Raw genomic sequence first — 238,056 nt, 5'->3', positions numbered from 1 at the left:
AGCTCATGAAAGACAGGGAAAGACTGAGGAACTGTCCTAGATTTGGGGAGGCTAAGGAATTATAACTACTAAATGCAATGTGAAATCCTGGATTGGATCCTGGGAACAGGACAGTAGTGGGAAAACTGGTGAAATTTGAAAAAAAAAAAAATTTGTAGTTTATAGTTTATCAGAAGTTAATTCCCTGATTTTGTAATTTACTATGGAAATATAAAATGTTAGCATTACAGGAAGCTGGGTGAAAGGTATGTGGGAGTTTTCCATACCATTCTTTGCAGCTTGTTGGTAAGTCTAAAATTATGTCAAAATAAGTTTAAAAAAACCCTTATCTTATAATCCCAATAGTTTCCTCTTGACTCTAGGTCACCTTTCCTGTATCTTTGCATAGTTGGTAAATTTGATTATATACTGGACATTGTGAATGGTTTGTTATAGAGACTCTGAGATTCTCTTCTGTTCCTGTTAAGACTGTTCATTTTTGTTCCAAAAAGCAGTTAACTTGGCTGGACTAAAAATACAAACTCTGTCTTCCCTGAAGTAGCTGAAATTTCTGCTTCTTTCTTGCAATTTTCTAGTTGTTGCTTTCCCTGGGCTGCTTGGAGTTTCCCTAAACATGTGCAGGCATCAATCAAAGATTTGGATGGAGTTTATATACAGATCTTGAGTCCCGTTTCTCTTGGGCTCCCTCGTTTCTGGAATTTTACCCCTCACTTTATGACGTTAGCAGCCCCAAACTCCATCCTCTAACTTCTCAAGTCAGTAAGATTGTGGCTTTCTGCCTGAATTCTAGCCACCCCATTCCACAGGGTCTGGTAACTGCCCTTCATTGAAAATCTGTACAAATGTCTTTCCCATTGCACTTTTTCCTTTTTTAAGGGTAAACTCTCCTCCAATTTTTGCAAGGTTTTAGTTGTTCCCCAGTGTCTTCAAATAGTTTTTTTTTTAATATATATTTTGTCCAGAGTTTATAATTATTATCTGTGGATGGGTTAGTGTGACATAAGTTTTCCATCACAGGAAGTGGAACTTGAAGGTGACATTTGAGCAGAGATCTGAAGGAGATGAGATAATGAGTCATGAAAAAATTTGAATAAATAATATCCAGCTATAGAAAACAAAGTGGGAAGACCCCATAGTGAGGGTCTGACTGACAGGTTCAAAGAATAGTAAGAAGTAGACTATATGGTCAGAGCAAAGTGAGGAAGGGAAGAGTAATAAGTGATAAAGTTCAAAAAGAGGGCAAGGCCAGATTATGTAGTGCCTCAAAGAGTTTAGGAATAAATTTGGCTCTTATTTTGTGGGTAATGGGAAACCATTGAAGAGCTTTGAGCAGAGCATTGACAAAATGTAACATGCTTTGAAGGGACTGTTCTAGTGGATTTATTACACAGGGTAGAGAAACAGTGTAGAAGTGAAACACAAACTGAGGCTGATGTAATGGTGGCTTGGACCTGGGTGATAGTGGTCAAGGTATTGAGAAGTAGTCAGGTCCTTGGGATAATTTCAGGGTAGAGCTGGAAAGATTTGGTTTGGTGCATATGAGTGAAGCATCAATGAGTTTGGCCTGATCAACATAAAATACATAATTTCATTTGTTGAGTTGGAAAAGTGATAGAAGAGTAGGTTTAGGAGTATGGGTAGACAGGTTACTAGAGAGATTCCTTTTAGATTTTCAAGCACAGAAGTCCAGTCGGCAATTGGATATGTGGGTTTGAAATCCAGAGGAGAGTTCTGACTAGAGATACACATTCATGAGTTGTTAGCATATTGATAGTATTTAAAGCCATGAGAATGGATAGGAAGAGATCCAAGGACCGATCTCAGTGTTTAGAGGTTAGAACAGCAACGGACACAAGAAATTGGGGCCAACAAAGTAGGAAAACCCCCAGAGCAGATGGTGTACTGGAAGCAAAGTGAAAAACCTGTTCTCAAAAGGAGGGTGATGAACTTTATCAAATTTTGCTAATAAGTAAAGGAAGAAGACTGAGAAACTGACCACTGGATTGTTGAGCAATGGTAAAGTTATTGGTGACCTTGACAAGAGTAGTTTTAGTAAAGTGTTGGGAAGTAAAAACTGGGGTAACTACAAAGAGGGAGGTAAAACCACTTTAATGATGGGAGATTTTACAATATCCCTCTCTTTCTCTCTATCTGTATAACCAATCAAGAAGACAAAAGGTTATTAAGTTTACAGATAATTTGAAACATCATTAACAAAATTGACCTATTGGATTTGTCTTGAACATACATGAAAAGGTTAACCAGTCCTCAGGACTACACTCGTTTCTCACACCAGCTGCAGGTTCAGGTATGATAATTCACTAGGACTTACAGAATTCATTGAAAGCAGTTATACTCACATTTACGGTTTATAACAGGGAAAGGATATAGATTAAAATTAGCCAAGGGTAGAAATGCATAGGGTAGAATACAGGAGGGTACCAAATGTAGAGCTTCTAGGTATCCTCTCCCCATGGAGTCAGGACAGTCTTACTCTTCTGTTATTTATGTGTGATAATGTGCATGGAGTATTGCTAACCAAGGAAACTCACCTGAGCCTTTTATGTTCAGAATTTCTATTAGGGATCTGTTATGTGGATGATTGATTGCCTCTATGCTGATCTCAATATCCATGCCATCTGGAGGTTCACTGATAATGCATGACCCAAAGCCCCCACCCTAAATCAAGTTACTCCCTGGTGTAGCCAGCCCAAACCCTAAATCCCATTGTCACACTATCCAATATGACCCAAGGCCCCCAGGCAAAGGCACACCCATCAGGCATAACATTCCAAGGGTTCAGAGATTACCTCCCAGAAGCTTAGGGCAAAGGTCGTGGTTAAATTCCTTATTACCTAACAATTTCAGAATATAGTCTTTCCAAGCAAACATGGAACATTACAGAAATTGATCATAAATATTGTATCAAGAAATATCAGTAGATTGAAAGCTTAAACTGTACCCTGATCACAGTGCAGTTGAACCAGACATCAGTTACAACAGTCTGGGACCTTGTAGTGTCTTAGAAAGGAAAAGTGTTATCAGATCATTCCAAAGGACACGAGTCAATCTGAAGAGACTGTCATTGGCCAAAGATAAGATGATTTTAACAAGAAAAGATTAATGATTACAGAACAGTAAAATATATAAAATTCCTCAAAATCCCTAAGATCAAATAATATTGAAAAAGGTAAAAAGCAAGAAATCAAAAACTCATTTTCACTGTTGGCAATAGTTAATGCACAACTCCTTATTCTGCAAAAATGATAAAGGGAAAGAAGAATTTATCTTGTCTTCTCTGTTTGAACTGTATTATTTCATAGTAACCAAATAGTCCTGTTGGGGGCTGTAAATAGCCAAATAGTTGATAAGGGAAAGTCCTATATAGAGTAATTCTGGGCATTAAATGTAAGAAGAATGTTAGAATTAGGAAAATCAACATTTTGCAACCTCTAATGAAATAACTGATTCAAACAGTGATCATTAATGTATACTAAAACCCTAGATGAAAGGTTGATTGGAAACTGGATGTTTTGGGGACTCCAAAGGGTCACTGTACATAAAAATGCAACTTTTAAAATGGAAAGATCGGTTTCACCACTGATCGATCTCACCCTCAATAAAAGTAGGACTTCAGTATTTATTATGTACCAATTGATGTGATAAAGGCAGCCAAAAAATTTAATGGTAATCTAATTGTGCATTTAAAATCTGATTTTAATAAAATATATATAAAAAAGTTGTGACACCATAAAAAAGCAATCAGATAAATCCTAACTGTTGTACATTTTACAGAACAACAAATCTCTTTTCAGTAAGTCCATGGCAAAACAAAAAAGATAGGAACATTCTAGACTGAAAGAAAACTTGAGATACATAACAATCCAGTACAATATGTGGACCCTATTTAGATCCATTGTCACAGAAACCAATGGTAAAAAGACAGTTGGGAATGTAGTGGTATATCATTTCATTTTTCTGATGACTAATGATGTGAAGTACCTTTTCATATGTTATTGGCCATTTAAATATCTTCAAGTGCCTGTTCTAGTCTATTGCCCGTATTTTTTTTAACAATCACCCCCTTAACCTCTATTCTACTTTCTATCTCTGCAAATTTGCTATTTCTAGTCATCTTTTATAAGTGATATAATTCAACTTATGTGCTTATTCCACTGCACATAATGTTTTCAAGGTTCTTTCATGTTGCAGCATGTCTCATAACTTCATTTTTTTCTTATGGCTGAATAATATTCCATTGTGTGCATGTTATACATTTTGTTTATCCATTCATTTGTTGATGCACACTTGGGTTGCTTCCAGCTTTTGGCTATTGTGAATAATCATTGTCCATATTTTTTATTGTATTGTGTTTCTTATGGGCTTGTGGATATGCATTCTGGATACCTACCCTTTGTCACATGTATGCATTATCATCTCCCACTAGTTTGAGTTTTGACAGAATTTCTCAAATCTTAGTAACATCTAATTTATCATTATTTTTCTTTTATGGTTACTGCATTTTATTTCCAGTTTTAAAAATCTTTGTCTACCCCAAGGTCATAAAGATATTTTCCTATGGTTCCTCCTAGAGGTTTCCTGTTTAACTTTCATATTTAGGTCTATGATCAGTTTTGCCTTAATTATTTTGTACAGTTTGAGGTAAGGATCAAGGTTTCATTTTTTTTTTCTCACATGGGTATCCACTTGACCCAATACCATTAGTTGAAAAGACCATTCTTCCCTACTGAATTTCAGTGGCATCTTTGTAATAAATCAGGTATCTAAAAGTGCTCAGTCTATTTCTGGACTTTTACTCTGTTCCACTGGTATAGTTATATATCCTTGCACCATAGATGTAACACTATCATCAGGCTTGCTCTCTAACAATGGAAGTCCTTCAGCTTCTTTGTATTTCCATGCACATTTTAGAACTAGCTTGTTGATTTCCACAAAAATTATGCTGGAATTCTGGTTGGGATTGCATTGAATATAGAGATCAATTTAAATGAAAATAGACATCTAACAGTCTTACAATCCCCTGAATAAAGTATATGCTTCCATTCATTTAGGTCTTCTATGTCTTCAAAATGATTTGTAGGCTGCAGCAAAACTTTAGTTCCCCAAATAAGATGGTGTAGTCTGCAACTTCACTTCAACTTGTCTTTAGACAAGTTTGGAGGCCCCAGTGAGATAGAAGGTGCCCTCCGGGGCTGCAGGCTCTGGTAACAGTCAAGGCAAGGCACCAATGGTGATACCTTTGTGTCTTCACTCTGATTGCTGAGACTCTGCAGTAAGATAAATTAGAGACTGAGACACCCCTAGCAGGGTAAATTAGAGGAGGCATTTGACCAGAGAAGACAGTGCTGGACAGTTCTTCCTTGGAGAAGAGTAAGTGCTGCTTGCCTGTGGAACCAATCTGAGTCTAGTTGGCCTCTCTGTCCTCTACAATTTCAGATCTGCATTGCCTGCTTGTGATTGTCCTGTATGAGAGTGAAAAACCACAGAAAGAAACTCAACAGCCAAACTATTGACAATGCATCCCCTGGAATCAGTGACCTTCAAAGACATAGCTATAGACTTCACCCAGGAAGAGTGGGCCCTGATGGACACATTCCAGAGAAAGCTTTTCATAGATGTGATGCTGGAGACTATGAATCATTTGGTGTCCATGGGCAGGGAATGTGACCTTAGAAAACAAATGATACCCATGCAGCATATCTGCAGGAATGACACATCCACCAACTTGTCAATGCAGAGATTTCACACTCAAGAGGATCACATTGAATGTAATAATTCAGAAGAATTCATTTACAACTCCACATTGATTCAATATGTGTCAACTCAAGTTGGAAAGAAATCCTGTAACAGCAAACAATTCCAAGAAGTCCTCAGTGACCAGCCATGCTTTAATCAAGGTGAACAAATTCATGCTAGAAGCAAATCACATGATTGTAATATATGTGGGGGAGCCTTCAGAAAAAGTTCTGATCTTGGACAACATGAGAAAACATACACTGTAGGGAAAAGGTATGGTTGCCAAATATGTGGAAAAGCCTTCAGTACATCTTCCAACCTCAGACAACATGAGAGAATTCACACTGGAGAGAAACCGTATGGATGTCTTGTATGTGGAAAAGCCTTCAATCAAAATTCTTCCCTTAGACAACATGAGAAAACTCACACTGGAGAGAAACCATATGAATGTCATCTATGTGGGAAAGCCTTCAGTCAACTGTCTACCCTTAGGCAACATGAGAAAATACACACTGGAGAGAAACCTTATCAATGTCATTTATGTGGGAAAGCATTCAGAAAAAGTTTTAACTTTAGAAGACATGAGATATGTCACATTAGAGGACAACAATGTGGGTGTCAAATATGTGGGAAAGCCTTCAATCAGTTTTCCAAATTAATACAACATGAGAGAATTCACAGAGGAGAGAAACCATATGAATGCCATTTATGTGGAAAAGCCTTCAGTCACAGTTCTACCCTTAGACACCATGAGAAAAATCACCGTGGAGAGAAACCATACAAATGTTATATATGTGGGAAAGCCTTCAATAAAAGTTTTAACTTTAGACAACATGAGAGAATTCACACTGGAGAGAAACCATATGTTTGCCATCTTTGTGGGAAAGCCTTCAGTGGATCTTCTACTCTTAAGAAACATGAGAAAATTCACACTGTTGAGAAACCATAAGAATGCTGTCAATGTGGGACAGGCTTCAGTTGATATGCTACCCTTTGAGGAAATGAGAGAAACCACACTATGAATGTAATGAATACAGAAGAGTCTTCAGCCACAGCTCTAATGTTCAAACAAATGAGAGAACACACACAGGAGTTTAATTCCTTATCAAAGTAATCAATAATATAATACCTTTTTTTGTAATTTATCCTTAAACAACATGAGGAACCCTATGTGTGTAGTTCATTCCAGCTGAACCTCAGCCTAGATGCAGACAAGAAAAATGTAGCACAGTAATAACTCCAAACTCTGGAAGTAAGACAGGAAAATCCTTATTAGGAGGAAGAGACTCTAAGGGACCAGCAAATAATACTGGAGAAGATATTTAGAGAAAGTATTTAATGAAATGAACATCAAAAATCCTTTATTAAATCTCAGTGTAATGAATGAAGAAAATCTTTAGTGGTTTCAAATTCCTTCAACAGTGTGCCAGTTTGTCAATATTATGTTTCCCAGAAAAAACCATATTCTTTAATGCAATCTTGTGAGGGCAGACATATTAGTGTTGATAAGGTTGGAACTTTGGATTAGGTTGTTTCCATGGAGATGTGACCAACCCAACTGTGGGTAATATCTTTAGATAATTTCCATAGAGGTGTGGCCCCACCCATTCAGCATGGATCTTGATTGGTTACTGGAGTACTTTAAAAAGAGCCACACAGGCCCAAATGTTAGCTACAGCTGAGAGACATTTTGAAGATGGCCGATGAAAGCTGATATTTTGGAGAATGCCATTTTGAAACGCAACCTGGGAGCAAGCAGACACCAGCCATGTGCCTTCCCAGCCAGTAGAGGTTTTCTGGATGCCATTGGCCATCCTTCAGTGAAGGTACCCTACTGATGCCTTACCTTGGACACTTTATGGCCTTAAGACTGTAACTTTGTAACCAAATAAACCCCCTTTATAAAAGCCAATCCATTTCTGGTATTTTGCATAGCAGCAGAATTAGCAAACTGGAACAAACAGCATGAAGTTTCTCATACTGAAAAAATGCCAATGCAAAAATCAAGTGAAAAAATATTCAGTTATTGTTCACATCAGAATTACCAGCCTGGAAATAAACCCCTAAGAAGAATTCTTTATTGCACAATTCAATCACAAATTCAGAATATGGCCTCATCATATATTACTGAAAAATAATTAAGATAAAAATTTTGGATTGTGAGATGATTTGGCAGTGTTGAATGCAGAATTTTGTAACAACTAATAGGAAAGAATATTGTACTTTTTCCCAAATAGATTAGTATATACAAATGCATGTGAAGTAAAAGCTGCTGCTAATATTTCTATTGTGTCTTCCAGATTCTGTATTTTATTCAACACTAAATGAAATTATAATTATTGGGTTGATTCAGAAAATCACATTGAATGTCAACTGAAAGGTGTACAATACAAGATGATGTGCTTAACTATTATATACTGTTAACATGTATGTGCATAGCAGTGATTAATGAAATATATATAAATAAATAGATAACTCATGAAAAAACAAAAAAATGATTTATAGATTTCAGTGTAAAGCTTTGCCATCTTTCATTAGGTATATTCCTATGTATTTGATTTTTTTGTGCTACTGTAAGTATTTTTTTAAATTTGTATTTTATACATTGCTAGTATACAGAAATACAATTTTTAAAATATTGATGTTGTGTCCACTAGCATAGTTAATTCATTTGTTCTTTCTAATAATGTGTAGGTTCTTTTAGATTTTCGAGTAGAAAATCATGTCATCTGTGAGTGAAGAAGCTTTACTTCTTCCCTTCTAATTTTTACATGTTTATCTATTTTTCTTGCCTTATTGCACTGGCTAGGATCTCCAGTACAATTTTAAATAAAAGCGATATCCTTGTCTTTTTCCTGAACACAGGAGAAAGGTGTCCAATATTTCACCATTTAAGTGTGATGTTAGCTATAGATTTTTGTAGATACCTTTTTTTTCTGATCAAGGAGATTTCCTTCTATATCTAGCTTGCCAAGAGTTTATATCATGAATAAGTACAGGCATACCTCAGAGATGTTGCAGGTTCAGTTTGCAATAAAGCAAATATCACAGCATAGCAAATCACACAAATTTTTTGGTTTCCCATTGCATATAAAAATTATGTTTACACCATACTCTATTAAGTATGAAATAGCATTATGTCTTAAAAAACAGTGTACATACCTTAATTAAAATGTGACAGGCACACAAAATGAGCATGTTGTTGGAAAATGTGGTGCTGATAGACTTTTTTGATGCAGGGTTGCCACAAAACTTCAATTTGTAAAAAGCGCAGTATCAGTAAAGTGCAATAAAGTGAGGTATGCCTGTATTGAATTTTATCAGTTTTTTGATCTATTGAGGTAAGCATGTGGTTTTGCTCCTTAATTTGTAAATGTGGTGAATTATATTGATTGATTTCTAAATCTTAAACTAATTTTGCATTCCTGGAATAAACCTTATTGGTTGTAATTTATTATCTTTATATATACTTTAGTGGATTGAATTTGCTGATATTTTGTTTAGGATTTTTTTTTTTTCATCTATATCCATGAGCGATATTTGCCAATAATTGTTTATTTCCTGTGTTGACCTTAATCAGGTTTAAATGTCAAGTTTATTCTAACCTCATAAATGAGTTTAAGAAATGTTCCTTTTTTCTGAATGAAGTTGTATGAAATTGGTGTTATTCATTCCTCACATGTTTGAATCAATTTACCAGAGACCCCACTTGGGCATGTTGAATTTTTGCATCCAAATCTCTTCCCGTTTTCACTCTTACTTTATTTACCTTTAGTCAGCCAGTGACCACAGGTTCCTCAAAAGGTTGAATAAAAATCCCTTGGATAACACCAAAAGCATCTGTTATTGAGACAAAGTAATATTGTTACAGGATAGGCAGGTTGGTCTGTGGAATGCAGTAGAAAACCCAGAAACTTTCTGTAAGTTGTATAGAATTTTGATATATGATAGTGTATTAGTTTCTTAGGGCTGCTGTTACAAATTACCACACACTTGTTGGCTTAAAACAACAGAAATTTAATCTCCCACAATTCTGGAGGCCAGAAGTCTGAAATAAAGCTTTTGACAGGACTATGCTCCCTTTCGAGGCTGTAGGGGAGATTCTCCTCGTCTCTTGCAACTTTTGGCAGCTCCCGAAGTTCCTTGGCATGTGACTACATCACTCCAGTCTCTGCCTCCATAGTCACATTGCCTTATCCTGTTCTTTCTGTGTCTTTCTTCTGTGTTTCTCTTACAAGGACACTTGTCATTGGTTTTAGGACCCACCCAGATAATCCTAGATGACCTCATCTTGAAATCCTTACTTTAATTACATTTGTTTCCAAATAAGGTCATATTCATAGGGACTAAGACATGGACATATCTTTTTGGGGAGCTACCATTGAACCCACTACAGATGGATAAAGTATATTAAGCCAGGGGGATGGAAGGACAGTTGAATCAGTGGAGCAGGAAAAATTAGTTTATTTGGCAAAAAAAAATGAAATTAGATTCCTACCTCCCATGACACCCAAAAATGAACTCCACATGGATGAAAGATTTTAATGTCAAAACTTTAAAATACTTGGTAAAACATATAGTCGAATATCTTTTAGACATTGGGGTGGTGAAATAGTTCTTAAACAAAATACAGAGTTGATTAGAAAAGACAGGATTGATACTTTTGGCATTTAAAAAATAAGAATATTAAATGACAGCTTAAGGAAAGCAAAAGAAAAAAGTTATTGTTAGGAAAAGAAATTTGCTATACATAACTGACAAATTCTTGCTATCAGTATATATATTTAAACTTCAAATCAATAAAAAAAGCAAATAAGTGCAATACAGGTATTGACAAAAAACATAAACAAGCATATCAAGAAAAAAAACCTATGAGATCAATAAATATATGATGAGATGTTCAATATCATTAGAGTAAGGGAAATGCAAGTTCAAAACCACACCAAGATGTCATGTTGCATCCACTCAATTGTCAAAAGTTAGAATCTGACTATAATGTTTCAACAGGACTTGGGAGAAAATAGATCATCACTCAAATTGGTAAGTTGAGTAGAGGTTATTAAAGGAACTATTTACAAAAGATGTGGGTGGCATCTAGAGAACCACAAGAGATGGAGATGTATCCTGGGGTAGAGGTCCACTATCACTACTAAACCTAACGGGGTGGAGAAGACAGTGATATCAGATCCCAGAGATACAGAGGGCTGTGTGGAGAGGATGCTTGTCAAGAATTATGCCCTTTGGTTGAGGGACATGGCCTGCCTATTGTAATTTCACAGTGACAAATTGGGGAGGGATCAATATATCATCCACACTTTTCTCTCTCCCTTGACCTCGTGGTAGATCTCATGGGATGAATCCAATCAGAAACCAGAATAAACAAGTTACAAATTAGGAACAGATATTTGCTATACATATAACTTACATTGATGCAGTCCATACAGGTCAGCCTCTGAGGCACAGAGTAGGGTGGGTAGAAGTGAAGAGTTGATCTGGAGGGGCAAATGGAAGCTATTCAGCACAAATACCAAGTGTTGTAGAGGATGTGTGTTCCCAAGTTCTGTAATTTATTGCTAGTAGGAACTAATTGATGGGCCACTTTGAAAAATAGTTTGGCAGTTAGTTTTTTGTTAATGGAATTTTATTGAGATATATTCCTGCACCATAGAATCCATCCAAATTATACTATCAGTGGCATCACATAGTTGTGTATTCATCACCACAATCAATTTCAAACATTTTCATTACTCCAGGAAGCAAAAAGAAAAAACCCAAAATATCCTGTACTGCTTATCCCCCTATCATTGATCCCTAGCATTCATACATTATGTTTGTTACTGTTGATGAAAGTATATTAAGAATATTAGGAATATTAAAGAGAGTTGACAAAACCATAGAACAGCTCTTAAAACTTCTGAACTGGCATGTCACTTTCACATTTCGCTTGCCAGAGCAAGTCACATTATCAAATCTGGTATAAATGCACAAGAAGTATAATCTTCCTGTAGGGAGGATTACCCCTCCAGAAGGGAGGGGTAAAAAAATATGCTATAGTATCACAATCTATCATACTAACCAACTAAATAACTAAATGTTAGTCCTACATGAACAGTGATGAGCGTATGTATACCCCAAGAGTTGTGATTAATATAAACATGTGCAACTAAGATAAAGGTATCAAACAAAATCTGGCAAAAGTAAAGACAAAGTTGGGAGACATGGATCTGGTGTCTGTGTTCCTTCTCAGTAGAATTGTTCTCCTTACAATTATCAAGTCCAAATAAGGTCTTAAAACTTGACTAAATGTCTTCAAAAAGAAGAAAAGAAATAACCACACACTTTCCAAGCCTATGATTAAGACACAGTGTCTCTCAAGTAAAAGTTTTCAGGTGAAATTCTGATGGAAGTTGTTCCAGTTTGCTAATGCTGCCATTTTGCAAAACACCAGAAAATGGATTGGCTTTTATAAAGGAGGTTTATTTGTTTACAAAGTTACAGTCTTAAGGTCATAAGGTGTCCAAAGTAAGGCATCAACAATAGGGTACCTTCACTGGAGAAAGACCATTGGCATCCAGAAATGGTCAGCTGGGAAGGCATGTGGCTGGTGTCTGCTTGCTCCCAGGTTGCGTTTCAAACTGGCGTTCTCAAAAATGTCATCAGCTTTCAAAGGCTGTCTTTAAAGTGTTTCTCTAAGCTGCAGCTCTGAGGTCCTTCTGTTTGTGAGCTCTTTTATAAGACTCCAGTGAACTAATCAAGGCCCATGCTGAATGGGCGGGGCCACACCTCCATGAAAACATTCAATCAGAGGTTGCATCCTATCCAAAAGTGTCACTCATAGTTGGGTGGGTCACATCTCCATGGAAACAATCCCAGTATCCCACGAGATTGGATTAAAAGATCATAGCTTTTTCTTGGGAGACATAATATATCCAAATTTGCACAGAAGTATAAAGTTGTGTGATTTCCAAGGGGTTAGTTGGAAGTCTCCATTCCTATAAGGACTCTGTCCCAAGGATTTCTAGGAAAGATGTGCAGGTTTGGCTATAGTAGTAAAGATGGGTCCACGCTTAACTTAATCATGTTGCATTGGCCTGTTAGGTTTCTGTGTAATGGGCCTAAAAGTTTGCCCAAAAGCAACCTGAATTTTGGGTTAGTTTCATGAGAAAATTTTATGGTTCTGAGGCCTGTAGGCCAAAGAGCCAGAGGAAGTAGGTTCAAAAGATCTCCAAGGAGAGGGAATCCCAAGTCCTATTGATCCTTTCTGGGTCTGGTGAAAAGTCCTTTCACCACGGGTTGAATGGGGACTGAATGTGCTGAACCAAGTTGAAATGTGGAAAGCAGAAGCCAGGATCCTTGGGATAGAAGGTTATGTCTGTCACAGAAATGTGGGAATGAGGGAGACAAAGGGGTGAGAGGTGAGAGAGTAAAGAAGGAAAGACAAGGGCTATTTTAAGATCTAAACTTTAGGGACTTACGAGGACTTCAGCACTCAGAAAATGAATAAATGCATTGAAACACATATCACCTACATTATATTTATTAAAAGTGTGTATATGTGTGTGTATATATATATACACACACATATATAATTGGGTTGCATAATATACCTGTCATGTTAAATTTTTGAAACATTAGACTATAAGTATTAATTTTCATCTTCTGATTTTCATATTTTAAAGACTATACATATTTTCTTAGGTCTGAAATATATTTGTAGGCCCTTGATTAGCCCACGGTATCAAGCTATTTGCCCAAGGTTACTCTTTCCTTTTTTTCTCTACTCTGTCCCTGACCCACGTATCCAAAGTTCCCCTACTCACTTCCTTAGCACTAGAGTTTAATTTCTTTTAGTTTTTCCCTTTCCATTAAAAAAAAAAAAAGTATGATTTAGTTGTAGTAAAATATAAAAATGCTAAGTATGCACCTTGATGGGTTTTTACATATTTATATGTATGTCTCTTTGTGTGTCTGTGTGTGTGTGTGTGTATAATCACTGAGATCAAGAAATAGAATATTTCCATCCCCTCAGAAAGTTTCCTTGACTTCTTTCCAGAATTCCATCCCTATTTTCAGATAACGACTGTTGTAACTTCCATCTTCACAGATTAGTTTTGCCTGTTCTAGAATTTCATATAAATGGAATCATACAATGTCTTTGGTATCTGGCTTCATTTGTTTAGATATTGTAAGATTCATCCCTGTTGTGTTTATAAGTAGTTTGTTTCTTTGTATTGCTGAGTAATGATATCACAATTTGTTCATCCCGTCACCTGTTGGTGAATATTTGGGTTGTATCCAGTTTTGGACTATTATGAATAAAGCTACCGGGAACATTCGTGTACAAGTCTTTGTATAAATACATATATTCATTTTTCTTGTATAAATATCTAGTTGTGGACTGGCTGGGTCATATTGAAGGTGTATATTTATGAAATATACATAATTTTTTTAGTGCTGTTAATTCAGTCTCAGTAGTTTCATTTTTCTCAGCCATGGAAATATTAGCTACAGTGGCAATTTCAACTGATAACTCTGTGTGCCAACAAATACAGAGGAATGTCAGCCTCACAAGCCTTTGTGCAGAAAGCCAGTGCAGAAGCCAAGGCCACTGTCTCAGCAGCTGCTTCTGGGGCATAGTTAATGACTGCCTCTGAAAGACATTTTAGTATGCCCTTGTAGCCAGCTGCTGTTTCTCCTCTATATTTAACGGAGAGAACATGAGCTGCCATTTCAGGAAATACTCCTGATATGTTCTGTTAATTGCACTTGGCAGAGAATATGCTAGGGCTGGTGCCATGTTGCAAAGTTGTTTCCTATCATTGACAGTACTCCTGCATGCATTAGGGAGGCCATACAAATTTGTTATATTAGCCTCTGAACCTTTGTAGAATTTGACTTCCTTTTTGCATATTGGACCGTAACTTTCTAAGATCTCCTGGTGACCAGAGTGCAGACTTGATTTCTCTTGTGGCTGGATGTTCCTTAAAGGGACAGATACTAAGGGCAGAAAATAAAACTTTAAATGTTTTCTGGAAGATAAGGCACCTGAACAGGTCAGATCACTAAATCAAAATGTTGAAGTGAAGGTGGATACAAGAGGTAGAGCCTGCAATAGAAGTCATCCAAGAGGGACTTGATGCCCCCAATGATAGAGGTGGAAGAGGGTGCACCTCTAAATAAAAGAACTTACCTCTGCCTTTTTCTAGTTAGGATGATCTTTAGTCATCTGGGGACATACAGTTGCTATAGAAGGAAGATTATGGCTGGGCTTGTTTTCATTAAGGATTCAATTTGATCTTATTTTCTTAAGAGTCTTTGGTCATATTAACTAATATGCAGATAACCACTTAGCTATTTCTTCAAAGTAGACCAATTAAATATCCCATCCTTTGTTTTTTTAGAATAGTTCTTTCCTTCTTTAAAATTTGCAATCCGTTATGGACCAAGACTTTTGGAAAATGTAATAAACATTAATTGCTAGAAGAAGAAAAAAAGACCATAAAAGCCCCAATTTTTTATTTCTTAGGGTCAACAATCATAAAATTTCATTTTCCTAAATAGAATTGTAACAAACATACCATAGGATGAAAGAAAGTAATTACAAAAATTCAAATTGTTCATTGAAATGTGGATAGGGGTGAATGATATAGAGAATTGCTATTACACTTAGAACCCTTCATAGTCCCATAATTATAAACAAAATATTATGAAGGAAATAGCAGTTCTCCACCTATGTGAAGTGTGAGCACACACTCACAAAGGTGTGTAAGCCAGCCCTTCTTGCCAATCTTCAATTTGTCCATTCCATTAGAAACAAGATTAGTTAAACCTTAGATGTACAGTTTAAAAGAATTTTGAAGTAGTTATGTGCAACTCTAAAATAGTAGAGAAAATTTTAGATTTTCTAAAATTTAAACTACTAATTCGTACTAAGAGGTAGAAAACAGGTACTAAACAATAACTATAATGTAAAAGTTTTTAAAAATATGTCCTATTAGAAAAGTAATACAGCCTCTTTAATGAGGTGGCCAAGAGGCAGGCAAAAAGATGTAGATCTTTGTAAAGACCCTAATGGGCAAAGCCATCACCCTCAAGGTTGAGCCTAGTGATACCATTAAGAGTGTCAAAACCAAAATCCAAGACAAGCAGGGCATCCCACCTGACCAGCAGTATCTAATTTTTTGTGGGTGTGGTGGCTTGGAGTTAGGTACCCCAGAAAAACATGTTCTTAATCTTAATTCATTCCTGAGTATGAACCTCTTGTAAATAGGACCTTTTGATGAGGTTACTTCACTTAAGGTGTGGCCCTATTGAATCAGGATGGGTGTTATCCTATTATTGGAGGCTTTATAGAGAAGGCCACAGAGAGAGAAGCCATGGGGCTTAGCCAGAAGCTGGTAATCAGTGGAACCCGGAAGAGAAAGAAGAAGACATCAACATGTGCACTGCGAGCCAAAAGATCTAACCCTCTGAGGAAAGAAGCCTTCTTGCCTCTGAAACCTTGAGCCAATAAAGTTCCGTTGTTAAGACAACCCTTTGCATGGTATTTGTTATGGCAGCTAGGAAACTGAAGCAGCAGGCAAACAGCCAGAGAATGGCTGCACTCTCTCAGACTGCAACATCCAGAAAGAGTCCACCCCACACTTGGTGATTTACCTCTGGGGAGGCATCACTGACCATTCCTTCTGCCAGCTTTTCCAGAAGTACAGCTGCAACAGATGATCTGTTGCAGGTGTTATGGTCGCCTCTTCTACGCTGTCAACTGCCACAGTAGGAAGTACAGCCGCACCAACAACCCACCAACAACCCATGCCCCAAGAAGAAAGTCAAACAAAGGCCCCCTCTTCACAGCTTCTTGGACTCACATGGGATGATCTTCTTCGACCCCATGGGCCTGAGACCTCAATAGTTTCCTTTTTGTTGACTGAAACAGTTGGGGAAGAAAAAAATGGTTTGTAGCTTCATATTAGCTAATTTTTCAACCAATAATGATTGTTATTCCATTTATAAATATCTCAGGAAGAAATAGACTGTTTTCTAATTTTGTCTAGCTAGCATAAAAGCTGATAAAGACAGGCCAAAAGAAAAGTATTAATCAATTTCATTTATGATTATAGATGCAAAATTCCAGGAAGAGGCTGATTTCAATAATGTAGTATAAAATTTATACAATGAATTGTCAAAAGATTTCTGATGTTGGAAGAACATTAAGAAATATAATGACAGAATGCATCAAATGAACAAATTAAAGGAGGAAAAAGAAATACATATATGAAATTATTTTGATGAAATAATGACAGAATAATGGCCCCTTAAAGATGTCCACATCCTAATCCCCAGAACCTGTGGATGTGATCTTACATGGCAAAAGGGATTTTGCAGGTATGATTAAATTAAGGAGTCTTGAGATGGGATGATTATCCTAGATTATCTGATGGTCCCAAGATAATCCTTACAAGAGGAAGGCAAGAGGATCAGGCAGAGAGGAAATGTGACAATAGAAGCAGTGATTGGAGTGTTGTGCTTCAAAGATAGAGAAAGGGGCTGAAAGCTGAGGAATGCAGGTGACATCTAGAAGCTGGAAAAGGCAAGGAGGTGGTCTCCCTTGGAGCTTTCAGAAGGGGTGCAGCTCTCCTGATTCCTTGATTTTAGCCCATGAGACCCATTATGGACTTCTGACACCCAGAATTGTAAAATAATAAATTTGTGTTATTTTAAGCCACTAAGTTTATGGTAATGTGTTTCAGCTGCAATAGGAAACTAATACATATGATTAAATTCAACACCCTTTCCTAATAAAATAAATATATTAAATGATTATTAAATGCATTAACATTAAAATTAGAAATAAAATATAGATACTCAAATCACTACTATGACTTAGGACTAAACATTGTTTTGAAAGTTGTAGCTAATCTAAGTCCATGCAACCTATAAGGTAGTAGAAATTTTGGAAAATATAGGACAGAAATGTATTTTATGTGAGCATAAAATGTATTTTATGTATGACCATAAACCAAGACATCACAAGAGATAAGGATAAACCTTAATAAAAACTTTTAAGAGAGTAAACAAGATATGCTGTGCATTAGCATTTGCTTAAGTCAGAAATAATCAGTTAGAAATATAGAAAAAACATACACAATCAAAACAAATAAAAAAAAGCATAGGAATATATTTTACAAGAAGTCATATTTGAAGAAAACCATAAATTTATATTGGAGGACTTCACTAAAAACCCAGGTAAATGAGAAGATACCAAGGCTACTCAAATAGAAGTTTAATAGCCTAAAAAATTTCATCCTTCCCAATTTAAAAAGAAAATTTAGTGTAATTTTAAATTTTTAATTGTAGTTATATATGTATATGTGCATGTGTATATATATATATTTTTTTTCATTTTAACCATTTTTAGTATACAATTCAGTGGTTTTAATTACAGTCACAATATTATGCTATCATCACCAACACAGTCCTCTCCTGGACAGTCCTCTCCCTGGCACTTAAACACAATTCTTAGAGGCCTCGGGCATCCCACTCCTTGGGGGTGAGAACTGCTTGTGGCCGGGTTGCCTTCCAGGACTAGAAATGTCCTGTTCCCAGACCACTACGAGCTGTCCCCAGTTCTGGACTACGTTTCCCAGAAGTTTCCACGGCCCACAACCTTTTCCTACCCCTTAGGTGGCTGCCTATTGATGTCTCCACCTGTCCTTTCACTCAGGTCCTGGGGGCACTGAGCGGTCTGAGCTGTGTCTCACTGAAGCCTTGGCAAGGCTGTGACTCCGGGTGGGAAGGTGGTTGTGCTGACTCAGCCTCTTCTGAACTACATTTCCCAGAGGCCTCCACGGCCACGCCACTTAAGGCCGCAGTTAGCCGGCTAGTGGTGAGTTGGCGGGAGTTTGGGCGCAAAGGTTCAAGGCGTCGGAGGCAGCCAGGCTCCCTGGTTTGGGGCGGACTCTGTTACACTGCACAGTGTCGGCCCCAGAGAAGTGGACGGTGAGGAGTCCCGGGCCGGGCTGGGATCTGTCTCTAGCTTCTAATCTGGACGGCTGTTGGAGATGTCGACTGCGTTCCTATGTTTGGGAAAAGAGGACATGAGGGCTGTACCCTCGCGGAGGCTGGGGCTGTCGAGGCCTTGCTTTGCTCTGTGGAGGGGTGCACGGGGTGGGAGTGGGCTGGAGGTGTTCGGAGATCAAGTGTATTGCAGGGTGTGCCTTCCTGCCTGCCGGGCAAACAGGTACTGCATTCCCCGGGCGAAAATTATAATGCCCACGGAGCGAGATGGATGCCCTTTCTGAGCAGGGCTCCATGTGGCCCTGTGTGTGATACCCCATGTGGCTACGTTGCCGACTCTGCTTTTGGGGCAATCTGGGAAGGGGTAGGGCCCCTTCTTCATTACACAGGGCAGTGTCCGACCATGGAAGGGTCCTGGGTGTTTACCTCAGATCCCAGCCGAGTCTCCTCTGACCTTCCGGGCCCAACCAGAAGGGCACAGCACCACTAGCTCTCAAGTTCAGTGAATACTGTGTCCGTGTCACATCCCCCACCCCTACCCTGTCTATCTCTGGTGTGTATGTGTGTATGGGTTGTTTCTGGAGCTTGGAGCTCGGGGCTAGGGAACATCTGCGGCTTCCACTTACCTTTGACCCTGTAGCAGCTAGGGATCCAGGCCCATAGGGTGCTTCCAGCCTGGAGAACAGGGATGTGCCATCCTGACTGGTGAGTCTATGTACATAGGCTGTCTTGGAACTTCAAGCCTGGATTTAGTGTAAGATGCTGAGCCTGGAAGACTAAAGTCAGGCTTTATGGAAGTAGGAGATCCTCAGTCTGGGAGGCCCATTCCTCCCACCTGCATTCCCATCTAGGGCTCTAAGGGTCACCTGTCCTTGTCTGTTAAACCTTGAGAGGTGGTAGTAGAGCAGGCTTCTCTGGTGGCTCCCTCATTGCCTGGAGTGGGGCAGGGGTCTTTTCTGACTTGTCCTCCTCTGGGCTCCAGGAAGGGACTGGTGTCTCATAGTTTCTTAACCCTCTCCCACCTTTCTCTTTCTCTAAGAACCCAGAGGAGGAGGAGGAGAAAAGAGACATTGTGTATCTAAAGTCGTGGCAGAGGTAAGTTACATTTGTCACTTTCTTCTGGGAGAGGGTTTCATGGTTTTCAGGACATGTAAGCAATTGTTAGCAGTGTTCAAGAGAAGGAAAACACTGAGCAACACTGATAATGAATTAATGTACCCAAGAAATTGTTAAATTGTGTTTAAATGCTAATAATGTATAGGGATTAGTGAGACATTTTGAATGATTTTATCCAAGAGATTTTTTATATTAGTAATTTGGGAACTTGGGAAGAGGGGAGGAAATATTTATGGAGCAGTTTTCCTAAATCATCTCCAGAGCTTTCTGTTTTACACATCTTGTCTCAAATGATCTAGATTTGCCACTTAACTGAATTTTGCTCATTGCCAGAACAGTCTTGATAGTGAAAGTGCCTCAGTGATTTGAGAGGGGAGGTGAAGAACAGCTTAAGGTTACTCACTTCATTCTCACATCCTAATTTCCTTATGTCCCCTCCTAGTAGCCCATTTGCTTACAGATTTCTAACAGCCTGGAATGCCTGTCTGCCCCCTTCAGCTGTAGATATTTTTTCCCCAAAATAGAAATAATCTCTTTCTAATGATTAAAGCAGTATAAGATTCTTGCAAAGATTTCAAAACTTGAGAAAGTTATTAAGAAAGTTTAAGTTACCCATGGTCCCACCATCCAGAAATAGATAGTATTTTCAGGTTATTTTTTCTGCACGTATGTGTGGGTATGAGATTTTGTTTTCAGAGTTGGGATCATGCTAATAAAAGAAGCAACTAACTTTTTTCCCACCACAGATCCTAACACCCTTTGATTGTCTCTACTTTTGTATTATTCCTCTGTGACTCTGAGCTTTTTAAGGGCAGGTGGTGGGTCAGAGTCATCCATGTCTCCAGTGCCCACACAAAGCTGGAGTTATGGAGGATTTTGATTGAAATTTTTTGGATAAAAGAACTTTGTTTGCAGAAGTGCTTCTCTCTTCCCTCTTCCTCCTACCTTTGATTTTCCCTCATAAAGTGCTTTTCTCTGAAGTGACTGTTCTAGTTTGCTAATGCTGCCGGAATGCAAAACACCAGAAATGGATTGGCTTTTATAAAAGGGGGTTTATTTAGTTACACAGTTACAGTCTTAAGGCCATAAAGTGTCCAAGGTAACATATCAGCAATTGGGTACCTTCACTGGAGGATGGCCAATGGTGTCCGGAAAACCTCTGTTAGCTGGGAAGGCACGTGGCTGGCATCTGCTCCAAAGTTCTGGTTTCAAAACAGCTTCTCCCAGGACATTCCTCTCTAGGATGCAGTTCCTCAAAAATGTCACTCTCAGTTGCTCTTGGGGCGTTTTTGCTCTCACAGCTTCTCTGGAGCAACAGTCTGCTTTCAACAGCTATCTTCAAACTGTCCCATCATCTACAGCTCCTCTCTCAGTTCCTGTGCATTCTTCAAAATGTTCCTCTTGGCTGTAGCTCCTCTTCAAAATGTCACTCACAGCTGCACTGAGTTCCTTCTGTTATGTCAGCTCATTTATATGGCTCCACTGATCAACTTAGACCCACCCTGAATATGCAGAGCAACACCTCCATGGAAATTATCCAATCAGAGTCATCACCCACAGATGAGTGGGGCGCATTCCAAAGAAACACTCAAAGGATTACAATCTAATCAAAACTGATAACATCTGCCCACACAAGATTACATCAAAGATAATGGCATTTGGGGGACACAATGCATTCGAACTGGCACAGTGACCAACAGAGGAGGCTGAGTTTTTTCTACTCTGCTAAGTGCAGAGCTCAGCTCAGGGTTCTTCGAAAGGATCAGGAAATCCTGAGCTGCATCTTTAAGAACCAGAGGTGGAATGCAACCAGCTGCAGAGTTAGAGATGCCTAGATTCGAAACTTAGCAAGGCCACCACTATAGGAGTTTGTGAGCAAATGACTTCACTTAACCAAGTTAAAGTTTCCTTTGAAGTGGGATTCATCGGCCTCTCTTGAGGATTAATACATGCAAGGCAAAGTGCTTAATGCACGCTAATTGTAGTCGAGATGCAGTGTCAAATACTTTCTTGGCCCTAAGGCTGGAGGCAGGAGTGGGAGGGAATAATGCAGGCAGGAAAGCCGTGAGTGAGCTCAACTGGGACTCAGGATGTGCTGGCCCAAAGGAGTCTGGGAACTGTGGTTTCTCTTAAGGCCACTGCAACACATATCCAGGCAGTTGAGCTCTGCTGAGTATGTTCAGGGTTGTCTAGCTCAGTATTGGTGATTCTGGACAGGGTCCTTGAAGAAAAGAGGCTTCAGTTTGGGTTCTGAAGTCCCTGGTTCTGACGTCCCTAGTTCTGACATGCGGGAACTAAGCCAGAGAGCTGCCTGATACACCAAGCCAGTTAGGCCTGAGAGAGGCTGAAGACTTCTGCTGTCACAGCCTTTGTCCGGGGCTGGGCCTGCCCGGTGTCCTGTGCTCCTGGACCTGAGGGCTCTGTTGTGTCCTGGAGATCCCTCATGGCTTCCAAGTTACAGAACAAAGGTATCTCTAGGACAGGTCAGAGGAGGCCCCTCGGGGCTCAGATCACCTCATGACAGAGGGAAAATTTCTTCTAAATCTGCTGTGCAACAGTTGAGTTCCCTGGGGTTCAAGGAAGGCTAAGGGTTATTCATTCTCCCTCTAATCTCTGAGAGAGGGGGTGCAGTGAGGAGTGTGTGTTTGTGTGTGTGGGGTTGCTGAAAGCAGAAAGATAGGAACAGTGGAGGAAAATTCTTTCTCAGTCGTTTGAGGACTCTGAGATCAGTCTGGTGACCCAGGGCTGCTTTTTCTTCTTCCTCCGTTGCCTTATGTGCTTCATTTCTTTAGGATGGACCCAGGATGTAAATGATCTGTTCTTAAAGCAATTATACATATGAGTTGATGTTACTCCTCTTCTTCATTGATTGCATTCTTTTTATTTTGGAAAATTTGTGCAGTGGATTTCTTTTTCCTGGTAATTCCTGCCTCCCTGACCCCCTCTAGAAACTTACTCCCCCCAGTTCTTCCCATTTTGGTGAGTGATAGCAGTAAAGACTTCTGTCTCTTCCTCAAGTGACCTTCTGTTCTTTAACGAGTGTTTAGGTGGTTGTGCAAGTTTGGATGTATTATGGTCCCCAAAACATCATTATCTTTGATGCAATCTTGTGGAGGCAGATTATTAGTGTTGATTAGATTGAAATTCTTTGAGTGTTTCCATGGAGATGTGACTCAATCAACTGTGGGTGAGACCTTTCATTGGATGATTGCCATGGAGGTGTTGCGTCTTGAAGACGGCTGTTGGAAGCTGACACTGACATTTTGGAGAATGCCATTTTGAAATGCAACCTGGGAGCAAGCAGATGCCAGCCATATGCCTTCCCAGCTAATAGGTTTTCAGATGCCATTGGCCATCCTTCAGTGAAGGTACCCTGTGTTGATTCCTTACTTTGGACACTTTATGTCCTTTAGATTGTAACTTTATAACCAAATAAACCTTCTTTATAAAAGCCAATCCATCTCTGGTATTTTGCATTCTGGCAGCATTAACAAACCAGAACAGTCATCATTTAGCAAACCACTTACATTGCCTAAAGTACATACCTTTCCACCAGGAGTTGATAGAGTGAAGGAAACAAACAAACAAACAAACAAAAACACTTTGCTGGAGATATTAGAACTTCTGTGTTAGAGCTGTGGTTTGACGAAGTGGAGATGAGTGGTTAAGTGGGACAACATGTTGCAAACTTGATTTGTTGTAGTCTCCGAATCTGCTGATATCTCTAGTTCTCTGAGGTTTTAGGACAGGAGATATGATAGGAGATATGATAGAGTGTAGGTAGTTATGGGATATTCCCAAGGAATTTTGCAAGGTGGACAACAGCCATTGTGTTAATTTTGTACTTGTGTAGTTTGTGCTCATCTTGGGTCACATTGATGTGAGTCTGAATCAACCTCTATAATTCTGGTAACTTAGGAACAAGGAGAGTATAATTGAAAATAATTTGGATCAAAGGTGCAATTTGACCATTGTTATTGTTAGGAAGTAATAAATTGTTGAGAAATAATGATCCTGATAACTGCAAAAGAATCTTAGACCACATGTCCAAACTCGGTGCCCCAAAATAAGAACTTGAGCTGATGTGTCATACAGCCAGTAAAACTAATCTTTATTAAGGAATTTATGTCATGGAAGAGTGATTAGGATTTAATATTGTAGCATATTTATAAGTCTGAATTTTTAAGACACTATTAAATTATGTAAATTATATTCAAATCACATTTTTAGAAACAGAGATTTAGACTTTTTTTGAAAGGTTATTAATGGGAGAATGGGAAGGAGGCACTTACAAGTGTTAAGAATTCTCTTGTGATAGGCATATGGTGTTCTGTGTAATTGCAAGTACAGATTCATTTACTTAGAAAACACCAATTATTGGACTTTTATTAACAAATACTATTTCCAGTTCTGGGTAGATAGTGGAATTATTTCACTGTGCCAGGAGGTTACATGTGCAGTATCAGGAATGTTCAAGAATCTTGGGGGCACTTGGCTCTGGTCACCCTTATTTCCATACCTGTGAACCGTCTGTGTTAAAGGGTCCAGCATAGTCTTATTTCTCAGGATGATGCTCCCCTTCTGTATTGCATTTTCCTTTTTTTTTTTTTTTCATTACATGTCAAAGATGGTTTTGTCCATCAATTTCACTAATAGTATATTTATTTTCTTTCAGGGCATAAAGTTCAAAGATGTGGCCATTTACTTCTCTCAAAAGGAGTGGGAATGCTTAGAAGCTGCTCAGAAGAACTTACACAGGGATGTAATGTTGGAGAATTACAACAACCTGGTTCATTGGGTAAGTTTATCTTCCTCTCAAAATTCAGCATTGGGCCTTCTGGAATTTCTGTGATCTTTTCTGTGACTATATCATGAGCACTTTTCAGGCCTGGAAGAACTAATGAATCCTGCTTTCCAAAGAATGTTTTGTCACATGTGGAGTTGGAATTTAGCATCTTTATCTTTCCCGTTCTTCTGACCCTGAGTCTAAATTGCTCTTCTTTCTTCATAATCATGGATTGTTTTTTGTTTTTTGTTTTTTTTTTAATCTTCATTTTATTGAGATATATTCGTATACCACGCAGTCATACAAAACAAATCGTACATTCGATTGTTCACAGTACCATTACATAGTTGTACATTCATCACCCAAATCAATCCCTGACACCTTCATTAGCACACACACAAGAATAACAAGAATAATAATTAGAGTGAAAAAGAGCAATTGAAGTAAAAAAGAACACTGGGTACCTTTGTCTGTTTCCTTCCCCTATTTTTCTACTCATCCATCCATAAACTAGACAAAGTGGAGTGTGGTCCTTATGGCTTTCCCAATCCCCTTGTCACCCCTCATAAGCTACATTTCTATACAACTGTCTTCGAGATTCATGGGTTCTGGGTTGTAGTTTGATAGTTTCAGGTATCCACCACCAGCTACCCCAATTCTTTAGAACCTAAAAAGGGTTGTCTAAAGTGTGCGTAAGAGTGCCCACCAGAGTGACCTCTCGGCTCCTTTTGCATTCTCTCTGCCACTGAAGCTTATTTCATTTCCTTTCACATCCCCCTTTTGGTCAAGAAGATGTTCTCCGTCCCACGATGCCGGGTCTACATTCCTCCCCGGGAGTCATAGTCCACGTTGCCAGGGAGATTCACTCCCCTGGGTGTCTGATCCCACGTAGGGGGGGAGGGCAGTGATTTCACCTTTCAAGTTGGCTTAGCTAGAGAGACAGGGCCACATCTGAGCAACAAAGAGGCATTCGGGAGGAGGCTCTTAGGCACAACCATAGGGAGGCCTAGCCTCTCCTTTGCAGCAACCGTCTTCCCAATGGTAAAACCTGTGGTAGAGGGCTGAACCCATCAAACCACCAGTCCCCTATGTCTGTGGTCATGTTAGCAACCATGGAGGTGGGGTAGGCGAATACCCCTGCATTCTCCACAGGCTCCTCAAGGGGGCACTACATCTTTTTTTTTTTTTCCTTGTTTTTGTTTTTGTTTTTTTTTTTTTAACTTTCCCTTCTTTTTTAAATCAACTGTATGAAAAAAAAGTTAAAAAGAAAACAAACATACAATAAAAGAACATTTCAAAGAGACCATAACAAGGGAGTAAGAAAAAGACAACTAACCTAAGATAACTGCTTAACTTCCAACATGTTCCTACTTTACCCCAAGAAAGTTACCTAATATAGCAACATTTCTGTGAACTTGCTCCTACTATATCCATCAGAAATTAACAGACCATAGTCATTCCTGGGCATCCCCAGAACGTTAAATAGCTTATCTGTTCTTCTTGGATTATTGTTCCCCCTTCCTTAATTGCTCTCTATTGCTAGTTCCCCTACATTCTACATTATAAACCATTTGTTTTACATTTTTCAAAGTTCACATTAGTGATAGCATATAATATTTCTCTTTTTGTGCCTGGCTTATTTCGCTTAGCATTATGTCTTCAAGGTTCATCCATGTTGTCATATGTTTCACGAGATCATTCCTTCTTACTGCTGCGTAGTATTCCATCGTGTGTATATACCACATTTTATTTATCCACTCATCTGTTGAAGGACATTTGGGTTGTTTCCATCTTTTGGCAATTGTGAATAATGCTGCTATGAACATTGGCGTGCAGATATCTGTTCGTGTCACTGCTTTCCGATCTTCCGGGTATATACCGAGAAGTGCAATCGCTGGATGAAATGGTAACTCTATATCTAATTTTCTAACGAACTGCCAGACTGACTTCCAGAGTGGCTGAACCATTATACAGTCCCACCAACAGTGAATAAGAGTCCCAATTTCTCCACATCCCCTCCAGCATTTGTAGTTTCCTGTTTGTTTAATGGCAGCCATTCTAACCGGTGTTAGATGGTATCTCATTGTGGTCTTAATTTGCATCTCTCTAATAGCTAGTGAAGCTGAACATTTTTTCATGTGTTTCTTGGCCATTTGTATTTCCTCTTCAGAGAACTGTCTTTTCATATCTTTTGCCCATTTTATAATTGGGCCAACTGTACTATTGTCATTGAGTTGTAGGATTTCTTTATATATGCAAGATAATCAGTCTTTTGTCAGATACATGGTTTCCAAAAATTTTTTCCCATTGAGTTGGCTGCCTCTTTACCTTTTTGAGAAATTCCTTTGAGGTGCAGAAACTTCTAAGCTTGAGGAGTTCCCATTTATCTATTTTCTCTTTTGTTGCTTGTGCTTTGGGTGTAAAGTCTAGGAAGTGGCCGCCTAATACAAGGTCTTGAAGATGTTTTCCTACATTATCTTCTAGGAGTTTTATGGTACTTTCTTTTATATTGAGATCTTTGGTCCATTTTGAGTTAATTTTTGTGTAGGGGGTGAGGTAGGGGTCCTCTTTCATTCTTTTGGATATGGATATCCAACTCTCCCAGCCCCATTTGTTGAAAAGACCATTATGACTCAGTTCAGTGACTTTGGGGGCCTTATCAAAGATCAGTCGGCCATAGATCTGAGGGTCTATCTCCGAATTCTCAATTCGATTCCATTGATCTATATGTCTATCTTTAGTGCCAGTACCATGCTGCTTTGGCAACTGTGGCTTTATAATAAGCTTCAAAGTCAGGGAGTGTAAGTCCTCCCACTTCGTTTTTCTTTTTTAGAGTGTCTTTAGCAATTCGAGGCATCTTCCCTTTCCAAATAAATTTAATAACTAGCTTTTCCAAGTCTGCAAAGTAGGTTGTTGGAATTTTGATTGGGATTGCATTGAATCTGTAGATGAGTTTGGGTAGAATTGACATCTTAATGACATTTAGTCTTCCTATCCATGAACATGGAATATTTTTCCATCTTTTAAGGTCCCCTTCTATTTCTTTTAGTAGAGTTATGTAGTTTTCTTTGTATAGGTCTTTTACATCTTTGGTTAAGTTGATTCCTAGGTACTTGATTTTTTTAGTTGCTATTGAAAATGGTATCTTTTTCCTGAGTGTCTCTTCAGTTTGTTCATTTCTAGCATATAGAAACATTACAGACTTATGTGCATTAACCTTGTATCCCGCTACTTTGCTAAATTTGTTTACTAGCTCTAGTAGCTGTATCGTCGATTTCTCAGGGTTTTCTAGATATAAGATCATATCATCTGCAAACAATGACAGTTTTACTTCTTCTTTTCCAATTTGGATGCCTTTTATTTCTTTGTCTTGCCGGATTGCCCTGGCTAGCACTTCCAGCACAATGTTGAATAACAGTGGTGACAGCGGGCATCCTTGTCTTGTTCCTGATCTTAGAGGGAAGGCTTTCAGTCTCTCACCATTGAGTACTATGCTGGCTGTGGGTTTTTCATATATGCTCTTTATCATGTTGAGGAAGTTTCCCTCAATTCCTACCTTTTGAAGTGTTTTTATCAAAAACGGATGTTGGATTTTGTCAAATGCTTTTTCAGCATCTATTGAGATGATCAATTGATTTTTCCCTTTTGACTTGTTAATGTGTTGTAATACATTGATTGATTTTCTTATGTTGAACCATCCTTGCATGCCTGGAATAAACCCCACTTGGTCATGGTGTATGATTTTTTTAATGTGTCTTTGGATTCGATTTGCAAGTATTTTGTTGAGGATTTTTGCATCTATATTCATTAGGGAGATTGGCCGGTAGTTTTCCTTTTTTGTAGCATCTTTGCCTGGTTTTGGTATTAGATTGATGTTAGCTTCATAAAATGAGTTAGGTAGTGTTCCCTTTTCTTCAATGTTTTGAAAGAGTTTGAGTAAGATTGGTGTCAGTTCTTTCTGGAAAGTTTGGTAGAATTCCCCTGTGAAGCCATCTGGCCCTGGGCATTTATTTGTGGGAAGATTATTGATGACTGATTGGATCTCTTTGCTTGTGATGGGTTGGTTGAGGTCTTCTATTTCTTCTCTGGTCAGTCTAGGTTGTTCATATGTTTCCAGGAAATTGTCCATTTCCTCTACATTCTCCAGTTTGTTGCCATACAGTTGTTCATAGTATCCTCTTATAATTTTTTTAATTTCTTCAGGATCTGCAGTTATGTCACCTTTTTCATTCATTATTTTGTTTATATGGGTCTTCTCTCTTTTTGATTTTGTCAGTCTAGCTAGGGGCTTGTCAATCTTGTTGATCTTCTCAAAGAACCAACTTTTGGTGATATTTATCCTCTCTATTGTTTTTTTGTTCTCTATGTCATTTATTTCTGCTTTAATCCTTGTGATTTCTTTTCTTGTACTTGGTTTAGGATTGGTTTGCTGTTCATTTTCTAGCTTCTTCAGTTGATCCATTAGTTCTTTGATTTTGGCTCTTTCTTCCTTTTTAATATATGCGTTTAGTGCTATAAATTTCCCCCTTAGCACTGCTTTTGCTGCATCCCATAGGTTTTGGTATGTTGTGTTCTCATTTTCATTCGTCTCTATATATTTAGCAATTTCTCTTGCTATTTCTTCTTTAACCCACTGATTGTTTAGGAGTGTGTTGTTGAACCTCCAGGTATTTGTGAATTTTCTAAGTCTCTGATGGTTATTGACTTCTAATTGTATTCCATTGTGGTCAGAGAATGTGCTTTGAATAATTTCAATCTTTTTAAATTTATTGAGGCTTGTTTTATGTCCCAGCTTATGATCTATTCTGGAGAAAGTTCCATGAGCACTAGAAAAGTATGTGTATCCTGGTGATTTGGGATGTAATGTCCTGTATATGTCTGTTAAATCTAATTCATTTATCAGATTGTTTAGGTTTTCAATTTCCTTATTGGTCTTCTGTCTGGTTGATCTATCTATAGGAGAGAGTGATGTGTTGAAGTCTCCCACAATTATTGTGGAAACATCAATTGCTTCCTTTAGTTTTGCCAGTGTTTCTCTCATGTATTTTGTGGCACCTTGGTTGGGTGCATAGACATTTACGATTGTTATTTCTTCTTGCTGAATTGCCCCTTTTATTAGTACGTAGTGGCCTTCTTTGTCTCTCAAAACATCCCTGCATTTGAAGTCTATTTTATCTGAGATTAATATTGCTACACCTGCTTTCTTTTGGCTGTAGCTTGCATGAAATATTTTTTTCCATCCTTTCACTTTCAGTTTCTTTGTGTCCCTGTGTCTAAGATGAGTCTCTTGTATGCAACATATTGATGGTTCATTTTTTTTGATCCATTCTGCGAATCTATATCTTTTAATTGGGGAGTTTAATCCATTTACATTCAACATTATAACCGTGAAGGCATTTCTTGAATCAGCCATCTTATCCTTTGGTTTATGTTTGTCATAATTTTTCCCCTCTGTCTATTAATATCCTTTATTGTACCCATACCGAATCTCTTTAGTACTGAACCTTTCTCCAAGTCTCTCTGTCCTTTCTTTGTTTCTCTGTCTGTAGGGCTCCCTTTAGTATCTCCAGTAGGGCAGGTCTCTTGTTAGCAAATTCTCTCAGCATTTCTTTGTCTGTGAAAAATTTAAGCTCTCCCTCAAATTTGAAGGAGAGCTTTGCTGGATAAAGTATTCTTGGCTGGAAATTTTTCTCACTCAGAATTTTAAATATATCGTGCCACTGCCTTCTTGCCTCCATGGTGGCTGCTGAGTAGTCACTACTTAGTCTTATGCTGTTTCCTTTGTATGTGGTGAATTGCTTTTCTCTTGCTGCTTTCAGAACTTGCTCCTTCTCTTCTGTGTTTGAGAGTGTGATCAGTATATGTCTCAGAGTGGGTTTATTTGGATTTATTCTATTTGGAGTTCGCTGAGCATTTATGATTTGTGTATTTATGTTGTTTAGAAGATTTGGGAAGTTTTCCCCAACAATTTCTTTGAATACTCTTCCTAGACCTTTACCCTTTTCTTCCCCTTCTGGGACACCAATGAGTCTTATATTTGGACGTTTCATATTATCTATCATATCCCTGAGGTCCATTTCGATTTTTTCAATTTTTTTCCCCATTCTTTCTTTTATGCTTTCATTTTCCATTCTGTCATCTTCCAGGTCACTGATTCGTTGTTCAACTTCCTCTAGTCTTGTACTATGAGTGTCCAGAATCTTTTTAATTTGGTCAACAGTTTCTTTAATTTCCATAAGATCATCCATTTTTTTATTTAGTCTTGCAATGTCTTCTTTATGCTCTTCTAGGGTCTTCTTGATTTCCTTTATCTCCCGTACTATGGTCTCATTGTTCATCTTTAGTTCTTTGAGTAGCTGCTCTAGGTGCTGTGTCTCTTCTGGTCTTTTGGTTTGGGTGCTTGGGCTTGGGTTATCCATATCGTCTGGTTTTTTCATATGCTTTATAATTTTCTGTTGTTTTTGGCCTCGTGGCATTTGCTGAACTTGATAGGGTTCTTTTAGGATTTGTAGACCAATTGAAGTCCTTATCTCTAATTTATCAGATCTACAGCTTCGTGGAGTACACTTTCTCTAACTAACCAGCAGGTGGCGTCCACGAGCCACCTGTTCTCCACAAGCCAGTTCTCCCCTGCTTAGCCTTTTTGGTGAGTGGGGGAGTGAGTCTTGTGGGGTCCAATTGGTGTACCAAGCTTGCGTGTGTAGTTGGTGTTGCCTGCCCTGTATATGGGGCGTGTTTCTGGGCAGTCAGGGAGGGGGGGGTGGCTCTAACAATCAAATCTCCCTGGTGATCCTAGAGTTTTAAAGCTGCTGCAATAGTCTAATCCTTCAGTTCAGTCCTGCCACAGTTTGTCTCTGCCACTGACCCACAAGTCCTTGGTATTGGCGTATGGCTCCTGAGACTTGCAAGTGGGCCCCTCTTCCAGGCCGTGCACCCCGGGTCCTCTGTTGAGGGATGACTGTGCTATGTCACAGGTGAGTGCCGTCCCCCCAGGGCAGTTCTGGGCTGGTGGGCTGTGTAGGGAGGCTCCCAGTCTGCTGAAATGATGGCTGAATGGGGCTTTGTTAATTCACACTGCTCTACCTTCCCAACTCTGGGACTATCAGCTGAGGTTGCAGGGAAGGCTAATGTCCACACCCAGTTTTGTGGTGTGTGCCTGTTATTTGAAGCACTTCCGTCACACTGGGTTGTCTGGGGCAGTTCTGGGCTATGGGGCTGGCGATGGGCAGGAGTGTTTCCTGTCCACCAGGATGATGGCTGTGGGCGGACACCCCCCTTTTCTTGGGAAGTTGTGGTGTTCAGTGAATTTTCTCAGCCACTGGATTATTGCGTTTTGTCTCAGAGCTCTCCTAGTTCTGCTCTTGACTTGACCTGCCCAAATAGTAAGTCTTTGAAGCTTTCTGTATTGGGCTTCTTAGAGTAATTGTTTTAGAAAAAGAAAAAAGGATTAAAAAAAAACAAACAAAAAAAAACAAACAAAAAAAAAACGGGCCCTCCTCGGAGATCTAATGGGTTATTGAAATGCTAAGAGACAAAGCAACCAGGGCCATTAAGGAAAGGTCCACAGGGCAGAGAGATCAGCTTTTCTTCGGGATTTGCATATGCGCCTCAGGGCCCTTCCCCTTTCTATGTTCACCAGAACTCCAAAAATCCTCCGCTTTTATTTTGGAGTTTTTCGTGTTGTTTTTTTTCTATGCCTGTCTCCTTTCTGCTGGGCTGGCTGCTCTCAGATTCTCTGGTGTCTGGTCTCAGTCTATCTATGGTTGGAGTCTGTATCAGTAGAATGAGTTTCTGATAAGAGCAGCCACTGCAGTTCTCCCTTCTCCTTCCCGGAGCTGACAGCGCCTCCTCCCCCGGGACTGAGCCTGGCAGGGAGGGGCGCGGGTCCCCTGGCCGCAAAAACTTACAGATTTCGCTGATCTCAGCAGTTCCACGTTTTCATGAGTGTTGTATGAAGTATGCCCAAAGTCATATTGCTCTGTGGTGTCCAGTCCACGCAGTTCCTGGCTTTCTACCTACTTTCCTGGAGGAGTAACTAAAACATACAGCTCGCCAGTCTGCCATCTTGCCCCGCCTCCCCATGGATTGGTTTTAATTATGGAACACTCAGCGTATCTTCTCCTTTTTTCTTGAGCAGGACTTTCTGACTCCAAGCCAGGTGTGATCTCATTATTGGAACAGAGGAAAGGGTCCCAGGTGTTTAGGAGGAATGAGACAAATGGATGGTACCCAGGTGAGTGATGGTGAATCATACGGGGGAGGCCATTGCAGGTGGTAACTGAACTGGTCTGTAAGAACTCGGCACATCTGAGATGTTCATAGAAAAATTTTCTGAAAAGTCATGAGAACTGAGCAGAAAATAAGAATGTTTATCCCCCAAATGCATCTCAATTTTTATTCCTCTTACCACCCTCCTGCTTCCCTTCTCTCATACTTCCCTCTCATTTCAGAGAGGAAGTGCTCTTCTCCTCCTGTGACAACTATTTTACCTGTACTTTTGGGTTCAGTTTTGTCCTGTCTTTTCTTTTCTTTTGACAGCTTTATCAATATGTGATTAATGTATCATAAAATTCACCCATTTGAAGTATACAGTCCATTTCTTTTTAATGTTTTCACAGAGTTCTGCAATCATTACCACAATCTAATTTTAGCACATTTCATTATCCCGGTATGAAACCCCATACCCACTACCAGTCACTCAGCATCTCCCTACCACCACCAAGCCCAGCCGAGGCCACCACTAATCTACTGCTTCTATAGATTTTCCTGTTCTCTTTTATATTAATGAAATCACACAATACGTAGTCTTTTGTGACTGGCTTCTCCCATTTAGCCTAATGTTTTCAAGGTTCATCATCCATATTGTAGCATGTACCAGTAATTGATTCCTTGTTTTATATAATTTTTTTATTTTGAGATACTTTCAAGTTTACAGGACAGTTACAAAAATAATACAAACTCCATACAGAAAACTCCATCATACCCCTATGCTCAATATACCCAGATGTGCCAATTTTAACATTTTACCACATTTGCCACATCATTCTATCTATTCATCTACCTGTCCTTCTGTCTATCTCTCTGTCATTTGTCTGTCATTCCATTTTCTGAACACTTGAGTGTAGGTTGTTTACATCATGCTCCTTGAACACTTAATAATGCCATGTACATTTCTTAAGACCAGGACATTCACTTATGTAACCATATTAAGTGCAGTTGTCCAGTTCAAGAAATTCAACATTCATATAAAACTTACAGTCTATATTTAAATTTTTTTCATATGACCCAATATTGTCCTTTTGAGCCTTTTCTATTCCCATGTTAGATCCTTTCCAGGATCATGTATTGCATTTAATTGTCATTGCCTCTTTAGTTACTCTTTCTTTTCACTTTCAAATTGTGGGAACATATATACAGAATAAACTTTCCCATTTCAACCACTCCAAAGCATACCATTCAGTGGGATTAATCATATTCAAATGTTGCAGTACCCTTACTTTACCACCTTCCATTAGTAAAGCTTTCCCATCTTCCCAACTAGAAACCCTACACCCATTTTGCATTAACTCCCTATTCAACCTGCCTTCTTCCCTGGTAGCTTGTACTTTACTTTCTGCCTCTATGAGTTTGCATATTCTCCAATACTTTCATTGTAATTACCATGGGGCTTAAATTTAACATCCTAAATATATGGCAATCTCATTTGCTTTGATACCAACTTAACTTCTGTAGTATAGCAAATCATGATCTTATACCCCTCCATCCCTCCACCTTTTCTGTGGTTCTTGCTACAGTTTACCTGTTTATACATTATGAGTCCAAAACCACTGATTCATCATTATATTTTACGCATTTGCCTTTTCCTTTTAGATCCTGTAGGAAATAAAAAGTGGAGTTACAAACCAAATATAAAATAGTATTGGCATTTATATTTTCCCATTTTGTTATCTTTACCGGAGATCTTTTATTTCTTTGTGCAGCTGCATCTATTGTCTGTTGTACTTTCCTTTCAACCTACAGAATTCTCTTTAGCATCCATCTCTTGCAGGGCCAGTCTAATGGTGATGCACTCTCTCAACTTTTGTTTATCTGGGAATGTTTTAATCTCTCTCTAATTTTTGAGACAGTTTTGCTGGACATAGAATTCTTTATTGGCAATTTTTGGTTTTCAGCGCTTTAAATATGTCATCCAACTGCCTTCTTGTCTCCATGGTTTCTGATGAGAAATCAGCACTTCATCTTATTGAGGCTCCATTCATATGTGACATGTTGCTTCTCTCTTGCAGCTTTCAGAATCCTCTCTTTATCTTTGGCATTTATTTGACAGTTGGATTATAATATGCCATGGCATAGATCTCTTTGGGTTTATCCTGTTTGGAGCTCATTGGATGTCTTGGATGTATAGTTCATTTCTTCTATTAAATTTGGGATGTTTTCAGCCATTATTTCCTTGAATACTCTTTTTGCGCCTTTCTCTCTTTCTTCTCCTTCCGGGATGCCCACAGTGCATATATTTGCACGTTTGTTGTTCCACAGGTTCCTAAGGCTCTTCTCACTTTTCTTCATTCTTTCTGCTTCTCAGACTGGACGATTTCAATTATCTTAAATTCAGGTTCACTGATCCTTCTGCCAGCTCTAATCTGCTACTGAACCCTTCTAGGGGTTCTTTGAAAATATTTATAATTACTGATTTAAAGTCTGTCTGCTAAGTCCACATCTGGGCCCCTCACAGATATTTTCTCTTGGCTATTTTTTTCCCCTGTGTACATAGCATACTTTCCTCTTTCTTTCCATGTCTCATCAAGTTTTGCTGAAAAATGGGACATTTTAGATATTGTAACAATGTTAACTATTATCATATTGTTAGGTTTTTCAATTGAGAAGAGACAAAAACTCAATTAAAAGGAATCTTATTGTCCAGCCATGCACAGGCAGACTGAAGCCTAAGAAAATGGTGACAGCTGTGAGCCAAGGGGAGAGTAGGGCTTATAAAGGATGGTTGGCAGGAAGTTGTTTGTCCAGGGAAGGGGAGGCTGGCAGGTCCAGGTGTAGTTTCTCAGTGGCTACTTTGGGGAAAGGGGGTAGCTGGAAAGTATCCATTGGCCAGTTTGAAAGCAGGGCGCTTAGGAGTGAGAGAGTTTAAAATCTTAACGTTCAGGATTCCTAAGGGTGGGGGTGGTAGCTTATTGTAGACCTGCAGGGTCCCTAGGGCAGGGTGGGGGGCAGTGGCTCTATTGCAAAATTCCTAAGGGCAGGGGTGGGGTGAGGGCCCAGGGCCTGAACCTAACACATATCACTGTCTCCCCCAGGCTTGTTGTTTTTGCTGGATTTGTTGTTGTTGTTGTTTTTCTTGCTGCTCCTCTTTAATTTACTTGTTTTCTTGGACTAATTCTGTAGATTCTGTGTTCCCTGCAGTGTGCAGCAATTGATTCCTCTACTATCTTTTTTTCTAAGTTCTTGTCTTTACTTTTATGTCTGGCTATCTAGGGATCATCTCTGTGTTTGTATAATTTATTGGTAAGCCATTAATGATCAGATTTCTTTAAATGCTCTCCTATATTCCTTCCACCCTTTGCCAAGGAGATCTGTGAAAAGGCAGGCCTTAAAACTTCAGGCAGTTTATGAAACAGCCTTAGTTTGCACTTCCTGCTTGCATAAGGCCTCAAGGTTAGGCAGATGTGAATAGCTGGGCCTTCTCCTTTCCTAGGTCTTTCCTGGCTATGGAGACAGACCTGTTCTTGTACAGCCTTTTACATTCCCATGAATGTGTCAGAGTTTTTCAAAGTTTCCTATGTGTCCTAGTTTGCTAATGCTGGAGAATGCAAAACACCAGAGATGGACAGGCTTTTATAAAACGGGGGTTTATTTCACTACACAGTTACAGTCTTAAGGCCACAAAGCATCCAAGGTAACACCTCAGCAATCGGGTACCTTCACCGGAGGATGGCCAATGGTGTCCAGAAAACCTCTGTTAGCTAGGAAGGCAGCTGGCATCTGCTCCAAAGCTCCGGCCTCAAAACGGCTTTCTCCCAGGACGTTCCTTTCTAGCAAGCTTGCTTCTCTTCAAAACATCACTCCCAGCTGCGCTCTCTTTCTTCCACCCTCCCCGAGTCAACTCATTTATATAGCTCCACCGATAAGGGCCCACCCTGAATGGGCGGGGCCACGCCTCCATGAGAACATCTCATCAGAATCATAGCCCACAGCTGGGTGGGGCACACTCCAAGCAAATCCAACCATCACCAAAACGCCTGCCCCACACAAGACCACAAAGATAATGGCATTTGGGGGACACAATACACTCAAACCGGCACACTATGGTTGTCTGGTTCTCATATTTCCTTTCAAATTCTGCCGAGGGCTGGCCTAACCCTCAGCAACGGGCAGGGTCCTGACAGGGGGGCTGGAGTCGGCAAAAAAACGAGACAGACACCTTGTTGTGTCTGGGTACGAAGATGGAATCTCCGACCAAGCAGAGCATCAGAGCTTTATGTTTATAATTTTCTGTAACATACGCACTAGCATTCAGGCATACAATACTAGAATAGTTTGGCTAAATTTCAGACACTATTTATTCTTACACAGTGATCAATGGGCTAGCAGGGACAGACTCCCTGAAGCGTAGCAGGACACAGTGTTCGGCACAGGCATAGCAGTTCCTATTATTTAGTACCAAGCAACCTATAACTATTTTTTGTGTTCATGTTTTAGAGTCTGTTAATCATTACCTTTTTATTTCTTCTAGCTAACTCTTTCAAAGCTTGGGAAGGGGGATTTTGAGCAGAAAGGGTGACCCATTGTTTTCTAAGAAAGGAGCAGGCATTTTCACTTACGCTGACGCTAATGCAGGGTAAGCTGCTGGCTCATTAATGTAGCTAGGTGTGGGAGCATTCCACCCCCACAGAGCCCAAAAGACACCAAATGAGAAAAAGAGACAGTATGAATATAAGAAACATATAAGAGACAGCATAAGAAACAAATTCCTTTTAGGCAGGAGTCATAGGCGCCACTCTATGCTCCGCCTTGTAGAACGGTCACCACATGTACTGAAGGCCCAGGGACCGTGCCACTAGGCCGACTGCCGGGTGCTGAGTTGGCTGCCCACAAAATTCCTGGCCAGCTCTTGTTTGCACCACTCAAAATCACAGCCTTAAGCAGCTTTGGTGTTTCCAGAAGTTCACTATTTTCCATGATGTTCTGGGGTAGGACTTTATTTTCCCTGCTGAACTGAACCTGAGACAAATGAAAATAGTCACAACACCCTAAAATAGATTTTCCAGAGACCTGCAAGTTCCTACAGAAGATTGGCTGAGGATGGTATGTCTAACAGTGCCCCTAAAGAGGTCAGACCTCTCCACTAACTGCCAAGTCTGCCAGCTTTTGACTACTGTGGGGGAAGGAGAAGCAAAACTATTTATTGTAGAATCTAGATATGGACACGTGGGCGTTCAGTGTCCTGTTCTTCTCATTTTTCTGTATGTTTGGACATTTTCAAAGTAATGCTGGGAAAACAGATAAGATGCAGGCGTAAGTGCCCTGCAGAAAAAGAGAGTTAAGTATGTAGAGTGATGGGGGTGCTCTTCTGTAAAGAGTAGTCTTACAAGTTGGCACTTGAATACAGGTCAGAACGAAGTCAACCAGCCATGCTTAAATTTTAGGAAAGATCTTTGAAGGCTGCGATTTTGGGGAACAGTATGCTTGACAGGTTTGAAGAACATCCGGTTGGTCAGGGAGGTAGGGCAAAGTCAACTAAGAGGAGAAGGTAAGTGATGAGGTCAAAAAGAGGTAGTTCCAGACAAGTTCATGAAAGGTCTTGGTAGAACACACAAGGACTTTGACTTTGACTCTAAATGAGAGGGAAATCCAGTGGAGGATTTTAAGCAGAATGGCACAATCTGACTTACTTTAACAGGATTGCTGTAGATGCTGTATTGGGTATGGAATATTAGGGCAATAGTAGAAAAAGGAGACCAGTTAGGATAGAGTGTTGTGTTAATCCAGATGAGAGATGACAGTGGCTTGGACAGGGCAGTAGATATACAGGTAGAGAGAATAAGTAAAAATCTGGGTGTATTTTGAGGCTAGAGATGAGAGGATTTGCTTTTAGCCGTAATGTCCTCATCCTTTCAATTATTGTTTAGTTGGTCTTGGGTAGTTTCTGGATATCTGTATTTTTTTATAAGTTCCCTGGCTGATTCTGATTCACCTCTGGTGCTTTCACCTTCCTTTATAAGCTCTCCTTATTTTCTCTTGTCTAATTCCTTTTATTTTATCAAATTGTAGTGCAGTGTTAAGAGCTGATTAAATTATTCACTATTTTTAGTTTGTCACTTCTACCTGAGAACTTTCCTTTCTCCTGCATCATAAAATAACCCCTGTTCTCTTTCTTGTTATCTTGTAGAGTGGCAGTCCAGAAAAGAAACCAAAAATTTATCTCCAAAGGAGAATAGTTATGAAATTAAGTCATTGCTACAGGAGATATAAAAAGACTTACAAGCTGTAACCTTGAGTGCACTGGGTTCAAATATAATAGAGAAATCAAATGCCAGAAGGAGAGACAACAGGAGATTCAGGAGGGACACTTCAGACAAGCATTAAAAACCTCTGAAGAAAGGTCTGCTTCCATTCATCACATGCTGCCTACAGCACATCAGAGAGTTCATACTGGAGAAAAATCCTGTTGAATGCAAGGAATGTAAGAAAGCTTTCAGGTACCAGTCATACCTTGTTCAACATAAAAGAATTCACAATATAGAAAAAGACTCTGAATGTGGGAAAACCTTTAATAGTAGATCGGATTCAGCATCAGAGAATTCTTGACAGCAAAAAATGGTAATGAAAATAAGAAATGTGCCTTTATTAGTGAAATTACTGAACCTCAGAAAATTAATACTAGTGAGAAACCCCATAAATGTAAGGAATGTGGGAAAACCTTAAACTCGAATTCACAACTTAGTCAACATCCAAGGATTCATATGGGTGAAAAACCCTATAAATGTAAGGAGTGTGGGAAGGTCTTTCCATCTACCTCACAACTTAATCTGCATCAGAGAATTCATACTGATGAGAAATACTATGAACGTAAGCAATGTGGGAAAGCCTTTATTCATCCCTCACACCTCTCTTGACACCAGTGAATACATACTGGTGAGACACCCCATAAATGTAACAAGTATGGGGAAGATTTTTGTTCTGACACACAGCTTAGTCTTCGTCAGATAATTCATAATGATAAGAGATGCCATGAATGTAAGGAATGTGGGAAGGCATATAGTTGTGCCTCACAACTGATTCTACATCAAAGAATTCATATTGGTGAGAAACCCCATAAAAGTAAGGAGTGTAGGAAACCTTTTCTCTCTGATTCACATCTTATTCAACATCAGAGTATTCATACCAGTGAGAAACCCTGTAAATGTAAGGAATATGGGAAGTCCTTTCATCGTGGCTCAGAACTCACTCGGAATCAGAGAGCTCACAGAGGTGAAAAACCCTATGAATGTGGGGCATGTGGAAAGGGTTTTAATTGGAGCACAGAACTTACTCAACATCAAAAAGTTCATACTGGTGAGAGACCCCATAATGTAAGGAATGTGGGAAGGCTTTCATTAGAAGACAGAACTTACTCACCAGGAGAGAAGTCATAGTGGTGAAAAACCTATGAATGTAAGAATGTGGTAAGGCTTTTGGTCGTGGCTCAGATCTTAGTCAACACCAGAAAATTCATACTGGGGAGAAGCCCTATGAATGTAAGGAATGTGGGAAGGCCCTTTATTTGTGGCTCACACCTTAGTCAACATCAAAGAATTCATACAGGACAGAGGAGTGAATGAAGAAATGTAGGAAAACTCAAAACTTAGTTGACATCAGAAAATTCATACTGGTAAAAAACAAAGCAAACCAAAAACACTATGATTATAAAGAATGTGGGAAAGCATTTGAGGCTATCTTATTGAATATCAGAGCTCATACATTTGGAAACTCTGAATATCAAAGTTCATATTGTGGATGTAAGGCCTAAAAGGCCTTTATTTAAGAGGAAGAATCTATGTGACACTTGTTTCTCATGAGAAACTTTGTAAATGTTAGGAATAGGGAGGGATTTATTTGTGTCTTAGAATTTATGAAACAGCAGCGATCAGTAAAAAAAAAATTTAAAACTCCATTAATATGAGGAAAGTGGGGAGACTGTTTCTATGGCTCAGAACTAACTCAACATTAGGGAATTCATAGCAGGGAGAAACTTAGGAAGGCAGTGTATATGTTAAGAGATATTAACCATTCAAACCTTCCTCAATATTAAGGACTTCACAACAAAGACCCAATAAATAGTATTCTAGGAAACCTTCACTTGTCATTAGCCCTTTGGGAAATCAGAGGTTCATAATGTAAATTTCTTGTATATGGGACACCAGTTTTCTTTAGTAACAAGTTGTAACAAGTTATCTGATATTTCATATGTGAGCAAGGCTACATTAATGTTAAAAATGCAGCAGATCCTTCCAGCCCACTTAAATCCTGTTAAATATTAGCAAGCTCATTCTCTAGAATTCACCAGAACTGAAACAAAGTGGGAAAGAATTTAACCAGTGTTTAATCTTTACTCACCCTCACCATTTTGACTTGTTTCATATAGGGCAAATTGCATAACTATGCCTAAATTTTCTCATTTATAAATTAGTGATACTATCACTCTATTTCTTAGTAGCATTGTGAGGATTAATGAAATTAACACATTTGTATCCTTTAGAACAGTGTCTGGCTTATACTAATAGTGTGCTAATTAAGAATTGCTTTTATTATTACTTTTTGTTATTATTTCATAATTTTGTACTATTAGAGATCATATGAGAAGAACGCTTTATGTGTGCAGTGAATATAGGGACATCTTCCATCACCTTTTTTCTTTATTGAATATTAGATAATTCCTTTTGGAGAAAAATCAAAAGCTGTGAAGCTTTCATTTATAGCTAATCCTTCTGCTTCATTAGGAAATTCATAATGTAAAGAAACCCAGTAAAATAACTAAGAGTCAGTTGTTCTAAGATCAGCCATTAGAAACTTAAGGGGAAGATTTAGATGATTTATTAAAACCTTCCGAACAATGAAAGACATGCACCACAATCTCTGATCTCTGTTCTAGACAATTGGAGAATAACAAAGTCCTGGTCAAAATCCATTTCTCTACTAGGAAATTTTGAATATATCATATAAAAATTCTTATGTTGAAAAGGAAGTAAAGGCAAATTACCATTAAGAATAAGTGACACAAACATTAGGACTGGTAGTTTGATGTGCTGAGCCCTCCATCATGGGACTTGCCCTTATGAAGCTCATTACTGCAAAGGAGAGGCTAAACTTGCATATAGTTGTGCCTATGCCTAAGAGTCTCCCTCTTAGTACCTCTTTGTTGCTCAGATGTGGCCCTCTCTCTCTCTAACTGAGCCACCTCGGCAGGTGACCTCACTGCCCTCCCCCCTACATGGGACCTGACTCCCAGGGGTGTAAATCTCCCTGGTAACGCAGGATATGACTCCCGGGGATGAATCTGGACCTGGCTTCATGGGATTGAGAATATCTTCTTGACCAAAAGGGAGATGCAAAATGAAACGAAATAAAGTTTCAGTGGCTGAGGGATTTCAAATGTAGTCAAGAGGTCACTCTGGTGGCCATTCTTATGCACTATATAGATAACACCTCTTGGTTTTAATGTATTAGAATAGCTAGAAGTAAATACCTGAAACTACCAAATTCCAACCCAGTAGTCTGGACTCCTGAAGATGATTGTATAACAATGTAGATTACAAGGGGTGACAGTGTGATTGTGAAAACCTTGTGGATCACACTCCCTTTATCTAGTATATGGACGGATGAGTAGAAAATTGGGGACAAAAACTAAATGAAAAATATGGTGGGATGGGTAGGTTGGTTTGGGTGTTCTTTTTTACTTTTATTTTTATTCTTGTTCTGGTTCTTTCTGATGTAAGGAAAATGTTCAGAAATAGATTGTGGTGATGAATGTGTAGCTATATGATGGTACTGTGAATAGTTGCTTGTACACCATGGATGATTGTATGGTATGTGAATACATTTCTATAAAACTGAATTTAATTAAAAAAAAAGGATAAGTGACAAAAAACATAGGAATTTGTGGGATATGAGCAAAACTTTACTCAGAGGAAAATTAACTATTTTTAATATGTGTAGAAAACTGGGACAGTTAAGGGCCAGGATTCCCTCTGACTTTGCTGCTCTTAGTAGGTTCTCAGTAAATATTTGTTGATCAAAAGAATGAGAGACTGAAAAAGCAATCAACTCAAGTATTAGAAAAGCTCACATTGTAAATGCAAAACCAAAAAAAAGCGGGGGGGGGGGACTAGATACTTGAAATGGAAAAAAAAAAAAACACCACCACTATTTGCAAACTTTTCTTGAAATAGAAAGAGTGCATCCTGAGCTTTGGTATGGTTGCAAAAAACCCTCAAGCATCATGAATGAGAAAGGATATATAACTGCAAAACTGGAGGAGATTAAAGAAATCAGGCGGCCAGTGTTATGGCAGACCCTGTTGTTCTATACGTTGGTCGTTACCATTCTCCCTTTACCAGGAACTTGCCATCCGCCTGGGCTGTGAAGGCCAGGTGCTTGCTCTCCCTTGCTTGCTTTGCAGCTGGGCAGATGTATGATACTCCTGGCCACAGAAGATCTGAGCAGGAGTCTGCAAGTGGGGTCCAGGTAAATTTTCTTTCCTAACAAAATGGGAGGAAATGTGCCTCTTATATATAGGATGTATGTATATGTGATACCCGGAATTGTGGCAAATTTACAATCAGTGGGACAATAGGCTGAGATTGGCACAGATTGGAATTACCTCTGTCCTTGACATTGTTGGGGCCATTGAAACAACTCAGAACTGCCTTGTCCCTGGAATTATGTGAAATAAGAAACCTCATGCATGTCTGTTAAGATATGAAAGCATCCCAAATGTTTATATATTTTTGCAATATATCTGAATAATGGAAAATTGCATTTAAAATTTTTTCATCTGTAAACACATACACATATTTATTCAACTTTCAGCAAGATGAGAAAATGTTTATATTAAGCTTTTAATGATATATCTGAAATCCTGGAAAAGCATTATTTTCTTAAATATTTTCTTATATATATTCAACTCTGATTCAATAAGGTACAAGAAATGTTTATATTTACATTCAGTGTTTTATTGTCTGTTTATATTCAGATTTTTATAGTATGTTTGAAATTCTGAAAAAAGTATTATTTTCTTGAAAAAAGTAAGAATCAAGAAGAAACTCATTAGTCAATGTGCTACACTATAAAATTCTTCTAGTACCAGATTTTATTACAGATAAAATCTTCTGAATCGTCAAAATTCGAAGAACACTTCAATGAGGCTAGCATAATCCTTTTGTCAAGTTTGGAAAAGGACAGCATCCAAAATCAAATCAGGTTTAAAAGAAATAACCTGTTGTACTTAGAATACATGAGTATTCCAATTAAAATAGTGTTCTAGTTTGCTAATGCTGTGGAATGCAAAACACCAGAGGTGGATTGGCTTTTATAAAAAGGGGGTTTATTTGGCTACACAGTTACAGTCTTAAGGCCATAAAGTGTCCAAGGTAACATCAGTAATCAGGTACCTTCACTGGAGGACGGCCAATGGCATCCGGAAAACCTCTGTTAGCTGGGAAGGCACATGGCTGGCATCTGCTCCAAAGTTCTGGTTTCAAAATGGCTTTCTCCCAGGACGTTCCTCTCTAGCAAGCTTGCTCCTCTTCAGAACATCACTCACAGCTGCACTGAGTTCCTTCTCTTTGAGTCAGCTCATTTATATGGCTCCACTGATCATATAAATGATCATATAAATAAATCAGAGTCATCACCCACAGCTGGGTGGGGCTCATTCCAAGCAAATCTAATCAGCACCAAAACGTCTGCCCCACGACTGCATCAAAGATAATGGTGTTTGGGGGACACAGTACATTCAAACTGGCACAAATAGCAAGTGAAATCTAGCAGCGTATTAAAAGAAGAAACTGATAGGTTATTTATCCAGAATATTCGTGAGTTGACCTAATTGTCAAAGAATGTAGTGTATAAATATAGTATTTACATATTGGAAGCTAGACACAAAAATAACTATTAATCACTGACAGTAACTGCAAACCAGTGCAGATTATGCTTTTTCGGCAGCTGCTGTGGTGTCACTGCAGTCATCCACTTGATCTGACCCCCTGGTCTGTAGACATTCACAACATTTGGAAAAATCACCAGTGGATTCTTCTGCCCCATGCTCTAAGAAAAATGCATATTTTAAATAAGTAAATGTAAACATTCGTTATGTGGTAAATTAAATCAGTCATAGCTAAATAACAGTTACCCAATTAGAACATGACTTGTTGGAAACACTTCCCATCACAATGGGTTGTTTGGGGCAGCTCTGGGTTGTGGTGCTGGTGCTGAGCAGGAGTATTCCCAGCCTGCTGGGAAGGTGGCTGCAAGGAGACACCCCCCCCTTTTCTTGGTCGGTTATGGTTTTAGCGAATTTTCTCCGTCACTAGACTTATTGCTTTATCCCTCAGAGCTATCTTAGTTCTGCTCTTGCCTGGGCCCAAATTGCAAGCTTTGAGGCTTTCTGTAATGGGTTTCTTAGAGTAATTGTTTTAGAAAAAGAGAAAAAGATTTAAAAAAACAAGAAAAGGAAAAGAAGGGCCCTCTTTGCAGATCTAATGGGCTATTGAAATGCTAAGAGACAAGGAGTTTAGGGCCATTAAGGAACAATCAAGAAAGCAGAGATACCAGCTCTTCAGACAAGGTTACTCACCCTCTGGCTTTGCATATGTGCCTGATTCTGTTTGATCCCTGCCCTTCTCCGTTTTATGTTCACCAGAACACCAAAAGTCTCTGTTTTTATTTTTGGGTTTTTCTTTTTCTTTTTTTTTCTTTTTTTTCTTTTTTTTCATTTTTATTGAGATTGTTCAGATACCATACAATTATCCAAAGATCCAAAGTGTACATACCCTCATACAGCTGTGCATCCATCACACTTAATTTTTGTTCAATTTTTAGAAACTTTTCATTACTCCAGACAAGAAATAAAGTGAAAGATGAGAAAAGAAAAAAAAGGAAACTCTAATCCTCCCCTATCCCTAACCAACCCCCCTCAATTGTTGACTCCTAGTATTGATATAGTACATTTGTTACTGTTTATGAAAAAATGTTGAAATACTACTAACTGTAGTATATAGTTTGTAATAGGTATATAGTTCTTCCCTATATGCCCCTCTATTATTAACTTCTAATTGTATTGTCATACATTTGTTCTGGTTCATGAAGTGATTTCTAGTATTTGTACAGTTGTTCATGGACATTGCCCACCATAGGATTCAGTTTTATACATTCCCATCTTTTGACCTCCAACTTTCCTTCTGGTGACATATATGACTCTGAGCTTCCCCTTTCCATCTCATTCACACACCATTCGGCGCTGTTAGTTATTCTCACATCTTGCTACCAACACCCCTGTTCATTTCCAAACATTTAAGTTCATCCTAATTGAACATTCTGCTCATACTAAGCAACCACTCCCCATTCTTAAACCTCGTCCTATATCTTGGTACCTTATATTTCATGTCTATGAGTTTACATATTATAATTAGTTCCTATCAGTGAGACCCTGCCATAATTGTCCTAATGTGTCTGGCTTATTTCACTCAGTATATTGCCCTTGAGGTTTTGTCATCAACCCATTTTTTTTAATATGGTTTTGTTCACTCACCATACATTCCATCCCAAGTAAATAATCAATGGTTTTCTGCATGGTCATACATTTATGTGTTCACCACCTTCACCACTATCTATATAAGAGCATCTACATTTCTTCCACAAGGCAGGAGGGAGAGTCAAAGAAGGTAGAGAGGCAAAAGAAAGAGGAAAAAAAAAATGACAGCTAGGAAGCAGCAAAAGGAAAAATAACCTTAAATCAAAGTAGAATAAAGAATCAGACAATACCACCAATGTCAAGTGTCTAACATGCCTCCCCTATCCCCCCTCTTATCTGCATTTACCTTGGTATATCACTTTGTTACATTAAAGGAAGCATAATACAATGATTCTATTAGTTACAGTCTCTAGTTTATGCTGATTGCATCCCTCCCCCAATGCCTCCCCATTTTTAACACCTTGCAAGGTTGACATTTGCTTGTTCTCCCTCGTAAAAGAACATATTTGTACATTTTATCACAATTGTTGAATACTCTAGATTTCACCAAGTTACACAGCCCAGTTGTTATCTTTCCTCCTTTCTTGTGGTGTCTCACATGCTCCCCACCTTCCTCTCTCAACCGTATTCATAGTTACCTTTGTTCAGTGTACTTACATTGTTGTGCTACCATCTCCCAAAATTGTGTTCCAAACCACACACTGCTGTCTTCTATCACCCTGTAGTGCTCCCTTTAGTATTTCCTGTAGGGCAGGTGTCTTGTTCACAAAGTCTCTCATTGTCTTGTTTGTCAGAAAATATTTTGAGCTCTCCCTCATATTTGAAGGACAGCTTTGCTGGATACAGGATTCTTGGTTGGTGGTTTTTCTCTTTCAGTATCTTAAATATATCACACCACTTCCTTCTTGCCTCCATGGTTTCTGCTGAGAGATCTGCACATAGTCTTATTAAGCCTCCTTTGTATGTAATGGATTGCTTTTCTCTTGCTGCTTTCAGGATACTCTCTTTGTCTTTGACATTTGATAATCTGATTATTAAGTGTCTTGGCGTAGGCCTATTCATATCTCTTCCGTTTGGAGTACGCTGCGCTTCTTGGATCTGTAATTTTATGTCTTTCATAAGAGATGGGAAATTTTCATTAATTATTTCCTCTATTATTGCTTCTGCCCCCTTTCCCTTCTCTTCTCCTTCTGAGACACCAATGATACGTACATTATTGTACTTTGTTTCATCCTTGAGTTCCCGGAGACGTTGCCCATATTTTTTCATTCTTTTCTCCATCTGCTCCTTTGCGTGTAGGCTTTCAGGTGTTTTGTTCTCCAGTTCCTGAGTGTTTTCTTCTGCCTCTTGAGATCTGCTGTTGTATGTTTCCATTGTGTCTTTCATCTCTTGTGTTGTGCCTTTCATTTCCATAGATTCTACTAGTTGTTTTTTTGAACTTTTGATTTCTGCCGTATACATGTCCAGTGCTTCCTTTACAGCCTCTATCTCTTTTGCAATATCTTCTCTAAACTTTTTGAATTGATTTAGCATTAGTTGTTTAAATTCCTGTATCTCAGTTGAAGTGTACGTTTGTTCCTTTGACTGGGCCATAACTTTGTTTTTCTTAGTGTAGGTTGTAATTTTCTGTTGTCTAGGCATGGTTTCCTTGGCTATCCAAATCAGGTTTTTCCAGACCAGAACAGGCTCAGGTCCCAGAGGGAAGAAATATTCAGTATTTTGTTTCCCTGCAGGTGTGTCTTAGAAAATTGCTCCACCCTTTGATGCCTCGGGTCACTGTGCTTTTCTGCCCAGCAGGTGACGCCTATTAGCCTATAATTCTTGACTGGTGTGAGGAGGTATGGCCGTGTTCCCCCAGGCTCTGGGGTCTGGTTCTGAATGGAAAGGGCCCCACCCCTTTCCTCCTAGAGAAGACAGACCCCTCAGGTGGAGGTCATCAGCATTTCAGTGGTCTCACTCTCTGCTTGTGCTGTCTCCACCCTTCCCAGAGTCACAGCCTGGAAACTGAAAATGACTGGGGCTTTCTCCACTGAGCCGAAAAAGAAACAGATAGTCCGCTTCAGACCCAGTCCAAGGCGACCCTCCGGCTCTCCCAGGTCAGTCGTCACCCAAAGCCTCTGTCTGTTTTTTGGGGATGCGTACCTGTAGTGAGCAGTTCACACTCGCTACTTAAAACCCCAGTTGGAGCTCAGCTGAGCTATATTCGCTTGCTGGGAGAGAGCTTCTCTCTGGCACCACGAGGCTTTGCAGCTCGGGCTATGGGGGAGGGGGTCTCACGACTTGGTTCCGCAGGTTTTACTTACAGATTTTATGCTGTGTTCTCGGGCATTCCTCCCAATTCAGGTTGGTGTATGATGAGTGGATGGTCTCGTTTGTCCCCCCGCAGTTATTCTGGATTATTTACTAGTTGTTTCTGTTTTTTTGTAGTTGTTCCAGGGGGACTACTTAGCTTCCACTCCTCTCTATGCCGCCATCTTGCCCAAGTCTCTGTACCTGGTTCTTTTGATGAATGAATCTATTTAGATAGTATAGGGGTTCCCTGGGGAGTTCCAGATGAGTTTAGAGCTAGAAATCCACTGGCTGCCCTCCTCACTATGTGGGATCTGACACCCAGGGATGTAAATCCCCCTGGCAATGGGGAATATGACTCCCGGGGAGGAATCTGGACCCAGCATCATGGGATGGAGAACATCTTCTTGACCAAAAGGGGGATGTGAAATGAAATGAAATAAGTTTCAGTGGCTGAGAGATTCCAAAAGGACCTGAGACGTCACTCTGGTGGGCACTGTTATGCACAATATAGATAACCCTTTTTAGGTTTTAATGACTTGGAATAGCTAGCAGCGAATACCTGAAACTATCAAATTATAACCCAGAACCCTTGAATCTTGAAGACGATTGTATAACAATGTAGCTTATGAGGGGTGACAATCTGATTGGGAAAGCCGTGTGGATCACACTCCCCTTTGTGCAGTGTATGGATGGATGAGTAGAAAAATGGGAGGAAAAAAGGCACGCAGTGTTCTTTTTTACTTTAATAGTTCTTTTTCACTTTAATTTTTATTCTTATTATTTTGTGTGTGTGGTAACAAAAATGTTCAAAAATTAATTTTGATCATGGGCACACAACAATATGGTGGTACTGTGAACAATTGATTGTACACTTTGTATGACTGCATGGTATGTGAATATATCAATAAAATTGAATTATTAAAATAAAGAAAAAGAAATCAAGTGGCTGCAGGATTTGAATTGTTCTTATTCTGGTTGGTCACCATCAGTAAAAACGTGGATTGGCTCAATTATATCTATTATAATCAGCAAAGATTTATCAGTGATACCAGGGATGCCATTAAGGGAATAGCAGGATAGTTATATGCCACTAGCCGAATGGCATGGAAAAATAGGATAGCCCTAGACTTGATGCTAGCTAAAAAGGGAGGTGTCTGTGTTATAATTGGGGGAAGTTCTTGCACGTTCATCCCCCAAAATACAGCACCTGGTGGAACTATCACCAAGGCTTTACAAGGCTTAAGAGCCTTAAAATTGTTTTGGGAAATGAAAAGGAGTTGCAATGTCTGTTTTAACTTCCCTTATTATTTCAGCCAGAGTACTCACAGTGGTTGGGTGTTGCATTATCAGCAGAGCAATCTATACCCCCCTCAAAGAGAAAGATCCCTATAATGAGGAATGTAAAAAAAAAAAAAAAGCTTTTAGCAAATTTGAGAAACTAGAATGTGAAAACTAAAAAGAGTTTAAAAAGTAAGAGGAGGGAATCTGTAAGAAAGGGTTAAGTTTAGCTTTCACAGAAAGGCACCATGGAGAAGGGAAAATAGAAACTAGACAAGACAGGCTCAAATGGGCTCCAGGGTTAAAGGGAAGGAGTGAGCCCCCTGACATGAGCCCAGAGTTGGTGCTAGCTATAATCAAAGGCGGGAACTCTCGGGAATGAAACTGGATGTGCTCTCTCAGATAGGCTGAAAAATTTAAAATCCCAAAGGCAGACTAGTTAGCTCTCTCGGATAGGCTGTACCGTCTGGAGTATCCAGCCAATGGAGAAACAGGAGGGACATGCGTGTTAGACTTATAGAAAATGTTGCTGTATTCTATTGTTCGGTGCACCTGCCACATTTCTTTGGTGGTGCACCTGCTCTTGCAAGATCATGAATAAATTCTTTTCTCCTCCACAATTGGGTGAGCATTTCTAGGTATAGTGCTTGTTTCTCAGCATCTCAGAATCTAGAAATAACAGAACTCACGAATAGATGTAATTGCTGTATGAGCTTACAATCTAGGAACCATTACAATAAGCCTTACTCTGATAATCTGTGCTCTTAGATTCCAGTCTCAGAGTTTGCACATTTAGTTAGTTCATATTAGTGACAGGTTATAATGTCTGTCTTTTCATTTCTGGTTTATTTCACTCAACATACTGTCCTCAAGTTCCATTTACCTAATTGTATACATCAACTTCATTTCTTACAGCCACTCAATATTCCATTGTACGTATACCACCGCAGCTCACCATTCCATTCATCAGTCGATGTAAGCTTAGGCCACCTCCATCCACTGTGAACGGTGCATACTGCTGCCATAAACACCACTGTGCACTCATTTGTGTCCCTGCTCTCAGTTATTACAAATATATACCCAATAGCAGGGTTGCAGGACCATATGGCAACCCCATACTTAGCTTCCTGTGGAACCACCACACTGCCCTCCAGATGGGCTGCACCATTCTACTTCCTCACCAGCGGTGATTAGGTACATTCCTCTCTCCGCATTTTCTCCAGCACTTGTATCCCTTTGTTTATTTATTTTTACAAAAAAAGAAGACATTTTTATTAGAATGCTTGTTTTTAAGGTTAACTGAATTTATAAATGTCTTGTTTTCCAATGAAGTTAATATCCAAAATCATTAAATTCAATGTCAAGTTTATAACAAAAATGGGCTTATATATAGTTGTATCTGATATTTGAATAGTAATATGTACACTATACAATGACATCTATTCTTTTCATCAGAATATAGTCTCCCAAACAGGTACATAACTGCAAGAGCAACTCCATTATTTTAATTCTTTCTTGTGTTCTAGTACAAGATTTTAGTTTCTAGAATTCACAAACACAGAGTATTTTTTCCTTGCTCATATCTAAGAGTTTCTTTCTCTAACAAATTTTATATTTAAAATTTTTTCCTTTTAAAATATGAAAGATATGGAATATCCTGAGTTACATATGCAACTGGCTTCCTTTTTATGTGATGGATCACTTTTTCTCTTGCTGCTTTCAGGATTTTCTTTGTCTTTGACATTTGATAATCTGTTTATTAAGTGTCTTGGTGTAAGTCTATCCAGATCTATTCTGTTTGGGGTATGCTGTGCTTCTTGGATCTGTAATTTTATGTCTTTCATAAGAGATGGGGAATTTTCATTGATTATTTCCTCTATTATTGCTTCTGCCCCTTTTCCCTTCTCTTCTCTTTCTGGGACACCCATGACACGTACATTCATGCACTACAACTCTATGACAATACTACAAACAGCCCAGTTATAAAATGGGCAAAAGATATGAAAAGATATTTCTCCAAAGAGGAAATACAAATGGATAAAAAACACATGAAAAAATGTTCATCTTCCCTAGCTATTAGGGAGATGCAAATCAAGACCACAATGAGATATCATGTCACATCAATTAGAATGGCTGCCATTAAACAAATAGAAAACTACAAATGCTAGAGAAGATGTGGAGAAATTGGAACTCTTATTCGTTGCTCATGGGACTGTGTAATGGTACAGCCACTCTGGAGGCTAGTTTGGCAATTCCTCAGAAAACTAGGAATCAAATTACCCTATGATCCAGCAATTTCAGTTCTTGGTATATACCCAGATCTGAAAGCAGTGACAAGAACCGATATTTGCACACTGATGTTCGTAGCAGCATTGTTCACAATTGCCAAGAGATGGAAACAATCCAAATGTCCTTCAACAGATGAGTAAATAAACAAAATGTGGTGTATATACATGATGGAATCCTATGAGGCAGTATGAAGGAACAAAATCATGAAACATATAACAACATGGATGAAACTTGACAACATAATGCTGAGTGAAATAAGCCAGACACAAAGGAGAGATATATTGTATGTTAACACTAATGAGAACTCTTTGAAAAATGTAAAATAGTGTCTTATAATGTAGAATATAGGGGACCTAGAGATAGTCAGAACCTAGTGAAGAGGGAACAATAATCTAATATGTACAGATGTAATAATGATATGGGAATGGTATTAATGGTATGGGAATGGTCAGGGATGACTATGGTTCATTAATGAGATTATAAGTGTCAGTGACACACTGAAGGTGAGCTTGTTGGTAAATGGTTGTGTAAAGGCAAGTAATCCACAGAGTAGCACCACAAACCTAAATAAGTGTTAGTAGGACATACTTACAAAGTATGACACTGCCTCAGAGAGTTAACAACAGTGTTATGGAAAAACTACCCATTACGTAAAAATTAATGACTATATCCAATAGGGATATCTTACCAACTCTACACTAATACTAGAGATGAATAATTAGCAGCTGATAAGAGCCCTGGGGTGTATTATGTTATGATAATTATTTAAAGGTAAGAGTGATGATGATTGTACAACTAAGTGAAGGTAAACTGACTGTTTATCTTGGGATCAAATATATATTAAATCAAGTTAGGAACCCACTACTTAATAAATCAAGCCCTTGACTTGAGACTTGCTCTCGTGAAATTGAGGGTTGTAAATAGGAGGCCAAGCCCGCCTATAATTATGTTTAAGAAGCACCCCCAGGCAACCTCTTTGTTGCTCAGATGTGGCCTTTCTCTAAGCCCAACTTAGAAAATAAATTCATTAACCTCCCCTGCTACATGGAACATGACTCCCAGGGGAATGAATCTCCCTGGTGACAAGGAACATGATTCCCTGGAATGAGCCTGGCCCTGGCAGTGAGGGATTGAAAATGCCTACCTGACCACAAGGGGGAAAAAAAACAAGCTGAGGTCACACTGGCTGAGAGACCTCAAATAGAATCAAGAGGCTATCCTGGAGGTCTCTTACTCAAGCTCCAGCTAGAAATCCCAATTGGCCACTGCTTGCCATGCCCTCACCAAAAGTAGTCCCCAAATACCTGGGTCCCTACCTGATATTCTATTAAAGATGCACTTATTAAGTATTTTTTAATTCAATTTTATTGAGAAATATTCACATATCATACAATCATCCAAAGTGTACAATCAATTGTTCATAGTACGATCATATAGTTGTGCATTCATCATGCCAATCTATTTTTTTAATTTTCCTTGTACCAGAAAAAGTGAAAATAAGAGTAAAAAATAAAAGTAAAAAAGAACACCCAAATCATTCCCCCCACCCTGTTTTTCATTTAGTTTTTTGTCCCCATTTTTCTAATCATCCATCCATACACTTGATAAAGGGAGTGCGATCCACAAGGTTTTCACAATCACACTGTCACCCCTTGTAAGCTACCTTGCTATACAATTGTCTTCAAGAGTCAAGGCTACTGGGTTGCAGTTTGATAGTTTCAGGTATTTACTTCTAGCTATTCCAATACATTAAAACTTAAAAAGGGTTATCTATATAGTGCATAAAAATGTCCACCAGAGTGACCTCTCAACTCCATTTGGAATCTCTCAGCCACTGAAACTTTATTTCATTTCATTTCACATCCCCATTTTGGTCAAGAAGATGTTCTCAATCCCATGATTTTGGGTCCAGATTCATCTCCAGGAGTCATATCCTGCATTGCCAGGGAGATTTAAACCACTGGGAGTCAGATCCCACATGGGGGGAGGGCAGTGAGTTTATCCACTGAGTTGGCTTAGCTAGACAGAGACAGCCACATCTGAGCAACAAAGAGGTACTCAGGGGGAGACTCTTAGGCACAAGTATAAGCAGGTTTATCCTCTCCTTTGCAGTAAAGAACTTCATAAGGTCAAGCCCCTTGATAAAGGGCTCGGCACATCAAACTGCCAGTCCTCAATGTTTGTGAGAACATCAGCAAAAATCCAGGTGAAGAAGCCCAACACCTCTGCATTTTCCCCCAGCTCCTCGGGGTGGGGGTGGGGGGCTGCATATATATTTTTATTCTCTGTCCAAACTACTTTGGTTTTACTTTTCAGAAACTTAAATCCACAAAGTGTTCCTATACCAGATAAGTCTTAAAACCCAGAGGCAATAGCCTCTTTAAGATCAGCTATCAGATGCGGCCCCTTTCCCCATTCTGTTGACACCCCCTTTTAATATAAACAAGTTAGGGTGCTCACTGCCTAGACACCCCTGAAGATGGGGAAAGAGATTAAGTGAGAGGAAGAGGTAGCAACAAACAAGATAAGATTGAACAAAGGTCTGTGAATACTAAAACTTTATACAATTATATATATGTTTTTGAATACTGGAGTGTGGGAATGGCTGGAAGGAGGTAAATGACATGTGGAACTGTAGCCTATAGCAACCCTTGTGATTTGCTCTATAGTTGCTCATTGAATTGTGCCTTGAAGGTCTTCATCTTTCTGTATCTACCTTGTATTGCATAACAGGGAAGGGACTGAAATTGTGGAACTGTAAACCACAACAATTTTTGAAATTACCTGTATGATTGCTTGCGGACTTGTACATCGAGTGATGACACCTTTCTGTATATATGTACTATTTTACAGTAATGGAAATGGCTGAAGTTGTGGAACTGTGACCCATGACATTCTTTGAGATTTGCTAACTACTTATGAAATTGTACAGTGAAATTTATCACTGTAATATATATATGTTAAAGTTCCCAATTAAAAAAAAATGGGGGAAGAAACCACAACTGTATCTCATTGGACCAGCGAGAAGCCCTTTAGGCTGGCTCCTGTGTTCTTTTGACATGTCCCTATCATTCTTGGAGCATTTCCTTATTTTCTGGTACAAGAGAGTCTAAACTCATCTCATAACTTCCTTGAGGCAGTCCTGGAACCAGCCATTTTCCAGAGGAACCCTGGTTTCTTTGAGTGGGGAATGGCGTTAGAGACAAAGAGTTGGGTGCAGAACTGCTCCTTGGTTCTCCGGTGTCTTTGTTTCTAGGATCTCTTGGTGAACAACCCTAGAGAAATTTTTTTTTTAAGTCATAAATCACAATATCCGTAAGTGTAATCTAACACCATAGGGTGTTTCCTCTCTTCCCCCTATTCATATTTGATTTTCTCTTCTCTAGCAGTGTGAAGCTGGTTGCTGACTGCATTCGTGTATCTATTCATTTGTTCAATCATGCAATATGCGCAAAATAGTTTCAATTGCTACACTCGTGCCACTATCGACAACAAACCATTAAGTGAAGTTCAATTTTTCTTTACATTTCTTTTTTGACCCCAGGATGTGTTGTTCTTAGGGTGAGCAGTCAGGATACTGTGTTAAGTCATCGAATCACCAACCCCTTGGTTCCCACATCACAGCCTTTTCAAACTCCCCATTACAATACCCTGGGCTCCCACCCCATCTCCCAGAGACCCCACATGCCCGACCGCAGTCATTGATTCCCCTGGGATCACCATAACCAAACACAGGCTATCCTCGGTCCTCGGAATCATTGAAAACCAAGTAACTGCGTCTCGTCACAACTTGGTCCCCTTTATCGCTACGTTCCAGAGACAGGCCCCGACCTGCGCGATCCCTAAACTTCCACCCAGTCCTCTGCCTCGTTCCTCCGCCAGCCCAGGCGTTGCCTTGGTTTCCGTAAAGGTTATGCGGCCGTCGGTGGGGCAAGCCTGAGGCTCCCGCCTCCGAGGAAGCCGCGCAGGCTGGGCTGCAGTTCATGGGTGTGAGACGCTGCCCGCCGCGGCAGGTCAGGGAGCTGCAACCACTGAGCTCTCTCCCCGGGGGCGGCCGTTTTCAACTGTTTCCAGAAAGCCCCAAGCTGCCTTTCCTGGCGCAGAATTTTTGACTGTTCTCGGTGGGGATAGAAGACTGTCTCCGACCTGCGCCCCCAGTTGCGCAGTGATGCAGCTGCTCACGTATCTTCTTGATCAACACGACCCCAGTCGCAAGAACGATGACTGCGCCCTGCACCAGCGGACAGGAGCGCGCACAGAGGGCGCCACCACTTTGGAGGAGGCGCCGTGCGCTTCAGATTCCGCCTCTTGGTGAGGGAGTCCGGGAAAGTCGTGGAGGGGGCGTGTGTCTTCGGATGAGTGCGGGAGGCCCTGGGGCACCGGCGGGCTGGGGTCTGGAAAGACGCCCTCCGTGGACGAAGAGTGAGGGGAAAGGAGCCGGAGGTAGGAGCCGGAGGTAGGGAGAGTGTGGCTGCAGCGCACTTCCTCAATTCCTGACCCATAGACACTATGTGATAATCTGTTGTTTGGGGGAAATTTATAACTCACCGATAGATAATATATATTCCTTGCTGATCGCTAATATCCCAGGCACACTCCCTAAGTTAGGTCTTTGCATTTGGTGTTCTCTTTGCCTGCAATGCTTTTTTTCTGAGTAGCTGAAATAATTAGCCATCTCATTTCCTTAAGGTCTTCATGCAGAGTTCTCTTTCCAGGTCTCCCGTGGTTACTATTTAACTCCTCCTCCCATTTCATATCTCCATTCCCTGGTTATTTGTGCACCATGGTAGCTATCACTGCCTCCCTTTTTGCTACTGTATCCCCAGTGCCTGGTTCATAGTAGGCACTGAGTACGTATTTGTGGATAAATGAATATATTACTTCTGTAGAGGGTGAATTCCCAGCAGACATATCCAGGATCTGTGCACTAATAGTGCCCAGCATCAGATGTGTGGCTCACTTAGATCTCAATTCCAACACATTCACTTTCCTCATATCTCCTTGTATGCAAAGGAATGTTTCCTTGGTGTGACAGGTATATTCTAAGATGGCCCCCAGTGATTTCCTCCTCCTGGTAATCATGTTCTTGTGTAACTACCTCCTTGAATGTGACTTATAACCACTAGAATACCGCAAAGGTGACCAGGCGTCACTTTCCTGATAACATTACATAAGACTGTGACTTCTGTACTGGTAGCAGACTCTTCTTGCTTGTAGCAAGCTATGTTGTGAGCTGCACTTTGGAGAGATCCACATGGCAAGAAAGTGAGGGCAGCCTCTGGCCTATAGCCAACAAGAAACAAGCCCTCAGTCCAACAGCTCACAAGGAACTTAATTCTACCAATGATCACAGTGAGCTCGGAAATGGATCTTCTCCCAGTTGAGTCTGATGAAGCCACTGCCCTAGCCAACATCTTGATGGCAGCCTTGTGAGCCATCCTGAGCCAAAGGATGCAGTTAAGTCATGCCTGGACACCTGACCCACAGGAACTGTGAGATAATGTGTGTTGTTTTAAGCTACTAAGTTTACAGTAATTTGTTAGGTCACTAAAGCTAAAGATCAGTGTCCACAATGGTAAAGATTCTATTTCTTCTTATTAGTTTCTGTTCTTCCATGAAGAGGATGCTTTGTTTCAGGGCTAATGAGTTGGGATGTGATCCAGATCAAGGGCCCACCCTTGGCTGTCCATGGGCCCACCCCTGGGTGCCCATCAGAATTACTGTGGATGCCTAAACCCTCTGCCAGGCAAATCACAGAATCTCTGGGGCTGCGGTGTACTAATATGTATTTTAAAGCATACAAACAAAACTCTCTGCAAAGTATCTTGTCCAAGATATTTATTAACTACAAAGGAAAAATTAGTAGCTTTACAGTGAATAAATCCAGCTGTCATCACCTTAACCAAGTGATCAAGATTAACGCCAATAATAATACATTATAACATCAAGAGCTCTCTGCTATGGTGCACTGAAAAGGATGCGGCATCACTTCAGTGGTCTTGCTGCCAAGAATGCATCACCTCAATGTAATCACGAGAAAACATTGGATGAAACCCAAAACTGAGAGAGATCCTACAAAATAACTGGCCAGTAGTCTTCAAAAGGGTTTAAGTCATGAAAGACAGGAAGAGACGGAAGAAGCATTACAGACTGGAGGGGACTAAAAGAGAAATAACAAATACATGCAATGTGGGACTCAGGACTGCAACTTGGAATAGACAAAGGAGAATGGTGAGAAAACTGGTAAAATTCGAGTAAGGTCTGAAGTTTACTAGCTTTATATCAATGTTAATTTCCTGGTTTTGATCATTATACTATGATTCTACGAGATGTTATCATTAGGGGAAGCTGGATGAAGGTTTTATGGGAACTCTGGCAACTTCTTTGTAAGTCTAAAATTAGGGGGAAAAATCTTTTTACTTGGTGATTTCTCTAAGTTTTCCTTTTTGCTTTTTATAGCTAAATATTTTCCTCTTACTCTGGTAATATCCAGGATTGGGCTGGGGAGAGGCAGTTAGAACCAGGCCAGAGTGCCATCTTGTCATAAAATAGAAACATTTACAAGCCCCAGGCATTTTGAAACATTTTCCACCTTCATCTTATGTTTTTCAAATTTAAAAAGTAACATGTTTTAACAAGTACAATGATACAAAGATGTATAAATAAAACTATTTATATTCCTCTTTCCCTTCTACTCCAAGGTAGCCAACGTAACTATCTTGGTGTGCATCCTTCCACACTTCTTTGTTCATATAGAGATACAAATGCATAGATACACATATAGGGGTTTTAAAAATGTGTTTTAATAGAAATAGAACCATATACATTATCTACAATTTGCTCTTTTCACTTAATATATCACAAACATCTCCACAAATTAGTAAGCGTCCTGGATTTTGCACCTCAAATTTCTTTACTCACACACTTGCGATATCATACTTTTTTTTCTCTCTTTTGGTTCAGTCATTTATATATATTTTTCTTTTTGGCTTTCTTTGCTCCCTCTGACTCCCTCATGCCCCATTTGCATCACCCACCTCCTACCCCAACCCAATGTACATTCTACTATGCTTTTCACCATGCACATAAAATTATACACAAATAGATATGGATATACCCTTATCACTTGGAGACACCTAGAAGCATTTTGTCACTGATTTACAAACATGGGGTCATAGCATACACACTCATCTCTCTCTTGCTTTTTTCACTGAAGAAAATGGTGGAATACCATTCAAGTCCACTAGCATAGCTTTAATTTGTCCACTTAGAATGTATAAACATTCTAAGGAATGAATATACCATAGTTCCCCCCATTCCCAAACTCTCCTATTGATTGGCATTTGATTTCAATGTTCTTGCCATTAGGAACAATTTTACAATAAATATTTATGTTCATCAGTCCTTTATGTGTTGGGGCTTTTACATCTAAGGGGAAGAGTCCCCCAAGTGGAAAGGCTGGGTCAAAGTATTTGGTATTTTAAGTTATAATAGGTATTGCTGGATTGCTTTGCAAAACAGCTATACCAGTTTGTTTCCACATGTAGTGTGCAAGAACACCCTTCGTCCTGCCAGCAAAAAGCATTCCTGCTTTTTAGATTTCCTGCCATCCTGAAGGCCTACACTTTTCTCTTTATAACTGCAACATGCATTCCCTGAACATTGCTGAGTGAGGTTCAACATCTTATCTTTTGAACTGTTCATCAGCCACTTGGATTTTCTCTCCTCACAACTGTCTATTCATATTGTTTACCAATATTTTCTTATTGGGTTATCTTTTCCCTGTCAATTTGCAGGGTACTTTTTCTCTGATAGTCTGTGCAAATATTTATCTGCAATTTATTGTTTAATCTATTGATTTTGTTTATGGCATCTTTTGCCATTCAAAAGATCACACTTTTTATGTGTTTTTTTTTTGTTGTTGTTGTTGTTTTTTCTAATATAAATACTTTATTTCAACTAGAAAGGACATTCTCTCAGGGATTTCATAATTGCTTTGACCATATACATTTCTGACAATCTTTATGGACTATGGAATCTGAACAAAGAAACATCTTCTCCATTTACTCCAATTAATTGTTCTTGCATGTAAATTGCTTTCTATTCCCGTATATCCAGAGTGGTGAAATATAAAAGCCAGCCATAAAGCCAAAGGGTGCTCCTGCTGTACAGGAGATGGGCTATACCTGCCATGATCTTGCCTACCTAGTGAAATAGGAAGTGCTCCAAGCCATACTCCTACAAAACTAGAAATTGTAGTGATCTGATGATTATTCTCCCAAATGGATGTAATTCCATTTCTACTGAAAACTCTCAGCCATGCTTTGATGTTTGGTCCTAATAAACATAAACAAGGTACAACAGTAAAAGTAGACAAAACAACTGCAAATAAAGAAGTTTCCCACACCAACTCTATTAGTAGTGCTCCATATAGGATAAAAATTTCATGAAAGGAGAAGCAAGACATAAGAGAGTAGAGACAGTATTTCAAAAAACCTGGTTACCTTGTGTGATAATGAACTTCTTTTAGAGGATGCATTTAGTTTCACTACTAAATATAATATGAGATAGCAGTTACAAAAACAGGACAGACGCACAACCATGTTAAGTTTATTTCCTACATTGAGAAGTTTTCCAAGAACAACGATGGAATGAAGATGCTTAAGATAACTGAAAATATGCACAAAAGATGGGCATACAATAGTCTTTGATATCAGTATCTTTTATGGTGTTTTCTTGGGTTGCTATCTAACTCTCCCATTCATGGAAGTAAGAGAGGCTATTGCCTCCCACCATGAGGTATAACTTGCTGCCTGGACCCTTGATGTAGGCAGAGTTCTATTTATTATTTTTTAAATACCTTTTGTATGTCCTGCGTTGGTAAAGGTAATCTATCCCAAACTCTAGATTGTGCACGCATCTTCCTCAATTTTCTTACAAGAATTTTGTTGTATTTTAAATTTAAGTCTTAAGTCCACCTGGAATTTATTGAGGATAGTTTGTGATGGTCCAATTAATTTTCTTCCACACTGAAAGCCTTTTTAAATAAACTTCTCCTTTGATTTGAGAGTCTACCTTTTCCGTATGCAAAAAAGCTCATATATACTGGGGTCTGTTTTTGGATTTTCCATTCTGTTTCATTGACACATTTATCTATTCCTTTGCCAATACAATATTAATTTGATTAGAAAGGCTGAATAGTATATTTTGTATCTGGTATGGCATTATTTTTATTTTTCATACTTTTCTATTCTCAGGCATTTATTTTTCCATGAACTTTAAGGTCATTTCCATAAGTTAAAAAAAAAAGTCATTGAGACTTAATGTAATTCCATAGGAATTGCATTTAAATTATGAGGTGCTTACTGCAAGTGCAGAGAAAAGCGCTTGATTTCTGGACCTTGTGTCCTTAGAAAATTATTGTTAATTCCACCCAAATTATAAATCTGCTTATTTATTGGTATTCAACCATATCACAAACAAAAAGTGCCAGTTTTACATTCTTTTCCATTGTTTATACCAATTATTTAATTTTCTTTTATTGCCTTCAGTGGAACCTCCAAGACAGTATTTAATAATAACAGAGATAGTGGGCATCCTTATCTCCAATACTATTAAATTCCTGGTTTTTAAAAATGACTTTAGCATAATATTTACTATTGGGGTTTTTGATAAAGAGACTCATCTCTTTACCAAAGAAACACAGTGGTTACCATCTATCACAATTTATATTTTATTATATTAGCAATTGCTGCAAATTCTATTAAATGTCTTGTCAGCATCTGTTGATAGTTCACATGATTATTCTCCTTCAAGCTGATAATTTTATTTATAGATTTCCTATTATTTACCTATCTAGGGAGTTTTGGTATAACTCCTACTTGGTCATCACGGTGCATCATTCTGTATGCAGGTATATTGCTCAATTCTATGTGCTATTATTTTAATTGCAATTTTTGTTTCTAGTCCAAAGAGACATTGACCTGGAGTTTTGTTTTTTCAGATTATATTAAGTTTTGCTGTTAAACTTATTCTAACTTCATAAAAAAAATTGGAGAGCTTAATCTGTGGAGTGAAATAATTTAAATAACACTGGAATTAGCACTTCTTTAATGTTAGATAGAACTAACAATGAAATCACCTGGGCCTGAAGCATTTTTCAATTGTACATCTTTAATCACATCTGAGCTTCTTCAATGATTAATCGTTATATCAAGTTTTCTACTTCTTTTTGCAATTTTCTTTATATTTTGCTAGAAAGACATCTACTTCCTCTGTTTTAAAATATGTGGATCTACAGTTATAAGAGATCTCTTTCATCATTCTTTTAATCATTTCTATATCTGTGACTATGGCTCCTTTCCCATTCTGGATTAGGTATTTTTAAAGGGACGCAAATCTTGAACATGGCAGTTCAAGGAAGGAGGAGGACTTTTTCCAAACAATGGAATGATGAAAAACTTGGGATTTCATGTCTAGGACATTCACAAGGAAATTTACAGGGAAGTAAAATTGATGTCACTGAATTAATTAAAAAAGAAAAAAACAAAAAACAAAGAGAAGAAATTCTCCTTCCTTGGTCTCTGCCTGAAACAGACCCATGGGTCTGATTTATAAGACCCATATAAAGAGCATCCCTTCTATTACTTTTTGTAAGATATTTTAAGCAAGAGTAAGAAAGTAGGAATTAATGCACAATATACAAGGGCCACATTGCTTTTTGTCAAATAGTGAGTGTGTGTGATGAGTAATCAAGTTTGCAATGATTTGCTTTGTTCACCCAATAAGAGCTTGTTAATCTATTCCTTAGCTTTCGGTTTTCAACACAAATAATCATGCTTTAATAATGTGTTTGGCTGACTTAACAAGGCTCAACAACAACTGCTATGACCATTTACATCAGTTACAAAAAGGTGGGGAAAATGTAGCTGGCATAATATGTTAAAGTTACTTTGAAATAGCTGGCCATGTTATTTCCTTTCTTATTGGTTTTTTGTCTTGTTAAGATACCAAAAGACAATGGTATAATTCAGTGTGGAAAACTTTGGTGGATGGCATTCTACATACTATGTGGCATATGTCTGATCCATTTATGTTAAATTCACACAATGCCAAAATACAATTATGCAGCTCATTATGGAATGTACCATGATATATCTCTAAGTCTCTTTACCTATATCTTATATTGTCGTCATTCCATTTAAAATATTTTTAAACTTTCATATGCCAGAATGACCATCTATACACGTCATAAAGTATTTTCTTTAATTTTTTTCTATAAAAATCCGTATCACAATTGGAGCGTGAATTTCCTTATGGTAAAACATTTTGTCCAAATGATGTTGATAAGATTTCTTTTCAGGCTGATTTCCTTGACACACAATGGAACTGGATGTCTTTCTCAAGGCTTTCCCACAATCATTAGGTTTTCATTTCTGTAGGCATTCTTCCTTGCATGAATTTTCTGATGTCTACTGAGATTTGGCTTTTGATAGAAGGCTTTGCCACATTCATCGCATCCATAGGGTTTTTCTCCTGTATGAGTTCTCCAGTGTTTATTGAGGCATGACTTCTGGCTGAAAGATTTCCCACATTCTCTGCAACGATACGGTTTTTCTCCTGTGTGCATTTTTCTATGTACATTGAGGTATGACTTCTCTCCAAATGACTTCCCGCATTCGCTGCACACAAAGGGTCTCTCTCCTGTATGTGTTCTCTGATGTTCTGTGCGGTGTGACTTCTGGGTGAAAGCTTTCCCACAAAAAAAGCATTCAAAGGGCCTTACACCAGTGTGAATTCTCTGGTGTTTAATGAGGGTTGATTTATGTGAAAAGGCTTTCCCACAGTCACTGCATCCATATGGCTTCTCCCCAGTGTGACTTCTCTGATGCCTAATAAATTCAGACTTGTAGCAGAAGGCTTTTCCACACTCACTACAGATGTGGGGTTTCTCTGTAGGTGGAACCCGCTTCCGTTTGTACACAACAGAATTGGTTACTGCTGCTTTACACATGAGTGCTGGGTTATGGCTGAAAGCTCTCTCACACTGATTGCATTCCCAGAGTCTTTCTCCAATAAGTCTTCTATCATGATTCATATGTTGTAACAATTTCCCATAGCCATAAAACTCATCTTGCTTTTTTGAAGAGTTTCTCCTAAAACCAGCCAAGTCTAAATTATATTTCAAACTCTTTCCACATGGGTCCCAATTATTGGGGCTTTGAATTGAAGGAAAAAGATCAGTGCTCAGAATTGATATTTTCCCAACGTTGTCACATTTGTGACTTCTTTCCTTGGGCAATGTGTTCTTGCTGATGAATGTACCTTGCCTCAAAAGCACGCCTTGCTGTCTTCCCCTTGGGACATTAACTTGCCAGATGTCTTCTGGAGAAAGTACAGTGAACCACTCCTTATGAATCTTTCTATTATGATGATTTGGAATAAAACTACTTAAAGAAATGCCCTCAAATTGAAAGAGTACACAGTATATAAAAAGAAAGCCTGAACCATAACCTAAGGCACCAATGCAGGGAAGAGGACTGTATAGGTAGAGAATAGCACAAACAGAATGGAACATGAGTCACAGAGTAGAGAGAAATGATTTTAGAGAAGATAGAATGATATAATAGAAGAGAGGTTGGCAAGCTTTTTCTTAAAAGGGCCAGATAGCCAATATTTTCGGGTTTACGGCTGTAACGTCTCCGTCACAACTACTCAACTCTGTCATCGTAGTAGACAAACAGTCACAGACAATACTTAAACATATGGATGTGGCTGTGTTCCAATTAAATTTTATTTACAAAAACATCCTGTAGGCCATAGTTTACCAATGCCTGTTAGAGATGAAAGGGGTTTAAATGTCATACAGAACCTTGCTACTCAATAAGTAGTTTTGCAAGGAGCAAAATTAGCCTCACCTGGGAACTTGTTAAGCCATGCAGAATCTCAAGCCCCTCTCCAGACCTACTGAATTAGAATCTGCGTTTTAACAAGAAGCCCAGATGATTCTCAACACATTAGAGTTTCACAAGCACTGATACAGCAGTCATCAGGAAGTTTATCAAGATGGGCCAGTTAGTTACAAGACAAATGGCAGAGAGCTCAAAAGGAAACCAGATAAAAAAGTGGGATCAGCAAAGTTAACAAGGACTTAAAGCAGGGGTTCTTGATGAATAGAATTCAGGGGGTTGGTGAACTTGAATAGAAAAAACTTACATCTTTATTTTCACTAAACTCTAATTGCAATTCAGTATTTCCTTTGAGTATATAAATGTAAGCAACAAAATACAGTGCATTAGCAGTTCCTGTAACTTTGTACTAGTTTGTGAATATGGTATTTTTGTGTCAAAAAAGTCACAATATAGCTATTGAAGATTTTTCAAAATTTGGTTACAATTATCTCTACTTTGAGATCATAACAGTTATTAGACTACTAAATCTCATTATTTAATGTCTAAAGATGCACATCTACTACCCTTTCATACATTTTGAAAGTATTTTATGACTGTATTTTCTAACTTATACTATTTTGATCATTACTGTATTTTAATAATTTATTTCCTTGAAATATTATGGATTTTATTTTTTTATATGTTAAAAAAAAGGGAGGTCTAAAGGCTTCACTAGACCTCCTAAGGATCCAAAACAATTGAGAACCCCTGAAATAATTTGGGTCTGATTTTAGATGTTAGTGGAAAGTCAAATGTGGAGAGGAAGATCAACGCCATGTCCCACAGAAAAAAAAAATCAACAAAACCAGGACATAAAGATAGAACAATTAGAAGACTATTAGAATGATAGAAGCAGAAGATTCAAAATAAGCACATGGTAGCAAAGCTCTGGAATGAGAAGCAAGATGGGTGGGGAAGGCATGCCTGTGTGGGAGGGTAGAGGTAACAAAAAGGTGTTGGGATTTAGGGGGATCCAGGCTGACCAGTGTTTGACATACAAAGAGCAGGGTAAGTGAGACATACTTGTGGAGATGATCCACAGGCTGGTAAAATGGGGGGCATGGTGGTGTATGGGGGGCAAAGAGGCCAGTTGTAAGCATCATGTGGTCTCAGAAATAGGTGAGCTGTTTGAGAGAGTTACATCAATTGGAACAACTAAGAGTGGAAAACAGAAATTGCAGCAGCCCTTTGAAAGGAAAAAGCTGAGTTGAATCCAGAAAAACAGAAGATAGAGAACACTTAGAAATGAGGGTAGACTGGATACATTTTTGTGGGATTTGCAGTTACTAAAAAAATTCTTGAAAGGGAGAAAAGAAAAGCAGCTAAGAGTTGCTTTTAGTTACCACAGTTGGGATAGGTTTCTGATCAGCAATGTCAAATGAAGGAGAAACACATCCCAGAGGGCTAGAGGGTAAGGGTACTGGTACTGGATGGAGCCTGAAGATATTCCTTACTTGCTTTATGTCCTTAAACATGTTTCTTAACCTCTCTGTAATGGTTAAATTCATGTGTCATCTTGGCTAGTTCAGGTGTCCAGTTATTTGATCAAACACTGGCCTACTTGTCACTGTGAATGTTCTGTATATGAGATCTACATTACAATCAGTTTGCATCTACACTCAACAAGGGAGATTGTCCTCAGGAATGTGGGTAATTACATCATCTAATTAGTTGGTGCTTTTGAAAGCCAGAACTGAGGGTTTCAGAGGATGCAAGAATTTCTGCCTTAATTTCAACACTGACCCCTGCCAGAATTTCCAGGCAGACAGCTTTTCCTTGGGGAATTTGGACTAAGGACTCAACATCACCTTTATCAGAGTTTCTAGCCTGTGGCTAACCCTATAGAGTTCAGGCTCATCAGCCCTCAAGGTTGCATGAACCAATTCCTTACAATAAATCTCTTATATATGTGTGTGTGTATATATATATGTATGTAAGCATGTATAATCTCTTATAGCTTATTACTAAGATATCTCATATCTTAATATATAATCTCTTACCATAATAGATTAATATATAATCTCTCAAACATATATGCTGTTGGTTCTGTTTCTCTGAAGAACCCTGACTAATATACTGTCTGTGATTGTTTTTTTCCTTTGTAAATGGGATGGTACAGGATAGCTACCGCACAGATGTTGTAAGGGTTAAATGAGATGATATATGTAAAGTGCTCAGAACAGATCCTGGCATTAAGTGTGGGCCAATACTCCTAGTGGTGCTGCCGCTACTACAACTAGTGAAAGGTGATGGTGATAACGTCAAAGATGTCATTTTAGGGAGAAGCATCAAAATGACTTTAATTTTGGGGGGTTTGTATAATACTTAATTCAATTGTGGATTACAACTCAAAGTATAAGTGGCATCAAGAGTTCTGGGAACAGATGGCCCCGACTCTTGTTAATAAGCCCCCTGACTTGCAAAGAGAGCGGAATTTCAGAGGCATCCCTAAGAGGGGGCCTTCGACACTCAGGGTGCCATGGGCATTTTCAGGATATTGTACAAAACTGATGGAGTGGGGCAGTTCAGATGATGAGTATGACGTGGAAGTGGTTAAGACAGGCTCAATTCAGCCATCTCCTCCAGCACTCAGCTGTCCCTGATCACCTTCCGGCCCCAAATGGAGTTCACTGCTTCCTCCTCTGTGATCTGTGACTTAAATCTGAGTGAAATTTGAATTTGAAGAGAGGATGGAAAGTGAGTCTGTGGGTATGGCAAGTCAGGTGGAAAGGAAGAACAGAAAACAGAAAGGAACTAGCAGTGACAGGAGAATCACAATATCCACAAAGAATGCAGATCTCTTAACGCCTGGATGCGAAAGAAAAGGTGTACTGATAACATCAGGAGGAGAAAGACCAAGGATTCTAGAGAAAGGGAGGCGGACCAACCACATGAGGGAGAGGCGAGACTTGAAGTAGAGGAAGGAGGATATGGAGAATGGGATGTATGAGATTGAAGGGTCATCAAGAAAGCTAAGGCTCTCAGAGAAATGTCTCCAGGTGCTTGCAAAGCTCTAAGGCTTTTAAGAACAAGACTCTGAACAAAATTTCAAAGGTGCCAGTCTCCCACAATCCCACTTTTGCTGGATTTCTCACACTCACCCCGACAGTGGCACCCTGGGCACGCCGCCTCACAAATCCATGGGGCCTCTTCCTGCTCCAGTTTGAGGATCACATCTGGTTTGGTGCCTTTATAACCTGTCCCAGGGAAACCATCCAGGCCTTGGGCTGAGCTCCTTGGTCTTCAGGGCCTCTCAAGGGTAAGGACAGGCAGCTTTAGAGGCCGCACAAAAGACATTGTACTTGGGAGGAGACTGTACACACACCTCATTTAGAGCCCAAAAGGAATTAGAAAGCCAGAACCAATGAAATTCAAGTCAAACTTACTGAGGCAGCACAGTTTAAGGGCTAGGAATCAGTCTGTGTAGCCAGACTGCTGAGGTTCAAATCCTGGCTCTGCTGTGAACTAGTTGGGTGGCCCTGGGCAAATTACTTCATCTCTCTATGCCTCAATTTCCAAATCTGTAAAACAGGGTTATTAATAGCACCTACCTCATAAGAGTCTTATGAGGATTAAATGATTTAATATTTTTAAAGTGGCTGAAACAGTGTTTGACACGTAGAAAGTGCTATACAAGTTTTAAATAAATAAATAGGGCACTTCAGAGGCTCTGTAGCTTTTAGCCACTGAGAAAGGAAAGCATAATCTGAATTACATGGCAGAGCTATCCTTACCCACTGAAACAAGGTTGCTGTAGGTTTCCAGCATCACATCCCGGTACAGGGCTCTCTCGGCAGGATTCAGCCGATGCCACTCCTCTTTAGTGAAGCCCACAACCACATCCTTGAATGACACAGATTTTTGCTGAAGCTGAAATGATTAACACTGAGTTATGTGGAAGAATGTTGGCATGTTTTAAACAATGTTCATAGGTCAGAGCTTACCATGGGGATTTAGCTCTCCAGAATGTCTTTTATAATTCTGGCTTTCTGCTATATACAGTAGGTTGAACAAAAATCACATTGGAAATAGCCCACCAATGACTTATACTATGAGCCAAAGACACTGACTTAAGACCTGCTGGTGACTGGCCCAGTGCTGGTTGCTGGGGACAGTTACAGACAACTCCTGACCTCAAGGAGCTCAAGGCCTGCACAGGAAGAGCAATGTATAAAGCCGTCAGGGTTACAGTTGTCACAAGAACTGTGATGACTGGACATCCGGGCTATGGCACATGCACAGAGAAGAGAATGGCTCATTAACTTTTTCAAGGTCTGGTTAGGCTTCAGAGCTCAGGGATACATGGAGCTGAGCCATCTCTGCAGGAAGATGAGGAAACAGCATTCCTCACAGAAGGAGCAGCACAAACAAAGACATGGGGGAATAACCCAGGGTAGTATTTTGCTAATATAATTCATTTCTTCGGTAATCCGATAGCTTTTTAAAAATGCATTTTAAAACTTTTTGTGAGAAGTGATCCAGAAAGGTCCAGGGTACAGAGATGGCTCAGACTTCCTAGTCTAGATGACATAGATTTTCCCTTGTGTCAGTCCCATCCCTCAGAACTGGGGAGGTAGGACCTGCTGGTTTGTGCCACCTTTAGAACTGGGAGATCGGTATTGGGGCTAACACACTACTCCAAGGGAAGCGGTGAGAAACCACTGTAGAAAACCTGTTTCTGCATTTATTACTTATTGCTTCTCATACACCTTTGTATGTCTAAGGATCACCCAGAGCTTGCTAAAACAGTTTCCCAGGTTCCACTCACTGTTTGAGCAGACCTGGAGGGTGGAGCCTGCTATTATGAATTTCTGTATTTCTAACAATCTTCCAGGAGATACCAATGTCTTGAGATGTCCAGGGACCACGCTGTGAGCAGCAGTGCGGCTTAACATCAGTCACAGGAAGGCATCACGGGGAAAAATCTTCAGAAAGAAGTACCTCAACAAGCAAGTCTTCCACTGAAGATACCAATATGCTCCTTCTTCATGGACAATGCAAATCATGGGCTATGTCTGCCTTTTGGCTGGGCTGCCGGGAAGATCAGTTAATGTCTCTGTTGGACTCTCTACTTTATACATCTGTATTCCAACAAAGAATGTCCCTTGAATCACTGCTTATAATATCAAGTTTGGAAATAACCTGAGTGTCCATGAATGGGGGACTAGGTAATTCAATCATATTCTCTGCCTGTGATGGAGTATTATGTCACTGGTAAGAAGAATGGTGTGTCTGTATGTGTATGAGGCTGGGGGGAGGGGGGGCGTATTTGGAAGCTCTGTATTTTCTGCATGGTTTTTCTGTAAACCAATAACTTCTCTAGTTTAAAAAAGAGAGAGAGAGAATGATGTGGCTCCAAATACTAACATGGAAAATCTCTAGGACAATTGGAGAGAAAAAAAAGGTAGCGCAGCATAAGATAAGAATCCCACCAGAGCATCTATGTGTAGAGAGGAGGCTGTAGTGTTTCACCAAGATGTTCCTGGGGGACCAAGGCACTCATTCTCCCAGCTGCTGCAGCTAGAGACCCCCTCTGAGAACTCCCCATCCCAAAGTTACTTCTCCTCCCTGAGGCATCAGCCTACAACCACTGACTGGTTGATTTCAGAATTCAAAGGTCTCCTTGCCTCCATTCAGGACATCACTGAAGGCCACCCCATCTCCAGAGGATCTTCTAATTCCAACTGAGGTCCCTTTTCAACAATTTCCTACGCCTAATCCTGCTTTCCTTTACTTCCTTGCAGGTGTTATTCTCATAGCCCCACTAGTAAATCTGTTGTATGCCAGTCTCCATCTCAGAGTCAATTTTCCTGAGAACCCAGCCTATGAAACAATTTTTTTAAGGACAGTTTTTCCAAATTGGGTGGCTAAGATACTTATTTTCACTATGTATTTTTTTTTTGTTTTTGTACTTCTTGATTTTTAAAATCTCTTTCCCCTTCAATAAAACAAGAACTCCAATAAATGTCACACACTCACCTGGTGCTCAATCATTTTCTGATGTTCTTGGAAAAAGAGCTGAGACCTGTGAAAATAGAGATCAGGAGGAAGATGATGGAGAAAGAACAGAGAACAGAGCTGTGAGGCCTGTCTTACAACTCACAAATTCCAATGCACATATTGACCACAAACCCAGGCTATAAATCACTGCAGGTAGAAGAGAAACGGTACCTTTAGAGCATAGCTTCAGAGGGCACACTGAATTTTCCACTCAATTCAGAATGTGGACACACAAAACAGACTTTCCAGGATGTAAAAGCTGCTACCAAGGAAGACCTGAAAATTATTAAAAAGTCAAAAATCCTTAACCACATGCAAAAAAACAAAACAAAACAAAAAACAAAACAAAACAAAAGGACCCTATCTCACACCACTTACAAAAATTAACTCAAAATTGGATCAGTTCAATGGAATTGAGAGTTCAGAAATAGACCCTCAGATCTATGGTTAACTGATTTTTGACAAGGTCCCCAAATCCACTAAACAGGGACAGAATAATCTTTTCAATAAATGGTATTGGGAGAACTGGATACCCATATTAAAAGGAATGAAAGAGGACCCCCACCTCACACCCTATACCAAAATTAACTCAAAGAAGATCAAAGATCTAAATGCTAGTGCAATAGAACTCCTAGAATAAAATATAGGTAAACATCTTCAAGACTAGTGATAGGAGAGAGCTTCTTAGACCTTACACCAAAACCACAAGGAACAAAGGAAAAATAGATAAATGTGACCTCAAGATTGAATACTTCTAAGCTTCAAAAGACTTTGTCAAAAGGGCGAGAAGGCAGCCAACTCAATGGAAGAAAATATTTGGTAACCACATATCTGACACAGGTTTGATATCCAGAATATTATAAAGAAATTCTACAACTCAACAATAAAAAGACGAACAACCCAATAATAAAATAAACAGAAGGCATGAATAGACATTTCTCCAAAGAGGAAATACAAGTGGTTAAAAAGCACAAGAAAAGATGCTCATCTTCACTAGCTATTAGAGAAATTCAAATCAAAACCACAATGAGATATCTCACACCTATTAGAATGGCCGCTATTAAACAAACAGGAAACTACAAGTTTTGGGAAGGATATGGAGAAATAGGGTCACTTATTCACTGCTGGTAGGAATATAAAATGGTACAGCCGCTATGGAAGACAGTTTGGCAGTTCTTCAGAAAACTAAATATTGAGTTTCCCTAAGAGCTGGCAATCCCATACTCAGTATATACCCAGAAGATCTGAAAGCAGGGACACGATTAGACATTTACACACCAATGTTCACAGCAACATTATTCACAATTGCCAAAAAGATGGAAACAATCCAAGTGTCTATCAACCAATGAATGGATAAAAAATTATGGTATATACATATGATGGAATATTACTCAGCAGTAAGAAGGAATGAATCCTGAAGCACATGACAACCTGGATGAACCCTGAGGACATAATGCTGAGTGAAATAAGTCAGACCCAAAAAGGACAAATACTGTATGATTTCACTAATATTAATTAATTAGAACATGTAAACTCATAAAACTTAGAATAAAAAATAGTTAAGAAATAGACTGAGGCTAGAGAATGGGGAGTGATTACCAATGTGTACAGAATTGTTATCAGGATTGAACTTAAACATATGGAAATGGATAGAGGTGATGGTAGCTTGCTATTGGGATTATAAGTAATAGTGCTGAATTGCAGGTGAATATGGTTAAAAGGGGTTGTTTAGAGTCATGTATGTCATCAGAAGGAAAGCTAGAGGTTAAAATATGGGATTGTAAACATGGTGAACATGTGGTGGATGATTATGATTAATAGTACAAATATATATAAGTTCTTTCATGAACTAGTACAAATGTATGGCACTTGTACAAAGATTTAATAATAGAGTGGTATATGGGGCTAAAAGTACCTATTGCAAACTACTGACTATAGTTATCACTAATATCTTAATATTCTTTCATCAACAGTAACAAATATACCACACCAATTCTAGATGCCAATAATAGGGGGGATAAGAGGTTTGGGGTGTTTGGGATTTTCTTTTTTTATGTCTATTTGTTATTTTTCTTTTTGGAGTAATGAAAATGTTCTAAAATTGTGATGATGACTGCACAACTAGGTAATGATACTGTGAGACTCTGACTGTATAATTTGGATGGATTATATGGTATGTGAATATATCTCAATAAAATTTGAAGTTTAAAAAAATGTATCAGTGACCAAAATATAAGAACTAAAACTATAAAACTCTTAGAAGAAAACATATACTTTTAGTGGTTAAAATGGGAAATTTCATGCTCTATATGTTAGAACAATAAAAAATTTTTAAAAAGCCCCACAGGAAATAAAATATCAAGAGCTTTAAAACTTAAATAATTTGACCCAAGTACATAATGGACAACGGCTTCTGTAACTGTTCTGTAAAGATTACACAGAACTCAAAGCAAGGTCAAATGACTCTATAACATTAGTAAAATATACTCAAACTATGGTCACAAATAACTACTATGAGGCTAAACCTTGTTATTCATTCAGTGGTTTATTAAGTGTTGCCATTAAATAATAATTTTCAACAGATGAAAACAACTTGTTATTTTAAATCAAGATATTTAATTAATGCAGTCACAGTATGATTTAAATTGTAAATCACAGAGTGTAAGATAAATAAGATATTTAAGAGTATAAATAAATACTTTATGAGGTACGTGAATGTTTACTGTTAGAATTGTATTAAAATTATCCATGGGACAACTCATGCTTTTTAAAATTGTCTTTTGTTGCTGTTCTCACTGAAGTGCCACAGAGAGAGAGAGAGAGAGAGGGAGGAGACATACTTAGCAAATGTGTCTTCAGTTAGGTGAAGGGTACACAGGAGCCCACGGTAATATTCTTGCAAATTTCCATATAAAATGATCAATTAAAAAAAAGCTACAGCAGGTCTATAGATCTTGCTGGCACCACCATTCTGAGAATCTTGGGACTTTTCTGCCTCTTGCTCAGAATGAAGGTGGCAGAAATGACAGGGCCAGCAGTGTCGAGAACGGGCTGGCAAGAATGAGGGGACGGAAGGGAGTGCCCTGCCCACCCGGCACGCAGCGGGGAGTCCACCGTCTCTCCACACAGGCCTCTCTCAGAAAAGGACTGACTGTCCTCCAAGGACAGATGAGGGGGAAGGCAGGGGAAGAGACAGACGTCTCCAAGTCCATCAAGACCTGTTTATAAAGCACTTCTAATGCAGGAGTGTGTGCAGGAAGCCCCCGAACGACTCCGCCACCTCAGCCTTGGATTCCTCCACTGAGTCACCGGCCCTCTTTCGGCCTCGGGGTCCTTTCTGGTAAAACGGTAATGATGGTGCTGCCTTTCTGGGGCTCCCTGCAGATTCAGTGAGATAATGCACGTGAAGCACCTAGCACAGTGCCTGGCCAGGATATCGAGCTGTGATCACGTCGTGGTTCTCAGTGTCAGATAAGGACGGAACTGAACCCCCTGGGCAGGCCTAAGGATCAGCCCCCAGCCTTGAAGGAGGCACCACAACCTTTTTTCGACTTTAAAATCTGATGATCAACTGAGAGGAGCTAAGATGGTGGCATAGAGAGAAGTGGAAGCCAGTTACTCCCCCCTGGAATAATTCATAAATGACAGAAAAATTAGTAAATAACCTGGAATAACTGCGGGGAGACAAATGTGACTGTCCACTCATCATACACCAACCCGAATTGGGAGGAATGCCCGATATCGCAGCATAAAATCCGTAACTAAAAACTGTGGACTAAAAGCCAAGAGCCCCCGCCCCCCCTCATGGAAGTCTCCCGTGCTACAGCACAGAACTCTCTGAGCAAGCAAGTGTATCTCAGCCCAGCTCCAAGTGGAGTTTTAATATTAACCGCTCAATACAGACTGCAAATCCCCAACAAGCAGACAGAGGCTTTTGGTGACGACTGACCTTTGGAGAATCAGGGGACATATCTGTCTCAGGATGGGGAGCCCAGATGATCGGGTGCTATCTCTGGCTGACAGGTGTATCTGGGAGCTTTCTGTCCCTTTCTCTCTCTGTCAACCTGGGTGGCTCAGTGGAGAAAGCCTCAGCCGTTTTCAGCTTGCAGTGCTTTGCAGTGCCATTTTAAAATCGCAGCACTCTGACCAGCAGAGTCAGAGAAACAAAGAATCTATTTATATGCAAATGACCTCTCTCTAGGGGGCATAGCTTCCCAAGAGGACAGAGGAGGGGCCCAGCTCTACTACCTGCCTTCCATACAGAACCAGACCCCAGAGCCTGGGGAAAGAGAGCCGCGGGCCACACCCCCCTACACCAGCCCGTGACAGGCTGACAGGCACCACCTGCTGGGCAGAAAAGCACAGGGTGTGTCAATCCTCTAAGACACACCATCAGGGAAACCAGATACTGAATATTTCCTCCTTCTGTGACCTGAGCTTGCTTTCGTCTGGGAAAACCTGATTGGGGTGGCCTAGGAGATCAGATGCCTAGACAACAGAAAACTACAACCTACCCTAAGAAAAACAAAGTTATGGCCCAGTCAAAGGAACAAACTTACACTTCAATTGAGATACAGGAATTTAAACAACTAATGCTAAATCAATTCAAAAGTTTAGAGAAGAGATGGCAAAAGATAACACTGGGCACATGTAAGACAGAAATCGAAAGGTCAAAAAACAACTGGCAGAATCTACGGAAATGAAAGGCACAACACAAGAGATGAAAGACACAATGGAAACGTACCATAGTAGATCTCAGGAGGCAGAAGAAAACACTCAGGAACTGGAGAACAAAATACCTGAAAGCCTACATGCAAAGGAGCAGATGGAGAAAAGCATGGAAAAATATGAGCAACGTCTCCAGGAACTTAAGGATGATATGAAATACAAGAATGTACATATCATTGGTGTCCCAGAAGGAGAAGAGACGGGAAAAGGGGCAGAAGCAATAATAGAGGAAATAATCAATGAAAATTTCCCATCTCTTATGAAAGATACAAAATTACAGATCCAAGAAGCACAGCGTACTCCAAACAGAATAGATCTGAATAGGCCTACACCAAGACAGTTAATAATCAGATTATCAAATGTCAAAGACAAAGAGAGAATCCTGAAAGCAGCAAGAAAAAAGCGATCCATCACATACAAAGGAAACTTAATAAGACTATGTATGTGCAGATTTCTCAGCAGAAACCATGGAGGCAAGAAGGAAATGGTTTATGTTCAAAAATTAATTTTGGTGATGAATGCACAACTATATAATGGTACTGTGAACAAGTGAATGTACGCTTTGTATGACTGCATGGTATGTGAATATATCTCAAATAAAATGAATTTAAAAAAAACCAAAAAAAAAAAAAAAAAACCTTGGTGGGTCTCTTGGGCTCCTTGGAGTGGCCCCAAGGCCCTGCAGGTGCTGGTGGTGGCAGCCATCTTCCTCTCCTCCTACTAAATCCATTTTTCTTATTAAAATCTTAAAAAAAAAAAATAGTTCCACTCTCCACTCCCCAGAGTATTTAGTACACATTTGTCGGTTTTCTCTTAAAAAAAAAAAAATAGCAAGAAGGAAGTGTTGTGATATATTTAAGATACTGACAGAGAAAAACCACCAACCAAAAATCCTATATCCAGCAAAACTGTCCTTCAAATATGAGGGAGAGCTTAAAATATTTTCCAACAAACAGACAATGAGAGACTTTGTGAACAAGACACCCGCCCTACTGGAAATACTAAAGGGAGCACTACAGGGTGATAGAAGACAGGAGTGTGAGGTTTGGAACATAATTTGGGGAGATGGTAGCACAGCAATGTATGTTCTTCCATAAACAGTAACAAATGTACTATACCAATACTACGAGTCAACAATAGAGGGGGGGTGATTAGGGATATGGGAGGATTTGAGTTTCCTTTTCTTTTCTTTTTTTGGCTTCTTTGTCTTTATTTCTTGTCTGGAGTAATGAAAAGATTCTAAAAATTGAACAAAAATTAATTGTGGTGATGGATGCACAGATATATGAGGGTTTCGGGGGCAACTGATTTTACACTTTGGATCTTTGGATAATTGTATGGTACGTGAACAATCTCAATAAAAATTAAAATTAAAAAGAAAAAAAAAAGAATGAGGGGATGATTTGGCCACACCCCATATTATAAGATAGCAGAATGCACTGGGCTGGGACCAATGTCTCCTCCCCTGAGCAAACGTGCCCATCACACCTGCAGTGAGGCCCTGGCCCCTTTCTTGCCTGCTCCTCACTCCTATTTCTCTAGATTTTGGGGCCAACCCCGTTTCCACCACACAACCACGGAGGGCCCCTGGAAGGAGTGATACCCCCAAGATGGGTCTTACTCAACTTCTGGCCAAGGGATGACACTATTTCCTGTTACCTGGGAGTCTTTGGGTTCACCTGCAGCTCTGGCAAAAGGATCTTTTACCTGACCTGACAGGTCCTCAGAGCTCCATCTCTCACCCATAACTCACCTTCAGCTGCAGCCCCTGGCAGAGTCTTCGGTAGATGTAACCAAGGTCCCGTGACCCTGAAGGCTAGCAGAAGCTGAAGGGTGTTGCCGTCCAGCAAGGTGGCAGGATCCAAGGGTCTGCAGGACACCCAGGGAACCTGAAAAAAGCAGACTCCATGGTGAGAGTCATCCAACCATCTCTCTCCAAACACTTCCTGGGGCCTCTGGTGAAGGAGCCTGCAGAGGACTATGCAGGAGACAGACAAGTGAGGCTCTGCTCTGGGTTTGCAGCGGGGGAAACTTCTGGAAAGATCCTGAGCCTAGGAGTGACACAGACACAAGTTTGAAGCCAATCTCTTCCTCTACTTGACTGAGGCAATCTAGGCCTGACATTTTATCTCTCTAGACCTCAGTTTCCTCATGTGAAAATAGGGAGAGGCCACTGAACACAGCCTCAGGAGCAAGATAGCATGGGTTCAAAAACCCAGGTTCTGCCACTTACTGGCGTGTGATCTTCAATGAGTTACCAAGTTGCTATGTGCCTCAGTTTCTCCATCAGTAAAATGGGGATAACAGTATCTCCTCACAAGACTGTTATGTGGATTAAATTCATTAATACATGTAAAGTTCTATGTGCCAAACATGTAGAAAGCACAGTATAAAAGTCTACCATTATTACTCTTTTCCTAGCTGGAATTTAATGGGTGCTCACCAAGTAACATGCTAAGTAAATCCATGGATGGCATCATTGGGTCCTCACTGCAATGCAGAGGTTGGTGGTTTTAATTCTGCCTTTTAACCAATGAGAAACAGAAGCAGAGGTAGATTGGGGGACACGTCTGATTTCTCAGCTGAGGAGCTGGAACATGAGTGGAGATTACCTGGCTGCAGGTCCTGCCTTTAATTTCAACAGTTCATCCAGAACTGCAGCCAGAATTAAGAGACTCCGATTGAAAATGCCCTGCTGCAATCAGGGGGAACAATTGTGAGCATTTACCATGTGCCTGGTACGGTGCTGGGCACTCTGCATGCAAGAGCTCACTTCACCCTCCCAGCAGCTTTGCAGGGGCTGGGGCAGGGGGCTTCTTATCCCCATTCTGCGGAGGAATTAACTGAGGCTCGGAGAAGTCGTATAATGTCAGACCAGGACACCAGGTTTGCCAGACCTACAAGTGCAGTTTTTTTAAAGCTCAATGACTCCTTTCCCTGGCAGCTCATGTGAAATATTAACTGTTCTCCCTGCCACCATGGGCACATGCAGGATCCCAGAGATGGGCATCTGGACATTTCTAGGTCTGGACACCACCACGTACACAGCCAGGGATGAAGGCGCACACACTGACTCCTGGCTAGACCGCCCCTCCCCAGTGGAAATAGGGACCCCCAAGGCTGAGTCACCTAGAGTCATAAAGCCTCCAGAGGCACTGGGTCACCACTTCCTCCCCCAAAAAGAACATCCAGGTTTCCAGCCCTCCCTCAGCTGTTACTACTGCCTGCCCCTTGGCACCTCTCCAGGCCATACCCTTTCTTCTCCACATAGGTCTCTGACCCCTGAACCTTGGTCTCCAGCCTCCTGTGGGTTCACACATGACATCACCTCTCATTGTGAGGGAAAAGGCCACTGTGAAGACAGCCCTGCAGGGAGCTGGGCCTGGAGCTAAGCATTCACCTGCTCCAGGAAGGCCCTGGCAGACCAGGATTGCAGGGTGTAAACAGTAGAGAAAATGCCCAGCTGCAGTGATCTCCTGGGGAAGTATCAAAGGGACTGCTTTGGTCCCCAGAAGGGACTCTTAGGACACTCTCTGGCTGCTTCCAGGGGACTGGGCCTTCCATCTCCTCAGTGGGGATGGACCAGAGCCCGGTTTACTTGCCCACAATAGGAGTGCACATGTGCATGTAGACATCTAAAGCTACAAAAAAATCGCTTCAAGATGATCAATTTATCTTTTGAATACAAATATGAGGACCTTAAATAAAATAGTTCTTTTATATGTATTCCAGGAATCACACATAATAATTCTGGAAAAAGAGGAAAACAAAAATAAGTTCAAAATTAATAACAAACATCAAGTAATCTAACAGCCAGACATAACCACTGTAACACAGTGTGCGTGTATATATTTTTGAAGTAAAATGGGATCATGCTGGATATATTTTGTAATTGCTATTTTTTTCATTCAATAAGCTATAGTACATACCTTTCTGTGAGTGTAAATACCCATCTAAAAGCACATTCTGTATATATCACAAGAAAAAGAAAATAAATTCCCATTATAATAGCAATAAGACACATCTATAAAATATCTAGGAATCTGGTTACCCAAAATTTTGCAGATGCCATGTGAAGAAAACCTGACACCACTGACAAGTGATCAAAGAGAACATCAACAACACTGGGGCACATCAAAATCACACTAAGGGTGCACTAAGAAGAACATAACATCACGTCTGTGACATCCCTGTCAAAAATGCAGAACCCAAATCAATCAGGAGTATCAGACACACCCAAATTGAGAAAGAGATTTACAAAATATTCTTCAACATGTCAAGGTCATGAAGTCAAGGAAAGGCTGAAGAACTGTTCCAGCTTGAACAGTTCTAATGAACAGATTAACGAGTCTGAACAGACTAAAGAAACATAACAGCTCAATGTAGTGAGGGATCCTGGACTGGACTGTTTTGCTATAAACACCATCTGGGACAACCATGTCCAGCTCATTCCATTCTCCTCCTGGTTGAATAGCAAAGGGTGCAAACACCTTGGTTTCTCTGTTCCCATCTCGAGGCTCCACTTAGCACATATTTGCAGACTCATATTTGCAAGATCTAAATTTAAGGCACTATGTTAAAAAATAATAATGAAGCTTGCTTTTTTTTTTTAAACATGAAATGACAGGCTGCTTGAGATTTGCTTTAAGATTATCTTGGTTGGAGGAGCATGTGAATTCATACTGCTCAGAGTTGAAGCTGGGTAATGGGTATATAGACCTTCATTTTATTACTATTTTCTTAGCTTTTGTGTGTGGCTGAAATTATCCTAAAAATTCCTGGCCTCCTGGGTCCTTAGACCACTGGACTCCATTCAGAGGTTAGTAAAGGTGGAGAGCAGGTGCTCTTACCCCCTCAGAATAAAGCTGCTCCTGTGGAGGGTGATTTCCCATCCCCTCTGACTAATGGGACGGGGCAGTGTCATTAACAGGACACTGAGGCTGAGTCTACCCCAAACCCTCAGGGTCCAGTTCACTGTGCACATTTTTGGCCTCCTGAGGGAATTACAGAAAACAGGCAATCTCAGACGGTCAAGGCAGGACTTATGTCCTGGTATTTGTCTGTTTTCAGAATTTCAGAGAAAACTTCCCCATGGTATAAATGCTTTAGTTGCAGATTATTTATACAATTCCATTTAATTCAAGTTCAAAAATAGGCAAAACGAATCCATTGTATCAGACCCAGATTACCTCTGAGGTGGTGACAGGTACTGGGAAAGATTTGAGGACACCTTCTGGGTGCTAGAAATTATCTACATCTTGACCTAGGTAGTGGTTACATGGTTTTCTGTAGGTAAAAATTCATTGAGCTATACCCTTAAGATGAGCACACTTGACTATATGTGCGTTATACCTCAGTTTGGGGGAGGGGGTATTTAATGATCTGGAATAATCTTTGTTGTATGAATGAAATGAAATAATCTAGATTCAAATTACGAAGTTTTTTCAGTCAGAGTCACATCCTGCCCCCTTTCTCCCCCCACATAGGGATGTTCCATTTAATTAAGAGTTTGAAAACAGGCAAAGCTATGTAGTTATTTTAGATTATTTGTTTTTCTTATTCCTTTGTTTGGATATGGTTTATTAATTTTCTTGGGGTATGGTAGGAACATGTTGGAAGCAAAGTAGTTATTTTAGGTTATTTGTTTTCCTTAATCCTTTGCTTCGTTTTGTTTGAAATGTGGTGGGCGGTTTTTTTTGATGTTGTTTGTTTGTTTTAATTTTTTGATAAATAAAGGTTAAAAAAAAAACAGGCAAAACTAACCTGTGATACTAGAAGTTGGGAGAATGGTAACCCTTGGGAGAGTGGTGACTGGGAGGGAGCATTACTGGGGCTTCAAGGTGCTACAATGTTCTGATATGAGTGTGTTACCCAGGGGCATTCCCTTTGTGACATTTTATTGGGCTCTCTATATATGTACAAGCCCAAGCTCTTTACCCAGGCACAAGGCTTCTGGATGCAAAGCAACTATCTGTCTTTAATTCTGGGGAACTGAAAAATAGGAACTGTCTGCACTGAAACCTGAACTTGACCTGAAAGATGTTACCTGCCTTAGCTCTTCAAAAACCATGGGCATTATGCGTTGTCTGAAACACAATTAACAGTTAAAATATTCTTTCTGCATTATACCCTCGATTTTGGCTAATGGTCAAAATCTTATTTGTAATTTTGTCTCAGCCCATCTTAATGACTGTAATTTCAGTGAAGGGCAATTTCCAAAAGTAACTTTAAGTTTTATTTTTGTGTTGTTGTAGTTTTGTCTTTACTGATTCATTCGACCAGGACAACAGAAGGAACCAATTCATGGAAGGCAAATGTGCCATGCCTAAAAAATACAGGACAAGGCTAAAAGACTTTTAGAGCACTTTCACATCTAAGTCTATTTTCTTTTCTTTACAAAATTTATTTTTAAGTTGAGCCTAGATAAAAATATTTTCCAAAAGCGCTCTGATTTAGCTTTTTCAGCCAAATCTTTTTAGATACTTACTCAGTAAGAAGATACTTACTCAGTAAACTCTTCGTTTTCTAACCACAGGCAAGATCCTACTCATCCCAGCTGCCATGGAGTTGGAACGGATTTCCAGAAACCAGGATCACTCCTGGAATGCTGTCACAGATGGAAATGTCATTATCTCTGTCAGAAAGAACTGTGAAGGAAAAACAGGAAAAACAGGCATTAGCCCCTGACAAGAGCAAACAAGTCCACATCCTTACTTGTTACTTTAGATAAGTTTAACACTCACTTCTTTCAAAGCACTTTTATTACTGTGGGGAACAATAAAAGGGTAGGGGGGTGAGAGTTACACCAATAGTTCCAAAGAGTGTTTTGAGGTGGGCCTTGGTTGTGAGGAACTGGAACATATTGGCTGCATGTCAGGTGCAGAGTTTTAATCTGGGTGAATGTGTTCCGTTATGCAGTCAAATCCTTGACTCTCCCATCCCCAACCTAAGATTTTCACAAGCTTCCTGAATACCAACTCCCATAAGCCTCCGAATCGTAGACTTACACAGTGTCTCCAATGACAGGCCCCCAATCTCCAACTCCCATAGGTCCTTGCAGTCAATGATACAGAAATATGTTCAGACCTTGCCATCAAAGACCACTGGTCCATGACTACAAAAGTGCATTAATCCAATCTGACTGCCAAGCATAACTCCACAGATCTCCAATCATGAAACCACAGTGATCTTCAATATCCTGATGACCCGTGATCAGCTGCCGACTCCCACAGTCCCACTACTCCCCCACAATTCCCATCCCTGACTCCCACTGATTCCTCCATTCCCCAGTCCCTGACCTACAAAAGTCCTCCCAACACCTCTGATCTTCCCATCGATGATCTACAGGAAGTTTGGATCACTGATGGCCCAGAGCATCTCTCCAAACATTGATCCCCACCATCCCTCATCAATGAACCCCAAAGTTTCCACAATCACCAATTCCAGTATCCAAACTATGACGACTCACAGATCTTAGCCCCCGTACCAATCACTGGCCTCTAACGCTGTTCAAATCTCTAGCGTATAAAGACCCCCACCTGGCCTGAGACCACAGAAGATCAGCAATAATCGACCCCTCGCATCCTGACAATCAAGAAATTTCAAAGAACCCTCATTTAATGATTCCCACTTAATCCCAATCCATCTTCTCCAGAAAGCCCCTGCCACTGGCTCCCTCAGACCTCCTCCCGCCACCACATATCACCCAGAAGGCTCAGACGTCCGACCACTTAACCCCTCAGTCCCCTCGTCACTGACCCTTACGGGCACCCATGAATGAAACATTCGGGCCACCGTAGTCGCCGGCCACCATCCGGCTTCCCAGTGTTTGACCATACAGGCCCTTCCCATTTACCCTGGATCCGCGGGCCCACAACCCGAAATTGATTGCCCTACCAAGCTGTCTTACCGCAGCATCAGCTCTTCCCATCCCGAATGGCCCGTGCGCAGAATCAGTTGCGAATTTGAGGTTGTCAGCCCACCCGGCAGCCATCCAAAGAACAGGATTGTGGGTTCTCTGAGCGTTAACGGGAAGTATGATGGCCGCGCCCACCTGATCACTTTCTTGAGGGCGGCCATGTTCACAACACATCCGTACAGCGGATTTCTCGGCCCATTAGAGACCAGGAGATTACACTATTTTAGGGCGGGAAGAAGCATGTGCCTCTGGACCCCTAAACCCTGCACGCCTCCGCTGCACTTTCCCAAAATTTCAGAAGCCTGACCCCGAAGCCGGGCTTCTTTGGTCTTCAGCAGCCAAGACAGTGAAATAAGATGGCCGCGCACATTTATACTGCTTTTTTACGTATAATGGGCGCCGCCATCTCCTAGGAGGAGCCACCCTACAGGCAGAGAGTAACTTTTTGTGGATAGGGTATAGGAGATGGAAAGCAGAGAAAGCACTCGCTCTATTCTTAGGGGACCAGAGGCAGCCTGAGGAAGGGGCATGGCCCACGGAAAGGTCGGGACCTCGAGGAAGGGGTGGGGCCGCCACAGCGGCAGGGTACGAAGTTATCAAAAGCAACTGTAGCAAGTAAGCCCCTTGAGTGTAACATCCACGAAAACAGAGGCTGTCTTGGGTGGCTTGCCCCACACACAGACCCCGAGACAAAAATGTCAGTGCAAGCAATTTATTTGGCAGATACGTGAGGGGGAAATGATCGTCCCAGTATAAGGATGGAAACCTAGGATGCGTCAATGAGCTGATTACCTCTGTCTGCAAAGGGAGTTCAAGCATCTGGTGATTGTGTCGAAACCACCTGACACTTGTCCCACCCAAGGGCTGCGGGAGTTTACGTATTTATACACCAGCTCCCATTCCTCATTAGTTGAAGGCTACTTCAGGGGCGTTAAAGCTTTTACCATTTCCAGCCTGACGCATGGGCAGGTCTCAGAGAATAGTTGGTGCCTGCAGTAAGAAACCAGCCATCTGCACAAGGGAATGGTGAGTGCCAAGGGGAATTGTAAGGGTACGGATGAACACCATTCCTTAGAGTCCTGCCTTGAATACAACGGAGAGAAGTGCTCTGCACATCACAGCTATTGGAACAACTAAAGAAATGGTTGCCTTTCCTGTGAAAATAACTTCTAATAAAGCCCTAATTCCAATTGGTTGTCATACCAATTGGTATGATAGCCAACCCACACTTTTGCTACCAATGGTCCCTACGTCTGGGTATAAACACCCTTTGCATTGAAATCACTCCTCCCACACCAGAGTTGGTCTTTGAGACCAAAAAAATACAGAAGAATTGATGGCAAGTTGCTGCAGAGATTAGGTTTTAAAAGAAACCTTGGCTTCCATCTTGGAGTGCTCTCGCTCTCTTTCATCACTTGCTGTAGGTGAAATTAGTTCCCATCTCATGATGACACTGAGGCAGCCCATATAGCAAGGACTTGAGGTCTTCCTATAACCAAGTGGGTCATCTTGGAAGTAGAACCTCCAGCCTCAGTCAAGCCTTCAGATGAAAACAATCCTGGCCGATAATTTGGTTGAGGCCACATGAGAGACTTAATCAGAAACACCCAACTAGCCACTCCCAGATTCTTGAAATTCTCAGGACATTTCAAGAACATTTATCTCATAATTCTCAGAAATTGGGTGAGTAGCTTGTTGTTTTAAGCTGCTGAATTTGGAGTAATTTGTTACGTAGTAATAAATAACTATGATGATGTAGTAAAAAATAGGGTATCAAAATTCAATCAATTTCCAGACACAGCTTCCAGCACCAACTGCAAACACTTCAGTAACTCAACTCAATTCAATTCTGACTCTCACTACCCTGAGCTAGGCCAGACTCCACAGGTTAAGGGCAACCATCTACAAAACTGCCTTTCAGGGACCTCACAAGTTCAGGTTTCAGGCCACCTGCACTCTGACCAACTGGATACAAATTTGGGGGTTTCCACCACCCCCTCAGGTTCGATAATTCTCTGGAATGACCCATAGAAGTCTCTGAAAGTGCTATATTTACAATCATAGTTTTATTATAATAAAAGGTATACAAATAAAAAGCCAGAAGAAGATATGCACAGGGTGAGGTCTGGGGGGAACCTCAAAGGAAAGCTTCCGTGTTCTCTCCAAGTGGAGTCAGAACATGTTGCCCTCCTGGCACAGAGAAGTATTTTCTCAATCAAGGAAGCTTTGAATATCTCAAGTTTATAAGGGGTTCCAGTACATAGGTATGATTGATAGAATCAATGCCCAGGTGGTTGAACTCAATCTGCACCCTCCTCCCTTCCCATAAGTCAGGGAGGTGGGGTGATAATGAGGAAGCTCAAATTCCCCTGTTCTCTTGGTTGGGCTTTCTATTGCAGCCAGCCCCCACCCTAAGTCTGCAGGTGTGGCTGGCCATGCCCTGCAACAATCAAATGTGGTCCTGAGCCCAGCATGAATAAGAAAAGATGTTTCTATCACAGGAAATTACAAAGATTCAGAAGTTGCTTCCCCAGGAATTGGGGACAAAAGTCCAGCCAAGATTTTCATTACACCACAGGTAAAAATGCTGTAATTGACACCTCTGGATGCCTTAAACAAATTCCTAAACTTGTGATATTGCTCTATCAGATCAGAAGGGTATCATTAGCAGTTTCTTCTTTTCCTGCATGATGGAAAAATTGAAGGCTTATGGCTCTGCTAGATGTTTTATTTTAACAAGAGCTTAAGAGTCTTGCCACATTTGAATTAATACAAGTGGTTTATGTGACAAAGTTTTGAAGTGATTTTGAAGTAATTAATAAAAATGACCATTTATGGAGTGCTTGTTACATCATTCTAGGACCAGACTGATGGAGCACTAACAACCAGCAAATTTCAGTCATAAAGGCAGAAGGAAAGAGAGCCTTGGTGGGTATCACAATGGGAATTAAAGGTCAGGCTCAGAAATGATACTTGTCATTTCCTTTACTACTTATTGGATGGTCACATGGGCACCCAATCACATGATGAGCAGAAATGCAATCTTACATGAGCCCAGAATGGGGAGAGCTAGAAATATTTAGGAAACAACATTAAAGACTACCACAAACACTGTGAGGAGAGTGGTACTGTTATGGATTGAATTGTGTCCTGCTCAGAAGATGTGGTCCCCACCCCAACACCAAAAAAAATATGTTCAAGACCTAACCCCAGATTCTGTGAATGTGATCCTATTTAGAAATGGGATTTTTGAAGATTTCAGTTAAGATGAAGCTATTCCAGTTTGCTAATGCTGCCCATTATGCAAAATACCAGAAATGGATTGGCTTTTATAAAGGGGTTTATTTGGTTACACAGTTACAGTCTTAAGGCCATAAAGTGTCCAAGGTAACACATCAACAATCAGGTACCTTCACTGTAGGATGGCCAATGGCCTCCAAAAACTTCTGTTAGCTGGGAAGACACTTGGCTGGCATCTGCTTGCTCCCAGGTTGCATTTCAAAATGGCATTCTCCAAAATGTCTGCATCAGCTTCCAACGGCCATCTTCAAAATGTCTGTCTCAGCTACAGCTCCTCTCTCAGCTCCTGTGTGTTCTTCAAAGTATCCATCTTGTCTGTAGCAAGCTCGCTCCTTCTGTCTGAGCTTATATAGTGCTCTAGTAAACTAATCACAGCCCACACTGAATGGCCACTCCTCCACGGAAATTATCTAATCAGAGTTATCACCTACAGTTGGGTGGGGCGCATCTCCATGGAAGCAACCTAACCCAAACGTTCCAACTTAATCAACACTAATACACCTGCCCCCACAAGACTGTATCAAAGAACACAGATTTTTCTGGGGGACATAATATATACAAACTGGTACAGAGGCCAAACTGGATTAGCACAGACTCTAAACCAATATGACTGGTGTCCTTATGAAGAGAAGAAATTGGGACAACAGAGGGAGATAGAGGATCAGGTGATAGAGGTAGGATTGAGTTGTGCTGCTACAAGCCAAGGAACACCACAGATTGCTGGCTACTCACTTGAAGCCAGAAAAGTGTCATGGAATGGATTCTTCCTTTTCAAAGGAAGCATGGCCTTGACAACACCTTGATTTTGGATTTCTATCCTCAAGAACTGTGAGGCAATAAAGTTCTGTTGTTGTAAGCCACACTGTCAGTGATAATTTGTTATGGCAGCCCTCCAAACTAAGACAGTTATCATCACCATGTTACAGAAACTAAGGCATAGAGATGAGGTGATCACCCAACTAGTTAAGTATGGCAACAAGGAATTAGAGCCAAGTATGTCTATATTATATAAATTTAAACTCATTAGCATTATTATTAAATTTTACTAAAAATTCATTAGAACATCAATATATTTAAGACATTGAATGGATAGGGAGTGCTGGGGATTGAATAGTGTCCCCCAAAAAAGGCATGCTCAGGTCCCAACCCCTGCTCCTGCAGGTGGAACCAATTTGTAAATAGGACCTTTGAAGTTGTGCCCAAACTGAATGAGGGTGAACCTTAATCCAATACGGCTGGAGTCCTTCTAAGCAAAGGAAACTGGACATGGGAGGAGAAGTCACAGGAAGAGCAAGAAGCCAGAAGTTAACAGAACTCAGAGGAGAAAGGAAAAGACACTGCCGTGAGCATTGCCTTATGACAGAAAAGCAGAGGACCAAGGACTGCGAGGAGCCAGCCCCAGAATGCTTCAGTCTTCAGGGAGAAAGCATTGCCTTGCTGACATCTTGATTTTGGATTTCTCCTAGCCCCAAAACCATGAGCCAATAAATTTTTGTTGTTTAAGCCAACCAATTGTACGGTATTTGTTTTAACAGCTGTTTCAGTTTGCTAATGCTGCCAGAATGTAATATGCTAGAAATGGGTTGGCTTTTACAATGGGTATTTATTCACTTACAATTAACAGTTTTTAGGCCATGAAAATGTCTAACTCAGGGTATCAGCAGGAGGATATCTGGACTGCTGGCATTGGGACACCTCTGTCACATGGAAAGGCACATGGCCAGCATCTGCTGGTCCTTTGCTCCCCTGTTTTGTTGCTTTTAGCTTCTGGCTTCACTGGCTTCCTCTCTGAGCTTTTGGAGGTCCTCTTCTAGCTTCTCCAGGGCTTTTCTCTGAGCTTCTCTCAATTTCATCTCTTCGCCTCTGTATGTTTTTTGTTTGTTTGTTTGTTTTTTTACAAACCAATCTCTTTAATGAACATAGATGCATAGATGCAAAATCTTCAACAAAATATTTGCAAATCAAAGTTGTTCTAGTTTGCTAATGCTGCTGGAATGCAAAATACCAGAGATGGATTGGCTTTTATAAAGGGGGTTTATTTGTTTACACAGTTACAATTTTAAGACCATAAAGTGTCCAAGGTAATGCATCAACAATCGGGTACCTTCACTGGAGGATGGCCAGTGGCATCCAGAAAACCTCTGTTAGCTGGGAAGGCATGTGACTGGCATCTGCTCCAAGTTCTGGTTTCAAAATGGCTTTCTCCCAGGACGTTCCTCTCTAGGATGCAGCTCCTCTTCAAATTGTCACTCTTAGTTGCTCTTGGGGTGTTTGTCCTCTCTTAGCTTCTCCGGAGCAAGAGTCTCCTTTCAATGGCCGTCTTCAAACTGTCTCTCATGTGCAGCTACTCTCTCAGCTTCTGTGCGTTCTTCAAAGTGTCCCTCTTGGCTGTAGCTCTTCTTCAAAATATCACTCTCAGCTGCACTGCATTCCTTCTGTTTATCAGCTTATTTATATGGCTCCAGTGATTTAATTTAGACCCACCCTGAATGGGTGGGTAACATCTCCATGGAAATTATCCATCAGAGTCATCACCCACAGTTGGGTGGGGCGCATCTCCACAGAAACACTCAAAGAATTACAATCTAATCAACACTGATATGTCTGCCCACACAAGATTACATCAAAGATAATGGCATTTTGGGGGACATAATACATTCAAACCAGCACAAAAGTCAATAGCTGCGCTGGTTTGAATGTATTATATCCCCCACAAAAGCCATGTTCTTTAATACAATCTTGTGGGGGCGGACTTATTAATCTTTTGATTAGGGTGGGAAGTTTCATTGGGTTGTTTCCATAGAGATATGACCTACCCAACTATAGGTGAGACCTTTTTTTAGAAATTCAGTTTTACTCAGATATATTCACATATCATACAGTCATCCATGGTGTACTATCAGCTGTTCACAGTAACATCATATAGTTGTGCATTCATTACCCTAATCTATTTTTTTAGCATTTTCCTTATAACAGAAAAAGTGAAAATAAGAATAAAAAATAAAAGTAAAAAAGAACACCCAAATCATCTCACCCTATTTTTAATTTAGTTTTTGTCCCCATTTTTCTACTCATCCATCCATACACTGGATAAAGTGAGTGTGATCCACAAGGCTTTCACAATTACACTGTCACCCCTTGTAAGCGACGTTGTTATACAATCGTCTTCAAGAGTCAAGCCTACTGGGTTGCAGTTTGATAGTTTCATGTATTAATTTCTAGCTATTCCAGTACATTAAAACCTAAATTGGATTGTCTATATAGTGTGTAAGAATGCCCACCAGAATGACCTCTAGACTTCATTTGGAATCTCTCAGCCACTGAAACTTTATTTTGTTTCATTTTGCATCCCCCTTTTGGTCAAGAAGATGTTCTCAATCCCACAATGTCAGGTCCAGATTGATCCTCGGGAGTCATATTCTGCATTGCCAGGGAGATTTACACCCCTGGGAGTCAGGTCCCACATAGTGGGGAGGACAGTGAGTTCACCTGCCTAGTTGGCTTAGCTAGAGAGACAGGGCCACATCTGAGCAACAAAGATGTACTCAGGGGGAGACTCTTAGGCACAATTATAAGCAGGTTTAGCCTCTCCTTTGCAATAATGAGCTCCGTAAGGGCAAGCTTTTATGGAGCTCGGTATACCAAAACTTCAGTCCTCAATGTCTGTGAGAACATCAGCAACAATCCAGGTGAGGAAGTCCAACACTTCTGCATTTTCCCCCAACTCCTCGGGGGGGGGGGGGCTACATGTATATTTTTATTCTTTGCCTAAATTACCTTGGGATGTGTAGCTATTTCACACTAACCTGTACAGACCTACCAGGTCTCACTTCCTATTCAAGGTTCCAAGTAATTATGGTATTTGAAAAAACTGTATGAGTTAAATTGTTTAGTGTTTCATCCTCTTATAAAGGACTCCAGGAAGAAGATCAAGACCCACCCTGAATGAGGTGGTCACATCTCAATTGAAATGACCTAATCAAAAGGTCCCACCCACAATATGTCTACACCCACAGGAATGGATTAAAAGAACATGGCCTTTCCTGGGATACATAACAGCTTCAAATCACCACAGCAGCTGAGAAACTAAAACAGGGAGCAAAGAGGGAACACTACAATAAAAACACTCCTCAAGGAACTGAGGTAGAGTTGGGGAAGGAGTATGCGTGGAAAGAGGAAAAAAGGTAAAAGAACAGTGTGTGCAAAAGAGTATATACTGTAGGATTCTATTTATATGATGACCAAGAAAAGGCAAAATAAATCTAATGAACCATAAATCAGAAAGCTGTAACTCTAGGGGCTATTGGCTCTGAAGAGAAATTTTTGGAATGATGAATATGTTCTAATCTTGGGTGGTGGCTCCTTCTGTCTACATAACTGTTAAGACTCAATAAACTCAATACCTATGATATTTGCATTTATTACATGTAAATTGTACACTAACTTTTAAAAGAAAAAGCAGAGTATTGAATGATTGTGTGGGCCAGGGAATAGAAAGGGCACATGAGAGAAGTGACAAGACCAAAGTCTTAATACAGATGGGTTCCTGCCAAGGCCATCTTCAGCACTTATAATTTAGGACAGTGCCCCATCAGGGGAGTGGGGGAAGGAGAAAGAGAAAGGAACCTCTGGACAGTCTAGGCTCCAAGGATTCATGGCTTGGCAGGTAAAAGACCATGGGCTGCAGCAGCCAGCACTGACCATCAGCTCTCACTTGCTTCCTTGGCCTGGTGCCCTGGTGCAGTCCCAGTCTAGAGAACTAGATGTGGCAGCCCTAGACCCTGTTTTCTTCTGAAGGGAGACAGGAACCCCAGCCTTGGCCTTAAAGGAGGCATAGCTATTCCCTGCTCTGGAGCAGAAAGGATCCTGCCTTGAGCTAAGAGGAAATAAGGCCTTGCCCTTGTGTATGAGTAGAGACTGCTCTGGATCTGGGTGGCACATGACTGTTCCCTGGATCAAGGGAGGTCTAGGGAGTAGATTAACCTGAGGGGCAGGCTGAATCCTGCATACCCTTTGAGGAGTTGGTGATTAACTGGATCAGAGATGAGGCATGTTGCTCTTGGGGATGAGGACAGACAGAGCTCTGGCTAAGTCTGAGCCTGGCCATCACTTACAACTTGTTCTTCAAGTAGAAAGAGCAGAATTAATAATTGTCATTATCATTCCTATGGTACTGAAAAGCTCCCTGACTGTTATAACCCAGAAATAACTTAAAGGGAAGAAAACAGAAGTAAGCGTATACTACTTTAGAAAATTCTTATATCTTTCTCTCATCATTCACTCACCCAGAAATATGTCTCAAGCTGTGTTGTGTTTCTGTATGAGTTAGGATACCCTGTCAGGATAACAGGTATTGTCCAGATTTTGGTAGCTTACAATAGCATTCTTACTCAACTAAATTATTTCTCACACCCGTTAAGGGTTAGCTGTGGGCTGCTCCACATGATCGTCTCCACTGGGAGACAGGTAGACAGATCAGATATGATCTCAAATATTTCCTCTGCTGAGGCAGTGGGGAAAGAATGTGATGATCATCTACTGGCATATAAAAGTTTGCCCACTAATATTTCATTGGACAAAGCAAATCATGTGACCAGCTCTGAATTCAAAGGGGCGAGGATGTACAGTTCTCCTACAGGTACGAACTCTAGATCGTGGTGAACATTAAACAGTCTACCACAGTTTCCCTCATAGAATGAAAAGAATTTGCTTCATAATATTAACTACCCTTGGCAAAGAGAGAGACAGAGAGACATAGAGAGAGAGAGGACGAGAATAGGAAATTTCCAAATGGATAACATAACTTCAATGATCTAGGTTGTTATAAATGCAAGCTAATGTTTCCTCAGCCCAAACAATGCAATAAACAGGCCATAGCTATAATATGTGACTCTGTTTTCTTTGATTCATTTCCTCTAAGATGAGTTAATGAGAAACCAGCTTTGATGATTCCTATAGTTATTAAATATGTAAACACAATAAAATAAGAGTTTCTTCAAGGCTATTCCAGCTCTCACAGTTTCCTCCAAATCTCTCCTGTCTACCCACTCCCACATTTGAATATTTTGTAATGGCAGCATTCCACTTCCAGGTAGTTTTGTCATACTCACGAACATTCATACATGAATGTGGTGCCTTTTTTCATTTTTGGTTTTTATGCAGACCATACTACAATAAAGATGATTTAAAAGATTGCCATTGTGTTTCTCTTGCTCAGAATTTTGTGATTTCTTTCCTCACATTTGGCTCATTGGTGTGCTGGGTTTTTCTTTTCCTTTTTCTTTTTTAGTTCTAGGGGGTTTTGCCATGTTTACTTGAATGACCAAGTCATCAAGAAAATGAATAGGAAATCCAGGTTCTCAAAAAAGAAAAGAAACAGCCACTTGGAATTAAGACACACACTCTAAAATAGAGTATAAGACAAAAATGGTACAGTAAAGAGCAAGTACTATCACAAGGTATATTTTAATGAAGTCAAATATATGCAGAATTGGGTTTCTACAAGGAAATGAGAGAGAAGAAGGTTTCAGAGGCAATATTCAGAGATTCCCAAACTGACAGATGATATTGAGCCACATTGTGTAGAAGCACCTAGAACCCCAAGAAAGTTAAGGAAAACAAAAACCAAAAGCAAGACCATAAGAGGAAATCTGTGGAATGCCATAGACAAAATCTTTGGACATTGAGAAAAAGTAACTTTCAAAGGATAACAGTTGCACTGAGGCCTGTCTTCTCATCCAAAAGGTGGAAGCTAGAAGAGCCGTGACAGGGAAACAACAACAACAGAAAGAAAAACAACAAACAGCTCACCTACAATTTGATATTGTTCAAGAATGAAAAATATATTGATGTTTTGCAGAAGACAACACTAGACAACAGGAATTAAGAGGCCAAGAATAGCCAAGAATGGACGCATCTCATTTTGTATATGGCAGAACAGTAATATCTGGCATAGCAACAAAAAGTTATTTTGTACACAGAAAGCATGGACATAGAGAAGTCCATGACAGCAGTAGTATTTGTCCCATAAGAAACAAATAAACTGATGCGTGAAAAATAATTTGAGTGATAAAAAAGAAGTCTGTGACAGTTTAGTCGAAGAAGTTTCTCTTTTCTAAAGTTACAAAATATACATATGTATCAAGGTCGTGAGAGAAAAGACTGAGCAAACGTTAAGGCTGGAGAGGACTGAGGAGATAACTCCACGCAAAGTGGATCCTGTATGAGAAAACACATTTGCGGAAAAATTACCCAATTTCCAAAAAGGCAATAGTTATTAATTTAACCTAATGTTAATTTCTGCATCTTGATAATTCTACTGTGCTTAGGCAACCTGTTCACATTGGGGAAAGGGGTGGGTAGGTGTGAGGAGTGCTGAGAAACACACTTTTTGACCTATTTTTATGCCTTACCTGTAGATATGAAATGAGTATACCACAAGGTTTATGGGGTTTTGTGAGTGTATGTGGGGTGTGCATGTGTATTTTGAAACTTGCTTCTAAGGGTGGAGTCTGCTTGGACCTGATGGTGCCAGCTGTTGCCTCAGAGAACTCACAGCCCCTCTCAGAATCCCCCTCTGGTGAGTCCGTCTTGTGCAAGCTGGGTCAAGCAACAACTAAACACCCAGCACACTTAAAAGACACCACAAAAATAAGGAGAAACAAGCATAACAGACACACAAAGAGGCACAGAATCAGAAGCGACAGGGCTTTTCTTGCAAGAAGGTCATGTATGGCTATTGCCCTGTGTGGTAGCAGAGAGGTATGGGGCAAGGGACAAGACTTTTTCTGGGGAAAGGACGAGTCAGATATGAGAGCTTTAAGTTTGCTTGGAGATTTGGCCACAGGAATGGGTTTTGGTGAAATGCCTAAGTGGCTTAAGGCAGACAGTCCAGCTTGCTGTGTAAAAGCCTGAAACAGTTCAGGCTACCTGGGCCTGCATCCTAGCACAGGTTTTAGCCACCTAGGGGTGCTCAGGCCATGGAATTAAATTCTCTGTGCCACACTTTTGTCAGCTTTCCTAGAGTAACAACGATGGTATCATATCATTAGAGTTATTACATAATTTCACAGGAAGAATAAGAAACAGTTTATTATTCTTGTTTCACTCACAGTTTCCTCCAAGCTGTCCAGTATCTGCCAGCTTCCTTGTGTGAGGTTATGTTATGGCAGCAGCCAGCTTCTGGGTACCTCTGTCAGTATCTGAAAGCCCATCCTTTCAACTGAAGCATTTCATTTTATGTAAGTCATGCCTCAAAGTAAATCTGACTGGAAAGGTACTTCAGGGATCCAAAAGTAACTATCACAATGATCATGTGAAGAAGATTTCCATCTTGGCAGAGAATGGGACCTCCTGTGGAAGGAAAACAATCCTAAAGGGGTCTTTCATTAGTTTCAAATCAGAGAGACAGAACTCAAAAGATGAGTTGAAGAACAGAAAGATTAAACTCAGCTGGGGGAAGAATTGCCCAAGTCGGAATTTAGGACAGAAATCCCAGAACTCACTACAAGGGGAGAAGATAGAAAAGATGAAGAGCAACATACGGATGTTCCAGACTGACAGATGTCATGAAGCCATGCTGGGAAGTAGCACTCCAAGGATGCTATCAGCAAAAGAAACCATGACTTGGAATAGGAGAGGAAATCTTTAGAAGACCCAAGACAAAACCACAGACCCTTTCAGGGGAAGAGAGGTGACTTTCACAAAAGCAACAGTGACACTGAGGATTGTATTCTCTAGGATGAACAGGGAAAGCTGGAGGAGAAAGGACTGACGGGGAAGAGCAAACAACAAAACTGCAATCGGATGAAAAGGAAAACTGTCACTTTGACATTGAAATCACCAGACAAGGTGAATGCATCTGCTGATGGTAGCTTATACTAGATACATCTTATTGTCAGGACATCCTACAGCAATTCAATATAACACAATGTTATATTGTATATAAAAAAGTGTATGATAATAGCATTGTTCAGTCAGAAACAAATAGTGTATATCAATAAGCAAGAAATAACTTGAACGGTCATGGAGAATTGTGTCATAGTAAATTTAAATTGGTGAAAATATTTTCTTTTTATGACTTCCAAAAAGTAAGTGTGCATGTAGGACATGAAAGATGGAGGAAAGATCAACGTCTGGAGGGGACTCAGAAGTCCCAAGTAAATGCCAAGTAGTTCTGAGGCAGGATAGAATAGGGCATCAAGGCTGTGGTCTCTGGCCTTCTATTCACTTCGAAAGAGTTAATGAAGATCTGCAAGCTTCAACTGCAGACTTCGTGGAGCCAAAATTTCACCTAAAGCTCTGAAGTCTCCCCAAACCATAAAAGCTTGTAAAATCATGGGTCCAAAGCAAACGTTTAATGACAAAAAGCATGGGGTCATAAAGATTGTTAAACGTCTGCCATAGAGAAATTTGGGGTACATGAAAGCAAGCCAGAGGTCCTGACATCTATCTCCTTCTAGAACAAAGAATATACCTAGTTAATGCAAACCATGGTTAATACAAACCTTGTAAGTCCCTAGTGTTCAAAGATTACTATGGAAACCTGACATCGGCAAAACGTTCCTATAAAACAAGCCAACCCACTCCCACTCAGTGCATTATCTCTTTAACATGTGTATGTCTCTTTTTCTTTAATAAACTTTACTCCTTATTTCTACTGGCCCCTCTCCTCTCAAAATTCTTTCTGTGGTGACAATCCCGAACCTGGAATGGGGTTCTGCCTGGCACTGTTGCCAGCAAAGCGCGCACTTACGGTTCCTGGATCAGGACGAGGCTATTTCTGGGGAAAAAGCCAATCTTCCAAGGTCTGCGGTGGAATTCATAATAGAGGACAAATGTTAGCTTCCCATTCCTGATCATGACTATCGTTAAGTAAGATGTTCCCTTTGGGCAACTTTCCGCACCTTTTCTGTAAATCTAAAAGGAGTTTTCAGTAGGGCTTTTGCTTTGTGTTTTATGTTTTGTTTTGTTTCAAGTGCATCTAAGGATGGCTGTCTTCTTGGATCTGATGGCGTGAGGGGCTGCCTCAGACACAAAATCCCATTCCCAAACTCCTTACTGGCCTCAAGCAACAACCCCATTCACAAACACACTTTCACCAAACCAAACCAAACCGAAAAGGCAGCAACCCGGCAAACATGCGCGCGCACACACGCGCACACACACAAGGTCAAAAAGGAGAAATGCAGTTTTAAAGCCCTGGCCTGGTGCACTGAGTCCCTCCCTAAACTCACAGGTGGGCACCCGCCCACCCACTCACTCGGGTTCACACACGCAACCACCTTCCCTCTGCCACACAGAGGCAGCACCTCGGGCTGAGGGCTCTGCTCCAGTCCCTGAACCCCCTCAGAGAGCAGCAACCCACACCACGCCCGCAGCCCCTCTGCAGGAGTAACCACGCACTTTCCCAAGGACAGTCACACGCAGACCCGTCCGCAGGCCTGACTGGGACGCCTCCACCCGTCCTGCCTCCAGCCCCTTCTGGGCGCGCATGCGCCGCCGCAGTAGCCGCCTCTCGGCCTCAGCCGCCCGCACACCCCCCGGAGTCCAGGGCGGGAGCAACGGCCGAGGTTCCAGAGCCCTCCAGGAGGGGGCGCTTAGCGACCGCGGGGGTCTGTGTGACGCCGAGCGCTAGACGTGGTCTGCGCATGCCCAGTCCAGGGACGGGTCGGAACAGCCGGGCTCCAGGAAGGCTTCTAGCAGGTTTCTAGGAAGCTGCAACTTCCTACAAACCTGGGCAAGCCGGGGCTCTTCCCCAACTTGGTGACACCTGAGGGAGTCTAACCCCAGCTGGCAGCGACCCTGACATTGACTGTGGAAAGCAGGAAAGGTAGATGGTGCTAGTCGCCGTCTGCAGCACGCCTGTCTTCAGGGTCAGGGCCACAGGATGACCTGGCGTGAACTGGTTGTGAGCGAGGCCTCTGAGTACTCCGAGCTGTGTATTTCTCAGAGAAAAGGGGCCTTTGAGCAGCGAAGCCTGGCTTCTGCTTACCTGAAAGCCACGCCCAGAGGAGGTGGAATTTCCTCGAGAAAGAAAAGACATTCCTGTCGCTCTCTTGTTTTCCAAAGGCTTTCCTTCGTTTCTGTTTGGCAGAGTCCTTCAGCTCTTCTTTCCCAGTGAGTGTTGGGCTGGATTGGGTGGGGTGGAGGACGGAGAAGGAAGACCCTGCCCGGTGCCTCCCTCCCTCCTGCCTAGTGCTTCCATATTCTTTTGGCAAATGTTTGAACTTTCTGTGCTTACAATTCTTTTCTTCCTCCAGCTGAGATGTGCTAAATACTTTGTCTTGGACTCTACTCAGTTGAGGATCAATGATTCCCAAGTGATATCCACTATAATAGAGTGGACTGTGCAGTACATGAATAACTAGTAACATGTCTAAGGTCATATGTAGTAATGAAGACTTGATGTCCAGGCCCAGTTTCCACAAGCCCCTTTGCTATCTACCTAAACACACACACACACACAAAAGTACACACACATTTCCTTTTGGTAAAGGGTGTGCTCCAGGAGCCAAAGCCCTGAGGACTCATCCAAGTACTGTCAAGTGCATATCTTCATGCAGGCTTGAGGCTGGTACATCCTTGGCCAAGCCAGTCTCCTAATCCTGCTTCCCCACCTGGTCCCACCCAGTGTCCCTCTTGGAGGCCCAGTCTCCCTCTCCATATACCAAAGGTCCTGGTAGCAATGTCCACAGCTTGGGTTTGTGCAATTGCAGGCAGTTCCCAAGGTCCTCAGTGTCTCAAGGACCTGGTGCTTAGCAGCCACTTCAGTCATTGTGACATCATGGCCCAGTCTCATTTTTTTCTTGTCTTTCATGAAATAGACATTTTTGAAGAGAATAATGTTTTTTTTTGGGGGGGGGTTAAAATTATTTTTTATTGTGGAATATAACATTTACATAGAAGTGATTAATTTCCAAGTGCAATTTAACAAGTAGTTGGAGAGCAAATCTCAAAGAATGTTATGGGTTACAGTTCCACAGTTTCAGTTATTTCCTTATTGTGAAATTTAACATGTGTAAAAAGGTAATAGCTTTCAAAATATGATTTAACAAGTAGTTATATAGGAAATTTCCAAAAAATGTTATGTCACAGTACCATAGTTTCAGTTATTTCCTTATTGTGAAATACAACATATATACAAAAAAGGTGATAATTTTCAAATTACAATTTAGCAAGTAGCTATAGAACAAATTTCAAAGAATGTTATGGGTTATAGTTCCACCATTTCAGTTCTTTCCTTCTAACTATTCCAATACCATAGCAACTAAGAAAAAGAAAATTATATAGAGATTCAGTAGTCATCATCCTTTGTTAATACTGTCTTGTCTGTTGCTACCTCTTCCTCTAGTTTAATCACTTCCTGATCTTCAGGAATGTCTATGCAGTGACCATCCTAACTTTTTCATGTTGAAAAGGGGTGTCAACCTTATGGGAAAAGGGGATTCAATTGGTTGATGTTCTTGAGAAGGCTGCTGCCTCTGTGTTTTGGGGACTTAGCTGGCATAGGCTCTCTGGAGGATTTAAGTTTCTGAAGAATAAACATAGTGGGTGAAACTTTTATAGAGTCTCAGATAGGGATCTGGGTATTGTTTAAGATTTTTGGGACTACTGTTGACTTGGGCTTATTATATTGTGGCTGTTTGGGATATCAGCTGAAACTTGCATAGGAGTAACCTCCAGGACAGCCTCTTGACTCTTTGAAATCTTCTAGCCACTGAAACCTTATTTTGTTATCCCCCCCTTTTGGTCAAAAAGGCATTTGCAACACTCAATGTCAGGGTCAGGCTCATTTCCAGAATCCATGTCCCATGTTGCCAGGGAGACTCACTCACTTGGGGAGCCCTGTCCCACTTCAGGGAGAGAGTGATGAATTTATTTGCAGAGTTGGGCTTAGAGAGAGAAAGTCCACATTTGAGCAACAAAAGAGGTTCTCTGGAGGTGACTCCTAGGAATAATTATAGGTGGGCTTATACTCCTCTTTATAACCGTAAGATTCAAAAGAGCAAGCCTCAAGATCTCATGATTCTCATGACCAAAAACACCCCATAGCTCTTTTCAGCCCTTAATTATTTTCCCTAGTATTTGTGTGGTACTAGTAAGGCATTCCTATTAATTATAGTCCCTAGTATACGATGGGCAGATTTTTCCCATATCCCACTCTGTTGTCAACTCTCTGTACCAGTGTCATAACTTAGAAGTATATCATGCAATCACCTGTCTATATTTGTAGTGCTATTCTGTGGGACACATGCCTTTAAACAACCCCTTTCAATCCTGTTCATCTTCAATGCAGCTCTGATACTTCTAATTCCATTTAGAAATAATCATCACCCCTATTCATTTACATACCTTTAAATTCACCCTCATTAACATATCTGAACATATTAGGTTATCGTTCCCCCTTCACTAGCTTCTGTCTAGTTCTACATTCCCAATAGTCTTCATTATAAGACATTGATTTTACACTGTATACCAATATTCATAATGGCATTGTTCAGGGAGTTCATATTAGTGGTAACATACAATATCTCTCCTCTGTGTCTGACTTATTACACTCAGAATTATATCTTCAGTGTTCATCTGTGTGGCCAAATGATTCAGGACCTGTTCCTTCTTACTGCTGCATAATATTCCATTGTGTATATATATACCACATTTTGTTTATCCACTTGTCTGTTGAACACTTGGATTTTTTCTGTCTCTTGGCAATCGTGAACAATGCCATTATGAATAATGGTGTACAAATGTCTGTTCATGTCAATGCTTTCATATCTTTTGAGTATATACTGAGAAGTGGAATTGCGGGATCTTAGGGTAATTCGATATCTAGTTTTCTGAGAAACCACCAAACTGTCTTCCACGGTGGCTGTACCATTATACATTACCACCAGCAATGAATAAGAGTCCCAATTTCTCCACATCCTCTCCAGCATTTGTAGTTGCCTATTGGTTTCATGGCAGCCATTCTTATTGGTGTGAGATGGTATCTCATTGTGATTTTGATTTGCATTTCCCTAATAGCTAGTAAAGATGAACATTTTTTCTTGTGTTTTTTAGCCATTCATATTTCTTCTTTGGAAAAATGTCTTTTCATATCTTTTGCCCATTTTATAATTGGGCTGTGTGTACAATTGTTGTTGAGTTGTAGGATTTCTTTATATATGCAGGTTATCAGTTTCTTATCAGATATATGATTTCCAAATATTTTCTCCCATTGAGTTCATTGCCTCTTCACATTTTTGACAAAGTCTTCTGAGGCACAGAAACTTTCAATTTTGAGAAATTCCCATTTATCTGTTTTTTGTTTTGTTACTTGTGCTTTGGGTGTAAGGTCTAAGAAGCTACCTCCTATTACTAGTTCTTGAAGATGTTTCCCTATATTATCTTCTAAGAGTTTTATTGTTTCTGTCTCTTATATTGAGGTATCTGACCCACATTGAGTTAATTTTTATACAGAGTGTGAGGTTGGGGTCCTCTTTCATTCTTTTGGATATGGATATCCAGTTCTCCCAGCCCCATTTGTTGAAGAGATGGTTCTGTCCAGTGTATTTGGGGGCCTTATCAAAAATCAGTTGACCATAGACCTGGAGGTCTATTTCTGAACTCTCAATCTGACTGCATTGATCAATATATTTATTTTTCTACCAGTACCTTGCTGTTTTGACCACTGTGGCTTTATAGTAGGCTTCAAAGTCTGGAAGTGTAAATTCTCCCACTTTGTTCTTCTTTTTTTAGAATGTTTTGGGCAATTCAAGTCCCCTTTCCCTTCCAAATAAATTTGACTACTAGCTTTTCCAAGTCTGCAAAGTAGGTTGTTGGAATTTTGATCAGAATTGCATTTAATCTGTAGATGAGTTTGGGTAGAATTGACATTTTAATGACGTTTGGCCTTCCTATACATGAATGCATAATACCTACCTCTTTAGGTCCCTGTTAATTTCTTTTAGAAAAGTTATGTAATTTTCTGTGTAGAGGTCTTTTACATCCTTGGTTAAATTTATTCCTAGGTACTTGATTTTTTAAATTGCTATTGTGAATGTAATTTTTTTTTTGATTGCCTTTTTGGTTTGGTCATTACTAGTGTATAGGAACATTAATGACTTATGTGCATTAATTTTGTATCCTGCCACTCTGCTGAATATATTAGCTCAAGTAGCTTTGTCATTGATTTCTCAGGATTTTCCAAAAATAAGATCTTATCACCCGCAAATAATAACAGTTTTACTTCTTCCTTTCCAATTTAGATACCATTTATTTCTTTGCTTTGGCAAACTGTTCTGGCTATAACTTTTAGCACAATGTTGAAAAACAGTGGTGGCAGTGGGCATCCTTGTCTCATTCATGATCTTAGGGGGAAGGTTTTCAGTCTCTCACCATTGAGTACTATGCTGGCTATGGGTTTTTCATGTATGCCTTTTATCATATTGAGGATGTTTCCTTCAATTCCTACCTTTTGAAGTGTTTATCAGAAAGGGATGCAGAATTTTGTAGAATACTTTTCAGCGTCTATTTAAATGATCATTTGATTTTTAATGTAATCTTATGAAAAATATTCACATACCATACAATCATCCAAAGTGTACAACAGTTGCTCACAGCTTCATCATATAGTTGTGCATTCAACACCACAATTTTTGAACATTTGCATCACTCCAAAAAAAAAAACTAAAATAAGAATAAAAACAAAAGTAAAAGAGAACACTCAAAGTATCCCATACCCCCCTCCCCTCATTTACTTATTAAAATTTTTTTTTAATTTTAATATATTCACGTCATACAATCATCCAAAGTAACACAGTTGTTCATAGTATCATCAATAGTTGTCATTCATCACCACAATTTTTAAACATTTTCATTACTCCAAAAAATAAAAATAAGAATAGAAATAAAAGTAAAAAGAACACCCAAAACTTCCCATATACCCCTCCTCCATATTATTCATTTAATTTTTGTCCCCATTTTTCTACTCATTTGTCCATACACTGAGTAAAGGGAGTGTGAGCCATAAGGTTTTCAGAATCACACAGTCACACCATATAAACTATATAGTTATATGATGCCTTCAAGAATCAAGGATACTGGATTGCAGATCAACTATTTCAGATATTTCCTTCTAACTATTCCAATAAACTAAAAACTAAAAGGGGATATGTTTATAATGCGTAAGAGTTGCCTCCAGAATGACCTCTTGACTTCAGTTGAAATCTCTCAGCCACTGAAACTTTATTTTGTTTCAATTCTCTTCCCTCTTTTGGTCCAGGTTTTCTCAATCACATAATGTAGGGTCCAGGCTCATCATCCCTGGGAGTCATGTTCCACATTGCCAGGGAGATTTATACCCCTGGGAGTCATGTCCCACATAGGAGGGAGGGCAGCAAGTTTACCTGCCAAGTTGGCTTAAAGAGAGAGGCCACATCTGAGCAAAAGAGGCCCTCTGGGGGTGACTCTTAAGCACATTATGCTAATACTGGTGTTATGCAAAATACCAGAAATGGATTGGCTTTTTTAAAGGGGGTTTATTAAGTTTTAAATTTACAATTCTACAGCCATAAAAGTGTCCAAACCAAGGCATAAACATGAGTATACCTTCACTGGAGAAAGGCCATTGACGTCCAGAAAACCTCTGTTAGCTCGGAAGGCGCCTGGCTGGCATCTCCGTGCTCCCAGGTTGCATTTAAAAATGGTGTTCCCCAAAATGTCAGCATTAGCTTTCAATGACTATCTTCAAAATGTCTCTCTAATCTGCAGCACTGAGCTTCTTCTGTCGAGCTCTTATAGGGCTCAGGTAAACTGATCAAGGCACATGCTTAATGGGCAGGGCCACACCTCCGTGGAAATAATCTAATCAAGGTATTACCCACAGTTGGGTGGGTCACATTTCCATGGAAACAACCTAATCAAAAGATTCCAACCTAACCAACATTAATATGTCTGCTCCCCACAAGACTGCATGAAAAAACATAGTGTTTGGAGGGACATAATACATCCAGACCAGCACATTCCACCCCCTAGACCCCAAAATGACAAGAACTTTCCAAATACAAATTACATTCATCCCTTCACAATATCACAAAAACGTAAATCATTTCAGTAACGATAGGTAAGTACAAGTTCTTATCAAAATTGGTTATAGGTGTGGTCTGTTCTAAGGCAAAATTCCCCTCTAGCTGTGGACCTGTGAAACTCAGAACAAGTTATCTGCTGCCAATATACAATGGAGGGACAGTCATCGGATAAACATACCCAATGCCATAAGGAAAAACTGAAAGGAAAACAGGGTTCACAGGACTGAAACAGTTCCTAAAACCCACAGGGCAAACTCCATTAGATTTCAAAGTCTAAGAGTTATTTATACAATGATTTTTTTTTATCATTGGGGCTTGAGAGACCAGGAGTCCAACCCTTTCTAAGGGCCTTTGTGGCAGCCCTTTTCTCTCCAAACATATTCACACATTGAGGAGACCACCTTCTTGGCCCCACCCTAGTCAAACATTGGGGCAGCACCTGAACTCTCTTCCATCTCTGGGACACATGCTCAACCCCTTCAGAACAGTGGGGTGGTGGCCAGGCTCTCCCCAATCCCAGGGGAATGTGCTCCACCCTCTCTGAGGTCAGGAGTGGCAGCACTCTTCCTGAGCAGTGAGGCAGAAGGCCCACCCTCTGCCTCTGGGGCAAACTTACCCTGTCCACATGTATGGGTTGTTCCACTCTCCCTGCCCAAGACCTCTTGATTCCAGACCTCAAATTCCATGATTCTGTCCTTGAAGAAATTTTTCCTTCAATTTTTTCCTTCTCTGTCCCCTCCAGTCCAAACTGGCAATCGTTCTATCTATATAAATCTTGCAAAAAGTCTGTAGGCTTGGCATGCAGTTTACAGGGGTCAAAACCATCAGACAATAGGACTTTCCAAAAATCCTTTCCAGGTAATTCCATCTCCAATCCTGGCTTGTACTGAAATGGCAGTTGGGTTCCATGTTTGGTTAAATCCTCATGTGGGGCTGTAGCTTCTGGGGTCTCCTTTTTTGGAAGACCAGAATTTTCCAAACTATCAGTTTCTGGTTTCTTTTTACCAAAGAGTTCATTACTCAGTTTATCTCTACCTGTGGCGTTTTACTATAAGCTGCAAGGAGAAGCCAGACTACATCCTGGCTAGGCACTGGGCACCCTAGCAAGTTCACTGTGTGTGGTAATACAAATCTGCTGGCTTTCAGTGGTGCTCTATTTTCCACCAGCTTGCAAGTCCTAGGTTTGTTTTGGGGCCCTGCATTAACAGTTGGGTCTTTCCTATTTCTCTGCCAAAACAGGGCTGGGTTTCCATACAGGTTGTGTAGATCAGCTCCTGTGTTCCTAAGAAAGGGTCCTTGCACTTTCTGGACTGTCCAGAAGATGGCGCTATTTGGTAACTTAATCGTCCTCTGAGGCTGCTCTGCCTCGGAGCACAGCCAGGCCAAAACTGCGGGATTCCTATGCCCTCACTCTGGCGGACAAAATCCAGCTCAACGTGGGGTTCTACCCATGGCAATGTGCTCCCCCAGCCAACCCAGCACTCCAGCTGTCCCCAAGGCAAGGAAACGGCTGCCAGCTGCTGCTTCCCTTAAGGGTGAGGGAAGGGCTTTCAGATCTAGGGCTGGAAACACATCTCTGTCCACGATTTCTCAGTCTCTTTCTCCCTCCCTGATCTGGGCTTTGAAATATCCTCCCCTGTCCACCGGGTCTTCAAACACTGAGGGTATTTTTCACTGCTATGAGATTTTAAAATCTATGACTCTGGTGTGAAGGGTTTTGTCTGCTCTGTGCCTTTCCTGCATGGAGACTGAGTGAGGGGGAGGGGAGATGGCCGGCTGGTCTGGTACAGAAAGTTCCTGATATTTCTTCTTTCTTCAATTCAGCATTTGCATGGCCTTTCTCCAATCTATAGCCTCCTCCAGAGTTTCAAACAGTTCAGAATTGTCCCTTTTTTCATTGAATCTCTGGAGAGAAGTTTTCAGTAGCTGTTTATATCACCATGTTGATGATGTCACCTATGATAATTTGATTTTTCCCTTTTAATTTGTTAATGTGTTGTATTACATTGATTGATTTTCTTATGTTGAACCACTCTTGCATGCCAGGAATGAACCCCACTTGGTCGTGGTGTGTAATTCTTTTAATGTGCCTTTGGATTCAATTTGCAAGTATTTTGGGGGGGAATTTTTGCATCTGTATTCATTAGGGAATTTGGCCTGTAGTTTTCAGTTTTGTAGTATCTTTATCTGGTTTTGGTATTGGAGTGAAATTAGCTTCATAAAATGAGTTAAGTAGTGTTCCTTTTTCAATTTTTTGAAAGAGTTTGAGCAGGAATGGTGTCAATTTTTTGGAAAGTTTGGTAACATTCCTTTTGAAGCTATCTAGCCCTGGGCTTTTTTTTTTTTTTTTTTTTTTTGTAGGTAGATTTTTTTATGACTGATTGGATCTCTTTGCTTGTGATTGGTTTGTTGAGGTTTTCTATTTTGCATCACTCTTATTAATAGGCATAGATATAATATTATAAGAATGATGTTATGAATGCACTATTTCTATGGGGTTGGGGGGAAATGTAGGAATAACCAGCCTTCTCAGAGAGTAGTATTATAACTACACTGTAATTATATTCAACATTCTAAGACTATAGTGATCATATTAATGATGTCATTTGTGGGGCAGCATTGCATGGGGTTAATATCATGGACTCTGCAGCCAGCCAGACTGGGTTTGTATCTTCCTGTGCCATTTACTATCTTTGTGATGTTGAGCAATTTTCTGTACTCCTTGTGGCTCAGATTCTTCATCTGTCCATTGGGGATAATGTTTGTGTCCATCTCAAACATTTTTGTATGGATTAAATGAAATTATAGATTTAAAGAGTTTAGAACAGTCACTGATGCACATTAAAAACAAATTTGCTATCATCATCAGCAGCAGACCTGTATACTTGGTTCTACATCATTTTAGTCTCACAGAGTCCTTGTAAAGCATGCAATATTTCCCTCTGGTTTACGGTATCATCATTCCTAATAGTGGCATCAATTATAATGATAATATTAAGAAATGCAAATAATCACAATGTGAGTGTGGTAGCCAGCCTTGAAGATGGCCCTCAATGATTCTCTCCTCCTGGTATTTAAATTTCTGTATAGTCCATCCCATGATGAATAGGGTTGACCAGTGTATACAAAAGAATATTGCATAAATCACATGTGACTTCTTAAGGCTAGGTCAAAAAGGACAGTGAAGCTTCCACATTGCATGCTGTTAGAACAATGGCTCCGAGGGAAGCCAGTGGCCATGCTGTGAGTACCCTTAGGCTGCCACATGGTGGGGTCTACGTGGTGAGGAATCATGGCCTTCTGCCAACAGTCTTGTAAGCTTCAGGTGAACACAACCGTGGCTAACACCTTGACTGCAACCTTATGAGAGTTCCTGAGCCAAACCTTCCAGCTAAGCTGTTGGCAGCTCCTTACTCACAGAAACTGAGATAATAAACATTTGTTGTCATTTTAAGTCATTACATTTTGGAGTAACCTGTTATGTAGCAATAAATAACGAGTGTAGTCAGAAATGTATTATAAATGTGCCTATTTCCCAGAGGATGATGGCGCACATTGGGGGTTCTTAAGAGTGACATAAATTATAGTCATATCTTGGATATAATTCAAATGATTGTGTTAATGTTGTGCTTACATCACCCTGTTTTATGGATGGAAACAGAACATCAGATTTTGTTTTCATAGCAGTGTCCATTATTATAAATATTTAAATAACACAATAATGATACCACTAAAGAAATGATATAATTGTGGGGATGTTGTGGTAATACAATGAAAACAACAACCTGAAGGTGGCAGGAACCAGAAGGGACATTGGGATTTCTTAGCATCCAAGTTGATATCCTAGGATATCATTATATCTTAATGAATTAGAGATATTATAATAAATAACCATAAGGATTCTGATATTATAAATTATGATTGTAGTAATTATAACTAAATTAATGGAAGTCAGTACTTGAATATAATTGTGGAATTAAGCATAATAGTTGATAAAATATTTAACATAATAAATAGAAATGATAGTTACACTAGCACTGGTAGACCCAATCAAAGCTGAGAGTGGAGGGACCAATTAGGGCAAGTGTCCATAACAACCACCTGCTGCCACAGCTTTAACCTGACCTTAACCACAGGGTCGATGCCAGCCATACTGTCACATTCACTATCTGGTTGGGTACATGAGGCTGGAAATGTCAGCCCTTAGTGCAGAGCCTACCACCTAAATATCCTGGTCCTCTCATTGCCTGCCTCATGTGGTGGTGCCTCAGTGGAGCGGGTGGTGCAGATAACCCAGGAGGATGGGGTACATGATTGAAAAGTGAGGAGGCAGATGCAACTGGGAATGGCCTCCTGCCTGCAGGTCCCCCAGTATTGGTCCTCCTACTCCCATTAATTCCCCACATAATGCCTGCCTGCCCAGGCAGGGAGGAGGCTGAGTCAGGAGATAATGTTGACCTTGTGGACCCTTGGAGGGAGGGTGAGATATGCTGGGGAGGGGTGGGGTGAGATGGGGGAGGTAGAGTTAGGGCTGTGGAATCCTGGAGCATGGGAAGGGGCATTAAATTTTGAATCAGGGAACCTGTAATAATCCCACCCCATCCACCCATCCCATGCATTTAGCTCATTCTGTGCAGGGCACTTGGTCAAACTGGATGTTATTGCTATTATTCATCCATTTAACAAGCTCATACTGATTGCCTACTTTGTGCAAGTGCCATCCTCCATGCTGTGAACACAGCAGGAACAAGACAAAGTCCAGGCATCATTGGGGACTGTTAGTGGGAAGTGGATGGTGGTACTTGCAACACAAAGAGAGAGCAAGGGGCTTGTTACTTCAGACACAATGGGAGTGGGGATGGGGTTCTCCAAAGTGGCAAGGAGGACTGCAGAGCCAAATGGGCAATGGGGAAGCAGAGTCCTCTCAGAGGCTCAGCCCCTGTAAAAGCACTAAGGCTGAGCAAGCTTTCTTGATTTTAAGAACAGCCAGAATGGGTTTGGTTAACACACAATAAAAATTGTTTTTTAAAAAAAATGTTAAAATATTACAAACTTCTGAGATTTTTCTATGTCATAGCCTATATCAATAAATTATTCTTTTTTGATAGCTGAGAGTATTCCCTCATATGGATGTACTACAATTTGTCTGTTCACCCATTGATGGGCATTTGGTTTGTTTCCAGTTCTTGGCAATTAGGAATACAGTTGCTGTGAACATTGGAGTACAGGTTTTTGTGTGAATATGTTTTCATTTCTCTAGGGTAATACTTAGGAGTGGGATTGCTGGGTTATACAGTAAGTGTATGGTTAACTTGTTTTCCAGAGTGGACTTACCATTTTACATTCCTTACCAGTTTTTGATATGTTTTTTTCTTTAAATTTTTATTGTGGTAACAAATATGCATTTCCCATTTTAACCACTTTCAAGTATACAATTCAGTGGAGTTAATTACGTTCACAATGTTGTGCTACAATAACTACCATTATCAAAATGTGCTACCATCACTACCATTATTAAAACTTATCTATCACCCCAAACAAAAACTCTGTACCCATTAAGTCCCCATTCTCCATCCCCACCCCATCCTTAGTGCCCCGTAATTTTCTGTCTTTATGAATTTGCATATTCTCATTATTTCATTTAAGTGAAATATAATATCATAGAATATTTGTCCTTTTTTGTCTGGTTTATTTCACTCAACATGATGCCTTCAAGATTCAACCATGTTGAGGCACGTATTGGAACTTCATTATTTTTTAGGGCTGAAAAATATTTCATTCTATGTATATACCACATATTTTTTATTCATTCATCTGTTGGACACTAGGATTCCTTCTTCCTTTTGGATATTGTGAATAATGCTCCTATAAATATTGGTGTGCAGAGATCTATTTGAGTCCTTGCTTTCAATTCTTTTGGGTATATACCTAGAAGTGGGATTGCCAGGTCACACGGTAATTCTATACTTAACTTTTTGAGGAACCACCAAACCAATTTCCACAGTGGCTGCACCATTATACAAGTCTTGCCAACAATTCATGACGGTTCTGATTTCTCTGCATCCTCAGGACACTTAATTTATTTTTAAAATAATAGCCATCTTTGTGGGTTTGAAGTGGTATCTTGTGGTTTTATTAAACAATTTTTAAAATTAGAGTTGAAGGTTTACAGAAAAATAATGCCAAAAATACAGATGTCCCCATATATCCCTCCAAACACAGTTTTCCCTACTATTCACACTTCACATTAATGTGGAGGTGAAAAGAGGTGAAAGAATATTATTATAATTGTACTATTAAGTATAATACAATATTTACATTAAGGGTCACTTTTTCAGTTGTATCATCCAAAATTGTTTTTTTTGAAAAATTTATATTACAGTAACATATATATATATATTTTATAAATATATATATATATTCAAAAATTTCCCCTTTTAAACTACATTCAAACATATAATTCATTGAACCATTAACTTCCCATCTCCTCTCCCTCCCCCTGGTACCCTGTATTCTTGTTTCTGTGAATTTGCTTATTCTAATTATTTCAAATCAGTGAGATTATACAATGTCTGCCTTTTGTGTCTGGCTTCTTTCACCCAGCATGATGTCTTCCAAGTTCATCCATGTGGTCGTATTTATCAGAGCTTCATTCCTTTTAACAACTGAACAGTATTCCATTGTTTGTATATGCCACATTTTGTTTATCCATTTATCTATTGATGGGAACTTGGGTTGATTCCACCTTTGGCAATTGTGAATTAGGCTGCTGTGAACATTGGTGTGCAAATATCTGTCCCTGCTTTCAACTTTTTTGGGTTTATACCTAGAAGTGGGATTGTCAGATCATATGGTAATACTATACTTAATTTTCTGAGGAACTGCTAAACTTTTGCACAGCGACTGCACCAACAATGAACAAGTGATCCTATTTCTCTGCATCCTCTCCTACACTTGTTATTTACCATTTTTTTTTTTAAGAATAGTAGCCATTTAGTGGTTTGGAATGGTATCCCACTGTGGTTTTTTTAAATACATTTTTTATTGTGAAATTTAACCTATATACATAACAGTGATAACTTTCAAAGTACAATTTAACAAGTAGTTAGAGAGCAAACTTCAAAGAATATTATGGGTTACAGTTCCACCATTCCTGTTATTTCCTTTTAGCTATTCTATACCCTAACATCTAAAAAAAATTTATATAGTTTCAGTAATCTTAATCCTTTGTTAAATCCTATCTTGTCTGTTGCTACTACCCCTTCCTCTCATTTAATCATTTTCTCAATCTTCAGGGGTATCCAGGCAGTAACCACCCTTACCTGTTCATATTGAAAATGGGTATCGGTATTATGGGGAAGGGGGCTGCATCTGGTTGTTGTTCTTAAAGAGACTGTTGTCTCTGGATTTTAGGATTTGACTGGCATAGAAACATTCTTGTGGATTTAAGTTTCTGAGAGACAAACATAGTAAGTGAAACTTTTATAGAATCTCAGATAGGGACTACTGTTGGTATAGTGTTTGGCATACTGTAGCCATTTGGGATATCCAACTGGAGCTTGCAGAAGAGTAACCTTCAGGATAGCCTCTCAACGCTATTTAAAATCTCAGCCACTGTAACCTTATTTTGTTGGCTTTCTTTTCCCCCATTTAGTCAAGAAGGGATTTTCAATCCCTTGATGCCAGGGCCAGGCTCATTCTTGGGAGTCAGGTCCCACAACATCAGGGAGATTCACTCCACTGGGAGTCATATCCCACAAGGGGGACATTAATGAATTTATTTGCTGAGTTAGGCTTAAGAGAGAAACACCACATCTGAGCAACAAAAAAGTTCTCTGGAGGTGCCTCTTAGGCAAAATTATAGGAAGGCTTAGCCTCTCATTTACACCCCTAAATTTCACAAGAGCAAGCCTCAGGTCGAGGGCCTGATTTATTAAGTAGTGGGTTCCTAATTTCACATAACATATATTCTGTCCCAAGATAAACAGTCACTTGGTAGTGGTGTATGATTCTTTTAATGTTTTTGGATTTGATTTGCAACTATTTTTTTGAGTAGTTTTGCATCTATATTCATTAGAGAGACTGTCCTGTAGTTTTCCTTTCTTGTAGCATCTTTATCTGGTTTTGCTATTAACCATGTTAGCTTCATCAAATGAGTTAGGCAGTGTTACTTTTTGAAATTTTTTTGAAAGAATTTGAGCAGGAATGGTGTCAGTTCTTTTTGGAAAGTTTGGTAGAATTTCCCAGTGAAGGCATCTGGCCTTGGGCTTTTATTTGTAGGAAGCTTTTTTTTTTTTTTTTTTTTAAGTTTTAATTGTATTTAATTTTAAGAAATTTACATTGTAAATTAAATTTATAAATAGCTACTGTATTGGTCAGCATAGACAAACCATACCTCAAATGATGAACACTGAGGTTGATTTCAGTTCTTCAGTATGACAAACATGGCTTCAGTAAGCATTATTATATCCACATCCTTGTCTTTGATGCCACCATTTTTGTAGGCTTGATTCTTTTTTTTTTATTATTAAATTCAGTTTTATTGAAATACATTCACACACCATACAATCATCCATGATATACAATCCACTGTCCATGTAGGATGCTTTTTGATGCCTGATTAGCTCTCTTCCCTTGTGATTGGTTTGTTGAGGTCTTCTATTTACTGTTGGGTCAGTCTAGGCTGTTCATGTGTTTCCAGGAAATTATCCATTTTCTCTAAATTGTCTAGTTTGTTGGTGTACAGCGCTATTCATAGTATTCTCTTATGATTTTTTTTGTAATTATAATATCCTTGAATTTATATTTATCTTTATTAAATATGTAGTTTTTTGGTATTTATTTTAATTCCCATAAATGTATTGACCCCCAGCTTTCATTCTATTTCTTGCATTTTTCACTCAGCATTATGTTTTTTTGTTAAATTCAGTTTTATTGAGATATATTCACATACTATACAAGCATCCATGGTGTACAATCAGCTGTTCACAGTACCATCATATACTTGTGCCTTCATCACCCCAATCCATTTTTGAACATTTTCCTTACACCGTAAAGAATAAAAATAAGAAAAATAAAAGTAAAAAAAACACCCAAATACCCTCCCCCCACCACTCCAATCTTCATTTAGTCCCTGTCCCCATTTTTCTACTCATCTATCTATACACTGGGTAGAGGGAGTGTGTGCCACAAGGTTTTCACCATCACAGTCATCCCTTGTAAGCTACATTTATATAATTGTCTTCAAGAGTCAAGGCCACTGGGTTGGAGTTTGATACTTTCAGGTTATTTACTTCTAGCTATTCTAATTCACTAAAACATAGAAAGGGATATCTCTATAGTGCATAAGTTGCCCACCAGAGTGACCTCTCGACTCCATTTGACATCTCTCAGCCATTGAATATTTTATTTCATTCCACTTCCCCCTTTTGGTCAAGAAGCAGCAGCCAGGGGTGACTGAGGGGCTTCTTGAAGTGAACTGAATCTGGAATGGGGTTGTAGGAGAAGACATAATGAGAGCTCTAGGAACCATTCCTCAGAATATATGAGGGATGGCACACATATTACCAAAGGTAAAAGTGGGATAAATGGAGTGTGTCCAGATTGTGCTGGCATGGTTAAGAAGGGGTATGGGGGAGCTCTAGACATTTGCCTGGGGAGGCAGCATTGTTTTAAGTTGGGGCATAATGTTGGTCACATTTTCCTAAACTGGGTGACTCGTAGTGAAGCCCCAGATACAGTGCTGGGGTGAGATAAAAAGGGGTAACACAGGGTTACCAGACATTGTTTTAAGTGGGGGTAGGGTGTGCAGTTAATCATTAGATACTGTGAAGGGGTGAGAAGGGTACCTAATGATAGATCACATTGATCTAAGGTGGCCTAATGGTAGTATTGCTGAGCATTGTCAGAGATGTTACTGAGGCAGAAACCACAACTGGGGATATGTGTGGCAACCCCTCCTCTGCCAAATTGTCCCTTGGTGGTGCCCCTGCCCTGCCCATGTTTCTGCCCAGGCATGCTGCCATTCATAAAAGTGAGACCATCCTACTCCAGGCATCACCAATGTATTTGTCTGGGGATGGTCACTCTGTTGGTTCCAGTGGGGTTGCCCAACAGCTAGCATTCTGGTAGAAATCCTGCCTGCATTTGAGGCCACTACTTCCCCCTCCCCCTTGAGGCTTGGCCCCTCCCTATTGCCTCTGCAGGACTGAGCACTCCACAAGCACCACCAGTCAGGGCCTGACGTGCACATCTGTAGGGTGGGTTCTGGGGTGAACAGGGCTCTTTCTAACAAATGCAAGTACAAGGGCAGAGTGAGTAGGCCTTTTTCCAATCACTTTTGAGCTGACAGTGGGATTTCAGCATGCTGGCAGGGTATCTTGCTATATCAAGCATCCACAAGGTTTCCTGTATCTCAATTTTCCCTTCTTTAAATGAGCTGGCATCAGGTCCAACAGTTTACAACTTTTCAGCTCTAGGGAAGGGGGCACAGCCAGATAAAAACAGGAGGTAAAAGAGCCTGATGTATTTTAGGCAAGTTGGTTCTCCTCACTGGAGCCTCTTAGGCTACAAAATAGAAAGGAGCAGAGGGAAGTCATGGGATGAGTAGTGGTCAAAATCCACAATATGCCAGCTGTAACGGCAGGTGTGGATTTAGGCTCACAGCAGTGAACAAAATAGGCAGAAAACATTCTAGTGGGGGAGATAGACAAATAAGCTAAATAAATGGTGCATCATGGCTGTAAGCACTATGGTGAAGGATAAAGGAGGGAGGGTGGGGTGTGAAATTTTAAACCAGGCAGGGAAGGCCTCTGTGAGGATGGCAACATTGGAGGAAGGAGTCAGGGAGTGAACCATAGACATAAGGAGAAGTGGTGCTCCTTTTCAGAGAGTATGGAAGAGATGTGTTTGAGGTATATGGAGAAGGTCATTGTGGAGTGTATGACATGAAGATGGACACAGAGCAGGCAGTGAATGTATGTTTGGGTTTGTTATGAGTTATTAATTTGCTATTTTTATTATAAAGATTATTAAGAAAGAAATGGGTCATGACTTACAGCAGAAGGGATACTGAACAGTTGACCCAGGTGACCTGAAAATTCTTGTTGCCTCAGAAGCTCTCCTGAGAGTTGTGGGAGTTCACAAGACACTATGCTGGGGGCTACGTGGGGGTCAGGAGACACTATGTGGGAGATAAAGATAGCAGACGTTGTGTTTAGCACTAATGGGCAGGCATGGATAAGATGGCAGAGTGTGAAGTTTCACTCTCCTGCAGAAACTGAACAACCGGCAAGAATTAGCACAAACATCTTTCTCAAAGTTCTAGTAAACAGTTCAAGGCTTGCAGCAATAGGGCAAGTGCCAAATCCAGAAAAAGGTCACTTAAAATCACTAAGATCTAGTGCCACCCTCGTTGGCCCCTCTCCCATCTCCTTGCAGCTCAGTATGGAGCCTGTTCCCAGTGTGGGTCCCTGGTCTCAGTTCTGGAGGAAACAGAGTAACCCCCATACACAGTATATATGTCTGGCCTGGCAACTCTCTTGGCGGCCTGAGGGATGGATCAGGACACTTGTTATGGGCTGCCGTCTCAGAACTTGCACTGCATTTAGAAGGCAGCTCACAGTGCTCTACTATAGAACACGTGGGAACTCAGTCATGTCATGGTTGTCTGCGGCAAGGGATTACTGGCTGTAAGACGTACAGTGTAAGGTCCAGGACTGTGAGGAAACTGTTTCCTAGGGAAGAGGATATATATATATAAATGGGGGGATTCCTAGGGCAACATACAGGGCCTAAGACAAGACACATGCCTAGAAGGGAACAGGGAGGCCCCTGTGTTTGGCCTTGTATCATTATGGATAAGCCCTGAAGGAGAATGCCCACATAGGTCTGTATGCAAAGACGAGGAAAGGTATTTTTGTTTTTTCCTTTTCTGTTAGTTCCTGAAATTCAAGGAACGCTCTGCCATAACACTAGCTGGATACAAGCTTAAGGAACAGATATCTCTGAGTCCAAATCCCAGTGATAACACATTACACTATAAAAATGTCCGGGTTTCAACAGAAGATTACTTCTGGGCAGTCATCAGGTATTGTGCCCAAATTGGGGATCAGAAGACAATGTGCTAGGGGTTCATGAGGATTGAAGAGACTCTATTGGTGGCTAATGCTGAGGGTCTCAAGTCATGGTGCTAGGGGTTAATGTGGGGGTCTCAACAGACTGTGAGGTTTATATCAGTATACTAAAATTTTTTTTTATTGTGGTATCTCTTACTTTATGGAAATTTCAGTAGGGAATTGGATACACACAACTGTGTTCAACAGAATGAAAACACATCCACAACCCCATTAGACAATGTGTTCTGCAATAAATACCCCAAAGAACTTAGGGTTAGTCCCTATCATACACATTATGTTGTTCTACCATTCAATTTATGGTACTATACCTATTCCACAGTAAGCAGGACTATCAACATGATTTAATATAATATTTCCCAGGAACAATCTGGTATCAATGGCCCATCATATTTTTCATGGAAAAGCTTTTTCTAATGCATCAAGTTAACTCAGTTCCTTCCCTGTATGAATGCCCAAGGTTTAATGAGATTAGTGACAATGTGGGAAGGCTCCCCTCATTCACTGCTGTCTTGTAGATCACCTCCTGAACATGTGACATCTTGACAAAGGCATTTCTACCTTCAGTAATATACCTAATTTCCTGTTGCATGAATTCAATAATGTATAATGAGCCCTGACCTCATTCTCATACTGTTTTTTTCAAGAGTGAATACTCTGATGCACACTGAGCACTGATTTCTGAATGAAACCTTTCCCACAGACAACACACTTGAAGGGTTTGTCTCCAGTGTGCGTTTTCTGGTGTTTATTCAAATTTGACCTGTCAGTGAAGGCCTTCCCACAATCAGCACACACATAAGGCTTCTCTCCTGTGTGAATACGCCAATGCACCTGGAGCTGTGATTTCTTCGTGAAAGATTTCCCACAGTCACTGCATTTGTAAGGTTTCTCTCCAGTATGAATTCTCTGGTGGGTAATTAACTCTGACTTTTGTCTGAAGGACTTCCCACATTCAGGGCAGATAAAGGGCTTTTCTCCAGAATGAGTTTTTTGGTGTTTATTAAGATTTGACCTGCCACTAAAGGCTTTCCCACATTCAGCACACACATAAGGTTTCTCTCCTGTGTGAATTTGTTGATGCACCTGGCGCTGTGACTTGGAAGTGAAGGATTTCCCACAGTCGCTACATTCATAGGGTTTCTCTCCAGTATGAATTCTCTGATGGGTAATGAAGTTTGACTTCCGGATGAAGGCTTTTCCACACACAGTGCATACATACGGTTTCTCTCCTGTATGAATTTTCTGATGCACAATGAGTATTGATTTCTGGTTGAAGGTTTTCCCACATTCATGGCATTCATACTGTCTCTCTCCAGTATGGATTTTTTGGTGTATACTGAGGTGTGACTTCTGGGTGAACACTTTTCCACAGTCACTGCATTCATAAGGTTTCTCACCAGTGTGAATTCTCTGATGTGTAATCAAGTCTGATCTTTGAGTGAAGGCCTTTCCACATTTAGGACATATATAGGATTTCTCTCCTGTGTGAGTTTTCTGATGCGTCATGAGATTTGACCTGTTGGTGAAGGCCTTTCCACATTTACTGCACATGTAGGGTTTCTCTCCTGTGTGAACTCGTTTATGCACATGGAGTTGTGACTTGGAAGTAAAGGATTTCCCGCAGTGACCACATTTATAAGGTTTCTCTCCAGTATGAATTATGTGATGTGCAATCAAATGTGCCTTCTGGATGAAGGCCAACCCACATTTCATGCATATATATGACTTTTCTCCTGTATGAATTCTCTGATGTACAGTGAGAGCTGACTTCTGAGTGAAGGCTTTTCCACAGTCACTGCATTCATAAGGTTTTTCTCCAGTATGAACTCTCTGATGTGTAATCAACTCTGACCTGTAGGCAAAGGCCTTCCCACATTCAGTACATATGGAAGATTTCTCTCTAATTTGAGCTTTCTTAAGTGTAATGAGATTAGAAGTGTTGTTAAAGACCTTCCCAAATTCAGTACACATATAAGGATTTATTCCTGTGTGAATTCGTTGATGTACCTGGAGCTGTGATTTGTAAGTGAAGGATTTCCCACAGTCACAACATTCATATGGTTTTTCTCCAGTGTGAATTCTTCTATGTGCAATCAAGTGTGTCTTCTGGATGAAGGCCTGTCCACATTCAATACATATATAGGATCTCTCTCCTGTGTGAATTTTCTGATGCATCTTGAGTGTGGACTTTTGTGTGAATGCTTTGCCACAAACACTGCATTCATGGTGTCTCTCTCCAGTATGAATTTTCTGATGTATACTGAGATCAGAGTTATAAGAGAAGCCTTTACCACATTCACTGCATTCATAAAGTTTTTCTCCAGTATGAATTCTTTGATGTCTGAAGAGAGAAGATACTTGGAAAAAGGCTTTTCCACATTCACTGCACTTGTAGGGCTTCTCTCTAGAATGGATTTTCTGGTGCGTAATGAATTCTGGCTTCTGTACAAAAGCTTTCCCACATTCAATACATACATATAGTTTTTCTCCTGTAGGAATGTTTAGATGTACCTTGAATTGTATCTTCTGAGTGAAAACCTTTCCTAATTTGGCACAGTCATAGAGTTTCTTGTCACTATGAACTTCCTCATGTTGAGAAGGTGCTTGTTTAAACCTGAAAACTTTTCCATAAATTGAAGTATTGTCATGATCAGTATAGAAAGAAATGTTACCATATTCAGCAATTGTATTTAAGTTTTTTGATGAGTTGTTTCTCTTATGACTGTGTAAATATAAATTATGCTTCAAGTCATTTCCAAGTGAGTTGAATCGTTGAGGTCTTTTTTGGGAGGGAATAAGGTTTGAGTTAATATGAATTACTTTTTCAATGTCTGTATATTCATATGCCCTCTCTGTATTCAGTGTTTTCTTGATGCAAGTAATATGACTTAAAGATTTGTTTTCTTTTTTCTGATAGCTCTCTGTCTGGTCCCCAATCTTCTGCATTTCTTCTAGAATGAAATACAATGAAACATGACTTGAAATGCAATGAAACATCATATTCCCTCTCAATGTGGGAAAAAGCTTTTCAGAAATTCCCTGCTGTGGGGTTTCAAACCCAAACTTCCCTTTCTCAAAGTAGAAAGAGAGGGTAATTTGAACTCAACAGCTAACAGAGGCTAAAGAAGAAGGTACATATCACTTTGAATTTTACAACAAAATGCATGAAATAAAAAAAATTGAATCCATCACATAAACTGTAGCCTACAGTGGGGAAGGATATGGGTGTGTGGTACAGAGAGAAAAGGGAATAAATCATGAAATTAAAAAAAAAAAAAAAAAAGAGATTGCCCTGAGATTGATGGTAACACCATACACTGAACTGGGAACTGTGATTAAACTCAAGCTTTATCATGTGAAGTACAGAAATAATGCAGTAACCGAAGTCAATCAATCAACAAGGCAGAGAGACCCCAGTCAGCAGTGTGGAGTAACTCAAGACACATTGGAAGGTGTCAGGAAAAATCACTGATAATGTCAAGCAGAGCAGAAAGGAACACCCAAAAGTTAAGTGACAGTGACCTCCAAGCCATTTCTTAGAGGAAAGGAAAAGGGGAAAGGGAAGAAATGAGAATCCTTACTGTAGTACCTGTAGAGAAAAGAGGAAGAAAATCTGCCTGGAGATGTGGTTCTGAGGCATTTTACAGTGAGAAGGAAACAAATGAAAGGTGACTAGCAAGAGTGATGTGTAACACATAGTGATTTTGAAAATAGTAGATCCATGAACACCAGAATGTATAAGGAAAGAATCTAGGACTGTGGGGAGGGTAGAAAGAGAATGTTAGAGAAAGGGAACTGTGCAGGTATGAAACTGTTACAGACTCCAGAAGAGCCATGATCTTTTTTTTTTTTTTTATTTTAAATTCATTTTTATTGAGATATATTCACATACCATGCAGTCATACAAAACAAAGCATACATTCAATTGTTTACAGTACCATTATATAGTTGTGCATTTACTGTGTTTTTTTTTTTTTTTTTTGAAAGGGAAAAGAGGGTTTATTTACACCAGCAGGAGGACGGGGGGGGGCGCTTTACCAAATCTGCCTCCTCAAAGTGTTTCTTCAATTGGTTTTTTGTTATGTTTGTTTTGTTTTGTTTTGTTTTTCAGTTTAAACAATGGGAATTTAATGGCTCATGGTCTTGAGGTTAGGAAGAATTCCAAATCAAGGCATTATCAGTTTGATGCTTTTTCTCTGAAGACTGTGGTGTTCAGGGGCTGGCTGCTGCAAGCCTTGTCCTTAGCTTGTCACGTGGCAAGGCACATGGCCACGTCTCCTGGTCTCTCCCTTCTCTTCTGGGTTCCATTGCTATTCAGCTTCTGGCTGCTCCCTCAGTGGATTTCTCTTCTTCAATTTTTTTTTTTTAATCTTCATTTTATTGAGATATATTCACATACCATGCAGTCATACAAAACAAATCGTACTTTCGATTGTTCACAGTACCATTACATAGTTGTACATTCATCACCTCAATCAATCCCTGACACCTTCATTAGCACACACACAAAAATAACAAGAATAATAATTAGAGTGACAAAGAGCAATTGAAGTAAAAAAGAACACTGGGTACCTTTGTCTGTTTGTTTCCTTCCCCTATTTTTCTACTCATCCATCCATAAACTAGACAAAGTGGAGTGTGGTCCTTATGGCTTTCCCAATCCCATTGTCACCCCTCATAAGCTACATTTTTATACAATTGTCTTCGAGATTCATGGGTTCTGGGTTGTAGTTTGATAGTTTCAGGTATCCACCACCAGCTACCCCAATTCTTTAGAACCTAAAAAAGGGTTGTCTAAAGTGTGCGTAAGAGTGCCCACCAGAGTGACCTCTCGGCTCCTTTTGGAATCTCTCTGCTACTGAAGCTTACTTCATTTCCTTTCACATCCCCCTTTTGGTCAAGAAGATGTTCTCCGTCCCACGATGCCAGGTCTACATTCCTCCCCGGGAGTCATATTCCACGTTACCAGGGAGATTCACTCCCCTGGGTGTCTGATCCCACGTAGGGGGGAGGGCAGTGATTTCACCTTTCAAGTTGGCTTAGCCAGAGAGAGAGGGCCACATCTGAGCAACAAAGAGGCATTCGGGAGGAGGCTCTTAGGCACAATTATAGGGAGGCCTAGCCTCTCCTTTGCAGCAACCGTCTTCCCAAGGGTAAAACCTATGGTAGAGGGCTCAACCCATCAAACCACCAGTCCCCTATGTCTGTGGTCATGTTAGCAACCATTGAGGTGGGGTAGGCCAATACCCCTGCATTCTCCACAGGCTCCTCAAGGGGGCACTACATCTTTTTTTCCTTGTTTTTGTTTTTTTTTTTTTAACTTTCCCTTCTTTTTTAAATCAACTGTATGAAAAAAAGTTAAAAAGAAAACAAACATACAATAAAAGAACATTTCAAAGAGACCATAACAAGGGAGTAAGAAAAAGACAACTAACCTAAGATAACTGCTTAACTTCCAACATGTTCCTACTTTACCCCAAGAAAGTTACCTAATATAGCAACATTTCTGTGAACTTGTTCCTACTATATCCATCAGAAATTAACAGACCATAGTCATTCCTGGGCATCCCCAGAACGTTAAATAGCTTATCTGTTCTTCTTGGATTATTGTTCCCCCTTCCTTAATTGCTCTCTATTGCTAGTTCCCCTACATTCTACATTATAAACCATTTGTTTTACATTTTTCAAAGCTCACATTAGTGGTAGCATATAATATTTCTCTTTTTGTGCCTGGCTTATTTCGCTCAGCATTATGTCTTCAAGGTTCATCCATGTTGTCATATATTTCACGAGATCGTTCCTTCTCACTGCCACGTAGTATTCCATTGTGTGTATATACCACATTTTGTTTATCCACTCATCTGTTGAAGGACATTTGGGTTGTTTCCATCTCTCGGCAATTGTGAATAATGCTGCTATGAACATTGGCGTGCAGATATCTGTTCGTGTCACTGCTTTCCGATCTTCCGGGTATATACCGAGAAGTGCAACCGCTGGATTGAACGGTAACTCTATATCTAGTTTTCTAAGGAACTGCCAGACTGACTTCCAGAGTGGCTGAACCATTATACAGTCCCACCAACAATGAATAAAAGTTCCAATTTCTCCACATCCCCTCCAGCATTTGTAGTTTCCTGTTTGTTTAATGGCAGCCATTCTAATCGGTGTTAGGTGGTATCTCATTGTGGTCTTAATTTGCATCTCTCTAATAGCTAGTGAAGCTGAACATTTTTTCATGTGTTTCTTGGCCATTTGTATTTCCTCTTCAGAGAACTGTCTTTTCATATCTTTTGCCCATTTTATAATTGGGCTGTCTGTATTACTGTCATTGAGTTGTAGGATTTCTTTATATATGCAAGATATCAGTCTTTGTCAGATACATGGTTTCCAAAAATTTTTTCCCGTTGAGTTGGCTGCCTCTTTACCTTTTTGAGAAATTCCTTTGAGGTGCAGAAACTTCTAAGCTTGAGGAGTTCCCATTTATCTATTTTTTCTTTTGTTGCTTGTGCTTTGGGTGTAAAGTCTAGGAAGTGGCCGCCTAATACAAGGTTTTGAAGATGTTTTCCTACATTATCTTCTAGGAGTTTTATGGTACTTTCTTTTATATTGAGATCTTTGGTCCATTTTGAGTTAATTTTTGTGTAGGGGGTGAGGTAGGGGTCCTCTTTCATTCTTTTGGATATGGATATCCAACTCTCCCAGCCCCATTTGTTGAAAAGACCGTTATGACTCAGTTCAGTGACCTTGGGGGCCTTATCAAGGCGGCCATAGATCTGAGGGTCTATCTCTGAATTCTCAATTCGATTCCATTGATCTATATGTCTATCTTTGTGCCAGTACCATGCTGTTTTGGCAACTGTGGCTTTATAATAAGCTTCAAAGTCAGGGAGTGTAAATTCTCCCACTTCGTTTTTCTTTTTTAGAGTGTCTTTAGCAATTCAAGGCATCTTCCCTTTCCAAATAAATTTGATAACTAGCTTTTCTAAGTCTGCAAAGTAGGTTGTTGGAATTTTGATTGGGATTGCATTGAATCTGTAGATGAGTTTGGGTAGAATTGACATCTTAATGACAGTTAGCCTTCCTATCCATGAACATGGAATATTTTTCCATCTTTTAAGGTCCCCTTCTATTTCTTTTAGTAGAGTTATGTAGTTTTCTTTGTATAGGTCTTTTACATCTTTGGTTAAGTTTATTCCTAGGTACTTGATTTTTTTAGTTGCTATTGAAAATGGTATCTTTTTCTTGAGTGTCTCTTCAGTTTGTTCATTTCTAGCATATAGAAACATTACTGACTTATGTGCATTAATCTTGTATCCCGCTACTTTGCTAAATTTGTTTATTAGCTCTAGTACCTGTATCGTCGATTTCTCAGGGTTTTCTAGATATAAGATCATATCATCTGCAAACAATGACAGTTTAACTTCTTCTTTTCCAATTTGGATGCCTTTTATTTCTTTGTCTTGCCGGATTGCCCTGGCTAGCACTTCCAGCACGATGTTGAATAACAGTAGTGACAGCGGGCATCCTTGTCTTGTTCCTGATCTTAGAGGGAAGGCTTTCAGTCTCTCACCATTGAGTACTATGCTGGCTGTGGGTTTTTCATACATGCTCTTTATCATGTTGAGGAAGTTTCCTTCAATTCCTACCTTTTGAAGTGTTTTTATCAAAAAGGGATGTTGGATTTTGTCAAATGCTTTTTCAGCATCTATTGAGATGATCAATTGATTTTTCCCTTTTGACTTGTTAATGTGTTGTAATACATTGATTGATTTTCTTATGTTGAACCATCCTTGCATGCCTGGAATGAACCCCACTTGGTCATGGTGTATGATTTTTTTAATGTGTCTTTGGATTCGATTTGCAAGTATTCTGTTGAGGATTTTTGCATCTATATTCATTAGGGAGATTGGCCGGTAGTTTTCCTTTTTTGTAGCATCTTTGCCTGGTTTTGGTATTAGATTGATGTTAGCTTCATAAAATGAGTTAGGTAGTGTTCCATTTTCTTCAATGTTTTGAAAGAGTTTGAGTAAGATTGGTGTCAGTTCTTTCTGGAAAGTTTGGTAGAATTCCCCTGTGAAGCCATCTGGCCCTGGGCATTTATTTGTGGGAAGATTTTTGATGACTGATTGGATCTCTTTGCTTGTGATGGGTTGGTTGAGGTCTTCTATTTCTTCTCTGGTCAGTCTAGGTTGTACATATGTTTCCAGGAAATTGTCCATTTCTTCTACATTATCCAGTTTGTTGCCATACAGTTGTTCATAATATCCTCTTATAATTTTTTTAATTTCTTCAGGATCTGCAGTTATGTCACCTTTTTCATTCATTATTTTGTTTATATGGGTCTTCTCTCTTTTTGATTTTGTCAGTCTAGCTAGGGGCTTGTCAATCTTGTTGATCTTCTCAAAGAACCAACTTTTGGTGATATTTATCCTCTCTATTGTTTTTTTGTTCTCTATGTCATTTATTTCTGCTTTAATCCTTGTTATTTCTTTTCTTCTACTTGGTTTAGGATTTGTTTGCTGTTCATTTTCTAGCTTCTTCAGTTGATCCATTAGTTCTTTGATTTTGGCTCTTTCTTCCTTTTTAATATATGCGTTTAGTGCTGTAAATTTCCCCCTTAGCACTGCTTTTGCTGCCTCCCATAGGTTTTGGTATGTTGTGTTCTCATTTTCATTCATCTCTATATATTTAGCAATTTCTCTTGCTATTTCTTCTTTAACCCACTGATTGTTTAGGAGTGTGTTGTTTAACCTCCAGGTATTTGTGAATTTTCTAAGTCTCTGATGGTTATTGACTTCTAATTGTATTCCATTGTGGTCAGAGAATGTGCTTTGAATAATTTCAATCTTTTTAAATTTATTGAGGCTTGTTTTATGTCCCAGCATATGATCTATTCTGGAGAAAGTTCCATGAGCACTAGATAAGTATGTGTATCCTGGTGATTTGGGATGTAATGTCCTGTATATGTCTGTTAAATCTAATTCATTTATCAGATTGTTTAGGTTTTCAATTTCCTTATTGGTCTTCTGTCTGGTTGATCTATCTATAGGAGAGAGTGATGTGTTGAAGTCTCCCACAATTATTGTGGAAACATCAATTGCTTCCTTTAGTTTTGCCAGTGTTTCTCTCATGTATTTTGTGGCACCTTGATTGGGTGCATAGACATTTACGATTGTTATTTCTTCTTGCTGAATTGCCCCTTTTATTAGTATGTAGTGGCCTTCTTTGTCTCTCAAAACATCCCTGCATTTGAAGTCTATTTTATCTGAGATTAATATTGCTACACCTGCTTTCTTTTGGCTGTAGCTTGCATGAAATATTTTTTTCCATCCTTTCACTTTCAGTTTCTTTGTGTCCCTGTGTCTAAGATGAGTCTCTTGTATGCAACATATTGATGGTTCATTTTTTTTGATCCATTCTGCGAATCTATATCTTTTAATTGGGGAGTTTAATCCATTTACATTCAACGTTATAACCGTGAAGGCATTTCTTGAATCAGCCATCTTATCCTTTGGTTTATGTTTGTCATATTTTTCCCCTCTGTCTATTAATATCCTTTATTGTACCCATACTGAATCTCTTTAGTACTGAACCTTTCTCCAAGTCTCTCTGTCCTTTCTTTGTTTCTCTGTCTGTAGGGCTCCCTTTAGTATCTCCAGTATGGCAGGTCTCTTTTTAGCAAATTCTCTCAGCATTTGTTTGTCTGTGAAAATTTTAAGCTCTCCCTCAAATTTGAAGGAGAGCTTTGCTGGATAAAGTATTCTTGGCTGGAAATTTTTCTCACTCAGAATTTTAAATATATCGTGCCAGTGCCTTCTCGCCTCCATGATGGCTGCTGAGTAGTCACTACTTAGTCTTATGCTATTTCCTTTGTATGTGGTGAATTGCTTTTCTCTTGCTGCTTTCAGAACTTGCTCCTTCTCTTCTGTGTTTGACAGTGTGATCAGAATATGTCTCGGAGTGGGTTTATTTGGATTTATTCTATTTGGGGTTCGCTGAGCATTTATGATTTGTGTATTTATGCTGTTTAGAAGATTTGGGAAGTTTTCCCCAACAATTTCTTTGAATACTCTTCCTAGACCTTTACCCTTTTCTTCCCCTTCTGGAACACCAATGAGTCTTATATTTGGACGTTTCATATTATCTATCACATCCCTGAGGTCCGTTACGATTTTTTCAATTTTTTTCCCCATTCTTTCTTTTATGCTTTCATTTTCCATTCTGTCATCTTTGAGGTCACTGATTCGTTGTTCAACTTCCTCTAGTCTTGTACTATGAGTGTCCAGAATCTTTTTAATTTGGTCAACAGTTTCTTTAATTTCCATAAGATCATACATTTTTTTATTTAGTCTTGCAATGTCTTCTTTATGCTCTTCTAGGGTCTTCTTGATTTCCTTTGTATCCCGTACTATGGTCTCATTGCCATGATCTTTTAATCCAATCTTGTTGGGTGGAAACTTCTGACTGATTCCATGGAGATGTGACTCACCCAACTATGAGAGAGACCTTTGATTAAATTATTTCCATGGAGATGTCACCCCACCCATTCTGGATGGGTCTTAATTAGATCACTGGAGTCATTTAAGAGAGCTCACAGAAACAAGGAGCTCAGAGAAGCTGAGAGAGAAATTTTCAAGAGAAGCTAAGTGTTTGCCCCCAGGAGAAACTAAGGGCCGATACAGACCCAGATGCTTGGAAATACTGGGAGATGTAGGAAGAGGGACGTTTGGAGATGTTAAGCTAAGAGATGAAGCCTAGAGTTTGCCCCAGAGAAGCTAGGAGAGGATCCCAAGATGCTTAGAAAGAAACACCCTGGAAGAACAAGCACAGATGCACAGGAGCCGAGAGAGAGAAGAGAGACAAGCCCAGAGACATTTTGGAGAAAGCCATTTTGAAATGCAACCCAGGAGCAAAGGGCCAGAAGACACCAGCCACGTGTATTCCTAGCTGACAGAGGTGTTCTGGACTCCACTGACCTTTCTTCAGTGAAGGCATACTCTTGTTGATGCCTTAGTTTGAACACTTCTATGGCCTTACAACTGTAAATTTGTAACCTAATAAATCCCCTTTATAAAAACCAATCCATTTCTGAGATTTTGCATAATGGCAGCTTTAGCAAACTGGAACAGATTTTGGTACCAGAGAAGTGGTGTGCTGCTGAGTTTGCAAATATCAAAGATGTTGGAGTGGCTTTTTAAATGGATAAGGGGAAGATTCTGGAAGAATTGTGAGATGCTTGATAGAAAAGGCCTAGATTGCTTTGAAGAGATTGTTGGTGGAAATACAGACACTAAAGATACTTCTGATGAGGCCTTAAACAGAAACAATGAATGCTTAATTGCCAACTGGAAGAAAGGCGATCCTTCTTTTAAAGTCGCAGAGAATTTGGCAAAATTGAGTCTTGGTGTTGGATGCAAGGGAGAATTTGAAAGTGGCAAGCTCGAATACTTAGCTAAAGAGATCTACAAACTAAATATGGTAAATGCAGCCTGGCTTCTCCTTGCAGCTTATAGTAAAATGCAAGAGGAAAGAGATAAGCTGAGAACTGAACTCTTGGGTACAAGGAAACCAGAAATTGATGGCTGGAATATTCTGGGCTTCCAGATTTGAGATCCCAGAGAATAGTGTGCCGTGTAGGGATTTAACAAAACCTGGAACCAGTCAGCCATTTCAGTACAAGCCAGGATTGGAGATGGAGTTATCCAGAAAAGACTTGTGGAAAGTCATACTGTCTGATGGTTTTGACCCCTGTATGCTGCATGCCAAGTGAACAAATTTTTTGTGAGATCTGTATAAATGGAACCACTGCCATTCTGGACTAGAGAGGACAGAGAAGGGACAAATTGAGAGAAGGATGACTTCAAAGGCAGAACCATGGAAGCTGAGGTCTGGAATCAAGAAATCCCAGGCCATGCACATGGAAAGGGCGAATTTGCCCTGGAGGTAGAGGGTGGGCATTTGGCCTCGATGCTCAGGAAAAGTACTGCAACCCGAGGCCTCAGACAGGGTAGAGATTCACTGGAGATCGGGGAAAGCCTGGCCACCACCCCACTGTTTGGAGGGAGTGCATTTGTCCCAGAGTGCAGAGGCCATGTGGCACCCCAATGCTTGAGGAGGGTGGGGCTGAGAAGAAGATGGTCTCCCAATGCATGGATATGTTGGAGCAATCACCCCAGGGTTTAGAGAGAAAAAGGTCACTGCATAAGCTTTTGGAAAGTGTGGGATTGCCACTCTTTCAAGCCCGGAGGATATAACATCATTTGATAAATGACTCTCAGACTTTGAAATCCAAGGAAGTATGCCCTGCAGGTTTTAGGAATTGTTTTGGTCCCATGAACCCTGTTTTCCTTTCAGTTTCTCCCTATGGCAATAGGAATATTTATCCTGACTGTCCCTCCTTTGTATATTGGCAGAAGATAGCTTGTTCTGAGTTTCACAGGTCCACAGCCAGAAAAGAATGTTGCCTTAGGACAAACTACAGCTGTAACTGATTTTGATAAGACTTTGTACTTAACCTATATTGTGATAGAACGGGTATATTTTCGATTTGGAAAGAATGTGTCTTTTGGGATCCAAGGGGTGGAATGTGCTGTTTGAAACTGTTACGGACCCCAGAAGAGCCATGATCTTTTAATCCAGTCTTTTTGGGTGGAACCTTTTGAGTGATTCCATGGGGATGTGATTCACCCAACTGTGGGTAAGCCCTTTGATTAGATTATTTCCATGGAGAAGTGGCCCTGCCCATTCCAGGTGAATCTTAATTAGATCACTGGAGTCCTTTAAGAGAGCTCACAGAAACAGTGAGCTCAGAGAAGCTGAGAGAGACACTTTCAAGAGAAGCTAAGTGTTTGCCCCCAGGAGAAACTAAGCACTGACACAGACCAAGACCCTTGGAGATGCTGGGAGATGTAGAGAGAAGAACATTTGGAGATGCTATGCTAAGAGATGAAGCCTGCAGTTTGCCCCAAAGAAGCTAACAGAGGACCCCCAGACACTTAGAAACGCCCTGGAAGAACAAACATGGATGCACAGGAGCTGAGAGAGAGAAGCTAAGAGACAGAAGCCCACAGACATTTTGGAGAAAGCTATTTTGAAACGCAACCCAGGAGCAAAGGACCAGCAGATGAGAACCATATGCCTTCCTAGCTGACAGAGGTGTTCCAGATGCCATTGGCCTTTCTTCAGTGAAGGTATACTTGACGATGCCTTAGTTTGTACACTTCTATGGCCCTAGAACTGTAAATTTGTAACCTAATAAATCCTCTTTATAAAAGCCAATCCATTTCTGGTATTTTGCTTAATGGCAGCTTTAGCAAACTGGAACAGGAGTGTAGCCAAGAAAGTAAGATCTTCAGTGAGGCAGAATGATTGGCTCAAGATCCAGAATCCAAAAAGCCAAGGCAAGAAGGCAGCTGGAAATGGCAAAATTCATCCACATAGAACACATTTAGATATCTGATAGGCCAGTGTCAAGGGTCCTTAAACAGTACTAAAAATCTAGAACCATCCAAAAGAGTCATCTTTCTCCTCTCTCAGGACATCTGAGATTTATTCCCCCATCTCCCATGAACTTGGGTCACAATCACTCACCTGGAGAGCTATGACATGGGCTCTCACCCTGCAATTCCCATGTCTCCTTTCTTTGCTCCAATATGAAGACCTCTGATTTGGGAACTTGATATCCTGTTCATAAGAAATGATAAAGGATTGGGTCCAGCTAATTATGTTTCAGAGCCCAATGAATAGTCTTGTTCTTCAATAAAGCTTTGTTCTTCTGAAAAGTAGCCATATATCCCTGGGAACAGAGTAATACTCAGAGTGCCCCAAAGGGATGAAGAATCCTGGGCAAATTAAGGATGAAACTATCACATATTTCAGATGTCCCCCAGCATCCGACAACCAAGAATAGTAACACCTTCAGTGAGGCCTCCTCTCAGATACCCAGGTGACTGTGCTTACCTACTGAGAGCAGGTTGCTGTAGGTCTCCAGCATCACATCCCGGTAAAGGTTTCTCTGAGCAAGGTCCAGGTGCTGCCACTCTTCTCTGCTGAAATCTACAGCCACATCCCTGAAGGACACTGATCCCTGTAATGGCATTATTATTGTTCAATGTGAATAATCAGCTTTGAGGGGGTGGAAAAACAATCCTGAGGAACAAGGAATGCGTGTTTGTTCTTGTTATTAATTAATCTCCTCTTTTTAAAAAATCCATCCCCTTCATTCCCCATCATTTTATTATGAAAATTTTCAAGCATATAGAAAATTTGAAGAATTATACCCACTACCTAGGATCTATGATTAACATTTTATTTTATTCTTTCTTTATCACTCATATCCCCATCCCTTTATCCATCCACCAATCCATTGCTTTTTTGATGCATTTCAAAGTAAATTTCAGGTGCCAGTACACTTCTCCCTAAATAGTTCAGAATGTAAATCATTATAACTGGAGTTTAGTATTTGTACTTGTCTTATTCTGTTTTATCTGTTTTTTTTTAAGGTAATTTATATACAATGACATGCATAGATCTTTAGTGTACCATTTGAAGTTTTGACAAATACATACACTTATGTAATCCAGGAAGTGTTTTAATGGTATTTCATATAGGGTACATATTAAATATCCCATTTTACATAATATTTTGTGGAAGAATGGAATTCAATGAAAATTTCTGCTATTTGTTGTGAGCTACAGTCAATTATTCTTTTTGCAAAATTGAAAATTAAAATAGGTTCTCTTTAAGTCTTCTAGGACCTGAGTGAATGACCTACAATACAGTTTATGAGAAATTTAGGACCAACATATGCCATTTCTGGGAAAAAAGAAACAAATTATTTTATGTTTCTAGACTTCTGGCAATTTAAAGACTTGGAAAATAAACAAGACCCTGCCTCCCCAAAAAAGGACAAAAATTCACTAAAGTGTTAAAAAGGGGCATAGTAGAGCTCTAAGGTGGGATACTGAGGGCCCTAAAGAAAGAAGGGTGCATTTTCTACATCAGGAAGTTTATAATCCATAGAGGTGAGGAACTTAAAAGTTGAAAGATGAAAAGTATGATGCAGAATGGAGGGAGGTGGGCAGTTATTTCCCAGAAAAGACAAGGGCAACAGCAAAAAGATGGAAAAATACATGATGAGTTTGGAGAATAGCAAACAGCACTATAAAAATGGAGAGAAGATTGTGTGATGTCAGGAAGATGGTCATGGGGAAAACCATACATAGAACAAGTATGGATTTTTACTTTAAGTAAAACTTCAGGTAATTCAGATAATCACATTTGAATCTAAAAAAATTTTTTTTTCCAAACGAACTGTATTGTAGGGTAACCAAATAATGGATTAAAAAAAAAGTTCATTAAATTCTTCTGGTTAATAAATGAAGAAGTGAGAATAGAATTGGAATACCATCATTTTACAACTTGAAATGAACTAACTGATTGACAAAAATACTTAATGGTTATCCAAATGTTTATATGAAAGACTGAAGGAATATTACAGTGGATTGATCAGCTGATAATGCTGCATCCACCAATCTTAACATTACAAAAAGAATAACCAGATAATGTGCCTCTGACATAATAGTTAATTTCATTACACCACCTTTGCCAAAAAAAAAAAAAAAAAAAATCAAACCTGAATCTCATCAAGCCTCTAGGTTAACCATTCAAAAGTACTATGGAGAATAGAGGAACATACTGAACAATGTCAAGACCAACTGTAACATTAGCCAAATCCAGAAGGCAGCAAATGACCTATTTCTTCAAAAAGTAAATTACAAGAAAAATAATATGGATGAGAATCTTTTCTTTTTTAAAAGTGACTTAAGAGTCATACTAATGAAATGCAACTTGTGGACCTTGTTTGGCTCTTAATTAAAATGAACCAATATTAAGTGACATTTATAGGCTCAAGATAGCGGAGCAAGATGCTTCAGGGCTCTGTCCCCACAGAAGCCTTGAACAACTAGCAGCTGAAGGACTGCAGTAACAAGGTGAGCAATGAATCAAGAAAAAAGCTACTTAAAAGAAGTAGGTTCTCAAGGCTTAGCATGGAGCTGGCCAGTGCTCTCTCATAACACTAGCTGGATACAAACTTAAGGAACAGAAGCCTCAGTCTAAATTCCAGCAACAACACTTCCTTAAAATATCAGAATGTCCATGTTTCAACAAAAAATTGCAAAACATAAAAGAAACAGGAAGTGGTGGCCCATGAAAGGAGAAGATTAAAGCATTAGAAAACATCAATGAAGGGGACCAGACCTGGGACATACTAGATAAAGACTTTTTTTTAAATGGTCCTAAATATGCTTAAGAGCTAAAGTAAAACATGGACAAAGAACTAAAGGAAATCAAAATAACAAAACAAAGGGAATATCTAATATAGAGTTGGAAATTACAGAAAGGAAATAAACAGATGTGCAGATCTCTGTAATGGAAATCAAAATTCCTAGATGAGTTCAACAGCAGAATGGAACTGGTAGAAGAAAGAATCAGTGAGCCTGAGATAAGACAATTGAAATCATTCAGTCTGAGAAACAAAAAGAAGAATAAATGAAAAAAAGTAAACAGAGGCTGGGAACCTGTGGGACATTGTCAAGCATACCAACTATAGGAATCCCAGAAGAAGAGAGAAAGAGGCAAAGAAAATACTGAAAGAAATAATGACTGAAACTTCCCACATTTAAAGAAAGACATGAATATACACATCCAAGATGCTCAATGAACTCCAAACAGGATAAACCCAAATAGATCCATGCTGCAGCATATTATAATCAAATGGTCAAATGCCAAAGATAGAGAATTCTGAAAGCTACAAGAGAGACGCAACATGTCATGTACAAGGCAGTCTCAATAAAATTAAGAGCCGATTTCTCATCAGACACTATGGAGGCAAGAAGGCAGCAGGATGACATATTTCAAGTGCTCAAAGCAAAAATCTGCCAACCTGGGGAAGCAGAATGTGCAGCCCATCTGGAGGGCAGTGTGGTGGTTCCAAGGAACCTAACTATGGGATTGCCATATGGTCCTGAAACCCCATTATTGGGTATATATATACTTGGAAGAACTGAGAGCAGGAACACGAATGGACACTTCAACACTGGTGTTTATGGCAGCAGTAGTCATGATTCACAATGGATGGAGGTGGCCTAAGGGTACATCAACTGATGAACAGAATGGCGAACTGTGGTGTAAACATATAATGGAATATGACGTGGCTACAAGAAGGAATGAAGTTGTGAGGTGTGCAACTAGGTGAATGGACCTTGAGGACAGTATGTTGAGTAAAATAAGCCAGAAATAAAAAGGCAAACATTATAATGCCTCAGTAATATGGACTAACTATAATGTGCAAACTCTGAGAATTAAATCTGAGGGCACATGTTATCAGGGGAAGGCTTAAGGTAAAGGTTTCTGGATTGTCAGCTCTTACAGCAGTCACTTCTATTCCTGAGTTGTAATGGCTATTTCTGAATTCTGAGATGCTGAGCTCTTTGTGTATAACCTGGTCAGTCCCTGGAACTTGGGGTATCTGTGTGGCACCTGAGACTCAGAGCCAGAGTTCAGCAGTTATGAATGTCAGCATTACCCCATACAGCAAATGGTAGAGAAGCTAAAAGAGATCAGACTTCAATTAGAGATATGAATGAAATGGACTTGGTTAGGACTAAGGTAAATCAGACTAAAGGGTAAAGGATGACATTGACTGTGTTTTAAAACTTCAACTTCTGTGTGAGACCAAAGGAAGAGATGTTTACTTGGTGGAAAATCTATATTTTTCTGTAGCATGCTATAAAATTTAACTTACATGGTCAGCTTGTTCAAACACCATAACTTCATGGAACCTTGAACAGGGAGTGAGATCTGGTTGGTCATACAGGTTAGTGTGAAGCCCTGATACATCCCAGAGAAATTTGGGCAGAGAATAAAAAATTATTTGCTAAGTCCCCTTGAGGGTCTGGGGAAAAACTGTGGAAATATTAAACTTACCCAACTGAGGAATTCCTTATATTCCTTATTTTCTCACAAGGGACTATCAATTTAGTAGGCCAAGCCCTCGATCTTGGGGCTTGCCCTTATGAAACTTGTTGCCACAAAGGAAAGGCTAAGCCTACTTATAATTGCGCCTAAGAGTCACCCCCAGAGAACCTTAGATGTGTCCTCTCTCTCTAAGCCACCTCGGCAGGAGGACTCGCTGCCCTCCCGATGTGGGACATGACTCTCGGGGATGAGCCTGGACACAGTATCATGGGATTGAGAAAGCCTTCTTGAGGAAAAGGGGGAAGAGAAATGAAACAAAATTAAGTTTCAGTGGTTGTGAGATTTCAAATGGAGTCAAGAGGTCATTAAGGAGGGTATTCGTATGCATTATATAGATATCTCTTTTTAGTCTTTAGTGTATTAGAAAAGGTAGAAGGAAATAACTGAAACTGTTGAATTCCAATTCAGTAGCCTTGACTCTTGAAGATGATTATTATAACTATATAGTTACACGGTGTGAACGGGTGATTGTGAAAACCTTGTGGCTCACACTCCCTTTAGCCAGTGTATGGACAGATGAGAAGAAAAATGGGGACAAACAGTAAATGAATAATGGGAGGGGTATGAGGGTATGGGATGTTTTAGGTGTTCTTTTTTTTTTTTACCTTTATTTTTATTCTTCTTATTTTTTTTGAGTAATGAATGTGTTGAAGGGCTGATTGTGGTGATGAGTGCACAACTATATGATGATACTGTGAAGAAGTGATTGTATGCTGTGGATGACTGTATGGTATGTGAATATATCTCAATACAATTGCAAGGGGAAAAAAGTTTATTAAAATAATTAAACAACAACAAAACAAACAAACAAACAAAACCCTGTCAACCAAGAATTCTATGTCTGGCAAAACTATCTTTCAAAAAAGAGGGCAAGATTAAGACATTTCCAGATAAATAAAAGCTGAAGGAGTTTGTCACCACTACAGCAACCCTACAAGTAAAGCTGAATGGAGTTATGTAGGTTGAAAGGAAGGGACAATAGACAAAAGATCAAAGCCTCATACAGAAATAAAGATCTCTAGTAAGGCTAACAACAGGGGTAAATATAAATGCCAGTAGTATTGCATTTTTGGTTGTAATTCCACTTTTTTACTTCCTACAGGATCTAAAAGGCTAAAATACATAAAATGTAATGACAGATCAATTATCTGGGATTAATAATGTAAAAATATGTAATTTGTGAATAGAACTACATAAAGATGGGGGTCCAGGGGATGTAGGAGTATAGTTTGTATGTATTGTTGAGGTTGAACTGGTGTCAAGCAGGTGAGGTATTTATGGATTTGGATCTTGAATTCAGGCCCCATGGTAACTACAGAAAGGGTGTTAGAGAGTGTGTGGGTTCATGGGGATGGAGATTGGGGTGCATGTTACCAATGGCAACAGCCAAGGGGAATGGGACTTGATGTGAGATGGGTGTAGGGTTTCTGTTTGAGGAGATGGGAGAGTTTTGGTGGTGGAAGTTGATGAGTATGCCACAACACGTTGAATGTGGTTGATAATACTGGATGGGGTGCTTGGGAGTGGTTGTGATGGGAAAATTTGTGTTGTGAATGTTTCCCCACAAGGAAAGGAAGAGGAGGGGTTAAGCAATTGGGGAGACAATGGCAGTTGAAGGCAGTATGTAGTCTTTAATGGGATCTAGAGGGGGAGGAGGGAAGGCTCAGGAGGACACTGCTGGGCTGTATAGAATGATTGGAATGTAGACTGTGAGCTTTATATTGGGGTTGGTTTTCTTGAACTTGATGCTTGTTCTTGGGAAATGCGCATGGAAGTGTTGGGTGTTTAAGGAGCTGATGTGTAGGGCCTGCACTCCGGTGTTCAGAGGACGGACTGATGTATGGATAGAGAGATGTACAGACAGATGGATGTATAGATAGATGGAATGGTGAACTGATGGATGGATGGACGGATGGAATGATGTGACCAATGTGGCAGGGTGCCACATTTTGTGAATCTGGGTATCTAGGAGGTTGGGGATGTGTTGGAGTTATCTTTGAGAGGTGTGTATTACTTTTGTGGCTGTCCTGTGGGTTTGAGAGTGTTTTAAAATTAAAAAAAAGTAAAAAAATTTAAAAAAAGTAAAAATTAAAAAAAGTTTGAAGTTAAAAAAAACATTTACGGCACCTTTAGAGAAATTCAAACAGTGACTGGTTATTAGATGATATCAATGAGTTATAGTTTTAGTTTTTGGAGTGTGTGTGTGAGAAACGGGGTGGGGGAGAGAATAGCTTACTGATTATATTAACCACAAAGAGAAAGAGAAAAAAAAGAAAAAAAAAAAAAAAAGAATTCTCTCTTAGAGAAACAGACCAAATTATTTAAGGATAAAATGTGGTATCTGGGATTTGCTTTAAAATAATCCAGCAGCTAGGAGAGGATAGTAGTTACAGATGAAATAAGATTGGCAGAATGTTGATAACTACTTTCTCTATTTTTGTATATATTAAAACTTTTCCATTATAAAATGTTTAAAAAAACATGACTCTCCATATAAGATATAAATCGAACCTAGAAATGCACAGTTGAAGAAATGGCTATTTCTGCATTAAGTTTTTTTTTTTTTTTTAATGCCATTTTTATTGTGCAATATGACATACATACATAGAAATTTATAAAATATAAATGTGTAATTTAATGAATAATTTTAAAGCAAACACCTACGTAACTAACCCCAGGTCAAGAATCAGAACATTGCCAGTATCCCCCAAACCCCTTGATCCTAGAAGCAACTGCTATCCTAACACTTGGGATAATCATTTCCTTGCTTTTCTTTCTGGTTTTACTAATGCTCTTTCTTTTTTTTTTTTATCTTCATTTTACTGAGATATATTCATATACCACGCAGTCACACAAAACAAATCATACATTCGATTGTTCACAGTACCATTACATAGTTGTACATTCATCACCTAAATCAATCCCTGACACCTTCATTAGCACACACACACAAAAATAACAAGAATAATAAAGTGAAAAAGAGCAATTGAAGTAAAAAAGAACACTGGGTACCTTTGTCTGTTTGTTTCCTTCCCCTATTTTTCTACTCATCCATCCATAAACTAGACAAAGGGGAGTGTGGTCCTTATGGCTTTCCCAATCCCTTTGTCACCCCTCATAAGCTACATTTTTATACAATTGTCTTCGAGATTCATGGGTTCTGGGTTGTAGTTTGATAGTTTCAGGTATCCACCACCAGCTACCCCAATTCTTTAGAACCTAAAAAGGGTTGTCTAAAGTGTGCGTAAGAGTGCCCACCAGAGTGACCTCTCGGCTCCTTTTGGAATCTCTCTGCCACTGAAGCTTATTTCATTTCCTTTCACATCCCTCTTTTGGTCAAGAAGATGTTCTCCGTCCCACGATGCCAGGTCTACATTCCTCCCTGGGAGTCATATTCCACGTTGCCAGGGAGATTCACTCCCCTGGGTGTCTGATCCCACGTAGGGGTGAGGGCAGTGATTTCACCTTTCAAGTTGGCTTAGCTAGAGAGAGAGGGCCACATCTGAGCAACAAAGAGGCATTCGGGAGGGGGCTCTTAGGCACAATTATAGGGAAGCCTAGCCTCTCCTTTGCAGCAACCGTCTTCCCAAGGGTAAAACCTATGGTAGAGGGCTCAACCCATCAAACCACCAGTCCCCTATGTCTGTGGTCATGTTAGCAACCATCGAGGTGGGGTAGGCGAATACCCCTGCATTCTCCACAGGCTCCTCAAGGGGGCACTACATATTTTTTTCCTTGTTTTTCTTTTTTTTTTTTTTAACTTTCCTTTCTTTTTTAAATCAACTGTATGAAAAAAAAATTAAAAAAAAAAAACATACAATAAAAGAACATTTCAAAGAGACCATAACAAGGGAGTAAGAAAAAGACAACTAACCTAAGATAACTGCTTAACTTCCAACCTGTTCCTACTTTACCCCAAGAAAGTTACCTAATATAGCAGTAACAGTATTATAGGGACTTGAACAACCCATGCTCAGCAATTTATAGAATACTAGTGTTCTAGTTTGCTAATGCTGCAGAATGCAAAACACCAGAGATGGATAGGCTTTTATAAAACGGGGGTTTATTTCACTACACAATTACAGTCTTCAATCGGGTACCTTCACCGGAGGATGGCCAATGGCGTCTGGAAAACCTCTGCTAGCTAGGAAGGCAGGTGGCGTCTGCTCCAAAGCTCCGGCCTCAAAACGGCTTTCTCCCAGGACGTTCCTTTCTAGCAAGCTTGCTTCTCTTCAAAACATCACTCCCAGCTGCACTCTCTTTCTTCCCCCCAAGTCAGCACATTTATATAGCTCCACCGATAAGGGCCCACCCTGAATGGGCGGGGCCACGCCTCCATGAGAACATCTCATCAGAATCATTGCCCACAGCTGGGTGGGGCACATTCCAAGCAAATCCAACCATCACCAAAACGCCTGCCCCACACAAGACCACAAAGATAATGGCATTTGGGGGACACAATACACTCAAACTGGCACAACTAGACAAGAAATCATCAAGAATACAGAACAAACAACGGGATCTAATTGACATTTGTCGAATGCTCCAACTAATAACAAAACACATTCTTTTCAAGAACCCATGAAAATGGACCACATCCTGGACTATGAGACAAACCTCAACAAGTTTAAAATAATTGAAATAATACAAAGTATGTTCTCTGACTACAATGGAATCAAATTAAAAATCATTAACAGAAAGACAACAGAAAAATCCCCAAAGGAATTAAATTAGAAAATAATAACAAAAGTAGTTGGAAATCACCAAATATTTCGAAAGCAAACAGTACATTTCTAAATAACCTATGGGTCAAAGAGGAATTCTCAAAATCTGTGGAATGTAGATAAATATTGAGAAGGAAATTTACAGCACTAAATGCTTACATTAGAAAAGGGGAAAGATCTCAAACCAAGTTTTAAGTTTCTACATTAAGAAATTAGAAAAAGTAACATAAACCCAAAGCAAGCAGAAAGACAAAAATAATAGAGTAGAAATCTTTGAAAATGAAGACAGAGAAAATAGAGAACCAATAAAACACAATTGAGTTCTTTGAAAAACATAAAATTGATAAATCTCTAGCAAGACTCTCAACAATATTAAAAAATACAAAAATCACAAGTAGCAAGAATGAAACAGGGGATATCATAACATATCCAGCAGCCATTAAAAGGACAAAGGAGTAAAATAACTCTATGTAAATTAAATTAAACAACTTAAAAGAAATTAACCACTTCTTCAAACACCACAAACTACCAAAATTCAACCAATATGAAGTAGTTAAGCTGCATAATCCTATAACCATTAAATTAAATTAAATTAAATTTAAAAGCTGCTGAAAAAGAAATCTCTAGTCCCAGATAGCTGTCACTGGAGAATTCCACCAAACATTTAAAAAAGAACTAATCTTATTTTTACATAATCTCTTTCAGAAAATAAAAGAGGAGGGAACACGTCAGTATTACCCTGATATGAAAAGCAGACAGTACAAAAAAAGAAAATTACAGACCAACATCTCTTATGAACTTAAATGCAAACATTCTCAACAAAATATTGGCAAACTGAATCTAGCAATGAATAAAAAGTATCACATCACCATAAACTGGGATTTATTCCAGGAATACAAAGTTGGTTTAATATTTTATGGAATCCATATGAACAGGTTAGAGGAAAAAATTACATAATCTTATCACTTGATATGGAAAAAATGTTTGACAAAACCCAAGACCTACTCATAATTTAAAAAGAAAAACCTCTCAGCAAACTAGAAATAGAGGAAACTTCCTTAAACTGATAAAGAACATCTACAAAAAACCCTACAGCTAAAATCATTCTTAACATTGAAAGAATGAAGATCTTCCCCTTAAGATCAGGAAAAGGGCAAGAATGTCTGCTCTCAACACTCCTATTCAAGATAGGATTGGAAGTTGTATAACACCTCACTAATCAAAAAAAAAAAAAATAGTATTGGATGTTATAGCCAATGCAATAAGGTAAAAAAGAAAATAAAAGCTACATAGATCAGAGAGTCCCTATTTGAAGAAAATCCCAAAGAATCTACAAAAAGTTTTCTAGAATAAGTGAATTCAACAAGAATATAAGATTAACACACAAAAATTAATCACATTTTCATATATTAACAATGAAAATGTGAAAATGACAATTAAAAACACAGTACTTTAACTGAGAAACTAGGATTTAGGGGATGATTATGATTACTGAATCATATATAGGTATTCCTTTTTATTTTCTGGTATAGTAGACACAGGGAAATACATGAAATCTCTGAACTGTAACCCAGCTGCCTTGATCTCCGATAATGATTGTATGGCCTTTATCTTGTGCCCTTGTTATTGTGAAAACCTTGTTACTGACCTTTACTTATTCCCCTTTTATCCAGTTTTTCAACTTTAGAATCTTACATCACTAAAAACAGCTCCTAATATTTATTAATGAAGGGCCTTGAGTCAGCCCAGAATTAACCAAACCCAATTCCAAGCTATCTTGATAAATGAAGCTGGATCTAACCAAAATGGGCCCACCTGACACGCGCAGTAGCTTAAATTTTAACCTATGTGACCTATATCTCAATACTAAAAATCACACCATCCCCATATTAATGCCACCATTTTCTTACATACGTTCTGTGATTAAGCATGTAATCAATCTGCACATGCTAAATAATTAGATGACCTCTAATTACATCATCTAGAGCCGTTGTGCTCATTATCCTAAAACCTGCTCATCTTTTGATACCATAAAACCATCAGAGTTACTGCAGTTCTGGGAGATAGATTTTTAGGCTGATAAGCTATCTGATCTGCTTCACGCCTAGCAATAAAGTCTTTGAAACCTTGGTGTCATGGATTGGATGTTACGCACATTGGGCAGGGAACCCACTGCTTTCATCTGGTAATATTACCATTTATAGTTGCTCCAAAGAATACGAAATACTTAGGTGTATACCTTATAAAACATGTAGTAAATCTGTATGCTAATCAAAGAAATCAAAGAGGATCTAAATAAATGGAGAGACATACTCCATTCATAGCCTGGAAGACTCAATATGGTAAGGATGTCACTTGAAAATCACTGCATGGTTTTTTTGTAGATATAACCAAGCATATTCTAAAATGTATATGAAAAGGCAAAAGACTTATAATAGCAAAAACAATTTTGAAAAAGAATAAAGTGGGAGGAATTACTCTGCCCAAATTTCAGGTTTTACTATCTAGTCACAATAATGAAAACAATGTGGTATTCACAGACGGACAGACACACAGATCAATGGAACAGAAATAAAACCACACAAATATTCACAACTGATTTTTGACAAAAGTTGCAAAAACAATTAAAGAGAGGCAGGACAGTCTTTTTAACAAATGGTGCTAGAGCAACTGGGCATCCGTAAGCAAAAAAAAAGACATAAACCTCACATCTTTTGTAAAAACTCAAAATGGTTCACAGACTTAAATGTAAATGTAAAACTATTCAACTTTTAGAAGGAAAAAACATAGGGACCTAGGGCTAGGCGAATAGTTCTTAGACTTGGTATCAAAAAATGAAAGAAAAAATTAAAAATTTTTGTGTTAAGAGGATGAGACAAGCTATTGAGTCTGAAAAAATTTCTGAAAGCTACATATCTAACAAAATGCTTGTATCTAGAATACATAAAGTACTTGCAAAATTTATCAGTAAATAAAAATCCAATTTAAAAATCCATAAAAAAACAGGAACAGAGAATAGGATGTAGAAACGGCAAATAAGCACATGAAAAAATGTAAAACAGCATGAGCCATTAGGGAATTGCAAATTAAAACCACTATTAGAACAGCTGGAATAAAAAGGGCAAAAGTAAATGCTGATGAGTATGCAGAAAACTGGATCCCTTATACTTCGCTAGTGGGAATGTAAAATGGGAACAGTCATTCTGGGAAATAGTTTGGATGTTTCTTATAAAACCAAATATGCACTTACCATTGACCCAGCAATTATACTTTGGGGATTTATCTCAGAGAAATGAAAACTTACATTCATACACAAACGTGTACATGAATGTTCACAGCAGGTTTGTTCCTAATAGCCCAAAACTGGAAACAACCCAAATATTATTTAATAAGTGAATGGTTAAACAAATTGTAGTATATCCATATCATGGAATACTACCCAGCAATAAAAAGGAACAAACTATACAAGCAACCTCTTAGATGTATCTATGGTGAACTATGTTCAGTGAAAAAAATTCAATCTTAAAAGGTTACATATTGTATGATTTCATTCATATAACATTTTTAAAATGACAAAATTTTAGAGAGGGAGAACAGATTAGTGGTTGGCAGGGGTTAGGGAGTAAGGATTGATGGGGAGGGGAGTGAGCTGAGTATAGTTATAAAAGGGTAGTAGGAGAAATCTCTATAGTGATAACACAGTTCTGTATTTTGACTGTGGTAGTTATATGAGCCTACACATGTGATAAAATTGCATAGAATACACACACACACACACACACACGAATGAATGTAATATTGGTGAAATCTGAATCAAATCTGTGGATTGTAACAATACCAATTTCCTGGTTTTGATAATTAGTTATACAATATGTTGCCACTAGGAGAAACTGGGTGAAAGGTTAGGAGGACAAGTGGGGATCTTTCTGTACCATTTTTTTCCAGCTCCCTGTGAACTTATAGATATTTCAAAACGAAAAGTCAAAAATTTAAATATTATGTTTTAAAAAGATAATTCTTAAAACATAGAGAATATTTTGGAATGGACAAGAATGAAGACCTTCAGGAGACCCATCGCACAATTCACGTAAGAGAACATGAATTCTAAACTAAGGCTGCAGCAAGAACAGGGATGTAGTAGGGAATGTTACTGTATATCAAGGAGGCAGAATGGATATTGATCGTGAAGTTATGAAAGAGACTTGGAAGTAAGTCTCAGTTATCGGTTTTGTACAATTGTATAGGTTCTGGTGCCACAGATGGATTTAAGGACTAGAGGAAGAGGTTGGTGCAACGAGACAATAAATAATGTTTTAAATTTTGTACATCCTGAAATTTAGGTGACAGAACATAAGGATCTCCACTAGGCAGGTGGATAAAGAGCTTGGGTAGTGTGCCAGTTTGGATGTGTTGTGTCCCCCAAATGCCATTATCTTTGTGGTCTTGTGTGGGGCAGACGTTTTGGTGCTGGTTGGATTTGCTTGGAGTGTGCCCCACCCAGCTGTGGGAGATAATTCTGATGAGATGTTCCCATGGCGGCATGGCCCCGCCCATTCGGGGTGGGCCTTGATCAGTGGAGCTATATAAATGAGCTGACTTGGGGGGAAGAGAGAGAGTGCAGCTGGGAGTGATGTTTTGAAGAGGAGCAAGCTTGCTAGAGAGGAACGTCCTGGGAGAAAGCCGTTTTGAGGCCGGAGCTTTGGAGCAGATGCCAGCTGCCTTCCTAGCTAACAGAGGTTTTCCGGAGGCCATTGGCCATCCTCCGGTGAGGGTACCCGATTGCTGATGTGTTGCCTTGGACGCTTTGTGGCCTTAAGACTGTAACTGTGTAGCGAAATAAATCCCCGTTTTATAAAAGCCAATCCATCTCTGGTGTTTTGCATTCTGCAGCATTAGCAAACTAAGACAGATTTTGGTACCAGAGAAGTGGGGTGCTTTTGCTGCTGTGTTTGCAAATACCAAACATGTTGGAACGGCTTTTCAAATGGATAAGGGGGAATTTCTGGAAGAGTTGTGAGGAGCTTGACAGAAAAGGCCAAAACTGCTTTAAAGAGACTGTTTGTGGAAATATGGACTCTAAAGATACTTCTGATGAGGACTTGAACAGAAATGATGAATGTGTTGTAAACTGGAAGAAAGGCGATCCTTGTTTTAAAGTGGCAGAGAATTTGGCAAAATTGAGTCCTGGTGTCAGATGGAAGGAAGAATCTGGAAGCAACAACCTGGAATACTTAGCTGAGGAGATCTCCAGACTACGTGTGGAGGACATATCCTGGCTTCTCCTTGCAGCTTATAGTAAAATGCGAGCAGAGAGAGATAAACTTAGAACTGAACTCTTGGGTTCAAAGAAACCAGAAACTGATGGCTTGGAAAATTACAGGCTTCCAGGGGGTGGAATCCTAGAAGCTACAGCCCAACGTGAGGATGGAACCAAACATGGAACCCACCCGCCATTTCAGTACAAGCCAAGATTGGAAAAGGAGTTAAGCAGAAAGGATTTGTGGAAAATCCTATTGTCTGATGGCTTTGACCCCTGTGTGCTTCATGCAAAGCCAACAGAATTTTTGAGAGAGCTTTATAGACAGAGCCATTGCCGGTCTGGACTGGAGGAGACAGACAAGGAAAAAATTAAAGGAAAAATCTCTTCAAAGACAGAGCCATGGAGGTTGAGGTCTGGCGTCAGGAGGTCTCGGGCTGGGAGAGCAGAGCAGCCCACATGCATGGAAAGGGTGAGTTTGCCCTGGAGGTCGAGGGCGGGCTTTCCGCCTCGATGCTCTGGAAGAGTTTTGCCACCTCAGGTCCCAAAGAGGGTGGAGCACATTTCCAGGGAATTGGGGAGAGCCTGGCTGCCACCACGCTGTTCTGAAGGGGTTGAGCATGTGCCCCGGAGATGGAAGGGAATCCGGGAGCTGCCCCGAGGTTTGAGGAGGGTGGAGCCGAGAAGGTGGTCTCCCCAATGTGTGGAAATGTTGGAGCACTCACCCAAGCATTTGGAGAGGAAACAGCTGCCAAAAAGGCCCTTGGGAAGGGTTAGGCTCCCGCTCTCTCAAGCCCCAAGGATGCAACGTCGTTCTGTAAATGACTCTCGGACTTTGAAATCTAATGGACTTTGTCCTGTGGGTTTTAGGAACTGTTTTGCTCCTGTTAACCCTGTTTTCCTTACTGTTTCTCCTTATGGCAATGGAAATGTTTATCCTATGAATGTCTCTCCTTTGTATATTGGAAGCACATAACTTGTTCTAGGTTCACAGATCCACAGCTAGAGGGGAATTATGCCTTAGAACTGACCAAGCCTAAACTGATTTTGATGGGATTTTGTACTTAACTTTTGTTACTGAAATGATTTAAGTTTTTGTGATATTGTGATGAAATGAATGTGTTTTGTATTTGGAAAGATAATGTCATTTTGGGTTCCAGGGGGTGGAATGTGCCAGTTTGGATGTGTTGTGTCCCCCAAATGCCATTATCTTTGTGGTCTTGTGTGGGGCAGACGTTTTGGTGCTGGTTGGATTTGCTTGGAGTGTGCCCCACCCAGCTGTGGGAGATAATTCTGATGAGATGTTCCCATGGAGGCATGGCCCCGCCCATTCGGGGTGGGCCTTGATCAGTGGAGCTATATAAATGAGCTGACTTGGGGGGAAGAGAGAGAGTGCAGCTGGGAGTGATGTTTTGAAGAGGAGCAAGCTTGCTAGAGAGGAACGTCCTGGGAGAAAGCCGTTTTGAGGCCGGAGCTTTGGAGCAGATGCCAGCTGCCTTCCTAGCTAACAGAGGTTTTCCGGAGGCCATTGGCCATCCTCCGGTGAGGGTACCCGATTGCTGATGTGTTGCCTTGGACGCTTTGTGGCCTTAAGACTGTAACTGTGTAGCGAAATAAATCCCCGTTTTATAAAAGCCAATCCATCTCTGGTGTTTTGCATTCTGCAGCATTAGCAAACTAAGACAGGTAGCGATGAAGATTCAGGAGTCTTAGGTACAGAGCAGGTCACTGAATTCAGGTGAGACAATCAGGGTGCAGGAAAGACAAATGTGGCCCTGTCTCTCTAGCTAAGCCAACTTGAAAGGTGAAATCACTGCCCTCCCCCCTACGTGGGATCAGACACCCAGGGGAGTGAATCTCCCTGGCAACGTGGAATATGACTCCCGGGGAGGAATGTAGACCTGGCATCGTGGGACGGAGAACATCTTCTTGACCAAAAGGGGGATGTGAAAGGAAATGAAATAAGCCTCAGTGGCAGAGAGAATCCAAAAGGAGCCGAGAGGTCACTCTGGTGGGCACTCTTATGCACACTTTAGACAACCCTTTTTAGGTTCTAAAGAATTGGGGTAGCTGGTGGTGGATACCTGAAACTATCAAACTACAACCCAGAACCCATGAATCTCGAAGACAGTTGTATAAAAATGTAGCTTATGAGGGGTGACAATGGAATTGGGAAAGCCATAAGGACCACACTCCACTTTGTCTAGTTTATGGATGGATGAGTAGAAAAATAGGGGAAGGAAACAAACAGACAAAGGTACCCAGTGTTCTTTTTTACTTCAATTGCTCTTTTTCACTCTAATTATTATTCTTGTTATTTTTGTGTGTGTGCTAATGAAGGTGTCAGGGATTGATTTGGGTGATGAATGTACCACTATGTAATGGTACTGTAAACAATCGAAAGTACGATTTGTTTTGTATGACTGCGTGGTATGTGAATATATCTCAATAAAATGAAGATTAAAAAAAAAATAAAAAATAAAAAAAAAATAAAAAAAAACAGTAGCTGAAAAAAAAAAGATACTTGTGTTTTTTAATTTCTGAAATGATGATGACTGAAAGCTAGCTTTTAGGTTTCTCCATTTATTTGTGTTCAGAGATTGTAGTCTGCTTCTTTGTGATGTATTGATTCTGTTTTGGAGGCTTGCAACATTGTCATTTAAAAAAATGTTCCCTAAATACTTGAAAAGAACACAAGTGCTCTAATTTTTCTCTTTCAGATACTTGTATGTTCACACCCTCCACATTCTGACACCTCTTCCCCCAACCAAAACTCCACGTCATCAAATTTAATGGGGAATCAGGAAGATGTCACATTAGCCTGGAACACAGCTTTGACTCCTCACCAAATGAGCTTCCACAGTTTATCCAGGGAGAAATCTCCCACTCAAAGATAATAATATGATGTATAAAGACACAATAAGCAAAAAGTATGAAAGAATAAAAGGAGATTAAGAAAACACACACAAGAAATATATTGCTACACAATGGAAGAAAACAAATCTACCAGGAAATGAAGGAACTCATTAAAGCAATCAACTCCTTAAAATAAAAAGGGATATAAGTGGTCAAAGAAGAAATAATGGACAAACAGATGGGGTAAGGAAATAGTTATTTTGATTTGTGAACAATAATTGACAGACCTCAGTAAAGAAGTGGGGAAAAATTAAAAAAAAAAGGCAACTCAGAAGTGGTTTCCTGAAAAGCAATGAAAAGACCGTGCCAAAACAAAAAAGAAGGCAAAGAGTAGATTAAGACAAGTAAGCAACATGAAATGAAAATAAGGACATTTAAAGGATAATAGAAAAAAAGAAAAATCAAGTTCAGTAAAAAGATCCAACAAATAAAAGAATCCTTGAGATGGCAGTTTAGGACTTTCACCATTATTCACAGTGCAAATGTAATAGATATTAAAGGATTAGAAGATTCAGTTCATAAAGTTAATATTATAAAATGATACTAAAAGAACCAAACAAAATAGAGCACAAACCTTCCAAATGTTTACCAGAAGGAACAAAGGAAAAAAAAAAAAAAAAGCATCCAAAGAAGCAGCATAACATAAAATGCATCTTTCCACTGCCATACAGAAGAAATACACAATTACTCCAAAGGATGTCAGTAAAAGGATGAGCAGAGGCATATGTGGAAATGCCAACAGAAAGGAAGCAAGGGTCTCCATCTTAATACCAGACAGAGCTGAATTCTGGGGGAAAAAAATATCAAACAAGACAAGGTCTCAATCCAAAATGAATTTCAGATGTTATGACTATCACTGTACCAAACCATAGCACTGACATTTATAAACAGAAATTACAGGAAAATAGGTAGGAATGTATTCGTGAAAGAAGACTTTAAATAATCTCTCAGGTTACATGAGACAAAGTGGAAAAAATGAGCAACACTTTAGAAATCTCATAACTATATAAGATATATCTTATTTTTATCTATCAAATTCTGTATCTGGAAACATTTCAAGTACCTATGGAACACTCAGAAATAGTAAATGTAAAATTTGTCCAAATATTAATCATATTCCAAAAAACAGGATCAATGCAGACAAATACCCTTAACTCTGCTATCCCAGTTTTATTATGAATAGAATTTTTAAAATGAAAATCTTAACAACTAGAAATGAAAATGTGGTAAATGGCAATTAAAAATTTTGGGGGAAATTTAGTATGTTCCTAGAAATTCATCCATTTATCTGGATTTTAAAATTTATTTGCATGGAGTTAAGTTAAACCTCAGAATTATTTTTGAGCACTGTTTTTCTATATATCATAGCTTCTGATATACAATATTTTAATTATGTTTTTCTAGATATTTTGCTATTAGTTTTGACTTCTTTGACTCTGGAGGAGGCTGCTGAATAAGAATCATGTACATCATGTTTTCCTAGAATAAACTATTTGACAACTGTTTTCATCTACTCTTGGATGCATTTAGCTAATATATTAATTAGATTTCAGAATCTATGTTCATAATTTCCAGTTCTTTTACTGTCCTTGATGGGTCTGGGCATCAAGGTAAACACTGTAAACCAAATAAAAGAAGCACCCAAAACCAAGGTTGGGAATAATTTTAGATATTATTTATTACCTGAAACTATATGGCTTTTTCCACCATTTGTGACTGTGCAGAAGTGTCTCATTAACATTTTAATTTCCTCAAGGACTTTTGGACCATTTGCTTTTGCCAATTTTGGCATTTATTTATTTTTTCTTCTTAAAGGAAAATGTACCTTAACTTTTTTACTGAAACATACACTCTTAAAATGTTATTCTTCTCTGTTTATACATAAATGGAAATTACATTTTTTTCCATATTATCATTCCTTATAATTTGTTGTACATGTATATTATTTGTTCTCAATAGACTTTACTTTTGGAAATACCAATTTGTTGAAATCAGTCTGGTTTTGTTGTTTGTTTGCCTGTTTGACTTTGTAGTTTATTTTAGTATTGTAGAACACTGTCAAAGTTTAGTATGGCTATTTTTTTAAAGCAATTTTATTGAGATATTCACACACCATATAATCCATCCAAAGTATACACTCAATATTTTGTATACTTTGGATGATCATATCAGTTTTTCTAACTTCTCAGTATCATCACATAGTTGTGTATTCCTGGCACTTATTTTTTATAAAATTTTATCTTTTGTTTAGGTTTTCAAATTTTTTGTGTATGATTTACATAATATTCATGATTGTTTTAATCTTAGCTATAGCTGTAGCTGTTTCTCCTGTTTATAACATACTTTGATTATGTGTATCATTACTCCTTTTTCTTGATTATCACCACATAGAGGAAATTTGCAGTTCTGTCAAAGATCTCCCTCAATTATTTTTGTTCTCTATATGATTGATTTCTTCCCTAATCTTTTTTAGTCCTTATTGTTATTTTATATTTATTGAGTTGTTCTTTTTCTAACATCTTCAGTTGAAATCATAACTCATATCATAGATGCTTTTTATTCAAGCATCCATGATTCCCTAAAAGGGCATTTAGAACCTTTTTTTCCCTGCTACCTACAGTTTGGATTTACCATACAAACTTTAAAATGTAGTACTTTATTTATTGAAATTTGATTCTAAGGATTTTTGTAAGAAGATCCTTTATTATTTTCTCTTTAATGCATACTTATATAGGGGAAAAATTTAAGATTTCCAGATATGGGGATTTCTTTTTGCTAGTCTTTTACCTTTTTAGATTTTATGTAATGCTTTTGGTCAGAGAATAGAATCCACATTATAGCAAAGGTGTATTTTTTGTCTGCTTTGATTAGATTAGTAAGTTTTTGAGTAGTGTCATAAAATGCCTAATGATGTGTTTCATGACTTTTGCTCATTCAAAGATATTTAATTAGTTAAATTTTGACAATTTTTATAATTCTTACTATATTATTCTCCTTATACATACAAGTTTGAACCATCCCTCTGCATTCCTTTAGATGTTTTTCATGTTAAGTTGCTTTTGATCATTCCCTAAAACTGCAGACCTAGCTTTCGTTTGGTTTTTGTCTCTATGTCAAACTTTTTTCCATTCCTTTATTTTCACATGATGAAAGGAGCAGCCCCTGACAGCTGAGAGTTGGCCTGGCACCATAAGTTAGGCCTCAGTGTTACTAAGAGCTGGCCTGGCAGGATAAGCTAGACCACGTTGTTGTCCTATTAAACAGAAACAATCTCATAGAACACCAACATCAGGTAACAACTGTCTATCATGGTACAAGACAAAACCAACATCACTCCATAATCATGTCTGAGCAGACAAAAATAAGTACATTGTTCAAACCACAAAAAGTGACCAAATATCCCTTTATTCTGGCTAATACGTGGCTTCTGTCATTAAGCCAACTTGGCAGGTAGACTTGCTGCCTTCCTCCCTACATGGGACATGACTCCCAGGGGTATAAATCTCCCAGGCAACATGGGACATGACTCCCGGGGATGAGCCTGGACCCAGCATTGTAGGAATGAGTAAGCCTTCTGGACCAAAAGGGGGAAGGGAAATGAAACAAAATAAAGTTTCAGTGGCTGAGAGATTTCAAATGGTGTTGAGAAGTCATTCTGGAGGTTACTCTTATTTATTACATAAAAATCCCTTTTAATTTTTAGCATATTAGAATAGGTAGAAGAAAATATCTGAAACTGCTGCACTACAATCCAGTAGCTTTGATTCTTGAAGACGATCGTATAACTATATAGCTTATATGGTGTGGCTGTGTGATTGTGAAAACCTTGTGGCTCACACTCCCTTTATCCAGTGTATAGACAGACGAGTAGAAAAATGGGGACAAAAAGTAAATGAATAATGTGGGGGAGAGAGGAAGAGTATGGGATATTCTGGGTATTCGTTTTTACTTTTATTTTTATTATTATTTTTTTTTTGGAGTAATGAAAATTTTCAAAAATTGACTGTGGTGATAAATACACACTATATGATGATATTGTGAACAACTGATTGTACACTTTGGATGATTGTATGGTATGTGAATATATCTCAATAAAATATTATTAAAAAAATTTTTTAAGGGCATCCGGTATGCCACTTCTTGTGAAATGGAAAAAAAAATGTCTTAGTTGTTTTTACATGCATAAAGAGACTAAGAAATCAAAGAAAACTAAGAAAACTGGTCATCTGTATTGGAAAGATAAGGGCAAATCAAATGGGGGACAGAAGTGAGCACACCACAGTATGTTCCCTGCCCTGCATTTCTTTCACTATAATACTTCTCACTGTATTGTTATTTGTATTTAAAAATTTTTTCAACCAAATGTATGTACTACATATTCAAAAAATTAAGGAAAATGATTATAATATTTTCAGAGAGATAAGAAGTCACATTAGATTTATGAAGTAAGTATGGGGTGCTAATAAAAAAGGAATATTTAGAAAACAAACCAGAGGTTTTGAAAATTAAAACTTTGAATTAAAATGTTGATAGCAATAATGAGAGACTGAATAGAAGGACTGGAATATAAAGTTGACAAAATTTCCCAGAACAGAGAGCAGCAAAGAAATAGAAAATAGTAGGGGTTGGGGGGTGATTCTGAAAAACAAATTTCAGGAAGAAGCAGAAGAGAAAATGTTTGTTGGTAGGAAAGCATACAGGAAGAAATACTTTTAAAATCCTTCACAAAAGTAATTTCTAACTAATAATTCTATTCTTAGCCGAAAGATTAATATAATGTGAGAATTAAAAAAAAAATCACATTTTCCTTGACACCCCTCCTCTCCACTGCTAACAGCTGGATTTTAGATGTGGAGACATTGGTCACATATTTCTCACTCTTGGTAGGGCGATCAAGATTTATTTCAGGGGGAGCAGGTCTGGAGTCTGGTTGCTTCCTGTGGCTCATCTGCTTCTGCCCTCAAGTTCTGGTGACAGTTCAGAGGTATCTCTTTCCAGGATGAATTCTCACCTCTGGGGATGCCTCCTCCTCACCTCACATAAGCTGCGAATTTTCTCTGGAGTCAGTGCCAGGGATTTCTGGGGTGTGGTCCAATTATCTGACATGTCCATGCTGGGCCTCAAACCTTGTTTCTCTCAGGAGCCTGAAACTTGGTGGATATCTGTGAACTCCACCGGGGTTGCTGGGGAGAGGTGGGCTGGAAATGGGAGGAAGATCTGGTCCATAGGCTCCCCAGAGACACCAAGAAAACTGGAAAGACAATGTCCACATGGTCAGTCATTCAACATTCACCACACAGACATCTACTGGGGACACCAAGGTGTGTGTCCCTGAGTTAGAAACCACAGACTTGTGGTGCAAACTTGAGTGTGCATTCAAATCACCTGGTGGGCTTGTTAAAACACAGTTACAAATTCTCAGGCCTCACCCCCACAGTATCTGATTCGGTAGGTCTGAGGTAGGGCCCAAGAATTTGCATTTTTAACTAGTCCTCAGGTGATCTTGATGCTGCTGGTCCAGAGACCACACTTGAGAACCAGTGCTGTAGAGAATATGAAGTTTAAAAAAAGTTGCCCTTGGTATTAGTCATGATAAAAATATGGGAAAAACCATGAGATGCGGAATAACATTACTGAACATTTAAATTGTGGCTCTGCCAATTTTCAGCTATTTTAGTTTTTAAAATGAGGATGAAAATGCCTATACCTCACAGAGTAATGCAAATTAAATGAGATGATGTTTGTAAAGTACTTACCACCTTCCTGGCACAGGAGAAGCACACAATACATAGCAATTACCATGCAAGGTGCAAGGATGCTTTTCAAGTACTTCATTTAATTTTCACAAAAATCCTGTCAGCTAAGTGTTATTATAATTATTTCACTCATTTTATAGAAAGAGGAAACCGAGGCTTAAAGGTGTAAATAATTGGTCCAAGGGCACATCAACTAAGTAGAAGTCAGTGATTCCAACTCCATCTGTGAGGCCTTAAGCTACAGACTCTCAGCAGCTCTGCCACTCCTGAGCTCTCTTCATTGGAGTTCCAAAATGTTTCTGCTGTTTCCTACTGTCTTAAAAGAGCCCAGGCTGTGGGTTACCAACACTGAACTCCTCACCACTCAATCTACATTAAGGATAACCTACACAGCCCACCCTCTTCTGACAAGAACTCGAAGTTAAAACTCAAACTCCCCAGTTCTACCTTGGCCCTGAAAACCAGTACATCTATCAGAGCCTCTGATCACAGATCAGTTCTGATCTGTCAACATCTTTTCACACCAGGGCTATTGCCTGCCAATGCTTAACCATCTATCTTAAATATTTACTATATTACACTATTGCAATTCCTATCAGAATCCCAAATTTTCCCCACTTGGTAAAATGATTTTATGGTTCACATCAAAGCATAATTTTGCAAGAATAGCCAAGAAAATGATACAAATGAATACTGAAGAGGTTTTTGTACTATCGATATTAAAATTTATTATAAAAACAATGTTTTAAAAACTCAGAAACTATAATAAAAAGATTTCTGGTTAGATGGTATTTCCTAATTGCATGTTAAAATACATCTCAAAAACTGAAGTGACAATACAAACACTTACAATATGTGACAATAGGCTATTAATGTTAAAACAAATCTACCAATCAATAAGGAAAAAAAAAATAGAATAAAAACTGGACAAAGGATATGAAAATTCACAGAAAAGGAGATTTAAATGTCAATTAAATGAAAAGATGTTAACTTTGTTAACAGGAAAATGCATTAAAGCAATTAGATTCAATTTTCCCTCAGAATGGTAAAAACAGAAAAAGAATAATATCCAGTGCCGGAAAACAGTTGGGAAAATGAGCTCTTTTATACACTGTTGGTGGGAGCTTGAATTGCTCTTCTGAATTATTTGGTTATATTATTAAAAAAGATACATAACTGTTCCTGATAATATAGCTTCAAATATATAAAGAAGAAATTACAGAAGGCAAGAACAAGTGGGCACATCATCTTTCCAGTGTGTTTTACCTTTTTCTATAATTAGTCAAGCAGAAAAAAATCAGTGAGAATATATTTATGTACGTATGTAAATACAGAGAACAATACAATTAGAGAACACACCTTTTCATGTAACAGATGTGACATTTATTAAAACTGACCATGAACTAGGCCATAAAGCAATTTTTCAACTCATCAAAAAATGAGCATTACACAGAGGCATTATTTGAAACAGAGAATGCGCTTCTAAATAACTCATGGGTCAAAGAAAAAAATAGTTGAAATAAAAACAAAAAAGAACACTTAGATTTGAACATGCTCGAAAATGTTACATACCAAGGGTTGCAGATATTTGTATAAAAGAAAGGTTGTAAAAATTAATGACCTAAACTTTCAACTCAAGTTACAAAACAACCTCGCCACAGACCCCGCCGACCTTCCCTCATCACTGATCTGCACAGACCCACTCACTCACAGATCCCATCACTGACGCACAGACGCACCGACCGCAGACTGCATCCCTGACGGCAGAGACCCTTATCACTGACCTCACAAACACTCATCGGTGACGCCACAGGCCCCCTTCTCCCATCACGGAACCCAGAGACCACCAAGTCCACGGACAACCCCCAACACTGATCTCACAGAATACCTAATTACGACAAACCCAAATCACCTTAGACCTCTAAGCCTTAAATCGCGGAGAAGGAGTAGCCTTCGAGGCCCACTTCCGCTTCCGGTCCGTCCTCTAATACCTCCCCTTACGGGTTGTTGGAATGTCGCATTCTCAGAATCTCCTAGTTAGCCGCGTTTGCCAACAGTCAACGTGGCACAGGTTTTGTCAGGGGATTTGATTGATTTCTGTAAGAGACGCTGTTGGGCAGGGAACATGGCCGCGTACATGGGTTGCTTATCCGCGAGGGAAGTCATTTTTGAAGCGTGTCCATTCCGTATAGCGGAGGAATCGGCCTCCCGCTGGATTTCAGAGAGTGGGGCAGTAGGACTGTCACACGTGTGGCTTTTAGAAAAATGTACTATTTAGAAAAAACTAAATCGCCCCTCGGCAGGGGGTGGAGAGCTCTAATTTCCTGGGAGAAAGCACCGATGAAACCGGGAACCCGAGGAGCCAGAGAGGAAAAATCACCGAGGGAGAGGAGGGGAAAGAACAAGAGGTTACAGTCCGCTTTTGGGAGAAACTTCTTCGAGGGTGGAGAGAGTCGGATGGTATAGTCTGCTCCAAACCAGCATACGGGCGGATTTCAGAATAGACAGTCCCCTATGGAAGGATGGTACAACCGTTCATGGGAGAAACCACTCGGGAAAAAAGGGAGACATCTGTGTAGTACAGTCCTCTCCTGGAAGATGCTATTGGGGTGGGCAGGAGTCAAAGTGTCCCCTTATGGGAGGCTGGTGGTGGGGAAATGGAGGCTTGAATCCCCATTAATCTTTAGCGTCCACCCTAACCACCTCACTTAAAATTCGTCGGCAGCGAGAACAACAAGAACAACAACAACAATAGTGGTCTTTTATATGGCCAATTGATTTTTTATCAACGTGTGAATAAAAGTACCTAAAGAAAACTCTGTTACTGTTATTTACTTGTAAATTAAAATCTCAGTAACGACTGTCTTCTTACTACTTAAACGAAGCCTTAAAATCCATTCTCTGCCCTAGAAGGAAATTCTGGAGCAGCTAAATTTTCTCTCTTCCTCCCCTTTCTTTGGATGTGACAGGAGTAGTGAAGGCACAATTCCTATGTCCTTCAAAACCCAGCTTAAATATTCCTTCAGCCAGAAAGTCCTATCTGACAGTGGTGGGACATTCTGTGCCATACTGAAAACTGTCACTTCAGTTTCAGCAGGTGGGGAAGGTGTTTTGAGGCAACTGAACCCAGGCTCAGGGGTGGGCATTGTGGGTATCCTCATACCAGTCAAGTCACATTTTGAGGGCCAGCTAAAAAATAGGGTCAGAAAAAGTGTTAATCTCGGCTTATCCCAGCTTCTCCTTCTTCTCTCAAAGCCTGGTCTAAGGAAAAATCTGTGAAAGTTCATTAGTGCCCACACATTTCTACCAGATGACCAAGAATTACTATCAGTTCTGTTGGTAAGGTGGTTATGATAAAAAAGAAGACTTTATTGTTTAGAGGGTCACATGAAAATATTTATAGGCAAAATATTAACTTTAAAAACTTTTCTGAGGGGTGAATGGATAAAGCAATAGCAGAATGTTGATAAATATTGAAGCAGGGTTATAGGTATATAGAGTTCAGTACAATGTTCTTTCTTCTTTACTATTTGTGTGAAATTTTCATAGTAAAATTTTTAAAAGAAATGAATTAAAAATAATTTACAAGGAAATTACCAATAAGAAGAAGATGTCATGACATTAGTATTAGACACATACAGATTTCAAAGCAAAGAATAATTAACAGGGATATTTCCAAATTTAAAGGATGCAGCAATTTCTGGTTTCTGGTTTGGCATTTAGGGACCTTGGAATTTGTCTCTTCATTGCTAACAAAACAGAAATTGAGATCTCAAAGAATTGAGATTACAAGGCAAACCACTGCCATGAAAACAGGAGAGAAGTGGATAAAGAGACCCATAGTTTGCGTGCAGACTCAACCTAGGAACTGAAACTCTTCACTGGAGTCCATACTGGTAGAAGTGCTTGAACTGTAACTGACAAATTGCTGGGGGCTCAGGGTGAAATAGCTTGAGCAAAGACCTGGGGGTGGGGGTGGGGGCAATTTTAGGGGAGTCCCATGCTTTTCTGAATTTTACATCCAAGAGCTCTGACAGGTTCTCACTCTGAAGACTGGAGAAAATTCTGCTCATGCTTCCAGAAATATGGCCAGGGAAGTCTGTTATCCTCAACAAAAGACTGCCCTCAAAGAAACTATTTTACCAGAGCCTAACCAGCATGGGTTTTACCAGAGCCTAAATGGCATGTGGGAAGAAAGTACCAAAGGCATCACTACCTTGGATATATGCCAATAAAAACTTATAAAACTGAAATGCAAAAAGAAAAAAGAGTGAAAACATTGGAACAGAATATCCAAAAATTGACAATTACAAAAATGTAACGTTGTGTATAATGGGAATACCAGAAGGAGAGGAGAGAGAGAAGGAACAGAAGAAATATTTGAAGTTATAATGGCTGAAAATATCCCCAAAATCAATTACAGACACCAAACCACAGATCCAGGAAACACAGAACACCAAGCTGGATAAATAATATCATAAAATTACTGCCTAAGCATATCATATTCAAACTGCAGAAAATCAAAGACAAAGAGAAATTCTTGAAAGAAGCCAGGGGTGGGGGCGAGGGGCAGGGACAGGAGACATGACGCCTTACCTACTGAAGAACAGGGATTAGAGTCACTAGAACTTCTCTTCAGAAACCATGCAAGCGAGAAGACAGTGGAGTGAAATATTTAAAGTATTGAAAGGAAAAAAACCACCAACCTAGAATTCGGTACCCAGTGAAATTACCCTATAAAAGTAAAGAAGAAATAAAGACTCTCAGATAAAAATTTGGGAATCTGTTGCCAGTAGATCTGCCTCGCATGGTCTGCTTCTTTCGCTCTTCAGAAAGAAGTTAAATTATATAGGTCAGAAACCAGGATTTACTTAAAGAAAGAAACAGCATTTCAGAAGGAATAAATGAAGGTAAAATAAAATCTTTTATTTTTCTCACCCTTAACTGATCTCACAAAAATAACAGTTTGTACAAAATAATAATAGCAACAGTATATTGGATTATAGCTTATGGGTATGTGAAATGAATGCTATATGGGGATCGGAGAGAAATTGGAAATACTCTGTTGTAAGGCTCCGGTACTATCTGTGAAGTGGTTTAGTGTTATTTGAAAGTCGATAGATTAGCTGTAAATTTATATTGCCGACTCTAGGGAAATCACTAAAAGAATTTTTTGAAAAAATTAAGTATAATTGATATGCTGAGAGGAGAGAAAATGGAATCAAATTAAATGCTTAATTGAAACCAGAGAAGGCAGAAAAGGAGTGCAAGATACAAACAAAGAACAAAGGCAAGGAATAGAAAACAGTTACAAATATGGTAGATATTAATCCAACTATAACTATAATCACTTTAAATGTAAATGGTGGAAATATACCACTTACAAGACAGCCCATCTTTGGATAAAAAAAACCAATACCCAACTATATGTTGCCTACAAGAAACCCACTTTAAATATGAAGACACAGGTAAGATTAAAAGCAAAGTGGTAGCAAAAAATATACCATGCTACCACTACTCACAAGAAAGTTGGAATATCTATATTAATTTCAGACAAAGCATATTTCTGTGCAAGAAAAATTATCAGGGATGAAGTGGGGTATTATATAGTGATAAAGGGGTCAATTCTCCAAGAAGACATGACAATCCTTAATGTATATGCACCTAATAATAGTATCAAAATATGTGAGGCAAAAACTGATACAACTGAAAGGAGAAATAGAAAAATCCACTATTATAGCTGGAGACTTGAGCACACCTCTGTCTGTAATTGACAGATCCAATAGGCAGAAAATCAGTAAGGATACAGTTGAACTAAGCAACACCACCATTCCTGAGCACCCCCCCTCTCAAAATGAAATATTTAGGTATAATTCTAAGGAAATACATACATCCATATGAGGAAAACTACAAAATTCTGGTGAAAGAAGTAAAAGAATATCTAAATAAATCGAGAAATATCCCATGCTCATGGATAGGAAGACAATACTGTTAAGTTGTCAATTCTTCCTAACTTGATCTGTAGATTTAAGTTATTTTGTGGATATTGAGAAACTGATTCTAAAGTTTATATGGAAAGGCAAAAGATTCAGAATAGCCAACACAATATTGAAGAAAATGAACAAATTTGGACAACTGACAGTACTCAGCTTCAAGACTTACTATAAAGCTACAGTGATCAAGACAGTGTGATATCAGTGAAGGAAGAGACAAAAAGACGAATGGAACAGAAATAAACCCACACAAATATAATCAACTGATTTTAGAGACAGGAGCAACAGCAATTCAATGGAGAAAGGATATTCTTTTCAGCAAATGGTGCTGGAACAACTGGACAGGACATCCATAAGCAAAAAACAAACCAAACAATCCAGATGAAAATCTTTCACCTTTTGAAAACATTAACTCAGAATGGATCATAGATCTAAATGGAAAATGCAGAAATATAGATTTCTAGATGATAACATAAGAGAAAATTTGAATTATCCTGGGTTTGTCAATGACTTTTTAGTACAACACCAAAAGCACGATCATTAAGAAAAGTTGATATGTTGGACTGTATTAAAATTAAAAACTTCTGTCTAGAAAGATAGATAGATGTATAGATAGAATGATACAGCAGATATGGCAAAATGTTTAAATTAGTGCATCTGGCTATGGGTGGATGCGGGGGACTTTTCTGTATGGGTTTTGTATCATTTTTACAACTGACCTGTAAGGTTGAAATTATTGAAATATAAGGGAATAAAAACTTATGCTCTGTGAAAGACACTGTTAAAAGAATGAAAAGACAAGTCACAAACTGGGAGAAAATATTTGTAAAACACTTATCTGATAATGAACTTTTATCCAAAATATAGAAAAAATTTTAAAACTCAACAATAGGAAACAACCCAATTACAAAATGGGCGAAAGCTCAGAGAAGATATCTCACCAAAGATGATAAACAGATGGTAAATAAACATATGAGAAAAAGAAGATTGACATTGTTTTGGTTTTCTAAAGCTGATGAAATGCAATATAGCAGAAATAGGCTGGCTTTTACAGTGGGGATTTATTAACTTACAATTTACAGTTCTTAAGCCATGAATATGTTAACTCAAGGCTTCAACAGAATGATATCTGGACTCTGAAGTCAGACTGCTGGCATCTGGGACATTTTTGTCACATGGGAAGGCACATGGCTGGCATCTGCTCGTCCATCTTCTCCTGGGTTGCTTTCAGCTTCTGGTTTCAATGGCTTCCTTTCTCTTTTCTGTGAGTCCTCTTTTAGCTTCCCTGGGGCTTTTCGCTAAACATCTCTAGGCTTCTTCTGTGTTAACTTCTGTATCTCTTTTATCCTCTTATAAAGGACTCCAGTAAGAGGATTTAGACTCACATTGAATGAGGTGGGTCACATCTCAATTGAAATAACCTAATCAGAAGTTCCCACCTACAATAGGTCTACACCCACAGAAATGGATTAAAAGAACATGATCTTTTCTGGGGTACACAACAGCTCTAAACCAATACAAACATCATATGTCATTAAGAAATTGTAAATTAAAACAATGATGTACTACTGCTTAGCTATTAGAATGGCTAAAATCCACAACATTGACAACACCAAATGCTAGTGAGCATGTGGAGCAACAGGAAGCATGTGTTCTTCCTGGTTTCTTCCACTTACTTTACTTCCACTTGTGGTTTCTTGTTCATTCACACTTGCCTCTTTGACCTGGTACACTCCCCATCCACAATATCTTCATAATTCAATCCCTCACATAAGTAAGATCGCTGTTCTCTTACCTCATCAGAATTGTTTTCCTTTGGTTAATCATCAGTTAAGAATACTTTTATCTGCTAGAAACTACAAAGCAGTGTAAATTTTCTCAAATATCAAAAAATCTGGAGATGGACACTCCAAACTGACACATGACCACAATGTCATCTGCATCCCAGGTTCTGCTCTTTCTGTTCTGCCATCCTTAGCAGATAAAACGTGTTAAATAAAGTATTGTTAAAATTAATTTCACCTGTTTATCTTTTTAAAATGTGAGTTCTAAATAATTTTAAATTACTATGTGGCTCACATTGTATTTCTATTGTACAGCACTGTTCCACGACTGACAACTTGGAGAATATGTTTCAGAAGGTAATTAAACATGACCAAGTATTTGACTTCTTTCTTTTGGAGGAGGTATAGTGGTTTGCAGATGTATGTACCTTAGAAAAACATGTTCTTAAATTGAATCCATTCTTGTAGGTGTGGACCCATTGTAATTAGAACCTTTTGATGAGGTTACTTCAGTTAAGGTGTGGCCCACCTCAATCAGAATGGGTCTTAATCCTATTACTGGAGTCCTTTATAAGTGGAGTGAAATTCAGACAGCCAGAGAAAAAACCACAAGGATCAGCAAAAAGTTGAAATTAAACAGAACTGGAAGAGAACCAAGAGGCTGGGAGAGATTGCTGTGTGCATTGCCATGTGATGGAGGAGCTAAGGATCAAGGATCACTGGCAGCCAGCCTAAGAATGCCACAGTCTTTGGGGAGAAAGCATCACCTTGATGATGCTTTGATTTGAACATTTTCCTGGCCTGAAAGCCATGAGCTAAAAATTCCCATTGTTTAACCTAACCCATTTCATGGTACTTGCTTTGAGCAGCCAAGGAAACTAAAACAGGAGGATAGAGATACTAAATATTTTTAGGAGTTGTTAGAAAGTTTTATGGATAAATACGCAGATCAGAAACATACAGGCATTCATTAAAACTCAATGGGAGAAAATTTATGTCCTTAGAGGGTATTTTGGAAATTTGTAGGATGTCTGTGGTTGTAACAGAAAAAATTGGGAATGCAACTGGCATTTAATGGGTAGGCACTAGTCATACTAGATGTCTGCTAAACATGGAAGGATTATCCCATGTTCTGCATATCTTTTGAACGTCTCTCTGAATATCCATGAAGATCAGGAATTCTCAGTGGGGGGGGGAGTGAAACCATTCTATGGGGTTAGGAGGTGGACATCTGTGGGCCAACTGCCAGAATTAAGTGGTAGGGGTCAGGGATGTCAATATCCTGCAATGCAAAGAATGGTCTTGTACAACAAAGATTTGCCTCATACCACCATGACTTTTGAATAATCTGCTGGATATTCATATAGGTGAAAACATGCTAATAACCACTTATGCCTATAGCCTATTTTACATATAAACACAAAATACTTTTTCCATAGTTTTAATACACACCAAATTTTCCAGGTATGCAACTACCTTGGAAATTGAGGAACAATTACACTTTATGTTCAGAACTTTATCATGGGTTTTGTCATTTGGGAAACTCACATCACCAGTGGCAACACTGGTCACAATATTTGCATCATCAACACAATGTTTTCAGTGGCTGCATATACAGGTATAAGTTAGTTGTTACAAGGATTTTCATACTGAGATACTTTTTGTATTGTAAATTTCTTTTCTTTAATGCTATTAATATTGTTAGAACATTATACTTTTTAAAATTATGCATATCAAGGTATTATATTATCTATGAATTTAATTTTAGCAAAGCACAAGTGTAATAAAATATTTGTTGTAAAAAGGAGTCTTTGTGTTTGATATGTTCGAGAATATGTGCAAATAAAGATATACAACCCATAACTTGCAAATGAGTAGATTTTTATAAGATACAAAATAATGTATCATCAAATCACAGAAAGCAGGAAGAGAAATAAAAGAAATGAGAAACATTAAAGGGAAGATACAAAGCAAGATGACAGAAATAAATGTAAATATCAGTATTTATAATAAATATAAAAAATTAATCTCATTTACTAAATGACAGATTAAAGAATGGATAACTAAACAAAATCTAGGTCTATGGTACTTACAAGACAAAACTTGTAAGTAATGTTAATATCACTCAAAATAGTATTTTAGACCAAAAATATTTATAGGGATGAAGAATTGAAGGTAAATAATGAAAATAAATAATCTATCATGAAGATGTAACAATTTGTATGGCCCTGATAATACAGTCTCAAAACATGTAAGGTAAAAAACTTGAGGGAATTACAAGGACAAATTGACAAATCTACAATCATAAGAGATTTTTAACATAATACTACCGAAAATTGATAGTTATTAAAAAATATTGGTAGGATTATACCAAATTTTAACAACACAATAATCTTTGTTTACAAGTTGAATTTTGAAAATTTTGAATATTTACAAGAAATTGACCATATTTAAGAGATTCGGTATTCTACAGCCCACCTGCATGACTCCAAGGTAATTACATTAGAAGCCAGTAAATATAAAAATATAAATATAAATATAATTGTATAATATAAAATGAAAGCCCATATATTTGGTACCCAAAACACAGTCTTAAATTATTCATGGGTTAAAATCAAATCATAATGGAAATCAGAAAATATTTTAAATTAAAAGAGAAATAATCATATCAAAATGAGGATCTGAAATTATAGCTTTAAATGTATCCACTGCATTTAACAAGAAAAGTAGAAAGTGAAGGAGTTAAGTTTCTCCACTGAGTCAGCTAAAAAAAAGAGTAAAGGTAAACTCAAAGATAATAGAAGAAATGAAATAAATAGCAGATTGTAATAAGCAAAAATGTCAGACATCATTTATAACAATTAAAACTGGTCTTGAAAAAATTAAGACAAAGCTTTCATATAATTCATCAAGAAAAAGGGAAGATATAAAATATAGGAATATGAGATTCAATTATAGATAGAGTAGGAATTAAAAATTCATAAGTAAATGGATTTATTACTAATATTTTTAAATACTTAAATGATCAACTTTTAAAAATTACTATATTATCTCAAGGAACAGAAAACCTCAATAGACCACAAGTCATTAAAAAGGAAATTAATAGCAGTCAAAGAGGCCCCTAGTCACAAGACACCTTTGCCCAAATGGTTATAAGTTTTAGCAAACCTTCCAGGAAAAGATAATCCATACCTTATAGAAGCTGTTTTAGTGATTAGACAAAGAAAGAAAGATAACTACTCAGTGTGCACTGAGATTAATTGTAACCTTAATAGAAAAACAAAGACAATTTAAGGGACAAAATAAATTACTGACTGATCTCTCATTTATTATTATATATGCAAAAATCCTAAAGAAAATATTAGCAAATGAATTCTAGCTGTGAGTTAAAAGCATATTGTGAATAAGTGTTGTTTATCCCAGGAATGCAAACATGGTTTAATATTAGGAAGTACATCAGTTGAATAATATACCACATTACCAGACTGATGAAGACAAACCATATATCTCCTGAGCAAAAGGGAGAAAAAACAGTTGATAAAATTCAAAAGTATCTCATGATTACAGAGGAAAAGCTCTTTTGGATAACTAGGAATATGGGAGAAACTTCACACTCTGATAAAAGCTACTTAATAAAACCCATAAGAAATATCATTCTTAATAAGGAAACACCAGAAAGCACATCAGTAAACACAGAAAAATTATTAGATGAAATTAAACACAACCTCCTGATTTTTAAAACAAAACAATAACAAGATTTAACCAGCATGGAATAGGAGATCACATTTTTAACCTGATAAAAGTTTTCTAACAGAACACTACAATTTGCTGTATACATTAGGATGAAACTCTGGAAGTATTTCCATTGAGTCTGGAACAAGATAAGGACAGCCCAGATCACAGCCCACATTCAAATGGAGGTCCTATCTGTGTGCCAGGCTAGGATAACCTTTAAGGACACCAAACTATTTCAGACTAGACAGAAACACAAAACACTCCCCAATTCATTTCATGAAGGTAAGCTTAATTTTAGTCCTAAAATGTGATAAAAATGCATTTTAAAAAGAGAAAACCCTTAATGTATAGACCAATCTAACTTATGTATAAAGATGCAAAAATTTTAAATGATGCATTATCAAATGATGTATAGGAGGTATTAAAATAGTCATGTATTGTGGAGGCGGAAAGTCATAATTTCACATTTTCTTAATGTTGAACTTTAATCATTTGTATTCTTTCTTAGCTCTTTGTTCAACTACATATATATTTTTTATATATACTTACATGCAATTACATATGTTATATACACATATATCATTATTATTATTGTTATTATTATTATTACTTTCAGTCTTGGCTGAAGCTGGAGCTTTAAACCGAACTTCTGACTAACAATATTAATGCTGTCAACAAAATTCTGAGCAGGGTGGCAGTTTATAAACATTTTTGCTAAAGCTGGAGGCTAAGAATATTAAGACATGGTATTAGAGAGAGAAGAAATCTCTATCAAGAAAAACAAAAAAGAACCCAATTATCACATTATACATGTGATTATATTCTATAAACCTCCTAGCCTATTTCTGTAATTATAATGCCTTGTAATATCATTGGTAAACATTTCTTGTAGACATCTGTTCTCCAAAAGTACAATGTTATCTCCTGAGCAAGACAGCCATCAGTCTCCAAGGCTGGCTAATTAACTGTCTTCTGAAATGGAACTGACTATAGCCTAAGCCATGTAATCACTGAATTTTCTTAGATATGCAGATAGGTTTCAGATTCATTATATCTTCCACTTTGCTCTTTGGCCAAAGTACTAACAATTACTAACTCTGTTAGATTTTTGGTCTTAAAACTTCACATATGGGATATTTTGTTTTCATAAAATGGCAAAATAGAATTTCTGTTTTAATAAAATATGCTTTAATATCAATAAGTACATCAAAATAATTTATTATATGAACAAATTAAAGGATTAAAAGTATATGAGTATCCTAACATACAGCAAAAAGGCATTTTATCAAACTCGGTAGCCATTTTAAATAAAACTAATATGAGGATAGAAAGGCCAGTTTCTACATGACAAAAGCTATTTACTAACCCCCATGAGCACTGTTACTCAGTGAAATGCTGAAGCCATTTCTTTATATCAGGAAAGAGACAGGCTATGTGCTCTTACCACAGTCATTCAACATGGTTTTAGAAATGTAAACCAACACAAAAAGGCAAGAAAATAAAATAACTGTTATAAACATTGGCAAGGAAGCATCAAAATTATCTCTATTTCTATCATATCTACACATCTGGATAAACCAAGACAGTGTAGCAAAGAATTATTTGGTATGATGGCTTAATATAAGATACAAATAGAAAAATCTATATCATTTTCTATACTAGCTATGATCAGCTAGAAATGAATAAAAGAAAATCTATCTCAGTCTCAAAGTCATTAAAGACAAGAATAATTCTGAAAAAGAAAGCAAAAGTATTGACGTGAAAAAACCACATCATTTTATCAAAGAGACTGCAATAAGTTCTGAAAAATCAGATTGAAAGACCTTATTTCTGGAGGGGAAGATTGATAGAATAAAAATGTCAATTAATATAAACAATTTAATTCATTAGTTAATTAATATGAGCAATAAAGATAAACATTTCAAGCAGAAAATTCACATGGAAAAATAAATACCTGAGCTTAGGCACAGTGTGTGCATGCACACACATACACACAGACTCAAAGATAGCTTGCTCTTAAACCCACTCCTTGATAAAAAGGCAGTACAATTATAAATCAAATTTTTAAAATGAGCTAAAACAAAATACCACACTACCAAATTGGTAATTTAAGGAGAAAATCAGAAGTGGAGTGGGGGGGGGGAGGCTTGCCTTACCAGATATCAAAATATTTTATGTTCTGGCTCCTAACATTACTTCAAATTTTGAATTCAAATTCTGTGAATAAACATTTAAACCATTTAAAGTTAATAAACATACAATAAAATGCACCTGGAATTTGTGTCTGGATTATGTTTTCTTTATTAAAAATAATTATCATGTTTTCTTAGATTTGGGATATATATACCCTGGAGAGAGCATTAACTGGAAACAGGATAAGTCCTGGACATGCTAGGTAAACTACGTTATATGGTTGTAATATTCTAATACAGTGCTAGTTGCCATTTCATCATATCTTATTAAGGAATTTTACATCTTTCTTTGTAAGTATATTAACCTTTTGGACTCTTTGCCCCAGTTGAGTATCCAGGTTCTATTGAGCTATTGTATGAGTTAGTGAGCATTCTATTTTTTTTTTTGCAGGCCTTGGAAGAATTTATATAACATATGAATCATCTATTACTTGAAGGATTGGCATACTGTATTCTTAAAACCACCTGATCCTTGGGGAAATTTAAGACGTAGATCTTTGAACTACTTTAAAGTTTCCTCCTGTGGCTATATTTTATTCATATTTTCTGTCTCTTCTTGAATAAACTATGGGTATTTTCCTAGAAAATTATTCATTTCATCTAGACCACTGGTTCTCAACTGGGTGCAATCAAGGGACATATGACAATGTCTGGAGGCATTCTTAGTTGTCACAAATGGAGGACAGAGGGGATGATACTGGCACCAAGTGGCAGAGGACAGAGATGCTGCCAAACATCCTGCAATGCACAGGGCAGCCCCTCACATCACAAAATGTTCAGGCCCAAAATGTCAATAATGCATAGCTTGAGAAACCATGATCTAGATGTTCATATTTATTGGTATAAAGTAGTAGTATGTTTAAGAATAATCTGCATTTATATAAGTTATGTAAACTTCCTCATTCATAATGCTCTTTAGTTTTTCACTTTTTTTCTTGACCACATCCATCCACTGACCTCTACAAAAAACACGTCTGAATTATTAAGTCTATAGTTATTGGCTCACCCTATTTAACCTCTACTTTTACTAATTCTTATCTTTTTTGGTTTGGGGAACTATTTGCTTTCTACCTCCCTGTCATTATGTATAGTTTATTTCCTGTTTTATTAAATTATATGCATGTATCAAAAGATATACATTTTCCTATGAGTTTAACTTTGACCACTTAACAAAACATTTGATATTTAATATTCTCAATATCATTTATTAGTAAAGAAATTTTCTTTTGTAAGAATAACTTTTTTTTTTTTTTTTTTTTTTCAAAATTTAAAACATTTATTCCAAAACTCCTTTGATCACCCACCATCCCAAATTGTCTCTAAGAGATAATCTCTTTTTTTTTTTTTTATCATCATTTTATTGAGATATATTCACATACCACGCAGTCATACAAAACAAATTGTACTTTCGATTGTTTACAGTACCATTACATAGTTGTACATTCATCACCTAAATCAATCCCTGACACCTTCATTAGCACACACACAAAAATAACAAGAATAATAATTAGAGTGAAAAAAAGCAATTGAAGTAAAAAAGAACACTGGGTACCTTTGTCTGTTTGTTTGCTTCCCCTACTTTTCTACACATCGATCCATAAACTAGACAAAGTGGAGTTTGGTCCTTATGGCATTCCCAATCCCACTGTCACCCCTCATAAGCTACATTTTTATACAACTGTCTTCGAGATTCATGGGTTCTGGGTTGTAGTTTAATAGTTTCAGGTATCCACCACCAGCTACCCCAATTCTTTAGAACCTAAAAAAGGTTGTCTAAAGTGTGCGTAAGAGTGCCCACCAGAGTGATCTCTCGGCTCGTTTTGGAATCTCTCTGCCACTGAAGCTTATTTCATTTCCTTTCACATCCCCCTTTTGGTCAAGAAGATGTTCTCCATCCCACGATGCCGGGTCTACATTCCTCCCCGGGAGTCATATTCCACGTTGCCAGGGAGATTCACTTCCCTGGGTGTCTGATCCCACGTAGGGGGGAGGGCAGTGATTTCACCTTTCAAGTTGGCTTAGCCAGAGAGAGAGGGCCACATCTGAGCAACAAAGAGGCATTCAGGAGGAGACTCTTAGGCACAAATACAGGGAGGCCTAGCCTCTCCTTTGCAGCAACCGTCTTCCCAAGGGTAAAACTTATGGTAGAGGGCTCAACCCATCAAACCACCAGTCCCCTATGTCTGTGGTCATGTTAGCAACCATGGAGGTGGGGTAGGCGAATACCCCTGCATTCTCCACAGGCTCCTCAAGGGGGCACTACATCTTTTTTTTTTTTTTTTTCCTTGTTTGTCTTTTTTCTTTTTTTTTTTTTTTTTTTTTTTTTAACTTTCCCTTCTTTTTTCAAATCAACTGTATGAAAAAAAAAAGTTAAAAAGAAAACAAACATACAATACAAGAACATTTCAAAGAGACCATAGCAAGGGAGTAAGAAAAAGACAACTAACCTAAGATAACTGCTTAACTTACAACATGTTCCTACTTTACCCCAAGAAAGTTACATACTATAGCAACATTTCAGTGAACTTGTTCCTACTACATCCATCAGAAATTAACAGACCATAGTCATTTCTGGGCATCCCCAGAACGTTAAATAGCTTATCTGTTCTTCTTGGATTATTGTTCCCCCTTCCTTAATTGCTCTCTACTGCTAGTTCCCCTACATTCTACATTATAAACCATTTGTTTTACATTTTTCAAAGTTCACATTAGTGGTAGCATATAATATTTCTCTTTTTGTGCCTGGCTTATTTCGCTCAGCATTATGTCTTCAAGGTTCATCCATGTTGTCATATGTTTCACCAGATCGTTCCTTCTTACTGCCGCGTAGTATTCCATCGTGTGTATATACCACATTTTATTTATCCACTCATCTGTTGAAGGACATTTGGGTTGTTTCCATCTCTTGGCAATTGTGAATAATGCTGCTATGAACATTGGCGTGCAGATATCTGTTCGTGTCACTGCTTTCCGATCTTCCGGGTATATACCGAGAAGTGCAATCGCTGGATCGAATGGTAGCTCTATCTCTAGTTTTCTAAGGAACTGCCAGACTGACTTCCAGAGTGGCTGAACCATTATACAGTCCCACCAACAATGAATAAGAGTTCCAATTTCTCCACATCCCCTCCAGCATTTGTAGTTTCCTGTTTGTTTAATGGCAGCCATTCTAACCGGTGTTAGATGGTATCTCATTGTGGTCTTAATTTGCATCTCTCTAATAGCTAGTGAAGCTGAACATTTTTTCATGTGTTTCTTGGCCATTTGTATTTCCTCTTCAGAGAACTGTCTTTTCATATCTTTTGCCCATTTTATAATTGGGCTGTCTGTACTATTGTCATTGAGTTGTAGGATTTCTTTGTATATGCAAGATATCAGTCTTTTGTCAGATACATGGTTTCCAAAAATTTTTTCCCATTGAGTTGGCTGCCTCTTTACCTTTTTGAGAAATTCCTTTGAGGTGCAGAAACTTCTAAGCTTGAGGAGTTCCCATTTATCTATTTTCTCTTTTGTTGCTTGTGCTTTGGGTGTAAAGTCTAGGAAGTGGCCTCCTAATACAAGGTCTTGAAGATGTTTTCCTACATTATCTTCTAGGAGTTTAATGGTACTTTCTTTATATTGAGATCTTTGGTCCATTTTGAGTTAATTTTTGTGTAGGGGGTGAGGTAGGGGTCCTCTTTCATTCTTTTGGATATGGATATCCAACTCTCCCAGCCCCATTTGTTGAAAAGACCATTCTGGCTCAGTTCAGTGACTTTGGGGGCCTTATCAAAGATCAGTCGGCCATAGATCTGAGGGTCTATCTCTGAATTCTCAATTCGATTCCATTGATCTATATGTCTATCTTTGTGCCAGTACCATGCTGTTTTGGCAACTGTGGCTTTATAATAAGCTTCAAAGTCAGGGAGTGTAAGTCCTCCCACTTCGTTTTTCTTTTTTAGAGTGTCTTTAGCAATTCGAGGCATCTTCCCTTTCCAAATAAATTTGATAACTAGCTTTTCCAAGTCTGCAAAGTAGGTTGTTGGAATTTTGATTGGGATTGCATTGAATCTGTAGATGAGTTTGGGTAGAATTGACATCTTAATGACATTTAGCCTTCCTATCCATGAACATGGAATATTTTTCCATCTTTTAAGGTCCCCTTCTATTTCTTTTAGTAGAGTTATGTAGTTTTCTTTGTATAGGTCTTTTACATCTTTGGTTAAGTTTATTCCTAGGTACTTGATTTTTTTAGTTGCTATTGAAAATGGTATCTTTTTCTTGAGTGTCTCTTCAGTTTGTTCATTTCTAGCATATAGAAACATTACTGACTTATGTGCATTAATCTTGTATCCCGCTACTTTGCTAAATTTGTTTATTAGCTCTAGTAGGTGTATCGTCGATTTCTCAGGGTTTTCTAGATATAAGATCATATCATCTGCAAACAATGACAGTTTTACTTCTTCTTTTCCAATTTGGATGCCTTTTATTTCTTTGTCTTGCCGGATTGCCCTGGCTAGCACTTCCAGCACAATGTTGAATAACAGTGGTGACAGCGGGCATCCTTGTCTTGTTCCTGATCTTAGAGGGAAGGCTTTCAGTCTCTCACCATTGAGTACTATGCTGGCTGTGGGTTTTTCATATATGCTCTTTATCATGTTGAGGAAGTTTCCTTCAATTCCTACCTTTTGAAGTGTTTTTATCAAAAAGGGATGTTGGATTTTGTCAAATGCTTTTTCAGCATCTATTGAGATGATCAATTGATTTTTCCCTTTCGAGTTTTTAATGTGTTGTAATACATTGATTGTTTTTCTTATGTTGAACCATCCTTGCATGCCTGGAATGAACCCCACTTGGTCATGGTGTATGATTTTTTTAATGTGTCTTTGGATTCGATTTGCAAGTATTTTGTTGAGGATTTTTGCATCTATATTCATTAGGGAGATTGGCCGGTAGTTTTCCTTTTTTGTAGCATCTTTGCCTGGTTTTGGTATTAGATTGATGTTAGCTTCATAAAATGAGTTAGGTAGTGTTCCATTTTTTTCAATGTTTTGAAAGAGTTTGAGTAAGATTGGTGTCAGTTCTTTCTGGAAAGTTTGGTAGAATTCCCCTGTGAAGCCATCTGGCCCTGGGCATTTATTTGTGGGAAGCTTTTTGATGACTGATTGGATCTCTTTGCTTGTGATGGATTGGTTGAGGTCTTCTATTTCTTCTCTGGTCAGTCTAGGTTGTTCATATGTTTCCAGGAAATTGTCCATTTCTTCTACATTATCCAGTTTGTTGCCATACAGTTGTTCATAATATCCTCTTATAATTTTTTTAATTTCTTCAGGATCTGCAGTTATGTCACCTTTTTCATTCATTATTTTGTTTATATGGGTCTTCTCTCTTTTTGATTTTGTCAGTCTAGCTAGGGGCTTGTCAATCTTGTTGATCTTCTCAAAGAACCAACTTTTGGTGATATTTATCCTTTCTATTGTTTTTTTGTTCTCTATGTCATTTATTTCTGCTTTAATCCTTGTTATTTCTTTTCTTGTACTTGGTTTAGGATTGGTTTGCTGTTCATTTTCTAGCTTCTTCAGTTGATCCATTAGTTCTTTGATTTTGGCTCTTTCTTCCTTTTTAATATATGCGTTTAGTGCTATAAATTTCCCCCTTAGCACTGCTTTTGCTGCATCCCATAGGTTTTGGTATGTTGTGTTCTCATTTTCATTCGTCTCTATATATTTAGCAATTTCTCTTGCTATTTCTTCTTTAACCCACTGATTGTTTAGGAGTGTGTTGTTTAACCTCCAGGTATTTGTGAATTTTCTAAGTCTCTGATGGTTATTGACTTCTAATTGTATTCCATTGTGGTCAGAGAATGTGCTTTGAATAATTTCAATCTTTTTAAATTTATTGAGGCTTGTTTTATGTCCCAGCATATGATCTATTCTGGAGAAAGTTCCGTGAGCACTAGAAAAGTATGTGTATCCTGGTGATTTGGGATGTAATGTCCTGTAGATGTCTGTTAAATCTAATTCATTTATCAGATTGTTTAGGTTTTCAATTTCCTTATTGGTCTTCTGTCTGGTTGATCTATCTATAGGAGAGAGTGATGTGTTGAAGTCTCCCACAATTATTGTGGAAACATCAATTGCTTCCTTTAGTTTTGCCAATGTTTCTCTCATGTATTTTGTGGCACCTTGATTGGGTGCATAGACATTTACGATTGTTATTTCTTCTTGCTGAATTGCCCCTTTTATTAGTATGTAGTGGCCTTCTTTGTCTCTCAAAACATCCCTGCATTTGAAGTCTATTTTATCTGAGATTAATATTGCTACACCTGCTTTCTTTTGGCTGTAGCTTGCATGAAATATTTTTTTCCATCCTTTCACTTTCAGTTTCTTTGTGTCCCTGTGTCTAAGATGAGTCTCTTGTATGCAACATATTGATGGTTCATTTTTTTTGATCCATTCTGCGAATCTATATCTTTTAATTGGGGAGTTTAATCCATTTACATTCAACGTTAAAACCGTGAAGGCATTTCTTGAATCGGCCATCTTATCCTTTGGATTATGTTTGCCATATTTTTCCCTCTCTCTATTAATATCCTTTATTGTACCCATACCGAATCTCTTTAGTACTGAACCTTTCTCCAAGTCTCTCTGTCCTGTCTTTGTTTCTCTGTCTGTAGGGCTCCCTTTAGTATCTCCAGTAGGGCAGGTCTCTTGTTAGCAAATTCTCTCAGCATTTCTTTGTCTGTGAAAAATTTAAGCTCTCCCTCAAATTTGAAGGAGAGCTTTGCTGGATAAAGTATTCTTGGCTGGAAATTCCTCTCACTCAGAATTTTAAATATATCGTGCCACTGCCTTCTCGCCTCCATGGTGGCTGCTGAGTAGTCACTACTTAGTCTTATGCTGTTTCCTTTGTATGTGGTGAATTGCTTTTCTCTTGCTGCTTTCAGAACTTGCTCCTTCTCTTCTATGTTTGCCAGTGTGATCAGTATATGTCTCGGAGTGGGTTTATTTGGATTTATTCTATTTGGAGTTCGCTGAGCATTTATGATTTGTGTATTTATGTTGTTTAGAAGATTTGGGAAGTTTTCCCCAACAATTTCTTTGAATACTCTTCCTAGACCTTTACCCTTTTCTTCCCCTTCTGGGACACCAATGAGTCTTATATTCGGACGTTTCATATTATCTATCATATCCCTGAGGTCCATTTCGAGTTTTTCAATTTTTTTCCCCATTCTTTCTTTTATGCTTTCATTTTCCATTCTGTCATCTTCCAGGTCACTGATTCGTTGTTCAACTTCCTCTAGTCTTGTACTATGAGTGTCCAGAATCTTTTTAATTTGGTCAACAGTTTCTTTAATTTCCATAAGATCATCCATTTTTTTATTTAGTCTTGCAATGTCTTCTTTATGCTCTTCTAGGGTCTTCTTGATTTCCTTCATATCCCGTACTAGGGTCTCACTGTTCATCTTTAGTTCTTTGAGTAGCTGCTCTAGGTGTGTCTCTTCTGGTCTTTTGATTTGGGTGCTTGGGCTTGGGTTATCCATATCATCTGGTTTTTTCATATGCTTTATAATTTTCTGTTGTTTTTGGCCTCGTGGCATTTGCTGACCTTGATAGGGTTCTTTTAGGGTTTGTAGACCAGTTGAAGTCCTTATCTCTAATTTATCAGAGCTACAGCTTCGTGGAGTACACTTTCTCTAACTAACCAGCAGGTGGCGTCCACGAGCCACCTGTTCTCCACAAGCCAGATCTCCCCTGCTTAGCCTTTTTGGTGAGTGGGGGAGTGAGTCTTGTGGGGCCCAATTGGTGTCCCAAGCTTGCGTGTGTAGTTGGTGTTGCCTGCCCTGTATGTGGGGCGTGTTTCTGGGCAGTCGGGGAGGGGGGGTGGCCCTAACAATCAAATCTCCCTGATGATCCTAGAGTTTTAAAGCTACTGCAATAGTCTAATCCTTCAGTTCAGTCCTGCCACAGTTTGTCTCTGCCACTGACCCACAAGTCTTTGGTATTGGCGTATGGCTCCTGAGACTTGCAAGTGGGCCCCTCTTCCAGGCTGTGCACCCCAGGTCCTCTGTTGAGGGATGACTGTGCTATGTCACAGGTGAGTGCCGTCCCCCCAGGGCAGTTCTGGGCTGCTGGGCTGTGTTGGGAGGCTCCCAGTCTGCTCAAATGATGGCTGAATGGGGCTCTGTTAATTCACACTGCTCCCCCTTCCCAGCTCTGGGACATTCAGCTGAGGTTGCAGGGAAGGCTAATGTCCACGCCCAGTTTTGTGGTGTGTGCCTGTTATTTGAAGCACTTCCGTCACACTGGGTTGTCTGGGGCAGCTCTGGGCTATGGGGCTGGCGATGGGCAGGAGTGTTTCCTGTCCACCAGGATGGTGGCTGTGAGCGGACACCCCCCTTTTCTTGGGAAGTTGTGTTGTTTAGTGAATTTTCTCAGCCACTGGATTATTGCCTTTTGTCTCAGAGCTCTCTTAGTTCTGCTCTTGACTTGACGTGCCCAAATTTCAATTCTTTGAAGCTTTCTGTATTGAGCTTCTTAGAGTAATTGTTTTAGAAAAAGCAAAAAGGATTTAAAAAAAAAAAAAAAAAAAAAAAAACGGCCCTCCTCAGAGATCTAATGGGTTATTGAAATGCTAATAGACAAAGCAACCAGGGCCATTAAGGAAAAGTGCCCAGGGCAGAGAGATCAGCCTTGCTTCGGGATTTGCATATGCGCCTCAAGGCCTGATCTCCGCCCTTCCCCTTTCTGTGTTCACCAGAACTCCAAAAATCCTCTGCTTTTATTTTGGAGTTTTTCGTGTTGTTTTTTTTCTATGCCTGTCTCCTCTCTGCTGGGTTGGCTGCTCTCAGAGTCTCTGGTGTCTGGCCTCAGTCTGTCTATGGTTGGAGTTTGAATCAGTAGAATGAGTTTCCGATGAGAGCAGCCACTGCAATTCTCCCTTCTCCTTCCCGGAGCTGACAGCCCCTCCTCCCCCGGGACTGAGCCTGGCAGGGAGGGGCGCGGGTCCCCTGGCTGCAAAAACTTACAGATTTCGCTGATCTCAGCAGTTCCACGTTTTCATGAGTGTTGTATGAAGTATGCCCAAAGACAGATTGCTCTGTGGTGTCCAGTCCACGCAGTTCCTGGCTTTTTACCTACTTTCCTGGAGGAGTAACTAAAACATACAGCTCACCAGTCCGCCATCTTGCCCCGCCTCCAAGAATAACTTTTTAAATATAATTTTAAAAAATGGTAAACAAGCAGGAAATTGTAAAGTAACCTTAAAACGTAACCTTTAAAATGGAACAGGCTATAACGAAAGCTCTTATTCTCACAAAGGAGCAATTTGTAAATGTAAAGGTCTGCAAACATATGTAAATGTAAAGTTTGCACCTTTCCCAGGTGTCACCTAGAAAATAGGAGCTAACAAATTACTGAAGTTCTCCAAACCTGTTACATGTTAACAAATTGACTCCTTTTGTCTCTAATAGGTTTAGCCAATTAAGGAATCATTGGGAGACTGCCCCAAACCTCCCAGATAGATTGTTTTGTCTATCACTCTTGTTGCTTGTTGACTGAATGATTATCTCTCTTTGTCTCTGAACCTGAGTATAAAACCCAACTGGAGAACACTTCAGGGAGGCAGATTTGGGAAAACTTCTCCTGCTTTCCGCCTGTGTAAAATAAACCATCTTTTCCTCTTCAGCTGGGTTCCGTGTGACTTCTGTCAGCCATGCCGAGCAAAGAACCCATATTTGGGAAGTGCCCCTTCTTCACTTTTACTTCTGGTATTCTCCTTAAATTACCAAGTTGGTAGTGTGGTATTTTGTTTTAGCCCATGTTTTTTATTTGATTTATAATTGTATTGCCTTTTTGTTAAGGAGTGTTTTCTTTAATGTTCAATAAGCAATAAGTGGTGATCAGTAACTTTCTGTAGTTTTCATACTTATATAATCTTTCTATAATGCTTTACGTAAAGCCTAGGAAATGGTTTTCTATACTTGTTACATTCATTATAAAGCCTCTCTGTATTATAAATTCACTAAGGTATAACCTTAACCTAAGTTTTTCCACATTACTCACATCAACGTAGTTTTGTACCAATATGAATCAGACATAACTAAAAAATTCAATAGAAATAAAATTTATTATATATTACATTCATGTGGACCTTATTCTGAATCAATTCTTTGACGCAAATTGTAAAGCAAAGCAAAAAACCTTCCTATATTTACCACATCCACAGTTTTCATCTAGTAATTCTCTAAGTCCATAAGGGATGACCTGGAAGCAAAGGATTGTGGTCTGAATTCATTAGAATACCAGGGATTTTCTTTCTCTAATATGAATTTTCTCATGTCAAATAAGACATGAGCCATGATTACAGGTCTTGCCAGTCTTCGCATTCATCAAGTTTCTCACCAGCATGTATTTGCTGATGTGTGAGTTCCCTGCCATGACTGAAGGACTGTCCACATTTGTTACATTCAAAAAGTTTTTCTCTAGAATGAATTTTCTGATGTCCAATAAGGTTTGAATGATAATGGGAGGCTTTACTACAGCCGCTACATTCATAGGGTCTCTCCAGTGTGAATTCTCTGGTGTTGAATAATTGAGTGGTAATGGAAGGCTTTCCCACATTCACTACATTCATATGGTCTTTCTTTACTATGAACTCTCTGATGTCCTTTAAGAATTGAGCTTTTGCTAAAAGCCTCCCCACATTCCTTACATTCATAATGTTTCCTTTAGTATGAGTCTTGTTATGATGAATAAGGGATGAATGGTAAAGGAAAGCATTCCTACATTCTTTGCATTCATAAGGTTTCTCTCCAGTATGGATTCTCTGATGTAGAGTAAGGTGTGAGCCATGACTAAGGACCTTTCTACATTCCTTACATTTATAAGGTCTTTTTCCAGTATGAATTCTCTGATGTCGAATAAGGGTTGAGGAATGATGGAAGGTTTTCCTACATTCATTACATTCATAGTCCTTTTCCAGTATGAATTGACTGATGTCTAGTTAGTTCTGAGCTACAGCTAAAAGCCTTTCCACAAAACTTACATTCATAGTGTTTCTTTGGTGTGAGTTCTCCCATGGTGAACAAGTAATGAACAGTAGCTGAAGACTTTCCAATGTTCCTTGCATTCACAGGGTTTCTGCTTATTGTGATTTCTCTGATATAGAGCATAGGATGTTTGTTGGCTGAAACTTTGCATATTTTCATGGGTGATTGTAATGGGTTTGAAATATCCTCCTTGATTTCCTTGTATCTGAAAATGGTTCAACTTCCATTCATCTTGAGAAGTGGAACATTCAAGGAGGAGGAAGATGGTGGATTAGGAGAGACAGGGCAAAAAAAAAAAAAAAAAAAAAAAAAAACCCATGAAAAATACTAGATAAAAGACAGAAAGTGCTCCAGAACACCAGTTCCAGCGACGCACCAGCTGGACAAGGTCTGCTAAATCCACAGGGACTGTGCACTTGGTGATACTGGGAGTCTGCATTCTGAAACAAGTGAGTGAGACTGCTGGAGAACTGGCAGCCATGCTGAGGTTGGGAGAGACCAGGGAATGGCATTTGGAGATGGAGTAGGTAAAAAAACCCCAAAGTGGCTGTAGATCCAGCAACAGGAGCCACACAGTGAAGCACGGCAGGAACTGCTTCCCCACAACCCGTGCACATGCCTCAATACCTGGCGTGGACAATAGCCTTTCACACACCCACAGCTAATTGTCCCAGAGCTAGGAAGGTGGGGGAAAATACCACACCCCATACAGTCATCTTCCCGGTGGGCTAGGAATACCCCTGCCCTGCGCTGCAGCCCAGAGATGCACTGCACAACCCAATGCAGCAGGAAGTGTTTCCCGCAACACACGCACATGCCTCAATATCTGGCATGGATGATAGCCTTTCACACACCCACAGCTAATTGTCCCAGAGCTAAGAAGCTGGAGGTGCATAAAAAGGGGGAAATTACCATGCCCCATATGGCCATCTTTTCAGTGGCCTGGAAACATCCCTACTAGTGGCTCTGTGGCCCAGAACTTCCCTTGGGGGACTGCGTTCACCAGTGATGTAGCACAGTCTTCCTTCAGCAGAGGCCCTGGGAAGGCATGGCTTGGAAGAGGGACCCACTCGGAAGTCCCAAGGACCACACACCAATACCAGGGACTTGTGGGCCCATGGCAGAGACAAACTGTGGCAAGACTGAACCAAAGGTTTAGACTCCTGCAACAGCTTTAAGTTTCCAGGAACACCTGGCAGTTTTGATTATTAAAGCCACCCTCCCTTCCTAACTTCTCAGACACAGGCCCCACATTCAGGGTGGGCAGCACCAACTACACATGAAAACTTGGTGCACCAATTAGATCCCACAAGATTCAGACCCTCACTCATCACAAAGACAAAGTTGGGGAGAACTGGGTTGAAGGGAATAGGTGGTTTGCAGATGCCACCTGCTGTTTAGTCAGAGAAAGTGCACTCCACGAAGCTGTAGATCTGACAAATTAGAGATAATTGTTCAAATAAGTCTACATATCCTAAAAGAACCCTTTCAAGGTAAGCAAATGCCAAGAGGCCAAAAACAACAGAAAATTTTAAAGCATATGAAGAAACCAGAAGATAAGGATAACCAAAACCAAAACACCCAAATCAAAAGATCAGAGGAGAGGCTCATCTAAGATGGTGGCATAGAGAGGAGTGGAAGCTAGTTAGCCCCCCTGGAACAACTAATAAACAACCAGGAACAATAAGTAAATAATCTGGAATAACAGTGGGGGGACAAATGTGACTGTCCACTCATCATACACCAACCTGAATTGGAGGAATGCCTGAAATCACAGCATAAAATCTGTAAGTAAAAACTGCAGATACAAGCTGGGAGCCCCCTCCCCCCATGGCCCAAGCTGCAAAGCCTCATGGTGTTAGAGGGCAGCTCTCTCTGAGCAAGTGAATACAACTCAGTTGAGCTCCAGCTGGGGTTTTAATTAACAAGCGTGGACTGCTTGATACAAGCTATGAATCCCCAAAAAGCAGAGGCTTTGGGAGATGACTGACCTTAGGGAGCTGGAGGGTGGCCTGACTCAGGTCATGTGCTCACCCTTTAGAACCATCATGAGGCACTGTGACTGGCCCATGCCCCTCATAATCAAATGCCCCACTCCTCTGCCAGGAGACCAATGTCTATGTCAGATGAAGGTAGGGTAGGATTGGCTGTCAGGTAACCATCCCAATTTGACTCTACTCTAAGGCATTCTTTGGGAAAGGGATTCTGCAGTCATATATTTTTAAAGGAAATTTTAAAGTAAAATTCAGTTCATTTCTGACATGACTGCTCAGAACCTTTAATATGTTAACATGCATACTGAATCTCCAAGAAAGGAATACGAAATGCAGCATTTATTGATCATTTTTCTTTCACATAACAATTTTTCCCAGCAAATTTTATTGGGCAAGTATTGTGAGGGGGCATGGTTTGGGAAAGACAACTCTAGAGAAACATATACGTAGTTTGTTCCTCCAAGGTTCTAACCCTTGTTACCAGGATGTCTGATTATTAGTGTTATTGTGATTTCTATTTTACATTTTCTCAATCACTTAACAGATTTTTATTGTTGGGTGCCTAAGCAGTGAATAAAACAGACACCATGTGTAAATCTCCCTGGCAATGTGGGAAGTGACTCTTGGGGACGAGCCTGGACCCAGCATTGTAGGATTAAGAAAGCCTTCTTGACCAATAGGGAGAAGATAAATGAAAGAAAATAAAGTTTCAGTGGTTGAGAGATTTCAAATTTGGAGTTGAGAGGTCATTCTGGAGGTTATTCTTATGCAATATATAGATATCCCTTTTAGTTTTTAGTGTATTAGAATAGCTAGAGGGAAATACCTGAAACTGTTGAACTGCAATCTAGTAGCCTTGGCTCTTGAAGCTGATCGTATAACTATATAGCTTATACAGTGTAAATATGTGATTGTGAAAACTTTGTGGCTCATGCTCCCATTATCCAGTGTATGGACAGATGAGTAGAAAAATGGGGACAAAAAGTAAATGAATAATAGGGGAGGAGGTAGGGCATGGAATGTTTTGTGTGTTCTTTTTTACTTTTACTTTTATTTTTATTCTTATTTTTTATTTTTTTGGAGTAATGAAAATGTTCAAAAATTGATTGCAGTGATGAATGAACAACTATATGATGATACTGTGAACAACTGATTGTACACCTTGGATGATTTTACGGTATGTGAATATATCTCAAAAAATTGCATTAAAAAAACAGGTAACTAGAAATGCTAGAGAGGATGTGGAGAAATTGGAACTCTTACTCATTGTTGGTGAGACTGTATAATGGTTCAGCCACTCTGGAAGACAGTCTGGCAATTCCTTAGAAAACTAGATATAGAGTTTCCTTCAATCCAGTAATTGCACTTCTCGGTATATACCTGGAGGATCTGAAAGCAGTGACATGAACAGATATCGGCACACCAATGTGCATTTGATATGATCATATATTTGGAAAACCCTAGAAATCAATGACACAGCTACTTGAGCTAATAAACAAATTCAGCAAAGTGGCAGTACACAAGATTAATCCAAATAAGTCAGTAACGTTTTTATACACTAGAAATGACCTAATGGAATAGACACTCAAGGAAAAGATTCCTTTCACAATAGTAACCAAAAAAATCAAGTACCTAGGAATATACTTTAACCAAGCATGTAAAAGTCCTCTACACAGAAAATTATATAACTTTACTAAAAGAAATAAAAGTGGACCTAAGACATGAAAAGATATTCTGTGTTCATGGATAGGAAGGCTAAACATTGTTAAGATGTCAATATTACCCAAACTTATCTACAGATTCAATGCAATTCCAATAAAAATTCCAACAACCTACTTTGCAATTGTGGAAAAGCTAGTTATCAAAATTAGTTGGAAGGGAAAGGGGCTTCAAATTGCTAAAAACATTCTGCAAAAGAAAAATGAAGAGGGAGTACTTACACTTCCTGACTCTGAAGGCTACTATAAAGCTATGGTAGTCAAAACAGCATGGCACTGGCACAAAGATAGACGTATTGATCAATGGAATCAAATTAAGATTTCAGAAATAGACCCACAGATCTACAGTCAACTGATTTTTGATAAGGCCCCCAAATCCACTGAACTGGGACAGAAAAGTCTCTTCAACAAATGGGGATGGGAGAACTAGATATCCATATTCAAAAGAATGAAAGAGGGCCCCTGCCTCACACCCTATACAAAAATTAACTCAAAGTGGAACAAAGACCTCAATATAAGAGAGAACACCATAGAACTTCCAGAAGATAATGTAGGGAAACATTTCCAAGACCTAATATCAGGGGGTCACTTCTTAGATCTTACACCCAAAGCTCAAGCAATGAATGAAAAAATAGATAAACAGGAACTCCTCAAAATCAAAAGCTTCTGTACCTCAAAGGAATTTGTCAAAAAGGTGAAGATGCAGCCAACACATTGGGAGAAAATATTTGGAAACCATGTGTCTGATAAGAGACTGATACTCTGCATATATAAATAAATCCTACAACTTAATAACAATAATACAAACAGCCCAATTACAAAATAGGCAAAAGATACCCTGCATATATAAATAAATCCTACAACTTAATAACAATAGTACAAACAGCCCAATTACAAAATAGGCAAAAGATATGAGAAGACATTTCTCCAAAGAGGAAATACAAATGGCTAAAAAACACATTAAAAAAGGTACATCTTCATTAGCTATTAAGGAGATGCAAATCAAGACCACAGTGAGATATCATCTCACACCAATAAGAACGGTTGCCATTAAAAAAAAGGAAACTACAAATGCTGGAGAGGATGTGGAGAAATTGGAACTTTTATTCATTGCTGGTGGGACTGTATAATACCGCCACTGTGGAAGACAGTTTTTGGAGGTTCCTCAGAAAACTGGATATCAAGTTACTCTATGATTCAGCAATTTCACTTCTCGGTATATACCCAGAAGATCTGGAAGCAGTGAGATGAACAGACATCACACACTTATGTTCATAGCAGCATTGTTCACAATTGCCAAGAGATGGAAACAATTCAAATGTCCTTCAGCAGATGAATGGATTAAAAAAATGCGGTACATACATTACACTATGCAGCAGTAACAAGGAACGAGTCCCTGAAACATATGACAACATGGATGAACCTTGAAGACATAATGCTGAGTGAAATAAGCCAGACTCAAAAGGAGAGATATTATATGTTACCACTAATGTGTACTCTTTGAAAAATGTAAAATAAGTGTCTTATAATGTAGAATATAGGGGACCTAGAGATAGACACAATCTAGTGAAGGGGGAATGATAATCTAATATGGACAGATATGATAATGAGGGTGAAGATTATTGGTTTGGGAATTGTCAGGTGTGACTATGATTTGTTAATGGGATTTTAAATATCAGTGACTTGTTGAAGGCAAACAGGTTTGTAAATGGCTGTTTAAAAGCATGTAACCCACAGAGTAGTACCACACACCTAAATAAGTGTTAGCATGATATAGTTATAAGGTATGACACAGGTGCAGAGGGTCAACCACAGAGTGGTATAAAGGAAAACTACCCATTACACATTTAAAAGACTATGTTTAATAGAAATATCTTACCAACATTACACTAACACTAGGGATGAATAAGTAGCAGCTGATAAGAGCTCTGGGATGTACTGTGTTATGATAACTGTTTAAAGTTGAGAGTGATGATGACTGTACAACTAAGTGAGGATAATGTAAGAAACTGACTGTTTGGCTTGGGATAAAATATATATTAAGTGATTTTAGAAACCCACTACTTAATAAATCAAGCCTTCGACTTGAGGCTTGCTCTTGTGAAATTTAGGGTTGTAAATGGGAGGCTGAGCCCTCCAATAATTATCCCTAAGAGGCACCTCTAGAGAACCTCTTTTGTTGCTCGGATGTGGCCTTTCTCTAAGCCCAACTCGGTGAATAAATTCATTAACTTCCTACCCCCCTCCACAAAGGACCTTACTCCCAGGGAAATGAAACTCCCCAGCAATGTGGGACATGATGCCCAGGAATGAGCCTGGCCCTGGCAGCAAAGAATTGAAAATGACTACTTGACCAAAAGGAGGAATAAAAAAGAAAGGTAAGAAGCTGAGGTCATAGTGGCTGAGAGATCCCAAATACAGTTGAGAGGCTCTCCTGGAGGTTTCTGTCATGCAAGTTCCAGTTAGACATCCCAAATGGCCACAGTATGCCATGCCCTTACCAAAAGTAGTTCCCTACCTGAGATTCTATAAAATATTTACTTGCTAAGTTTTATCTCTCAGAAACTTAAATCCACCAGAGTGTTCCTATGCCAGACAAGTCCTCAAACCCAGAGGCAACAGCCGCTTTAAGAACAACAATCAGATGCAGCCCCCTTCCCCATACTGTCAGCATCCCTTTTCAATATGAACAAGTTAGGATGCTCACTGCCTAGACACCCCTGAAGGTGGAGAAGAGATTATGTGAAAGGAAAGGATAGCAACAAGATAAGATTTAACAAAGTTCTAGGAATACTGAAACTTTATATATATATTTAGATGCTGGGGTGTTAGAATAGCAGGAAAGAGATAAGTGACATGGTCGAACTGTAACCTATAACATCCTCTGAAATTTGCTCTATAGCAATTCACTGAATTGTGCTTTGAAAGTCTTTACCTTTCTGTATATACCCTATATTGCATAATAGGGAAAGAACTGAAATTGTGGAACTGTAATCCATAACAATTTTTGACATTAACTATATAACTGCTTGTTGAGCTGTACATCAAAAGGTAACACCTTTCTGTATGCATGATATATTTTACAATAATGGAAATAGCTGAAGTTGTGGAACTGTGAACCATGATATTCTTTGAAATTTGCTCTCCAACAGCTTGTTAAATCATAGTTTTAAAGTTATCACTATTATGTATATATGTTAAAGTTCACAATAAAAGTAATGCATTATTAAAAACAAAAACAAAAACAAAAACCAACAACCAGGAGAATGGAAGAAGCCTAGTGTCAGAAGCTGGTTTCTAAGACCAGACCTTGCTGTTTAAAAATACAACACAGTTTTATTGGGTGAACTGAAGATGAATCAGAGTTTTCTGGTCATTGAGTAGCTATGAAGAGATCACAATTAGCCTTACTAAGCATAGGGCTAACTAATATCATGTGCCTTCTGATATGATCTCCTGAGAAACAAGGACATAATATTGCAAATATTCCCACCAAAAATGCACAAGTATGTATATAATCAGGAGGATACCTCAGATAGGCTACATTGAGAATTATATCTCAATCAAATAAAAAACCTCACTGAAAAAGGAAAACTACCGGCCAATCTCCCTAATGAATATAGATGCAAAAATCCTCAACAAAATACTTGCAAATTGAATCCAAAGACACATTAAAAAAATCATACACCATGACCAAGTGGGGTTCATTCCAGGCAGGCAAGGATGGTTCAACATAAGAAAATCAATCAATGTGTTACAATACATTAACAAATCAAAAGGGAAAAATCAAATGATCATCTCAATAGATGCTGAAAAAGCATTCAAAAAAATCCAACATCCGTTTTTGATAAAAACACTTCAAAAGGTAGGAATTGAAGGAAACTTTCTCAATATGATAAAGAGCATATATGAAAAACCCACAGCCAGCATAGTACTCAATGGTGAGAGACTGAAAGCCTTCCCCCTAAGATCAGGAACAAGATAAGGATGCCCGCTATCACCACTGTTATTCAACATTGAGCTAGAAGTGCTAGCCAGGGCAATCCAGCAAGCCAAAGAAATAGAAGGCATCCAAATTGGAAAAGAAGAAGTAAAACTGTCATTGTTTGCAGATGATATGATCTTATATCTGGAAAACCCCGAGAAATCGACGATACAGCTACTAGAGCTAATAAACAAATTTAGCAAAGTAGCAGAATACAAGATTAATGCACACAAGTCAGTAATGTTTCTATATGCCAGAAATGAACAAACTGAAGAGACACTCAAGAAAAAGATACCATTTTCTTAGCAACTAAAAAAATTAAGTACCTAGGAATAAACTTAACCAAAGATGTAAAAGACCTATACAAAGAAAACTACATAACTCTATTAAAAGAAATAGAAGGGGACCTTAAAAGATGGAAAAATATTCCATGTTCATGGATAGGAAGGCTAAATGTCATTAAGATGTCAATTCTACCCAAACTCATCTACAGATTCAATGCAATCCCAATCAAAATTCCATCAACCTACTTTGCAGACTTGGAAAAGCTAGTTATCAAATTTATTTGGAAAGGGAAGATGCCTCGAATTGCTAAAGACACTCTAAAAAAGAAAAACCAAGTGGGAGGACTTACACTCCCTGACTTTGAAGCTTATTATAAAGCCACAGTAGTCAAAACAGCACGGTACTGGCACAAAGATAGACATATAGATCAATGGAATCGAACTGAGAATTCGGAGATAGATCCCCAGATCTATGGCCGACTGATCTTTGATAAGGCCCCCAAAGTCACTGAACTGGGTCATAAAGGTCTTTTCAACAAATGGGGCTGGAAGAGTTGGATATCCATATCCAAAAGAATGAAAGAGGACCCCTACCTCACACCCTACACAAAAATTAACTCAAAATGGATGAAAGATCTCAATATAAAAGAAAGCACCATAAAACTCCTAGAAGATAATGTAGGAAAACATCTTCAAGACCTTGTATTAGGCGGCCACTTCCTAGACTTTACACCCAAAGCACAAGCAACAAAAGAGAAAATAGATAAATGGGAACTCCTCAAGGTTAGAAGTTTCTGTACCTCAAAGGAATTTCTCAAAAAGGTAAAGAGGCAGCCAACTCAATGGGAGAAAATTTTTGGAAACCATGTATCTGACAAAAGACTGATCTTGCATATATAAAGAAATCCTACAATTCAATGACGACAGTACAGACAGGCAAATTATAAAATGGGGAAAAGAAATGAAAAGACAGTTCTCTGAAGAGGAAATACAAATGGCCAAGAAACACATGAAAAAATGTTCAGCTTCACTAGCTATTAGAGAGATGCAAATTAAGACCACAATGAGATACCATCTCACACCAATTAGAATGGCTGCCATTAAACAAACAGGAAACTCCAAATGCTGGAGGGGATGTGGAGAAACTGGAACTCTTATTCATTGTTGGTGGTACTGTATAATGGTTCAGCCACTCTGGAAATCAGTCTGACAGTTCCTTAGAAAACTAGATATAGAGATACCCTTCGATCCAGCGACTGCACTTCTCGGTATATACCCGGAAGATCAGAGAGCAGTGACACGAACAGATATCTGCACGCCAATGTTCATAGCAGCATTATTCACAATTGCCAAGATTGTCCTTCAACAGATGAGTGGATAAATAAAATGTGGTATATACACACGATGGAATACTACGCGGCAGTAAGAAGGAACGATGTTGTGAAACATATGACAACATGGATGAACCTTGAAGACATAATGCTGAACGAAATAAGCCAGGCACAAAAAGACAAATATTATATGCTACCATTAATGTGAACTTTGAAAAATGTAAAACAAATGGTTTATAATGTAGAATGTAGGGGAACTAGCGATAGAGAGCAATTAAGGAAGGGGGAACAATAATCCAAGAACAGATAAGCTATCATGGGTAAATTTAATGTTCTGGGAATGCCCAGGAATGACTATGGTCTGTTAACTTCTGATGGGTATAGTAGGATCAAGTTCACAGAAATGTTGCTATATTACGTTACTTTCTTGGGGTAGAGTAAGAAAACGTTGGAAGTAAAGTAGTTATCTTAGGTTAGTTGTCTTTTTCTTACTCCCTTGTTATGGTCTCTTTGAAATGTTCTTTTATTGTATGTTTTTTTTAATTTTTTTTATCTTTATTTTTCATACAGTTGATTTAGAAAAAAAAATAAGTTAAAAAAAAAAAAAAAAACACAAGGAAAAAAATATGCAGAGCCCCCTTGAGATGCTGCTGGAGAATGTAGGGGTATTGGCCTGCCCTACCTTGAGGGTTGCTAACATGCCCACAGACATAGGGATTGGTGGTTTGATGGATTGAGCCCTCTACCACAGAATTTGCCCTTGGGAAGAATGTTGCTGCAAAGGAGAGACTGGGCCTCCCTATAATTGTGCCTAAGAGCCTCCTCCCGAATGCCTCTTTGTTGCTCAGATGTGGCCCTCTCTCTCTAGCTAAGCCAACTTGAAAGGTGAAATCACTGCCCTCTCCCCTACGTGGGATCAGACACCCAGGGGAGTGAATCTCCCTGGCAACGTGGAATATGACTCCCGGGGAGGAATGTAGACCCAGCATCGTGGGATGGAGAACATCTTCTTGACCAAAAGAGGGATGTGAAAGGAAATGAAATAAGATTCAGTGGCAGAGAGATTCCAAAAGGAGCCGAGAGGTCACTCTGGAGGGCACTCTTACGCACAATTTAGACAACCCTTTTTAGGTTCTAAAGAGTTGGGGTAGCTGGTGGTGGATACCTGAAACTACCAAACTACAACCCAGAAACCATGCATCTTGAAGACAATTGTATAAAAATGTGGCTTATGAGGGGGGACAGTGGGATTGGGGGGGCCATAGGGATCACACTCATGTTTGTCTAGTTTGTGGATGGATAAGTGGAAAGGTGGGGGAAGGAAACAAACAAACAAACAAACAAACAGACAAGGGCGCCCAGTGTTCTTTTTTACTTTAGTTGCTCCTTTTCACTTTAATTATTATTCTGGTTATTTTTGTGTGTGTGGTAATGAGGGTGTCAGGGATTGACTTTGGTAATGAATGTACAACTATGTAATGGTACTGTGAACAATCAAATGTACGATTTGTTTTGTATGACTGCGTGGTATGTGAATATATCTCAATAAAATGAATAAAAAAAAAAAAAACCTCACTGAAGAACATTCTACAACATAAGCGTTCTACAATATACAAAAATTTCAAGACCATGAAAGACAAAGAAAGGCTGAGGAGCTGTAAAGGAAACTAAAGAGATATGACAACGAAATCCAATACATTGTGACAGATTTGATCATACACCGGGGAAAAAAAATAGGTATAATGGACATTGTGCCGGTTTGAATGTATTGTGTACCCCAAATGCCATTATCTTTGTGGTCTTGTGGGACAGACATTTTGGTGCTGGTTAGATTTGCTTGGAATGTGCCCCACCCAGCTGTGAGTGGTGACTTTGGTGGGATACTCCCATGGAGGCATGACCCCACCCATTCAGGGTGGGCCTTGATCAGTGGAGCCATATAAAACATGCTGACTCAAAGAGACTGGACGGAGTGCAGCTGTGAGTGACATTTTGAAGAAGAGCAAGCTTGCTAGAGAGGAATGTCCTGGGAGAAAGCCATTTTGAAACCAGAACTTTGGAGCAGATGCCAGCCACGTGCCTTCCCAGCTAACAGAGGTTTTCCGGACGCCATTTGCCATCCTCCAGTGAAGGTACCTGATTACTGATGTGTTACCTTGGACACTTTATGGCCTTAAGACTGTAACTGTATAGCCAAATAAACCCCCTTTTTATAAAAGCCAGTCCATCTCTGGTGTTTTGCATTCTGCAGCATTAGCAAACTAGAACAGACATTATTGGAAAAAATGAAAAAAAAATTAATATGGACTGTGGAGGATTAGATAATACTTCATTGATGCTGAATTTCCTGATTTGGATAACGTACTATAGTTATGGGGGATAACGTCCTTGCTCTTAGGAAATAAACAGTGAAATATTTAGGGGTGAATGGGGACAAAACCTGCAACTTATTCTCATATGGTTAAAAATTATATATATATTATACACACACATACATACATGCATATGTTCAAATATACTACTGAGAGACAAAATGACAGAATGAATGTCTGGGTAACATGGGTAAAGGATGTAAGGGAGTTATTTGTAGTATCCTTGCAGCTATTCTGTTGCAAAATAAAAAGCTGGAAGAAAGAAACGAAGAAAAGGAATATTATAAAAAGCGTGTAAACATAGAAAAAGAAAGGCAGAGGAATGAAAAGTGTGATGAGGCCCAGCATCTCTCTGACTCTTCTTCTGTAGTCACATCTGCCTCTGATGACAGGCAGGCAAGACTCTGCTTTTAAGGACTCAAGCAATGAGACTGGGCTTCCCCAGATAATCTACAATAATCTTTCCATCTCGAGGGCAGCTGATTAGCCACCTTAATTCCCCTTCTCCATGTAACATAATCTAGTCACAGGTTCCAGGGATTAGGACATGAACATCCTGTGGGGAAAGGGTCATTATTCTGCCTACCACATTCAGATTATTTGCTTTACTGTTACTTTATTGCACAATATATTATAGTGATGTGGAAGTAATAGATATCCCCATATAAGAGTAATGTTTATAAATGCTATATATGTTTTAGCCTTAAAGGTATCATACCAATTTTTCACTGAGATATTATATAAAGAGATCATCCTAGAAAGGTGATTTTGAAGAACAAGTGGGACATTTCAAATCTAAAATAAGGTGTCCTTTAAACAGTAACAACTTTGCATGTCCCTAATTCATTTGCTAAAAATCCTCTCCTGCTTTTATCCCCTTTACTTTTTGAGCTTTTCCTCCTTTTGTTTGTGTTCATCAATGGAATTCAAATTCTTAGCCTTGGAAACCTACAGAATTTTCTAAGTCTTGGTAAAAGGACTCAGCAAGATGAGGGGGAAGTATTTTCTTTTTCCTTACATATGCAGAGAAAAGCAGATGGAATTCAGCATCATCAACTGACCTGTAAATGGCCTTACAAAAACATCCAACTCCAGACTGTGGCTATATCCTGAGAAAGTAACCCTTAACCTCTACATAATCTATAATTCTGATTGGTTATCTTATTTATTTGTTTTTCTGGCAATGTTTACATTGACATCGCTGCTTTCTCAGATGTATAAATACTTGTCAACGTTCTTTAAACAAAAAGAATGTCACTCTCATTTCCTTCTCCTACATGCATGAAGTTTATAAAATGGCTGCTCAATTTCTTATTTAAACAAAGCATTTAACAATCTGTTTCATTTAATGCCACAATGCAAAACTGTATACATATATACTGGAATAATTTGAAGTATGCATCTGATGTCTCAGCAATAACAAATTTCTCATAAATAAAAGCAGTTTCTTCTCCATCCTTCACATTTCAAATGAATTATAATAACTTGGAGACTTACCTTTGTAATCCCATTCCTGCTCTTTGAACCTTGATGGTCTCTACGGACAATGTGTCAAATGCCAAAGCCATTGCTGGCTATTTATCCTTCTCTATTTCTCACAAATGTGTGCCCCTGCTGACCATTTTGATGACTAGGTCTTTGTTTCCAGACCCTGCTGTCTCCCAATCCTAGGGCTTCATTGCTGAACTACTTCTCTACCTCCTCTTCCTCAGTGGACATCCAGAGCCTTATTTTCAGTCCAAGACAGTCTCATTGCCCCCACTGCTCCACCTACCAACTCCACATGGATGAATCCCATGACTACATCTTTAGGCCTGTCTTTCTTTTGAGCTCTCTGTCTGGACTTACAGATTCTACTTTTTGGAAGTTATTTGTGACAGCTCTCTTCAATGGAAAATTACTTACCAAGATTTATGCTTTATAAAAAATTTATATACTTTTAAAAATCTAGTAAAGTGTACTGTACAAAGCAGCAAACCTGCAAACACTGATGAAAAAGCGGCTTGCACAGAGGACATGGTTAGAAGTTGGATGAATGGAATACTTTCTAACTTTTCTCTCTAATTCTTTACTTTGCCACCTCTGCATCTGACAAATTTTTGGCATTTTAAAGACAAAAGTATGCTTGCAAAAACTGATAAACCAAATAATGACTCAAATAGAAACTAGTAAAGAAATGGGAACTTATTTATCGTCAAGTCGCTACAATAAGAATAATATTTAGGAAAAATACATATGTTAGGAGATAGAAAAACTACATAAGTCCAAAAGCAAAAGAGGAAGAAGAAAAGAATAGGAACCCCATAGTAGGTATAACACTTGTTACTGAGGTAAAAATAAAGACACCTTTTTTGAAGAACATTCTGACCAGTACCATTTAAGGGATACCATCTCGCTGTATTCCTGCAATAGTTTCCATCCATATGAATTTTCCTCACACACCTGGGTATAGGCCTTGTGTGTCTCTCTCAACAATCCAGGCCTCTTTACCTTGTTCCAAAAAGGAGATCAAAGCTGACTTAGAAACAGAGTCCTGTCAACAACAACAACAAAAAAACAAAAAACAGAACTTAGTTATTCCATGGATGTCCAAAATTTGGATATAGTCCCTTGGTGAAGAAGGAAAATAACTCAGAGAAACGTATAGAGATTTTCTGAAGATAGAGAAGATGAAGCTTTAGAAGAGTTTCCCATTTCCACTCTACAAACCTCAAACCATTCAGTTCAGACCCAGAAGCAGAAATTCAGAAAGGCATCCATAACAGTTACAGTGAAGGAAAAAGATGCTCTAGGTAGCAGATTTTTAATAACAAGGCACAGATTACCTTACCCAATGTGACCACATTGCTGTTTCTCCAACATCACATCTCTGTGCAAGTTCCTCTGTTTCAAGTCCAGATATTCTACTCCTCTTGAGAGAAGTCTATAGCCATATCCCCAATCATCACCAACCCCTGAAAAAACAAAGCCATGTACCAGCATACCTTGTTTTACTGTGCTTTGCTTTGTTTCACCAATACTGGTTTTTTTTTCCTTTGTTTTTTACAAACTGAAGATTTGTTACAACCCTGCACTGACCAAGTCTACTGGCACCATTTTTCCAACAGCAATGTGCATACTTTGTGTCTCTTCATCACATTTTAATTAAGGTGTATGTTCATTTTTTTAATACATAATGTTATTGCACACTTAATAGACAATAGTATAGTATAAACTTCGTTTTTACATTTTTCTTTTTTCTGAGATTGTTCACATACCATATAATTATCCAAAGATCCAAAGTGTACAATCAATTGCCATGGTACCATCATATAGCTGTGCATCAATTACCACAATTAATTTTTTTCAATTTTTAGAACAGAAAATAAAGACAAAAAAGGAAACTCAAATCCTCCCATACCCCTAACACCTCCCCTCCATTACTCATTGTATTGGTATAGCACATTTGTTACTGCTGATGAAAGAATGTTAAAATACTAACTGTAATATGTAGTTTCCAATAGGTATATATTTTTTCCTATACGCCCCTCTATTATAATCCTCTAGTTATAGTGTCAATCTCTAGTTCATGAGAGAGATTTCTAATATTTGTGCAGTTAATCATGGACACTGTCCACTACAACATTCAGTGTTTTATATATTCCCATCTTTTAACCTCCAACTTTCCTTCTGGTGACCTATGTGACTCTCAGCTTACCCTTTCCACCACATTCACAGACCATTCAGCACTGTTAGTCATTCTCAAAACATGCTACCATCACCTCTGTCTACTTCCAAATGTTTAAGTTCACCCTAGGTGAACATTCTGCTCATAATAAGCATCCACTCCCCATTCTTAAGCACCATTCTATATCCTGGTAACTTATATTTCATGTCTGTGAATTTACCTATTATAACCTGTTCATATCAGTGAGACCCTGCAATATTTGTCCTTATGTGTCTATCTTATTTCATTCAATATTCTCCCCTCAGGGTTTCTTCATCAACCCATTTTTTCAAGATGCTTTTCTTCACATACTATACATTCCATCCTAATTAAACAAATGATGGTTCCCTGTATAGTCACGTATTTATGCATTCACCACCATCACCACTATCTATATAAGGACATCCCCATTTCTTCCACAAAGCAGGAGGAAGAGTCAAAGGTAGAGAGACAAAAGAAAAAGAAAAAAGAAAGAGAGAAAAAAAGAGCACGACATCTAGGAAGCAACAAAAGGAAAGACAGAATTAAACTAAAGTAGAATAAAGAGTTAGACAACATCACCAATGCCAAGGGTCCCATACCCTTCCCCTATGTCCCCCCCAGGTTTGGTGTACTCTGTTACATTAAAGGAAGCATAATACAATGTTTCTGATTATAGTCTCTAGTTTGCATTGATTGTATTTTTCCCCCAATCCCATCCTATTTTTAACACCTTGCAATGTTGACATTCATTTGTTCTCCCTCATGTAAAAACATATTTGTACCTTTTATCACAATCATTGAGCACCCTAGGTTTCACTGAGTTATACAGTTCCAGTCTTTATCTTTCCTCTTTCCTTCTGGTGTCCCACATGCTCCTAACCTTCCTCTTTCAACCACACTCACAGTCATCTTTGTTCAGTGTACTTACATTGCTGTGATACTATCTCCCAAAATTGTGTTCCAAATCTCTCACTCCAGTCTTTTCCTTTCTGTCCGTAGTACTCCCTTTACTGTTTCCTGTAGAGCAGGTGTCTTGTTCACAAACTCTGTCATTGTCTGTTTGTCAGAGAATATTTTAAGCTCTCCCTCATATTTGAAGGATAGTTTTGCCGGGTATAGGATTCTTGGTTGGTGGTTTTCTCTTTCAGCATCTTAAATATATCACCCCACTTCCTTCTTGCCTCCGTGGTTTCTATAGAGAAATCTGCACATAGTCTTATCAAGCTTCCTTTGTATGTGATGGATCGCTTTTATCTTGTGCTTTCCTTAAGAGGAAAGATTGCCAAATTCTACTACCTGCCTTCTATTCAGAACCAGACACCAGAGCCTGGGGGAAAACAGCCACAGGCCACACCTCCTTACACTAGTCTGGAGGGACAGGCTGACAGGTGCCACCTACTGGGCAGAAAAGCACAGTGGCTTGAACCTCACAGGTTGCATCAATCTTCTAAGACATACCCTCAGGGAAACCTGATACTATTGCCTTCTTCTGAGATCTGAGCCTGTTCTGATCTGGGAAAACCTGATTGGGGTAGCCAAGGAAACCAGATGCCTAGACAACAGGAAACTACAACCTACACTAAGAAAAACAAAGTCAAAGGAACAAACTTACACTTCAACTGAGATACAGCAATTGAAACAACTAATGCTAAATCAATTCAACAAGTTTAGGGAAGATATGGCAAAAGAGATGAAGTATATAATGAAAATACTGGGTGTACATAAGGTAGAAATCGAAAGTTCGGAAAAACAACTGACAGAATCTATGGAAATGAAAGGCACAACACAAGAGATTAAAGACACAATGGAGACATACAACAGCAGATCTCAAGAAGCAGAAGAAAACACTCATCATCAGTAAGTGATTTATTGAATGAATCTGTGAACCCTGGTATAAGAGAAGTATGGAGGGAGGCACTGGATTAAGAGTCCACCATTTCTGGAAGGGGAGGAGCACAGTACTTGGCTCCTGGATGCGGCTCAGTTAGGCGGAAAGTTTCAGGATAAGGAAAGCAAATATTTGTGGCTTGGGAATGATGACTGTCATCCTGTAAGAAGAGAGAAAAAATGAATCACCTTGGCCATGACTCAGCATCACAAGCACTTTTTGGTTCCACTGTTAGCTCTCTTCTCTTAGAGATGGGCTGGGTCCAAAGAAGACAAATATAGGGAAGTTAAAAAAAAAAAAAAAAAGTGGCTTTGAAAGATCAGTTGCTAACACCTCTTGGAATCATTGTTCCCATGAGAAAATAGCTAGGCTGTCCTGATCCCGCATCAGAGAAACAAGTGTCTTTGTCTTGGAGAGAAGGTGAGTTGCACATGTAAGGAACTGGAGGAAAAATTTTCCAAAACCAGTTTGGAATGAGAAGAGCAATTCGGACTTTTATAGTCTGAACAGACTATAAAAAAAGAAATGGCCAGGATCCAGAAGAAGGGGGGGGGGGGTGGGGAAAAAAGAAAGAAAAAAAAAAATAGGACAGGAAAAGCTGTTTCATCACCATATTCAGTTATCTTAGAGGTTTCCCAACCCCCACCCCATTCAGGCTTTGATCTTGTTTTTCAAGGAAAGGAAAGTACTGATTATCAGACTTTATGGTGTTTCTTGGAAGGTCTCTAGGAACAGAGAATAAAACTTTTGAGATTAGGTCATCAGAAAGCTAATTCAATAAGGGCTTTTAGGCTTAAAAATAACTCAAGGCTGCTTGAGTGTAGTGATCATAATAAACATTTTTCAAACTACTGAAGACTATACTATGCATTCTTCAGCTAAAGGATTATATTGAGTATTTTCTCCCTAACTTTCCAGCTATCATTATGAGGTTAAAAATTATTATCTTCACTATAAAGCGTATTTGACTTACAATAATTTTACCAAATTATACAACTATATTATGCAGTTTTCTGAATCTGTTATATTTTGCAATAAAAATATTAAAAAATAAACCTGCTAACCTTTTTCTCTCCCCTTTCTATTTCATTCTCCTTTCCCCATGCCTGCCACTCACACAGATAAAAACAAGGGAGATGAGAGGGAATCTAGAACATAATGGTTCTCAGCCACATCAGTAACAATAGACCATGGCTGTCATAGGAGAGACAGGACTTTGGTGCCCCCTCACCTTCTATAAAAAGGTTAAGGCTCCTACATGCACAAGAAGATTCAAATCAGACCACCCTTTCCTGTGATGCTGATCTCATCTGAGACACACTGATTTGATCACCCTGAGTGGATCTTCAGTAGCTGTGTGAATCTTATGTGAATATTAGGCAAGCTAACCCACACTATTCCCCAGGCACAATGACAATCATGCTGAGGAAGGAGCACAATCAGTGTTCTACATAGGCTCAGCCTCTCCTACACCATACTAGGACTTCTTGGGTTCTGTCTCCATCTGTGTTTGAGAAGGGGTTGCATTACCTCCTCCTTTAAGACTTCAGATATAATTCTTGGAAGTAGTTATTATTCCCATTCATCTGATGCTCAAGTAGTCACTGGTCAAACTCTTATCAATAGTAAGTGGCAGTGTTGGGATTTTATTTATTATTACTATAATTTTACTTTTTAGTTTGGAAATTTTCAAATATATACAAAAGTAGAAAGAATATTATCATCAACCCTCAGTCTGTATCCATCACCCAGCCTCAAAACTTACCAAATTTGTTTAATGTACAATCCTTGAAATAAGTTTCTGAAAAATAAAATTAATAAGTAAAATTTTTATAGAGTCTTAGATAGAGCCCTGGGTTTTCTTTAGGGTTTTCAGGAATACTGTTGGTTTGGGCTTGACATACTGAGGCAATTTGTAGTATCTCGCTGAAGCTTGCATAAAAATAACCTCCAGAATGACCTTTCAATTCTATTTGAAATCTCTTAGCCACTGAAACCTTATTTTGTTACATTTCTCTTCCCTCTTTGGTCAGGAAGGCATTGTCAATCCCATTATGCCAGGGCCATGCTCATCCCTAGGAGTCATGTCCCACATTGGAAAAGCTTCTTTTATTTGAACTGATTTGGAGGTCACCTAGTTCTATTGCCTTTGGGGCATCTGTTGAAACATTTACAGGAAAGCATTTTAATTTCAAAGCTGCCTGACACAGTAGAAAACACTTGGGGCACACAATACACTAAAAAGAACATTTAAAAGTAAAAGCTGAGGAATGAGCTATCCATTGGGGCTTTGAAAAGCGGGATCTAGAAGGCCACATGCACAGATATGACTGTGTGCATGCTCAGAAAAGACCTGAGAAGGCTGAAAGCTGTCACCTGTGCCTGGCCATGAAGCTTCGTGTGAGCATAAAGTGAAGGCTAGTGCAGAGCTGTAAACCGGCTGACTGAGGATTAAGAAGGTGTAGTGACTTCAATGTGAGGATTTTGGAGTTGGCCAAGAAAAATATTTGACCTCTTGATGGCAGTTACATACAAGCTATTTATTAGGGGTGTAGCTTTACCAGGTTTGCAGTAGGAGTGGCAGGTTCTTGCAGCAGGAAACCTTTTAGAGGCCATTGGGTGTGAGGGGAGCCACTAGAAGGGAAGCAGGACAAGGGGAAAACCCTCAAACTCCCACAGAAGAAGAGGAAGGAATGGAGGAGTGTGTTGTATGACTAGGTGATTCAAAGTCAACATGATGGGAACCTCTGGGCCAGAGAGCTCCAAGCAGCTGAAGTGGCATGGGGCCTTATATGTGCAGGGTCTTATCAATGGAGAGCAGATGTTGGGCCAGTTAACTGCAAAAGGCTAAAAATTGCTTACTTGGGTTGGGCTATTTTTTTTTTTTTTAATTGAATGTATAAGAATTTGAATTTGGTGCTGGAGTGTTTTTAATGGACCCACACTGCTGTGAAGAAGTCAACAGCACAAATTTTGTTGAGCCATTACATGACAAAAGGTCATCTTTGGTCCATTTACATAATAATAAAACCATGCTGTAACATGCACACAATCCCTCAGCCAAGACTGGGAGAATTTTTAGTTCCAAGCATTTAAACAAATCTCTGTCCAATCATTATGTGAACATTAAGTAAATCAGTAGAGACTTCAGTGGCCACAAACAACAAAGAATACAGTGTGTAGAAAATTAGTTCAGGTAAGTCACTAAACAAACCAACAATAACAACAAACAGCAACAAAAAAGTAATCCTGGGGAAAGGGAGAGAATATGATTTCCAGGGCTGAACATTATTGTATTTTAAACATCTAGTTTTCAGCAAAGAATTATGAGGCATGTAAAACAAAACAAAACAAAACAAAACAAACAAGCAAACAAAAAAACAACAAAGTATGGCAAAAACATGGGGAAGAAAGGGATCAATAGACACTGTCCCTGAGGAAGCACACTTTTTGGACTTACCAGAAAAAAACTTCAATCTGCTATTTTAAATATGTTAAAAGATCTAAAGCAAATCATGTGTAAACGACTAAAGGAAAGTATGAGAATAAACAGCAATACAGAGATAGAAATTATAAAAGGAAACCAAACAAATTCTTGAGTTGAACAGTACAACAGACAAAATGAAAAAAATCACTAGAGCAGTTCAACAGTAGATTTGAGGAGGCAGAAGAAAGATTCAGTGAACTTGGAGATAGGTCCATTGAGATTATCCAGTATACAGAAGAGGAAGAAAAAAGAATGAAGAAAATGAACAGAGCCTAAGAGACCTGTGGACACAATCAAGCATACCTACATGGGCATAATAGGGGTCCCAAAAGGAAAGGAGAAATAATATTTGAAGAAATAATTGTTGAAAATTCCCCCAATTCAATTTTAAAAACAAAACAAAACAAAACATTAATCTCTACAGTGAAGAAGCTCAATTATCACCAAGTAGGATGAACTCAGAGGGGTCCTCACCTGGACACAACATAAGCAAACTGTTGAAGCCAAAGCCAAAGAGGGAATCTTGAAAGCAGGAAGAGAGAAGTGACTCATCATATACAAGGGATCCTCAATTAGATTAACAATTGATTCCTCATCAGAAACCATGGAGACCAGAGGCAGTGGGATGACATATTCAAAGCGGTGATAGAAAAAATCCACAAACTAAGACTTCTATATCTGGTAAAAACTATCCTATATATAAAACAAGAAATAAGGGCACTCCCAAAACTGAGAGTTAGTTGCTACCAGACCTGCCCTACAAGAAACATTAAACTGAATCTTTCAGTCTGATGAAAGGACATTAGACAGTAACTTGAATCCACATGAAATAAGACAGCACTGGTAAAGGTAATTACATAAGTAACTATGATACACTGCATAAATGTATTTTTGTTTGTAATACTTTATTCTCCTATATGATTTAAAAGACACCTGTGTAAAGCAATAATTATGTATCTGTTGAAGTATACAAAATGTATAAAGATGCAACCTGTATGACAATAACAGCACAAAGGAGGAAGGAACACAGATATAGAGGAACAGTTTTTGTATACTATTGAAATTAATTTGAATTATATTTTAAAAAATAAGAATTTAATTCTAATCTCCAAGGACAACCACTAATAAAATAACTAAAAACCATAGTTAAAGAAACGTTGAAGGAATTTAAAAAACACCCTAGAAAATATCCATTTATCTGAAAAGAAGGCAGTAATGGAGAAACTGAGGAACAAAAAAAGACATAAATACAAAAAATAGCAAAATTTTAGATACAAATCACACTTTATAGGTAATTACATTGGGTTTAAATGGATTAAATTCTCCAATTAAATGCAGAGATCGGCAGAATAAATAATAAAAGGTGATCCAACTATATTCTGTCTACAGCACACTTACTTTAAATTCAAAGAAACAAGTAAGTTGAAAGTAAAAAGACAGAAGAAGATATACTATGCAAAGTGTAACCAAAAGAGAGCTGGAGTGACTATATTAATAGAAGACAAAATGGACTTCAAGACTAAGATTGTTATAGAGACAAAGAAGGACATGTCATAATGATAAAAGAGCCAATCCATCAAGAAGATACAGCAATTATAAATATATATGCACCTAACTACAGAGTCCCAACGTACATGAAGCAAAAAAATGACAGAATTGAAGAAATACACATTTCAGCAATAATACCTGGAGACTGAAATACCTCACTTTAAAAAATGGATATAACAACTAGGCAAAAGACTTTATTAAAGTCTTTTATTTCCTTATTTCAGCAAGGAAATAAAAGACTTTAATAAAACTAAACTAACTGATCTAAGAGACCATCTATAGAACACTCCACCCAACAAAAGCAGAATACACATTTCAAGTGCCCAGGGTACATCTTCCAGTAGAGACCATAAAGTAGGCCATAAAACAAATCTCAATAAATTTTAAAATATTGAAATCATATAAAGTGTGCTCTCTGATGAAAATATAAATAAAACAGAAGGAAATTAGTGAAACCTAGGAATTAAACACATCAAACACCACATTCCTACTTAACTAATGAATCAATGAAAAAAATTACAGGTGATAACGAGAAAATACTTTGAGGTGAACCCAAAGCAACAACACACCAGGACTTATAGGGTGCAATGAAAATAGTTCTCAGAGTGAAATTTATACCAGTAAATGCCTACATTAAAAATAAGAAAGATCTCAAAATGATAACCTGAAACTTATACCTTATAAAACTCAAAAATAAGAGCAAACTAAGCCCAAAGCAATCAGAAAGGAGGAGTTAATGAAGAGTAGAGTGGAAATAAACAAAACATAGAAAAACAATAGGTAAAATCAATGAAACCAAAAGTTGGTTCATTGAAATAAACCAGAAACAAAAGTTCGAGTGTTGTATGATCTCACTGATATGAAATAATTAGAATAAGCAAATTCTTAGAGTAGAAACTAGAATATAGGTTACCAGGGGCCAGAGTGGGGGTAGGGAATGAGCGTTAATGCTTAAATTGTATGGTTTCTATTTGGGGTGATGGAAAGTCTTGGTAATGGATGGTGGTGATAGTAATACAACATTGTGAGCATAATTAATAGCACTAGTTGTATATTTGAATGTGGTTAAAAGGGGAAATTTTAGGTTGTATATATGTTACCAGGATAAAAGTTTAAAAACCACATAGGATTGTATAACACAAATGGGGAACCCTGATAAAAACCATGGACTATAGTTAATAGAATCACAATAATATTCGTTCATCAATTGAAACAAATGTAACACACTAATGCAAGGTGTTAATTATGGGGAGTATATGGCAACTCTGTATTTTCTGCATGATTTTTCTATAAACCTATAACTTCTCTAATAAAAAAGAAGTTGGCTCCTTGGAAAGATCAATGAAGTTAAAAAACCTTTAGCTAAACTGACCAAAGGGGAAAACAAAAGAAAACACAAATTAGTAAAATTAGGAATGCAAGAGAGGACATTAATCCCAACTTTACAGAAACAAAAAGGATTATAAAGGATTACTATAAAAAACTATGTCAATATTATCAGATTACCTAGATAAAAGACAAATTCCTAGAAAGATACATCCTATGAAAACTGACTGAAAAACAAATAGAAAATCTGAATAGACCTGTAGCTGTAAGTTGAATTATGTCCCCCAAAACATCCTAACGCCTGATAACGTGAATGTGACCTCACTGGGAAATAAGATCTCTGCAGATGTAATCAAGTTAAGATGAAGTCATAGTGGATTAGAGTGGGCCTATTCCAACAACTGCTGTTCTTATAAGAAAATCATGTGAAGACCCAGGGACACAGAGACATAAATCCTTTATATCACTGCCCCTGGTTTTCAAGTAATCCTAGTCTACATCCTCAATTCATTGGGTGGCCCTAGTCATCTCTGAACTCCAAAAATCCCCTTTGTCAAAATAACACTAGCCTTCACTTATGGAATAAACGCATGCCTGGCCTGGGAAAAATGTAGATGTTAGTGTCTATATCTGCATGGCAACTTGGTTGTGGGCCAAAAAACTCTTTGACTCTCACCCTCTTTCTTCAACTTTTTTGTTCTGTTTTGTTTTTGCTTTTGTTCCACTGATCTCTCATGCTAGATTTTATTGTGGAGAAATCTGACATTGCCCAAGTTTCTTTCCTTTGAGTAATCTGACATTTTCCTTGGATACCCAAGAGTCTTCCTTCATCTTATAATAATAAGATAATAACACTGATTAAAACTAAGATATATCCTAGTTTTCTGGGTTGATTTTCTCTTAAACACGGCCCTGTATTGATCTTGGCACACAGGTTCCACATGACATCATCGTGCTTGACCTGCACTCTCCTCCTGGCAGCTACCTCTTCATAGTTTCCCTTTCACTATTTCTTGCCTTCATGGAATTAATTTTTGGCTATTTCTGGAGCCTACTACCATCGGGATTTACCAGCAACTCAGCATCACTTCCTACCTGTTACCTCAGCCTCCAGCATGCTTCTATGTAACTCAACTCTGTGAGGAAATGCACCTGTGTATTTTGGAGTTCATGAACTTTTCCTTTCTAAGAGTTTTGCTGAAACTGGAATTTGCTGTTTCGGTCCCCATTTGTGACTGAACTGTTTCCAAGAAGACAAAGCAGTAAGATTCATATCTAAACTTGTGGGCAGCCAATTCAGCACCCGCAGTCGGCCTAGTGGCACGGTCCCTGGGCCTTCAGTACATGTCGTGGTGACCGTTCCGCAAGGCGGAGCGTCGAGTGGCACCTATGACTTCTGCCTAAAAGGAATTTGTTTCTTATGCTGTTTCTTATATGTTTCTTATATTCATACTGCTTCTTTTTCTCATTTGGTGTCTTTTGGGCTCTGTGGTGGTGACATGTTCCCACACCTAGCTACATTAATGAGCCAGCAACTTACCCTGCATTAGCGTCAGCGTAGTGAAAATGCCTGCTCCTGTCTTAGAAAACAATAGGTCACCCTTTCTGCTCAAAATCCCCCTTCCCAAGCTTTGAAAGAGTTAGCTAGAAGAAATAAAAAGGTAATGATTAACAGACTCTAAAACATGAACACAAAAAATAGTTATAGTTTGCTTGGTACTAAATAACAGGAACTGCTATGCCTGTGCCAAAAACACTGTGTCCTGCTACGCTCCAGGGAGTCTGTCCCTGCTAGTCCATTGATCACTGTGTAAGAATAAATAATGTCTGAGATTTAGTCAAACTATACTAGTATTGCATTCCTGAATGCTAGTGCGTATGTTACAGAAAATTATAAAAATAAAGCTCTGATGCTCTGCTTGGTCGGAGATTCCATCTTCGTACCCGGACACAACAAGGTGTCTGTCTCGTTTTTTCGCCGACTCCAGCCCCCTATCAGGACCCTGCCCGTTGCTGAGGGTTAGGCCAGCCCTCGGCATAAACTGTAGTACTGAATATATACTTATGGGTCCAATTTTTTTTCCCCCAGTTGGGAGAGTTAGTTATCAACCCATGGAGGGCTGGGAAGGAATAAAGTGCAACTTCAAATACTGCAGAGGGAGACTGTAAATGTAAAAACAGGGTCTCCAAGGCATCGAAGGGTGTGGGATCCAGAGCCACACGCAAGGAACAAAGACCGTATTTTATAAAAATCGTCGTTTAAAACATGTATCAGACTAATTGGTTTGCATTCTGCTTTTCAAATAGTCGAGTAAAATTGATGATCCCAGGAGATGCACCTAGTAGTATCATCATTTTCCAAATGAAGATAGACTAAGTAACTCACCGAATTCCACCTACGGCCTTACGCATATCGGAATTCTCCTCAGCACCACCCGCTCCTCCCTCGCGATCAATACACACACAGCTGGACGCTCTGGAAAATCCTCGCCCCATCAGCCCCCTTTCGGTTTCCGGGATTACGCTTCTTCAGTTTCCCTGGTGCGGCTCGGGTCTGAGACACCCAGCTTCCACCTCCCTCGCCGCGCTGCTCCCGTGCCACTCTCACCCACGCACTCTAGTTAGTCACAAAGACTCCTAGGAGACTCGGGGCGCGTCGGCACTCTTCACTGCGGCAGGACCAGGCGGAGCCAAGAAAGTCAGTTAAGACTACCTTCCTTCCGTTGAGGCGGTGCGACGCCTTTTTCCGGTTTCGGACTACATTTCCCAGAAGCTCTTGCTGCACGAATCAATCTGTGGCGCGAATATGGCTCCCTGTTCCTGTTTCTTAGGGAAACATAGTTTTCTGGGGGAAGACCAGGCCGGATCTGTGGAAACAGCTTATTCCCAAGATGTGCAGCCGACCTCGAGTGGGAGCCTCACTCCGAGCCTGCTTCTGGATCTCGGAGAGAGTAGGAGGAAAGCAGGGGTAGCAACCTAGCTTAGGCCGGGAACAATCAGAAATACAGGAGCTAGAGATCCTCTTGCTTGCGCGTGTGCGGCCCAGAACTACGTTTCCCGGAGGCCCCAGCGAGAAAAAGGGCCGCCACTTCCGTCGTCCGAAGGACCTTCGGCCTCCGGGGTAGGCGAAGTACGCGGTGATCGGCCTGGGTCGCGGGGGGCTCGGCTAGGCTCCGCAGGTGCGTTTTCGGTGGCCTGAAGTGACTGGAGAGCGGGTCCAGGCCCTCGGGCGGCTGGGCGGTCAAGCTGGGGTAGGGACGCGAGGTATGGGATATCATGTGTGGTGGTGACCTTGTCTGATTGTGCCTCTGTGTGTGTGAGGTCGGGATTTTGTGTCGCTGTGGAGGCGGTATCCTGATCCTGTGACCGTGTGCGGAGCTGTATGTGCAGGTGTGACTGTGCTTCATGGTGGGACTGATTGTGTGTGACTGTGTAACTTTGTGTGACATTGTTGGGTGTGCATGTGTGTGTAGAAGATAAATCTGTGATTATGCAGCTATGATAGTGTGTTATCCAGAGCAGTGTATGTTTGTGTTTGTGTGTATGTGAGCACCACTAAGTATACAGGGTGTCTGAGACTGTGTGAGATTATGTGTGGGTGAACTGTAACTGTGTGCGGTTGGGGAGTCTGTAATTGTGTCAAAGTCACATTGTGTGTGTCTTAGTGGTGCGTATGTGTTATTTTGACTGGCTGTGTGCGTGTGTGCACGTGTGTGTAGGAGTGGCTGAAACTTTGTGGCCTGTACTGTGTTACCGGTTGTTACTAAATGTAGCATTGTATGGTTGTGTGTGGTGCTGAGTTTGAGGAGTCTAGCCATGTGGGTGTGACTGTGTGTGACACCCCTCCACCTCAGTTGAGTGTGGAACTATGGTTGTATGACCATGCATAGTGCCATTTTTTGGGCAAGGAGTGCCTGTGATTTTTTGTATGTGAGTATGTGGGTCCCCATGGTGGGTGAGTGGTTGTGCAGTACAGTATTGGGTATATGGATATTGGGTGCCTGTGTCTGCTTTTGTGACTTCAGTGCCCTGTCCCAAGAGACTCCTCTGAGGTTAGGACAGATTTTGAACTCGGGACAGCACAGATTTCACCCCTTCTCTGTGAACTGATCAGGATGGACCAGATGGCTCTGACCCCCCTTTCTCCATAGGGGTGGGTCCTGAGTGACCTCTGCTGTGGTCAGTCTGGGAGGCAAGAAAGGCCTGGTACGTCATGATTCCGTTTTCCTTCCTCAGCTCTGTTCTTCTTAGAGAGATCCCCAGAGGAGGAAGGAAGAATGGCTGTTGACCAAGCCATGTACCAGGTGCGCTGGGCTTTCCTTTTTGCTTTCCTTCTTCTGGACTGTCTTGTGTAATACAGAGCATCAAATGACTTGGTTTCTACAAATTTCCATTCAAGAAAATGATGGGAAGCCTTTGGGTTGGACACACAGATCCCAGGATCCTCCCCAACTTTACATAGTAATGTTGACAAATTAATTTGGAAAGTAGCTCAGTTTCTCCTGTGTACTATGTTTTTGCTTCTTGTTTTTACATTATTTTAAAGAATTTGGAAAAATAGGAAGTTAGAGCAAAAGTAAACTCCTATCACCCAGACCACTGTTTGATCTATTTCCTTCCAATAAGTTTCCTATGAATATATAGGGTACATTATTTTCAAGATTGGAATATTACAGTATTACCATTTAATTTCTTGTATTTTCACTAAAAATTATATATAGCTATTATGTAGTTTTTCTTTACTTCTGAATATTACATACATAAAGTGCTTAAAATTTAGACATATTGTTTAAAAAGTAATTATGAAGGAAACTTATATATAACAAAAACTTAAACTTCATTAGCACTCCAGAAGCCCCCTATTTTTCTTGTCCCCAAAATAAGCCTATTCTTCCCACCTCTTTAGGTAACCCTTATCCTGATGTTAGTGATAATTACCTTCTTTCCTGAAAATATAGTTTTATACACATATGTACACATCCCTAAACAATATAGTTTAGTTTCACTTAAAAAAACAAAACAAAACAAAACTTTATACAAATGAATTGTGCTGTATAACGTTTTTTTTGTTGTTTTATTTTATTGTTTATTTATTTATTTAGTCATTCATTCATTTTATTAGAGAAGTTTAGGGTTTACAAAATTGCATAAAATATAGGGTTCCCATATACCACCCCATTATTAATACCTTACATTGCTGAGGTACATTTGCTACAATTGAGGAAAGCACATTTTTATAACTGTACTATTAAATACTGTCCATGGTTTAACTTAGAGTTCACTGTGAGTAGTTCCATGGATTTTTTTTAAAAAATTTATTCTATTACCATTTATACAACCTAATATTTCCCCTATGACCCACATTCAAATAAATAATTCAGCGTGTTAAATTCATAAAGTTGTGCTACCATCACCACTGCCCATTACCAAAACTTTTCCATTGCCCCAAAAAGAAACTCTACATTTTAAGCCTTAACTCCCTGTTTCCTACCTCCACCCCATCCCCTGGTAACCTATATTTTAGCCTATGTTTGTCCTTGTGTCTAAAGTGAGTTTCTTGTAGACAGCATATAGATGGGTCCTGTTTTTTAATCCATTCTGCCAGTCTGTGTCTTTTTATTGGGGAGTTTAATCCATTTACATTTAGTGTTATTACTGTAAGGGCAGTACTTTCTACTACCATTTTGCTTTTTGGAATTTATATGTCATATCTTATTTTTTCCTCTCCTTTTACCTTTCCTGATAATCTTCATTTCTGCACTCTTCTCCAGCTCTCTCTCTCCTGTCTTTTCCTATCAGCCTGTAGCACTCCCTTTAGTATTTCTTGTAGTGCCGGTCTCTTATTCACAAACTCTCTCAGTGTCTGTTTGTCTGAAAATGTTTTAATCTCTCCCTCATTTTTGAAGGAAAGTTTTGCTGGGTATAGAATTCTTGGTTGGCAGTTTTTCTCTTTCAGTGTCTTAAATATATCATGCCACTGTCTTCTTGCCTCCATGGTTTCTGCAGAGAAATCTGTACATAGTCTTATTGACTTTCCCTTGTACGTGATGGATTGCTTTTCTCTTGCTGCTTTCAGAATCCTCTCTTTGTCTTTGACATTGGACAATCTGACCAGTAAGTGTCTTGGAGTAGGTCTATTGGGATCTATTCTATTTGGGGTACGTTGTACTTCTTGAATCTCTAATTTTCTGTCTTTTATAAGAGTTGGGAAATTTTCAGTGAATATGTCTTCTATTACTCTTTCTGCCCCTTTTCCCCTCTCTTCTCCTTCTGGGATACCCATAACATGTATATTTGTGCGTTTCATGTTGTCACTCATCTCCCTAAGACCCTGCTCATAGTTTTCCATTTTTTTCACCATCTGTTCTTTTGTGTGTATGAATTCTAATGACCTGTCTTCCAGTTCACTGATCCTTTCTTCTGCCTGTTCAGATCTACTGTTGTGTCCCTCCATTGTGTTTTTCATATCCTCCATTGTGGCCTTCATTACCATGAGTTCTGCCATTTGTTTTTTTAAGTTTATGAATTCTTCTTTATGGTCAGCCAGTGTCTTCTTTATATCCTTCAGCTCTTTTGCTATATCTTCCTTCATTTCATCAAATTTATTTAGCATTAGTTGCCTCCACTCCTGTGTCTCAGCTGAGCTATTAGTTTGTTCCTTTGGCTGGTCCATGTTTTCATGTTTCCTGGTATGGCTTGTTATCTTAAGTTGTCTAGGCATCTGATTCTCTTGATTAGTTTATTTTGGAACTTGTTTTCTGTCTTTTACTTAGTGGTTTTCTTGTTGGTTGGCTTTGTTTTCTCGCCTCTGTTATTCAGTTCAACTTATTCTAGACCTCTAACTTAGGTTCTATTTAGTTGATCGGAATTTTTCCCCTCTTGTTTTTTCTGTTTCTTGCTCTGCCTCTATGTAACCTTTTTGTGAGTGGGTCTCCTCAGATATGGTCGACCTTAGTCAGATTTTCCCAGTCTAGTGAGGCCCAGGTCTCATTGGGAGGGTATGGAGTTTTCCTGAGAATGAGACCCTCCTATGAGGCCTTTAGAATTGGTGCTTTTCCTCTCCTGTCCAGCAGGTGGCGCTGGCCAGCCCGCAGCTCCCCCACCAGTGTAAGGAGGTATGGGGACTTTAGTTCTCCTGGTGACTCTGATCCTGTCAGGGGTGTGGCTGACTGAAGCTGGAATCTGAATTCCAGCCCCTGGGGTCTGAATTCCCAGAAGGAGGACTGCCAGTTGAGCTGGGCCTCCCTCCACTCTCCCAATCCTAAGAATTCCAGTTGTCTCTCAGGGGCACTATTCCCTTCTCCTCTCTCCTCTTTGGGGCCTCTCCAGGTAGATTCCTTGGTCAGCCTGAGTTGCCAATTAAAGACGGGGGTGGAGGCCTTCAGTAGTGAATACGGAATTCAAAGACACTGTAGGTACTCTGTCTCCCCTCAAGCCCAGCCTAGTCCCTCAACCTGGGATTTCTGATAGAAAATAACCACATATATTACTTTTAGATTTAAAAAAAAAAAAAAAGTAGAAAAGAAATCAAGAAAAAGAAAAAAGGAAAAAAAAAGAGTCTCTTTTAAACGTTTTTCCCCAGCCTGGAAGTTTTGTCAGTGTCAGAATAGAGCATTTAAAGATATGCTTTGGGCTATTGTCTGATAATTACTCTCCAACTGCTTCAGTTCCACCCCTGCCGGGGGCTATTGAAATGCAAAAAGATAAGAGATCAGCGAGAAGCCAGAAGGGACAAAATGTAAGGGAAAAAAAAAAATGGCTTTTTTGGAGTCTGGGAATGGGTGCCCGCTTTTACGTGCCCCCACTTCTTGGAGCCCAGCCCTTCTTTAGCACCCCAGCTCCCAAAGTTAGTTAATTAATTTGTTAATTAATTCTGCAGTTGAGGCTGGTTTGAGCCTCCCTTCTTGCCCTCAGCAGATTGCTGTTTTTGTTTTTTTTTTTTTCCCCCCTTTCAGGGAGCCGGCAGCAAGACAGTCTGTGAGGTCTGGGTGGGGAGGGGCGCCAGACCCCTGGTCCGGGAAACTTACAATGTTCGCTGCGATCTCAGCTTTTCCTCCAATTCCAAACTTGTGTCCAATGTGTGACTGGTTACTGGAGACCCCGAAAACACTGTTTCATATAGTTCTTGGGTAATTGCCAGCTGCTCTCGGGGAGAGACGAAATTCTGCTCCTCACCACTCCGCCATCTTGCCCCGCCTCTCCTAACCTATATTTTAGATTCTGACTCTGTGAGTTTGTTTATCCTCATTATTTCATATCATTGGGGTCATACAGTATTTGCCCTTTTGTGTCAGGGTTATTTCACTCAACATGACATCTTCAAAGTTCATCTATATAGTCACATATATCAGAACTTCATTCCTTTTTACAGCTGAATAAAAGTCCGTTGTGTGCCATTCATCAGATGACAGATAGGTGGGTTGCTTCCATCTTTTGGCAATTGTGAATAATGCTGCTATGATCATCAGTATGCAAATGTCTGTTTTAGTCCCTGCTTTTGATTCTTTTGGGTGTATACTAGAAGTGGAATTGCTGGTTCATATGGTAATTCTATACTCAACTTTCTTAGAAACCGTCTTCCACAGTGGCTGCATCATTTTACATACTTACCAGCAATGAATGTGTATTCCTATTTCTCCACATCCTCACCAACACTTATAATTTTGTCCCCCCCCCCCCCAATAGTAGCCATTCTAGTGGGTGTGAAATGGTATCTCGTGGTTTTGATTTGCATTTCCCTAATGGATAATGATGTTGAGCATCTTTTCATATGCTTTTTGCCATTTGCACATATTCTTTGGGGAAACATCTATTCAAGTCCTGTGCCCATTTTTTTTTTTTTAATTAAATTCAGTTTTATTGAAATACATTCACACACCCTACAATCATCCATGATATACAATCCACTGTCCACAGTATGATAACATAGTTATGCGTTCATCACCACAATCTATCTCTGAACATTTTCCTTACATCAGAAAGAACCAGAACAAGAATAAAAAATAAAAGTGAAAAAAAAACACCTAAATCATCCCCCCATCCCACCCCATTTGTCCTTTAGTTTTTATCCCCATTCCTCCACTCATCCATACACTAGATAAAGGGGGTGTGATCCACAAGGTCTTCACAATCACACTGTCACCCCTTGTAATCTACATTATTATATAATTGTCTTCAGGAGTCCAGACTGCTGGGTTGGAGTTTGGTAGTTTCAGGTATTTACTTCTAGCTATTCCAATACATTAAAGCCTAAGAGGTGTTATCTATATAGTGCATAAGAATGTCCACCAGAGTGACCTCTCGACTCCATTTGGAATCTCTCAGCCACTGAAACTGTTTCGTCTCATTTTGCATCCCCCTTTTGGTCAAGAAGATACTCTCAGTCCCATGATGCCGGGTCCACATTCATCCCCAGGAGTCATACTCTGCGTTGCCAGGGAGATTTACACCCCTGGGAGTCGGGTCCCACGTAGGGGGGAGGCCTATGCCCATTTTTAACTTGGGTTTTTTGTGCCTTTGAGGCACAAAAGTTAATTTTGATGAGGTTCCATTTATTTTTTCTTTTGTTGCTTGTGCTTTGGGTGTAAAGTCTAACAAACCATTGCCTAACATAAGGTCCTGAAGAAGTTTCTCTGTGTTTTCTTCTAGGAGCTTTATAGTGCTGGCTCTTTTATTTAGTTTTTTTTTTTTCCTTTGATCCATTTTGAGTTGATTTTTGCATAAGGTGTGAGGTAGAGGTTCACCTTCATTCTGTTGCAAATGGAGATCCAGTTTTCCCAGCACTATTTGTTGAAGAGATTGTTCTTTCCCAATTTAGTAGTCTTCCCCTTTGTAAAAAATGATTTGGCCATAAACGTGAGGGTTGATTTCTGAATTCTTAATTCTGTTCCATTGGCCTATATGTCTCTTCTTGTGTCAGTGCCATACTGTTTTGATTACCATGGCTTTGTAATAAGTTTTAAGACTGGAAAGTGTGAGCCAATGTTTTTGGCTATTTTGGGCCTCTTACCTTTTCATATAAATTTGATGATTGGTTTTTCCATTTCTGCAAAGGCTGTTGGAATTTTGATTGGGATTACATTGAATCTGAAAATTGCTTTGGGTAGACTTGACATCTTAACAATATTTGGTCTTCTGATCCATGAGCACAGACTGTCTTTTTATTTAGATCTTCTTTGATTTCTTTTAGCAACATTTTGTAGTGTTCTGTGTACAAACATCCTCGGTTAGATTTATTTCTAGATATTCCATTCTTTTAATTGCTATAATAAGGGGAATTTTTTCTTGATTTCTTATTCCGATTGTTCATCACTGGTATACAGAAACACTATTGGTTTTTAGATACCCCCAAAATTTGTACCCCACCACTTTGCTGAATTCATTTATTAGCTCTAGGGGTATTTTTTTGTGGATTTTTCAAGATTTTCTGTAAATAAGGATTACATCATCTGCAAACAGGTGAAGTTTTACTGTATTTCCAATCTGGATGTCTTTTATTTCTTTTTCTTGTTGAATTGCTCTGGCTAGAACTTCCAGTACAATCCTGAGTAACAGTGGTGACAGTAGGTATCCTTGTCTTGTTTCTGATCTTAAAGAGAAAGCTTTCAGTCTTTCACCATAAGTAGAATGTTAGGTGTGGGTTTTTCATATATGCCCCTTATCATGTTGAGAAGTTTCCCTCTATTCCTAGTTTTTTAAGTGTTTTTGTCAAGAAGGGATGCTGCATTTTGTCAAATGCCTTTTCTGCATCAACTGAAATGATCATGTGGTTTTTTTCCTTTAGTCTGTTAATGTGGTATATTACTAATTGCTTTTATTATGTTGAACCACCCTTTCATACCAGGGATAAATCCCACCTGGGCATGAATTCTTTTAATGTGCAGTTGGATTCAGTTTACTAGTATTTTGTTGAAGATTTTTGCTTCTACATTCATAAGAGATACTGGTCTGTAGTTTTCGCTACTAGTGAAATACTAGTGAAAGATAAGATACATCTTTATCTTGCCTTCGTATGAGGGTGACATTGGCCTTGTAGAATGAATTAGGGAGTATTCCCTTCTCTTCAGATTTGTGAAAGAGTCTGAGCAGAACTGGTGTGAATTCTTCTTGGAATGTTTGGTAAAATTCCCCTGTGAAGCCTTCTGGTCCTGGGCTTTTCTTTGTTGGGAGGTTTTTGATTACTGATTCAATCTCTTTCCTAGTTATTAGTTTGTTGAGATCTTGTTTCTTCTTGAGTCGGTTTAGGTAGTTCGCATGTTTCTGGGAATTTTCTCATTTCATCTAAGTTATCCAGTTTGTTGGTATACAGTTGTTCATAGTATCCCCTTACAGTCCTTTTTATTTCAGTGGAGTCAGTTGTAATGTCCCCCTTTTTGTTTCTAATTTTCATTGGGTTGTCTTCTCTGTTTTTTCTTTGTCAGTCTAGCTAAATTTGTCAATTTCATTGATCTTTTCAAAGAATCAGTTTTTAGTTTTGTTGATATTTTCCATTTTCTTAATTCTCTATTTCATTTATCTCCATACTAATCTTTATTATTTCCTTCCTTCTGCTTGCTTTGGATGTAGTTTGCTCTTCTTTTTCTAGTTCTTCCAGTTTTGAGGTTAGGCTTCTGATTTGAAATCTTTCTTCTTTTTTAATGTAAGCATTTAGAGGTATAAATTTCCCTCTCACCATTGCTTTTGCTGCATCCCATAAGTTCTGGTATGTTGTGTTTCCATGTTTATTTGCCTCAAGATTTTTACTAATTTCCCATGTGATTTCCTCTTTAACCCACTAGTTGTTCAAGAGTATGTTGCTTAATTTCCACATACTTGTGAATTTTCCATTTCTCTCTCTATTGATTTCTAGCTTCATTCCATTGTGGTCAGAAAAGATACATTGTATTATTTCAATATTTTTGAATTTATTGAAACTTGTTTTGTGACCTAAGATGTGGTCTATCCTTGAGAATGATCCATGAGCACTCAAAAAGAGTGTGTATTCCGTTGTTGTTGGGTGAAGAATTCTATGTCTTAGTCAGATGTGGTTTCATTTCTATGTAGTTCTTGGTGATGAAACCATCTTTTCCACTGAGCTCTTCCTTGTACCAGTTCTGATCACATTCTTCATTCAAAACCTTGAGGATGTCCCCCCTTTTGAAGCTCAGCTCATCGTTTGCAGCAGCTTTGAAGTCATATTTGGCGATGGCTTCCATTTTGAGTGCTGCTCAGTGCTCAGCAGCCTGAAGCAGGGGGGAAGGGAGTTCTTCCCTGCTGAAGTCACCCAGCACTCTGGGCTCAGCCTCACCTCTCTTCTGGGATTCGCTCCTGCACCCTGGGACACACAATGCCACCCGTGGCGCACCTGCTGTGCTCCGCGCCTGGCTGGCCCCTCTGCAGCGGTGCGAGCGGCTCCAGACCCTGCTGCTGTTCCCTGAGGACAGCGTTGGTGTCCACCGCTGTCACCGCCATAGTCTCCCTCCCCGCCGCCACCACCACCCGGTCACTGAAGCAGCACAGGCGCCTCGCTTCCCTGTAATGTTCTTTTGAGTGCTGCTTTTCCTATGCAATCTTATGTTTTTTAGGTTCACCATTGTTATTCTATTTATACTGTAGCTCAGACGGTTGTTTCCAGTTTTTGGCTCTTATGAAAATGCTGTTCTGAACATGTTTGTACAAGTACTCTGGTGCACATATGCATATTTCGTGGAGGATAAACATAGGAATGAAATTGCTGGGCTGTTGGATATGTCAGATATGCCTTTTCAACTTTTCTAGACAGTGTCAAACAGATTTTCAATATGGGTACAGTGTTACAGGTTGTTACAATGTCAGTACACTGAACAAAGATGACTGTGAGTATGGTTGAAAGAGGAAGGTTAGGAACATGTGGGACACCAGCAGGAAAGAGGAAAGATAAAGACTGGGACTGTGTAATTCAGTGAAACCTAAAGTGCTCAACAATTGTGATAAAAGGTACAAATATGTTTTTACATGAGGGAGAACAAATGAATGTCAACATTGCAAGGTGTTAAAAATAGGGTGGGATTGGGGGAAAAATACAATCAATGCAAACTAGAGACTATAGTTAACAGAAACATTGTTTTATGCTTCCTTTAATGTGACAAATGTAATATACCAAAGCTAAATGCCTATAAGAGGGGGGACATAAGGGAGGGGTATGGGACTCTTGGCATTGGTGATGTTGTCTCTTTATTCTACTTCAGTTTAATTCTGTCTTTCCTTTTGTTGCTTCCTAGATGTCATGCTTTTTTTTTTCTCTTTCTTTTTTCTTTTTCTTTTGTCTCTACTTTCTTTGACCCTTCCTCCTGCTTTGTGTAAGAAATAGGGATGTCCTTATATAGGTAGTGGTGATGGTGCTGAATACATAAATACGTGACTATACAGGGAACCATCGATTGTTTACTTAGGACAGAATATATGGTGTGTGAACAAAACTGTCTTTAAAAAAATGGGTTGATGAAGAAACCTTGAGGGCACTATATTGAGTGAAATAAGTCAGACAAATAAAGACAAATATTGCAGATTCTCACTGATATGAACTAATTGTAATATGTAAACTGATAGACCTGAAATATAAGATAACCAGGATGTAGAACGAGGCTAAAGAATGGGGAGTGGTTGCTTATTATGAGCAGATTATTCAGCTAGGTTGAACTTAAATGTTTAGAAATGGACAGAGGTGATGGTACCATGTTGTCAGAATAACTAACAGTGCTGAATGGTCTGTGAATGTGGTGGAAAGGGTAAGCTGAGAGTCACATATGTCACCAGAAGGAAAGTTGGAGGTTAAAAGATGGGAATGTATAAAACAGTGAATCCTGTGGTGGGCAGTGTCCATGATTAACTGTACAAATATTAGAAATCTCTCTCATGAACTAGAACAAATGTATGACACTATAAATAGAAGCTAATTGAGGGGCATATAGGGAAAAAATATACCTATTGCAAACTATATACTGCAATTAGTAGTATTTTAACATTTTTTCATCAACAGTAACAAATGTACTATACCAATACTATGTGTCAGTAATGGAGGGGGGATGGTTAGGGGTAAGGGAGGATTTGAGTTTTCTTTTTTCTGTCTTTATTTCTTTTCTGGAGTAATGAAAATGTTCTAAAAATTGAAAAAAAATTGTGATGATGGACGCATAGCTGTATGATGGAACCATGGGCAATTAATTGTATGCTTTGGATCTTTGGATAATTGTATGGTTTGTGAACAATCTCAATTAAGAAAATGAAAAAAAAAATAAACAGAGGGATACAAGTGCTGGAGAAAATGTGGAGAGAGGAATGTACCCATTCACTGTTGGCAGTGAAGTAGAATGGTGCAGCCCATCTGGAGGGTAGTGTGGTAGTTCCACAGGAAGCTAACTATGGGGTTGCCATATGGTCCTGCAACCCCATTATTGGTTATATACTTGAAAGACCTGAGAGCAGGGACACGGATGGACATTGCACACTGGTGTTTATGACAGCAGTATTTGTGATTCTCAGTGGATGGAGGTGACCTAAGGGTACATCAAATAATAAACGGAATGGTGAACTGCGGTGCATACATTCAATGGAATATTGAGCAGTGGCAACAAGAAATAAAGTTGTTAGGTATGCAACTAGGTTAATAGACCTTGAGGACAGTTTGAGTGAAATAAGCCAGAATTGAAAAGATAAACACTAAAGTCTCACTAATATGGACTAACTATAATGTGCAAACTCTGAGAATTGAATCTGAGAGCATAAGTTATCAGGGGAAGGCTTATGGTAAAGGTTCCTAGATTGTATGCTCTTACAGTAGTTACATCTGTTCATGAGTTGTAACGGTTATTTCTAACTTTTGAGATGATAAGCTGTTTGTGTGTGACCTTGTCAGTCCCTGGAACCTTGGGTATCTGTGTGACATCTGATACTCAGCGCCAGAGTTCAACAGCTATGAATGTCAGAATTACCCCATAAGCAAATGTTAGAGAAGCTGAAAAAGAGATCAGTCTTATATAGATATGAACAAAATGGACTTGGTTAGGACTAAGGTAAACCAGAGTAAAGGGGAAAGGGTGATATTGACTGTTTTAAAACTTTAACTTCTATGTGAGACTAAAGCAATTGATGTTTATTTGGTGGAAAATCTATATTTTCTGTAGCATGCTATAAAATTTAACTTGTATGGTCAGTTTACTCAAACACTATAATTACATGGAACTTTGAATAGGGGTGAGATCTGGTTGGTTTGTACAGGTTAGCATGAAGCACCGATACATCCCAGAGTAATTTGAGCAGAGAATAAAAATGTGTTTGCAAAGCCCCCTGGAGAGACTAAGAAAAAATTGGAAATATTACACTTTCCCACTTGGGGAATTCCTGATATTCTCACAAACATTGAGGACTACCATTGTAGTAGGCCAAGTCCTCGATCTTGGGGCTTGCCCTTATGAATCTTGTTACTTGAAAGGAGAGTCTAAGCCTACTTAGAATTGTACCTTAGAGTCACCCCCAGAGTACCTCTTTCATTGCTCAGATGTGGCCTCTCTCTCTATAAGCCAACACTGCAGGTAAACTCTCTGCCCTGCCCCTGCCATGTGGGACATGACTCCCAGGGGTGTAAATCTCCCTGGCAATGTGGGACATGACTCCTGGGAATAACTTGGACCCAGCATTGTGGGATTGAGAAAGGCTTCTTGACCAAAAGGGGTAAGAGAGATGAAATTATTTCTTGGAATAATGAAAATGTTCAAAAAATTGATTGTGGTGGTTAATATGATGATACTGTGAACAATTGATTGTACACTTTGGGTGACTATAAGGTATGTGAAAATTGCATTAAAAAAGAAAGAAAAAAGAATATGTCTTTGTCCCACCATTTAGTCCTACTCCCATAATGGCAGATAACATCAACTCTTTTAGCTGATTCCAGTGGAACTTATCCCATTTTTCTAGTTAATATTCCTATATTGGTCTTTCTTGATTAAACAGTTTTTGACAATTTTTAGTAATTTCCTTGCAGGCCATGTGTATGTTTTGGTTTGCTATATCACACTTTCTACTTCGTTTCCTATCAACAGGGTCACATCACATTTTTTGTTTAACTCATGATTAGGACCTTGCAAATTTTCTGTTGCAAACATTTCCCCCTTTTATATAATAACTTGTGATTATGGGAAATAGACATATTTTTAAAAAGTAGAGTAATCTTATGAAATAATACATATCTGTCATCCAACTTCAGTAATTATCAACTCAGTGTAAATCTTGTTTCATCTGTATCCCCACGTTTTTGTTCCATGAGCTCTTCCCCCAGCCCCACCCCCACCTCAGATTAATTAGAAGCAAATACAAATTTTTATTTCTAAAAGGTAAGGATTATTTTTACAACATAACCATTATTCCATACCTGCATCTAAAAAAAATGAACAATAATCTTTTTAATATCATCAGTATCCATTCGTGTTCAAATTTCCATTATTGTCTCATTTCTCTTAAATTGTTTGTTTGAATTAGGACTGTACATTGCAATTGGTTGATAACCTCTCTAAACTTACTTTCTATGCAGTTTTTTTTTTTGTTGGAAAAGAAAAAAAACTGGTTCATTTGTCCATTGTCTAAATTTTCCTGATTTGCATCCCTGTGGTATCATTTAAGTATTTCCTGTAAATTGGTAGTTACTTCTTATAGCCTGATCAGATTCAGTTGGGATTTTTTGTCAAGATTATTTCATAGGTACTGATGTATAATTCCACTAAAAATCACATTCTATCTGGTTATCTCTTTTTATGTTAGTAGCCATTGACAACCATTGTCTGGATCCATTAATTTATCAGGGGTTGCAAAATGATATTTAAATTCTGTTGTTCTCATGTGTTAAATAGGATACTTCTATCTATAAAGTAAAACTTCTCATCAACTGTTTGGTTATGCTGAAGGACAGTTCAGGTAGAAAAGAATGCTTGATTCTTTCCTTTTATTCACCAGTTTTCAAAATAATATATTGGCTTCTTAGCATTCTCTAAAAGTGACCAATGATTTTTTTTCCAGAATCATTATGAATTTATGATTTAAACATTTTATAACCTAAACATTTTTGGTGTTATCAGTCCATTGCAGCTATTATTCTTATAATTTGGTGCTCAAATTACATCATTTTGGGCCAGAGGGAACCTCTCCAAGTCGGCTGCTGAATCTTTTAAACATAATGCTAATAAGTTTTGGTAGCTTCCTTGCTTTTTGGTATGATACAGTGTTCAGGCTCTTCTTGTGCATTTCCATCTCAATCCTGAAATGAGTTCCTTCTCCAAAGAACCTTGGTTCCTTTTATTTGAAAATGGTATATTGGAGATCATGATCTAGCCATTACGGTGCTCATTGCTACTGTGTTAGTTATTGCTTCTAGGCCTTTTCTGTGGGCACTGTCAAGAATTTGATTGTTTTAATATATTTCTGAGATCTCAAGATATTGGTTCCCAGTCACACCAATATAATTAGTCATTTGCTTTATCCACAATACAAACACCATAGTCTCAGAAGTATTTCTTTTATTAAGTCATATACATATATGTTTATTGTTTCAGGGACCATTGATGTTCAGTGATGTGTCCATAGACTTCTCTCAGGAGGAGTGGGGATTCCTGGACCCTACTCAGAGGGACTTGTACAGAGATGTGATGTTGGAGAACTACAGCAATCTGGTTTCAATGGGTAAGGGAAACTATACCAGTAATTCATAGTCCTCTCTCTGGAATGTTGGCTTCTTCCACAGTGAATTTCTCAGCTGCTTTTCAAGTTACCAGCTGAAATTATGCTCCCTGTTTCCAATAAATGGCTTAAGTTGGAATGAAAAAGAAGAGCAGGAAATGACAATACAAATAAGCTATGGCTGAACTTCATCTTCATCTTTCCTTGGCCGTTCTTGTAGTGGCATTGCTCCCTTGATCATCAAGGGACTGGATCTGATTTCTGGGATACCCACAGCATAACCATGTTCCATCTTTTCTCGTGAGCAGGACTTTACATTCCTAAGCCTCAAGTGATCTCCTTATTGGAACAAGGGAAAGAACCTTGGATGGTTGGCAAGGAGCTGACACGAGGCCTGTGTTCAGGTAAGTGAGAGATGATTAAATAGAAGTAGGACATTATAGTTATTAACTCAGCTGGTTGGTGAGGAAACAGCACCTTAGACAAGTTATCTTGGAAGATCCTGTCAAGGCCTTACTTGTGGAGAAAAGTAATTCCTTTTAGCATGAGCTTTCAGATGACCTGTTTTATTGCTTCTCCCACCCAGCACACTTTCTGCTACTCTTCTTCAACATCCCTCTGAATTTCAGTCAGAAGGTACCCTTCACTTTCCCTCCAAACTTTTATCCATGTTTTAGATACATTAGACTTTATAAGTTTTTCTATTATCACCTCCAAAATAATGTACTTGTGTGTGTGTATGTGTTTATATATTGTTTATATGTTGTATATGCACCTCCCCTGCCCCAATGCCGATCTTTACTATGAATGCCTGCCAAGGACTCATTTCATCAATTTGTTTTGGAGTTTTCCTTTATCTGACATTTTTGATTTCCTAATTTGGGCAAAGGTATCTGCCACATGCTGCAGTTTACTAATTATGTAAGCTGTTAAAAATTCAGAGTCTAAAACTGTTGCAAAAATATATACATGAATGACTTCCGTAAAATAGAATCCAATAAAAGAGAAGGTCAGTTAGGGAGCTTAACAGAAATATGTAGAAGTGGAATTAATCCATATCAAAATCATGGCTGGATCCTTGAAAGTGACTGTAGTTACAACCTATAGAGACAACGTTGGGGGAAAAGATTCTGTGCCTATATTGAAAAGGAAGTGGCGGCAGAGAAGGAGGGATTTGGGATTTGGGATGAAGGGATAGAACCAGAAGAGTACTTATTAAGCAACTGCTATTTACCAAGCATAGGTCCAGGTGCTGGGGATATAGTATTGGACAAAACATTCAAAGGTCTGCACTTCTGGAGCCTATATTCTGGAAGGTAAGAAAGTAAACAAACATATGTCAAACATATATTTAATACGTCAGATGGTGATAGGTGCTATGAAGGGAGATTTGAAGAGGTCAGTAGAGACTAAAGAAAATGAGGGAACAAATGATGTGAATATCTGTTGGAAAAGATGCAGACAAAGGGAACAGGAAGGGCAAAGTCACTGAGGTAGGAGCTTGTTGGCACCCCCCATTATGACTGGAGCAGAGTGAGGAAAGAGGGAAATGTATAAGAGAAGACCATTGAAGTGGCAGGGAGTACGTGTGTTTGTGTGCTGGTGCAGGCAGGAAGCTGCATGTAGGTTATTTTGGGTCTTGTGGGACTTGGTATAATAAGGCTTTGAATTTTATTCTGAATGAGATGTAAAGCCATTGGATGATTTAAACAGAGGAGTGACATGATCGTGTTTTTAAGGATCACTCTAGTTCAGAGGTTCCTAACCTTGGATTCTTTTGGATGGAATTTAGGGGGTCCATGAATCTGGATGAAAATTTTAAAAAAATCATCTTTGTTTTAAATAACCTGTAATTGAAAGTTAGCTTTTCCTCCTATTATGATGTTTACAACAAATCATAGTAGTATTAGCAGTTCCTGTGACAATGACATGAGTGGAAATGACAGATGTTTTCATATCATTTTACTGTGGTTGAAGACATACTGAAATATCATTTATGCTCATTACTGTTTCACAATTACTGTAGTACTAGGCTCACTGCTAGATTTTGTTTTGTTTTGTTTTTTATGAATTAAGCAAACTTTTATTGAAGCATAAATTGTGGTACAGAAATACATTTCAACTAATTTAAATCCAATACCATGAAGGGAGAATTTATGACATTAAAACTTCCCCCTCCTCTATCACATTAAGATTTAGATTACTATCCAATCTTCTGTTTTCATTTTCCTAGGCTTTTTTCCATATAAATTTGTGCACTTTGTCAACATTAGGCAGAATTCTTTTTTTTATTTTTTTTAAATCAGACCTCAAGTCTACAAATGTTATCAGATCTGCTGGGATACTATTCAAGAACAGAATTTTCTTTGAGTTTTGGTCCAGAAGAAACAAGAGCACCAAAATTTATGTGCTATGCTGCTTACAGAATCAAACTGATTACACATTGACTGAATGCTTCTTCAATGAAACTTTTTACAGCATGCTTAAAATAAGTCAAAACAGTGTTCCAACCACCTGATTTCAAACCAAGTAGATTTTGGTTAGAAACACTAAGAAAAAAGTTTCATCTATAAGTAATTGACGGAACAAAACACCATGGCACCAACCCAGAAAGAAGTAAAAAAATATTTTGAGGACAAAAATACAAAATTTAGTTAGCTTCACTGTTCTCAGCTGCTTAAATCCCACAGAATTTGATAAAAAGATGCCTGCTCTTCATAGCCTATATTTCTTGTTTTTTCCCATTGAGTGTTTTGGTATTGCATTATGAATAGCATTCTGCTTCACTGTGAGCACCTGAATACCCTGAACAGCTATCATTCTGAGCAGTCTCTTCATTTATCCTATCAAATAATGGTGAAAGGAATACCAGTGAGAAGAATAGATGAAGTCAGAACACTATCTCCTGCATCTCGAGCTTCAATACTCTGTTTATTTTGTCACCATCTGCCAATAAAAAGGGTACCAGATTCACTTGACCTTAAAAGAAAATTGGGACCAGGATCCACTCCCCTCATCCCTCAAGGGTATAAGGTTAGTATAAACACCCAGTGTAACAGTGTATTGCTTTATTTGGGGGGCTGAGGAGAAGGAACTCCATGGTGAGGGCTACAAATGGAGGGAGCAATAATGTTAAAATAGTTCACAAAACAAGTGACTGCAATAATTTTCTTAAGAGGACTTGACTCATGAAAGAAAAACTTGAATTGCTTGAAAAAAATCTATGTGAAGTAGAAAGTGGTTTCATTAACATTAGTAGAGAATATGTTCTAGAAATTGGAGGTAACTGGATGTAAAATTCAGGCAGCAATTTAATAGATGAATCCCAGATGGTTAGGCTGAGGCCAATATCTAATGAGGATGAAAGCCTTGTCTGTGGGGAATTTTGGATGATACCTGGAGAAATGTTACACTATTCATAAACCAAATTGAATTATTTTCATAAGTGTTGTAAAGTTTCATACAGAAAAAGGATTTTTCTACATGCACTTCAACTTCACAGCAAGAGTGGCATAGAATACCTAAATACAGAAGAGACCATTCATGCAAGATATCTAGTTTCTTGATATAATAATGCATGTAGCAATTTAAAGTGATTGCACTGTGATTGCAACTACAGCTTCGTGCAACTACAAGTTGGTGGTTATGTAAAGCATGGCCCTTGGTATATAAACTAAAAAGCAGCCACCACCTCCTTCTATGTGTGTTCTTTTGTTTTGTTTTGTTTTTTTTCTTCATTTTTCTTAATCAAGTCTGCTGTTGTTGCTTATTCTTAGTAAAGCTGGTAAAAACAAAGTTGTATTCATTGAACATAGCACTCTGAGAATCAAGACACTTAAAACCCTCAGTCTTCTGTGGTGAAGAAAGCACTGTGTGACATTTGGAACTCTGATTTACAAACAAGGTGGTCATGAATTTTCCTGGCTTGAAGACTTCCACAACTTTCCTCATAGGAGGTCTGACTTGTTTGTTTCAAAGCTAACATAAGAAAATTCTGGTTCTGGAATGATGTGAATAGTCCAATAAGTTCCATCTGATTCATTCCATTAATCAAATACCCACAAGGATTGATCAGTGTGGCATCAATGTCAACTTGGTATCAGGTTATGAATTCCACTTTCATGAGTGACATCCTTTGCAGTAACACCATCTTTCAGTTAAAACTGGTCTATAACTGCTGGGTCAAGCTCACACATCAGAATTTTCAACATTTGGTCTGGCTTATTGATTACACAACTCTTTGGGAAATCCAGAATATGCAAGTACCAATAGTCAGAATTCATCCATCCCATACAATATGCTGCTCCATTTGGGAAAATTGCATCAAGAAACTGTTTCTTCCTGGAAATTCCAGTGTGGGTACCCTTGGTGAGAAGGCTTCATGGAATTCTTAGAAGAATTAAAGAAGCTTTGAATTGACTCAAATCCATTGCAATCCCTAACAATCTTCAACAGGGGAACCAGTGCTTTCAGTAAGAGGGTGATGGCACATGTTTTCAGAATGAAAGGTCTCTTGGATACAAACATGCTACTCTAAACTAAAGTACATGAGCTTCCTGCTTATCAGTTTTTGTCACACATCCTTCTAAAGTATGTCCCACTCAGATCTTGGGATGGTACGAAGATCCCCAGGTCTTTGGTTTGCATCAGGCTGCTACCCGGAGAACCAAACCTCCAGCAGCTTCTCAGTCCCTTTGAAAAAATGTGCAACTTCATCACCATGAGACTAGCGAACAACCAACAACCACAGAAAATCTACCAAATTATATCTTTTCTACCTCTGCTGTGGATTGTTCCAGCTGTTACTAAAGCTCAGGTTCCTTTTTTTACAGGGGGAGGGGGTTAATTTTATATTAACTATTTTTTTTGAAAAAGGAATAATAAAAATTTCCTACCTTTTTTGTGTGTGAGTGAAAGTTGAAAATGAGTCTGTTGGAAATAAGAGGCAGATACAGCTCAGTCTCTTGTAGTCCACTGCTTCCCCATTACAGAGAGTAGAGTGAGCTACTAGCTAATGTTGCCGGCCATATTACATAAGCCTAGATCTAGTTATTTAATGTGTTCATAAAGGTAAAGATCCAGGCAGAGGGAAGAGGCCCTGTGAATGCCCTGATAGGAAGGGAGAGCTTCCTATGTTTGATGAACTGAAAGAAGGCCAGTGTTGCCAGGCCCCATGATCCAGTGGGAGTGGAGTGAGGAGGTTAAGAGAGGCAGGCAGGAACCACATCATTCAGCTTTCATGATTTTGAGTTTGGAATTTGAGCAGGGGAAGGCCAGGCCAAATTTATTTAGGTTCCTGAATAGATTAGTGGATGTGAAAACTCAATTGAGAAGACTGGAGTAGGAGACTATTTCAATGGTCTAGATAAGAGATGATTCATGTTTAGAAGAGGGCATTTACAGATGTAGAAGAAGACAGTTTTAGGTGTTGCTTAGGAGCTGAATTAGATGCAAGTTGTTGCAAAATTATTATGAGGATAGGAGAAAAAGAATTTGTGGAATGAATTTCCTATTTTTGGCTTGAGATGTTTCAACAGTCTCCACTTTGATGTCTTAAAACCAGTAATTTCCTAATATTCCCATTTTTGGCAAGAAATTCTTTGATAATAATAATCCTATACTGAGCCCTTTACTTCAAGTCATTTGCATACATTTTTCCTTACCATCATGTGTTAAGGATTATCTGCTTTTTATAGATGAAAAAGATAGGGACTCAGGTTAAATAATTGCCTAAGAAATTAAAGCTAGAAATTAGAGCTGGGGCTCAGCACTCATCAATGTGCTTCTAATTCCTGTCATTTTCCCAGGGCAGTAAGTTGCACTGTGTCTTATTTTCTTTCCTTCTATCTTAAACTCTAACAGCCTCCCTCCTCAGTCACTGATGTGATACATGAGCAGTCCTTTCCTCTTTCCTACTAAGATCAACATCACAGAATTTCAAGGCAAATGTATTTTCGCTGAATCTCCAACACATAACGTAATATAGTCATAGAAGAGTCTTCCCTATTTGCTTTTCTCAACAAATTAGTTCAATACCATAGATTTATCTCAGGCTGTTCCTCCATGTGGATAACTGTCTGTTAACCTCTTAATATTTTATCCCATATATCCTTTATTATAGAGCCAAAGAATCTTTTTCTATATGCATTTATTCCTCTCTGGAGACCTTTAATGGAGGTCAGAAAGTTATCTACGTTTTGTAATGTATCTTGTATGATGATACACTCTCCTTCTTATGCATACATACGGGTATGTGTATATGTGTGTAATCTTTTACTACAAAAGATGACTCAAGCTTTCCAGATGACTTGGAGTTGCACCAATGTTTGAGAATCATTGTAGTAATTTATTTTCATAATTTCTTCCATGTACTTCCTGCATTATATCTCATTGTCTATGCATTTCTTATCTGTTTTTCAGATTACACAGCTATACTTGAGAACTCTGTCATTTATGGCTAGATATTATTTCACTTTAATTTTTCCCATTATAAAAGTTTAACTTGTTGAAAATAGGAAAAATTATTAATATTTCATTTTCTTTCAGATCTTGAATCAATGTGTGAAACCAAGTTATTATCTCTAAAGAAGGAAGTTTATGAAATAGAATCATGCCAAAGGGAGATTGTGGGACTTCCAAGGCACAGCTTTGAGTACTCCAATTTCAGAGATGTTTTGGAATATAGAAGCCACTTTGAAAGACAATTGGAATACAAAAATGGGCATTTCAGTCAAGAAATATTCACTCATGAATACATGCCCACATATATTCAACACTCTTTTCTTACTCTACATCAAATAATTAATAATGAAGAGAAACACTATGAATGTAAGAAATGTGGAAAGGCTTTTAGTCAGAACTCACAATTTATTCAACATCAGAAAATTCATATTGGTGAAAAATCTTATGAATGTAAGGAGTGTGGGAAATTCTTCAGTTGTGGCTCACATGTTACTCGACATCTGAAAATTCATACTGGGGAAAAACCCTTTGAATGTAAGGAATGTGGAAAAGCCTTCAGTTGTAGCTCATATCTTTCTCAACATCAAAGAATTCATACTGGTAAGAAACCCTATGAATGTAAAGAATGTGGGAAGGCATTTAATTATTGCTCAAATCTTATTGACCATCAAAGAATTCACACTGGTGAAAAACCCTATGAATGTAAAGTATGTGGAAAAGCCTTTACTAAGAGCTCACAACTTTTTCAACATGTGAGAATTCATACAGGTGAGAAACCCTATGAATGTAAGGAATGTGGCAAAGCCTTTACTCAGAGCTCAAAGCTTGTTCAGCATCAGAGAATTCATACTGGTGAGAAACCCTATGAATGCAAAGAATGTGGCAAAGCCTTTAGTAGTGGGTCAGCACTTACTAATCATCAGAGAATTCACACTGGTGAGAAACCCTACGATTGTAAGGAATGTGGGAAAGCTTTTACTCAGAGCTCACAACTTCGTCAACATCAGAGAATTCATGCTGGTGAGAAACCCTTTGAGTGTCTTGAATGTGGGAAGGCCTTCACTCAGAATTCACAACTTTTTCAACATCAGAGAATTCATACAGATGAAAAACCATATGAATGTAATGAATGTGGAAAGGCCTTTAATAAATGCTCAAACCTTACTCGACATCTCAGAATTCATACTGGTGAAAAACCATTTAACTGTAAGGAATGTGGGAAAGCATTTAGTAGTGGCTCAGACCTCATTCGTCATCAGGGAGTTCATACTGATGAGTAGTAAAAATTAAAATTCTTATCAGCTTCCTAATATTTTAAATAAAATATTCATGTTTGATGGTTACCCCCTTTCAATATTTTTGAATTGCTTTATAATTTTATTTTATATTCAAGTTTTAATACCAATGTATTGCATTTTAAAATGTGAATCAGTGTCTAAGTGAACATTGTCCCTCTTCTCCCACCCCTGAAAAATGTTATCCCAACATGTTATTCCATAATTCCTTCCCCACTGCTTTATTCAACCTTCTTGGTGATAAGTTATATTCTTGTTTATATTTGCTTGTGTTTTAGGGCTTTGTTTTCTTTTACCTATATATTTTTGCTTGAGCCAATACCATCCTGTTTAAATCATGTTAACATTAATATTTTAAAATTCCTAGTGGAATTAGAACTTTGTTTTAGAGGCCAGTGGTATCTTTTTTGTTTCATTTCACGAATTTATGCTTTCTTATAAAACAGAAAATCAGAACATGTTAAAAAAAAAAAAAGCAAGGAGTACTTGTAAACATACCAACTAGAGATGAGAACTCTCAAGTTCAAGCAAATCCTACCAGACTTTGTTTTTAAAGAAAGTGTAGTCATGAACAACATATTATACTTTCAGTTACTTTCGTCATGCCAAAACATATCATAACTACAATCTCAGTAAGTATAGATTTTATCATTATATTTAATGATGTCATTATTCATACTGATCAATTATAATTTTTGTAATTATAAAAGCTGCCATGATTAATATGACCTGAAATTCATCTTGGAACCCTTGTTTTTCTCTTTAAAGAAATCTATTTTAAGTGCTGAAATTATCCAAATTTTCCCCTTTTAAACAGTGTTGTTCCTTTTCATTGATAGCCCTAATCTCAATCCCATACTAAAAGGTAACCATTTTTTGTCAAAGCTTTGTTTATCCTACCATATAATTTTTTCAGTTTTTTCTAACATATATATTGGTGGTGTTAATTTTTTATCTATAAGTTTATATAGTCATATTTTATGTATTGGTTTGCTCTGAGGATTCAATGAATTAATAAATGTAAAGCACTTAATACTATTCCTATCACATAGTAAATATTTAGTCAAAATTATCCAGTGTTATTAATACATTCATTATCATAATTACCAGTATTATTTATGGAAAGGATTTTAACCATGTTGTCTCAACCTTTGTCAAAATCAGAATTCATAGCAGAAAATGAGAAATGAGTGTAATGAGTTTAGGAAAGCCTTTTCCCATCACTTACTATTATTCACCATGGAAGTAAAAAGAATGAAAAGATATATGAGGATAGTCTTCACTGAGACTTCATATTTTATATTGCACAAAGATTAACACCAGTCTGAAACCCTGTGGATATAATGAAGGATAGTTGAAAGTATAGCTGTCAAAAGTGCAGGAAGAGATAAGAATATTCTCCAAACAATTAGTTCCAAAAAAAATAGAAAACATACATGCCCCGTTCTTTGGTCAGAATGGTGGAAACTAACAATAGGATAGCTACCAAGTATCTGAGTATTCATTTAATGTCCCCTCTCAATTAACATGGATTAAAGAAATAAATCCTTAGAATACACATGCAATGTGAATAAAGATGAGAACAATGCAGGAAAATCTGCAAGTGGTAATCAAACTTTTCAGAGATGGTTTTAAAGCCTAACATGCATGCATATATTAAAATACTAGAGAGATTATTAAAATCAATATAGAATGCAAGGAGCTAAAGTAACAGCCAAAATAGATCCACAATGTGGGAGGGAGAAGTTATTAGGTATAAAAGGCAGAAGTAATTGAAAGAAAAAAGGAAACAATCTAAAATAGAAAATTTGATTGACAAAAAATCAAGCATATAGATAAACCTTAGTGATTCTGTTGGGGACATAGGATGACAAATATATGATATTTTAAATGAGAAATGGAACAGACTGTATATTTAAAAGTACTCAATTTTCCTTGATGATGAAAATGTTCTGAACTTGTGATGGTTGCACAACTTTGTGAATATACTAAAATCCAAATTCTGCACTTTAAAAGGGTGAATATTATGGTATGTGAATTATGTTTCAAATTTTAAATGTTGAAATGTTAGTACTATAGACATTTGTTATAATATCAAAATGTGACTTTTATAAGAATTGACTTAAGTGTAAAATATTAATAGTCTCACTAACAAAATGAACATTTTAAAATTATATATATATGAGGAAGTCAGCAAAGTAAATGTTTTTATAGGTGAAATCTATGGAATGTACAAGGATCTCTTCCGGGACATAGACTGAAATAGCAAATTATCATATATTTTTATGAATTCCTCATAATCTTGATGCTAAAAATTTGTTAGAAGAACACAAAAGATAATATATCCAGAATCATTTATGAAAATATACAGCTTCATAAATTAGCAAATATACCTAGTAATCTATTGAAACAAAATAAATATTCTTCAGAATCCAAATTTAGGAAAAAAAGATTCTGATGAATCCTTAAACTTACTGTTCACTTTCTGAAAGTTGGAAGCCAAGTTAATTTAGATAATATAATATTCCTTAGTATCCAAACTTGGAAATCAAAGAGATGTGGATAGTGAGGAATTCTTGGAATACAACCCAAGATAATTCACTTGGGATTTCTAGAGTCTAATTAACTGAAGTACTATAAGTGAAAATATCTTAAATATATTTTCATACCTCAACATCTTCCAGATGCACCCTTCTCATGTTTTCCTTGGGATGTTTTTATAAATAAATTTAGGAACTATTATCCTACCTGCTGCAATATCACAAAGTTCATCCATTTATATCTTGTCTCCTTCCCACTTAAACAGTCTTAAAAACAGTCAATAAATCCAGATATTACTGTGCATTTTAGTATTGGGAAAGGAGGAAAAAGTTGTTAAAACAAGCACAAAACTTCAACTTTCATTGCAATTTCTATGTAGAAGGATATGAAAAGACCTAACTCCAATTATAGCAAGAAAAACCTTTACATGATAAATAGCATACCTTCCTATGGGATTTTTAAGTGAGGTGGAGGCAAGGAAGCCTTGGTTAACTGAACTCCTAATAGAAATAAGCCAACTATACCTGAACAGATGACTATGGACCTTTCCATAGCTAGGCACAGAGGTATGACTTAAGGAATATGTGGATAGAGGAGTAGGTTTGCCACATATGAAGAGATTTTGCAGAGATGAGGACAAATTAGTGGAGCCTAAGATGACAGAACTTTCAGGATGCATAAGAAATATGGAAGAGACTCAAATGCAAAAGCAAATCTCTTGGCCAAAGAATCTCCACTCTCTTCCTAAATTTGGGAAGAAAGTGTCAATAAAGGATGGCATAGAAAGCAGAAATTATGTAGACTGTTGCATTCTTGCAGTGCTTATATTCTGGGACTCTTCTGGAGCTGAATCACAAAGATCCAAAAACTGAAATTGCAGCTCAACGGTCCACAAAGTTTGCTGGGGTTTGGATAAAACAGGTGAACTCAAACCAGAGCAGTGGCCCAATTCTAAAAAAAAAAATTATACTTCAGTTTCCACTGTTCTTTTATTCTTGATGTCTGGAACACAATACAAAATTATGAGATATGCAAAAGAGCAGGAAAATATAAACCATTATTAAGAGAAAATACAGTCGTAGAAGCAAACCTAAAGATAACTCCATTATTGGAATTAGCAGGGTAGTACTTTAAAAGAAGTATTATAAACATGTTAAAGAATTTAATGCATGAAATGGAGATAATTATAGAGGAATAAATGGAGTATTTCAGGAGAGATGGAAAGTTAATAAATAATGGAAATTCTTGCACTGAGAAATGTGATGTCTGAAATAGACTCTTTCGGTGAACTTGACAGCAGATTGGATGCTGCAGTAGAAAGGAACTGTAAACCTGATGATACATGCCAAAAGAAATTATCTAAACTGAAAGAAAGAGAATATTAATGAAAAAGGTTTCAGTGACCATGTGATAATACATGATTTAATGAAAATGAAATTAGAGGCCTAGTAGGAGGGGAAAGAGAAAATGGTGTCATTTTTTCTACAAATATTTTTTTATTTGTCTTTAGCTGAAAAATTTCCAAATGGAATGAAAAATATTAATCCACTTATCCAAGAAGCAGAATAAGTAAAACCACACCTAAGCACACTATAATGAAGTTGCTGAGAAATCAATGATAAAGAGAACATCTTATGAACAACCAGAGGAAAAGCTCATATCATGTAGAGGGGAACAAATAAGTGAATTATTCATGATTTCTTACCAGGAACAGTGCAAGCTATAAGACAGTGGTTCAGCATCTGTAATATTCTGAAAAAAGTCAACCAGAATTCTATATTCTGTTAAAATATCCTGCAAAAATTAAGGTCAAGTAGACATTTTAAGGTAAAAAAATTTGCCATCAGCAGATATACACTACTAAAAATGTCTAAGGAAATTCCTCACACTGAAGGGAAATGATACCACATGGAAACTTGTATCTTCATAAAGAAATGAAGAGTGCTGGACATGGTAAATATATAAGTAAATATATGGATATCTTTCCTCATGATCTCTTAAACATAATTTATTGTTGAAAGTAAAAATAAGAATGTATCATATGGTTTCAAATATATGTAAAAGTAAAATGTGTAATAGCAATAGAGCAAAGGATAAAAGAGACAGGTCAATGGAAATATTTTGTAAGTTGGTTATATTATAGTTGAAATGGTATAATACTGATTTGAGGTACACTGAGATGTATTAAGGTCCAAAGAGAAACTAAGTAAATAAATGGTCAATAGAGAAGATAGAATGTAATCTTAAAAAGTCTGGTCAATCCAAAAGAAGGCAAAAGTTGGACAAAAAATAATATATGAGACAAATAGAAAACAACCAACAATGATGCTAGACAGATCCAACCAAATCAATAATTATATTAAATGTATGTAGACTAAAATCTCCAGTTAAAAGGTAGAGATTTGGTAACTGAATAAAAAAGCAAGACCCAACAAATGCTATTTACCAGACATGCACTTTAAATAGGAAGACAGGGATAAGATGAAAATAAAGGGCAGAGATGTGCCATACAAACAGTAATCAGAAGAAGGCTCATGTAACTTTTCAGTGTCAAACTACACTTTCATACAAGAAGTAACCCAGAGATGAGGGAAATTTCACAGTGATAAAAGAATCAATTCATTGAAGAAGATTTAACAGTCTTAAATTTGTATACACTTAATAATAGCATTTCAAAATACATGAAGCAAACCTGGATAGAAGTTAAGGGAGAAAAAATAAATGTATAATTATAATAGGATATTTTAACACTTTCCTCTGTAATTTGTAGGACCTGTAGAAAAATATAAAATCAGTAAGGATAAAAAATATTGAAACAGTACTCTCAACAACTTAACCTATTTGTCATTTACACAACAGTTTACTCAGTATCTGCAGGATACATTTGCCATTCAATTATATGTGAAACTTTGACTAAGACCACATATTGGACCATAATCAAGACTCAGTAACTTTAAAAGGACTGACATCTTAGTGTGTGTTCTGTATTACAGAATGAAATGAGAGCTCAATGATATGTGGAAAATCTTGATTTATTCAGAAAGCTGGATAGGGAATATACCTTTATGTTATGCTTCACCCTAGAATTAATTTTTGTATATGATATGAGGTAGGGGGTGAAGTTCATTTTCCCTTCAACAGAGATATCCAGTTTTTCCAGCACCATTGGTTGAAAATACTTGTATTTCTTTCATTGAGTTGCTTTGTCACCTGTTTTGGTTTGCTAGAGCTGCTTGAATACAATAGACCAGAAATGGGTTGGCTTTTACAATAATAATTTATTAACTTATAAATTACAGTTCTTAGGCCATGAAAATGTCCAAATCAAGGCATGAAGAGGATGATACCTAGACTCTGAAGAAAGGCTGCTTGCACCTGGGATACCTCTGTCAGATAGCAAGGCACATGGCTGGTGTCTGCTGGTCCATCATCCATGTGTTCTGTTGCTTTCAGCTTCTGGTCCTAGTGGCTTCCTCTGTGGGTCCTATCTTGATTCCTCCAGGACTCTTCTCTAACCTCTCTCTCTGGGTATTTCTCTCTGAGCTCTCTGGGCTTTTGCTTTGTCCTTCATCCTCTCATAAAGGACTCCAGGAAAGGATTAAGACCCACCTTGAATTAGGTGGGTCACATCTCAATTGAAACAATATATTCAGAAGGTACCACCCATAATAGGTACACATGCACAGGAAGGGATCAAAAGAACAGGGCCTTTTCTGGGGTACATAACAGCTTCAAGCCATCACATCACCTTTGTCAAAAATTAATTGGCCAGAACTGATCTCTGACAAGAGTGAAAAGCCCACTCAGTGGGGAAAGAATATTTTCCTCAACAAATGGTACTGGAAGAACTGGACAGCCATATGCAAAAATTAACTCAAAACAAATGAAAGACCTAATTGCAAGAAATAAATCTATAAAATTCATAGAAGAAAATAGGGAAACATCTTCAGGACCTTGTATTAGAAAGTGGTTTCTTAGACTTTACACCAAAAGTGTGAGCAACAAAAGAAATAAATGGGACTTCATCAAAGTTAAAAACTTGTGTAGCAATGGACTTTATCAATAAAGTATAGGGACAACCTATAGAATGGGAGAAAATATTTGGAAACCATATATCTATAAGGATTTAATATCCAGACTATGTAAAGAACTACAACTCAACAACAAAAAGACACAGTGCCTAGTTTTAAAACAGGAAAAATACTTCAATAGACATTTTTCCAATGAAAATATACAAATGGCAGATAAGCACATGAAAAGATGTTCAAGTTTTAGCTATCAGGGAAATGCAAAACAAAACCACAGTGAAATACCATCTCATATGCACAAGAATGGCTACTATTTAAAAAGACAAAATTAAAAATGATGGAGAGGATGTGGAGAAATAGGAACACTCACATTGGAGGCAATATAAGATGGTACAGCCAGTGAGGGAAACAGTATGGCAGTTCCTCAGAAAATTAAGTATACAGAATTTCCATTTGATCCAGCAAGACCACTTCTAGGTTTGTCCCCATTAGAATTGAAATCAGGGAGTCAAATAGACATTTGCATGCCAATGTTAGTGGTGGCACTATTCACAGTTGGTAAAGGGTGGCAGACACCCAGGTGTCCATCAACAGATGAACGAATAAACAAAATGTGGTTATGTACCTAGAATGGAATAGTATTCAACATTAAAAAGGAATGAAGTCCTGATGTATGCTACAACATGGATGAACCTTGAAGACATCATGTTGAGTGAAATAAGCCAGACATAAAAGGACAAATACTGTATGACCTCAGTTACATGAAATAAGCAGAATATACATATACATAATGTCAGATACTAAAATTAAGGTTACCTGGGGCCAAGTGGGGGAGGGGAAAGAGGTGTTAATATTTAATTGGTATGGAGTATCTGGGTTAATGGAAAAGTTTTGCTAGTGGATGGTGAGGATGGAGGCACAACTTTGCTTATGTAATATCACTGAATTATATATTTGTAAAAGGGAAATTTTAGTTTGTACATAAGTTGTCACACACACACACACACACACACACACACACACATAGAACTGCACAAGTGAACCCTAATGGAAAAAATGTGTGCTGGTTTGAATGTATTATGTCCCCCCAGAAAAAGTCATATTCTTTGATGCAGTCTTGTGGAGCATTTTGGTGCTGATTACATTTGCATGGAAATATGCCCTACCCAACTGTAGATGATAACTCTGATGAGATATTTCCATGGAGGCGTGGCCCCACCCAATCAGGGTGGGGCTTGATCAGTGGAGCTATATAAATGAGCTGACAGGCAGAGGGAACTCAGTGCAGCTGTGAGTGATGTTTTGAAGAGGAGCTGCAGCCAAGAGGGACACTTGCAAGAAAACACAGGAGCTGCAGCTGAGAGACATTTTGAAGATGGCCGTTGAAAGCAGACTCTTGCTCTGGAGAAGCTGAGAGAGGACAAATATCCCAAGTGCAGCTAAGAGTGACATTTTTGAGGAACTGCAGCCTAGAGAGAATGTCCTGGGAGAAAGCCATTTTGAAACTAGAACTTTGGAGCAGACGCCAGCCACGTGCCTTCCCAGCTAACAGAGGTTTTCTGGATGCCATTGGCCATCCTCCAGTGAAGGTACCCGATTTCTGATGTGTTACCTTGGACACTTTATGGCCTTAAGACTGTTAACTGTGTAACCAAATAAACCCCCTTTTATAAAAGCCAATCCATCTCTGGTGTTTTGCATTCCGCAGCATTAGCAAACTAGAACAGATTTTGGTACCAGGAGTGGGGTGCTTTTGCTGCTGAGTTTGCAAATACCAAACATGTTGGAATGGCTTCTTAAATGGATAAGGCGAAGATTCTGGAAGAATTGTGAGGAGCTTGATAGAAAAGGCCTAAACTTTTAAGAGACTGTTTGTGGAAATATGGACTCTAAAGATACTTCTGATGAGGCCTTGAACAGAAATGATGAATGTGTTGTTGCGAACTGGGAGAAAGGCGATCCTTGTTTTAAAGTGGCAGAGACTTTGGCAAAATTGAGTCCTGGCGTCAGATGGAAGGAAGAATTTGAAAGCGACAACATGGAGTACTTAGCTGAGGAGATCTCCAGACTACGTGTGGAGGATGTACCCTGCCTTCTCCTTGCAGCTTATGGTAAACTGCAAGTGGAGAGAGATAAACTTATAACTGAACTCTTTGGTTCAAAGAAACCAGAAGCTGATGGCTTGGAAAATTATGAGCTTCCAGGGGGTGGAATCCCACAAGCTACAGCCCAACGTGAGGATGTAACCAAACATGGAACCCAGCCGCCACTTCAGTGCAAGCCAAGATTGAAAAAGGAGTTAAGCAGAAAGTATTTGTGGAAAGTCCTGTTGTCTGATGGCTTTGATCCCTGTGTGCTTCATGCAAAGCCAACAGAATTTTTGTGAGATCTTTATAGACAGAGATGCTTCCAGTCTGGACTGGAGGAGACAGACAAGGAACAAATTGACGGAAAAATTTCTTCAAAGCAGAGCCATGCAGGTTGAGGTCTGGAATCAAGTGATCACGGGTTGGGAGAGCAGAGCAGCCCACATGCATGGAAAGGGTGAGTTTGCCCTGGAGGTTGAGGGCAGGACTTCCGCCTCAATGCTCAGGAAATGTTTTGCCACCCGAAACCTCAAAGAGGGTGGAGCACATTCCCAGGGAATTGGGGAGAGCCTGACTGCCACCATACTGTTCTGAAGGTGTTGAGCATGTGTCCTGGAGATGGAAGGGAATCTGGGAGCTGCCCTGATGTTTGAGGAGGGTGGGGCCAAGAAGGTGGTCTCCTCAATGTGTGGATATGTTGGAGCACTCGCCTAAGCATTTGGAGAGGAAAGGGCTGCCATAAAGGTGCTTAGGAAGGGTTAGACTCCCACTCTCTCAAGCCCCATGGATGCAACTTCATTCTGTAAATGAGTCTCAGACTTTGAAATCTAATGGAGTTTGTCCTGCAGGTTTTAGGAACTGTTTTGGTCCTGTTAACCCTGTTTTCCTTACTGTATCTCCTTATGGCAATGGGAATGCTTATCCTATGAATGTCCCTCGTTTGTATATTGGAAGCACATAAGTTGTTCTAAGTTCGCAGATCTATTCAGGGTGGGCCTTGATCAGTGGAGCTATATAAATGAGCTGACCAGCAGAGGGAACTCAGTGCAGCTGTGAGTGATGTTTTGAAGAGGAGCTGCAGCCAAGAGGGACACTTGGAAGAAAACGCAGGAGCTGCAGATGAGAGACATTTTGAAGATGGCCGTTGAAAGCAGACTCTTGCTCTGGAGAAGCTGAGAGAGGACAAATATCCCAAGTGCAACTAAGAGTGACATTTTTGAGGAACTGCAGCCTAGAGAGAATGTCCTGGGAGAAAGCCATTTTAAAACTAGAACTTTGGAGCAGACGCCAGCCACGTGCCTTCCCAGCTAACAGAGGTTTTCTGGATGCCATTGGCCATCCTCCAGTGAAGGTACCCAATTTCTGATGTGTTACCTTGGACACTTTATGGCCTTAAGACTGTTAACTGTGTAACCAAATAAACCCTCTTTTATAAAAGCCAATCCATCTCTGGTGTTTTGCATTCTAGCAGCATTAGCAAACTACGAGACCTAGGTTACCTATCATGAGCTGGGAGTTGTCCAACTCAACAAGCCATAAATTTGGGTGTGCACAGCAACAGTGCATCATAAAATGGAAATGGTATATATGAGATAGGGCTTGAGTGGTGTTCCAGTTTGCTAATGCTGCCAGGATGCAAAGTACCAGAAATGGATCGGCTTTTATAAAGGGGGTTTATTTGGTTACAAAGTTACAGTCTTAAGGCCATAAAGTGTCCAAAATAAGGCATCAACAATAGGGTACCTTCACTGAAGGATGGCTGTTGGTGTCCAGAAAACTTCTGTAGTTCGGAAAGCATGTGGCTGGAGTCTGCTTGCTCCCAGGTTGCATTTCAAAATGGTTTTCTCTGAAAGGTTGCTCTTGGGGCATTCTGTCCTCTCTTAAGCTGCAGCTCCTCTTCAAAATGTCACTCTCAGTTGCTCTGAGGTCCTTCTATCCATGAATTCCTTTATATGACTCCAGTGATCCCATTAACACCCACCTTCAACGGGCGGTGTAACACCTCCATGGAAATTACCCAATCAAATGTTTCTCTCACAGTTGAGTCACATCTCCATGGGAACACTCAAAGGATTCCAATCTAATCAACACTAATACATCTGCTCCCACAACATTGCATTGAAGAATATGACTTTTGGGGGACATAATATATTCAAACTAGCACAACCACGTCGTGAAGGCACAAGTAAGTTACACGAGGAAGTGGCCCATGGGCCCATGGCCCCCACTCCTGGCACATTGCCTTCTATCCCAGCCCAGAGTTATGGCCTTTTGGCGAGTTCCTTACAGTAAGTTGACTGAGGAAGAGAAAACTTGGGCCTGCTTTACAGATGGTTCTGCATGATATGGAGGTGCCCTTGAAAGTGGACAGCTGCAGCACTGCAGCCCCTTTCTGGGATGTCTCAAAGGGCAGTGGTGAGAGGAAATCCTCCCGGAGGGGGGAGGGCAGAACCTGTAGCAGTGCACCTAGTTGTGTATTTGGCTTGGAAGGAGAACTGACCTGAGGTACATTTGTATACTGATTCAAGGGCTTTTG

The 238,056-nt window shown here is 38.9% G+C and overlaps 3 protein-coding genes and 3 pseudogenes across 26 annotated transcripts; 2 read left to right on the top strand and 4 right to left on the bottom strand.

Annotated features, from left to right (window-relative positions):
* The first annotated feature begins 39,138 nt into the window (after positions 1-39,138).
* LOC119521184 lies at positions 39,139-41,376 on the top strand (annotated as a pseudogene).
* Positions 41,377-60,116: 18,740 nt separating this feature from the next.
* LOC119521183 lies at positions 60,117-62,163 on the bottom strand (annotated as a pseudogene).
* Positions 60,147-83,942, bottom strand: ZNF793 (zinc finger protein 793). 11 transcript variants are annotated; one of them, XM_037820270.1, is made up of 9 exons: positions 83,491-83,673; positions 82,960-83,066; positions 82,459-82,599; positions 77,706-77,841; positions 71,396-71,500; positions 71,204-71,249; positions 68,959-69,094; positions 68,326-68,421; positions 60,147-64,658 (listed from the first exon to the last, which is right to left on the bottom strand). In XM_037820270.1, exons 6-9 carry the CDS (start codon positions 71,216-71,218, stop codon positions 63,676-63,678), a joined length of 1,230 nt encoding a protein of 409 aa, XP_037676198.1. In that variant the 5' UTR covers positions 71,219-71,249; positions 71,396-71,500; positions 77,706-77,841; positions 82,459-82,599; positions 82,960-83,066; positions 83,491-83,673; the 3' UTR covers positions 60,147-63,675. The 11 variants fall into 11 exon arrangements, with proteins under 11 accessions (XP_037676198.1, XP_037676197.1, XP_037676203.1 ...); XM_037820269.1 differs by lacking the exons at positions 82,960-83,066; positions 83,491-83,673 and adding an exon at positions 83,862-83,942; XM_037820275.1 differs by adding an exon at positions 68,611-68,745 and having other exon boundaries at positions 60,147-68,497; positions 68,959-70,255; positions 82,960-83,673.
* A 13,899-nt stretch (positions 83,943-97,841) lies between these two features.
* LOC119521684 (zinc finger protein 383) lies at positions 97,842-227,382 on the top strand. 6 transcript variants are annotated; one of them, XM_037820254.1, is made up of 5 exons: positions 204,213-204,543; positions 205,659-205,726; positions 218,984-219,110; positions 219,416-219,511; positions 225,654-227,382. In XM_037820254.1, exons 2-5 carry the CDS (start codon positions 205,700-205,702, stop codon positions 226,847-226,849), a joined length of 1,446 nt encoding a protein of 481 aa, XP_037676182.1. In that variant the 5' UTR covers positions 204,213-204,543; positions 205,659-205,699; the 3' UTR covers positions 226,850-227,382. The 6 variants fall into 6 exon arrangements, with proteins under 6 accessions (XP_037676185.1, XP_037676182.1, XP_037676181.1 ...); XM_037820253.1 differs by having other exon boundaries at positions 204,213-204,601; XM_037820257.1 differs by lacking the exons at positions 204,213-204,543; positions 205,659-205,726 and adding an exon at positions 97,842-98,288.
* On the bottom strand, positions 113,574-204,433 carry ZNF585B (zinc finger protein 585B). Of its 9 annotated transcripts, none has more exons than XM_037820189.1 (6): positions 203,809-204,433; positions 195,108-195,221; positions 191,928-192,018; positions 130,336-130,462; positions 129,967-130,059; positions 113,574-119,327 (listed from the first exon to the last, which is right to left on the bottom strand). In XM_037820189.1, the coding sequence occupies exons 4-6, from the start codon at positions 130,367-130,369 to the stop codon at positions 117,016-117,018; spliced, it is 2,439 nt and encodes an 812-aa protein (XP_037676117.1). In that variant the 5' UTR covers positions 130,370-130,462; positions 191,928-192,018; positions 195,108-195,221; positions 203,809-204,433; the 3' UTR covers positions 113,574-117,015. The 9 variants fall into 9 exon arrangements, 8 of the variants coding, with proteins under 8 accessions (XP_037676117.1, XP_037676115.1, XP_037676112.1 ...); XM_037820187.1 differs by lacking the exon at positions 195,108-195,221 and adding an exon at positions 192,311-192,439; XM_037820184.1 differs by lacking the exon at positions 195,108-195,221 and adding an exon at positions 192,316-192,439.
* On the bottom strand, positions 222,855-223,656 carry LOC119521704 (annotated as a pseudogene).
* Positions 227,383-238,056: the final 10,674 nt, after the last annotated feature.

Source organism: Choloepus didactylus, chromosome 27, assembly GCF_015220235.1.
Source record: "Choloepus didactylus isolate mChoDid1 chromosome 27, mChoDid1.pri, whole genome shotgun sequence".
NCBI lineage: Eukaryota > Metazoa > Chordata > Mammalia > Pilosa > Megalonychidae > Choloepus > Choloepus didactylus.
Note: the sequence above shows the minus strand (reverse complement) of the source record. Positions and strands in the feature narration are given on the sequence as shown.

Bases quoted from the DNA above. Each gene is read 5' to 3' on its own strand.
- LOC119521684 (XM_037820254.1), top strand. From the start codon at position 205,700: ATGGCTGTTGACCAAGCCATGTACCAG. The intron at 205,727-218,983 runs GTGCGCTGGGCT...TTATTGTTTCAG, and splicing joins TTGACCAAGCCATGTACCAG to GGACCATTGATGTTCAGTGA. The intron at 219,111-219,415 runs GTAAGGGAAACT...TCTCGTGAGCAG, and splicing joins CAGCAATCTGGTTTCAATGG to GACTTTACATTCCTAAGCCT.
- ZNF793 (XM_037820269.1), bottom strand. The intron at 68,422-68,958 runs GTAAGGATAGCT...TCCCTGGGACAG, and splicing joins CAGCAACCTTGTTTCAGTGG to GTTATAAAGGCACCAAACCA. The intron at 64,659-68,325 runs GTGAGTGTGAGA...TACTTTCTCCAG, and splicing joins CCCAGGGTGCCACTGTCGGG to AAGACATCTGGCAAGTTAAT.
- ZNF585B (XM_037820189.1), bottom strand. From the start codon at position 130,369: ATGCTGGAGACCTACAGCAACCTGCTCTCAGTAG. The intron at 130,060-130,335 runs GTAAGCACAGTC...TCTTATGAACAG, and splicing joins CAGCAACCTGCTCTCAGTAG to GATATCAAGTTCCCAAATCA. The intron at 119,328-129,966 runs GTGAGTGATTGT...ATTTCATTCTAG, and splicing joins CCCATGTCATAGCTCTCCAG to AAGAAATGCAGAAGATTGGG.